A 288,358-nucleotide genomic window follows, 5' to 3' on the forward strand; every position below is an offset into this window, starting at 1 on the left:
TTGTGGAATTTATAGTTATGTTGGATTATTAAAAGAACTGAATGTAGATGTCCCATATATAGTACGACTGATCCAATTATCTTGCTATCATTTCTATGATCAGTGAAATATCAACGCACACAGGCACACAGACAGAACATACTTGCATTCAAGTTGAGCAGTTTTTTTTTTTTTTCATCTCCAAGTACTCTCTGCACAGTCTGGCACACCGATTGCCTCAAGCGATCACGCCTCTCGACAAAAAGAAAGAAAGAAAGAAAGAAAGAAAGAAAGAAAGAAAGATGCAAATATTTTATGGTATGGGTTTTTTTGCGTGCGTTTTTGTGTTTCCAAGCAAGCGACCATTCAGATTACTCCATATTTTACGAGCAGGGGCTGCCCCGCTGACCCTTTCGATATGACAAGGTTTCTCATTGATAATTTCAGGAATGCAATTAGCAACGACAGCCTGTCCCGAATTACGTCGCGATGAAACTTCGCTGTTTGGTCGGCAGCGAATCGCTTAGGGCATTCCCTTTTTAAGATCAATACGACGTATTTTGTCTTTCTAAGGGACGAAGTTATACTGACTGTCAGTAAACCTGATGAGGTTTCCATTTAGATGCGTTAATTTATCGATCACGAAGTTCAAATCTCATGCGACCCCATGGCTGCCAGCGGGGTTAGACTATGGATCCTCTGCTCAGGTTATCACGACCCAGAATAAATATTAGCATTTCTTCCCTTTGTTTCATATTGTTGCGCATAACTGGAAAGAACACGAAGATGGCTGAATGTGGCGGCCGCCCCGAGCTGGAGCAAGAAGGAAGTCGACAACGCTGCAATCATCAATCTGTTGGCCACTCGAGTGCTTCTGTTCAATACAATATTTTTCCTTGCTTACTGCGCGATAAGGTGGTCTCGGTCTGCTGCAAAAGAAGAAAGAAAAAAAGACAGATTCATAACGCAGTGCAGATATAGATTTAGCATGCTGCCTCTCAGTAATTTCTAACTCAACGCCGGCTCATTTTAATTAAGCCAGCGGATACACAGAGCGTCGAGGTCTCCCATTACATTGCCAACTGTGCGTTGCATTGTGCGAAGAAATTACAGCAGGAAAGCGACCGCATGACAACCTACTTTCTACCGGCTCTTTCTAGCACACTTCAAGATGTAGGGCCTTCTTTTTTTAATTTTAACATGACCTCATCTTCCTGCCATGCTTATTATCTGATTACGACGCTGTTTTAATCTCCTATATCCCCTATGCTGCGGAGCTACAAGTATTTTTTTTTCCTTGTGTAATGCATTTAATTCGTATGGTCTAGCGGCAGACATTCTTGCACAACGCTATATACACTAGCCTATATAGAGATTAGCTGAAATGAGGTGCTGTGTCATGTAAGAAGCTTGACTTAAGATAGCGTACATATGGCAACAGCCTCCACGGAATTTTTTTTTCCATTTGCATGAAGAAAGTACGCATGAAGAAAGTGTTGTGAGAAAGAGAGCATACATGAAGAAAGTGTTGCGAAAACTAACGCCTTTCGTTGTTTGCGAAACTAACAAAAACAATCTATTAATAAAAACACCACCATTCTAGCTTACGTAGCCTCTGAGACAAAGCACGAGTGGTGACTTGAGTCTCCTCGGGTGCAATTAAGAACTGGCCGTAGAAAATACGTGGCAAGTGCGAGCCTATAGTGTTTCTTTTTCTTCGCTTTCTTAAATCCTCCCTTTTACACTTACTCAGTCACAGCTAGGAAGCCATAGATTGCATTGGGGTTTAACTTTCTGCTTATCTTCAATTCTCTCTATTTCTTTCTTTATACGTATACCATTCCTACAGCTTCGCGGAGATCGGTTGAACAGTACACTACGCTATTGAGTGACTGTCCGTTTATCCGAAATTAAAATTTATTGAAATATTGTTCAACTTTCCCCTTATTTGGAAAAAAAAACAAGGATTTCGTTTCTAACACTTGCCAGCTCGAGTTATTTCAAGAGTATTGCTGTGCTCGCTTAAAGTCCTTGTCAGACTTCGAGTCTGGTCGCGAACGAACCTTACTGCCTGTCTACAGGAAAGACTTCTTGATTTGCCTATATTCCGTTATTTTCTATAGCAAACATGCAGGGTTCAAAACTGGACGTTTATCCCGGTTATTGCATTCGCCTTTCATCTTCTGTTTTTCTCCATTACAGATAGAAAAAAAGAAAGTTTGAAATCTAAAGTAAATGACCAGTAACATTCTGACAAGCTCAGCTCTGCGTCCCGATCGAATAACGCAGCTCGGAAAACGTTGTACTCTTCTTGAAACGGCTTGTTATCTGCCTTGACCACTGCCATTCTTCTGCGGCTTTAACGAAGCTTGCGTAGGCTCTTCGCGACAGCTCGAGTAATTTAATGCGAGTAAAGCGTAAAGTGATGGATGGCCCTCCGCACTGCTCCAATCCGAATCGCCAGGATCCGAAGGCTGATGCTCGTGTCACTTCTGTCATAGGTTGTAGATTATTACGCTTTATTTTGGTTTGACGTAACAATGAAAAATAATTCAATTGCGTTTTCAATTAAATATCAAAATTTTCTCTTAGAAAAAAATTTCCTCGTTATTTTCTTTAATCACCGCTGAGCTCCCCAGATCCCTCTTGCAATCCCGTCGTCTTTATCCAGCTTTATACTGTCGTGTCTCTTTGTTTTACCTCATTACTCGTGCGAAGGATGAGAGGGAGGGAGGGTTGCTCGTTTTTCAAGCGCCATTCGCGACGTGAAGATTTCTTTCGTTGCGTAATGAGAGATGTCTATACGACAACGTCAGAGCGCCTCTCGCGACGCGCATGGTGCGTACGACGAATAATGGGTTGCCGTCGTAGCGAGCGCCCTTTTTCTCTTTTATTTTTCCCTACTAAAAGAACAACGCTACGCAGATGGAACGCTCACTTGAGGAATCTCACGCTCGCGAACGTGGCGCGGTGCTCAGGGGAGTCGCTCGGTGGCTCCTTCGCTTCCAGCGATGCCTCTTAATGTCCTCCTCCTTCTCCATCCTTTAATTATTTCTTTTTTTATTCATCTGGTTATTCTCTTTCGAAAGTTTCTTCACGTCGTGGGAAAAGATTCCAGCGCAGCATTCTGCCGCTGTGACAGTAGAGATTCGTATCCGCGGGCCCCCCGCATCCTTCATCAGAATAGTCTTGCTGCCGGGGTCCCAAATTCAAGGCGCCCACGGAAACGACTGCATGAATTACAAGCGGCGCGGCACGAGTAATTTTCCTTGCTTTCTTCATTGCTTTTCGGTTACTGGCATTTAACCACTACTCGGTGATTGGCCAAGGAACTCGCTGTTACAGTATACTTAAAAAAAAGAAGGATCAGATAAACGCTGTGCAGATTATTTAGAAAGCGAATATACTTAGCCAGGGGTGAAGTGTTTTTGGTGCTTGTAATTTTCTCCTACTTCCATCTTTGTGAGCTATTTTGTCGATGTTGCATCAAAAAAGTAGCCATATGAACCCAGTTGCCATACTTCTTCACACCTAATCTTGACTTCATGAGAGTGCTTTCGTACCTGTACGCGTATAGTGAAATGAGCGCTATGGTAAGCTGTTCTCTGTGATGTGAACACGGAAAAATATCTCTCTTGAGCAACGACCCGAACGCAAGTAAAATAAATGCTTAGTAAAGCAGGAACTGTTTTCTGGTAGATATTGTTTCTCCTGGAAAAATAAATCAGTTTTATATAAACGGGTGATTTTTTAAAATAGCTTTTTTTTCATATCAGTGACTTTTTCATCGCTAAGGCGTTCGAATGCCACGCACGTTCTGGCACTCAGGAGGCAGGTTGTCTTCGAAACATACGCGAGCTTTTGTACTCATAGTGCTATCTCTGCGCAAAGACATGCGGCTTTGAAGACAAGTCTTGCTTCAAAAACGCCCGGTGCTGACTCACATCTGTCATATTGCGGTATAATTTGAAGCAAATATCTCTAATTGCGGCGTTTCTCTTTTTACTAGTTGCGATTCTGTTGCTGATACCAGCGTTGTCGCTGAGGTTTACGAATAGTTACAGACCATGTAAATAACGTCGAGATGATGCCACGCGCTGTAATACAATTATTTAAATTTTTTTAGGTTCTGTTGCAACATCTGTAGCCTCTTACTGATGCGCAGTCGTTCCAAGCGCCAATTTCGTACGGCAATTTCAGCGCACGTCTCAGCCTCCCTGTCCTTCCTCTTTCAATCCTCCTCCTCAATCCTATTGTTCCAACCACTCACGTCCCCTCGTTGTTGTGGTATATATCTGATGGTAGGTCCAATTTAAGCTGTATTACAAATAAGGTCTGTTGTGGGCTCCTTAGAGTGTATCATATAAAATAGGTCATGCTTAAAAAATATCCACTTCCTACATTCAAGCTATAATTAAGTCATATGGTTCATGCAGTGGTGTAACTGGGGCTCAGCGTATAAATAAAAATGAGGCTCAGAATGCTCCGCGAGACTGCAGAGCTTTAAGTTGCATGTATCGCCAGATATTTCATTGGAGGACCATCAAGGTAAAGTTTGAAAGCTTCTTAGGAAAACTACTAATTTATTCAGCTGGTGAGTGCGCATGAGCGTGCCGGATAAACATTTTCATTTTACCTTCCAAAGGAGTTTTTTACTGGCGTCAAAGCCGTGTTGAGTGGATCTTACGATTCTTTATTATATTGCTGCTTTCCTTTCATGTCGCACCAGACGCTTGTAAGCCTTAACATGGTATCCTCATATGATGCAGCCTTAATGGCTCTGCTACGCTCTGTTTCTTGCAGGGTCAAATATTCTAAGTTCCAGGGACTGTAACCGTTGTTCATTCTCATTATGACATACATATATTCACAAGCTAGTTCACAATTCACTAGCAAATTTTGTAATTAATATGCGTGTACGTGTTTTTTTGTTCTTATTTATCTTTGTGTCTGTCTTCTGTATAATTCCCGTTTCCCCACGCCTACGCAGGGTAGTGAATCAAATACTTTTACCAGGTTAACCTCTAAGTGTTTTCTTTTCATCTATCTCTCTCTCTCTACCCATACATATTAAAGGGTGGACAAAGCGTGGGGAGGTACATAGCTTGCTGCTAGTTCTAAATTAAGTTGCTATGTTCATTGTGTGTAAACGAAGAGCGAGCCTCTCAGAATGGGCGAAGGCTCCATTCGCGTGGCTTTAAAGATAAGTGCACCATCAAGAACATCCTGTCGCTGTTTTTGCGGATATCTCAAGGGCGCTTACGTTTTCCAGAAATATACACTTCACTTTCCTGTCGTAGTTCAGTTATATTACATAGAAACATGATAGTTTTACGGTAACGCTACAAGCACGACAAAACAATAAGAGGACAAAGAGTGCTTGCCTGGCGAACGTAGTGGCGCCGGGTGGCTGCCATATAGCCCTTTTTTCAGCATCCCATCTTGAAATAACCATATTTCAGCGCAACAATGCTGTTAAGCAAATGATAATCTTTAGAATACCAGAGGACTGAGCTAGTTGCTAGCAATTTATAACTGAGCGAGGGTAGGTTTACTCAAGTTAGAATACTGAGAGCGCACTCACAAGCTCAAGAGAGAAATCAAGACAGAATCTGCGTTGTCTTGACTTTTCCCGTGCGTACGTGTGTGCACGCTCAGTCTGCTTACATGAAACGCAATGTCTGCTTGGTACTTGCTTCCGTCTGTTCATACTGTTGACTTTGGCCTTATTGAACTTTTTGCGTGGTAGTGGCCTATTCAATAGGCCATAGCACTCTCACTTCTGGAATGTTTTTTTTTTCTTGCGTCCCCTTTTGTTTTTCCTTTTTTCTCCCTTTTATTACACCATCCCCTTAGTGCAATATAGCAAACCGAATGCTACAATTGTGGTTGACCTCTCTACCTTTCTCTCAATTTATTCTCTCTCTCTCTCTCTCCCTTTGAGATTATGCTCTCGTGTGTGTGCGTAACCGTGCTTTCTTCATATTTGTTTTTTATCTCTTCATCTTTCCAATCACATATTCCCCCACGCCCGTGCACGGGTATTATGTCAGATCCTAGCACCTGGTTAAACTCCCTGCAGTCCTCTTTTCTCAATTTCCTAACTTGGCAGTTACTTCTCTGAATAGTGTCTTTATGTCGAGGTCAAGTGCGGGTGCGATTACACAAATTACCGTTTGCATAGATTATTTTGTTGTCATAACGAAGCGTTTAGGTAAACGCTGACAGTTGCCCCGTAGATGCTGTTTTATTCCTCTTGCTATTTGCGTGTGAGGACTCTTTCGAAGCAAAGAAGCCCGTGGTCTTTGCATACCATTAGAGATGGAGGAAGAACGCTATCAATTGGTGGAGGGCTAAACATCAGTCCGTGCCTCAGGCAAGCGGCTTTTTACGCTGCGGAGTATAACGATAAGAGGCCCGCACTGTTCTTGAACAGCCACTAAATGCTTCCTTTGTTATTATTCCGTGCTTCTTCTTTTCTACCCCTTCACAAACAACTCGCGTGCTGTGGAAGGATCGATCCTCATTATGGTAATCAGGCAGCATCACTTAAAGCCTCTATTGCTTGCTTACTCATTTACGGTGTCACACACCCGGCGGCCACCCCATTTCTTATTTACCTGGTGATTATCCGCGTCTTTCACGGACTCAGTTTCTTCTTACACTTTTGCCCACTCACTCTCGCTGCTTGTCGAGATCAGTATTGCGAAATGGCTCACAATTTAACAAAAAAGCCTGAGAGATAATCACTGGCATTGAGCCAGTTTTGAACCGTTTGAACTAACGAGTGTGCTTGAACGAAATTTCTTCGACACATACTTCAGTTGAGGTAGGATTGTAATTACATCGATGCCCCTTTACATCGAAAGAAAATGTCTTTGTTGGTATATATGTTGTAAAAACGCTGAGCCAACTACAACATACAGCGTGCTGTTTACGTCGCAGGACAAATGTCACTTAGACGTGGATTCCTGCTCTTCAATAAAAAAGGCCGCGGTTGTTCACCTTCTGAAGAGCCTTAACTCGAAGTTGCTGCATGATCTGCGGTAAAATAGCGTGCTTGAGTGTTTTAGGCTAGCAAGTTTCTTGTCAGGGTGGCTGCTTTTGAGAGTTTTCCTATATTTCTCACAAGCTCAACAGAGTATTATTGACTCTTGAATTGAATAAATGAGAACATATAAGTAAAGTAAAGAAGAAAGGCACTTCTTAGGAGTCTGGCTTACGTCCAGCACAAACATCGCAAAAAATTAAATCTCACTCTCACGTCCCTCCCGATAAACTGCGCAATGAATCTGAGGTCCGACAGATAGGTCGGGTGTTGTGCGACTTATATGTAATTCAGCGAAAATGAACTTATATCTTCAAAGTAGAAAGCTTAGTACACGATTACCGTGGGAAATCAATGTTGAAATGCAAGGGTTTTCGCTTAACTGTTTTACATTGAAGCTAACATATTCATTCATTTCATCACAGATGCATGCATAGTCATTGCTCTTGAAGGAGCAGTTGAACATTGGCGGTGTTGTCTGCCTGCTTTCTTTTCTTTTTTTTTTCATATCCAGACTTTCGTTACAATAAAGAGACACGTGAAGAAGACGAGTTCATCAAGAAAAAAAAAACTTTTCTCAAGCTCATTTGGTGACTAATAATACTACTAGGTATGTATTGGGCATTCGCTTACGTTGTTCCTTCCCTGAAGAAGGTTGATTGTAGGACGGTAATAAATTGAGCGTCTACCCCCTATCTGCGCCCCGTGAACAAAGCGTGTCTTGATTCACGCATGAACATGTCGACAAAATTACAGCCTACTACAGGTCACATACCATCCTTCACTCACTTCACACACGTGAGTCTACACTAGGCCGACTTTGGCGTGATGGATAATGCTTCTTTTCCCTACCACTTGGGGCCTCACACTGACCGCAGCTCGCGAGTTGCAGTCACGAAATTTTCTCCTGCAAGGGCTGGAACAGTGAAGAGGGCTGCAGCTCGGAAGCTGGACGTCGAACAATCTTTCTGCTAAACGTGTTGCCATTTGAAAGGATGTCTTTCCCGTATCTAATTGTGGATCCATTCTGAAGAGAATTGACATCGTGAAACGTGTTCACACTGATCTCCAAAACAACTTCACTCGGAACGCCGATTCTCAAATATAGATATTTAGATCCATGCTTAAGCTTCGACCCCGTCGACCGCACTGACATTTAGTGCCTTACGAAAAAAATGCTTGAGACTAGTGACCTCTGTCTTCCTGGTCAACATACTTATTCAGAAAAGATCCACGGGGTTTCTTATCTCCGAATCTAGGGCGACTAGAAGGCGTAAGCCATTTTTTTTTGTTTCAGTCGATGCAGTATAAGGAAGCAGGGAACACAAGTTGTGGCTTCACGTCCTAGTGTCAAGCACCGTCTTCCTTCTATTTTGTTGAGGTCACGCGCCCTTTGGTTTTGATCTCCGACCGAAGCAGGATGCCACAGCACCACAATGCGGTGTTACGTCACATAATGTCACGCCACAATTTGTGAACGTCAAGTTGAGCTGACGAAATTTTGCGATCGTTGACGTCCTGGTGACGTGATATGGTGCCGGCATCAGGTGCTGATGATTTTTCGCATCACCCCGTTCTCGGCACCGTGGAACGGTCGCCGCTGCCGGGAAAATTTTTTTTGAAGAGACATCGAAGTCTCTTGCCTTAAAAGAACAAAAAAAAACTAGATTTGCGTCGCCCAGGTAGAGAGAGACTCATGCTCATGATGTCGTGTCCGAGGAAGTCTATACAAGCGCCCCGTCGCGGAAGGGGCCGCCAGAGCCCTTCCGCGAGGAAGCGGCGGCAGCGCCACCGTGCGACTGTTCGGCGCATGCAGCGGCCGCGTTTCTCGCCCGGCGCGCGCCGGCCGACGGGAGAGAGCCCAACTCGCGCGCATCCCTCCGCCGCGTGCGTGTGTCGATGCTCGTGAGGAGCCGCCTCTTCGGAGTCCGGACCCGCGCGCGCCGACGCCTCCTCCACGACCGTCCCGATCGGCGACGGCTCGTACTGGTGGTCCCAAGGCCGGAAGAAGAAGGGCGAGAGTGCTTGTTTGCCTTCCTGCTACGCTTCACACTCGTGCGACGTGTGTGAGCGATTCGCGCGACGCGCGGGAAGCTCCCGTCAGCGTGTGTGTGCTGCCGCACCCCCATCGCTGTGGTCGACCCGTGCGCGCAATGTGGTGGTTGCCACCTAGGCCCGTCATCTTTTTCCATCGCATTTGCCGGACAACACTGGCCTCCGATCGCTAAAGTATCCAGACCATCAACATTTCAGACAACCTCTAAAGATTTCGCGCCAGACATTATTTTTCTCTTGTTTTTTTTTTTTTCATTATGACGCAACAGTTTTTGGAATTGTTCTTTTCTCAGTCACATCATTGACGAAGAACTCGCAACACCTTCAATGGCTAAATTGTACAGAAAGAAAATGAAATAGTGCGTAGATACGCGGACCAGCCGGGGAACCTGCGACGGAAACCTAGCGCACCGTCTCGTCACTGCTGTGCGTAGAGGCCAAACGCAGACCCGCAACTGGGCACTGCGTCACTACTGTGACCGAAGCAGTCGAGCATCGTTCCTCCACTTGACAGACTTTCAGAGACGTGGTCGTCGACCGTCGTGGATTGCGCATTCTACAGACCCGGGGAATACCGACCATCTCCACCGTGCAGTGAAATGTGGGGTGCTCTGGCACTATAAAACGCTTTCGGTGTAACCGGAAGGAGTGCAGCGCGCATACCGGTCGGCCTTGTTTTCATTCTGTGGCAGCGTCGCCTAAAGGTGAGCGTGTCGTGTGTGGGTGATCTCTCGGCGCTTTCCTCGCTGGATGCGTCGCGCACCGTCCAGCCTGCCACGCCAACATGCCGTGCTTCGCTGCAGCATCGCGCTGGTGGTTTCACCTCGGCTGGCTCGTCGGCTGCTGCCTGTGGATATCGAGGCCCACTCGGGCCGGTGGTGAGTCAGTCGTTGTTGGTCGAGCCGGGGTTCTTTCGGCCTTTTCAAGACTCCCCCAGTTTAGACAATTTCCTCGATTATTACGTTTAGAAAGAATAGCAGCTGCATGCTGGTGCCGCAAGCCTTACAAGCTCACTGTTCATCGGGAAATTCACGTCAACTTGCAAGAAATTTAGGTACATTTCTATTATATGAGTTTGGCTGGCTGAATTCAGACTGGTGTCGGAAGAAGGCGGTGCAGACTGTAGATTAAATGAACGCTGAGCATTTGATGTTCACAGTTATCAGTGTTTTTATGATAAAGTATAGAGCGGTGAGCATATAGTTCTCCTTTCAAAGCGCTGTTGAAGTTTATCTAGGAAATCCCAGTGTAAAACAAATCATCTAATTTAGAGCAGCCACTTGTCTAAACATCCATCATACGCACTGCTTAGTCTCCTTGCCGCACTTGGCGCAGGCACTTTTTTTTTCTTCTACCCATGGTGGAAGCTCACTGGCAATACGACATCGAAAAGACGCAGCCAACGCGCACTCCTTCAAACGTTTACGAAAATCGGCTCGGGCAGCAGCAACACTTACAAATTATCTAAGCCTTCTTGTGGGGACCTACAAAAACTTCGCGCTTGTGTACATAAAGTGGAAGCATTGCGAAGAAGCAAACAAACGAGCAAACGAATAAGAGAGGGCTTCAAAGACAATGCGTCTGCTGGTATGGCCTTGCCAATCGAACACTCAACTTTTGCTCTCGGCGCTCTTCTTCTCGCACTGCCGCTGTGGCGCATCCCCGGCGTTTATCGGGTCTTCCTGACCCAGCGCGCTTCGCGCCAGCGACTGTTTGCGATGCCTGCGGGTCTATTTCCGGAGGCCAAGCTGTGTTCGCATTTTCGCCTTGGCACCGCGGAACAAACACGCACTCTTCTTCTCCCGGGGACGCGGCGCCACTGGGGCCACGCCCGCAAAGACCCCAATGTTTGGTTTGCGGTCGGCAAGGCCGACTTGGAATCCGGAAAGTTGTACCTAACACATCTATATATATATATATATATATATATATATATATATATATATATATATATATATATATATATATATATATATTAAAAAAGACGCCGATGTACAGGCAAGCGGGCAGGTAGAGCGAGGTAGAAGTGAAGAACGAAGCGAGATTAGAACAGCCAGCCTGCAGCAAGGGTGCTGTCTCCGTCTCGTTTAATCGTTGCAATGGCACAGCCAAATACATATATTTGCATCTCGTCTTCATTAAGAACGATGGCAAAGCAAACGCAATATTTTTAGTGGTTTACTCTTCATCGTAACCTTTTTAACGCAGTTTGCAGACAACAAGACAGCTTCTTATATGAAGCAGCATTTTTTAGAGCGCGAAAGACTACAGGATGGCAAGGAGAGAAACGAACCCATGGTCCTTACCGTTCTCTGTTATTTTGTGTGTTTCTGTTGTTTGCGAACTTATTCAATCAAGCATGCGCGCTTTCATGTTGTATATATCCTGTTCGGAGAAAAACCATTTCTCGCGCTTTTTACGAAGTGTTTATGAAAGGGGTGCAATGTATCCAATTAGTAAGCTAGTGTCGCTTTCTTCCTAATTTGGTGTTTGCCGGTGTAGCCGAGAACCTCAATGGTGCAGAGTCCCGTTTTTTGCAGTTGTAGTATGCTTTTTTTCCATGCTGTAAAATCTCGTTTCGTAGAAGCAACGACAAAACTAATTTTTCTCTTGCAGCAACATCAATGCTATAGCACTGTGGTAGCCACGCTCGCTTTGCTTGGAGCAAGGGATAAAATGAAAATGATACCATTATCTTGATATCTTATTTTTCTTCATGTGTTCCTCATGACGACGGAAGGGTGCAATCGAACACGGTAGCCATACCATGTGTTAGTGTTTTTTGGTTGTTCAATTTATTTCAAGCTAATGTTGTTCATGGGGTTGAAAAAGGTGTACAAGTTGTGTCTTTATAATTAAAAAGCTTTTGTAGTACGACAAACGAAAAGTGGTGCTACCATTTTAAACATAATTTTTTTGTTGGTGGTGTTAAGTGTTACAAGTAGGCAACAAGTTCTGGTGTTAAGTGTTACAAGTAGGCAACAAGTTCTGGCCGATCAACTTGTATATATTTCATTCATTCTTGTGTTCTTGTTTCTGTTTGACATTTTCAAAGAACAAGTATTTCGAACTATTGGTAGACTACAACATACGCAGAATTCAGAATCAGCTGGACTATACATACCACTTTTTTACCGCTAAAACTGCAATAAACTAGCATGCCAAATTCAGCCTAAATAAATCATAATTTCGAGGTTGTTTTGTTTTGTTTATTTCACTGGCATGAGGCGTACGCAGAATTTGTATTTCTATTCTGTATAAAATTTGCGCGCAACGGCCAAACCGTAATAACAAAGCAACGTCTCCCTCATAGAGAATCCTTCCAAAAAACGCCGCATATGTTAAGCAGATTGTACCGCATCTATCAGTGAACACATTGCGATATATTGCCACGTATTGATAGACATGCAAAATTTCAAAGACACACAGTTATTAGTACCAATAGTCGAGTTGTCAGACTCAACAATGACGATTCCTCTTTCTCTATCACAGCACTTTGTAACCATGGCAGACGCAGACAGCGTGCCTCCGTCAAATTTTAGTATCGTTTTTTTTTTTTTTTCGCATTTCTGAAGTGTTACTCTGTAGGCACCTGCGTCGTTTTAAACAAGCGCCTTTTATGCAAATATCACTGTACCTTTTCAATAAGGTCTCCTGAATGCGTTATGCCGTGTCGTCGCCTAATTTCGTGATCAAAGGATGACAAAGGTCATAAATAATGGCACTTCCACTGTCACACGCCGTAGCTCGCATGTGTGATACGGTTACTTCATTATCATACGTAACAAGGTTTTATTTCTTGCTACTGCCTGGCTGTAATGTGCTGTGCGATGAGCGAAAGAAAATATATAGGAGGATATTCATAGAACGCTTCGTCGGGCACCCAACGTGTGTGAGTCTTTGTTTCAGTGTGAATAATTTTTCTTCTTTTTTTCCTTTCATGTCTTCCTTCTCTCTCTCCTTTTGCTTTCTCTTTTCCATCTCCTTCTTTTTTTTACCCCCTCTTCGTTTGCTTACCGATGTTCATCATTCTTATTGGTCTTTTTTTTTTTTAGGAAACATTTCTTGGCAAAATGCTGGTACTTTCAGTGCTTCAATATGCGTATTCATCTATCTAGCAGGCTACGTTTGAGTGCTACTGTGATTGCTTCCTTAGCATGCGTAAACCAAAATTAGAATGGAAGAGCAAGAGCGTTTGACAAGAATGCGTCTTAATATGTACTGATGGGCAAGTTCGTGAGCCATGATTTTCAAAAAAAAACTGCGCAGAGATGGACACGAAACACGCACGCATAAAAAAGCGCAAAATAGACGCAAAAATTGCCCCCCCCCCCTCCATGTAGGAAATCGTGAGAAACTGTGAATGCATTTCTTGCGCCGAGAGAGGGTAATGTTGCCGTCAGACATTCGCCTTCACCGACTTCTGCCATCGTCTCGAGAGGCGCCCAGCCAGTTAACGCTTGAGAGTGAGGCGCGACGAACGGGAGAGTGGGGTGCAGGGAGGAGAAAGAGTGAGCAGCGAAGCACTACACCTACCCTCTCCTACACTCTCTCGCACTACACGCTCCGCATGCTAGGGGCAGAGATAAGCGCACGCGCACGCAGCTGTTGCTATGGGATAGCGAGTAAGAGCGGAGGGATAACACCTGCCGGCGCGCGGACACCACCGCGGACAACGCCGTATGCCTGACATAGCCCGACGAAGAAATGTATTCGCATTTGAAAAAGAATTCGTGCCTGGTCATGACTTGAATAGCGCGAAAATTCTGTAGCGTAGGTCGTACGCAACCTTTTCCAGCAGACTCGTGTGGTGCATACCCATACACCACGGGCTCTGGTATGTGGGTATGCGCTGTTATTGATAGTTTATATCTACACAGGAACGGTCAGAACAGACTTTCGTATTTTAAATGCGCGACCGTTAAGCAAAACTTACATCGGCAGCGTTCACCAGCTGAATGCCAGGAATAAATATTAGGTTCCCATCAGGAATTGAACGTTATCATTCCGCGTGGCAAGCAAAAATATTACCATAGAGCCACGCGATATCTCTAAAGTGCTTTGAAAAAAGACCCTATATGCAGGCGGAATGTTGGCGACACGGAAATTTTGGTCGCAGTGCTGGCCATCTAATTATATATACATTACATATGTATTCCTATGATATAGGAGTCATGTGGCGCTAACCTCAGCTGTATAATTAAGCCTCGTCCACTGAACATGGTCAACGTAGCATTAACCAGGACCATTTTCTTCGCAAACACAAGTGCTGAATATCCGCGGACCACTTCTGGTCTTGCAATAAACCAGTTGACGTTGGCGTCGTTGCGCAGCTGTAAAGAACTGTTTGCCTAAACATATGCGACTGTTCAAAATATGTCTTCACGTACAAATTGTGTACATCTCTTTAGCTTCATTTGCTAAAGCTTGGCTCAACAAAAACAAAAAATAACATCCCCTCTGCATGTTTCAGATAACATCGATTGTATTTAGTATGTGCCGGTTTTTTTTTGTCCGCCTTTTTTCAGGCATTGTAGCTTTGCTTGTTTTCTATCTCCTGCCTTTTGTCTTGACATATGTTAGATTTGTTGCACGTAATCTTGGTATCATTGTCCGCCACCTGTTATGGCCTATCGGCTTAAATTATTCAACATTATATGACCATATTTTCTCACACGGTTTTCTTTATGTCCTGAGCACTGATGGTTCACAGTTCTGAATGGGTTCCCTTCTATTTTGTCTTAGCACTGACATATCAAATGCTGTCGCCGAGAACTGCTCTCTGTCTGTAAAAGTGCGAACAAAGAATTAGAACTCTGCTGGAAATGCATATGTGATATAACTAGAAAGATATAATTATTCCTTGTTTTACAGAAACCACAGACTTTACCTAAATGAAATATCATTTGGTGGCTCTGCATTCATAACAAACACGCGTTGTCACATATTTCCAATACCTTGTTCGCGCTCCCTAGTACTTAAATGAAAGAGACTTGCAGGTCCCGTTTCATGTGCGAATGGACAAGGTATTACTTGGTTCTTTTCAGCTGGTATTTTCCTCTTATTATTACATTTAGTCGTATATATGGATGAATGACATTTAAGAAAGAGAAAGAAACAAGGTTTTACTATTAAGATGAACTGTGTATTCATGCTTTTTGTTAGTTACTTATATTTACATTTGTATTCTACGAGAATAGGCTTCTGCTTACAAACACACGTGCGCGCGCATGAGAAAAAAAGAACGTTCTTCTTGATTTCAACTTTGCATTTCAGTTTACACCGTTTGCTGTCACAAGGTATTCATTTATACTGTGGAGATGCAGGGACACATACAGCACTCTCGTATGGTGTCACCAAACGGAATGAGTTGTCTGACGACTATAAAACACCTTTCTGGAATGTAACCTGTCTAGAATGCTACAAGTATCAGCTATCAAGGTTTCATAGCATATGCACTAAAAATAGCTGGACATACTTGATGGGGTAAGCGCCGAGTCGAACTCCGTTTGTCTCGAGGATAGCGTTTCTGTAGGGCGCGTCTTTATTTTCCGCCTGCGAGATTATGTGTGTTCGTTTATATGAATATGTTAATAAGTGTACAAATGGCGTAAAATGATCCCGTTGTCTTGAGGCACGTAGCGCGTTGCTTGAATGATGAACGCCATTTCCCCTGGGCGCAACAAAAACTGCTTTTACGTACTCTCTTTGCCGATGTACCATTTAATCTCAAGATGGTTACATCAGCGAAATACTATTACTGAAAATAAAAAATATTAATGTATACTGCATACCTGTGTTAAGTTAGAGCGCATCTGCTGATTTTCTGTCGATTTGGTACGCCACGTTCACAACCATATGCCAAACCAGCCTCGCTTCAAGCGTTTTTATTCGCGCAAAGATTCATTAATGAGGTGAGGCGGGGTTCAAGTTTAGTTGCGAGGAAGGATGTAGAGAATTATTAGGCCTATAAAACAGCCGGCGTAAGTAACAAATCAATAGCGGTAAATGCACCACGAGAAGGCTATTCAGGAAACGGAGCCCGTGCACGCGATTGAAACGGCACAACAGATGCGACGTAGCGTGGAGCTTCAGATAAGGCATTGCTGAGGCGCTTAAACATTTTCTGGACAGTAAATGCCTGCCGCTGTATAGACTCGCCTGAGCCACTTGTCAGCCATCAAGTGACGCGCACTTCCTGTTCGTGACTTTCCTTCATTGCGTTTTTTTTTTTTTCACTCTGAAAAAAAAAATGACTCTCGGCCACTGCCATCTTTGTGAGCGCAAAAGCGGGAAACCGCGGTCTCTGCAATGTTTGTCACGCCTGGCGCCATGCCCGGATCAAATCACGCCTCTTGCAATGGCGCCCCGACGCCTTTCAATGCTTTCTTGAGAAATGCGCATCCCATGCGGCCCTATATGAACTCCGTTGAGCCGTCATAAGGGCGGCTGTCGCTGTGATGGCCTAGAAGGAAAAAAATCAAAACTGAGGCATTGCTGAGCAACGTAATATCTCCTGCATTCTGGCCAATATCTTTTCCCCGCTTTACAAGTGTGAGTGATGTTACAGTATATATGTCTCAGAGAGCGGCACTAGATCCATGCAGTTTTTTTTTCTTCCTGTGTCTGCGCCCATTGACACTATAATTGAACTTAAATGTCGAAGTACGAACCATCTGAGGCACGATAGGTTTAGTCACTCGCAATCGTGTCAAGTTATCAGATTATGCTTTTGGCATTGAAGTCTAGAAATACTATTACATTTTCGATCGTGAGGTATACAAGCCACTTACAAAAAAATGCGTAGTGACTAAAACTGTTTCGGTAGATAGAAGATAAGCAGTTTATTTCGTGTTCAGGGGTCACAAATCATCCGCGCATACCATTTCAACCTTTGGTTGGATATTTTTTTTTTCACGTCCGTGAGAAACACACGGGCTACACGTGCCAGCTTTGCTGGTTAATTATTCTTACGGAGTGCCTGGGCGTCGATGCTTCTCCTTTTAACTTTACTGATCTATATATTCTACTGCTTCGCGACAAGTGGCGCGCCGCATACCTGCACATCGCATGCCTTGCAAGTAGAGCGCACAGGAACAAAAGTCGAGTGCTGCATTAACAAACAACCTTTCGGTCAGAAGCGCTGTGGCCTCGCGACAAACATGCTCGTCGTCCCACGCTGAAGCGAATTTCTCGGTAGAGATTTTCGCACGAGTCGTAAATCCATTCGCACCTAAAGGCAAACACCATACGCTGAGGCACCCATACGCTTCCCTCGTTTATTGCTTTTTCTTCGCAGTTCATATTTGAAGAGCTCGTCCCATTAAATGGGATAGTTCGAAGAACGAGGATGATGGAACACTGACGCGAGAACAAACACCCCCACACACAAACACACACATAAAAAAACACAACGAAGAATTGACGAAAGAAGGTAGCAGGGAGACAACTGAGACGTTGTGGCTAAGCTAAAAGGAGAGGCAATCAGTGGAACCACTGTCACGGGAGATAGCTCTGTCGCAGCGCCGAACATGACAGATGACAGGCGGCGGTTCTGCAATGTTTAAATAAAAGCAGCTTGGCAAAAAAATAAAGAGGAGGGTAGGAAGAGAGAAGAGGTGCAAGGACAAGCAATGCGAAGTTGAAGAGTGGCGTGGGCATTGTCTCCTGAAAAAAACGTCTTGGTCGCCGATAATGAGAAAAGCGTCTACTTATTCGCTCTTTGCCAACAACAACACCGTAAAACCTAATAACAAACGAATGTTTCAAACTCATCCAAGGGCATCCAAGGGCGTCGTTAAGTGAGAAGCAAGGAGCGGTGTACGTAGACAAGGTTGAAACGCGAGCGCCCTGGGAATATCTCGAGTGTAGAGGCTCAATATCGCTTGATAAACAGGTTTTCGTAATGGAGCACTCGATCGTTTTTCGCCATCTTCTCTGGATTGAGTGAACGGTTGACATCGGCGGCGTCGCTGTATCTATTCACTGCGGCACACGGGCCTTTTACCGAAGCACCACGTGACGCCAATGTCGAGACGAAATATAAATCAACTGTGCGAGCATAGGAGAGACGAGCGCCGATGAACACAAAGGAATGGGTATATGACGCTCCGCCCTTGTCGCCTCTTGGCCCCCCGATTGTTTTCAGCCGAGTCACTGCCTATTTCACTTACTGCGAGCTCAGCACTGACAGATAGGTGCTTTGACCCTGAAGAAAAAAAAAAGAAACCTGTTTATTGCGTGTCCCGCGTAATCTCCAAACAGTGACGCAATATTTCCTTTTTTTTTCTCAATTTTCTGTACGTGAGGTGTTTTGGTGGATGTAATAGAAATTTTCTCCGTGTGACAGGAATGTCTCGCCGTCCACTGTATGAAGACGGCATCAACTTGGTGTAAGTTGCTCTCTTTAGATACCTTCAGGAAAAGATATGCATTATTATAAACATCCTCAACCACGGTTGACGAAGTGTTGCCCTAGTTTTTTTAATCAAAAAGTGAAAGGTTAAGGTGACATTCACAACGTTGCGTAAGCAATCGATGGTGTAGTATACGTAGCTGAATAAGAAATTTAAAGCCTCTAGGCTCTGCGAAGGCAACCTTTTCGCATACTGCATTTTGCAACGCGGCTGGCCATCCATCAAAGTCAACCATGGACACAAGCAAAGAAAAAAAATATGATATTTTCTCTGCAAGTCAGGGCATTTGATTATAAACTATCATTATAAATAACGTAGTCAAAAAGCATTGGATATTTGATTATTCAAAGCAAAATTTCTTGTTCTACTTTATTTTAACGCGATAACGATAAAGAGCGAAATTCACAGAAACTCCGGCGTCAGCACCGTTGGTTGTGAGCGAAAATCATCATAAGTGTGACAAAAAAATTGAGAACAATGCAATTAAAATAGATTATATATATACAAAGAATTTATTAAATGGCAGAGAAGTCGGCCTGAGCTAGTTCACTCTAGCCTGCTACTCTATAAAGGGGTTAAAGGAAGGAGAAAGGAAAGAGGAATGAAGAATGGTGATGATAACGCTAGGCCTGCGAAGAAGGCACAGCCCAACGAAAGCTAGAAGGGTGGCCTTTCAAAGCCTTTTCGAAACACTCATTAAGTAACTGCTGCAAGCACATTTGCTTGATTCCTACAACGTCATTAATAATAAACATTTTATGGTAGTAGGCCGGCTTTCGCTATGCTATTTTTCGTCATTTCTCCGAGAAGCGTGGTGTGCGCTAAACTATTGCGAGGAGGTTTGTGCCAATCGTTCAAGCAGTGGCTGATGACGATGAGGAATTATACGCGAAGTAGATGTGTGCCACAGTTAATGGGTGATCAAGAACAAGCTTTTGTAATGGATTGGAGCATTGGACGACCCACTCGCTACACTATTCATATTATGTGGCGCCTCTTTGTACTTTTGCTGTTCTTAAACGCTTTATTACTCATTTTAACGCGATTCCTTTGACGACATGGTTTTTCAAGTGGTTTTTCAACCGCTTTTCGCCTGATGGACCCCCCAACTAGTTGTAAAAGACTTGTTGGAAATAATAATGAATGAATTAATGAATGAATGACATCAAGCCTACCTAAAACAATTTCGCGAACAAGTCCCAAGCGCTTGCGTGGCTCAATGGTATAATACTGGACTGGCACGCAGCGGACCCGGATTCTAGCCTGACTCTGTCCTTGGTACTAGTTTTTTTTCTTATTACTGTTACAGTGGTTACGGACACCGGTGGTGGCGGCGGCGGACAACTGTGGCGCTGCGCGTTACCCGAGATTTGATCTCATAACCACTTTCGCAGTAACGAAACTGGGTTGGAGAGGGGATCAAACCCGGGTTTTCGGGTATGAGTCGGGATTGAAACCGAGTCGTTTGCGTGGCATGTTTACCACACGGCCATGCGTCTCCTTGTAAATGCGGTGAAAATAACTTTCTCCGCTTGAAAATTCACTGAAAGTAACTTTCATGCTAAACGAACACACGCTTTCTCTACACATGCCTCACAATACAACATTAAATATTTCAGTAATAACGCATCGTACAAGCGTCCATTGCGCCAGCGGGTGTCAGAACTTGTGATTATCATAATGACGTCGTGACTTCTACAAAAGTCACAGCCTACAAAAGTCACAGTCACTTCTTGGACTGTTCCCTTAAGGCCACGTAGTGACTTCACAGCAAACTTAAAAAAGGTTTCATGCACACAGTGCTTGAAGTACGCACTAGGAACAGGACATCGCTACCGCGTTCAACTCTGTTAGGCAATGCGTTAGACCCCGTAACTTCTTATTCTGTTGTTTTTTCTGTATATGCAAAAATGAGATACCGAGATGATGGGTATGTTAGACAGGATCACTAACTTCTGATGTTGAAACTCTCGCTCGGTTGCTGTTTGGTGGAATTGAAGAAAAGCCAGAACGCAGCTAAAAGTAACAAAAAGTAGCCATCCTATTTACCCTTCAAGCTAAACTGGCAACCAAAGCAGCAAATTATAAAACATATAAATAAGCCAGAAATAGATCATATGACATTGCGCTATGGCCAACAAAACGTAAAAACTTCAGTCGTCAGACTTGCTTCTTATCGTATGTGCCTATAACCAATAAAATGACTAGTAAATGCAAAAAAACAACAGAAGTTCGAAGTAGCAGTCTCAAATATCGATTGCCAGGCGAGGTCATAAAATAGCCTATTTGGCGAATAGGAATTAAACGCCACCGTTTTTTTCCCCCACCACTCCCGCCAACGAGAACCTTGAACGACCTGTTAAATAATGTCCACAAGCAGTGGCTAGTTTTTTTTCTCCGTTTGTAGACTTTCTTGCCATGTACATAATATACACGAAGTATGACATCATATGTGCATAGAAAGAGGGACTTTGAATAATAGATGTTGCTTGGCATTGTAGTGATTCTTGATCTAGGAAAGCCAACCTTACTTTTCTCGCGTACAGCGCCTGCGGCTATTCAGAGCCAGCTGCTGCTTCGTCGTTTCCGAAAGAAACGTAAAAAGAAGAGAGGTAACATGAAAAGAAGAGGGAATAGGAAAAGTTCACTCCTATATTTTTTTTTAGCCATTTTTACACATTACCTTATATCTTCTCATATTAAAGATCTTCGGTACTCGACGTTAGATCACTCAGCAGCTTCGAACCTTCAACTCACTTGTGCGTGACAGCAGCGTGCAAAGACACTCATATTAAGCATCAAAGAGAAAAAACAAAAGTAAAGATTCCTACAGCTTTCGCAACTCGTCTTGTATTCCCACTTAACGCGACGCTCGTGCCCTGCTGTCATAGTGAGTTCTGATTTGGAACTTTCCAATCTTTCTTCATTCGATCTTTTTTTCTTGTTTTTCGTGCCCTTCTAAGACGGAGTACACTTCAACCTTGTGCCGGCACTCGTTGTGTAAGTTGCACGCACCATCCCTTAGTTTCGGTGACGGGTTGAAACTCGATAACACAAAATTTGTATAAAAGAATTCGTATATTATCAGGAAAAGAAAGAAATTACCGTTGGAGACCTCGGAATGATTATTAAAAGGCTAGACTCTCTAGAACAAACGCCAGAAGTATTTTTTAATGAAGTGATACTTTAGTGCACTCTCCAAGGGGCAATTGGAATTCCTTGTTTCACATAGGAATAAAAAAAAATCGCTTAGGGATTGATTGATATGGGGGAATAGCGTCCCAAAACAACCATATGATTAGGAGAGACGCCGTAGTGGAGGGCTCCGCAAATTTCAACCACCTGTGGTTCTTTACTCTGCACCGCAACCAAATCGGAGTCATGGAAAAAAATTCTGAGGGTGTTAGAGGCTCATTGTGAAAAATGTAAAAATGTTACATTTCACAAAAGCATGGTAGGCATATATATATATATATATATATATATATATATATATATATATATATATATATATATATATATATATATATATATATGTATATATATATATATATATATATATATATATATATATATATATATATATATATATATATGTATATATATATATATATTTATAATATATATATAACGTATTCGAAGATGGCAGGTTCGGTTGCTGCCCACGGCAAGTTATCTTTCCACCCACATTTCTTTTTCACAATTACCCTATAATTCGGTCTAATAACTTCCCCTATAGTTTCCTTGGCATTATTGTCTGTTAGAGTTAATTAATATTGTGTCAAAACGCAAAAAAAACGAGCCCTTAAGTATACACTTTTTCACACATATATATATATATATATATATATATATATATATATATATATATATATATATATATATATATATATATATATATATATATATATATATATATATATATATGGACTCTTCGCAGACTAAAAAGAATTAAGAGAGAAATTGTCTCATAAAACAGGCCAAACAATGTCGAGCTGCGTGCAGAGGACACGAAATCTCCGGGGCGCAATATCGCTTCAAAGGGAAGCCCCTATACATCTTTTGAACGCCAGGAATTTCCTGAGCCCACATAAATTTCGGCGCTGGTCGGAAGACGCGAGGGTTGTAGACGAAAAAGAGAGAGATCAAGTGAAAGGGGGGCGCGGAGAAGGAACGAACGAAACAAAACACACACCACAAAAGAGTGGAATAAGTAGAACAGCTTCTGTCGAAATCGTGGGAGCACGAGGCACTGCATGTCTGCTCTCGTCAAGTGGAAGCGATGCGCGCAAGCGGCTGTTCTGAACAAGTGGCAGCGGCGTGAGAGGCCGAGAGAGGGAGCCACCAGACGACGTGATGAGATGCGCTCTCTTCAGTGATAGCATCAAGTTTTCCGCGCTCCACTTTCCTGTCGGTACCCTTCGTTGGCTCCCTCCGAAGTTATAAGGCGGGCTATTTTGGCCCGCCGTGCTTCCCACGCACGCTACACGTTCGTTAATTACGGCACATGACTCCATCTGGCGCTTCGTGGCGTTGCAATCGCAAAGTGCCTCGCGGCGCCGTTTGCCGAGACGTGCCGCTGAACGCCGTGGTGTATGGGATGCGTCGACTTTGGCCTTTCTCTTTCAAACTTTCCACTTCACTTTTTAGGCGAAATGCGCGCCTGAAGTTTCGTGGCAGGCTTCCGCCTGATCTGCTCGCTTGAGGCACAGTATCGCAAAGGGGCGAGATTATCGAAGCCGTTGACGGTTCATTTTTTTGTATTACTGTTTCGTTCTCAGAACATTATGGATACGGTTACACAATGCAACATTACAGTAATAATTTGGGGGATCACATCGGGGGCGTAGGCAGAAACTTTCTTTTGGGGGGAGGGGGGAAGTCACCTATTAGTAATTGTCATTTCTTTTTTGCTGGGTATGCCATGGCGAAAAAAAATTTCTAGGGGAGTGGGGAGTGTCGGGCCCGTTGTACCACCCCCTGGCTGCGCCACTGAAATGCACCCACCCTGCCTGTTTGTTGCAAGCGCAATGTTTATTCTTATTGCGAAGCGTCATTAAGTCGAAAACAGCCATCGTTTTGTGTAAGATGAGATGAACGCATGTGAATTGTAATATGCGGATAGTAACAGAACGAAGCGAGAAAATTGATTGGTTGTTCGAACTTAATTGGTAGTCCTGAGAAACGCAACTAGCATGCAATGAGCCCCTCTTGCGTTGAAACGGTAAGATTAAGCCTGGCCGCCGCATCGTGGGCCCTCTGGATGGCCCAAAGGTGATCTTTACGTTGGGACTTCCTACGGTTGTGCACCACTTGGCTTCATTGGCTTGATCGCTGCCCTTTAACGAAGGCCACCACCAGAGCATGAACTCTAAATTAGCTACCTCCCTACAACGGGGGCAGGAGCTGTTAGTGTGAGTACTGGAAAAAATTTTGTAGAAAAAGGACAAATTTGGGTATGAACCCGTCTGCAAAAGTCTAAGTATCATTGCCTACGCTCTGATGATTCTTTTTGTGTTCCACATCTGCGAATATAACGCCTCAGGAATTCAACAAAGTACTTACTTCTCATCGGCAGATCAATAGGCATGGCTGCTGAGCCCCTGCGCTGGGTTAGAGCTTTGAATTCATCTCGGAGAAAAGCCTATAACATCGAGAATATCAAGAATCGCCTTCGGAACTTTAATACACCGAGACTAGTACACTCAAATGAGCAAGATGCACATAAAACTTCACTATTCTGTATGCTCTCAGAATCAATATACGCTGATGCAGCTCCCCGCTGCAACGCATATCAAATCACACTCAAAGGCACACTGAGTCATCCCTGCAATCATTGGTGCATCGAGCACGCAATAAAAAACGCTGTCACTCTACACGAGTAATAAAAAAGAGTGGGAAAAGTTGACACCATCTTTCTTCTCTTCCGCTCGCACTCCCCATCCCGGCAAAGAGCGCGCCGCCCGCTCTGTTCATTCCAATATTATTTGCGCTTTTATTTCGATTATACATTCCCTGCGAAACGCGTCTGAGTGATGCGCGAGAAATTCGGGGCTCCTGAGTGTCCTCCTACGCATTTAAAGCGAACCTCTTTAATAAATATGTATGCTGCCTTCAGACAATGACACTTATACGAAGCTGAACTGATATAGACAGTATTTCGGGCATCCCACTTATACGAAGCTGAACTGATATAGACATTATTTCGGGCATCCCACTTAATTGGTGTGCTCCCCGAGTGTGCTCGTGATTGTGTGTACATTCTCATCTCTCTGCAACCTCTTTTCTCCCCTTCATCCCTTCCCCAGTGCAGGGTAGCAAACCGGATGTGCGTCTGGTTAACCTCCCTGCCTTTCCTTGCATCTTTATCTCTCTCTCTCTCTCTCTCTCTCTCTCTCTCCCTTTCTCCACTTAGATTGTTTTAGCCTACCGCAATTCGTTACCAGCCTGCGCGTAAACTGATTGTAAAGCACATGCGTATCTCGCTCTTTCACAAGTTGCATCGCATGAACAGTGGTACTACTAGACATGTCGAAGAAACGAAGGATCCAGGCTCGTTTCGCAATTTCGTAGCGACAAAGAGTGAATGCGTAGAAAATCTCACCTTCAAAATGTATACGCAATGTATACGCAAGATTCATTTCCATGCTCTCCGAATTGCGTCGCCACGTAGTGCTGCAGCTAAACCACGACAGCTACGTTGGCTGCGGTCGTTTCGCAACACAGCGCCCATTTCACGTCCAAACGTCACACCTCGCGATAAGCGTGTTCGCTCCCCATGACGCAAAACCCTAGTTTGCGGTTTTAATCACTGAGACGAGGCATTTAGAAAAGAAAAATAAAACCTCGTACATTGTAGCGTGACCAGCGGGTAAGTTTCTCGTACAATTCGGCAAGGGGCGATGAACTTGTCTCCTGTGAAGCTCGTTAGCTCTATAAAGTAAAGCCAGCCACCTCATTTACCGAGTTAACGTAAGCCTCAGAGCTTCCTGTTTAGTGATCCGTAGCTCAAAGTTAGTGGCGAATGCTACCGTAATGTGGAGGACGAGGACGGGATAGACAAAGTGGTCATCAAGGCTTCTCGCGCAACCGGCTCATCCTGACGAGAGGTGCGAATTCCATGCGCACGGGAGGAGGAGGAGGAGCGGTGGAGAGTTGGTACAGGGCCTTCCGAAGAGTTAGTACACGGCTCGTCAGACAGGTCCTGAGAAGTAACGAATGCTCGGCGTTTTCGTTCCCGCGTCCATGCCATAGCGTTCGCGCGATTTATTTTGTTGTAGCTTTTTTCAGTTGACCTAGTCGCAATCTATACGGTGCAGTACATTCACATTTCCCTCCCTCGGAAAAGTGGGACTGTGCATTGAGAAAAAAAATGAGTGAGGAAAGGAAACGCGCGGAAGGAGAAGAGTAACGACGATCTACCCAGCGTAAAAAAACTCTTTCCTGCCAAGAGGGCTGCCGGCTCTGGCTGGCTATGGCAGCTAGGAATCATGATTAATGCGACTCGCGCTTCCGAGTCGGGGCAGAGGAAGTGAGAGAGAGAAAGCCCGGGTAAACGAAAAAAAAAACAAAACTCGGGTAAAGAAAATCAGAACCAATGTCCACGAACCAGGAGGAAAGGAGGTCGGGGTGGATGGCGGTACCGGAGAAAGTGGAAGGCTCTCTTCCGTACGGTCGGAGCCAGTGGCTGCTTCATATATTATAATCGCTTTAATGCGAGTCCGCCTGGATGGCCGCTTCTGCGCGTACGTTCCGCTTCCCCCCGGTTCTTGCGAGCGTGCGGTGAAGCCGACGGACACGGCAGGGCGACCGCGCGCCGCCACTGCGGTTCTTTGTCGCGCGGCGATAAAGGCAAGAACGTTCAGATCTGGCGACTCTGTGTAGTTTCATTGCTATGCTGCGCGTAAGCGTGCCGATGACGTTGTTGTTTTTTTTTTCTTTTTATTCTGCCCTTGGTCGGCCCGTTCTCACCGCGACTGCCCGCTTTTTTTTTTTTACTTCTTGCCCCGTCCTGATGGCTTTCCTTCATTTTCCTCGTGACTTCCGTTGCGTCCGTATCGTACTTGATGGCGCGTCATCAGCCTGAGTTGGCTCTTGCCTTTTGTTTCGCGGCAGGCCGTTTTCCAGCGGACCTCGTTTTGATATACCACTTTCTTTCATCTTCTTCTTTTTTTCGTTCGGGGTTTCTGTCGCGATATACAGACCTTGATAGAAAACAAAATCGAGCTCCGCGCGCGGACGTCAATGCGTAGTGCGCAAAATTCACAAAATTAGATGACGTTTGAAAGAAACGCCATCGCAGGCCTTCTGTAACGAGCTGCTTTGAGCGCCGGCTTTCTGGTCCATCTGTATAAGGGAAAACGTTTATCCTGCGAATCTGTCTTATTACTTGTTGCTGTATTTCGCTGACGTTGAGGAAACAATAAAGCTAGGAAGTCTCAGTTTGGCTTGTTGTTTCGTTTTGCAGTTGTCGTTACTTTGTCTTCAAAGGTGTAGCTTGGCTTTGTCCCATTGCTTTTATCAGCGTAACTTCATGTACGTTGTTTTTACGATTGTGCAAGTTACGAGCTCACACAAGCTTGTCACATTACTGCCTTGTAGATTTTTTTCGTGAGCGTAATCATTCTAATAAGTACGGTAAAAGTGAAATCAAACGCAATTCACTGTTACTTTTCTTTTTCGGTCTCCCGTGTAAGCTGTTATGGGTTGACGTACTTTTTTGTCTGTTTTTTTATTTCTTTGCTGCCAGTCACTTCGGAACATCTACTCATCATGTGTAATGGTCGCGAAATCTAAGGTGGCCTTGTTATAATACTAAGGTGTCAGATTCTTGGCTGCACAAAAATGTGTCTTAGCTACAAGTCTCACCACTTTCTTTTTTATTTATTTTTAAGGTTCGATTCTGAGATGCTTGAGCCACGGGCGTTTTTCTTTTTGTTTTGTTTTTTTCTTCACTTCTTTACAGTTAAGGACTGCATCAAATTGATCTCAAGTAGCCACTATCGCAAAATTGTGCGGCTATGCGTACCTACATACAGAATATGAGTTGGAACATATAAACTCATTTTTGTGATACATTATTTGTGTTTATGTCAACTGATTTGTTGTATCTTGACTTATACGTTGCGTTCAATTGTGCTGTATTCGCACATCTTGTATACTACGCTAGTGTATTTCGCGTCTCTATTTATATTTTTATAGCTCATTTTATCTCCTAAGCGACAAGAAAGAGTCGGTGGCATCATAATGGCAACAACTTTTGCTATTCATTATTTGAATAAAAAAAGCGTCACGCAGAACAGCCATAAAAGAAACCCTAATTCAATTTCACTCAGTAAGAGCGATAGAAGGACTGCACGCTGACTTAATATGTAAAATAGCATTATGAGACGTTTTATTCTCTACAAAGCACACCAAATGTGGATTCAGTGCATACGACCTTTGAAAAGTAGGAATAACTTGCCCTAATTTCTAGGCTGCCCGGCTTCTAATAAAACTTACAAGTCATGATAGCTGTCATGGTAGTAAACTGACAAGAAATGGCACCACAAACCACGACACATGAAAGGTCGAAGACGCGACGAAGTTATTAGCCTCTTTAGCGAAAGGCAGTAATTATTTCATTTATATAGCGCTATTCAGAATGAATTTGCCAGAAATGGTGGCAGCATTAAATGTTCCTAGGGCTCGCTGGTGCACTAGCTGCACTTCATGCTTCGCGGCGTCAACCAATTGAAGTTGTAGCCTTCAAAGTGTGGAATATGATTCACTTGCGTTTACTTATCTTTCGTACTGGTCATTCACACCCGGTTTCACAATGGAAATCTCCACTGTGTATCTCTAAAAAGTTACGTCATACTCTTGTCACGTCGTTTTTAAACACTACGGCATGCATGTGCCAACGCAAGCCTGCTTTATAAATATGAAAAAAACAACAACAAAAGACAATGCATCTCTTATAGAAAGCAAAAAAACGAGGAATACACCGGTTGGTGTCCATGCTTTCTTATTCTTTCACACGTTCCAACAGCCGCAGTTGTAGGAAAACAAGCGCCCGTTTATGCAAGCAACAGTGTCTTTTCACAGTTTGGAATCATCGCATTTCTGAATCCTGCAGGACAGCTTGCTCGCCCCGAAACTGCGGTTATAAGCGCATTAGTCTGTGCCAGACACGTGTATCGGGAAGTGTGCCAAGATGGGAAGTAGCATTCGCGCTTTATTTCGCCACTAGTCGAACACGAAGCCGCATAAGTCCGGTGCTTCGAGGACAGAAACAAAGACAAAGGATGGGTGGCTGCGAGGTCCGTGCTTCGCTCGCGCTCGGCGGCACCAAAGGATACCACATTGTCTCCGCAGCCGCATTTATATTCCCATCAGCACGCGTCCGTCGTTTGTCACGGCCGCGACGCTGCCGAAGACGGCCGCCACGAGCGCGCGCCTCCTCGTCCTCCATCTATGCGGACCACATACGTGCAGACGCACGCACAAGACCACTGATCTCTTTTCGGCCCGTAAGCTTCCCACCACCAGGCCGTGTTCCGATCAATGCGCGCAGGAAACACGGCTCCGGCGACATCCAGGAATGATTGCATCTGCCCCCTCTGCCAGTGCCCCCCACCCCCCAGCATCCTCCCTCCCTGCTTTCCCGCTAGCATAACGCCTCGAAGGCGACCCACAACCTTCCGATCACAACCCAACCGCCGAAGCCGTTCCACTCTTCCCAGAAACGGCAACCACTGATGCTTTTTCTTTTTTGCTGCTGTGGACTCGCCTGCTTGCCCTCAAGCTTGCAGCTTTGGCTGCTAGTGGGCAAAGAAGCCGTCGGCCGCGCCTTTATATATATATATATATATATATATATATATATATATATATATATATATATATATATATATATATATATATATATATATATATATATATATATATATATATATATATATATATATATATATATATATATATATATATATAAAGGAGGAGCTGTCTGCGACATTTCACAGAGGGAGTGGCCTTGATGCAAAATTTCGTCCATCGCTCCACACTTCTTTCTCTACTGCTGCATCGCTTCAAAACGCCTGTTTTCCAGTCGAGAGTCCTTCTTTTCATTTGTCTACTATGAAATAACGTTCGGGACTCGTGTTTAAAGCTGAAAGAAATTGCTTCAGCGTATCATTTTTCCATCCTTCCGTATAACAGCCTCCATAACATCTCATAACCTAACCTGTCGAGAACACAAAAACGCTAAGAATATGTATGTGTTTCGCGTAAGAAGAGAGACCCCAGTTCAGAGAAAGGAAAAATAAATAAGAAAAAGAGAACCAATACTTAGCTTTCTTTCGAGGGACCTAATGTTCCGAAATGATGTGATCCAACAGCACACAAAACAGAACAGAGATCATGTCCTATGTATAGCGTCTCCCGATTCACGTGTCGAACGGGAATTCAGTAAGCAAAAGAAGTACCTACACAGAAACGTTTACTGGTTTCTATATTCTGGGAAAGCCTTACCGCTTACGAATTTCGGAAATGGTATGATTTCGCGATTTAGAACGGCAAACAAAAAGAAAGAAAACAAATGCAGCGGGCACCGCAGGTTGAGTGTGCGACGTGCTTCCGCCTTTAGGTGCAGCTCCTCGTCTGATATGAGGGTGCTTTTCGGATACGCGCAGATGCTGGCGCCAAGTCCCATCTGTCTTTCGCCTGCATCTCTCTCTCTCTCTCTCCCAGGGACCAAGCCTTGGGCCTAAGTGCGTATCAGTCGCACAGACACATAGACACACACGCACTCCCACTTTCCCTCTCCACCGGAACAGGAACCCGCTCTCAATCGGCTATTTTGCTGGCCGTTATACTTGCCATTTTATCGGCGCCGCTCCCGAAGCCCTGTATACGGCCGGGCCGGGAAAAGAAAGCAGTCACACACTCGAGTCACACTAAAACGCCGGAAGGAAGGAAGATGATGACGACAGTCACGTGGATGTCGAGAGGAGGCGACCCGTCGCGCCACGGGACGAGCCATGGTCTCTGGCTGTCCCGACCACTGCGAAAACAGCGCTCCATTAAGGCCCTATAGGCTTGTCCACGCACCAGCGGCCACTGCCGGCACCGTTCTCGGTTCCGTTGCTGCGGGTCACCCTCACTTCCCTCCAATGTTTCCCTTTGACCGGTCACCCGCTGTCCAGCGACCGGACGCGGTAATCCGTGACGCCATTAGGGCACCCATGACGCCACGTCACGTACGGGGCATGCGTTATCTTTATGGTCCCTTTGAACATCACTCCCCCAAAACCACCCTCACCCTCTCTACTACCGAACGGGTTAGAAGGCGCCGGCAAGAAGCCACATCGCAGGGGACGCCTCTGGCGTATAGGGTCCCCTCGTGCGCGGAGAAGTGAACAAAGTGCGTGACTCGCGTATGTGTCGCATTAAAACTTAATTCGCATTCTTAGTGCCCTGCTAACGGCCGCCCGCTGTCCTACTCACCCTATTTCTTCTATAAGGCTTTTCCTCGCTCGTTGTTTAGTAACAAACGTCCACCGATTGTCTGATGGTTTGTAGCCCTAGTTTCGGAGATGGACGGCAATGACCTGCGTATGAAACCACGCAAAGGCGTGGTTTCAAGTATAACAGGCGTGTCAACTGAAAGAGGCGAGAGAGAGAGAAAGAGAATGAACCTCCTCACTTACAAGTTACTAGACTGCCGTTAGCGCACGATGTATCTGGCGCTTACTTTGAATCTTTTATTTGTGTTATCTGTTGATTGATTGCATAATATCATATCGCTCGGAACTGCGCTTTTCACAGCAAAGGTATACACAATATTGATACACAATTTGCGACATTTTAGAGCAAAAGTCCTAGGTCTGTTTTTTTTGCCTTTGTTCTTATTGCTTTTTTTGCATTGTTTTTTATTCGCTTGACCAGAACTTTTCAGTTTATATTTGTGCATACGTTTGTTTGTTTACCTTATCACCTGCAGCTACTCGTTACTCTACGAAGAGCAGGTAAGGAGCGGTGAGAAGGCGAGAAGTGGTTGTCTGATCTGCCTGCTCCGCGCACCTTTTTCATTCGCGTAAAGCGTTTCGTCTCATCAACTTTGCCCTTTATAAGCATTAATCGATATGCGAACAAATGCAGTCGAAATGTACTTAGCTTCTCAAACGACATGTTTCGCCATGTTTCAACATTCACCAAACATGGCTTCAGGGAAATTGTGCTAAACAACTCAATGCCAGAGAACAACTAACTTCTCAAAATATTGGACATCTCCAAAACACTGGGGGCTTTACCATAATACTGGAGAAAAGGTGGAGAGTGGCCATAATGCAACCAGCACCACAACACCGTCAATGAATTCGACCGAAACGTTTCTTCTTTTTGCAGCACAAATACTTGCGTGCATGTACATTATAGATATGTGCGGGCAGAGGCAATTCTCGTTTTCGGCGCGGCCCATTCGGCCGCGCTGTTTTCTAGTGGTGGCCTGTCCCATCGCTATCTACTGGCCACGGATCACTGCTCTATTGCCGGTCGGTCGTTATAGCGCACATTTGTTTCGGCCATGCCTCATGCTTGCTTTCGATTTCTGTTTGCTCCCAAATCAAGTCTCCTCTTGATTTGTTGGGTATGCTCTAATACGTTGTCGTTAAATTACGCCTATTCCTGCTCAATCGTTCGAAATTTCTTATCACAACATCTCTTTCTTTTTGCACCGCGGGCAGTGCGAGTTCGAATCGTCTTGTTTTTTATATTGTACGCCTAAGAATGGGCCTGCCACTGAAAACTATTTTTTCTGTAAATTTAGTTGACCTCTTTTGCGAACCCTGGTGCCTCGCGCCATTACCACCTACTCGAGTACTATTCAGAAGCCGACATTCTGCGATATACCTGGCAGGCGAGAAAAGAGAGTTTGCCCAAACTGAAGTTCCCTGCTTCACAAGCACAGCATATCTAAAGTATCTGCGAGACGACGTCATGTGTTATTACAATTATTTTCTTCTCTATTTTTTCGTTCCCTTGGGGTCTCTTGAAGGCTTACAATCAATGCATACGGAATACATGCTTCAACCGTGTGCGTGCATAAGCTTATGAATGTAAGGATAAGACGCAGCCCTATATTCGTTATCCGCCATAGGACCACACAGACGCTTACAGTTAGTATGAAACCAGTCAATCGATACCCTACTTAAATCAAACGATTGCTGAAGGCTTGTGCTAAAGAAATGTTACGCTATAAATGTTCAAACAACATTACAAGCGAAATGGGGCCTCAATTTCTTAACAAGCCATGTACCTTTACAATACGGCTTCTACGCCGCCATTTTATCGCGTCGACTTTACCTCATAGCTACCCTTGCATGTAGAAACCGAGAAATATAGTGCAGGATAACTGTCTCTTATTCCCGGCAATGCTTCACTGGCATCTTCGAACCCGGATGAACATTAATAACGTCCCGACACCTGACTTCCTGTATCGTTTCTTCCTGCTGCCGGTATCGATCTTCATCACTGTCCTGCCAATTTGGCCCCCGCCTCTTCTCATTACCCGAGGTATGTCGGCCGTGCTTCCGATGCCGGCTACTTGGCCTTTACGCGGATACACGACTCTCTCTGATCCCCCAACTAGCCTTGTTACCAGGCCTACCTCGACCACCAGAATCTCTAGACGCAATCCTCTCGCCCGGAACACTGTAGAGGCATCACTATCGTTGCTACAAAAGAAAATGTAGGCTTAATTGGTGCATCCATGTGTCTATTTCTATTGCGCACGGTATTGTTGGCGGATACGCCCAGCCAAGTGGATGGAACTGCGGCATTTGGTGCAGCAAGCCAATAGTCATTAGTTCGCTTGCTGATCATGTTTAAGTGATGGCACCTACAAATTCTATATTGTTGAAATTCAGTTAATAGAACAAGTAGCCCCGCACAATACACTTAAACTTATACAGAAATTCATCGTGATATGCTCTTTAGGACTAACAATCTTGAAATTCTAAAGTCATTTCTTTTTATACAGAGCAGCTATAATGTCCCAGTTTATTTACTTTTTAAGGAAGAACTTAATAAAGGTCAGCCTGCTTTCTTTGTTATCACAAGAACCACTGTTAGTATTATAAAAACAGAATTCATTATTTTTTGGCTTTGAACACGTTTCTGTGCCATTTTCAATATACAAATTATACGGTCGCCTTATCGCAGCGATAACATAGAAGGAGTGGTTCTGGATAAATAAAAAAATAAATGAAAGAAGAACAAGTTCCAAAAAATATATTTAAAAATTTCGCCGCTGAGAAACCACTAGTTTATATTGTGACAAACAAGTTAATAAACATTTAACAGTTTGTAGCGAAAAAAAGCTGCTATTGTTTTATATGCGCGCAATCTACATTTTTGCTACTGATCGACCCTTTCGCTGATGACTAACTTCTACTGAATGCAGAAAGAAACATCACTCCTTCCAGTAGCATGCACACAAATAATCGCAGAGATATACAATGGTATCGTTTTTTTTTACTTGTTATGTATACTATATGCATAACGGAATGTCCCCTAAAGAAAGGCTGCTCGTATTCTTTTGTTCAGCCATATCCCTGACCCTGTACTTATTGTTCAGATACGTGGTTTCGCTTGTTTTACGTCATGCATGTTCACAGAGCCAGCAGTCCGACAGCCAAACACATATATCATGGTAGTGATTGGAAAGCACTGGCATTAAAGCATGCTGGTGATGTACTAGAAATGAGATATGACCCCATGCCCAATCCATAAATTAACAAAAAATATATAGAGGTGTTCTTTTGTAATCCTAGCAATACCGAACACATTTATTTTCCATCACGTGACCCATTTTGGCTTGCATAACAAGGACGTCTGGTGTATGACTGAAAGCTATGGTACAACACGCGGACACAATTGAAAGAAAAAAGAAAGCCAACGCATAAAATGTCAGCCAACAAAGGTCGTCTAGCCATTTCGACTTTAGAAATTTGAGGTTGTTTCTTTCCCACTTTTTTTGTGTTCTACATTTCAGCACTGCGACGTGGCAAATGTCTGGCTCGGCGCATACAGAGGTAGACTCAATAGAAGCAAGTAAAGTATATAACAATATATACATATTATGATTAACGTATATAAAATATAAAAAGCCATACTCTGCAAGGAGTATAGCAACAGATCACGAACGTATGAGGCAGGCTATAGAAACGTAAAAATGGCCTGAAATGAATAGAGGATTCACACACATAAAATCTGAGGGCCTCGAAAGAAACGCATTTCAAAACCGCAGAAAAATTTCGCGTAGAGGAAGCTTGCCGGCGGCACAACAGACGAATACACAGTCTGCAATGCGTTCCTCGTTTCAGTTCCGACAGCGCGTGACCGGAATCGGAAATGTGCGACGTGCGACGGGGAAGGTGGGGAAAAATGAAAAGAATGAAAGACACCACAACGCATCGCAGTAGAAGCGGCAGCGCACGAACTATAGCCAACCCAGGGCGAAAACACGAACGCTCTCCGCATGTGTGTACGTCGGACGTATAGGTTTCTTTCCCGATTTTTTTTTTCTTTATTGCTGTCTCACTTTCCACGGTAGTATTATGGCGGCGTTCTGTTCATCATGTGGCGTCCTGATAGCATCTCTTGAGATGATATCTATTTTTTTTTTTGTGCTCGACGTTGCATTTTGTACTAAGGTCGTTCGTGGTAAGAAGAAATAACAAAAGAAAAACTTTCCCCGTTATTATCCCCGGTCAACAAAATTGCGTTTCTTTTTTTCCTTTCCCTTTTTCCCGACCGCATGGCCCATCTGGAATTCGTTTACCAGACGTCCTCCCCTTTTCTACGCCACATTTTGTGCACTTCATAAAGTATTTACTTCCAAATCTCCTGTGCAATTTCGAGTACCGTTTTTTGATTTCCACATGGTGGAGGGCACTACAAACGGTGTCTTTCTCCTTCTTTTTTTTCCCCTTTGTACTTCCATACCGATTTGAGAAGTCCGTACTTTTATTCGCTTCGCCCTCTCTTTCCGCTCATCCATTCTATCTGTAAACCGTCCTCTTCGCCGCAGAGTATACTTTCTTCCCTGCGTGCAACCCACTCTACCGCTTCCTAATGCATAGCTACGTAGAAGCTCACGTACACACGTATAGAAAAAACCGGAACGTGTCCGGACAACCGGCGTTTGTTGGCGGCCAGTGCCGATTGAGTTTTACCCTCGAAGCGACGCTGGCTGCCGGCGAACGGAAGTCGTGCGTCCGTGTCGTGCCTCTCCAAGTCCCTCACCACGACGCGCACTCTTCGTGGCCAGGTTTGCCTCCGGAAATTCAGCCGCGCTCACAAGAAGCGTCGTTAGAGGTCGACCAGAATGAGACAATGCGGCTGCGGCAACAAGCCTACATGTCCCAATCTGCCTGGCGTAGGATTGGACTGGTGCCATGAGCGAGCCCGCAATGAATAATGAATGCACTTCTTTGTGCGCTGTTTTTGGAGGCAGCAGCCGTAATCCTATAGCCACAGACATCCCTCAGACACCTGCTTTGGAAATGTTACACATAATGTACCCTGATTTATACCCAAGCAATTTTTGTCCACATTGTGGGGAAAAAGCTTCATTAGAACACATGCTCTGGCAGTGCACCAAATTCGCTCATTTATCGCACATCACCTCTGCCAGATGGGAGGCGGCAATCCGCAGCTCGTCCTTGGCAGATCAGCTCTGGGCTGTCCACCAAGCCCGCGAGGCGGCTGAGGAGCTTGGCATCTCAGTCCCCACGTGAGAGCTGCCCGCAACACAGTGATCTGTGTTTTGGAGGACCAAATAAAAGTTTATCCAATCCCAATCCCAATCCCTCAGACAAAAAGTCAAGTATTAGTATACTTAGCCAAGGAAAAGAACTTGGTTACGTCACGTGAGACGGCCAAACATAGTCCTCTGCGTACATCTACATCGGTGGTTAAACAGACTGGACCGTGTGTTTGTTGGTTAGTAGAATCCTGTATGACGTGCGAATAAGAAGTTGCGTCACTCGATTAACGAGCTATTGAATTCTTTGTAGATTAGGAGCTGAAGCGTATAGGTCGCCACCAGAAAAGCACTGCAAAACGGTTCACTTCGGAGCTTGTGTTCAAGCTGGGGATGTTTTCTCACCGCCGTGTCGGTACTTATCACGACCACCATAACTGAAGCCTCACTAGAACTGCCTCAATGATTCATTATGAAGCCCCACTCTGCCATATTTGCCTTGCTGAAGTCATAACTGAAGCCTCACTCAGTCGACTGCCTCACTGCTGAACATTGTATCTGCAAATGAAGGTTCGATTTCAAGCCGTCTAAGGAAAACTGCCACATGCGCAGTATTTTTTTTAAGTACTTCCTTAATAGGCTCGGAAATGGCATTCTTTAACAAAACAAACTCTTACATGTTTCTAATAACTGTTGGAAGCTGCGTCATAGACCATCCTGAGCTGTAAAATAATGTCTAAAAAGCATAAACGCAATGAGGTACAACTCTCAACTTTTCTCTCGGTCAAGGGGCCTAATAATTGACGTCACATACTATGATTAAAAAGGCGGATAGTAAGGTAGACTATTGGTTTATGTCTGCTTAGCCTCACGAAAATCATTTGCACATTGGAAACTGAGAGAAAAAGTAAAGCAACGCAACATGTACAAAAGCTTGCTAAAAGAGAGGAGTGATGTTGTTACTATTGTTTCATATTCATCTATACAGCTTTGAGTAATGGCTGTAGCAAGTTCGTTTCAAATGGTTCTGGCACACATTCATTTGCTGTGTACTATGATATGTTTTCCTCACTCTCTAAGTCTTACTACAACCTTGGACACACCGAAAGACAGCAAATGTGGCTGGGAGCGCGGTGGAATGCCTCTTTCGCGCCTTTAACTTGCTGAGCGAAAATCCCGACATGAGAAGGCAACGCCACTTTGCTCCCTTGTGAGTGAGCCTTTTATACACCAGCGATCGAAACGGCGACGAAGAAGGGCACACATTGTGTCTCCATGCTGCTGCATTAGTAACAAATGAATAACTCTTCGTGGGCAGTTGCTTGACACTTTGTACTTCTACGTAGAAAACAGTGTCTTGTGTTATTTTCATGCATACGAAAGCTTGTTTCATTCAGAACAAACTTGTGATTTATGATCAGCAGCAGACTAACACTGAATACGTGCTTCGAACAGCACACAAAGCGTTTAAACTCATTACGCGTTTACTGATTGTTGTACTTGTTTAAGTACTGTTCAATGAGATTACGATCTTTGGTTACACATTCAGTACGTGACAGTGAATGCAACCTGTTTGATACAAGTTTTTCAAACTTTTCTAGACGTTTCGTCACGGTTTCTAGATTGTCATCTGACCACTCTGTACTTAGGTGGCCTTGTTTTGCAGCGAGAGCTGCAATGAGATCACAACAAGGGTCGCATTCAACGCCGCCGCCGGTGTCCGTAACCACTATTGCACAAAACAAGAAAACAAAAAATAAGTAAATGAAAACTTCATTGACACAATGAAATTCAAATCCAGGTCCCGCTCGTGCCAGCCCAGCATTCAACCACATGAACCACTTCAGTGCTAAAAACTTCACTGCATACTGACCATGCACGGGCAGGTTTCTTGTGAGGAAAGGAATCTCAATATTATCAGTAATATGGCGTTTTATAACAGCAAAGCAACTACGAGGAGTCATAGAATGTGAATTGGGTAATGAGTGGGTTCTCAAATGCTACCAGCTCATTAAAAAAGTCCGAGCTCTAGGTCTTCATTGTCGTCGGCCACAGCATCAAAAACTGGCACGAATTCATTACACCTGTGTTGCGAGCACAACACTTCTCCAAAGAATAAAGCAGAACTGCATGGTGAATGCTTCCCTATACTATAGAAGAAGATTAGGACGATGTATGGCGTAGTGGGTACCCTACAAGTGTTCTTGTAGCAGTTACCCAAATAATGCTTCGAAAAAAAAAAAGGCTCTAGAAATGCCGCTCTTCCCGCTTTCGCTGTGACTGTGTTGCGCGTTCCGTCTGTGCTTTGGCTAATAATATTTATTGCTTCATGTAACTGATTACCTGCATCAGACCAAATCAATAAGGCTTCAGTTTTATTACTTCCGTTTTGAAATTGATGTTCTGCATTTATCGCTTTTTTGAGCGACATTCTGGATCGTTCGGCAGTTCATTGTACGCTCACATCTTTTCACAAGCACTATAGCTCAAAATAACCTAGTTTTTTTTTATTACTTGTCTCTTTTCTATTTATTTATTACTTTTTATTACTATTTATTTACAATTTTTGCAAGCTGGTTTTCTTTCGTATTCATACGCTTCTAAAAGAAAGAGCACCATGTTTAGCAAATTTATTTGTTTTCAAATTGACATCCATCGTGTTGCAGGATCTTTAATTCGATGCCTTACTATTTTGGAAGCTGCAGTCGGCGCACTTCTTTCTTCAGCAGTACAAATCATGATTCAATGTCATTTCTAAGCTCTTTCACTAAATTTTTGTATTCGCATGTTACGACCCCATTGTCCGAAATGCAATCTAAGGAAAAGACAGAGTTACGAGAAACAGTTGACGTCATTAACGCTGCTAAAGCATAAACGAATGAATATCCGGAACTAAAAACACGGGAAAATAATCTAATATGTCAAAGAATGAAAGAGGGCGTGGTGGGGGTGGGGAAACATCTGAGAGGCTTGCTAAGTTGTCTCAACCCATCTTTGCAGGCGCACATATTCTCCGAGGCCAATCGAATTTTCCGCTGCCGCGTTCGGCTAATTGCAATTTGCCTGTCAAACGAATTTTGCCGACATACGTTTTGGCTCTTTAGGTGTAATTAAATACACTCTACATACTTTTTCAAATGGCTATGGCAGCACATTTGCCCCTGGGACCTTTGTGGAAAAGCACACATCTACTTGAGAAAAAAGAGAGCCCTGAGAGTTTGGGTGACATAATGTGAAAGGACCTGTCCTACAGGTCGCGAACTCATTTCTCATACTTATTTATAATTATTTTCGGAACCTTCATTGCTGACTTCAAGAAATGCTTTCTTTAGTAGGCACCTCATTTTCTCCTTCCCCGTGTTTGCATACTCGAATGCCCATGGGCCTTGCCTAATTTAGCTTCATTATACTCTTTTACGACAGCTGGCCTTTATGACATTTAACGACAAGCATTACCAGGTTGAGTATTTACCTTTTTTTTTCTCTTCTTGTTACACAACTCCTATGATAGTAATCCTATGATGAATGCTCTTTTACACTCATTTGAATTAACAACAGAAAAATTGGGGGATCCTTAAGCTTCGCCTTTAAAAGTTGAATGCGATAGCTCGATCCGACCCCTAGTGAGCCCTTCAACGACTAAGTGCATACTTATTAGTATGAATTGTTTACACACACACGCACACAAACGCTTGCGCGCACTTGCATGGCGTATCTGTAGCAATGGCACAGGTTTTCAATCTATTTAAAATAACTTTTATAACGTCATGACACAGGACCATGTGACTATATCACTTTACATTATTTTCACGAAGTACGCGTATGCGTCACACTTGTATTTGTAAATGGTGACATTCTGTCACCCGTCTTGCGTTAGTTATCTGGAAATTGTTTGACTTGGTCTTCTGGAGACCTCTTCCGGCAAACCACAACAAGCATCGCCTTATGATCGGTGAAATGGCAACTGCAGTACTTCACTTCTTTAATTGTGTAGTGAGAATGAAAAGCTAAACCGATGTAAGCGTTGTGGTTAGCTGAGTGGCATTTTCTTGAAGGGGAAAAAGGAATCTCACAATGCCTCTTCGCAACATTTCTTTTTACCATCTTTCATTCCCCTCACCCCTTTCCCCAGCACAAGGTAGCCAGCCGGTCTAAGAACTGGCTAACCTAGAACTGGCTAACCTCCCTGTCTTTCCGCTTAAACTTTCTTTTTTTTTTACAATGCCTCACAGATGGCAGCACATTATCTAGCGTTTGCTGTTAGCTTGATCAACGCCTCTGAAGAGGCGTGATATGTTTTCCGCTAGATGGGCATAGTTGTTCATTTTTAGAGCTGTGTGAAAGTTCCTGTGTGTTTTTAGCGGCGATGGATGCACTATCCCGGCCTTTTTCGGCGTAGTTTGATGGCCTCTCAAATGCGCCTACAAATCGGCGAATAAGCTTGTTTTTGTCGTGGCACCTGTCGAACAAAAGGCGTTAAGGAGACTCCTTCCACTACATGGCATTTATGTAGTGTTTCTCCCGAAGTAGCTGCAAGTAGCATAGTGGCTTTGTGGTAGAACGCCTGCTTGCCACACGAACGGCTTGTGTTCGCTCCTCAATTGGACCAGAAATTTTATTATTTATTTTATTTGCTTCTTTCACGATTTTTCGCTGACAGGCGATTTTTCGTTCACAACCAACGCTGCCGATGGCGGAATTTTTCCAACACGAGCTCTCTAACGCTATCGCGTTAAAACTAAAGAAATGTAAGCTACTTCGTAGGAGCCCGTTGGTGAAAAATAAAACAACACAAAATGTCGATCAGAGTAAAAATAAATTTGGTTGCAGACAGCGCTCGTCAAGGGTCATCTCCAGTCCAAAAAAATTTTGTGTTTTTCTGCATTGAAACAAACGAGACTCGTATCATACAGTCGCATGCCTCAATTGGCTTTAGGTCGCATGGGACTTGAATCAAAAGTTACCATGGGTGCTATATATTTTTTTTTATTGAACCGCTAGATACTTGTTGTAACAACTCCGCGAGGCATCAACTATGAGCTCCTAAAAGCCTGAATTCACAATCATCAGTGATCATCCGAGAAAGACAAACAACAAGAAAGGATGTGTTGGCGTGTCAGCATTTATGACTCGGATAATAATGCGTGCGCTGCTTTCTGAGCTTACAACAAGGGTGACAATTCTAGCACACTCAAGTGTCTTTCTTGGTTCACATGTGAGCTTTTTGTCTTCGGTATAGGTAAGGAGCTGTGCGAATGTAAATGCAGCTTACATTTTCCCTTATATTTATTTTATTTACCAGCAAGCTAATTACAAGAAGTTAAGCAGCAGTTTTGCAACAGTGAATGACCAATCGTACATACAGTAATTTGGAAGGCTCAAGCAGCTAAGTTGTGTTTAATTTTCAGATACCAACAGCGAATTATCGCCAACTCTGGTCCGGAGTATTCATTAGAAATTTTGATCAGCCTACATCTTGTTCTTATGCAGGTCTCTCGCGTCCTTTTTTATTTCCTCCATAACCATAGAATTCAGTGAAACTGATTTTCGGTATAGTACAACCTCACACAGCTCTTATGAACAGTTCTAGCACGTTTTCTTTAGTCAAACGAGGTAAAGCTAACACAGTAGCCGATAAATCATCTCACTTTCTCTTTGATGCTAAAAAGCTGATAAACATCTCATAGAAATGCTTCTTATTTCGAATCGTCCACCTTCAAAAATGATTAGACGTTGGTGGAATATGTGGCGAGCTTCCGCTTTTTTTGAGGCTAATATTTTTTTTCGGGCTTGATTTGACTGGTGTAAGCAGACTACTGCAAACTAATAATAACATTTATTCTGTACAAAACAAGTCAACTAGCCTTCCATCTCAGCGCCTGTTCGTCGTGTCTTCATCAGCTGTACTTACTCACGTACATGTTTTCCCGTCGGTCGCTACTCGCTTACCACGCAAAAAACTACAAATACAAAGAGTCCGGTGTCGTTCCTGCTTGACAAGAAGCTGCTGCACAGCAACGCCCGTGAAAGTAGTTGGTTGCAGAGTAAACCCAGGCTTGAACGGGAAGCTTTGCGAAGCCGCTTCTCTTGCTTTGTTTACGAAGGAGAGAAAACTGGAGTTGAATAATTTATCGAGACAGGCTTGTCTTTCGCCCGCAAGTGGTTCCGCTCGCAAATGCGTGCGTCAGTTAGCTCTTCGGACAGGCTGGCAAGACACAAAGGACTCGCGTACTGTTTCAGTCACGGGAAGGGTCGTTTTCCGCGAAAGGGAATCCGCGTATGCCGAGTTCTGGTTATCTCATTAAGTTTCTTCGTCCTATTTTTTTCGTCACCTATCAGTCACTCTTTCACGACGCGCTATACGACGTGCTAGTAGCGCTTCGTATGCTGTGCTCCCCTTTTTCTTGTGTGCTCTGTCCCCCCCCCCCCCCAAGTTATGATGGACCTATTCCATATGCGTAAACAGTGGTGGGCGATGTCGATGTGCCGAGGCGCTTGCAGTGACGAGCCAAAAGCTCGCTACCATGGAGTTTCATACAATTATTGTATGAAATCCTCGCCACCATCTCTGTGATCACGTGACAGCTGACGCAGCAGCTGCAAAGCGGCGTCCAAGCACAGCGCGTAGGCAGGCCTTTCACGCGTACGCGGTGGGCGAGCTTTCGGCTGTGTGGGACCTGCACACCTCGACGTCGCTATACAATCGTCTCACTATGTCGACGGCTCTTACTGCTGTGTCCAAACGTAGAATATATCTATAGACGAATGCAATGCTGGGTGCGTTGCAAGGGTAGATGGGCTGTCATAGATTTCGCCGGCGAAAGAGGTATAAACATGCTTTTTCCGTGCTCGTAGGAAGACATCCTTTCTGCAGCGCACTTGAAGACACGAGTCCTCCGAGCCTTCCTCGAGTTCTGTACGTCTGCGGACGTCGCCGCCTTATAGACGAAAGCTTTCGCTTCGGGCTACCGACTTCACTTACAAAAATCATTTTTGTCATGCATGCCTATCACTTTTTCTTTCTGCTCTCTCTTCTTCCTCCCGTCTTTCCTTCCCTCTACCCCCATCCCTAAAGGCGCTGAGCCCTGCACCTGCGGCGGGAGGCAAAAAATAGCGTCCTATTTATCTCTTCCTCTTTCATCTTCATTTACCTCTTTCTCTCTCTCTTCGAGTGATTCCGAAGTGTTTTTCTGACACCGTGCTTTCTTAACGCGAATCATGGAGCTTTCGTGTTGACAAAGCAATGACAACGCAACGCTTTCGTGTTGACAACGCAACGTGTTGACAACGCAAAATTTTGGGGGGAGGTTTCGACCACCCAGCCAATCCTCATTCCCCGTGGCTACGCCAACGAATTTGAATAGATTTTATTTCTGGAAAGATACAGAAAAACTAAGCGAAGCTGAAGGTCATTTCGGCCTGACGTTCGTGATCCGTGGTGGTGATCAAGCGTGCAAGAGCACCAGACCCCGCAAAAGCAATCTAATCTCAGGTGCAAGTTGGCACCCGTCTCGTCTTCCTTCTTCGTCCTTAGTGTTTTTGCATAGTTCATCGTCGCGCATATTCTATAGTGTCTTTCACCACAGCCCCTGTTCCTCCTCTCTGTCATTCACTCACGTTTGCACCAATATGTGTTTACAACTATATGCATGCTGCCGCGCAGGCGCGCTCCAAGCACACTCTTGCTGTTACGTATAATACAAAACCATCGCAGTTAGCGCACTGGTTATTTTTTCGCTCAGGCGAGCAAACGCTGCGTTCCCTTTCGTTCTTACTAGTTAGAAAAGCTTTTGTGCGTGTGTGTGCCGGAACGTTGTAGTGTCAGGCAGACTATAAACCGTCCTCAGCGGTACGTACTGACAACGCTCGCATTCATCGTTAAACGAAAGCGAGAACGTCGCTGTTTTATTTATTTTTTTTATTTGCCTGCACCCTTGAAAACTTCAACCTGAAGTTTCCGCATATACTATAAAAAATCATTGAAAAAAAAGTGTTCGATGAAACGAAAAGAAGGTAGGTCTCTTGTTTTATACCGCATTCAGTTGACAAGCTTTCTATTTACTCAGCCTGGATCTCTAACGCTTTAGTTAGGCATAAGTTGCGAAGGTAGTTGAGCTCATCCCATTAAATTGCAGGCAGCCCGTTCATGTTCATTCTTGCCATTTTGTTTTAATCTGTTGTCAGAGCTTTAGTGAAAAGTTTCCCACTATTTTTAGTTGAGTTAAGTTGCCCTTTTAATTACTCACGCGTAAAAAATAAAACGATAATAGGAGCGTCAGCTATTCTATAACTCGTGGCGGAAAGCAAGAGTGTAAATGCAAGTCACAAAGAGAATAAGCTTCGGGCTCAATTCGCACACATGTGTATAATGTCTGTTTTTTGTTGTTGTTTTTTTCTTCACTGAAAATAAAAACGATGAAACGGCTGGTGAAGTGAGAAAAAGTTAACGCTAGTAGAACGAGCTTTTGCATTTGTGCCAGTAAAGGTATACTTTTTAAGTGGCCTATACGTCGAGAGCAATAGGGCTGAGCGAACAAAGCAAGTTGAACTACAGTTATGCGTGAATATTTTAGCTTTGTGAAGCTCTACCGAGAATTCAGAGCTTGGTAGCGATGCCTTAATGCTCGATCATTCCTCGGGAATAAACATCACCACTAGAGTGTTTTCAGAACGAAGAAGAATTCAGAAGAGGCGTTGTTGGCGGAACAGTTCAGCTGCAAACCTGGAGAGTGCATTCGGGTCAACCCGTTAAAGCTGTCGCTTTCACAGGACCAGCTTATAAACAACAGGGGCTCTAAATGTAGCGGGATGTATACGAGGGCTTCACTGTGCCAGATTTCATCGCAGCACTTCACCGCATACGACGATGGTGGAATCAAAAGCTTTCTTGCAACTATTCTCATTGTTGTTTTTTGGGAGACCGACAGGGAAAAGCTAAATACGGAAAGCGCGTTTTGGAAATATTTTATTTTGCAGACAAAAACTTTAGAAGAGTTCTTACGTCAATAATGACAGTGCACAGATCGCCTCGAGAGCCCTGAAGTTTGGTTTCTACAAAGTGTTCTTATCTTTGTGTGTGAGAGAGAGAGAGAATAGAGAGAGACGTATACACGCTATTTTCGCGTATTCTATGCTTACAGCCGGAAATAAGCTAAATAGAACACAACCGATCTTGCCTGTAAGACTTGCATACCATCATGGTCAGTGCTGCAGCATCTTTATTTTTAATGTCTACAATTTATTTATTCAGGTGTAGAGACTAATTTTGAGACGCCAGATCCACATAGCGTGAGAAAATTAGCCTGTTGAACCATGAGCATACATGCTACGTCCACATATGTAACGAAGTGTTAAAATAATAATGAAAAATGGCGACCCCTCCTCCTGGTATTAGTAGCGATATATACATCAGGTAATAAACAAAACTTACGCCCGACATAACGAGTTCTCGTATCACCATCCTTGTTCGATGTATCTCAACCGTCGCGGCACGAAAGGTTAACTCCGTAATATACAGCAAGTGGTCCTTAACCCCTCCATTCCCGTCGTATCGTTAAGCTGCTCGACTAAGCAAGGACGGGTCCCCAGGACGAGTAATGTGCTTGCTTAAAGCACGAAAATGAAGCCTGGCCTCATAAAGAAAAAAAAACATAGCGAATGTAAAGGCGTATAGCAAAGCTTACACGCAAGAAAAGATGAGTCTCGCTTGTCAGGCACTGGAACCATTAAGACGGGCGCTGCCCCCTAGTGCAGTCGGTGCAAAGACTCGTCATAGCCATGGCTGTGCCCGATCGGTTGCGGTGCGGTTCTCTGCTGCGGTGCGCATCACTTAGGCCTAACCGCACTGAGAGCGGGTGCTGTAGAGCGTGGGCCGCTGCGGCTAACGGCTTTGGCCCCCCGATCCCCACGCATTCTCGCTTCGCAACTGCTACTCCTATATACGGCCGTCTCGATGCTTTTCTTTGCACCGTTTAGTAGTCTTAGCGGGCGCGCGTGGCTTGCGTCCCCTCTTTCGCGGAGACGACCCGAATCTGCTTTTATGGCGTGCCCTGATGGCTATCCTTAACGGCCAAGCCACGGGCACGGGGTTCGCCGGACGCGAAGCGCGCGCGAAGGCAATGGACTGTGCGCTGGTCGCGCTGTCCTGAGCACTGCGTGGTTCGAACGAGCCCCCTTTGAACTCAGCGCCCTCGTAGTAGATGGGGGCGCGTTTACGTGGTCGGTTCGTTGATTCTTGGTCTTGCTATGCCAAAGCTACGACCTTACCCCCTTCGTGTTTTTTTTTTCTTGCTCCTTTCAAAAAAGCGCTAAACGACCTGACGAAGCGCCCATATTTATTACTAAGTATCCTTTAACGTACTATAATTAGCACATAAATTACGTGTCATTTGACGCTCCCATTACTACTTTCTTTTTCCCTGATAGTTCTGCACTGTATAAAGTTGGGCTCGGTCACGGTTAGCGTTCTATTCTTTATCTCTTTCTCTAACCCTCTGTGCCTTGAGTTTTCGGAGCAATAAATTCAATGTCTGCACATTCAACACCTATCGCATGAGTCCATATAAATCCCTAGAGTGTGCATAAGAGTTGTAGAGTGCTCCTTGTTTTAGTTATGTGCGCTGTCTGCTCTGTTATTACGAATAGGTCGTTTTCAATTTTAGAGGTTTCTGAACAAAATGTATCTTGCCCAACAACCTTTTGCTATTTGTGTTATCTTGAGATTCATGTCCATCCCCCTCTCACAAAACCACACAATGCCTTGTGGCGATGCAGGTAAAGTGTGAATAAATAAATAAATAAATAAATAAATAAATAAATAGGCATAGCTGCACTCTCTTCATCTGCTCTTTCAGTAACTAAACACAAAAGCAAAAACAAAAAGACTGCTTCCTGTCGAATAGGTATGTTCAAAATAATTAAAGAAAGAAAGATCACATAGAGTGAAACTCTTCAAAATGGGACAGATGGAAACAATGTTTCATTTTGTACGGTTGTAGAACTTCATCGAAAGTGTCTTCACATCCCACGCTCTTAAAAAGACTAGACTGAGCTTTCTGGGGCACATGTAAGCACTTCACTTCTTGCGCTATGTCATGTGCGTACAGCCTAATCCCCCACTCTTCTCTACAGCTGAGCGGATTATCTTGTTTCCGACCATTTCAGTCGTGTTTTACCATGCAGGTTATAACAATGTGCACGCTAGAGCTGTCGGTAGCAACGAAAATGGAAAAAAAAAACATAAGCACAGGTAGTGAGTAGTAAAAAGAACAAGAACGCCGCTGTGCGTTTCCTGACGACCATCGAGCTCACTTATAAAAGTAAATCGACACGCGCGAACGTCTGCACACGGCCGAGCCCATCTCGAAGCAATCTTTGGGTGCAGGTATAGAAGAGACCACTCGAGCACTATCGTACAGGCATGTGCCCTCGGTAACGCGTTGGGTAAGAAGAAATCGAAGCGAAAAAAAAAAACAAAGAAAACATCGATCCAGTTTAATACCGCTCTGCTCACATTTGAGCCGAACGTCGCCTCATCCAGGGCCACTTTCCGCCACTCTCAATCTTCGTTTCTCACTTTTTTCTCGCTCAGTAGTTTGTACGTGGGATCTTCGGTATTTGCTTCACTTAGTAAACGAAATACTGCATCAAGTCCAGCCTACGCGTCCACACGGTCGCAATTATGTGAGTAGTCGCCACCGTTCGTTTCTTTGTGTCGCAACTTAATTACCAATACGCCGTCATCTTGGAGACGTCAATACTGCGGCAGTTTCATAACAGCGCTCTACCAGCGTCACTTCCCCTCCTTTTGATTAGGTACTGCCCCCTGCCCTTGCTCATCTATTTCTCCCGTGGATAATCGCTTCCCCGCGTCTCGTTCCAAAGCTTCCATCTGCTGTCAGTGTAAATAATGTACTGCAGTGGTCGTCCCACAACGAGAGCCTCCTCAACTGTAGAGCGTACACTGCCCGTGCACTGCTTTCGCAACTTTACTTTCGGGGTCAACAAAGACGCCGCTGCTTTTATCGCATTTACTCGATAACATTCGGACTGGCTGCACAGCTCACGTAGACGGCTTGGGCCCGTATGTAGTCACCAGACTGTCTCATGCAGTCCTCGTTTCGTCTCCACGTCGGCTAGTTGTCCAACCGTCACGACAGCCGAGGAACGAACCGCAGAGACTGGCAAGTCCTCTGCGCAGAGAGAAAATGAACGTCAGACCCACACGAATTCGTACACCCGATATCACTGTCCTCTTCCTCACACTTATCCTTTTTAGTCTGAAGCCCCCGGGGTATGGTGTGCCCAATATATCGCCAAGCCGAAGCTGCGTATGAGTACGTGTGCTAGTGCGTCCGTGACGCGAGGCTCATTTCAGCAACGGGAGAAGTGGCAGCAGCGCTCGGAAATCTCATTTCTCCTCCGTTGTGTTCTAGGAAGAGCCGTGGCTGTCTAAGATATATACGAAGCCTCGCAAAGCCACAAGCTACGAGGCATCGGCCCCACAAGCCGATGCCTCGTAGTTTGTGGGGCCTTCGAGCACAGCTGGTTGGTAGAAACCGTCTTTCAAATTATAGAAAAAAGTACCGAGAGCTCTTAGCCCACCTACATGCTGAAGTTCGGACAATTCCCCTCCTATATTACGCGCCGTGGCACGCATTACGCTACCGCACACGTTCTAAAGATACAATTATTCGGACAACCACGCGGGTCGTCGTTATTAACTGATATCTAGCCGTTGGCGGGACGGCTATGCGGGGTGAGACGGCTGTGACGGAGAATGCGCTTACCACGCGCATAGAAAGGAGGTTATGCGGGAGTGGGGCACACTGCAGCAAAGCCCAGATGCGGGACGCCCTGAAAGCGACTGATATTGACTCCACCGGCGAATTCTGATCAGTACGTCAATGGAATGACCTCAAGTGGCGTACGAGTAAAGGGGATATGATGGAATCTAAAATTGGCAGAAGTTCAACCCTTGTAATAACCACGTAACTTTTCAATAAGACCTTAATAACTTTGCTGAAGAAAGGGAACTGGTCGCTTGAAGAATGTAATTAACTTCGCCGCTTGCAAGTACATCGCCACATAAACAGCCTTGTGGCATATATATATATATATATATATATATATATATATATATATATATATATATATATATATATATATATATATATATATATATATATATATATATATATATATATATATATATATATATATATATATATATATATATATATATATATATATATATATATATATATATATATATATATATATATGGTAGACGCCGTTTCATCTTTATAATCATAGATAGATAGATAGATAGATAGATAGATAGATAGATAGATAGATAGATAGATAGATAGATAGATAGATAGATAGATATCCTCATTGTGCAGTAACCCTCATGAAGGTACATTGATTCTACATCACCTAATATGAGCTCCCTCACTGCTAAAATCTATTTTTAAAAGCGTGCAACTCCTGCACAACGTCCATTTCCTCGCGACACTCTGGAACGCGTGCAGGACACGGGTTATTTTTCAATCAAACGAAAGTTGTCATCCTTGGTTTCTTTCTTTCGTTCCTACGGAGAGCAGCGCAGGCCGAAACTCATCGTTCCAACTTGCTTTCCGATCCATACACCTTTCATGAAAGCATATACACACCGTTTCTGAATTCAATTGATTCAGGCTCAGATTTTATTCTGGCTTGGCTCTTTCTATTTCGCCTCAGCAGAGAAACCTGACCGCTTCTCGTTTGCGAGTGTGCTCCAGGAAATAGATATACTCGTACATCCCCTCTCCCCTCTTCGTTTACTTTTGAAATCGAAGGAGCACAGTTGGTTTGTATACAATGAAGAAGTAATAAGGATAAAGAAAACTTGACCAAGGGGAAGGGGGAGTTGAGAAGGAGGGCGCACCGGGGCACGCTGGGGTGCTCACTGTCTCAAGTTGTTTATTTGAATCGAGTTACACAAACCCAAGCTCGTGCCTTCGACCCTTCTACGCTTCACTTCGGGTTCGCAAAGGCTATAGAGTGGGTGGGCAGCTTACCTTCGGCGCGTAAGTTCCATTCTGTATCACTTTCGTGAAAATCCTGGGTCTTTCGCCTCGATTCACGGGGGAAAGCAAGCGTATTTCCAGGCCTTAGGTCCGGGATGTAGGAAGAAAATTCGTCACGAAAAGCATGAGAAAAACAATAACAAAGAAACAAAACGACGATGAACGATCCTGCAAATATGATGTGGCCCGTCGAAGCTTCGAATTGCCCTCGCATCGTTCCGACGAAGGCACTGCCCGGTTCGCGGGCAGCAGCTTCTGACGTTTTGAAAATTGCGATGGGATTCGCTTCCTCGGAAAAAGTTGGAGGGCGGAGAAGGGAGGGGGTAGGAAACCTTAGAAGCTATCGAAATTTATTTCCATTCCCTCCTTTGAAGCGAGGCTGCCTTCTTTCCTAAATGTTCTTTTATTTCTATTTTTTGGGGGTTGGAGGAACCTAGCCTGTAGTCGGCTACCATTCAATTTGCTTCTGATATTTATGTTCTTCAATATCTGAAGCTGTAAGTGAAAGCGACACGTTCAAAGCCACTGACCTCTTATGCATGGTTCATGACACCCCCTCCCCTTCTTTCAACACCTCAGCTTAACCGGCTTCTTTTCTAGCTCATTACGTTGAACATTACATTGAGCTGTAATGATTTATTCATTCTCTTTGGCTTTTTTTTTCTCGCTTTCAAGTCTTGTCTCTTAGTATAGCCCTTCTTTTTTATCTTTTAAGTATACGCTTCGGGGAACGCAGCATTTCTTGGAATGGTTTTGTTGTGAAGAATATTGACACGCCGTCAAATACCACAACAAAGCACAATAAGTGCACTCATAAATTGTTACGAATGCATGCTTTGCTAGTTGTGCTTGATGCCAGTAAAATCTCTTCTTATCATATAATACTAGAAAAAAAATCTTGTACTTTAGTACTGATGTATGTGGGGGGGGGGGGGAATTTAAAAGAAACGTGGCATTTTAGAAACAAGAAATTACTCGTTACGACAAATTCATGCACAATGTTTTTTTAGGAAGTATCCCAAGACCCAATCGATACAACTAAAGGGAAAAGGAGAGAGAAGCTAACAGTGGTGCAATGTTCTAGTGGTGACAAATTACCTGCAGCTGATCAATGAAATGAAAAAAAAAAGCTACGAGCAGATTACGAGAGAATCAAAGCTTACGAGAATCAAATTACGAGAATCAAAGCTTTTGGTATTATGCATAGGCCTTGGTATGCATATATCTGACTCAACATTACTTTGATTTGAATTATCATGACAGGAACACAGGAAGACAGCACGTGTGTATAACACGTGTGTACAGTATATACAAAGTTGTTTATTAATCACAATGCGGATATATTGTTGAGCTCTGGGCCACAATTTCTTTTGCATTACGACCACCTTATGATCGGTGAAATGTAAAGCTAAGGCTTCTTGTATGGGATTCAACCTGGAATTCGAGTAGATGACGTTCCCGTGCCGCTGCAGCTTCGTGAGCCCTCAACTACGGGTCAGCTTGCCGGCGCTGCCGTTTCACTGCAGTTTCGCGAGACCGCAAGTCTGGATCCACTTGTCTACGCTGCCGTGCTGCAGCCGCTCTGCGAAGCCCGAAACTCTGGACCGCGTCGCCGTGCAGCTGCGCTGCGAGCCGTCGTGGCATCATTCATAACAAAGTGCACTCCATGACCATCAGAGTGGGAGCCGGGAGCGAGGGCGTTTTATAGCTCTTGAGACGCCGCAGTGAAAGAAACAGCGTGCCACGAGCGCGCCCGCCATCATCGTTCTCCTCTTCCACCTATGACCGGCACGCTTGCGACCGGCGCTCCCAGCGCGTGCAAGCCAGGACAAGGGACAGCGGAGGGACAAGGCTCGACCCTAAGTAAGGTGCTTCGCCCCTAAAAAGTGACTAGCCTATGACTTCGAGAAGAAGCAGAGTAGCGAGCAGCAGAGTTCTTGTGATTTGGTCGACAATCGAAACATTTATTAGCACGTCCGCAGCCTGCGAGCCATTTGCAATGGGAGGCTGCATCCGTACAGCAGCGGCAGACGCGTGACTAAATTTGTCGGTTTTGTTTCACAACCAAAGCGTATGCGCGCGAGTGTACACGCATCTTTCATGTGTTGTAGACGTGAACGTGCTCCCTTGTCAAATAAATTAATGCTCTGAACAAGCGCTGAAAAGCAGGCTAGTTGGTACATCTTTTTACAGCGAAAGCTAGCTGCTATGAGATCACAACACCGGTCACGTTCGCGCCGTAGTTTCCTGCCACCGCTGGTGTCCGTAGCCACTATCGCACGAAAAAAGAAAAAAAATAACTTAGTAACTAGAAAACACCAAGGACACAAAGTAATTAGAACCTTGGTTTCCTGCGTGCCAGCCCAGCATTGTGCCACTGATCCACACCGGGTCTTGGTACTCTTTTGCAAATTGACCTTAGGCAGATTTCATGTCGGGAAAGCACTCACGTTAATGCTAGCAATAAAGCATTTTAGAACAGAAAAAAAAACAAGTGTCACATGATGTGAATTGTGCAACAAGTGGGTCTTCAAATGCTCCAACGCTTTGCAAAAGCTTGATCTTGATCACCTAAAAACTGTGCTGCATACCCACTAGGGGGAATTGTGGGAATTACAACTGCTTCAGGCATAATTTTGCATCGTCAGCCGCAGCACATAAAAATTCACAAAGTAGTACCTTGCAAGTGCGCAGCGGATACCAAGCTTCTCTGTGTAATAACAAAAGATGGCACAGTGAATGACTGTCTACTACACAATTATTAATTGTGTAGTGGGTACCCTGCGAGTGTGCTTCCAGCAGCTACCCAAAGAGTTTTAAAAAAAGGCACTGAAAGGCCGCTCTTTCAGCTTTCACTGTGACAGTGCTGCAAGCTCCGCGCAGGCCTGGTGGCTTTTAAAGAAGTAATAAAAAGCGCACATACGGGACGAGAAAGAGAGAGAGAAGTAAACGTTTATTTTCTAAACAGTGCCCCGAGCAATGCCCTGATGTGGGAGGGCTCCTTAGTCCAGGAACCCTCTGGCTTCTACTGCCCTCGTGGCCCTGGCAACGAGTTGTTGTTGGTCTTCCAGGTCCTCGAGGGCGAGCTTCGCCTCCCACGTGTTGGTTAGGTCTTCGTTCGTCCGTTCTGCTTCGTTATCAGTTGTGTGTTGTTGCAGATTACGTCTGGCAATACACTGGCATGCAAGAAGCATGTGTGTCAAGGTGTCCTGTACGCTGGAGAGCGGGCACATAGTGCTATATCTTATTGGGTAGAGACGGTGCATTAGGGCCCCATGTGTGTACGTGTTGCTTTGGAGGCGTCTCAGTACACGCTTTCCCCTTTTGTCAGTTTTGGATGTGGTGGAGGGTATACTGGCCGAAACCAAGGAAAACACATGAGGGCAGAGCCCGTCTTCTATACTGTTTCGTTTGATTGTCCCGTATGTGCGCTATTTATCGCTTCATTAAATCAACGACCACTGCACATTTGAATCAATTACAAAAAGCGAATATGTAGCCGCTTAGTCGAGATTTAAGCAATGATAAAGGAGCTCCGAGAAAACTTCAAGAAGAATAATCTAAGTATCTGATTCCTTTTTTATTGCCTTGCTTTAGCTTACAATGAAAAAAAAATATTCGCATTGTTTTCATTATTGTGTTACATGACCAGATATCGCATTGCGAACTGCACATTTCACGCTTCTCAGACATCGGTAAACTTCATTTCAAGCCTCACTTTGCAATGTTTGTCTGGTGTATAGTTCTATGGAATCATGCGTGGCTGCTTGTTGACTACGAAATAGGAGGCTTGTTAGCATGTAAGACTTACAAGCAGCTTTGAAGGCATTTTTACTGTACTAATATTAATGAAACAAACTAATAACATTTATATGTTACTCAACACTACAATCGATGTTATTAGGCCCGTTGTCATATTGCATGTATATCCAATTCTATTTCCATCATATAACTAGTCTTCGCTCATTTAGCTTACAGGGGGGGGGGGATGGCTCTTTATTTCAGTGATGCAGCTTTTTTTAGAAACAAGGGAAGACCGAACAAATGGGTAACCTCTGCTGCTTTTTTTCCTCGTAGCATCCCAGCCTGTTCTGAAGCAAGAATAATCAAACCACAAAATGCTCACTATTCATTCTCATATTCACTCTATGCTCGAAATTACATGCAAATTCGAGTCTAGCGATAGCAATGGAGGAGTGGTTGAAATATTGGTTCTATTCTTTTTGCCGTTCCGCCCTCGAGTTAAAATCGACAAGGAAGCGTCTTCATTTTTTGTATTACTTATGTTAATAAAGCTACTCCCTCAAGTTGAGCCGATGAACTGGCAGGGCCATTCAATTTAAATTCCTCCGGCTCGTTCGAAAAACCAGGCAAGCTTCGCAGCACTCGGTGTACCTACATTTCAAATAAGACGAGGCACGTGGGATGGAAGAGCTCACTGAACAAGGCAAACTAAAATAGAGAGTCATTCCAAATTTTCCTTGCCTAATCCCTGATAAAGCGTATTTCGGAGGCAAGAGAACAATTGAAAGTAGTGTAAAGAATTTTCAATTTGCTTTTAAGCTTACACAAAGCGTGAGGATAAAAGCAGCAAAAACAATAAAAAATCAACATCTTGTTTGGCTTCTGTTCATGGCTGGCTTCTTGCTTGAGTAATTCCGAAGCGGCGAGAAATTGCGAATAAACCCAAGGAAATATAGTGAATAAACTGCAAGCATCCCTGTATCAACAAAGCTCTAGTAAGGTTTTCTACAGGTACAAAAAAATCGCATTACTTTGCAGCTAACTGAATTACGACAGTCTTAAAAGAGGGGGCTAAAACATACTGCGCCTACTATTCGATGGGCTTCTGTTATCCACTTTTTTCGATGCCTTTGTTCATTTGTCCAGGGAACAACCTTTCTTTCATTTTTTTTTCCATAATATAAAAAACTTTCGAAGGTGCTTTTGAGTGAGGTCATTTGGTGATTTTATAAAAGAGGTTCGAGTGCTAGGGACCTGTTGATAAGGATTTGTGGTTCTTTTCTTGAATCTCGACTACGTAATTTGTAAATCCGTAGTGGTGTCTCTCTATCTGCGTGTCAAATCTGCTTGCTAACGGCTGTATTGAATACGTCACGCAAAATTAGTTCATTGCTGGGTGCTTTCAAGTTGCGTTTTGACAGCTGGAGAATGGGTTTCTGACGCGTCATTTCTCTGTCTCCGAATATGCAGGATCTATTTTTGTTTCTCGACACACTTTGTTAGTTGAGGTCCCTTGAATCATTGCAAAACTATGACACTATAGGCGGTTCTCTGCCGCGAATGGAAGAGATGGCGAAATGGAAGAAGTGTAACGTTGTTAGCATGTTTGTGTGGCCATGGTGACGAGGATATTTATCACCTTTTGTTCGACTGTCCGAAACGCGACACACACGGACGATCACTCGAACAAGAACTCCGCATGCTAGATTTTAAGCGAACGTTTGCGTTGGGTAAAAAAATGCTAGGCACATTACCCTTTAGAATAAATCGCAAAACAATGAAAGCGCTGCAACGTTTTTTTTTCTTGAAGAAACGAAGATTTCCGATTAGTACTGAGCGGACTAGATTAAATGTAGGCAGGGTGTTTCCGTATTTGTTCTTTTCAAATGAGAGCTTTCAGACTCACCTTATATGTAGCGCTTTATATATGTATATATGCTACTTTGTTTTTTTTACTCTTTGTTTGTAACAACCAAGTCAAAAGGGATAGCCATCGCCAAAAAACAGTTTTTTGTTTATTTTCTATTTCGAAAAAAAAAGATAGGAAAGGGTACTCAGAAAAGGGAGGCTGTGTCGATAGCTCAAAGCTCATTTTCTGAGTCCTTTGTTTAAGTAAAATGTTCAGCAATACTTTTTTTTACTCGACTCACTTATAAAGAAGTGCTTACTTCGTGGTTTCTTGCTTTGGCATGGTGGTGTAAGCCCCATGTGTATGTGTGCATAGAAAAGCACGAGGTTTTTCATTATGAGACCTGTCAGGACTATTGCTGTTGTATGTTACCAAATGCCACTGGATCAATTATTCCATAGCTCGCTCCTTGAATGAAACCCGTGATTATCACAACAAAACAGAAGCCTCGTTTCCATTGTAATGCTTTTCTGCGTATTACATATCTGCGTATTACGTGTGTTTGAATAAGAATGTCACAATCAGCTTCAAGTTTGAGATTCCTATTAGGCTTAGATATAGAACTGCGGAACCGAATATGGAAGCATATAGAGTTTTGTTCACATGCCCACTTTGCAATTGACAGCTTTACTAATGATATGTCTTGAATCATAGTCGGCTGAAATTTTTTTTCGCAAACACTGTGAGCGCGAATTGGTGTTACTAAGAACCTGTCTCCGATTCGCGAGAATATTCATTGTTGGAAGCAATTCTTTTGTAGAACAGCATCAGGGGCATTGCCATCTGATATAACCTCTATTTGCTGAACATCTGTGAACCCCTTAGAAAAATTCGAACAGATTTAAAATAGTGCAAGAGCAGCGATGAGTGGGGTGCATCAAAACTACCACATTACGCACACAAACAGCATCGATTTCTGTTCATTGAGTGTTTTGCCTTTAAGTGCGCCGGACATCTTACACGACGTGGCGGTTATTGCAGTGCTTTACCGGACGTAGTTTGGCGTGTTTGGACAGCCTGAAGTAGCGTCTTTATTTCTTTACATAACTAACCGGAAGCCTAGAGGGATTGAAATGTGGGAAAATATCAGGGATTCTCGGGAGTCCAATTTTATTAGATGCCCCTCCTATAACCTTTCTCGTTTTAACTGATTACGTGCCTTTCGGAAATATAAACTGGTCCTTGCCTTGCTTACATTTTTACCTTACCCCCTTTTCTCCTCTCACTACTTTGAGTCAGGTCACCGCAAGTATGTTCTTTAGGTGTGGGATACGCCCGCTCTAAGCCCGCACATACAAACCCAAGTAATAGCCTGCGACTCTACTTTGAGAGTAACGAAAACCCTATAGGATCCAGCGGTTTTTTTCCCCGTGTCGCTTTCTTTGGCTTCATTGGGTTCTGTTTTGTTTTAGTTTCTCTCGCTCGCTGAGCCGCTTCCAGCCTTCTCAAGTTTGCTTTGCGCTCGGCGCCGTTCATCAAGCGGCCAGCATTCCACTCTCTCCGCCACTGTTTGTTCTTGGCCCGGTGGTCACAAAAGTCGTGGCCGCGCTGGAAAGAGCAACGGTGAACTGCGGTACAAAAAGTAACAGCGAGTCAGCGAGTAAGGCGAGTGGCGTCAAGTTGGGTGCGTTCGTGTAATCAATTTAGATGGCCGGCTCGTGTGTGGACAGGGGGAGGACGAGGGGATCGCCGGTGTTTCCGGGACACCGCCGCAGAGCGCTACAAGGCAGCCCTGCAGCGCTCTACACCGGACGTCCAAACGAACCTTTTCCGCGCAACCAAACACAAAGCTTGCGTCTGCTGTCGCACAGAGCCAGATTGAATCTCCGGCTGGACGCGAGATGAAAAGAAAGCAAACGAATCCACGCGAGTGGCCGAGTGTGCACGTACGAACAGCCTCCTGCGCGCGTTAGGAAGCCTTTGATTGTGTAAACCGCTGTGTTCGGAGAGACAGCCAGTCAGAGGCAGCTGCCTGCCCGCGTGCCCCATTCCCGCGCGATTGATCCCTTCCAATTGCTTCCTCGGGGCCATTTCTGTTTGAGCTTGCTTGTCGCTTTTTTTTTCGATATTCCCTGTTTCTTTCCCACAATAGCGTTAGCCTAGAGTGACCATGGTTTTCGACGGGACACCTTAGTGCACTCTTCTTGCCGCTCATGTTGCATTATCGATACTCGCTGGAAGATTTACTTTCACCTGAGGTCTTCGCCGAGTGTTGAAAAAACATTGGGGTGAAACTTTGATATTTATTGCGCGGACCGATGAAAAATAGCGGTGGAAGAAGGAAGAAATAAAATCTAGAAAAAAAACAATGAAAAAGCACGGTTCTTCGCTCCGCATACTTGACTTGACGTCGGAAATAACGCATCGAAGATCTAATGTGTGCTTACTTTCTTTTAGGAACGTGGATATGTACTCAATTGCGAGCGCATTGAAAAAGCACAGCAGTAACACCGTATTTACCACGAAGTGTAAGTGTCTGTACGTGAATGACTTAAGCACATAGACTCATAAAGAGGCAAAAAGTCTTTAATTGCTGAAGAGCTCGCGAGCAAACCTGTGCTTGTACTTTTGTTGCTGGAAAAGGATCATATTTTTCTTGTCAACTAGCAGCGAGGTTTGTTGATAGGGTGAATGGCACTGACACATTCGAAACCAGCTGAAAAGTGTGTTTTGGTTGTTTTTGGTTTTCGCTCAACTGGTACTATCCACTATTTTTTTAAGACTTTGCTCTCTCTATAGATAATAGCATGGACTACAGGCTCCTGATGATGCATACCATTTTCAAAACAAAGCCGGCGGGTCCCTAAGACGCTTACTAATTATGGCAAACAAATATTAACTTATCAAGTGACTGTGACTATGAAAACAGTGTCTACAAATGTTAATTTTGACGTTCCAATGAAAATATTTTAAAACAAAGAAATATTTACTCAATTCTGGTCTCTGTTAGGTATAAGATTTGCACTGCTATATGCTTAAGAACAGTTATTTTGTTGTACTTGCAAGTGTAGCTGATTTATCTATTTATTATGTCATGTGTTTAGTTATATTGTTTTCTTAACTGTCATCAGACTTTACGATGGAGCCAATGCATTTGTCAGGCAACCCAGCCTTTAGCCCCGGCTTCCTCCTTTGTATGCAAGGAAATAAACTTCACTTCACTTCAAAACAATACATTCACGCACATCGTTCTTATGCGTCACATAATACCAACGTCATAATTCTACACCTGCCCGCATTGCTATGTGGCAGACACCCTAGCCCACAATTGCACTGCAATACAAAAGCAGCAACCCAGCCACACAAGCTGCACCAATAGATTCAGACTCAAACCTCCTCAGTGAAGCGTGAGACGCTGCGATATATCCCAGCCAGACCTGGTCGACCAGCGCCAACTCGTCGTGCGGGCCCTGTCCAGGCCAGGGGGTTCTTGAAATAAAGTCCCCTCCCACATTCCTTCACGGGCCTGCCAATAAGCTATTTTTCTACCTCTCTCTTGCGTTTATTATAAGCTGCCATCACTCCACATTTATCACATGTAATCGAGTCTTGGCACTTTGATTTCATGTGCTACTATTTAACGCAATAACACTTCTAAGAAGTTTACAAGGAAAAATTGGTTTAGGTTGGCACTTTTTTTTTTGCTATGCGAAACTACACGTGCTATTGATTACACTAGTTAGGGGACAAATTCCCTTGACCTGACAATGCTAAATTTTACTTCAATCAAAATGGCCGTTTGTACTGCCACTCAGTTACTTTTAAGGATACTGACGCGACTTTGGGACACTTTAAAACACACTTTTTGCCCATAATAAGCAATATGGACGTTCTTAACACACTGAATTCCACCAGCACGCATAAAATGTTTTATATTGATTCCGAAGTTTCTATTTTCACACAGCATATGCGATCTAGTTCCAAAGCAATGAATTTCCCCACAACAGAACACAGCTTACTGGGTTCGCGATATTCGCGTCTTGTGTGCAGCCTAAATCAAACAAATCGCCGTCGGAGTTACTGGACGGCTATTCACGCAGTGTCGTCCAACCACATGCGACTGACAGCAAATGACAGAGCAGGTGCTAATATTTCGCGAGCTTCGATCTTCGCTAGATGTCAGACTTCCAGTGGCACGTCACTGCGAACCTGGCCCATCGATACTGATACCGAAAGTCCATCTATAAGGTATATATTATATAAGGTATAAGGTATTTAAGGTACACATGAAATATATTCAATGCAACACCAAGCACTCCTACACTGTTTTTAGGATCCTTGCTTATTTAGAGCAACAAGCCGAACATGTTTAAATTTTGAGTCATATGCTTCTTTAAAACTTACGATAACATATTCGTTTGCGAACGTTCGCACGTCCTTTCCGCTGTCTTGTTTCCTTTTCTTAAATGCGAAACACTTATTTGCGTACTGTAAGCACTTTTCGTATCTATCTATCTATCTATCTATCTATCTATCTATCTATCTATCTATCTATCTATCTATCTATCTATCTATCTATCTATCTATCTATCTATCTATCTATCTATCTATCTATCTATCTATCTATCTATCTATCTATCTATCTATCTATCTATCTATCTATCTATCTATCTATCTATCTATCTATCTATCTATCTATCTATCTATCTATCTATCTATCTATCTATCTATCTATCTATCTATCTATCTATCTATGATAGAGCAGCCTACGCCTTGGTGCTCTCATGATTATCCCCTTGCCATAGGGTACACCAAAATTAGTATGGGACGGTGAGATATTTTGACGAATATGGCGCGCTGGTCATGATATGAATAATGTCACAATCTCGTGGCGTATGCCATAAAACACTTTCTAAAAAACAGTGGCACATACCCAAAAGCGGCCGCTGGTATGCTGGCATGTATGTGCACCAGGTATTAGACATTTTATATCTACCCAAGAGCAGTGAGGACACACATGGGGAACATAAACGCTTGGACGTTGAGAAAAAAGCTGCCGTAGGCAGCATTGACCGAACTAATGCAAACAATAAATGTCAGGGTCCCAGCAGGAATCAAGTCCTAGCATTCTCTGTGTCAATGAAGTTTTGTACCACAGAGCCACGTCAGGCCTCAGATATATATTTCATGTGGACCGTTATGTTCGTCTAACGTGAATTTCGGTTGCAGTAGTGGCTATTCGATTTAATAAACATTGCATACGTACTCATATGATACTTATTATAATATGTGTAATAACTCAGACAAGCAAAGCAAAAGGAGGAGACATAATAGGGTACCAGTCTAGCAACTAGCTTTTTATTGAATATCCACCTTTCATGTATACATCCTTGCCTACGTGACAATTTTAGAGCATCGACGAGTTACTGGAACAGAATTTCTTTCTGTGATAACACTAATGACGGAGAGCTGACACATTTCTCCCCTTCGATGTTTATGGTCTTTGCTTCAATTACTTCGCTATTGCACTTATCTTTGTGCCGACTGATTATGATACATCTCGAATACATACGTAAACAACCACAGTGATTGCAATGTGTGAAAGAAACATCACTCCTATGATACAGTCGTATCGCGTTCACGTCATTTGCTGTCGGTATCATGTCGTCACGTCATCCGCTGAAGTTTATTTGTGTAGCAGTGTTGAGGGCTAACATCCTCGCCCCCGTCAGTGCAAACACCAGCGCTTTATATGAGGTTATCGCTTCTGGTGTTGCTGATAATATCTATGTTGCTGTTGGCACCGTTATGCAACTATAAAAAACTGGTAATATAAAACTTATGCGGCTGTTTCACGCATGCGCGTACGAAGATTTGTACGTATATTTAGCGGCACTTCATATCGTCTCAAGGTAATAAAAAAATTGTACACAATCACCTACCCTCCGCTTGTTTCGCGTAACATTCATTCTGATGGTACGGGGTATCTGCCGCATTTTTTATTGTTTTCTTTACGGCATAACCTCATGACTGTCGGTCCATATTTATCTTTTGTCTAAATGTCACCCTACGATGCATTTTCCGCGACGCTACTTTGCTCGAGTGTTCTTGTCTATCACCATATCTAATACCTACCTGTCAGAAACTCAATTGATATGACCCTCCTCGTGTTGGCTGGCCGTATATGCAATCTCGCGAAACGCATTTTTTTAGAATGTGTATTAATTATAATAAATAACATTCCTGCCTTCCAAGTTCAATTTTAAGTTATGTCGAGCTTAATGCTCACGTTCCCAACGCGCGTTTTTCTATATTTGTTTTCAGTTAACCTCCCTGTCTTTCCGCATCGAATCTCTCTCCCTCTTTTCCTCGAAGCAACTCTTCACACTAAATATGGTTGAATGGCCAAATAATATGTAAAGAAGTTAAAATGGCGGCTGAAACTGCTGTCTAGTGAGCATGCAAATAAGACGAGGTACTTTCCAATCCTCTTGAATATTCCACGGCGTGCCGCTTCCGCGACATCCACGGAACGCGGAATAACTAATGCGCTCACTATAATTCCCAGCGCGAAAGACATATATTCCAGTTAGCATGAAGTTTCCGCGCCGAAACTTTCGGCGTGAGTCATACACTGCACCGTGCCCTGCCTTTCCATCGCTCTCTCTCTCTCCCATATACTGCACTGCCTTTAAACCACTCAGTAAAATAGAAACAAAAATCTCATGTTTTAAAACTACATAAGGCACTGTTTGATTAACGCTTTTTATACGCAAATGTGGCACTGGGACGTTTTCGAGAGCATCGCTCCGGAAGACCGGGAAGTGCTTCGCTCTCTTTCATAATACACGTAGAGATAAAATAACAGAGCGATCGCGAAAGCTCAGTTTGGACGTCGTAATCTATATATTCATATGAACCTCTTTCACTCACTCTAGGTTTCATTTTTGCTTTGGTGAGGTAACATTGAACACCTACCTCACCAAGAGTATATCATCGGGAGTATCGGGAGTATATAATAAACTGAGTCCACACCAATTTGCAGAAAGCATCGACGAAACTGGATAATTAAAAATGAGGACCGTGGAGAGGCCTGCACGAACTCTTATCGGGAATGCTTCACCGCTACATAAACGAATCGGCGAGCAAGTGCTTTTAAGAAAGAAAGATAAGGTGCAGTACGCATAACGGACTTCGCACATCACAGTAAATGGATGGTTTTGTTGCAGCTCTGGATGTTTTCTTCGTAGCTGCGGAAGCACTCGAGCAACTAGAGAAAACAAAAATCGCTAAACGCTCAGCCATTTCATTTAAAAAATGGTTTGTTCTCGCCCGAAGATAACATTAAAATTAATCATTCATTTGAACTGTGTAGTCATTTTTTTTTCTTTTACCGGGACCAAATTGAAGGAACTGTTCCACCGTTATGCTGGATGCCTCTTTCATCATCTGTTCCACACAAAGGCACCTATACCGTCTCCGAAACAATTTTCGATTTCAAACTGCTTTACTGGTTTTGTAATAATATTTTCAGTTACGCTACAGTTAATTTCGTCACAGTGAAAAACCGCTTTCCACTATGGTTCTGAATGATCACGATGAGGCCATTGAACGGTCTTCGTCACTCTTTCTCCTAGCTATACGTTTCACCTGCCTTGCCGAAGCAAGGCTGACGGTGTTTTTACTTACGTTTCTCAATGAGTGGCCAAGATTTATCTAGTCTGTCCAGATGAAATACGATGGTACATATTGTGACGCTGTCCAATGTAAATATGTAACTTAGTTTTCAACAATACGTGACCAGCAGTGAAGAGCGACTATCTACAAACGAGATACACTGCTTCACCAAAAAGCAAAAAAAAAAAGAGGCATTGATGGTAAGGTTGAAAAGGAAAAAAAGAACGCTGAAGACAAAGCAACCAAACCAAATACCTTGTAGCCATCTTTTATTTTTTGCGTAGCTCCGGTAGCACTGTATGTGACGCAAGCTTGTGGAATCGACTTCTTTCGACGTGGGTTGCGCCAACACCAACGGTGGCTCGAAATTGAACTGCTCACGCCACATATTTCCCTCATTCTTTCGAACACGGATATTTCATTAGCTGCAAGCCGCGCACTCTTCCTCTTCGATGTGGTGGCATCTGCTACTGAGACGTTTGCGGCGAAGCGAAGTCCGGGAGTTGGAGGGCACGTCCCGAGGACGCATCGAAGGGAACTTTGTACTGTCGCCGCGGCTCGGCGTCGATGAACGAAAAAAATACAGAGAGGAAGAGTACAGGAGTTCTCACTCAGTGAGACCCACTGAACCCCCGGTTGGGTCGGGCCAGTTCTCGGTAAAGTGTATAAAAGGGGGAAGGCAGATTTTTTTTTTTTCGAATCTCGGTCCAAAACGATGAGTGACCGGAAGTTTCCTCGCGGACTTTATTGCGCGCCCGTCCGTCCGTCAGCCGGAGGAAAAACGAAATTTGGGTCCGGCCCTCGAGGAGTCTGGTAACCCGAGTTTACGAGCTCTTTCTCAACGACGTGGCCCCCAGCTTGCTCGCTGTTAGACCAAAAGCCACCAGTGGCGGCGGCGGTGCGGCGCTACAGTGAAACCGCATTAGAGGGACGCTGACTCGTGGGCGTCCGTCAGGCAGACAGACGAGCAACCGCAACGGCTCGGCTCATCTTCGCAGCGCCGGCAACATCTGAAAGACGGAAATAAGAACCATTTCCTCTTTTCGTTCTGCGTATCTCCTTTTCATATTGTTACTTCCCGTTCGTAAGCTCTTTCGGTTCATCCATCCAACCGTATACATTTATGCCTTCCCGATGGCCGTTGCTCCTACTAGTAGTTTTTTTTCTTTGTTACCACTGTTCTTTGACGTTATCACTGCCCTGCTAAGCGGTGAGCACACTGAATCCGTTCTATAGTGCATACTTGTTAGGGTAGCGAATCAGAATTATCTCTGGTTTACATCCCTGCGTTCGTATTTCTGTTTGCTTCTTTCTTGATTAAGCCATAAATGTGGGAATGAACTGTCGCATGCATGAGGAGAAGGAAGAAAAATTGTGAGGCTTTTGTAGAGAGAAACTCCATTTCTCACTGGACGGGAGCGGCCGGCTGCCTGCTAGTTAATGCCCCGACGCACTTCAATACACTTTCATTCCGTTTTATCTACACTACGGGTGTAGTACATATCAACACATTGTAACAAACCAATCACTTTTATCGGCATACAATAAGCAAATTTTGATCAGGTTTGCTACAATCTGAAGAAAAAGAGAGTCAAGTTATCGTAGGAAGCAAACTTTTATTGAAGCCCACATGCATACTTGAAAAACTCGAGCATTCAGAGAGCGACAACCTCTTTATTGCCACTAGCGCAGAATTCTCAACTTTGTGCAGCACGTAACTCTCAACTTTCTGGTGTCTACTTGATTAACGAAAAGTGCTCTTTCTCTCTCTTGAAGAACGCGAGGCATATTTATACAACCCTGCATTGCGTAGAAAAGCGCTACGACGGCGATTCCTGCTTTTTCATGGCATGAGGGGGCTCTTGGTGGCCAGAAAGTGCCAAGTAAGCAGACAATCAATAAACGTGGCTTAGGAGAATTGTTAGTTTTAGACAGCGTGAGAAAAAAAAGAGATTTTGTTTGTTTTATTTTTTTTTGTGCTGCCCGGACCACCTAAGCGCGGATATGAGCGTAAGCGCTTCACTGTGCAAACAAAAGCCTAAATGGAACAGTGAAGGCTGATTGTTCACTAAAATTCCGCCTTCTTTCTTTTTCTTGATAGCCTGGCGTTTCGCGCAAAGGGCAGAAATAGCAATATATTGCGTGGCTCGCAAGCGTTTCTGACAGCCACTAAAACGGCTCATTGCAGTTCACGTCTGAAAGCCACCCTGCTCCTCGTTTTAGCTATCTCCCGTGTTTTTATTTCATATTTTCAGCTCGAAACAAAGCGTGGGGATTATAGCTCATTCTCAAAGTAATTTCCCGTACGAATTGCTGTTTGCACTCGATACTAAAACAAAAAATTACTTCGGAGTGCCATATTGGAAGCGAAATTCTCATTAAAACTCCCGCTGATTGCCATTTCGAAGCCGCTATTTGTTTTTCCACCAATGGAATATTTGAGTGATGATGTCTCTATCTTCTGCTGTGTTTGGCTGACAAACACGCATGACAAAGTGGAATCACACAAGGTTCTTACACAAAAATCATTCCGAAGAGAAAATTAGGCGAATTCGGGTGCCTAACCCATCATAACAAAGGTGATCAGCCAGTGAGAAGAAACACTTACCAACAAAATGCTTCGAGATTTCGACCCCCCGTCACCAACCTGTCTGGTTTAAACTGTGTTTAATTTCCTAAATCGAATATTTGAATGAAATATCTGTTGGTATATGTCGAACGCACAAACGCTCATAAACAGATGCACTCAAAATAATGGAACATTACAACCATGTCGAAGCTCTCGGATTTAACTATTTACTTCTCTGTATACCAGCCAAATCATTCCAATTTCTCATTTCTTACATGTATGTTACAATTCTTGTTTCACTTGGCCTAAACAGAACGTTATGAACACACACATTCGAGGATAAAATATGCGTCTATCTTCTCGTGCGTAAAACGCCGCACAAAAGAAGCAGGAGAGCCGAGAGCCCCAAGAGAGCCAGACATCGATACATCTTGTATCACAGGATGCCAACGTAGCCATTGATCTTACTTGCTACTGGCGGCGCGATCAGTGTGGTGGGCATAGGAAAATATGCCAGTGGTGAAGTCAAGCATGAATTCGTACACACTACTCTACGCGTATACCTGACTGCTTTGTTATTCTGTGGATATCTTCATTTCTTGATCAAACTGCGAATCGAGAGAAGCTGCGTGGTATCGCCAAGACACAGTCGTCGTAGGCGCAAGCGAGGTGCCAAGCTTGTTTACGTACCGACAACACTCGACTGGAACACGGCACGCCGAACGGTAACGCTTGTATGGCAAAGAAAATGAAAGAGGAGAAAAGTGACGTTTTCTTTTTTTTTTCTTCTTACAGCCGCCGATCACGAATTCTCAGAGTGTCGCGCGCCACGAGGCCAAATGAAAATGGACGCGCGTCGTCTCGTCGCTTCGCCCGAACGGCGACGTCCCGACAGGCTTCTTTTTTCTTTGTTATTTTCTGCGGGCTCGTCTCGCTTCTTCATCCCCTGCAGAGTTTTTGTTCTATTCATTTTGCAGTTCTACGTTGGGAGCCGCATGGCAGAGAATAAGCAGATGTTATGTTCCGCACTTTTGCTGCGTCCCCGTCTTCGGCCTGTACGCTACACTCTCGATTTATTTTCCCCGAGCAAGTCAATTCGTAGGACGTGAACATAGCGTCCCGGTGGAGTATAACACCTGCGAGGAAAATAAACAAGTCGAACAGGGAAAGACAGGGCACATGTGTCGCGGGTGGTAAAGTATCGAAATCGATTAAAGCGAGAGCGGCTCCGCCATGTACTTAGCAGCGTGAAAACCCCCCAGGCTTATTTTAGCATTTGCAAGTCAAATGACTGAAGTGAGGAAGTCGAACGACCTTAACTTTTCGTCGTGTCAGGTCTTCGAGAGGCGTTGTTAGAGGCAAGAATAATATGATGGCTTGACTCTGGGACGTAAGTTTTCGGGACAAAACTGCCAAGTCGAAACTGTCAATCACACCCTTGAATATGTTTAACTAAAAAAAATAAGAACGAGAACAGGAACATCGAGTACTGTCATGTTGATAGAGCACACACAGTACTTGCTCGTCATCTTGGCGTCCAGCGTGGAATGTGTGCTGTAGAATATGAACACAAGCGTAATTATTCTTCTGACTGAACTCACCTCATAGCTGAATTTATGATTTTATAAATTATTCGCCTGACTGAACTGATTCATGTGAGTGGACCTAACAGTAATGATTACCTAACTCATGTCTTGGTAACGGACGTTGTTTTTTTTAGTCTGATGCTTTCAGTTAAAAAAAAAGTTACTGCTACTGTTCTATTTTCCTTAGGCACAAAAAAAAACACGTGTTTATTTGCGCATCGTACAAAACTCCCAGACGTGTTTGCTCTACGAATGTCGACTTGCTGTTCCTCGATTGTTTGTCTGAGATATAGTAAAAAAAATTCAAAACTTCAGCTTGAGCCAAATGGCCCCTTTCATGACATCACTTTACGGTCATATATTAGGAGTTAGAAAAAAGAACAAGCCAAACAGAGATATTTAAAAGATTTCAACTTGTTTTCTGCAGTAAAATTAAAAGAGTAGCGCAGACATTATTGAGAAAGATATAAGGTTTGATACATGCAAACACGCGAAACCTTTCGTGCTGACTTCTACCTTAGTCGTAATATTTTTAAGCTCTCTTGTGAAAAAAAAAAGTAACTCTCAGAAGGTGCGACGTTTAAGAAAGTTGTTTTGAACCATTTTTACTACTATCGAGTTCCACACTTATGACGCGTTGCAGAATCTGAACGTTAAGTTCTCTTTGTGGCCTTTATGGCAAATTCTTGCATCGCAAGATAACACGCCCACAAAGCTGTCTACAAGTTTCTCCTGTGCGTGATTTCTAAGGAAATAAAGAAATTTTTTTTTTTCGCGAGAGGCTCGTTTTTCCACTTCTGCATTCCACTCAAAGCGCAATGTTCAACTGAAAAATTCATTCGTAAATCAGCAATTAATTGAAGATTTTATACAAAACAAGATCAAATGTTAATAACTTGAATTCACATTTTACGCTTTTGATGGTCGTGGGAAAGCGTCTGTCCCCAAGTTGAACCGTCGATGCCTTCTTGCGTAAGGCCATCAAGCCGTGATTCGAAGTGGGATCCGCGAATCACGAAAGGGAAACTCGTGATCGAAGTAGAAACGCCTGCATGCGAAATGCAAGCGACGTGGCCTACCAAACACATTCCGATAGTCGCGCATGTGGCACCCTATACACAAATGCACCGCGCTTGCTTTTTCTCCGCGTTAAGAAGCAGCGAGCTCTTCGAAGAAAAACCTTGCGCGTAGAAGCGAAGTGTGGCCGTGGCGAGAATAGTCTCGTGAAGTGTTGCGGAACGGTGAGCTTCTCGGGAGAGTGACATTCACGCTTCTCTGTCGCATGAAAAATGAGGAGAACGGAGCGCGTTGTCGAAACACTCTTTTGCGAACGCGTGATGGCTGCGAATGCGAGGCCATCTTTTTGACGAGATGGAAAGGACCTCGTATGAGCGGTGATACGCGGTGAATGGTTGATAATGATGGTGGTCGATGTGGCTTTCTATGCCGCAAGTGCCAGCCACCCAAAAGGAGTGCAGCGCATAGCAACAGCTCACATATTTTCTTGGAGCGATCGAAATGCTGAGGCACGTACTATAGTTTCAACAGCAGCCATTGGCCATTGAAATACTAAACAAGAAATGGATCTCAAAGGTTCAATAAACACCGAATGTTTAACATGTGGCCTCAACGAGGTTGGTGCGCAAAACATTACCTTTTGAATTTTTCAAATGAGAACAAATTTTTTTTTATATTAAGCTGCAGTATGTCGGGTGCTCGTTAAAAACAAGAAAGTTCACAATGAGAAGGTCTTTCGTTTCTCTTTTGCAGGTTTCTCTCAATGATCTCCAACCATCCTGTCCTGCGTGAGCTAATTCCGTTTTGTGTCGCCAACTTTTTCTCGAGTCCGTGGCTCCACCTAACCCTTTGTCGTCCTCATCTGCGCTTCTATAATATTTCTTCGAACCCATTCGGACAATCTGACTGATGATGGGTTATCGTTCATTCTCATTACTTGAGCTGTCCCAAGTACATTTTTACCTTTATTACGTCCTTCGTTATCGACTAACCATGTTCGTCTTCTGATCGACTCTGCTCCTTTCTTTTCTGTTAGAGTTACGCATGTAATCTTACGCTCCATTACACAGTGGATAAATAATGTCATCCTGAGTTGCTTCTCGGGGATTTTTATTTCTCACCCTTCAGGCTGTTGCCACATAAGTTACAAATGAAAAAGATAAAATACTTTGGTCACTTAGATAAGTTGCCAGTTGTCCATTAAGAATGTCTACTATAAACGCACAAGCACATCTTTAATCCTCCATAGATTTCTGAGACATAAGTTGACTTTCTTGCTAATAGTTTGCCCTGATTTTGTTACGTATGGACGATATCATTTGAAATTGTAACATGATAGAACCCGTGACAATGCGGCCATTGCGGATCTTCGTGATGGGTACAGGAAAGAACCAGCAGCTCCACCACAAATATGTTACGTAAAATGAGACGGTACGTGACTATTTGCCAGTGTATGGACACCGATAATATCGAAGCGCAGCACACACAGAGGCCGGACAAGCCAGTCTTATTCGTCGTCTTCTGTCCACAGGATTGTTCACCCTTCATGCGATAGCTACGTGGCAATATAAAGGCATACTCTTGTTTTCGATTCAACAGCGAGATTGTTTATCCCGAATTTTCTTCAGTAGCCAGCATAATCTTTGTCTTGTGCCCTATACTGAGACACTTTCTGGTTAGTTCTTCACTAGTTTTTGCTTATCTCGTCAATGGCTTTCCTTTTAGGTTTTGTCTATGCCTCACTGCGTTCTTGCATTTCAAGCGTGTCCTAAAATACCAAATACCTTTTCGCGATTTGATGTTGTTTGCAAGTCGCAAATCCCCAAGTATTTTCCAACAATGTATTTTGTAGTTGTGGACATTTTCCCAATTTAGTCACTTAAGTATTCCTTCTAGACGAAAGTGAAGACATACAATAAATATAAACTAAACAACAGTGTTAGTAACAAAATGCACGTTGTGTTAAACCTTGGCTGTTGTGTTAAACCAAGCGAAGCCTGTTACCCACTGTAACAGGCTTCGCGCAAGACGTGCGTTCCCCTGCCCTTCTCCCTTTCATGCGTCCCTTCAACGACCACGGTAGGGGGGACCACAGCTGATACAGAGTAACGGCCAGCCAGTCTGACACGTATCTGTGGCGGACGCCTTCTGATTAATCGTTTTGCTCTCCTAACATGGACATCGTCACTTAGCTAGCTCAAGAGACAATGGAAGCTGCCGCCACCAGCCGTCAATATCATTCCGCTTCGAACTGTGTTCAGAGGACGAGTGTTCTTGACAGGAGCGGCACGCGGACACAGACTCGCTCGTCAGGCGTCACGTGCAACGATCAGAAGACTTCACAAGGGCGTTACGTGAACACACCCAAGCCACGAATCCCCATAGAGAAGTTGCGGTAACGGTGTCTGGAAGGAAGATGTATGCTGCTGTGGACAGAGAGAGGAAGCTTTGAGGAGCGATTGCCCGCGTAGCCTTATTCGACACGATTCGCTCACGTACTGTTCCATTAGCTTCGATAGCAGACGCGCGAGCGAATTCGGGATGGAGCCATTTTTTTTTAGCAAAAGGAGATTTCTCACTCTCTCGAGGCAAAATGTGTTTGCGGCAAGACGCTGCAAGCTACCTTACGTGTAAGTTTTCGCCTCGGGAGACGCGAGAGACATGCCGAGCAGTCACTCGCACAAGACGCCGTACAAGGTCGGGCCAGGGAAAGGGAGACGCGGGAATAAACTTCCCCTAAGAGACTGAGCACCGCTCGCAGATTGCAGCGTGGAGAGGATCGCAGAGTGCAGAGCAACGAAGAAATGCTTAAGGCTGCGCATCTACCGGCCGCATCCAACCTCATATATTATAGAAGCAGCCCACACGTTCCATGTTTAAACATACAACGTGCGATGGAGGCAATGGTAAGGGCGATATAACCCCCCCTCTCTCTCTCTCATTGTCTCCTGCATCCCTTGGTCACTGCATAGTCTCGTCCCCTTCTCCCTCTGCTCCCCGGAAGGTGCAGTGCTTGTAGTGGGAGGAGCTTGATGGCGGCGACCGGGCGCGTTCAGCGGCATCTTCCATCAGACGCTAACTCTGTTAGCGCCGAGTCAGCCCTCATCACGCACCGAGACAAATGGCCGTTCAGTCTCAGAGCCCGGTGAGCCCTTGTCTTTCCGGAAACCTCCACCTAACCACCCACGTGCTCTCGAGCTGCTCGTCTCGGCTTCGGTCCTTTGCGTACGGCTCCTCGAGACCGAAGAGAAATCGAAGCAACCATCTCGACCATCCCAGCGGGCGATGGCGGAATGTGCATGAACCGCTTTAGGGTGCGCGCGTGTATGGGCATATTTTCCTACACCTTGAACATCCCCGCAGTATATCGCTTTATTTCTTTCCTATATGCCGCAGTCATTGAGACTCCTTGCGGATTACACTCATACTGGTTTCATTATGTTTTCGTTTTTTTTTCTTTTACCTCTAAGAGCGCATTCGGGGGCCGCGAGCGACGTCGCTTTCTCCGGTGCGTCTGGCTAAAATCTGCTGGTCACACTCTAGCGCTGCTTCTTTCTCGTTCTAGGAAATGCGTTTTGAAATCGAACGAAAGCACGGCGAGTGTTTTCCGCGAATACCTCCACCCCGTTTCATTCCCACAAGGAGATCTGCAACTTCAATGCGGGCAAAGACGACGGGATGCTTATTTGCGAAGTTTCTTGCACTTTTATCGGGCCTTAATGCGTGTTGTTGCTGGTATATCGATTGAACCAGCGTTTCTCTCCTGTTTTATTCCATTATCAGCACCACCGTGCCAACGGCCTTTCCATATAAGTACGGCAAGCTGCTGCACCCACGTCTATAAACTACTATGATCTGCAAATGCTTTACCCGCTTCGCCTCTTCTTTTGCCCACACAAGCTGATGCACTCACGTAACGTTACTGCTTCCCCAGGATGGATAGCGCTAAATATTTCAGCATGAGACTTATTAAGGATATACCAATTACATAGCACTGATCGTTACATCAAGCATAATAACAGTACCCGGATAAAAAAAAAATTGTTCTCTGGCTACCGAGGAGAGCAATGCCGGAATGAAGGACTCTGGTAATCAGGAGCATTCTGTAAACGAGTAGTGTTGTTTTTGCCTCTTAATCTCTCGAGTTGAGTTCGTTATCACACGCACGCACGCACGCAAGCACGCACGCACGCACACACACACACACACACACACACACACACACACACAGAGTTTAGCGTTTGTCTTATTATTTCCAACGGTTTCAACCGGTGAATCGGTCTCCACGATAAACCCCCAAGTTTTGTCTCATCTCTGTCTTTATATATATATATATATATATATATATATATATATATATATATATATATATATATATATATATAAATAAGGGAGAGAAGTGTATACCTAAGGGCTCGTATTTCCGTGTTTTGACACAATATTAATGAGATACAACAGACAGTAATGCCAAGGAATGTACAGGGGAAGTTATTAGAACCAATGGAATGTAAATAGGAAGAAAGAAGAAAGAAAAGTGGATGAAAAAATTACCAGCTGTGAGCAGGAATCGAACCTACGATCTTCGAATAACGCGTTCGATGCTCTAACCACTGAGCTATCACAGCGGCCGTCCGTCCATCCACTTTCTGGGGTTTATATGTGAATTTAGAAGTAGGATTGACAGTCAGCGCCGTCTATAAGCCAACGAACGAGTGTGAAAACACTCTTATTCGCATGTTTGGCGTCACGTAGCACGTGAACTTATTATGAGCGGGCAGCTGATTAATTGTCCCTCTTATACAACCTAAACACACCAAGTCTGCCAGTACGAGACCCTCGTTCAATGAAAATAAGGGAGAGAAGTGTATACCTAAGGGCTCGTATTTCTGTGTTTTAACACAATATTAATGAGATATAAGAGACAGTAATGCCAAGGAATGTACAGGGGAAGTTATTAGAACCAATGGAATGTAAATAAGAAGAAAGAAGAAAGAAAAGTTGATGAAAAAATTACCAGCTGTGAGCAGGAATCGAACCTACGACCTTCGAATAACGCGTTCGATGCTCTAACCACTGAGCTATCAGAGCGGCCGTCCCTCCATCCACTTTTTGGGGTTTATATGTGAATTTAGAAGTAGGAGTGACTGTCAGCGCCATCTATAAGCCAAACAACGAGTGTGAAAACACTCTTATTCGCATGTTTTGGCGTCACGTAGCACGTGAACTTATTATGAGCGGGCAGCTGATTAATTGTCCCTCTTATACAACCTAAACACACCACGTCTGCCAGTACGAGACCCTCGTTCAATGAAAATAAAGGAGAGAAGTGTATACCTAAGGGCTCGTATTTCCGTGTTTTAACACAATATAATGAGATATAACAGACAGTAATGCCATGGAATGTACAGGGGAAGTTATTAGAACCAATGTAATGTAAATAAGAAGAAAGAAGAAAAAAAAGTGGATGAAAAAATTACTAGCTGTGAGCAGAAATCGAACCTACGACCTTCGAATAACGCGTTCGATGCTCTAACCACGGAGCTATCACAGCGGCCGTCCCTCCATCCACTTTCTGGGGTTTATATGTGAATTTAGAAGTAGGAGTGACAGTCAGCGCCATATATATATATATATATATATATATATATATATATATATATATATATATATATATATATATATATATATATATAATGAAAGGCTCTTAAAGAGTGTGCCACACTGGTCGCCATGGCTACTGGTGGTGCTGACTGTGACTGACACTCTCACGTTGAAATTCACATGTATATCCAATAAAGTGGCTGGGGGAATATCCACCGTGGTAGCTCAGTGGTAGAGCATCGACCGTGTTATTCAAAAGTCGCGTGTTCGATTCCTGCCCACGGCAAGTTATTTTTTCACCCACTTTTCTTTTCTTCACTTTCACATTACATATTGGTCCAATAGCTTCTCTTATACTTTTCTTAATATTATTGTCTGTTGAATATCATTAATAATTTGTCAAAACATAAAAAACGAACCCTTAAGTATACACATATATACATGTACAGTATATATATATATATATATATATATATATATATATATATATATATATATATATATATATATATATATATGAGATATAACAGACAGTAATGCCAAGGAATGTACAGGAAAGTTATTAGAACCAATGGAATGTAAATAAGAAGAAAGAAGAAAGAAAAGTGGATGAAAAAATTACCAACTGTGAGCAGGTAATTGCTCACAGGTAATTGCTCCTGCTCACCGTTGGTAATTTTTTCATCCACTTTTCTTTCTTCTTTCTTCTTATTTACATTCCATTGGTTCTAATAACTTCCCCTGTACATTCCTTGGCATTACTGTCTGTTATATCTCATTAATATTGTGTTAAAACACGGAAAAACGAGCCCTTAGGTATACACTTCTTTCCCTTATATATATATATATATATATATATATATATATATATATATATATAGGTATCGGATATGGCACAACGGGAGCGTTGTCAACAAGGATAAATATATTTATTTCCCAACAGTTCCGGGAGGGGACCTCCCTTCATCAGGGGATGAGGGGATAACTCATCCCCTGATGAAGGGAGGTCCCCTCCCGAAACTGTTGGGAAATAAATATATTTATCCTTCTTGACAACGCTCCCGTTGTGCCATATCCGATACCTTCACGAAGACTAACTGGCCCATTGAATTATTACTCCCACTATATATATATATATATATATATATATATATATATATATATATATATATATATATATATATATATATATATATATATATATATATATATATATATATATATATATATATATATATATATAATATATATATATATATATATATATATATCGTAATTTTGAACGTTTCGCAATTATGCCATTACGGCGCAAACTAAAATAGAAACGTAAGGAGGGAGCTCAACGACTTTCCGTAGAAGTCCGCTGCTTTCTTCTTACTGAATTGGAGTGAATCACGCAATCCTTGCACAACACATCATTGCCGTCTCTAGAACGGAGGTAGCAGTGCCGAGTTTCCACGTGCCGTTGATGCAGCATTGCCTGATATTGTTCTGATATTGCCACAGAACATTCCATATTGAAGCAGCAGCCGACCGATTTGAATGTATGACTGGCCACTGCTCTTCTTCACCGTTTATTACTAATGCTTTTGTTGTCTTTTTGAGGAAGTAAAAGCATGCATATTTGTTGTTACCCAAAAGGCATTTTCTTCCGCTGTTTCAAGCAAGTGAGTTTTTAGAGCACTTACTTTTATTTCACGGTAAAGCGTCCGCCTCGCTGAAAAAGAGGTTAGGGTGCACGTCTTCTGACGAAGGTTGCAGATTCGATTCCGGCTGTGGCGGTCGCATTGCGATGCAAGTGAAAGGGTAGAGGCCCGTGTACATTACGATGTCTGAGCACCTTCAAAAACACTGGATTGGCAAAATATCCGGAGCCCACCAACTACTGGGTCTTTCATAATCATATGAGAGGCACCCTATCGATTATAATTTCCCGATAAAGTACTTCCTGTATCATTGTGCGATTGTGTTTGTTATTTGTGTGTACAAAACGAACATTATTTTCAAACATCAGAGCGCTTCAACCAGGAAGACGATGAAGATAGCGTTCTTTCAACGGGAACGTGGTACTTTGTGACTAAAACAACAGCAATAACAACAACAACAACAACAACAAAAATGCGTTACCTTAGAGTCATCGAGTGATAACCTGAGAAAAAAATTAGATATCAAAGGGAAATGTTCCGGATCAAAAATACCCTAAATTCTTACTGAAGCCTTCTAGCAAGTACTTATCTTGTACGAAGTGGTTAGCACAGCCTATCAGTGAGTCAGGCTAATGTAAACAAGCTGATTTTACGGTTATAAATACTAATGATGTAACTTTAACGATTTTTTGCTTAGAAATGTAGAGGAAAAGAAATATAAGAAAATGGAGGCGCAGGAAAGAAAACCCCGAACGTAAGGGCAGCAACCACTGGAATATTTTACTGCACGAGGCGTTGCGCCAGCTTTTAAAAGCAAAAATCTTTGCTTTCCTTGCCGCCATTTATTTTGTTAATCGGGGGAATTCACGTTATTCCATTGCAAATGTTGCTTCGGTAAGAGTAATGCGATTTGTGGCACCAATTCCACAACCTTTTAAGCGCTTATTTGGAGCACGAGCTTTGGGTGCCCTCGTAGAACAACACCGCAAATCCATTGTTCAAACAAATGCTCAGAGGATTACAACGAGTATGCGTAGGGAAGGTGCTTAAAAACTGCTGGGCTCTTCTTTCTATACGAATACAAAAAAAATTTATAGCCTTAGCATCGTTGTTCAAGAAAGCTGATAAAAACACTGTGTCTTAATCTGCTCGTGTGGTCTGAAAAAAAAAAGAGTGAATACAGTATTTACGGAACAGATGCTCCGTACGAGTGTCAGGGAGGAAAAGAGCCTTAACTAATAAAAGGAATTGCAGAGGATTATTGAAAAACTTCTTACACGCCAATTCACTTCTAGTGCTTACACAACTGAAACAGCTCGTACTGCTACTTAAACTAGCCGTCCCAAACAATGTCACAAGGCCTACTAAGTGCACCAGCTAAAAGCTACGTCGATCTTTCTGCGCAATGAAGACACCATTACAAAAAAAATTGAGAGTACTTTGCTAAACGTGATTTTTGTCGCATGTGTAAAAGGCTTGGAGTTAAGGTTCTAAGAAAAGGTGCGTGTTGAGCGCCGGTAACCCAAACTACACCTGAGAAAAATGTCCGAGCTGAGCACTGACTACAATTTATGACCAAGCACCTCATGCTCGGACTATATTTTGTATGCACTAGTGAAAACCGCTCATCCCTGTATCACCTCTAGACGTATTCTTCATTATACATATTAACGAGCCTCTTTATCTAGTTAATTTCTCTGCCGTCTTCTAGCTTTTTAGGAGAAAAGCTCCTTAGGCTCGCACGATGACCATTGACGCCGTCATTGTCGTAGCTTCCAGTCTGACCGAAACACAGGCGTTACATATACCTCGTATATAAAGCGTTCATTGTCCACGCATATGGTTTAACTGTAAGCGCTGACAGACCGTTTCCGTCCGTCCATCTGTCCGCCAGGCCATTCTTGTATCTGTCCGTCTGTCCTTCCGGCAATCTGTTTGTCCTTTACGCCAACCGGAGACCTCAACGTACAGTGTAAACTTTTATGAAAGAGAACACGTAGCTGCGTAGCCCACGCACTCGAGCGGCTATATGTATACTTGTAGCACCTTCAAGCGGGAGCGATAGCAACCACAGCCTCTATTCTCGTCATCTATTGGCGAGCAAAACAACCGGTCATCAGTTATTTGGAACCGGTGGCAAGAGGGCAACCGCTTACCCTTCAAGGCAATTACGTAAGAGGCGGGGCGTAATCACCTTGAAGCGGGTGGCGATATTGCCGCGGTTTCAGATCACAAATTACCGGCTGTTTTTCTCGCCTCTAGATGATGGTAGAGGTTGTGGTTGCTATCGCTCCAGCTTTAACGTGCTACAATTAGCCTTCGGAGCGCACCGGTCACGTGTTCGCGTGTTCCCTTTCATAAAAATTCACACTGTACATAGCATGCACCTTAGCACTTGGCTTCACTCCATCACAAGCATTCGCTTTGTGGATCAGCTCACGCCTACAAATGTGGTGGTAAACTGCTGTTTTTTTTTTCCCTAATAATGATGTGCAATAAGAAGCGCTACCCGAAATGCGTTCATTTCAACAAACATACACAATCGAATACACACTCCCTTCATTGCCGCAGACAGAGAAGGGGCTTAAGAATTCAAAGCGTCCACTTCCTTCCGATATTTTACAATATTGCATGTATGTACATATTTGTACACACACGGAAAGGTACGCAACAATATACATAAAATATAGGTGAAAACAACACCCCCCCCCTCTTCCCCCTAAATAATCATCTGGATGTGCTCTAATGATCCTCTTGAATAATGGGAACAACTGTACAAAAGCTCGGCCGTTCACGGGAGTATACAACTTTAGCTTGAACGTGGTTCATTTCATATGTTTGCTGACGTCATTTTACTTTGTTCGGGTTTCGTTCGTATCCATTCAAAGTTTGTTGGACTGAAACTAGCGGAAATATTGCTAGTTCTTGCAACGTCTCGACTCCTTCCGTATTCCGCTGTCATTCAAATCCTGTCGCCCTTGAAAGATTTAGCGCGTTACCGCGAGCTCAGCACCGCGAAGCCCTATAGTAACTAACTAGTTGCCGTACACAAGGAGTAAAAGAAGAAAAGAAAGAAATTGACAAAAGGTTGCAAATGAGAAAGACACATAATTGTACTAAAAAATGAGCTCTAACTGTATGGACCCCAAAATGCCGTTTTAATGTCTTCTGCGATATTTTGACGTACAGAGGCCGGCTTAATTTGTTCGTTGCTAATTTTTCTGGCCAGAAAAAGATACAAAAACACCAATTTCTTTCGTTTGCCCATTTGACATTACGCGCCTTCAAAGAAGTAAGAAATTTATTTGAAGGCTCTATATTCGCAAAACGCAAGAACCGATATATTTTTTATTAGGCAGAGAGTTGGCGTCACTGAACTGCACGTCTTCAAAAAAAACGATGTTTTATTTTGGTGCGTTTTTTAGAATTGAAATTACACCACATAGTGAGTATTTGTCAGTATTCGAGATTAGGCTAGTCGCGTCCGCCTGTACGTAAACAGCGCAGGACAGGCGGAGGCCTTGAAGAAAAGTAAAAATAATGTGTTTTCGAGATTGCTCATACGGATCGGTCAGCGCAACCTACCATAAGTGCGGGACATCACAGCGAAGTCCATGATCTGGTGCAGCCCCCATTGGCAAGAGCGAGAGCCGTGTCCAGCTTCCAGCCTGAAGACCAGTCCCCAGGCACAATGCGGGTTGGCTTCCAAGACGGCGCAGGTGCGCCGCGCGCACCGCCATGCATGCATGAACTGCGCAGCACGCGTCGCAATCTCGACAAATCGGGTGCGTGGGATTCCCATGCAAGATAACGATTCAGAATGCATGCAAGCGTGACGGGGATGATGAAGAAGAAGGGCCAAACGCACGCAAATGAAGCTGGTATGTTTAAAGTATCAGCTACACACAGTTCTAGAAGCAGTTCAGATGCGCGTGCTCTTCTCGAAAAACGGAGGCTGCACAGGTAACGCAGGCAGAGGTTATCCTATGATAAGCAGCGTCTATTTGAAATGCATTACAGACTAGAACTTACGCTTCACCTAGATGAGGCTTAGATCAGCAGTGTTAAAGCGGAACACAGTGAAACGTCATCGCACGTGACTAGCTTACTGATGATTAAAGAGTGTACTTTGTATCCAAAAGATAAGTGTGGTCTGGGCAAACACCAGCTTCAGGTGGAATGCACAAAATCAAATATAGCAAATGATATAATGGCAAACAAAGAAGCACGCTAGAATGATGCGCACAGCGCTTATCTCATGCACCTTCTTTTATTTATCTGCGGCAACGCTGACGCGTCACAAGCTGCTTGTCAGTCTGCGGAAGTCCAAGTTTAGAAATTGCATTTCCGGCCACGGCTGCAGAGGGACAACAGATGCAGGGTTTTGCGTCAAGTCTGATGGGCGACAGGCCAAAGTGGGCGACTTTTCTTGAGAGGGCAACATCAAAAAGCATGAGCGTGTCCAGCGTGCTGCAGGAATTTGGAGGCTTCGAACAGGTATTACTACTTTGTTGCACGGCCTCTTCCGACTATAATATTTTGTTTGTAAGGCGCTTGTTACATTTTTTTTTCGAGGGGCTCAACGCTTTCGTTCAGGATCCACCCCGTGGACAGGATTTAGTTGAGTGGACGAGAAAAAAGTCGGGACGGAAGGAACTCAATCCCCACGAAGAGCCGCGAAATATCGTCCGTAAAGCCGAGTAAAGCTGCGTGCCTTTCTGCAGCTCCCACCGTCCGCACTGCATGTCTGGAATGTTTAGCGTCGCCTTCGGCGCCCTGAAGCTTTCTGCAGAGGCGCCTCTATACGTTCTTGCTCAATCGGTTATTTATTTTGTCCCTCGCGACGTTTTTATCTCGCAATTCCGCGCGCCTCCGTACATGTCTGGCTTTCTCGAGTCACCGATTTCTGTATCGTCATATCTGCCACTGAAGTTTTCAAAATACAGCCTTACATTCACCACGCCAATAGAGAAGCATTATTTCACTTTTTTTATGTGAATCGTGCGTGCGAGGTTTGACAAAAGTTGCGCAACGTATCTTGCTCTCGCGGATCTGCGTTTCGCAAAGTCCACGTTTTCCTGTTCTGACGAACATTACGATCGAAAGAGAAACGCCTGAACTCGAAGGGCGGATGCTTGTGCGATAGAACTGTAGAAGGTCCACGCGTGCTTTGTGATCCGTATTAAACTTCATTTTCCTTTGCACGCAGCTGAAGGGAGCTTCTGACATTGTACGCTCTAGCGTACCTTCAGTTTGATGGGACAGATGGCAATTGTTTTACGAATGTGCACACGCTGTAGTGTGCATACGCCTGAAGTCATTCGTTTTCTATGCAGCTTAGCGCTGACACTTACAGAAGTTCATTGTTATAATCGTAGAAATTGGAACAACATACGTCGCGGGATACACGCTGCTATGCATTGCCAATTACAGATATATGATAACGTTTGGACACTGAGACATTTCTTTTGGTTCGTATTGCTACCTTGGCTCAGAAGGATTACTAAATGGAGTGAAGAGAGAGCGGGCTGTGTCGGAGTGGAAGACGAAATTAGGCGAAGTAAAAAAGTTATCTTTTTGTCACTGGATTTTTTTGTACGTTTTCAAAAAACATCAAATATTTCTTTCCACCATATTGATAGACATGTAGGACTTTGGGAAAAAGGCAGCCTAGAAGCAGCTTGACTTATCCGCAACCTTATATAATGTAAAAGCTGTGGCCCACATGCCAGAAAAACAGTCAAATAACAGGGGCAATTGTGTGGTTCGTGTGGAATAAGATACACAATAGCCTTTGTAAAATGCTTGCTCTGCTGCCATTGCCACGTCTTCAGTGGACTTATTCCACACTAAGTCTCGGAAAGCCACCTCCCGTATTACCTACCAGACAAAACTACATCTGGAGCCGCGCAGTACTACAAGATATAAGGGAAGCACATTTCTTGCTGAATGGAATAGAGATGTGAATGCGTGGTGTGTCATTGAAGTAGTTATAACGGCGAGGCAAACGCAGGAACTGCAATATTGAATGTAGGATCAAATATACAGCAGTTACTCAAAAATCGTTGCTAGCTCACGAAATATGCTGCGTGTGTTCACTGTCACCTATGCAGAACTCGCGTGTTTTGGCGGCCGAATTCAGTCACGTTACCCTCTATAATCGTATACAGCATGACACCGAAGCATGAATGGGCATCGGTGGTGTCGAAATGTGCTCGCATTTTTTCCCGTCACGGGAAAATGCCTCCGCGATCTTTTCACTCCAATTCGCACAAAAGAGGGCCACGTGCTGAGAGAGCACCAGGCAGAAAGGAAGCCATCCTGTGGGCTTGCAATAAATACGAGCGCGTTCGTCTTTACAAACCCAATTTCCAAAGATGCTGCCTTCTTTTTCTTTCATTCATTTTCTCATTTTTAGGCATTTTGCTTCCTTTCTGATTCAATAAGCAATACGTAGCTTTTCTTTTGTCATCGTTTTTTTTTACTGTACTGTTTACGTCACTTTATACTTTTTTTTTCACGTGTCAATGCGTAACATGGTAGCAAAACGAGAACGATGCAGACTTGCCTGTTCACGAAATTGATTTGCTGAAAATGTTCGGGTAGTCGCTATTTTCTTTATCCCCTTTTTATACTTTTACTTTTCAACACGCAAGGCCTCTTCGAGGAGAGGAGATATAATTCATACGTCAGATAACCATACAAACTGTGCTATACAGCCGATTCACGGAATAATTGTGAGACCAGGGCTTGCTATAAGCCTTGGCCATCGTTACAGCCAGGGCGCAGAAAACAATGACCGCAAATACGTACGCCTAAGCTGCGTATCTTCGATGAATGTACCTCAGTATTACGCGTGGTTACGGGGTCTAATAAGTAAGCACAAGCAATGAACTCGGAGGCCGAATTCGCTAAGGTTCGCTTTATTTCCCCTTGATTACCGTTTTCTTTTTCGTTCGGTAGTTTATACGCCCCTCATGGTACCTTTCTTTTTTAAAGATCCCCTGCTGTGTCGCGTAGCGAATTGGACGAATGTCTGACTTTCCTATTTTTCCTTCGCTTACATTGGTTCATAGCACGTTCATCTTTGTATATCGCTAACATTTTCTATTCCGGTGAGATTTTATGTAAGCTTTTTTTTTTGTACAAACCAAATACTCATGAAGCACATTTAGTAAGGCAGTCAAGTGGCGTACCGAAATAAACGATCTCTAATAGGCCCCTTAACAGTTTTCATTTCTTGCTTGGGAATACTGAGGCAATCATTGTTGAGACAATGTTTGGATATGGCGTCCTACCTTATGCCTTGTCCTAACATTCACTAGATCTTTTCACCTAATTTAAAGACACGAAAATGGAAGCTTCTCCTTGTCTCTTTCCTGATGACAGCACGGCCCACCAAATAAAGCAAGGCCGTATATATTGTCCTAGTCATCAGTTAATTTTTTTCGCATCTAAATCGACACGAATTTCGCTCCAAGTATCTGTTGGGACAAGCGATGAGAGTTCACAGCAAAAAACAATGCCATTTATATGCCATTGAGGAGTCGCGTTGAGTTAAACCTACTCCAGTTCACCGCGAAACCTAAAAAAACGCCTTAACCAGAGAAGTTGAGACTGCAGAGCGATTCCTAAACTTAGTAACTTTGTGATCAGCACGTCGCATAACGACTAAAAGAAGAGCTTCGTTATCGCGCCGGAAGAGCGTTTTGGCTTCTCATTCCCCAACTTTTGCCACTGCGGCTCTACCATATCCCGAAGCATGGCAGCTTTCTGGCCTTCCAGCGCCCTTCATTACAATTCGCTGCTTCGCAGAAGTAGGCCTCTCGGTTGACATTACCCTTCCCTCGTTTCTCTTCACCTCTTCTTTTCACCCTCTCCGTTTCCCGGGGCAACCGAGAGCGGGCACGAGATCCACAACTCCAGCTTCGGTACATTCACGCTCGGAGGCGGCGGCTGCACGGTGGGCTCATTTAAAAGAGATCAAGGCACTTAAAAGCGGCGACTCTCGGTCCCCGACAGCGGCCAAATGATAATGTCTCTTTGTAAAGTCCTCTTTCATCAAGCCTGTGCCATCAGAAGCGCGCAAGACAAGCGCACTCCCACGCGCCTTGGTCTCGCCACCTCAACGTTTTCCCACTGGTTTCTATAGCTTTTTTTGTATTGTTCCTTTCTTATTGACTTTTTTTCTCGACGTGTATCGATGTCGTCTCTGACCTGAAGTCGTGAGGCGACCGTTCTTTTTCGAACTGGAGGCACAAAGGCGACGCGGGCGCTGCCGAGAGCCGCACCCGGCGACCACTCCACGTGCCGCTGCTATTTATAGTATCTCGTCCGCTCGCTCTTTCATTGAATTATTTTGCCCTGGCCTTCGACGACTTCCGCGATTTCCCTAATGCGAACGCTTCCTCCGTAATTTGTATTAAACGCTTTTCTCTAGCGTGTTTCATTCACCTTTGGTTTGTTTTTTTTTAGTGCACACGCTTGCTGGAAAACGCGCCTGGTGATTGAGATTAAACTGTACTCGCTTTTCGCTCACTTAATGCGGAAATGCAGAGGCATATAAGTAGCGGGGGTCCAGTACTTTTCTCGGTCATTAAATATGCGCTAGTCAAATCAGCCTGGTCAAAAACTGTGAAGCCACGCATTATCGATGAACGTTTTATTTTATGCACGTTTTATTTAATAAGTTACATTGGCGGAACATCTTCCGGAACCACATCACCAGTACCACACAGATTAGTTGATCTTGCACCATTCATCATTGGCCGGGCCGTCAAGAAGTAAGAAGGAAACGCTTCTCGCCAATTCTCATATATTTGTATTTTATTTTTTTTTCTTTTGTGAGTGTGGTCTCCTACATTTAGCAAGATGTTCCGATAAAGTGGTTCTATGAAAATGCGGGAACAAAATGTTGGACTGACAAGTTTGAGGAGGCCTGTAAAAATATGAGTCAATCCACCAGTACTTTTACGCTCCCCACGATATGCATCCTGAATGGTATAAAAGTCGAAAACGGGCAAGAATGCGAGCAATTATGCGAGTCCTAGACGACGCCACATTTTACACACCAGTCCTGTGCACTGAGAAGACTCGGGTGTCCACAAAGCGGGCCATATATCTCGTCATGGAGGACAATACTGACCATTTAGGTATTTCAGCTAGCCCCGCCACGGTGGTCTAGTGGCTAAGGTACTTGGCTGCTGACCCGCAGGTCGCGGGATCAAATCACGGCTGTGGCGGCTGCATTTCCGATGGAGGCGGAAATATTGTAGGCCCGTGTACTCAGATTTGGGTGCACGTTAAAGAACCCCAGGTGGTCGAAATTTCCGGAGCTTTCTACTACGGCGTCTCTCATGATCATATGGTGGTTTTGGGACGTTAAACCTTACAAATCAATCAGGTGTTTCAGCTATGCTTAACTGTGAGGACCGCGATTCTGCGCTAGAGGCTGCTGTCACACCTGTCATTAGACATGCTTCAAGAATACCGACGCTGTAAGAAACAATCACTGCGATCCCTGATCTACAAGAGAGAAGAAAAAATATAAGAAATGTAGGGATATTAACCAGACTAAGTGCAGTTTGCTGCCCTTCATAGAGTAGAAGGTAACGATGGATAAAAAAAAGAGAGGAGGAGGAGATACACAGTGAATATAACACACAAACCGCACACACAGTTCAGATTTCACCGACGGTCGCAAAGTGATGTTGCCCTCGAGAGTTGTAGAAGGACTCGTGTGGCTTTTTGGGCTGAAGCAGTTGAAGGCCACGCTCCCAAGAGCTTCTCCATAGTAAAGGGTCGATTATCTAGCCTCCTTAAGGCACACTGGAAAGTCTGGCGATCTTCTTCAAAGTCTGGGCATTGGTACAGGACATGGTTGAGAGCTTCTACACAATAGCTTTGACCACAGTTGCGGTAGTCAGCCATACCGATGCGATAGCTTACTGATCCACAAACCATTTGCAGAAACAGCGAAAAGGATGGACACTTCTTACATGCGCCATATTCTGACGTCTATGCATTCCAAATTGTTACACGTCTTGCCTATCGTCTAGACAGCTGGACACACCTCTCTCCTGGGAAATGAATGTACTAATGCAGTAGCTCGAGAGCTTGCAAACTGGTCCCTATCGCAAGAGCTGTACAGACCGGACGATGCACCAGCAGAGGAACTAAGCTATACTGAAGCACAGCAGCTTTACAATACCGGATGTACAGTCGACCAAAACTTTCGCTATGGTGTGCAGAGGTCCCTTTTTTGTTTGTCAGTGCCATACTATGACACCAGGTTACAAAAAATTGTTTCGTGGACATGTGCTTCATGGTCATACACTTGTTCTCAATTCAAGTGAAACCCAATTCAGTCGTTCGACAAAGATACACGGAAAAAACTGCCACCCATGCACGATAGCTACAGATTTAACCGACTGTGCTGCCCATGACCACACAAATTACTCAACCGTGATTGAGCTGTGGCGTGGCGGCCGTTTCAGACTAGTTCGTTCCTTTATCCATGCTTCTCTTTCACCCCGCACAATATCCTTCATACTGTCCCTACTAAGGAGCGAAGCCCCGCCACGGTGATCTAGTGGCTAAGGTACTCGGCTGCTGGCCTGCAGGTCGCGGGATCAAATCCCGGCTGTGGCGGCTGCATTTCCGATGGAGGCGGAAATGTTGTAGGCCCGTGTACTCAGATTTGGGTGCACGTTAAAGAAACCCAGGTGGTCTAAATTTCCGGAGCCCTCCACTACGGCGTCTCTCATAATCATATAGTGGCTTTGGGACGTTAAACCCCACAAATCAATCAATCAACTAAGGAGCGAAGGCCATGATGTATCCATGCACCAGGGTATGTCCATACCTGCCAGGTTACCTCCGTGTTTCTTCGAATCATATTGCTCCTGAGAAACTACGACAACGAGCTCAGAACCGCAAGATTAGCATCGGTTGATCTAGCGGGCAAGTGGAGTGGCGCGAAGCAATGGAGCCCTGAAATAATGGCTCCATTCTTCGAGTAATATGTCTTATTCTTGATCGAATAAAATTTTGTATCCCCCTCCCCACATCCATTTTTCAAATATCGCTTATTTATAGCCGACTCCACAAGTCCCTTGAGCCCTTCTCTTTGGACACCGTGTTGCCGCAACGCTTGGGGTGCTCATCTGTCTGGACCGAAAATGTCTGGGTTCGATCCTAACTACGGTGGTCTCATTCAAAAGAACAAAACTCTAGATGCCGATGTACTATTTCATGTCAACGCGCCTAAAGAAACTCCAAGTGGTATAAATTATTCCGAATCCTCCATACGGCATTCCTCATAATTATATCGTCATTATGGCACCTAAAAGTCCGGCGATAAATATTGTTTCCTGCTCAGAAGCAAATTAACTGGTAACGCTGAATATGGTTAACGGCTGTTTCTGGTTAACGCTTCTGCTTTGAATAAACAAGTAAAGCTCTATCAATCAATTCGCAAATCTGTGGGTAGTGCCTTGAGGCTGATGAACCTACAGCACAACGTTCAATCTTTCCAGACAGCGATTCTAAATGATACCAAGACTTCCCCGTCCCCGAGTTCTGCAGCACTTAGTCGGATCAACTCTGTAGACGAACAACACGTCTATAGAATCATTTTGTTGAATAACGTATCCGAACACGTGGAAGATTGAACGAAAAGCATCGGCACCCCGGTATCATCAGTAACAGAACACCTACGTAGTCATTTTAGCAAACCGAACTTCGGTGTCTAGTGAGCAGTATCCACGAGTGACGCAGTACGAAAAAAAAAAAAAGAAGCTAGACTCTGCCAACGTCCCCGATCATCAACCACAGACAGCCGTCCCACAGACGGAGCATCGACCCTAGCGAGTGTTCCCAGCGGACATTGTAGACGCAATAGCTCGCTCGCTAGCTTACCGCCGAGCTGGCCGATATCTCAGAAAAAGCCCCAACAACCAATAAAATTATTCAACAAGTGCGCTGCGTTCCGAGACGGGGCTCCGAAGGACACGGTCGAGAACCAAACTAATAGGCGAGAAGGAGACGCAGGCTTCCTATTGAAGCGAGTCGCTGTGTGCGAAGTGGCGGAGAGAGTCGCTCGTCGAAAGGAGCGGGTGTGCTCGCGCACACGGCTGGTGATAACTGGGCGTCTGCGGCGAGGGCCTCGGCATCTATTGAGGCCTCTTTTCTGGCTTTCGCTCGCGATTTCTCTTCGGTTCAGATTGGGGAGCTGCTGCGACGATGCAGTTCCCGGCGGCGGAATCCCGGGCCGTCCCCGGTCCCCACGTACTGGCATCGATCGCCCCATTTCGTCGGCTGCAGGAGCTGGTCTTCTCCGTCATATCAACGAGTGTGCGGAGAACACTGCTTTACACACCGTGACGTTGGTATTGTTTGCAGCGAGCGTGAGGCCGTTCCGAGCTGCACTTAAATGCCTTCGGAAAACACTCTGGATGCATCTTTGATAAGGAAAAGGAAGGAGGAAGAAAGTTTAAGCGGAAAGACAGGGAGGTTAGCCAGTTCTTAGACCGGCTGGCTACCCTGTGCTGGGGAAAGGGGTGAGGAGAATAAAAAATGTTAAAAAGAAATGTTGCGGAGAGAGAGAGAGAGAGAGAGAGAGAGAGAGAAATTACAAAAAAATTGCAACAGAGGAAAGACAACATCAAATAGTATAAGACAGTAAAGTTTGTCTCTGAGACCAGTTGTCCGCAAAAAGCGCAGCAAAGCTTTCAAAGCCTTCTGGGCTGAGGATGGTCTCGGCCAATGACCCAGAATCCTTTGTTCCGACAAAGGTCGATGGCCTTCCTTTCGTGTGGAACCATGTGGGATAAATTATCCAGCTTCTGAGTAAATATATGAAGTGACACAAGTTTGCTATTCCCTTAAATTCAATGTAAAGAAACAGAAATGGGATTCTTATTATTTACTAAATGTATTGAAGGGAGGCTAGTTCTTATGTGGGGCGACAAAAGATCATATATTTTGGCATAGTTTTTCTGAAAACTTTTTTATACTCAAGGCTATTGATGTTTTGGCGGAACTTTTCATTTAACTGGCGCTTCTGCATTTGAGTTGAAAAATGACCACAGTAATGGCCTATACTTATTTATATTGAAAAGGTCTCATTGCCATCTTTTATCTCGAGACCTTCCTCCATATAATATTACTATGTAACCTTAGCGCTAATTACCGTAACATCGATTCTGGTTTTGAATGCTTTGGGTTCAATATCAGTTCTAGGCACGTCGCTTATTTTTGTACAAGCAACGAAGCAGCTTTCATACGCACACGCATTTTTCTCAAAATATATTCTCACTGTTGCGTTTCTTAATCACACTAATTTAACTCTATAGCAAGCACTCTTTCGTACAACACTATGAAAACGTCGCTCTCAAAAAACGGCGTAAGTGTATCACTATTTCCTAATTTTCAGTGGCAAACAGAACACGTCATTTTTATTAGTTAAAAGAGGTTACCCTAAAGATACGAGGAAACCACTGTGGCAATCCGCTTAATCGGCTACGACAAAAGGAAAAACTTGACACGTCTGAGAACTTCAGTGCAACCACACTGTATAATAAACGTTCATTTGTGTTTTGAAAAGAAATAAACTAGAGACCACAATTTCAGCATAAAACTTGTAACTGAGATTGGATTGACGTTGTGGAATATATAGACAAGAATGTACATTAGGCTCTCTGCATTGCACCATACGACGCTACAGACGCGCATGTAGCGCTATGTTTGTGTAACCATATTTGCGCCCTTCCTGCGCTTCAATAGTACTAAATGATGTAGGGACAAGCTCGCATGGTCATTCTAGCATAGATGTAAAACTTTCAATTGCCGCATCACATTACATTAGTCAGAAATCAGTGCTCAAGCCCACAGGCATGCACTAGACAAGGGTAAAGGAAGAGTGATACGCACTCTCTTCTCCACTATGTGAAAAAGGGGTTCCAATTTTTTTATATACATTTACTGCATAGGTAGGACTTTTCACGCTATATTTTAATGCGTAAGGTTATGGCTAAGCAAGCGTTTCGAAGATATCTAGCGAAGAGTCTTGATGATGCACTCAAAGACAAGCTTTCTTCTCAACATCACTCCGAAGGACCCTGAGAGAAGAACGTCAAAGCCTCATTTTCATTATTTTTTCATACTTGAGTAATGACGAAAAAACGCTGTGCATGCCTATGCGTAAGCTTTACCACCTATTTGCATCCTACAAGGTGTGAAGAATAAAGCACCATCTCGTGGCATCTGCATTCACCAGATTTTCGCTCGCTACGCTATACGTAAATTGCCTTTAAAAATAAAGTAAAAGACGTCAACCCTCCAAGGAGAAGACGAGCGATTTTTTTATGGTTGTGGCTTTATCGCCGCTTACCAGGGGCGTAGCCAGGGGGTGGCTCACTGAGCTCGTGCCCCCCCCCCGCCCCCCACTTCCGAAAATTTTTTTTTTGCCAATGCCATAAAAAGTGAAAAATTGTCATTATAAGGGAGTGCCCCTCACAAAATCAAAATGGTGCCCCCCCCCCCTTCTTCCCCTGAGAAAAATTTCTAGCTACGTGCCTGCCGCTCACCCTTGATGAACGGCACGGCAAATGGAGCGTGTAAACGGCTTCGATTTGTGCTGGCTGCTCAGGGTTCGATCGCGAGACTGTTGGGCGTGTCGCCGTTTGTGCGAATGGCGCGCAAATCAGTTGCGACACAGGACGGCCAGCGTCGCACGGGCGTCCTGAAGGAAGCGAAAGCGACACAGCGCGTAAAAGGCGTCGACGTTCTACCTCGTCCTCCGGGCGCGAATATCGAACGTTGTGGTGCGCGAAGAAGCGGGTAGGCGGTGCGCGAAGGAAATAAGCCTACGCGAAGCACCACGGAACAACGAAGAGGCAGGACGTAAGAGCGATGCCCTGACAAACGAACGCTAATGCGGCAGCCGATTCTACGCAAACGTCGAGAAGCAAAAGACACCTAGTCAAAGGAAGAAAGAGAAAAAAAAAAGGTGGGACGCCACGGTGGTTCTGACTGAATGACTTCGAGCCGAGAGTACGTTCGGCTGTGTTGTGACTTTCTTTCTTCTTTTTTTTTTTGCTCCCATTTGTGTCTATCACGCTGCTTGTCCTGATGTGCCAGCGCTTCGTCCCCGGACGTGGTCCTTAGAAAAACAGAGAATGATCATGACAAGAGTGAAACGCACGCGAGTGGGAAGCTGATCATCGCTGTATGTCGCGTAAAGGGGCTGCTCCTCATCGTCACCACACTGCTGTACGCACACACTACGACGTCCTATTTGGAATCTCGTCTCGTATGGCGACATATAAAAGGGAAAAAAGAATGGGTGAGACAGCGAAGCGAGACAAAATGCAAGACGACTAAGATAAGACGACTGATGTACGTCGCTTTTTGTAAACATCCAACCGCTGAAGGCGTGGAAAAGTAAGAACATTAAATAAAAGAGGAGGTGATGACGTTTACGAGTGTCGAGTCGAGTGACGCGAAGAGGCAAACATTGTCAATCTTGAGTGCGGCAAGACTTTCTTTTCTTGCTCTCCCGAGTACAGCTACTTGAGTCTTTTCTCCTTCTTGTTTTCCTTCTGCTAATGCCATGAAAGATGGTTAAGGGTTCATCCCCGATTTCGACACCACTCTTGTCAGACTGTCGGTGTACACTGGCCGTAGCCTTTGGGATAGGATTCTCGAAGATGGAATTCTGACGAGTGTTTAAGAGACCACAACATGGCATCGATAAATAATAATTCTTGCTGGTAATATTTAGTGAGATTGTTGCATCAAAATACGTTTGTGCCTCGTTAATAAAACCTAGATGTTTTCATGCGAAGCATTATCGAAATAAATACAAACTTTAGCACTGATAGCAGCGAGGTCACATCTCTGCATGTATCTTTTTCTTACTTTGAGCATAAGGCGCCCGAGCGGGTGGTGTAATATTTACTCAACGAATGGTTTCAGTTTCTTTTATTCCTTTCTTGGAGAAAGCTTTAGGCAAGTCTAAGTAGTGGTGAGTTTTTCTTGCCAATGTATCCGCCAAAAAAGTTATGCAACGATGTCACATATTTTTATCACAAGAACATTTTATTTTTGTGCTGTCAAAAGATATCACCTACTCAGTGACATTTGACAGTGCTTCCTGAACCGTGAAATGAACACAGACACAATCACTGGCTGAAAAGTAGCCTCTATGAAGAAGTCTAAAAGAACCACACATTTCTTTCCAATATTTACGTTGATCATCGCTGTATATCTGAATAGATATACAGCGATGATCAACGTAAATTTCTCAATAGATTTTCTCAATAGATTTTCTACTGAAAAGTACTGAAACAATATTTCAGCATTTACGTGTTTTTGCCTTGTGTAGTTACATTCTGCAATATAAAAATATCCCTTCATTTTACTCGCGTTCAATTCGCTAATTATGATTGACAAATTTGGGCCTTTTTTCGCCAATACTTTAGTCATCGATGATGTGGCGTCATTATTTTGCTTAGTGGCGTCGAACAGTCCGGTACGATTCTGCTTACTGCGACTTTTACGGTGACATGCTGCTATCAAATACGCTTATCATAAGAATGTTTTTCTAAACAAGAGCTCACTGCGAACTATGATTATCACAATATTCAATTAACCCTCACGTGTGCATTGCAAAAGCATCAGCGTAAAGTGTGGTTTGGTGTTCTTTCTCTACGTTGGTTTCATTCCTCCTGCTCCCCAGTTGGGCTTCTTATTACAAAATGTCTCGAAATTCGCTTCTCATTACTCTGCTTTCAAAATGATAGAAGCCTGCAGAGAGCAAGAGGCGAGAATCAACGGAGAAACCAAGTTTCTGTTGGTGTGTCACACGCTGATCATGTATTCATTATGTAAACAGTGCTATGTGAAATGTCTTTTCGCAATACGCGCAACCTTTTCTTTATTAACGGACGCCTCTATCTTGGTTTGCACTCTATCTTGGTTTGCATGGCACCCTTAAACAGCGAAATAATTTTGCGCAAGATTGCAAGAGACATGAAATTCAGCAGTGATTTATATTTATCAAACCCTGTCCCGTATTTTATTCGCTGTTAGAATGTCCCTTTTTCTTGAATTATTGCGCAAATTATGTAACAGCTTGGTTGCTGAAAAAAAAAAAGAGCGCAACTAATTCCATTCGTTCAACGCAGCAGCTTTAACAAACTTTCTCTTCTTCCTCTCTCCTTTTTTTTCGTAAAGTAACTAATTTATTCTCTACACAAAATCAGTTCTCCACACCGACTGTCCCGTTACCTCCATTGCAGGCCTGCCGCTGGGTATAATAAAAAAAACAGCTGTATCGCAAAAGAAGAACCAAATAATTGCTTAGTTAGTGGCGTGCTCTTCGAGCCTATCGAGATGTCATGCGTACAAAAAACAGGAAAACATTGATCATGCAAGCATTTTCTAGCTTGCCATCGAATTGTAAAAGCAGTAGCTGTGCATTTTCAGGGCTGTCTATTAGTGCAGTTGTAATCAGTTCGTGAAAGTGATGACGACGGCATAGTGTCACTTATTGGATACGCAATGCTGAGTGGTATCTTAGGCTGTGAAGCAATGCTTTCGATTCCTCTTAGAAGCCCATCAACGTCAGCTTATTTCAGGAGTACATTTTATATTAAACTTTTATGGTCAAAGAAAAGAATAGCACTGAGAAACAGGCATCATTAAATCCACAGTAACAAGAGGCTATTGCATCACGCAGCTCAAACACGATGACCACAGTTTTTGTCATCCAGTGTCAGCCATTTCAATGTTTAGACTATTGACTCAGACGTAAAAGCCTGTTATAAGGTGAGGTTTTTTGTTGTTTTAAGGCAACCATCGATCTCATTACTATTTGCTAGTTCCATGGATGTAACGTAACAAGCAGAACGAGTCGAGCTTAAACAATTATTGGTCTCCGTTCTTTTCAGTCTTATATTTTGGGGCAATGATTGCCGACATTCAGATACTTTTATATGTGCGGCTAGATCGGAAAGCTTTGGACACTTGAGACTTAAACAAGTTGCATAAGCACTTTTTTAGATGAGAAAGCACGTTGTTCACTCTTGGCAATATACATTCCAGTTTATTGCAACCAGTTTTTTTTTTCAAATTTCAGTAAAGACAGGAGTCATATTTTAACGTTTTGTAGGGTAAGCCTAACATGCAGTAATTAACCGCAACACCATCACATATCTATGAAAAACATAATTCTTCTAATTGAGGGATACAGTTTTTTTTATCAACAATACATTCACAAGGTTAATTGCACTCTTTTTTTTTCTATCGCAACGTTTTTCAACTAACCAAAGCGAGCGCTGCGTACGCACACGCTAACGATAAATTTCTGCTTTCGCAAACAGAGTTCGAGCTTCACAACTGGAATCCAGTTTAGTTATTTCGCAATCTTTAGGCTGACGCAGCTTACACTGGCGCTGGGTTCATTTAGTTAAAAGATGTTCTTTTCCTCGATTTGTTAACTACACCCAGAATGTGAGACAGGCAAGCTAGGGTAACCAAGTGAATATCATTGTAGAACTATTGCTTCATCAACACAATGTTGCTCCACACTACATGCCTCATGGCTTCTGTACTTCCTAAATATTTTTCTCTGTGACATATCTTTCAGCTAGCTCCAAGTGAAAAACAAACCAAAGGGTAATTCTGAGCACTGCGCAACGTACTACCGCGTTGGAACTTGGAAACACTGTGGAACTTGCAAACACACTTTTCCATTGAACAAACTTAAAGTGAATGCAACAGGAAGGCCCCGCATTGACTGCTTTCAGGGGCTTTCAATGTTAGTGGCGCTTCGAAACCAACGTATACTCAAGCCCTAAATTCTAGCTTAAGTCCGAAAGAGACCTACCTAATTCTACGTGGCATCTTGAAAGGCCCGCTGTTCACGCGAGCACCATTATGCAGGAGGAAAAAGAGCAAACGAGGGAGTTTAGTTGTATTTTTTTTTTCCTGGCCTTCGTACACGTCTCATTTTGGAAGTGCTTCCGAGTCCTTTCGCAGGTTTGTTGAAGGAAGACGACAGAAAATAGCAGTACCACTGATTTTTTTTTTCAACTTACTTCACTAAGGCAGTAAACGAAAAAAAAAAGCCACTCAACAACTTGAACATTACAGGATGTAATCGGTGTGCTCGAAGCTTTTGTAAAGCATTGCTTTAGTCTTTCGAAATTTCGTAAAAACCCTCCCAACTGCTTACGCTTTGCACAGGAGGCGTCCGTTCCCGCGTTCTACACTGCACAGCTTCTTTCAGAGGCACTCAAAACTTTTTTCCCTGTTCTTTTCCTCCCATGTTTTTCTCTTTAGGCTTTCCGATGATAACGATAAAAATTGACAACGTGGAATTGACCGAAGTCACAGGTATGATAGTACACTTTTACTGCCTCTCTTTTGTTTTTTTTTTCATCTTGATGCTGAGCTTCAGCCTGGCATAACTTTGATTTTCGCAAAATGCCAAGCGCACACAGCCCGCCTCACATTTGCATTGGGCCCACGAATTTATTGCGAAGAAATAACAGGACAGACAAGCTACGGTCTCTTTTACTTTCTTTTCTAATTTCTCTCATTGCATGCCAGCGCTTTTGCTTTAAGAAAAATATACAAGTCAGATGTACTAAGCTCGCCTTTTATGTATGGTTGTCGCCCTGTGCTTTTATACGACCTAAGTTGCATTTGGAGACGCAAAGTGCGGTATTCAACCAAGGCAGGCCTCCATATGTGTTAACATTGCTGATTGTAGATTACGAAGCTATTCTACTTTAAAAAAAAAACACACTTGTGAGCACGTACATCTCACTGTACAAACTTGTTACGTACTGCGAGTTTCCTCAGGGCATGCTGTTTAGTATTTCGTAAAAACAATTACAGCGCTCTTTTACTGGCACAAGGTTTTTCGCAGCGATCAGGTGTATAGAACACGTGTTGAGGCATTCAATTTTTTCACCTCTTTGGAATCATTGATGCAATGCTCCTTTTTTGTCCTGACAACAACGAGCTGTTGCGCAATCTAAAAAAAAACTTTATTATTTCACAGTAGTCTTGTGTTTTGGCACTATCAAAACGCATCTGCTTTTCTTCTTTCCTCTTTAGCTACGGTTTGTGCAAGGTCCTTGCTTTTTATTTCAATAATTGGCCTGAATACAGTATGGCTGTTTTTTTTTTTGTCGGAAACAGCAACATTTTGAATAAATATGTGCAAGGATGATGCACGCTCCACAAACTATTCTTTCTGTAGCTAATAAAGAAAATCCTACAAATATTAGTGATAATCATATTAATAATAATAATTAAGGACAATGTATAGTAGTAGCAACAAAACAGAAATGTATAGTATTGACAACTTCAAAGTTGAGCCACCACGTGGTACTTGAACAAACTAATAACAAATCGTGTTTGTTTTGTTTTTATTCAAATATATATGTTTGTGTCACAATACAAGTGCAACAGCCTATTAGAAAGCTTTATATAAACACAGATCTCGATGTGCGAGTCTACGGGAGAGAAAACATCCCAGTGAGATGTGACGCCTTTGCGATTTGACAATCAGAACTGTTTTGCACGAAGAGGATAAATTGCACTACATGGGATGTAAGGGCTGCTGCAGCAAGGCCAATGCTCATAAAAGCGGTATTCATGAAAACTGGCAAACATAAATAATAAAAGTGAACGTTGTTTTATTATCGTCAGCCGAACCTAAGATATGCACTTCTCGTCGTAAACATTCTGAATTTCTAATGCGCTGTTTGCAGCGATGCGCGGCCACACTTCAAGGATTCAATAATTGATCACGCTCTAAAAAATGTCTGTTTGCTAGGATATGTTTTATCGTTACTTTCCTGCTTTCGTGGAGATTTTCTGAAGCAATAAACTACTATTAGTGTTTCCAGTGCGCCTCTCTATTATCATATTCAACAAATGCGCAACTTTTATTCGTTTTTGTTTTGTGTTTTTTACGCTGCTTGCAGTGACTGATGCGATTATTAAAGTAATAGTTGTTTTTTCTCGTAAAGTTTCTATGAATAAAATTGGCGTTCAGTAAGGCGTTCAATTGTGCCAGATGAGCTCAGAAACCTCCAGCCTCATAAAGGCGGCTTTTTTTTTTTTGTTTCTAGGAAAGGACCTCAAATGCCGCTGCGAGTTGTGCCTCATCGATTTTTCTTTCGTGTAAAAGTGCGCTATAAATGTACAATCATGTACAATCGTCAAGCAAATTTCGCGGCAGTACCGTTGTTGTATTTTAGCAGTGAGCAATTGAAATACACAACATTTTACAATAATGCGTCCCATGCGGAAAAATGGCACGCACGTGGCTAATATGAGGGTGGACTGGAAGACAAGGCTATCTCGACGAGGGCAGCCGTTTATGCAGTAGTAAATCAGCCGTTGTAAATCAGCCGTAGTAAACAGCCGTTGCATTGCTGCTGTGTTTTTTATGGCGTTATTGACGCTAGTAATCGAAGAAATGTGTGAAAGATGGTTCCCACTCTCGCCATCTTCGCTCCATCTGACCCTTCCAGGTTATTTATTCTGTTAGTATACGCGACCACTAAACAAATGTTTGCTTTCGTGCTCTGTTTATTTTCCTCGCGAGATAAACGGAATAGAATGCGCGAGACATCATTCATGCTGTGACGTTACTGTGCGAACGTAGTTTAACAAGTTTTTTTTAGTCGACTTTTCGTTTCTTCTGTTATTGTGAGAAAGTTGTTAGATACGTAATAGTTGCTCACGCATGCTGTACACTTGGTAGTTGGCGTCTTATTAAGGCAATAATCTCAGGTGCCATATTCAATGCGAATATGTGCCGTCGGCGTCCCACAGCGTCGGCGTCAACATGAGGGACGACAAAAGGAATTGTACTCACGGGGAACGTCACCATATGACATTATCATGACGACATATGCCTGGAGCAAAGCATAAGCAACCGGAGCTACAAATTTCTTTGTTTCATAATTTCATATGATTTTGTAATTTTTCAAGCGCTTACTTATTCTACAGCTATTAAAAAGCAAACTTAAGATACACTGTTTGCGTACCTGATAAAGATCGAGCTATATTCACATATTCAGGCGGAAAAGGTCTGTTTTCTTCGTAATACTAAGCACTTTACGCAGGGCATAATAAGTGCGTACCAATGACTGATAAAATGGATTGACGCCGTAACAGTTCTATATCTATGGAACATACTATTGTCACATTCTCTCAAGCCTTGATATAATACAAAAAAAATTTGATTCCATTCTTTAAAGTTCTTTTAATTGGTTTCTTCGTATACCAAGAGAAAAGCGCAGTATTGAAGGGTGGGTACTCTTTTTCTTTTTTCAAAAATAAGACAGCACTCGTTCTCTTATTTTTTATTAGCCTAGAATACGTTGACCAATAAGTAACTAGATAATGATGCGAATACTGAGTAGATGCTCTCTATCGTGTTATTAAACGTAGCTTATCCTGCAAATAAAAATAAATATATAGATAAATAAACGAGAAGAGAAAATAAGCTTACAAACGCGATGCTTTCTACTGTTTGTTCGCCGTCAACAAGGTCGTTCTCTCAGACGAAGGCGACAATGTCTCTACTTAAATAACGAATGAAGCTGGCCGAGCCACCATCGCCACAGTTGTAAGCAAGCATAAATGTGGAATGATCTCTGGCCAGTTAGTAAATAATTCCTACCAATCTTCACACTAATGTTCGCATGAAGTTGTTTTGCCACATTTATTTATTTATAACGTGAGGTACAGCCCCAAACCCGTGTCTACAATATATTTACGGACATGGTGAAGTGGTGTGCTTAATTTTTTACTAGGCAACATTATTAAAGCTGTCACACTACTGCCAGTATTCTGCGAACTGATAGGTTCCACGTCTGTTTGCTCTTCACACGGGCTTTGAAATTTTAATATATGCGCAAATAAACTGACTCCGCCGGGTTGATTTCGTCCTCATATTACAATATTGGAAGGTGCGTCATCTACCAGTGTTATATAATTCCTGCAACAGCTAAAGAGAAGAGTGGGAAACTAATTTTCTTATACCAGAGACGCAAATATCGTGCTTTTTTATTGTTATTGTTATTGCCGAAAAGGTGCCTTTGATCTCGAAAAGTTAATCAATGTCGTCGCATCTTCGAGTACAATTTATTCATTTTAAAGGCGTTCATTAATAAAGGTCACCCCTTTGAAGAGGACATCAATTTTTGCTGATGATGTTTATCAGTTTGAAGAGAATATTCGCGCGTCTATTTACAGACGGCTGGCTTGACAGCTGGTTATTTCTGTACAGAATCATTAAAGAAGAAAAAAAACCCGGTCCAACTTGGGCAATAATGTGGTTGTCTACGCGACGATTGGGCATAGCAGGTGATTGTAGACTAAATATATTTATTAAAATCTTGTAAATTATTGTCGTTTTTACTTGTCCATCTTAGTTTTGCAGGTTTAAGGCCTTGGTCTGAATAGCTGAGTCATGAAAGCACATAGACGTCTCTCCGATTAGAACATTCTAAAGATTCATCAAAATACACAGGAATAAAACGAAGCGAGTATGTCTTCAGTTGTCTCTAACACAGCGCCGGTAGCTGAAACGAACAACGGGATAATATTTCTTGAGTTTTCCTGGACTGGCAGTCTTTCAGTTCACCTGAAAGTATAATAAAAAACACCCTACTTTGAATAATTCTCTACAGAGTGTACCAACAAAGCAATATTCGACAGAATTCTTTTTCATTTCTTCTCCTCCATGTAAATTTTTGTTCGAAGATCAGGTGAAGCAATGCAGTAGCCAGTAACAAAGAACTTCTTATCGTCCACCGGGGGCTCTTCAACACGAAGCCGACGCATGCTTTTAATATAATTGAAAAGCCTAACCTTTCTCGCTTTAGAGCTCTGACAAAAGGTTACCCACGGCAGTACTTATGGACGGTAATGCTACAAGCAGATAAAAATATTGTGTATTTTTGCACTTTGAGCTTGTTTATAAAAGCGTTGAGTGTATAAGTGAAAGTACTCCCTAAACAAGCACTGTATATTGTGAGTTATCAATGCACGGTGATCGCCACAGAAAATAGACAATTTTCATCATTACATTCTAGACCTCTAGCTTTTTCCTATCGTTCATGCAAAATTTATCGACAAAAGCCACGATAGCAAACGTTATCTGAAGTTAAATAATATTCAACAGAAGTTATACCGATTGTACAAAGCTTCGACCAGAAATTTTTATGGGCTGCTATGTAGCAAAATGAATATGCATTAAGCTCCATGTGATATGTTCTCTGAGGTTATGACGCGGAAAACATATGTTTGTTCTTATGATATGTTGACTTGAGAGAGTTTCTTCATCTTCAATAAATGCAGTGCGACTAAGAAGACAGGAAACACAGACGAACATCGACTCAATTAAATGTTGGTGTTCATCTGCACTTATCTTTATCTGCTGTTTTGTCCAAGATTGTCTCCGATGACAGATTATATAGTACTGACATCAAGAAAGCACCAAATTCTCTGCGTCGCAGCAACTGCGTCTGCAACACTACAAAGCGATAGCCACAATTCAGCGGCTCATAAATGTCCATAAGCTACAATCATCAAATGAACACCGATGAATAAAATAAACAAGGATAAGCCAATCCTCTGGCGCAATGAAGAGTGCAGACATAACTAAAAACAAACAAACAACGAACTCGAATGTTTAGACTGATTTTATTTTTTCCACTTTACGCATCCCGCAATGAAGAAAATCTACGCGCATGAAATTAGTAGCTGAATTGTACTGGATAAAACTTCAGCATAGAGATGAAGGCGCCAGAAAAAGGACAGCAGAACTCTCCTGTTGCCATAGCGGTTTTTTTTTTTTCTGGTGCAACAGACCATTTTCATAATTGTTAAAGCTTGCTTTCCTGCGTTGCAGTTAGCCTAACTAATGGCGGCTAATCACTTCCTTGAAACAGTGTGTTCAAGAGTAGTTTAATTGCAATGTGCTGCAAACTATAAGCGTTTTATTCACATAGTCTTCTTTTGACAAAGACAGCTCAGCACTCTTAACATAACCCAGCTCTCTTTACGTTAACACGCATAGTAGACAAGCCGCAGCATGTGTATCTAGGACCTCATCGGCACTAATCAACGACAGATGCCTTCATTAGTTTCTCGAATACGCAGCGCGAACAAGCGTTTCTGCGTATTAGAAACAGGGTGAATTAGCTCTCTCGTTTGCTTGTCACTCATCTTGCCTACAGTTATGCAGAGTTCGGTGTTCTATCTGGAACCACACTCTTGCTTTCTGCGGAGCGTATTGCTGAATGTCGCCACTCCGGGCTAACTCCGCCGATACTATTCTCTCTTTTGTCGTTGCCCCTTCCAGTTACGCTGAGATCGAAGTTTTTTTTATGAAATCACGTGGCATTCATTGCGTATAACTTAAAACGTTCACGACTTGCGTTACTTTGTTCACCACCGCCACGAAGGACTATCGGATGCGTATTCACAGCATTCTTTACTATTTATGACAGGGCTGATCAAACGAGCATACCAATCCTCCATACAAACTGACATTTTTTAGTATGAATAGTCCGACATAATCGTTCTTGTGGAACCATGTCCGCCGCGGTTATCAAGTGGTTACGGTGAGCCGAAGGTCACGGGTTCGCTCGCAGTCGGCGCATTTGCATTTTGTGGAGACAAAATGATCGAGGCCTGTGTACTGTGCGATGACAGAACGCGTCATCAAGATTGTAAGTTTTCCGAGCATCCCACTGCGGCCTGCGTAATAACTATATCGTGATTTCGGCACGTGAGATCATAATAATATATTAATGTATTATTCGCACAAGTCTGATTGTTCGTATGATTTGATAGATTTAGAATTATTTACACTGTTCATTCAGTCTTGTCACGTCTTTTCTCGTTCGCTTAAGTTAAATATTATGGGTTTGTACGTACGCGTTTACATTGTGCGCACTCAGTATCTGTACGCGTATAAATAAGAAGTAAGCCCATCGGAGCAGTGAGCTTACAAAAAATGGCCCTCCCAAACACTTACTACGCTAACGTGACGTGGTTAGGCAGTTGACGCGAAGACATTACGTGCAATTTATTTATCTTTTTACTCTACAGAATCACTGGGCTACAGCAATTACCTTGAAACTCAGCCTTACCCAGCAGCATTTGCTGCGCCTAAGCGAAATCACGTTGGCGCTGATTTATGCGGCACGTGTACGATGAAAGCACATGAACGCGAACGCGTCTCTCGCGCTTCCCGGCGAAGTTAATGCTCCAGTTTGGAAGTGGTAAGTTTGAAGCGCACACATTTTGCGAGGATATTTCCCAGGAGCACGTAAATCTTGTAGCTTTCTGATGCGTCACGCAATGTGAAAATTGTTTTGCCTGCCGGTAAGTGGGCTACATACCTCTGAAGCGGGCACTTTCACGAATGAACATGTTGGTGTGTGCCAGTCGTTCATTACCGTAAATAGTTTGTAGAAACTGGAATCCGACAAGCCAGAAGAATTTACAATACCCCGATTCTTGTTTGATAGTAACTTTTACGAACCTTGCAACTAGGGATGGTGCTAGAGCTTTTTTATTTTTATTATTATTTTGCTGGGAGATTGGTGGGAGAGGGGGGGGGGCATTGCTGAAAAATAAGGGTGTTCTTTAGGAGGACAAGGAAGCATGGAACTTATGCGCGCTGTTTTGATTATGCTTACTCTTGAATCATTCGTAACCAGGGAAACCGGCAGGGGGGGGGGGGGGGGGTTGAGAGAACATCGTGGGAACGTCACCTCACCACCTTACGTTGCACCTACTTGCAATAATGGTCTATCAACACTGGCACAACGTGGTGTAAGTTTTCGATATTCGTACTTAAGGGCCGTAGTAATCAATAGTGTTTCTTGCGGTATTCATTTTTTGTATGACTAATATTGTTGCAAATGAGTTCTGAGGAGATATGCAAGGTGGCGGAAGGGTTAAGAAAGAGAGAATAGACAACCACCCGTTTGTGTCACGAAGCCACAGGAGAATCTGTACGGTTTTTTTTTTGGGGGGGGGGGGGGGAAGAAAAGTTTATAAGTTATATAGGTTGAATTTAAAAACTTCCGCAATATTCAAGCCCGTACGAACCTGAAGAACCAATATGCTGAACGGCAAAAAGAAATCGTTGAACTATCTACAGAGCACCAGTTGTTTGAGCACTGTTGCAAAAAACTGTTACATTGGCCTTTCCAGAACATCCTACGTTGCCTTGCCTAAGAAAATAGCTACTTCAAAGACGGTATGAAAAGTCAAATACAATCGAAGAATTTCGTTCGATTTTTTTTTCGCCCAGTTTTACTTGAATTGGACAAATCAAAACCAGTTTTGGATATTGGTGAACAACGTACTTTCGATACGTGTTCGAAACCGGCGCTGCAAGCAGCGTGTAGATGGCTTTCACGCACAAACAGAAAGCTTGAACAACTTTTTTATAACTCGCTTTTGAGAGTAAAAAAAAAGGACTTCACGAAATCGGCTCGACTTTTTTGTGTGCTCATCTTCCCGATTCGCTGATCCTAAACTCGCTTGCACCCTCCAATTCACTCTAGTTTTCTTCTTTCTTTTTTATTATACTGCTTTGACTCCGTGGATGGGAATCCACGCTTCTGTGACCATGCGACTGTGTTTTGCTCTCTCGCAAATACCATGTGTGCGCGCGGATCGAACGTAAAACATATGACTCGAGACCGCGTAAGAACGGTAGGTAGCTATAGAAGTACAAAAAGATATCACAGCAATAGAGAAACAGATGAATAGAGGAAGAATACAAGAATAAAGGAAGGGAACAAAGTATGTATGCTTAACCCACGAGAACACCACCACCGGAATTTCACCGGACAACAGTTAGACTGAGTTTTTTTGTTTTTGTTTTTTTGTCCACTCTGGCCTTTCTTTTTTTTTTTCATTGCACCTTCGGACAAGTAAAAACGCTGCGTATAACGCCTGTCATTTCTTCCGTCCGTGAAAAAGCAAGAAAGAAAAAAAGAAAACGCACTACTGCAGAAAAAGAGTGAGTGCTGCGATATAGCAAGCGGAAAAGTGCCAGCGATACTTGCAAGTGCTTTACAGCGAGGAAAAATAAAACGAAAGCAGCGTTAGAAGGCATGGTTGGGTGCGTACCAAAATCGTGACCGAGTAAGCCGGCTCATCCAATTATCTACGCAACCGTGTATGCGTATATTGAGCTTGTTTGTCTTTTGCATAGCTGTAATTTTATGTAACGTAGCGTGTCTGATATATATGCAAAAAATGCGCTAATAACACCGGGGAAACCGGACAAAGGGACTAGGTTCAAGAAATGTAGTGAACTCAGATGTGCGAAACAAGCAAGGTTATTCAAAGCGTCTGCGAGCAAGAAGACAAATTGTACATTTCAGTCAGAACGGCGGTAAATGCTGTAAGTGTGGGGCACTTTTGGGAACCGGGCTGATGTATGTTATCATCGTTGTATGCTGCCGTAACTTGACGTAACGCAGGCAAAACCTTACGCAGCATAGCCTTCTCAGCGCACGCTAACGCCAAAGAGAACCCTTTAACGCAACAGCGTTAAAGAGCTCGTTTCGCAGAAATACGGGTGTTGGGATCGTTGGTTGTGAGCACAAAATGACCATCTTATGCGTGACCGAAAAATCGAGAACATGCGAATAAAATAAACAAGTTGTAAAAAAAATCCTTCGGGAGATTGGGGACCGAACCAGGGTTGTTTTGGTTCATGTGTTGATCTAACCCGGGTCATTTTCGTGGCATGCGGATGCTCTACCACACGGCCATGTCTCTGCTTGTGAAAACAGTGAAAAGAAGTTCTTCTACCTGAAAAAACTGCAGTGAAAGTAGCTTTCATGCTTTACAAACATACGCGTTGTATATCCATGCTTCACAATGCAACTCGAGATATTGCAGTAATAAGCAGTAATAACACTGCTGTTGCACGGAAACTACAATTTTGTCTACTTCCGGTGCCATTTTGTTCAGTTCCGCCTAGAAATTTCATATTTTTTCTTTCTGAATAGCATCGGCATAAAGCAAAACATGATAGGTACACCATTCCTAGAACAGCCGTTGTTATTTCTGAGATGACCGAGTGGGGACTATTCAAATGAGCGCACGAGCTATGCTGGTTTCTTCTCGGTCCTTACTTCAAAGACTTTGCTTTTTTTATGAGTAGAGGAAAAGAAAATACAACGAAACAAACGAAGAAAAAATGTATGTGACAGTGTACCTACGGAACCTTAACACCGAACTCGGAGTGCACAACGTTTTGTGCACTCCGTTGCTAAGCAGATTTTCGAAGTGGAAAGGCAGTAAGGGTGCGAGGCTGTATTGGTCGACCGCGTTGCCTTCTGTCTGATCTAGACCTAGCTGCCGCAATCCAGCGATCACAGGCGGACGTGCCGCCATATTGTGGTACTATGCCACACTTTCGAGCGCGTGTCTCCGCGTCTCAGGCCTCGAATGGCTGCGGCCAAAGCGGCCAACTTTTCCGTGCGGTGAGAATCGGAAAACACGCGTTATATACTGCGCCCACACGTCCTCACTTATTTACATGCAAGGGTCACGGCTGATTTACGTTCCCCAGTGCTTCGCCGTCTTGTCTTGAATCACTTCGTGGAGATGCGTCGATTTTTTTTTACATCTGTGGAGTGAAGCGTGAACAACTTTAACAGTTAAGCCCAGTTTTGAAACGAGATAAATGAATATATTCATTTGTTTATACTCATAGCATAAAGCGGGAACAACAACAATGCAGACAGTCATTTTTGGTTCAGCCCTCGTAGGCATTAAATTTTGTCGTCGCGCTCCTTTCGAAACGACAGTTGTCTGTGATCGATTGCTATCTGCAATCGTATGAACGAAGTCTTACCAAAGATCCGTGGTTTCACCACCTTCGAAATTGACTTGCAGCCCCTTTGAATATTTTGAGGGCAATGAGAGCGTCGTCGTCATTGTCCGATTTCATTTTTGAGCAAGGTCACTCATTAAAAATTGCTGTTGCGAGTGTTGAACCAGCCGCCCCTATAGCCTTCAGAAGACAGACTTAGAATTGAGCCATGCTTGAGTCGTCGTTGTATTGCACTAATGCCGGCTTAAGAAAGACGACGCAACTCGGTTTTGAACTTGCGCAGCCACGCGTAACGATGTGAAAGGAAGACAACGCGGTGAGATGCTATAGTACGTACATCAAAGTACAGCAGGAGACAGCTACGGTTGCGTGCGCAACGAGAACATCTAAATCTTACGCACCAATGACTTTTACGAAAAAAGAAAAAAAAATTCTCTAATTACTAGGCAAAATAAAAGGCACCGCGCAACCCTCAATGCTAATACAATTTAAAAAAAAGGCACGAACAAGTGGTAGTGAGTCGGAAGAAGAATGAATTGGAGTGCGAACGAAAAAAAGATCACTGAATCAGGAGACAACGCCTGATATAGGATCAATGTGGGTTCTGTTATGTTTTTATTGTGAGCACTGGCGTTCCTTGCTTCTTACTTTTTTTACTCTAGCGCACTTGTATTTGCCCCCGAGTTCTTGCGCCGTGCAAACAAGGAGCTATAGTTAGCGAGGAAAGCACGAAACAACACGCGCGTTTCGGAAGGAAGCGCGCCTTTCGAGAAAACAGTTCGGCCGGATGCAGCACCAAAAATAAAGGCAAAAGGACGCACGCTGTTTCGTTTAACGAGGCTAAAGAATTTCGCCCCTAATTCGGCGCCCTCCGAGAGATAGACGCGTACGCATCGCTGGCGATGAGCTGGAGGAGCCCGGACTTTTCGTTGAGCATCTGTGTGTGCGATGCTACGCGGTGTGAAGGAAGGCGTACATTTGCATCGACGGTTGTTTGCCTCTCGTCACTCTATCTGGAATTTTTGTGCATTTTCGTGCAGTTCACGAGTATTCGCATTGCGTACGAACGAGAGAAGGAAAAAAAGCAGGACTAAGGCCCTGCTAATTATGAAGGATTAAAAACCAATTCAGCCGATCGTTGTTTTCTTCGTAAGTCGTAAGCTAAACGGAAACGAGGGGTCGGAACAATCGTTCACCTTCACTGATTTGCGGGCAAACACAATCAGACGGCAAATCAAAACTTCTACAGCTGTCTGTAATAACAAAGCGTATTTTTCTGCCGCCAATTTCTTTATGGGAGTACGCAATCAAGGAGCGGGAGATTCTTCGCTCAAGTGCGTAAGTTATATGCCTCATATGTGGTGGTAGTAAAACTTCTGAATAAAACGGTATAATGTTCTTACTGACATTTCAACGTCTGTGTAAAAGCAATGCAAAAGGCTGCATGTACCTTACGTTAAATGAATTAGTAATCTTTAACATGTAAGCTAAGCTCAGCACATCAATAGTTTGTTTTGTTTTGCTCCCTCTAAATTGTATTGGCAACCACATCGCATGATTTACAGTTCATTTTATTCTGGTGCCTCACGGCATACCTTCTCCTGCCAAAGCAACAGCATAGCTTTTTTTTTATGCCAGTCTTGTTGGCACAGTAATTACGGTCTCGGCTGCCGGTCTGACGATACCATGTTCGAACCAGGATGTGATGATCGCATTTAAATGAAAGGGAAATGCCAGAGGCCCGTATACTATGCGATGTCGCTGAAGCTTAAAGCGCACCTTATGGCAGGAATTTCCGGAGCCCTATACTATACGGCATTTCTCCTAATCATATTGCAGTTTTTGCCCACCGAACCCCCGTTCTTTCATGGCAATCAGGTTCTGCTAAACAAATCATCGGTGACGTTTTGGCAACCTAACGCTAACTAGGAAAAATGGGCTGTAACAAACAATAGTGTTGGAGTAGCTTTCACATTAAGCAAGACCTCTTTTACACAAAATATTGCGTTTATAAATGCGCAATGAACTTACATTGAGATTGTCAGTAAATAAAATGAGATATTTATTTCTGATAGCAATTTCCGCGTGATTCTAGAATCTTGAAACATTTATTTCGACTGCATTGATGCACTCAACTCTAGGAAAATCCGGTGTATCCAAGGCCCACACATAGCATTGCTTAACGCTTCAAATCAATACATAGGTTCTTCTAAATTAATGATGCGCTACAATATCCTTGACATTAGAAACTCTTACAGATCGGAGATTTGCATTCGGCTGTTTAAAGAAGTTTCTAGCAACATTGAGACGTTTTCAAACCGGTACCTCAGTCGAGACACAGGGTACAGTTTACGCGGCACATCAATAGTAATGAAGAAGGCCAGGACAAATTATGGTATGCAAATCATTGATTATGAAACTATGTCTTAATGTAATATGTATCCTAGTGTTGTTAAAATAGCCAGAAGTTGTAAAAGAATTCATGAATTTAAACAGTCAATGATGAACATGTTTCTTGCTTCGGAATTGGATGTGTTGTGTAAATGTTAATATCTTTGGTTACTGCATTAGCATTGGTACTAAGTGTTACTGTAAGTAAGCATTACTGGTCATTGCATTGTTATGTTCTTGTTGCTTAGTGATTATGTTCTTGCTGTTACTATATCATTACTGTCATTACGTTCTTACTGTAATTAGCAATCATGTTCTTATTGTACTAGTGATTATGTTCATGTTGACTTATTGTGTTCTGGTGAAATTGCAACTTTCGAATCCGCTGTCTCAGCTGCCCCAGTGAGGTACGGCCTAGTCAGGGGGTTTAAGTCCTCCTTTTGCCTTACCTCGCGGGCAAACTCTGTATGTGTTATGCCCCAAAATAAAAACACCTGATATAGTCAAACACCTGCTATAGCATTGATTCCCAAATAGGTACCTTCAGTGAGCGCTCTCGTGAGCTCTATGTGATAGCCGTTAAACGTTGAAGCTTTCCTCACTTTACTGCCCTTTTAATGGCGAGTATAGTTTAACCTGCAGTCAACTAATCTTCGTTATTTTCACCCAATTGGAAGTGGACTTTATTTTTCGGTACAGCGTTAGGTGGTCGTATTTTATGGTTATTGCTTTGAGTAGCGCACGCCATTGCATTGCAGGCGTGCCAGTCCTCGCTGTCGATATATGGTCCCAGGTAACGTGGAATCACACACGATGATGTAAGCAGGAAACAAATATTTCAAGATGAAAGGCTTTCTAGGGATTTATCGTTGGGAGGTTCACTAACGATGTGACCATTACGTTGAATCACTGGCAGTTTTTATACAGGGCCTATTTGGAGCAGTCGGGAAGCTTACGTATATTTGTGAGATTGGCTATATTTCTCCCTCCATTGACGACACAGGATACCCCATCCCAGTTTCTGTACAAAGGAGAACTCTCATTTTGTGATGGTGTCTCGTCTTTATTGCCACTTACCGGTGTTTTACCACTACCTGTAGTCCGCCAAGACTAGTTGTATCACGGTCAGTGAGCTTCATTACGTTAGCTTTCTGAAATAAGAGCAAATGGTTCTTGGCTGGTTTAGTAGCTCGCAGATTAAAAAAATCAATCAAAAGGGGGCTTTGCTTTCTGCGTGGAAGTCAACAAGAACATGGCGACTGTTCTACGCACGCATTTACAAAGCTTGTGAAATATTTTATCTACCTTGCGCTTTATGTTGTTTTTATTTTCGGACTTTTTTCTTACCTAGTCAATGCAGTTTTGTGCATGTCACTGTTCTAAGCATGGCGTTTAATATCACAGTTTTTATTTTTTTAACTCTTTAGTAATACTCCTTATCATGGATTCATTTTATAGCCAGATTACTCCACCCATGAGGTTAAGCTGGTGTTAATCAGTTACTAGACAACAACAACCACCGTGCTTTTGTACATTCATATAGCTCTTGCGTTCTTGTAGTAAAAAATATTATATACACAACCTGAAGATAGGTGATAGTGAATAAACATTCACCGTTGTCCGCGGCTGTTCATCACTGTGAGAGAAAGAAAGACCAGAGGGTCACGTGGTCTTTCTCAGACCTAAGTAAACAATATTATAATAAATGAATGGCGTCACATCACTTGTACGCGTTATAAGGTCTTGAGTGGCACCTACATACAAACGAAACTTTGTTAGAAATTGAAACAACAAAGCGAAAATCAAATTTAACATTAACATGCACATATATTCTACATTTTTCTGTACATAAAATTAAACTTGCGGGTATATTTGACGCTATGTGTGCCTCGTTTTAAGCAAAGTGAGGTGAGTAACTTCTCGGAAAATGCCAAAGACGTAATATTGAACTCTGTGAACAGTAATGTTGTTGCAAGCGTAAAGGAAGCTGCAGGAATCAACTTTACGCCTGTGCTTTAGTGTAACTTAATAATACTGCCTGCATGCATGAAGCTTTGTCACGCCTTTTATAGTTTGGATTTGATAGTGCGAGAAAAATGAAGCCGGTAGAAAATAACTCCCGAGACCAGTTATTTAGGAACAAGCATCCAAGAACACGCCACAGAAAGAGAAAGACTTCATTGTAAGCCTTTGTGACCGTATAGTCCCGCATAACGTATCTGAAGAGACTCCGCATACCCACAGGATTGGCTATTCAAAGCTGAAGAGCATGTATATCCCCTTTCTACCCTGTATGTTGATATTAATGGTAAATCATTTCATCTGCATTCGCTTTGCGTCTCTCGTGGTAGTGTAATGGTGATGATGCTTGGCTGCTGGCCTGAAGGTTGCGAGTCCGATCCGGCCACGGCAGTCACTATTCTGTGAAACTGAAATGTCAGAGGTCCGTGTACTGTGCTATGACCATGCACGCTAAAGAACACTAGACGGTCGAAAGTTCGGCAGCCTCCCGCTACGGCGTGCCCAATAATCATTCCGTGTTTTTTGGCTTGTAATACCCCTGACATTACTGCTACCCTTCGTACTGCATGTCTATTTACGAGCTCTAATTGCCGCTAAACTTATAGTTTCACGCACGTCAACATTGAACATGTTTCCCACCTGGGGCTGGCGGCAATCGGGAGGACAGTTCAACACTCGCTAAATTGCCTTTCATTGAGACACGGCGCTGATCAACATGTGGAGACACGCCAGACGTCGGTAGCCCTTCTGCTCTCAATCGGTGGAAGTGCCGGCAATGTTAATTTGGCTAATCTAGCGGGTTGCAACAAACCTAAACAATGTATACCGGCGTATGTCGGCGTATGTCGATGTATACGTGCGATGTATACCCGCGTATGTCGCAATAATCCCTATATAGTCCTGCAATATCTCGCGCTTTTTTTTACTCGTGATAATTGTCGCGAGCAACTGTAATACTAAAAGCAAGACTATAGCTACGTCACTTTCCTCACAAACGAAGTTGGTTTCAAAAGCATGAAAAAGCTTATGGCAAGCCGCATCTTCAATTGACCTCTTCCAAGGAGCCGTGAGGCGCTGAAGCATACTCTTTCGTTTGTCTACGCTTTACCATCTTGCTCACTTTTTTTCTACCCGAACGTAGTCCGGGCCCAAAGCTAACGGCGCTGTGACTGGCAGACATTTGCCGCTCGAGCGAATCCCGCTTTCGCAGGCTCGCCTTTTTTCTCGCCGTGTTTCCTTGCAAGGTTTTGGGGGATGAAAGGCTTATCGGATTACCCCGCTACAGGACGTCGTCGGCTTTCGACAGACACGTAAGGATAAAAAATGTCTTCGCCTGGCCTGCGGTGATAGCCACCAATCAGAAGATTAGAAATCCCTGTACGCGGCTTTGCCAGGCCGATACCGCCAACTGCGGTCGCCGTCCTGGCCTGGATACTCGGCGCGGGCATTTTCCCTTGGGCTCGCACATCGCCTGGTTGCCTTCACGGGTAAGGCACAACGGCCCGTTTTTCTCGTTCGCTGCGGCTAATTCTATTAGGTCGGCTGGCTGGTTGCTGCGAGGAGCGATAATTCTTGACGCGATCAGCGCTTGCTCCTACACGTATCCCACCCTACGTACTGCTCCTTCACTGCTGCTTGCGCGGCTTCGAGGCCTACGTCGAATGGTTGCCTTCTTTTGACACGGAGATGGCTCATTGCGAAAAGCGTGTTGGAATTGGCCTCGGGCACTGCAATGATGACGTTCGCCAGGCTGCACTGGAGGCGCATCAGCGGTAAACAGATTGCGGCGAAGTGCATGTGGTGACAAGTCCCGACACGTGAGGCCCTGTCGCCGGTATTTCCGAAGGAGTGTTGTTGAGCATTTTTGATATACCCGTTACGAAAACAGGTTGCGCTGAGATTGCAATAAAAGATAAAGCAAGCCAAGCTTAGAAGTAGCTGATAAATAGGAATGTTTGGAGTAGGCTCTGGGAAGTCCTGGTCACTCGCATCGAAGTTGACGCCAATAGACTGAATACATTATTTTTGGAAGTAGAACTGGCATCGTAGCGACTCAAGGAGATTGCTTGCCTGTGATGTGATGCTCCTATGGTCTATATAATTACTATGGGCTTGAGAGCTAGCGCAACCAGATTATATCCTCCACTTTCAATATTTTTTTTACCTCTGCTTTGCGAAAACGTTACAAAGAGATACTTAGTACATAAGGGACCTACCTTAGCACGTTATATAAAAATCGTGCAGGTTCTCGGTGTTCATCTTAACTAGCATATATTTCAGCGCAGGCTATATTACTTTTAGGTGGCATTATATATGAAGCTAAAGAGAACAGAAGATCGGCGGAATGTCACATGTCCCTACCTCGTACCATTGTTTTTTCCTCCGCACGAAGACCCGAAAGAAGTAATTGTGCGTGGACAGGGACCCGAGAGGAGGAACTCTGTTAATCAACGTCGTCTTCTATTGTTGCTGACTGAATGGGATATCTTCTGTACTATTAGGGCTCCACTGTTTCCATTAGGTCCTTCGCGACTGTTGCTTTGTCGTTTCCTGAAGAACAGGGATTGTTCTACTAAAACACAGTTCCTCGTTCTTGCTTTGACTACTTTTCAAGAGAAAGAAGTCTTAATTAGATGTCCCAGTGATGTATTTTTTCTCTTCTATCTCGTGTATTTCATTTCTTTGCAAAAGTAAGTCCACGCTTCTGCGAGTCATGACTTGTTTGCCCATCAAATTCAGGCATTAGGTACCACGACTAGACACTTTCAAAAATGGACACACCTTTGATTTCTGGCGTTGGGTGCATTGAATTGTTTCGAATTTTTGAATATAACTGAGTGCATGTCTGTGTTCTTCATGCAGGACGGCAATTATGGCTGTTAACTTGGGTAGTGATATAGGGGGTGAAGTCAAGAATCGTGAACTAATCTTTATATATATATATATATATATATATATATATATATATATATATATATATAGAGAGAGAGAGAGAGAGAGAGGGGGGGGACCTCTTGTGTCTGCTTGAATTTACTGTTAAACAGTGTTAACTGACTTCATCATAAAGCGAATGGCATTGGCATTTTCTGCTCAAAGTGACGGGCTGTTTTCATTAAAAAGCATACTAACTTACTTGCCTACAAAACAATCAGATACTTGGCGTCTCGTATAAACTGTTCAATTTTAATGATTCACAGTATAATTTTTGACTGTATACATCACACCCAGAAGGGTCCACCATCATTTCTTTGACCTCCTTTCCCATAGCGTTGTGATCATCTTCAAGTTTCATAGCATGACTAAATTTTTTAAGTCTCGTTAAGCAAAGACCGTATCACAACTTTTCGTGAAACCATTGTTCTTTACTTGCGAAGAAGTTCATCCATCCAATAAGAGAAGCTTTAGGTCTGTGGCAACCTTAACAAAAAGTTGTGTTAGTTACTTTTTTAAGGTACCTTAAAAGCAAAGTTCCCGTCGTCGTCAGCCGCACGAGGCAAATTGACACACATAGTGCAGCACTATCTTGCCACTCGGATTAATGTATATTCCCAGAGCCATTCAACGTCCGAAGCAGCACTGCTAGCAGTGTATAAGTTATCTGAAGTGCCACCTCAGAAGGCATCGCTTCAACGATATCGCGCACGAGACAACTGTCTCCTTAAAGACATCCGTGGTAGTAATTTCATCTATCGGAAGTTCTCTGGGGGTGACGAGCCACGCAAGTTCTCGTTCATTAATACTACCCGCTCACCCTTCATTTGTCTATCGGTGTCTCAGGGGCCACACCACTTTATTTTGCTGTCGTGGTGAAAGGCACGCTCGCCAGTCTATCGTCTCAGCCGCAGCGGAGCAGGGTCCCAGCAGAGACGCTGCCGAGAAGTGCTACCTTGGGAAATAACCGGCTCACCGATTTTCATTCGCTGTTCATCTCCAAAACTCTCGAACAACACATAGCTCTACAGTGTCCTCCACGAACCTTTCTCCACTGTATTCCTACGAACTAATAATAAAGTGGAAAACAAGTAGGGTGAAGGAGAGTGAAGGTGACAAAATTTAGCACGAAGTTTATAGTTTCACGGTCCTTATGAATTACTGCGGAATGTGGGACAAGGGCTCCTCTGCATGGGACAGTGCAATAGGGAAACAAAAAATGAACTTATTTTACCCTTAGTCGACAGGGAAGTGTATAAGACAGGGTAGTGTTATCACATCTACAAAAAGTACAATAAAGGGAAGGAAGAATAGTGGATGAATTCAATAATGGTCGTAGAGGGTGTCGTCAATTCTGCGCCAGAGGGTAAGTCAAAAGGACGAGTCTCGAAGTATACACTAGGTCTCGGAGATAATTACACGCGGCTTTTCGTGCTGTGGAAGACGAACAGGTTATCCGAGAGCTCCGTGGTGTAGACTTTCACATAGATTTCACATAGTATTTGAAAGATAAATGAAGGTCTTCGCACTGAAAATAAGTTCTGCTGTATATTATGGCAAGAGCCTTAAATGTCTTATTGGTCATCGACGGCATCGGCCTTAGCAGGGATGACGCAAAAAAAGAGAATCATCTAATGACGCAACCATATGACGTCATCATCCCGATTGCCAAAACTTGTCACTTCATCATAACGTTCCGATGACGTCACACAACGTGTCGTCACACTTTTGCGTCATCGCCTGACACCGTCACTTAGTCTGAGGTGTGCTGACCATGGAGGCAGTACAGAACCAGGTGAAGAGTTTAAAGCAAGCATTGCCTCCAATCTTGCAGTTAGTGCAGAACCACGTTAGGTGCTGCAGGCTTTATTAAGGGTGGGGGGGGGGGGGATCAATACAATGACTTAAAAGAAAAAGAAGGTGGCGTTCCCTTTCGACTCGTCTTAGGTGAATGCATTAGAACACCATGAGCTTTTCTCTTTATTAGTATCTACAATTATCGATCGATCTCCTGGACACATTGGCTTAATTAGTAGTGACGATTTTATATATCTGAGCAATGATCCGCTTTATGAAAAAAAAAGATAGACGGAGTCATTATGAAGGCTTCGTCTTTGAGTTTCGAGAAGCTCCTAGTCAGTAGAATGTAACTATCAAAAGCACCAGGTTTCGTTAACTCATAACGTATTAATCAGAGGTCCTTTTGTTTAGACTATAGCCGCTTGGTTAATCTCTGAGAGCCAGAAAATGATAACTTTGCGTTAGAACTAGTCACTGTGTAAGTAATTAGGTTATCAACAGTAAGCAACTCCGCAATATAATTGAGGTACTATTATGGTAAGCCTGATGGTCTGGTAGATATCGTATTGCTCTTAGAGGGACCCACCACCTAGATGAGTTTTTTTTTTCGAAAATCTGCCCCTAGGCATAATAACTTTTGATTCAGTACTACACATGCCTTTTATATTATTCCATGTTTGCTTTTTCGCAAAGATAGAATGTGCCCGGAAAGCCACATATAAGGCCTTGGGATTTGGTGTTTCCTGATAAAATGTCCCGCGTATAAATCTCCTATGTCTGCTTTTGCAGGCATACACTGCAACATACCTGGACCATCCTTCTTAAATTACAAATTTTCCGGTGCAGTGTTAGGGTATTTCTGGTCAGTCATTCTGAAATATTGTTTTGTTTTCGGGCTGTGCTCTCATCGAGAGCTAAGTAAGCTGTCTTGTTTTTTTTTATCGTTATTTTTACTCGTGTCTCGGTCATTCATTTGCATAAGTTCATCTATAGAATGCGATGTCTTGGCGTTATGACTTCCTTGTCGAATAATAATTTGAGTGTACTTTGATTACCATTTTCCGGGGATTGAATATGAACAATGTGTAATATTCGCCACTAACACAACAAATGATAAGTGAAGAAAACTACGCAGGTGTTTAAGAATACGTCATAGCAGCAATAAAATGATGTACAAGGAAACCATTGTTTCATAAAAAACAAGTAGGCCACACTCTCCACTTTAAGTCAATGCTTCCCATCATCCAGCCTCGTTCATATAAGCAACCAATAAAGATATTTATACAACAATGCTCGTGGAGGGTGGGATCGCAGTCACAAGTTAGGAGGATGCGTGAAAGTAGAAGTGGTTTGATCAAACTTAGCGGTTTTATAGTTGGTCTCTGTTTGCAGGTCCAAGCATTCTAATAGTTTGACGACAACCGTGTAGTGTTTTCTGAGCTATGCGGTGTAAAAAGTAAAACAAAAACAAATATATTTTGCATTTCCTTTGGTAAATCTGGAATGAAGCCTATGTAATCAAGAAAGAGAAGAAATACCAAACACTGCGATTAAACACGCGCATGCAGCACCACAGCTTCAGGAATGCTCGCTAAAGTTCTTTGTCCATCACGTACGCTCCTTAAAAGGGTGGTATACCGCTTGGAAACATTTGTCTGGTTGTGATGCGAATGAGAGGATAGTTCATCACATCGGCGGCAGCAAGGACGCTTTTATTCCATGAAAAAGAATTATAACTTTGCATGGATGTTGACAACGATGTGGTCAGTGTAATAATAGCACCAGAAATTCTCGTAAGTAGACTTATGTTGCTTAAAAACAAAATTTGTATAACTTCAAATTTTATTTTACTTGAGGCAGCTTTAGGCTGCGCCACAGACTAATTCGTCTTTTTTTTTTCACGCGTAAAAATAGGCGTCCTGTGTTGCAGCCGGCGGTTTGTTCGCTTGCCGTGACTAGGGCATTCGCTGTCACTCATAATAACAACAAAAAAGGGTGTGCGTGCCCAAGAGAGAGAGAGAGAGAGATAAAGATGCAAGGAAAGGCAGGGAGGTTAACCAGACGCACATCCGGTTTGCTACCCTGCACTGGGGAAGGGATAAAGGGAAAAAAAGAGGTTGCACAAAGATGAGAAGGTACACACAATCACGAGCACACTCGGGGAGCACACACAGTTCACAGGCGGTCTCCCAGGTTTGTTGACTTAAGGTAAAGAAGCAGTGCTTTAGTTGCTTTCTGCGCAACTGAGGCAGATGCCCAAGGTCCTAGTATCTTCGGCACACAAAATGGTCCGGAGTCAAGTCGATTCAAAACCATCCGTAGCTGGCATCGCTGTGTGTTGTAGCAAGCGCAGCTGCAGAGGACGTGTTCGATGGTTTCTTCATCTCCGCAGTAGTCGCATGTAGGAGTGTCTGCCATACCAATGCGAAAGGAGTACATCTTTGTGAATGCAACTGAAGGCAGTGCGTGCCCAAAACGATCACTAAGGTATTTGTTCTATCAATAAACAAAACTTGATGAAGCCTGCGAAAACCACACGGGGTTTCAGTTTTCCACTTTCGCTGGCAGTACAGTTATCATCGCCCCCTAACCAGTGTTAGGGGGCATTCAACCCACCGATAGAAGGAGACCAAACGCAGATCGAAAAAAATCTTTTTTCAAAATTTCTGCAGACTTTCCAGTGAAACTGCTGGAAGGTTATACACTTCGGATGATATGCTTTTCATTGCGACACAAAAAAAGCAAAGCTGTGAAAGATGGTAGACAGTCTCTTTCAAATATAATGCTTGAGCCTTGCTTACCTTGCCATCTTGCACCTAATACCTTAAATATAAGAATACAGCCTTCACCTTTATGGTGTCTCAAATGAAGGTCATCTTCAAAGATACCATAGTAAGAATAGAAATTTCACCACGACAAAGAAAACAGCTTGCTGGCCTACACCTTACAATGCTAAAATAAAAGGTAACCCCCCCCCCCCAAAAAAAAAATGTGCACAGTGAATGTCGGAGCCCAGAAACACTACGATAGGAGCCTGAAGACAACCACCCGATATTTCTAGAATGAGCAGCACTCTGAGCGGGAGCACACGCCGAAGGTAATTCGGTCGTCGTTGCCGTGGCACTAAACTTTCTTTGTTGTTCCGAACAAGACTTTATGCCATCTAACGAGCTGCGCTCGTTTGATAGCATAATACATCTAACAAATTTTAACAACAATCAAATTATACCATGAGATAACGTAAAATAACTCACGCGAGTGAGCATCACGCGTTACGCGTTGAGATGTAATTGAATTGTAGCGCGGAAGCTCACCAGGCTACATGTTGTAGCAACGTGTCCCTAATCATAAGCATCAACTCGTTACGGTAGAGCGACCGACGACGTCTGGCGCGCACGAGCGTTCACTGTAAGACGTGGCCTGTAATTGTGCTTGAAAAAGCATAAGCTTCACGCGGTTTCGGGCTTTGCTGCGACGAGCGAAGAAGCAAACAGTAATTTTCGAACGCAATTTTTTTTTCCTGCTACCAAGGCGCCTGCACTCCAGACCAGCAAAGATGCCATGTCCTCGCTGGAGCCTGTTTTGAAACGAGCTACGTACAAGATCGCCACTATAATGTTGTGTCGTACGCAGCTGACGCCCTGCCCCTGTATCGAACGAGGGAGCCAGCCGTCAATGCTCGTTATGTGCGCCCAGCGAGCTTGAAAGGAACGCCGCTCTTTCAGCGCCAGCTTTGTGCCTGCTCATTTGTTGCATTGTGTGAATATTATTAGAGTGCTGGCCCGCTAATCCCTGGGGTTCTACCTCTCACTTTTGTTGCTCGATTTTTGAGAGGCTTCTTTCTTTTTTCGTTAAGCGCGAGATCAATAGCAGAAGCGGCTGTAAAATCAAGTCACATCAAATAACAAAAAAAGCCGGCTCTTTCGGCATTCACTTCCAAGCTAAATTGAAAGACTACACAGAAAAAGCAGGACATGAGTGCTGTATGACATAGTTAGTGAGTTACTTTTTCACTAAAAGCCAGCAAACAAGCGTTATCTTTACTCTAGAATAGCAGAGAGGTTCTTATTTTGTGCGCCCTGCTGCAATGATCGAATGGTTACACGTCTACTGACCCGCAGGTCACGGCATCCAATACCGGCTGCGGTGGCTGCATTTTCTATGGAGGCGAAAATGCTGTCGGCCCGTGTGCACAGATGTGGGTGCACATTTAAGAGCCCCAAACGGTCGAAATTTCCTGAACCCTTCAGTACAGAGTCTCTCACAATCGTACGCAAATTGTTGGACGTTACACTCCGCATATATATGAATTTGATTTGTATATGCTTTGCTGAGGAATGCCTTCGCTTCTACAAAAATACAGAAGAAACGAGCACTTTCATCATGTTTCTTGTGTTGCTCTTTTATGAACACATATTAAGCTACGTACTACCACCACCTCTACGTAAAACACATACCTCTGGCATTTTATCCTCCAGGTGCGGGCTCAAGTTTTCAAAATAAAATGAATACAGATTCGTGAAGGACTTAAAAACCTGCGAACAAAGGAACATAAAAATTAGATCGTTTTTACACCAGGCTACTGTATGCAACACTAAAATTTCTTTGCGACGTAAACCTTGCACTCGTGTTTAATTACACCCGCCCTTTGAAAGCTGAAACGCGCAAACAAAAATGAAGTATTGGAGGTGGTAATGAGGGTTTGTGAAAGACTTTCATGGGAATCCACTGAGTTTTCGTAAACTGAGCCCATGTTCATCGTTCAGTGGGTGACGTTACGGTGTTGTTCACCTGTTTTTCTCATTCGCTCATTAGTCCTCAATCTAACTTATTAGTTTCACACTTCATATACACCGGACGATAACTAACTCCATACGTACGTACCGGCAACAGTGTCTGTATAACAATGGCGTTGCCATAACCTAGGTTGTGTTCCAATTCTTAGACAGCACGTAGACAGTCTACGCAGACCGCTTAGGAGACAGCACAGAGCTCATGCTGTCCGAGAATTTGCCAACGTCTGGATTGCTTTTTCGCGATGAGGCGCCACCTCACGTCGACAAGAGAAAGCCAAAATAAACAAACGGAACAGTTTTGTTTTCTGGCCTATTTCGGGTCGACATTCAAAAAAATAAAAGCTACTCACATTGAGCTATGGAGAAGCGTCTGCTTGTGTTCAGACGACCATTCCGACGATATCCGATTTATCTAAGTGATTTGCTGAGCCGCCATCTTGATTAGACAGCAGGGTAGCCTGCACTGTATTTGTCTACGATGTGGTCTTATCGGAGCTGTCTCTTTTGCTGGTTACGTGAGAATCGGAAATGGAGTTAAGATGGCTGCCGTCCATTTAGCTGTCTACTTAGTCGTCTACGGTGAGTATTGGAACACACCCCTAGTAGAACGTCAAGGTTTCTGTCCTCTGCTGTAGTAACCTCATTGTTATCATCAGCCGGACCACTCCCACTGAAGAGCAAAGGCTTCTCTACTATGTTCCGCCAAAGAACCCCGTCCTTCGCTTGCTTATTACTTATTAATCTCACCTGCCAATCTTTCTGTCTCCCCCTAACTCACTGGCCTTCTCTTGGAATTCAGGCAGTCACCCTTAATGTCCAGTGGTTATCTCACCTACGTGCTGTGTGATCGGTCGATGTCAATTCCTTCTTGATTTCAACTATGATATCCTTAACGTCAGTTTGTTTCCTGACAACTTCTGCTCTCTTCTTGTCTCCTAAGGTTACACTTATCGTTTTCTTTTCCCTCGCTCGCTGCGTCGTCCTCAGACTAATTCGAACCCTCTTTGTAGGCCTACAGGTTTTTGTTCTGTAGGTAAGAATACCAGTAAGATGCAGCTGTTATACATCTTCCTCTTGAAGGACAGTGGATAGTACATCTTGATTATACTAGCCGCGCCCAGAGGGAGACAAAATTCTCCCTTCTGAAGAACATCAGGTTGTCTGAATTTTACCTGAAGCTTCAGACACAGCATTCTTCATACTTCGACAAACAATTTATTTTTACATGTGTTTATTAGTGATCAAGCGTACGATTTCTTTATATTGATGCGCTTTTGTCAGGCTATATAAGTAATTCTTGTGTCCGAAAAGCAAATATTTCAGTCAGTTTGAGAGCGAGAAATTTGTGTTAAGGAAAGTTCAAATTGCATAGTGGATGTTTACAAGCTTCAAGGACGTAACGCAATTGCGACACGCACAAGTGAGCCAAAAATTAGCCGAGGAACTTGCTAGAATTGTGAATAACTGGCTAAAGGAAGCTAGGAACCTTCTCGTCAGAGATTTCAACATGTCAACGCAAAACCAACTCTGTTTTAACGGTGAAACTGTTTTTGTTTTACAAAAAAATGTTTTTTTTTACAAATACAATGTTGGTCAAGTGAAAGTGAGTGAAAAAAAACAAAAACAAAATGCGTTGCAGAAAAGTCAAAGTTGCCCTTTTTCTTGAATGCACTCCACTTTGCTAAGCGTGTTTTAGCTATAAACAGCATCAGAAAATAACTCACTCGACCAAAAATCCTCTTGAGTAAGCGTGCGAACTTAGGTTAAAGAGGGCCTGTACTGTACTTAAGCCCGAAAACAGGAATCCTTGCAAACAACTCACATTCGCCGCCCAAGGAGATTGTCGCCTGCTTGCATGCAGAGCACATCGCAGCCTAGCTTATCTCGGCGGTGATAAAGACTGGCAAGAGAGCAGGACTCCGCAGAGATGATGAGGGCTGTTGTGATGCGGGTTCAGTCTCGGCGCTATCATCTTCGCCGGTGAAGTTGGAGGAGCGACGAATGTTCATTAGGATAATAGCCTCGGCAGGCGACGGCGCTTTAACAATGAGGCAACAATGGTAGCTCACCCAGAAGCACACCAACATTAGGAAATTGGTCCTCTTAGCCACGCAAACCGCTTATCAAGCGCAGTGAATGGGAAATGCGCCAAGAGAGAGAGAGAGAAAGAAAGAAAAGCTTTCTAATGAGCACTTTAGGATTCCTGCTCATTTCTCACTTCTCTTCACAACGTAGCCCCTGTGGCAAAGACGGTGAGGGAAGGGTTCGTGTAAGCGGAACGTGGTGGTTGGGGGCAAATGGTGCCACTGTTACGGGGCTGCTTTATATGCAGCGCTGCTTCATATGCAACCGACAAGGCCATGCGTGGACGAAGCTTACCCCGGGAATCTCTTTTCAGTTGCAGTGTTCGATTGTTTGCTTATTTGTTTTTGTTTAACAAACAAGACTTGCGAATAGGCGACGCACTGATGCCAAAAGACATTGCTTGATGACCTTTCTGCTACGTAACATAAATTCATCAAGTATGAGTGAAAAATAGTGCGTTGTTGACAAGGACAAAACACCATTTGCTCTCAGTAATTTTCTCACGAAAATGTACAAATATAAGGGCCCCGTGTCACTCATAGTTGCGCGGTGTTGGCTTGTTATGGATCAATGTTGTCATTTTTTTTCCTCGCATGAGCGTGTTTTTACAGCATGCATTCTAGCTCGCAATACTCTCACCTTATAAGTTATTCTTCTTTCCTTTCTTTCCTGCTTTCTTTCTTTCTCTTTTTCTTTCTCTCTTTATCACTGATCCGTGCTTTTTCTTCCTTCACGCCGGAAAGTGAGCCGTCATTCACGGGATTAACGAGCAACAGTTCAATTGCTACTGGTCAAAACGGAAGACTTGCTGCCATGTCTACGTCACAATGAAATGTGGAAGTGTGAAAGGGCTCGTGACTTCGATAAAATATCAGTTTGTCGTATCAGAAACGGCTTACTGCCGACAAGCTTATGATAAATAGAGCCACCAATATGACAGCAGTAAAAAAATTGAATCAATTACCATTATTTCTTAGTTGAGACATGTGGTCAAATCAAATGAAAAAACTGCTACCCTTCCTGCAAAAATCCTTTAGTCGCTTTCAGATTACTCAAAAGTAGCCACTGACAATTCTTAGCGAATTATTGAATCTGACCGATGTCACCGCCGAATGAAACCGGAACCGAAACTACATAAAGTGCAACAGTCATACTCTTCTGAGAAACAGAAAATGGGTGAGCGTCATTGTAACCATCGGCTTCGCTTCTTATTTGAATGGTTTCCGTTTGCAATTTGAGCATGTATGGCGCACGTACGTTAACAAATGCAGAACTGACATCCCTGCAATCACTGTTGTTAATTGGGACACTATTATGGTCGACTGCTGGGTAGGCTCATCGCAGTTTTCGTTGCTGTTTCACTGGTGAATTCGGCTGAATTTAATTCCTTCGCAATAATTACAAGAGGCTGATTGCTAAAAAGTTTCAAATCAGCAATGACCACTTGTCTACAATACAGCGATTCTCCTACAGTACCCAACCACTCGCATCATATAATTAAAACGCTGGTGAATTTTACTTATTCATTCAAAGCCCTAATTGATGTGCCTAGTTAACTTATTATGTCTAACGCTACAGAAACGTTATTAAGAAGATCGCATGCAAATGCTTTATTTTTCTTATTCTCGATAATTTTTCACACATTTCATGAAACACCATGTATCAATTGGGCCTGCATGCTAAGCTTAGTCCCATCATTGGTTCGTGCGCTTTGAAAAAAAAAATCTCGCATGACCTTTCTTATCTCGGCTAAATTGAAGAGAAGGCGATCTAATGTTTTACTTGATTCACCAGGGCGTCGCCTTCATTCGACGCCGCGCCCATCTTATCGGCTTTGAGGGCAGTGAATTCTAGGCTTCCTTACGGTCTCACAGGCAAGGCGGGCAAAGCGGCGGTCAAAACTAAAACTGATATTACCGCTAGCATACGGAAGAGATAGCTCTAACGACTTTCCGTTGTAGTTACTGAGCGTCTTGGTGATTCAAATTCAAATGATTGTGACACGTTCATGTGTGTTGAATGAAGGAGTGCACGAGGTGCCCCCTTTATGCTCTCTGTATAGTATTCAGTATATTAATACGCTTCAACGAGCGCATTTAGGTCGTGTCATGATCGCGGAAGTTTGTACTGCGACAATATATAGGCAACCAATCCTCATGCACGGTATGTAAGAGTACTCCATTATGTCTACAATGTAGCCTAATAACTCCTGGTATAACTGTTATCAACTACTTCTAGAGCCCTACACAGAATACAATATGTATAGTTGGGTTCCAATAAATGAGAAGTATAAATAAACAATATCTAGACAATCTATGCATTGTATCGCACTTATCGCGTGCTTTACAGCAGTTCTAAAAATTTTGGGGATAAACAAGCTTCAAACTGTTGCAGAATAGAAGCTTCATTCTTTCATTCACTCATTCATGCGGTTTTGTTTGCTGTAGTCAACTTTATTTCACCTTCTTCATGTTTTTTTTTCTCTTTATGCTGATGGACGGGGCTATCAACATTACTCTCCTCCATCAACTTGCTAAGTGACTTACAAAACTTTGGATACCCAACCGGCACGTACTCTTCCAGAATAACTCATTGGGCTCGGGACAAAACGCAGCTCACCCTAGCATCTCTTTGAACTTCGGCTCCGACTCCACCCCGCAAGTAGAACACAAGAGCACATCCTTTCGGCGATAAAGATGCGGCGGTGCCGGCGACTAGAAAGGGCGCGGTTAATTGGGGACTCTTCGGTGCCGCCGCCCGCTCCACTTTCGTGGCCGATTTTCTCTGAGCCTAGATTGGCCGAATTCCCCCGCGAGGCCCGGAAATAGACTCCGTCGCTGGCCGTAGCCGACGTGCAATAGGCGTGCTGGGTAGGAGCTCTGAGACAAAGGATCCTGGCATAAAGGGCCGGTCTGCGATTACTATTTATTTCGCTCTTCAAACTGCACCAAAGAAATGGTACGCGATGGTTTCTCCTGATGAATCATAGGATTGGACAGTGCGAACATAGTTCGTAAGGAGCTCCCTAGAATTTGCCGAGCCTTATATGTCGCACAAACTTCTTCGTGAATGACGAATGCATTCATTTCAGTCTGATTTCACGTTCACCATTAACATCGTTCCATTGGGTGATTAACAGTCGGTGAATAACAAATGAACTGAGCAACTGTAAGCCAACAACGTAGGACAAAAGATTGGCGACAATAACATGCTATCACTTTAGTGGCGGTGATTCCGTTCTTGTCATTCATCCGTGTCCTTCATTTCCGTGCACAGAACATCGGCGTTCAATCATGCGTTGACCAGCATCGCCATCGGCGTTGGCTTTCTCGGCGTTACCGACAGAGTGAACGAGTACGAAAAAGAACAAATTCGAAGTGTATCGCCATCACTAGCCACTCACTTAAAACTCGTTTTATTTAACCGGCTGACGCGCTGGCCCCTCAGTTAGAGTTGGTACGCACGCAGGGCTGGCACGTGCACTGCGGCTGTCTTCGCTTGTTGTAACAGAGTTGTCAGTGCTTTGTTTCGTTCTTGACGCTTGCAACACACTGAGAGGTGTGCGTAGCACTCGAGTGGCCCCAGTTTCTGTGGTAACTTGTAACGATCGTTTACGTTGCTACAGCTGCAGATGTCTAAAACATAAAACACTGTTGTTATTGCCCCAACACAAAGGTGCAATCAGAATTCATATAAGTGAGTATCGTTATCGTAGGGAACTTTTTAAAATTATTTTTAATGTTCATTTTTAGGTGGGAAAGCTTCCGATTATGTGCTATGTTCTTTCTTGTTTATGTGAGCAAGACACATCAAGTATAGTTAACTGCAAAACAAACAGAGAAGCAGTAGAAGGCAGAATAGTTTGCCGAAAATATTCACTCGCTTCAGCAAACGCACATACAAGGACGCAGTTTTATGCGAACATTCAAATGTAAAATGCTGATTTCGAGCGGTTTCTGATGGAGGCGGAAAGGTTGTAGGCCCGTGTGCTCAGATTTGGGTGCACGTTAAAAAACCCCTGGTGGTAGAAATTTTCTTAGCCCTCCACTACAGCGTCTCTCATAATTATATTGTGGTTTTGGCACGTTAAACCTCACAAATCAATCATCAATCATGCTTTCAAGCTGTACATCTCTACACCAAGTCAAACAGAGTTCAGTGTAGTTTTCGTCATATTCGGCATCAATTTGAACAAGCGAACCGCAAGACTCTGTCTTTCTGTGCGCGTGTGGGTGCGCTTGCGTGATTTCGTGCGTGCCTGTGCGTAGCCAGGCAGAGGCATGAGCATACATCTCCTTGCGCTGTCATTTAGGTATCCGGGGAAGCAAAGCACAACACGCATCGCTGCGCCGAGAGAGACTTCTGCACTAATCGGATTACGGCTCTTCGGTGAAGGTTTTGGCGGGACTCACAAAAGGCGTTATTTGGGAGACTCCTGACCTAGGTAGTCGCAAAAGCGTGAAATACCCGAACCACTGTCAACCTTAACTGCATTGTTCAGATTATGAGCGGTTCAGCGTTACCTCAGAAAAAGGTGGAACAATGAGATCGCGTAATTAGAAAAGGCCACTCGGAGAGAAGGGTGTCTGCAGGTGGCTGTCGGGGGCGTTCCGAGTTTCTGGCGTTTCACCAGTACGAAAATGGAAACATATTCAATTCAGTCTTTCTTTTTAAAAAAATTGGGTATTCAACGCCGAGTATTTCCTTGGTTTTGCACTTTGAAGTAATCTGGAATTCATTGTTATTCTTTCACGTTTTCAAGGGTTATATGCTATAAGCAGACATATTGTGTGACTTTGTAAAACGCGTTCATTATGCTGAAACTAAAGTCACTCTGATTAAGCATTTACAGTGATATTAGTTCAGCGGTAATACACCCGCGCAGCGCGCAGCACGGATAGGAAAGGATCGGGTCAGCAGCTGACTCCTTTGCACTGTTTAGTGGGCGCGTACAATAAGGTGTGCATTATATCCCTCCTCCTCTCTCTTTCTTTCTTTTACTTTCTTATTCTCCTTTCCCCACGTGCAGTGAAGCAAACCGGACATAGTCTAGTTAGCCTCCTTATCTTTCTTATATTCTTTATCTCTCTCTCTCTCATTGATATCAATACGCAACCTATTTCATTTGTAGTGATCACTTTTGTAGTCATCAAATCGAATATATAGGTGTTTTTTTGAGCAGAGTGATTGTAAAAAAAATTCTACTGGGAGAGTCGTCGCCTTTTTATAGATGCGAAGCAGCTTATAACGGAGTTATATCCGGTATGCGTGTGGCGTGACTAGCCTTTCTGCGCATGCGCCAACTCTCTCCCCCACGCGTGACCGCTAGGAGGTAGGATGACCCTCTCCTCGCGTGAGTGGCGCGAGGAGGCGTGTTCGAGGGGGTGGCGTGAGCGCTGCTTCCGCTCCACACACCACACCGCAGCATTATTGGCGAGAAACTGTTACGCATCGAAACGCGGGCTCGACATGCACAAACGCAACTGCAGTGTTGGCAAGCAAACTCCGCCGCGCTTGTGCGCAGCGGACGCGTCGACTGCGGACAGACAACGCGAGTCGACCGCCTTCGCAGAACGCCTCGCTAGACAACTTCAACGCTCGGGCTTCGATGGGGCCAACTTCAATAAAACCACACCACCTCCGAAGTGTCGGCAAGCAAAACAAGCCGTGCACAATGCCGACGTCGAAACCAAGCGTCAGCGTCGAGCCAACGGGTCGACTGCGTGCAGACAGCGCCAGTCCAACGCCCGCACAGAACGTCTCGCTAAAAAACTTCAATGCTTAGGCTTCGATGGTGCAAACTTCAATGTGATTACACCGTCTCCCGCTAAGGGCGGCCACGAGGTGATGTGAAGCAGCGCGTAGAGTGCACACCACGTTTTCAAAAGTTTGACTAGGTGTCTAAATAAACAACATTCCAACATAAACAAAACGCAACCGATAATGTGCAATACGCAACAGTAACGGAACGGAAAAAGCTAAACAAACCGATGCAAACCGAAATTTCGGCACCTCCCGCGCTGATTTGCATCGCCTCACGGTCCCCTTTAGCGGGAAAAGGTGCAGTTGTTTTTCAGTTTAAATCAAAATCGGAAAACACTAGCCTTATGCAAGTTTAGCGAGCAAAAAAAGGCGCAGAGATTGCGAACCGAAATCACACGCTCCCCGATGCCTTTGCTTAAGGCATACGAAACGAACAAGTCTTGTCACTCTTGTTCTTATTCATCTACTTCTTTTTCTTCTTCTGGTGATAATTATACCTCAAACATGGCTCATATACACTGTCGAGGGTCAGCCGAATATCGATTATATGAGTTAAGAAGGTATTTTCCGTATTCAATATTGATCACAAAGCGACAAATAACATTAGTAAAATGAAGAGTGTGCAATAATTGTTTTTCTCCCGTTCTTGTATTTGTTCTTATTTTTCCTCTTCTTTTTATCCGCTCTTTTCTTTTCTTCTACTTCTCCTCAGCCTTCTCCATTGAGTTCCCCCAAACATCTTTCTGCACATGAGTGGTTTTGCTTTCCCCTTAGGATCAAAGGCGTTTCAAGCTCTCTGCATATGACGTAGATTCCCAGAGCACCCAGGTTCACCCACGTTTCAGCAAGCGTCGAGCGATGGCGTAATTAAGAAACGTCGCGTTATATGACGCTATAGTGACGTCACTATGACGACCTAATGACGTCATGAATTTTGGTGACGTGTCTTGGTATGATGCCGTCATGACTGCGTGAACCCGTGATCACTTTATCATCTCATGTCGCTTTGGGACGTTAAATCCCAACAGTTGCTAACACGTGAGAATGCTTTGCATCACTCATACTAAGGGCGCCGATGCCACCTATCACTTTTTGGCTGGAGAAGCCATCTAAGGCTTCCGCCTCAGTAAATTGTGGAAGAAAACGTTGGAATTGTTCTGTTTTATATTGTGTGTTATTTAGTTGACAAGTAGCAAGGATAATCATTGCATTTCCAATTAAACCAGTATGAATGTATTGGTGATAAATGGCAAGTCGTAACGTTCAGCGAAAGTGCTGACATTCCATACACGCCACAGACTTTCTTATTTTATGTCTGCGACCCAAATTCCCTTGGCATTTCAGCACATTTCTGCGCTTTCTCTAAATTGATTGGCCGATATGTGGGGTTTAACGTCCTAAAACCACTATATGATTATGAGAGACGCCGTAGTGGATGGCTCCGGAAATTTCGACCACCTGGGGTTCTTTAACGTGCACCCAAATCTGAGCACACGGACCTACAACATTTCCGCCTCCATCGGAAATGCAGCCGCCGCAGCCGGGATTCGAACCCGCATCCTGCGGGTCAGCAGCCGAGTACCTTGGCCACTAGACCACCGCGGCGGGGCACGCTTTCTCTAAATTAGAGAGGACCTAACATGTCACAGCAAACAGATTAGCCACATCACAACTTCGTCAATGCTGTTACGGAAGCCTGACTTCGTCGGATTTTATCTTTTTTGCACGCGTGATGAAAAGCTTACGATTAGGCGAGAACATCTAGGGCAAGGTCTTTGTTCCGGGAAAATGGCGATTAAACAAATCCAGACATCGAAAAGTTTATATCTGAAACAGACAGGCAGGCAAAGAACTTTATTAATATCCGGAGGTGGTGCTCCAACCCCCTTAGAGGATGGTGACACTGGTGGGCCACTTCCACGACGGGACGGGGAGGTTAAACTCCATGGCTATGTCGTGGGCCCTCTGGATGGACCTAAGCATGTCTCCTTCATCGTGGCTTGTGCGGAGCCAGGTCCAGTCTGCCTCCGTAGAGGGAGACTCGCTGCTCTCGCGCAACGCAGGGCATCGTCACTGCATGTGTTGGAGGGTACATTTGGGATGACCACAGCGTGGGCACCCCGGATATATGCCATCCATGTATTTAGAGAAATTTAGAGGCGATGCATACGCCTCCGTCTGTAAGATATCTCTCAGATATGGACACTTAACAAGACCTCGGTCTATATCTGAGACATGCATTTTAAGGTCAATGAATGAGTGTTTTATATATTGATTTATTCATTCTTTTTGTGCGTGTGTTACTTTTATAGGTGTAAAACCATCTGACAGCATGTGACCATGTGCCTATAGTGCTAAGCATCATAGTTATTCAGCCGCGAAATGTCACACTTAAAGGCTAGTGAGCTGCTCTTTTTCGTCTGAAATCGCACAGTATTTTCCTACACTTCAGATAACTTTGACATAACATAGTACCTAGAACCTGAGTGACCACATGTCAACTAATACTTATATGTATGTTGGTGCTGCTCTCACTGTAATAGTGAACATTGGCGATTTGCGGAAATGCTTTTGTCGAATCAGCAATCGTGCAGTTGCAAGAATTACAGAAAATATTTTTTTTTGTCTGAACAAACTGGCTCACCGAAATATAGTGGTTCGTGTACAACGTTCAAAACATTCGGTGCGCGATCTAATTCGGTACCCCTTCGAAAAAAAATTTAAAAAAACGTGTTGATCTGTGGTTTTTCTTGTATTTTTTATGTATCGCACACAGTGTCTTCAGTAAAACGATGCGTGTATTTCTAGAAGCTTTTCTCGCAAAATTGTTCAGCCGTTACTTAACTGAAAAGTTGAAACTTTCGTTTGTTTTCAGATTGTGGCTAGGAGCATCATAACTAACGGGGGATTTACTTCCTCCCATGTTTCTTGTTCCTGAACTTCAGTACGAAATTCATGAACTTTCTTTGGTGGGATATTGAAGTAATGAATGATGGTGATCGAAATTCACGTGCAGCGTCAGGAACAAGACAGAATTAAGAATAACTGGTGTATGCCTAGACTACTGCATGCGTAATAAATTCAAATGACTACAATGATGTAATACTATTGTTACAACCCAAATATAAATTTGTATCTGACTTAACTTTAGGTAACGGTGCAATCATATTGCATAAGAATTCAATGGTCTTCACGTGTCACCATTTTTTTATTTATCAAGTTTCAACATTACGATTTGTTTTAGTAAGTGTAGAGTTATCCGATTGCCCCACTACCTGCATTATGAGAGCTCTGTAATCAATGTCTGGAATACTAATCATGGCATCGCGTCTGAGACGCGTCTGCAGGTAATCTGGTCTCTAGAAGCTTGGACAGCATATCACTGGCAAATATAACTAGCACATATACAAGACCCTGTTCGGTGCACTGAAAGTTGTATTAACTTTACCAGCAACAACTCAGGGGGAGGAAATGCTGAAAAAATTAACATATAAATGACGTGCGTCTTTTTTGAGAAAGATATTATTGGTGTGAAAATACTCGTGCAGGTGCGACAACTCTCGTAGTCACTAATTAGCACGTAAATTACATGCGTGTGAGAGCTGCAGAAAGCTATCACTGCAGAAAGGTCACTCGGATGACACACTGCAGCTCGAATGAAACAGAGACCGTGGCTCCGGGTTCACACTACAGTGTCTTCATCTAGCATTAACCAAGTAAAAACCAGTTATCCAGAGGTCAATAGGCTAATAAATCATGAAGCTTTGAGCGCTATATAGTAGAGCACCGATGCATTACGTTAGCGCCAAACAAAAAAAAAGCAAAAAAAGAATGCTGTAAGCTACATCATTGCGTACGCTTCATGACAAGGATGGGTTTACTCATGAACAAGATTTTTTTAATGAAGTTAACGCCCACTTCACCTACATGCCACGCATACTAGACCAATGAAAGCAAGATACCTGATTTCCGAGGAAGAATATTTCTACGCGATGCACAGACTTTGAGATGCTGCGCAGAGCAAACTTAGGGCATATCATTCGGACATGCACAGCTTTATCAAAAGAGAGACGGCACATTTGACATCTGCTGCATTGCGAAACGGCAGATCTACAGAATTCATCAACGTATGACCATGATGCGCAGAAAGTTCTCGCGATATGTGGTAATGAAAGTGGCCTGTTTTGAGTGGTGTAGAAGAGGTATACCGACTTGTGGGAAGGCGCGACATTAACTTTCCCATCACCTGTTTGATATCATTACTCCTTTTTTAGTATATCCTTGACAGCGGCCAGGAGCCGTCCTTTTTTTTTTTTTCAAAGACGTTACAGTTACTTATTTCAGGGGACAGGAAGACGCGTATAATCTCAATACACTGGTTAGTTAATATACCCTTTTAGAACAAAGGACTCGAATGTAGTTCTGGAGAACAAATATTTATCCTTCTTTTATTTCTTACAGGAATGACGTTGCAGCGTTCATAAGAGACGCTGCAATGTCTGTCTGGGAAGCTGCTCCGGGGCGTATCGATAACGTCTAATCTGATGCGTTGCTGGCTAGAACCATAAATGGAGGTGCGGCACAAACTTCGCCGAATAAGAGAGGTGCAGGAAAAGTAGAAGTGCTCGTACGTGGTTCTAAGAGAGAGAGGAAAGGTAATGAAGAAATCTTGACTTCTGATACCTCAGTGTCTCACTGGGTATGTTCCGCGTAAAGGGGCGGGATGGGGAGATGGGACTATCAAATCCTGTTTTCGTCTCGATCGGAAATGACTCGTTATTTTACGATTACTATAAAACAAGAGTGGGGGAGAAAGAATTTGCGAGCGAGCACCAACTCTAAAACTTCAGATGGAAGGTGTAGATGTATAAGAATAGAGAAAGATGAGCACCGTAAAACAATACTGACAATGAAAAAAAGGGAAAAGGGGTCGAGTGAACGTCTATCTCGTGAATACGTTCGGGACATTGTTTTGTCGTAAAATCTGCTTCCCCGACTTGCCCTCTTCTATCCTTACCATCTCGAAGGCACGTGCTCCTTTCTGCAGGATATCTCGTAGCGTACCGGAAACGGAAGCACACTTCTGGTTCCAAGGCACGCTTCCTGCCAGAGGTTTCCCGAAAGGCCGTTAGCCCAGTGGAGGAGCATTCACGGCGTGGCTCGAATGCTTCGACCATAACTTTTTTTTTATTTTGTTCATTTCCCAGTTTCCGTCTACTTGCGTACCCTCTCCAGCTTTCCCCATCTCAACCATCATCCCTGTTCTCTACTTGCTCCCATCTGTTCCTCGTATAAACGCTCCTCACTCGTTCCCCGATGCCCACCGTCGGTTAGCCCCTCCTCTCCGTTTCCCAGTTTCAGCCCGATTGGGGAGCCTTTTGTCCAAAGTGGCTCGTTAAGACGGAACTCACTCTAACGATGAGCCAATTAAAAGCGGCCCTCGAAGCTTCTCCTCCACGCCCTACCACTCTTCCACAGATCTCCCATGCGCCCTGGCGTGCAACCGACGATTTTTGGCCGCTTCTCGTCCACTGGGTCAAGGCAACGCGAGAACGAGAACGAATAGATCACTCGTAATAGAACGCAGGCTTGAAACGTAGCACTGGCGAAACTTCCGGTGGCTGTTCATTCCACCTCAAGACAGTTCCCGTTTCCAACCTGTAGGAGTTTTTTCGCATTGGTTTTTAGAGTAGAGTATAGATGAGCTCAGGGACGATTTGTCTTGAAAAGAATTCCATTTAATCTGTCAAGCGTAACGGCTTGTCTCCACGGAAATAATTTTGTAGGTTCCAATCAGATTTCACTGAAAAGACTGTTTACTCCAAAAGCGCTGTCGACCTACGCAAGTTTTCATAATGTTCCTGTGCGAATGCGGTACTTTTATTTATTGGCACACATCTATTTGATACACAGGAATGAAAATTGGCAGGCTCCTGGTCAGCGCTGGGATCCATTTATCATCTTGTGCCGTGACCTGTCCCAATTTCATTGTAAATCCCGAAGAGATAAGTTTTGGAGCCTCTAGCCTTGTGCGCTTCCACACTAAGGGCCGAATAATAATGATAGCCGTAATGTTGGCAAGCTTTGCAACTACGTTAACTCACAACCTCACATCAAGTATAGGTCCAAAAACAAAAGTAGAGTGCAAAAAAAAAAGACTCGAAAGACAAGTATATATATACAGGAACAGGAGCTCGATCCTGTCTAATTGTCTCCTAGCTATGTCTTGTCTTTTTTTTTTTGCTTCCTACTTTTGTTATTAAACGCTGCACCAACTCGCTCAGCAACGCATTCATCCAGCAGCTCACGTGATGTTTCGTAACGTGCACTTTTGCTAACTCATGTAGGCAATGTTTTAACGATCATTTGCGAGCGCAATTGGGTGCGCAGAAAAAAGCAGAAGAGGCTGAAGTAAGAGAATGAAATTCCATAGAGTAGCTTGATTAAAGTTTATTTAGAAAGTGTCACCTATGCAATTTCATTATTTCAGTTGTAAATGACTAATCACATGCCCCACTTGTTTTACGAAGGGACAGAGAGGGTAATGAAGGGAAGGGTAAGGTATGATTTTAAGTATAGCACACGCACATATAACTGCACACTCGCTCTTATGTTATGTAAAGAATTGACGCTGTCATTTTTAGCAACGTTATAAAAAAGCTTTTCTCGTCGAACGTCAAATGATTTAACTCTGCATAACGTGTTTACCGTCCCAAACCCGCCATAATCAAGGCACCATATGATTATAAGAGACGCCGTCGTGGAGGGCTCCGGAATTGTTGGCCCCGTGGAGTGCTTAACGTGTATACCTAAATCTAAGTACACATACCTCAACTATTTTCGCTCCAATTAAAAATGCAGCTGCCGTAGTCAGGTTAATCTGCAACCTCCAGGTTAGCAGATTAAGTCGAAAGTTACTTCTGATTTGAAACATCAAATGCCAAATAGATTCCTGTATTTTCTGTTTGGTACATCATTCCTGTGCCAGTGCTGCCAGGCACTGGCGCTCAAGCCTTATTGTGCTTTGGCAGGCCTGGTATATGTACTACTTTCTTGCGAAATGAGCGATACATTATTATTATTATTATTATTATTATTATTATTATTATTATTATTATTATTATTATTATTATTATTATTATTATTATTATTATTATTATTATTTACTTATCATAGAGATCATGGGGGAGCCTGTAAATATTTTCTTGTCCTTTTAGTACGAAATCTAAAGCAAAAGTTGTTAACACCATGCACTGTGAACAAAAAATACCAAAGGCTGAAGCTGATTCTGCTGTAACATGATCTACTCACAATAACATAAATGCTGAGTTCTGGTGGCTTTTTGCGTTTGGATGCAAATGTTATGTGTAATTTGTCTTTGGATTTCTTTATTTGGCACTGCTAGTGTCCCTATCATGGCTTCGGTAAGAATTGGTGAGGTAGCTGCTTGGAAATAAATATTCCACGAATAAAAAAAAGCTGTGACTAAATTGAAATAAATACACCTCGGTACCGCGAAACAACGCAAGCAAGGGTATAAAAGTATCAATAGCGTAGTTATTCTTGGGAATGCATTAAATGTATGTTTCAATACAGCTACCTTAAAACAATAGTTTTGCTTTTGGTATCGATGGTGTGGCTTCGCGGCGATGTGGGAACACGCCTGACGTCACGGAAAGACAGCAACTCAAGGCACACTATTAACAGCTCTCAGTTTGCTGTCATTCGCACGTAGTTTACATCAACAGCAACGAGTGATTTGTCGTCAGGAGTCTCTGACCGCTATTTGTGGGATTTAATCTACATTCAGGACGCAGAGTTTGCAAACCCAAAGCTTTGTGTTGACTCGTGATAAAGTCTATTGCTGTGGGGCTGTTTTGCAGATGCTGGACGGTGAAAACAGTAAAATCAAAGCAAACTATTCCTTAGTGAAACTTGATGTTGCGCTAGTTGGTGCATGTTAAAGAAAATTGGAAGACGCAAACCACCGAGCAAGAATAGGCAAAAGTAAAGAATGCTCCTTTCATTCACAAATTCTTCCCCGGTGGTCTGCGTCGTTTAATATTCTTGTAAAGTAAAATAATTTATAGCCATTGTGTGGCTCTGTTGTGCGTATAGTTTAAGTAGTGCCCACCAGGGAAACAAAAAAAATGCCGCTTTCGGAGTGCATCAAAACCTTGTCAGTAATCGTATGAACTGATTGCAAAATGACCTCCCGGCAGGCACGCGAAAACCTTTTGAAGTTAGTTTGTGACAAGCCTACTTAATCTGCCTATTGTGCAATTGAATTTTAATAAAATACTAATTGATATAAGAACTGTGAGGTTTTTGTACTGGAAGAAAAATATCACTCTTTTACTTTAGAGTAAGGGCCATTTGGATATATTTTCAATGGATATTGTTTTAGTACTCTCATGTTCGGCTTAAGAGGGGCTGCTTTCGTAACATGCAAGACCGTTGTCTTGCATGTTACGAAAGCAGTAGCTATGCAAGACCGTTGTCTTGCATAGCTACCATGCGAAAACGACATCTCGATGGCGTTTTCGCATGGTAGCTATGTACTATTTTCCTGCAGCAGAACTTAATGATAGTTAAACTTCTAATATGACACTTTCGCTCGGTCGTTGCCACCTATATCTACATCTCATGAAATAATTAGGCGCAAAATTGAGTATTGCTCCAGAAAATCTTGATAGCTAACTATTGTTGCAGTGACGTTTCTGGTGCCCCTTTGCGTAGTAACTTAATAACTGAAGGCCCGGCAGGTTTGACATGGTAGATATTGCTACACGGTTCGAAATGTCGCTATTAGTCAGACCTCGTCTGCCTGATTGAATTTCAAGACGTCGACGTTCATTTGGCGTCCCTTTGTTCGTCCCTGTGTGAAAATCAGAGAAGTCATAATTATTTTATCTTGATCTGATGAAAGTACTCTAAATATGTCTGTCGTAAACTTAGGGAGCATTCGATTTGATCAAGGTTCCAAAGTCTATTACCATTTTTTTTTTGCTTTTTTTCGATAAGCAGCTGTCACGCTAATCGGCATCGAATGAAATGGCAGCGTCGCACCAGCCCTAGAAACTTGGAAAGTGAACGCCACTTTCTTTTTCGTTTCTAAGCGTATCTCTATTTAAGCATAAGCAGGCAAATGACATCGTCAGTAAAGATCATTAGGATTAGTCTTGTCTGCTGAAACAAAAAGCCTATTCGCTGCACTTGACAGCGCTATGCAATAAATTTAAAATATGTACAGTGCTGCTGCTTTGTTGCGACGCTGTAGTTGGGATTTAATTTCTTTCGAAAGAAAGTCAGCCCTAACACGTGTCCACAGCTAAGGTTACTTTTAAAGTAGAATACCAGTTAAAAAACAGTTCTCTTATTCTATAAATGTTTTGCGAAGATTTGTTACTTCATAAAAAAGCTATTTTCAGGAAATTCACAAATATTGCCACGTTCCATTTCCCGAGTTTTTGTTATCGTCCCAAAACACCACACGATTCTCAGCGCAAACCGCGCCTGCAGTTTTCGAGAAGGTTCCGGACTGTAGTAGATCATTTCGATAAGATCACGCCCACTGTGCGAACGGTACAGATTGTTCTGGAACCTACGCCACCGCCAGCGATAACGCTAGAACATTCGACGGCAAGAGTATAAATGCCGACGCGCTTCGCCGCTTGTCAGTTGTTGATCGAAGGCCGACGCTCCGTTCGCCGCTTTCAGTCCGAGACTGCTATCTGTGCGAGACTGCTGCTGTAATTGGACTTTCCGTTTATCGGGCACAGGTTCGCCCAAATAACAAGTTAAGTCCCAACACGAAGTCTCCTGTCTTCGGCCACGTCACGACCCCGTGACAATATTAAATTGAATTCACGTGAGATCATGGCAGGACGACGCTAAAAGTTTATGTCGCAAAAAAAAGTCATGTGACTTTGTACTTTATTTCTTTCGCAACCTAAAGACATTCCTCAATAGAATGAGTTCGTTTATAGTCAGTGTTCTTTACATAAAAAACCGTCCTTCTTCAAAACACCTGTACACTTGATCGATATGTGAGGTTTAACGTCCCAAAACCACCATATAATTATGAGAAACGTCGTAGTGGAAGGCTCCGGAAATGCCAACCACCTTGAGTTCTCTAACGCGCACGCAAATCTGAGCACACGGGCCTACATCATTTTCGCCTCCATCTAAAATGCTGCCACCACAGCCGGGATTTGATCCCGCGACTTGCGGGCCAGCAGCCGAGTACCTTAGCCACCAGACCACTGCGGTGGGGCAAACAACTGTACAGTGTTATGGGCACACTGCCTAATATATTTCTGAACCTAATCAGGACTATTTCATGAAAGGTTATCGGCAAAGTCTAGTCGGTTCAAGCATTTGAGGGCGCCTCGAAATTATGGCACATGTGACTCAACAATATTGAATTTAGCCTCAGTGCGTGCCTAAACATATGCATATATCGAACTCTCGTCGCTTATATCAATGTGATCTGCATCGATATTCACAAAAAAACAGAATATTTGCACTAGCTTAAAACTTATCTGCAGCCAGGTGACACTACCAGTCTACTGTGCTTTCTCAGGTCCTTTCTGCGAGTTTCTATTTAAGTGGCCTGTGCCTAGTAAACAGATGCTGTTTTTTTTTAAAATCATGAGCAGCGCAACTGGTTGTTCTACTAGTAGTCTTTATTTTTTCCAAGTGATCATTGTAGAAAATAATAAATATTCAAAACAATTTATGTCGCTCAATGACCGCTATTATGAGATTTGTATGAGGCGGTAATGATTATGTACTGCAAGAAAATTAGGCGTGTAGGTAATAAAATACACGAGAAAAAATAGGTTTTGTAAAACGTAGTACTATTATTGGCTCTATCTGGTTATTGCTCCTTGCAGTCTTGAAAAGCGTGAAACAAATGTAATAGGGCGAATTGTTTCCTTTTTATTTCAAGGTGTAAACCATTTGAGTAATCAAAGACAGCTAGGTAAAACGGGTTGATTGCAAAAACTCCGCAGACACTGACGAAATAATCCTTCACTGTAGATAAGAGGTACACATTCACATGAATTAAGTTAAAGAAGAACGAGTGAAGAACTACGCACATTATATTCATATCAGTTCACAAAGTTATCAACAATGCACGTGTACGCAACTTATGAGCGGTACAATAAACAGCTTCCTTTTTACTTGCTAGTTTTGTGTATCTGTCAAATACTTTCGGCTTTTTTCGGAAGCCTTCCTGGTTATTGAATTTGTTCGTTTGCTCGTTTGCTTTAAATTCTCAGTGCTTATTGAATTGGTTCCATAATTAAAACAAGGTTCCTTTGTAGCAATGGCGTAAAGGTCAAATGGCCCGCGATTGCGTCGTTAACCTTGTTCATTTGCCAAAAAAATGGAGCAATTATACCAGAAGCAGAAGACAACAACAAGTGGTGCAAAGTCTACCTAAACAAACATTCCAACAACCAGTCACTAATTCCGCTAGCAGACTGATGAATAAACAAACGTACGAAACTAGTACGAAACGGTGCTCATAACCTGAGGTACCCGAAAACGTTTGTCATGTTTACACAAAGATGCGTCGTGGGTTAGTTTGGACACACCGTTTCTAAGCATACGTTTGGTTTGCAATGCTGAATCAAGCCACCATTTTATGTAGATGAGATGCCCGAAGCAATCTAATGCATGTAAGCACTCTGCAGAGTGTTCCTGAGATGACAGAAAATGTAAATGTTTGGTTAGGATAGGGGAAATCGTTCGACTGCATGATTGTTTACATGCATGCTTCTTTGTTTCTTCATACATTCATTCGTTTGCTTGCTTGTTTTTCTTTGTTTTTTTGCATTCTTTGAAGTAATTCTTCATAAACTAAAATATGAGGGAGTCGATGAGGTCACTATTTCACATTCAGTAATGCGTTCGTGTCCTCTTTTTCGTCTAATCGCAGAGTACCCAGAGAGGAGCGCACTGGTCGGTGGATCGGCCTCACTACCGTGTAACATCACGCCGCCGACGCTGGACGATGCCGTGGCGCTGGTTCTATGGTACCGAGGGGACTCGGGGACTCCCATCTTCAGTCTGGACGCGCGCAACTCGCCACCCGACGCCGAGCGAACGTTTGTGGACGACTCGCTCGGCTCGCGCGCCTACTTCAATCGGACGGGCTCTATGGCCACTCTGCAGCTGCAGCCCGTGCGGGACGTCGACGACGGCGAGTACCGCTGCCGGGTCGACTACAAGAGGTCCCGCACCCAGAACAGGATTGTGCGCCTCAACGTCATTGGTGAGCACGTCACCTGTAGCATTATCCGTGCCATTACGAACATTCCTAAGCATTTTCCTCCCGTCTAACTCTTCTATCGTACTTCATTAACGCAATATCCAAGTGTAGGGCAGCCAACCTGGCATGTGATTGATGATTACTCCAGCCCTTTTCCTAAATTTTTCCTTCCTCTCCGGCCGAACTATCCTTCGGCGGGTCAAGCAGGAGCGGGAATGGATAAATATGAACAGAATAGCGATGGTAATCTACATTGCATGCAAAGCAACAGCACTTAAATCCCGTGTCTTGCCTGCAGTGTGATGCTACGGCAACAAAATGAAAATAATTTCAAAAAGTCATAATTTTTTTTATTAAATGTCACGGAAGGAAGCAACAAAAGGGCGAAGGCAGGGAAGTGAACCAGAAAGACATCTGGTTGGCTACCTACACTGAGGGATTAGGGAAGGGGACAAGAAAGATGAGGAAGGGGGAAGAGAAAAAAAGAAAAAAAAGGAGAAACTGGCAGTAATTCCACTGCTGCGTGTAGAAGTTCACCGCAAGTCAGAGGCGTTCACACAAACCCGTCTTTCTCAGGAAACACAGCGGGGCTTCACTGCCTTGTGGGCTGTCGAGAGATGTGGACGCTGCTGTAATATCACCTGCACAAAAAGAGGCCGATCAGCCAGTCGCCGCATTGCGTTGGCAAGTACTTTTCTGTCTGAGGCAAATCGAGGACAGTGGCACAGAAGGTGTTAGATATTTTCATCGGTGCCGCAAGCATCGCATGCCGCACTGTCAGTCATTCTGATTAACGTGGTATAAGCTTTCGTGAAAGCAACTTCCAGCCAAAGGCGGTCAAGAAGCGAAGCTTCACGTCGATGTAGGCCTGGTGGAGGCCGGAGTCATAGTGAAGGGTCACGTTCGTGTAGTATTGTACGTCGTATGCCTGGGGTGTTCCACTCAGTCAGTGTGAGACTTCGGGCCAGTTGACGAATCTGCCTCGCCGCGTCCGCTCTTGAAAGCGGAATCGGAACACTGTTTGCTTGAGTACAGCGTGCTTGTTTCGCACCTGTGGGCAATCTTTAGATGAGGCTTCATGAGCGCCGCGGCAGTTTGGAAATCGTAACACGGTGGAACCGCAGGCGTCTTTTGAATGAGATTCAGTGCAACGCGGGCACACAACATTGTTCTCACAGACACCTTTCACGTGTCCTATCTTGAAACACTTGTAGCATTGCAGTGGCTTTGGAATGTATGGACGTACTGAGTGGCGAACATAGCCAACTTTGACGTACGAGGGTAGGCTGTCTCCCTCGAACATAAGCCTCAAGCTGCGTGAGTTGCCAAGTCTGGTGATGTTCGTGATGCGAGTGCCATCTGAAGCTGGCTTTATTATTACTGACAGGTCATTAGCTGGGATGTAAAGATCCACTTCACATATCACGCCCACTGTGACATTACAACCTTTAGCGACCATTGGCTGAACTCTCACGTTGCCGATTTCCGTTATGTGCCGAAGGCTTTGCAGCGCGCTACGGCAGGGACATAAAAGTAACTACACTTCCAAAGCAATACACCTTATGTGCCATTGATATGATTTAATGATTATCGACTATCCGCGTTATTGTTGCGTTGCACTAAAATTAAAACCTTTTCAATGATGTCGTCGACATACGGAAACATAGACTGTATGGCTGACGCAAACAAAGATAATAGCTGCCTCTAAGTGTGGACGCATGTCCCCACTGCAATATACAATAGGGTAACCACTAAAACATGTGAAACACCATCAAGTCATTTTCTCGATAAATGGATAATTGACGACTATGTGATTTGTGGTGTACACGTATCCCGAAGGAGTACGGCCACCAGCGTGGGTTCGGTCTTAGCGAGCCGCAGGGCACGCGTTAACCGTCGCCGTGGCGGGAAACACGATACTGCTCAAGTCGCAACACTTTATTGTGGCAACACCAAACGCAGTACAGCCCGTTGCAAATAGCCCGTTGCACCGTTTGAAGTCCCGGACTGTACTCGCCGCTCCCGACGCAGCGCGCGAAAACCTCTCGGGAGGCTCCCCGCGCGGCGCCACAGTCAACATCCGCTACCGGGTGAGGGAGTTAAACGTCACTCCGCCCTTCCCAGCGCGGCTGACAGCAAAGGAGGGCAGACATGTCGGGACATGAGAATGGCAGAAAAGGCGGGAAAGCCCGCGCAAAGGCAGCGGGCCAGCCTCAATTCCCACAGATTCTAGACGAATGCACATGGAAAGCAGTACGTATTTCTGAGAAAAAAGAACAACGCATTTCCTAGGAGCTTCATAACCCTTTCGCCACCTTGCGAGTTTCCGCAAAACTTACTGTCGAAGCCTTTTCTTGCTCTTAAATCATCTAGGTCATGAAGCAAACCTTGTTGGTAATGAAGTTAACTTCACTCCACTAAATCAGGAAACTGAGTAATACCACGTGTAAACAATGCAGTTTTCTTTGCTTATGTACGCTACCATTTGTTGTTAATAAGTGAGACGTGTCCACACAACAAGCATTTCGTAACTGATTTCGCTATTTTTTTCGCTGTTTTTTCAGTGCCTCCAACGGAAGTCCTGATAACAAACAGGACGGGAGAGCCATTACGCAACCGTCCAATTATTGGGCCGTTCAATGAAGGTTCCTCTCTCACGCTTGTCTGCAAAGCACTTGGAGGTTAGTGACAACTCGTTCATCTGCTGATAACCCAAATTGCAGTGCATGCTTGGCGTTAGTGTATGCATAGTCATTCTTTATACTAGCAAACAATGAAACGATGCTAAACCCATTACGGTATCAAACCTGAATGTATACGCACAGTTTAGAAACAAAACACACAGAGCACAGAACTCAAAAGATGAATGACTTTTCTTGTTAGTTCCCAGATCTCGCGTCACCGGAAATGCCTTGAAAACTCAAATTAATAGCTTCATTTTATCGTGCTTTCTACGATGTATCGGGATTAGCTTCATTTTGTTAACAAAGCACCCTAAAATAACACGAGAGTTTTACAAAACACAATTGCTAGTACTGCCAACAAAAGCTGTATGTCTCTTCATTGCCAGCCCAACAGCTAATAAACAGTCAATTAATAAGTGTTTTAAATCAAAGCCCAGAATTTTGAATGAATATTAAACTTTCAAGTTCTAGTTTTATATACCAGTTTTAAGAGACAGCATAAAATGTATGTCCAATGTATATAAGGCAGATTTAAAGCGAGAATGGTTGATTGATGTGCAGGCCACACACTTTTAAGAAAACTTTAGGATGTTTTGTAACCTGTAACTATTATACAGCTTCGCGTCAAATAGTACCTAGAACAGTCAATTCCCATTTCGAATATTTTGAGAGGTTCTTTTTATAGAACTGCTGTATCGCTTCCTAGTGTTGAGTTCTGGCTTTTAGAAAGCAAAATTTGAGTTTTTGTTTCATTTTTGAAAAACATGTTTCCTTTTAAGCGCTAAATGCAATTATCTTTACAGCCTTGTCGGCGTTTTGTCCTCCGGTTTCAAGAGCAAGAAGTGTCATACAAAATTATCTAAGATTTTTTTTATAGGAGCGCTTAGTTTTCTGTACTAAGAAAAAATCATCTTGAGCATCTGCGTCCCAGAAGTTTTTGCAAAGCGTTCACCACCTTCACAAGTTTGCTACTGCGGCAAAGCTAAAGCACAAAGCCTGTTCACTACAGAATGGAATTTGAGGTGAATATATATATATATATATATATATATATATAAATATATATATATATATATATATATATATATATATATATAGAGAGAGAGAGAGAGAGAGAGAGAGAGAGAAAGACACTTATGGCCGCGAAGGCTGCTCGCTACTACAGGGCAATTTTCAACAATACCTTGTGGGTGATGCGTTTTTAGAAGCGAAGCTCCTTAAGCCGTGTGTCATAATTTATGAAGTAGTAGTAGTGGTAGTAGTAGGTGGCCACCTCTCTTTCAGTCCTTCGAATGTCGGTTGGGTGGTGGTACTTGTATATGAATAATACATGATGAAAAATGCGAATTGGTGATTCTTGAATTGTTCAATAGAAGGACAGACAGATGGATGGAAGCACGGACGCTTCGCTACACTAATTATCATTCTTTGTGTGGATATACTGGAATTTTTCATTACCACTTGTCAATAAGAAGAGCAGAATGACCAGGCGGTGTGGTTGCAATCTCATAGTCTCTGAATAATGATAAGAAATGAAGCGCTAGCACCGCAAAGATGGCTGATCACCTCCATCCTTACTAGCCGTGTTTTCATTTCACTGTACAAGAACCTGACAGTTTTACTTTAACCAGGCACGATGTTCAAACTTGAATTGATAAGGTTACTGTATTGAAGTGACTTTATAAAAGTGCTACTGCGGTAAAACCAAAACCAGCAACAAGTTTTTGCAAAGCGTGCACCACCTTTATGAGAGTGTAACTGTGGCAAAGCCAAAGCACCACGTCCAGACATTGTCTCACATTGTGGCCTTTACTCGGCCATTTCCGGCATTTGGGACGATGCAAACTAAACAACACTCTTTTATGTGTTTATGCACAAAATTTCATGCATTATATGAAGACGAGGTGGCCTCATATTATACATATAGTTTAATATATAGATCAAATTGCCCTACACGACTTTGGAGCTATATTGTAGCGTCTAATCAGAACTGATGTATGCATTTTTTTCTGATGTCTCTTCAGTATCTTGCAAATACTTTCAAGCATAGGAGTATAATATACTGTACTCACTGATACAAACGTGACGTCATTTTTAATACATCGGCTCGTGTGCGTCATAGCTTGAGATAACCATGACATATCACAAAAAATTTGTCTCCAAATGATAATTTTTGGTCTGACATTCACATTTGAGTCAAAATCCCCCCTACATGACCCGAGCTTTAAGCGGTTTAAACTGAAGTATGTGCATTAGTTAGCCCTAAACTGTTCTGGTTAAATCGCTGAGGATTGTACAAAAAAACACAGTCATTATAAATACTTATTTTAAAACGAAGGATTTTATATGGAAATATTCAGCTCCACAACGCTGAAAAGACTCTCTAATTCTTTTTTTTTTCAATAAAATTGCTAGTTGCCCTATGTTTACGTCTTGTATATTTGTCAGCAAGAGAAATAATAATTTTATTCACGGAGTGGCGCACACATGTAAAATCAAGTCCTATCAGCAACACTTCACATGGACTGTTAATGTTTCTATGTCTAACAGTATTGCACACCTATCGCGCATTTGCAGTACATTTAAAGTGATGGTTTAGTGTCGTGGTCATTTAAATAAAACAAATGACTGCGAACGCACAAATGCGTTCACTGTTTTTCAACGCGACATTAGTGTTAGCACATCGCTGTAGTCGCGACACAGTTTTCGTACTGTGTTTATGCTTAATAACGCGACACCTTAAAGAGCTGGTTTCCCTGAAATTCCGGTTTTGGTGTCGGCGTTGTAGGTTCTGAGGAAAATATTTTCTCCGTCACCGAAAGATCAAGGAGGATTTAAGTAAAGTAACTAAAAAAAGCTTCGGTTCCTGTGCTAATGGAACATAGGCACTCTGCGTGGCAAGCAGGTGTGCTACCATGGAGCCACGCAGTTTGCTGGATCTGATTCGACAGAAAACTTTCTATGAATGTCACAAACATCAAGGAGCATTTATAAGGCTTGTAATATTGCGTGGCGGTTACATATAATCTTGAAAGGCTTCACAATACGTAGATTGGACAACGAGTGGGTGTTGTAAGAGCCCATCCTTTCAAAAGTGCTCTAATATATTTAATCATGATCGACTGCAACAGCTTCAACAAAGTGAGCGATTGCATAGATTCGCATGTGGCTTAACGATCGCGTGAGGCAACACGCAAAAGGGAGACACTATTTGGTAGTGAGCACCTAACAACCGCACTTGCAGTAGGCAATTTAGGATAGTTAAAAACGATGAATGTTACACGCTCAGGCGTTCGTTTTCTCACGCCATGGTTAAAGCATGCACCAAGAGAAGAAGCAAGGCTAATTATTGAGGAGGCGATGCACAAGGAGCCCGGTTACGCTATCGCATTTTACTCTTGAAGGCCAACCTCAAACGCCCTCCGAGTTTTTAATGTGTTCTTATATCATAGACTGAAAACAAGTACAAGATAGATGCTTGCGCAGCGTGGTCTCTAGGATTATTATATGTTGCACTTGTCCAGGAAAACTCGATATCCGTATGCATCAAGAACTGCGTGAAATGTGTAGCTGCATTTTAAGTATTCTTTGCGTTTAGGTATTCGAAAGGGTTTGTCCACAGTGAAGTTTCGGTTAAAAACATTCTTTCTGCGTAATTATTTTTGTTAGAGTATGGTCGCACTTACTAACTCCACTATTTTTATCAGCGTATGACGAATATTCAACCGGTACACGCCCAAGTAAGATCATAGAAGGCTTACATGTACAGGAAAATCTTATTCTAGTCGCAACTTTTTTCCACAAACTTAAGAGCACAATACACACAAACACAATAAGCGAACGACACACGCAGGAAATAACGCATTGTGGTATTTCACTTCCCACAACTTCAAACCATGAAAGACCACGCATACAAATATAGATTTGTATAGATACTCACATATATACGCGCACAAGAGTGGGAGGCCAATAAGTAAAATGCCGTAACCCACAATTATTCAATTTTATCATCGAGAAAACTCGATTGCCACAGCAGCAAGAAGTATTTTCTCTATTATTCAGGAGCCACTATTCAAATCTTATATATTGTGCAGTTTAGAACGTGTGGTATCACGCCAAATATGACTTCATGTAAGGTGTTTTATTTATATAGCTTTTATGCACAAAAAATACGTTATGCTCATTCGTCTCGTTCATTATTATTGAGCGTGCTCCAAATATATGAAGGTAGTTGTAAAAGTACCAATGCAGACGTTCGTTTTTAAGTTGCACTTCTGTGAATATTTCGCCAACATACGCAACTTTATTGCTGTCAAGGTACTCTTAAGATCAAATACGCCGTCCAGTGAAGCATCCATCAACGTGCTGTTCCAATCACATATACTTGATGCAAATCAGCTAACATATTTCATTCATTCACGTATCGCGATATGCTCGGCCCCTCACTTCCGTCTCACTGAGTTTGTCATTTACCTCTTTACCAGCCACAACGTTTGTTTGTTTGTCTTTTGTTTACGCAGGTCGGCCTCCACCTCAGGTCACATGGTGGCTCGGTGGCGAGATGGTTGACGATTCGTACTCGCCAGCGGGAGAAGGCGTCGTACGCAATGACCTAGTTATAGGCAAACTGCAGCGTTCGGACCTGATGGCCACGTACCGCTGCCAGGCCTCCAACAACAACCAGACCGTGCCTGTGTCCACATCGGTGTCGCTGGACCTAAATCGTGAGTGGTGATTCTCCTGTCTTGGTTTGCACTAGTCGCGGATAAAATGCGAACTTCACTACCATGAAGCGATTCGAAGCGGTTACCTATATATTTTCATCTGAAGGCAAACACTTACATATTGTAAACAAGAGAAAGATAGTATATAGCGCCACGGTGGTGTATCAGGCCCAAACATCAATAAAGATGAAACAACGCAGCGCATAATATATGTGGTGATAGTCGTTCAGCGTTCCTGTCTTCTTTTATGTGGTAATTACTCACGAGTAAACCTCAATCCTGATTTCCACTTCAATTCGAACTTCTTGATTATTCTTGTGTAGAACACAAGGAGAGTTGAAAAACAATTGAAAAAAAAGGTGATGTGCAGTGTACGAAAATAATATTTGACAACAGTAAAAATCCCCACCGAGCCTCCGTAAATAACTAAGTCGTCGGAAGCTGTGGGAGGCTGCCATGCGCAGCTACAGCCCCGGCTTTCAGGAGGCTATTTTGAGGTGGGCCGAGGTGGTTGCGGAAAATGTGTAGCTGCATGGTCAAGCGCGAGTAGGATCCCTCACCTTCCCGCAGCCCCTTTCTCCTAAGACGATAAAGTTGTTTTCATTTCTCTTCTCCCTCTACTGTCAAGCAGGTGCTATTCTACTACTTACGCATTAAATGTGTGCAGGGTACATACCCCGAAGACCTTCTTACCACGTGACACGTTGTTTGATTGCTTCTCATACGAGGTTCTGTATTAGCGCGACAACGTTAAGGAGCTCGTTTCGCAGAAATTTTGGTATTGGCATCGTCGGTTGTGAGTGAAAACTCATCGTTTATTTATTTATTTATTTATTTATTTATTTATCTATCTATCTATCTATCTATCTATCTATCTATCTATCTATCTATCTATCTATCTATCTATTTATCTATTTATTTATTTATTTATTTATTTATTTATTTATTTATTTATTTACAACACAATGTTGTGGGAGACCAGGGGGGAAAAGCAGATACAATCAGCTTGAGGGTGTTTTGGCTACTGAACACGTCGTCTTATGTGTAACCGAAAATCCTAGAACGATGCAAATAAACTAAAAAATAATAAAAAGACCTTGAAGCAGAGTGAGGACTGCACGCGGGTTGTTTGTGTTCGAGTGAAGATCGAAACCGGGTCGTTTGCGTGCGTGGCAAGCGGATGTTCTACCACACGGCCACGCTTCTGCTTGTGAAAACAGTGAAAATAACTTCCTCTGCTTGGAAATGCAGTGAAAGCAACTTTCATGCTTCCCAAACACACGCGTCCTGTATACAGGTTTCACAGTGCAACATTAAATATTGCATTAATATTGCGTGGCACAAGTGTCCACTGCCAACGTGCATCAGAATAGGTGATTATCATAATGACTCCGTGGTTGAAAACCGGTACCTCAATACAAAAGGCACGCACACTACTGCGCCTATTCTCTTAAGGCTACGTAGTGGGTGCACAGCAAATTCGAAAAAGGTTTCATGCACAAAGTGCTTGAAGAACGCACTGCAAACAGGATATCGCGATCGCGTTAACTCCTAAAGTCGCAGCTTTAGGGTCCCGTAAGTTTCACTTTATTAATACGTATGACTTTGTTTTTAGCACTCAGCCTTGCCTGTTTTGTAAAACAATTCACCGTTGTCCTGACATCGAGAACATGATTGCATTTCTGGAACTTTAAGATCACATCGCAGAAAAATTCAGTGCAAATAATCAACAACCGTGTATTGTATGCTGCGTGTATAAATACGGGTAATACACAGGCAAATCTTTTTATAGCTCCATGTATTGCGACTTTTTTGAAGAGCAGTCAAGGCACACACATAAAAAACAAGGCGCAGTCGAAGAAAATGTGGGACGTTGCGAGCTCTCCAACCTTCTTTGCGTGCAAGCATTGCGAACAAACAAAACAACTGAACAAAAGCATACAGTACGCTCAATTATCGAGCCGGGCTCTCAGCTTCTGTCGAGCGAAATAATTAAAGGGGTGCGACCGAGCACGGCTATTGAGACGACCACACTCAAAGTGATCCTCTAAAAACCCTTCGATTCGAATGAGCTACGAGTGCGGAGAATAGATCTGTCATGTAAGCTTCTCAATATCACAGCAGCGCTCTATTTGAGCCTGTGGTGCTCAAATTTTTTAAATAAATTCAATAAAAGGAAGTTTCGAATGTGTTATTTGCAAGAGCAGTGTAAATAAAATGAAATTCGAATGGTGAACTAAACTTAGCATAGTGTCTGTCTGATATTGTCATCTTTGTGGTTTACGTTTTTTTTCTCTATCGTTCAGAAAATGCATTAAATGCAACTGGTAGTTTAAGAAAGCCATATAATAAATAGCACTTTATCTGCGACCAGAAGTTTATACGTAGTCCGTGCATACGCACCATGAAATAGTGTGCATTTTCAGGCACATACAAAAATACCTACATTCCAAGTATGTAACTCGTCCCCCTTCACAAACGCTGTGCCGAACATTGGCAGACGGCTTCCAAGCGACGTATAGACACATGCGTCAAATATAAACACGCCTATGTACATTTGTTTCATTCAAAGTACGACCATTTTTATTTATGAACCGTTGTGAGTATTGTATTATTCAAACAACGTAAATGCCCATCGAATAAAAGTTCAAATTCGGATTTCTTTCGAAGACTGCAAAAAGCTTGAAAACCGAAGAACAGCGTCGATGCCACATTGAAGACAGCGATAAGCGGCGAAGTTTCACTTCAGAAAATAACACGAGCAGAAACAAAGGAGACAAAAATTGAGCGTGTTATAAAGGCAAAGCAAATTGATTACTCGGGCCGAATCATGTTGGTTACCGTGAGCTAGAAAGAAGGGACGAACAAAACACGTAGCAAAGCAAAAAACTTCCTGAGCATGCACGGCAAGGCGTAAGTAATGGCATCCTCTTCTATGGAAGGGAAAACTAAATGCCAGGCTGCGTCTCTTCTAGAGGTTCATAAAAAAGAAACGTGCTCGTGCCTACGCAGGTTTACTGAATAATACATTCTCTGTGGGGAGAGTTATGCTTAAATTAGTGCCTCTATCGATAGCAGCAACAATTAAGTCGATGCTTTGGAGTGGCTTTGAATGGTAGGTTGCGATCCCAAAAGCTCCAGCTCCTGAAAAAAAAAAGTAGTTTGCCGCGGCTTCTCTTCCAAACCACGCTTTGGGCACTCAATCACATCCCTACTCACGGCTGGCTGGGTGCTCAGCAAAAGCTGGCCACACTGTGGCCCAAGCCGAGTGTTCCGAGAACAAATGGTGAGAGGGAAATGAAAGGCCCAGCCTGTCACGGAAACGTCGGCACGGCGCTAGCTCTATTGCAGCGAAACGACGCCGAGAGCGACCGGGCCAAGCCAAGCCGAGCCAAGCCAAGCCGAGCTCAGTCATGCCGAGCCAATGCGCCGCGCTTCGGTAGCAACGGCACCGCAGGGAGGAATCGGCGTGCGATGCCGCCGCAACACCATCACCACCACCGCAGAGACCGGCAATACTGTACTGTATACGGGCCGGCTCCCGTGCCATGACGGCTGGTCGGTTCGTGAGGCTCGGCATGGCCCGTCGCACCACGCGGGCGCCTATTGTATTCATATTGCCCCAGAGCGGCCACCACGGCTGCACTTCGCCTGATTACTCCGTTCTGGTTGCCAGGTCACTCTTATCGACTGCACCGAGGCCTCTACGAGGCAGCTGTAATAGCAGTTTGTACGAAATGCAATATGTGTCTCGGTCAAAGAATGGAATATGGAATCCCCCCCCCCCTGTACAATTTTCTATCTTTTATTGCTGTTTGCTTTCTTTCATAGAGTTGCTCCTTTTTATATATTATGACTGTTTGTGTCTCCATTAGCTAGTATGAGTACAGTATTTGCTATTATTTCTGTGCCTTTTTTGTAACCTTTTCTCTGTTTTCTTAGATGACAAGGAAGGGGGGGGGGGGGGGGAGTTGGGGGTGGTGTTCGCGAAAGTACGACAAAAGTTTCAAATACCTGCCCTAGTTTCACGCAGCATCTTATTCACGCACGTTCGAATGAAGTGGTGCTTCTGAATATTACGGGGGACAATGGGAAACATTCGCGTATTTTTGTTTCTTTTAGACCTCCACACCCTATATAAGCTAAACAAAAACCACGTGCTCTATGTACTGGGATTCATGATATTTTGTAAGCTGTTTTCTGGGCGTAAGCCAGTATGAGCGATTTCACTCCTTGAGTGACGTAGATAACACGTGAAAATGGAAGTATAAAAGTTGGTGCAGCAATTATTGCACTGTATATCTTTCACCAAAACATACGTAGTCACGGCTTTGTCTCTCTATTTTACGCTTATGTTTATAAAAAATAAAGAAATATATGGCTACTTTATTATTGAGACCCTCGAAGCTACATGCAAGAGAGTTCAGCTTTTTGTTCTTCGTTTTTCTATGCATAGTCTATAAAATCTACCTTTGAACATACCTTTGGGGAACATTGCCATACTATATAAAGGGGATAAACTCACCGGCATGTTTTTTTTTCCAGAACGTGCACCAGTAATGTGAGATGAAACTAGGTAAATGGGCCCAAGCAAGCCTATTGCGAATCTGCGAAGCAGTGAAGCGGTATAAAAGCTTTCATCCCATTGCGGCTCATTTGTGCTGTATTATGGCTACTTCGAAGTTATCATGCAGGCTGATTATGTAAACGAGGTGTCTGTTACTTTACATTAGTACCAGGTAAAATAAATATGTGAAAGAAAGAGTAGGAGGTAGAATATGGAGAAAGGCGGGGCCGATAACGAGTTTTTAGACCGGCAAGAGAGTTAGAATGAAATGAGGAAAAGGCAGGAAGGAATTTTTACAGTGGTAATTGGGCTATCAGAATCATGTTTCTGTGCTTCTTTGCCGAGTGAAGAATACTGTGTACAGCAAGACTACTTTTGTCTCGAAGAGGCTGTTTAAAAATGTGCAACACATACACGTCCCATTTACAGCAGATCTCGCGCCATGCAAAAATAATACAACGATAATCTCAAATCGCAGCGTCATCTCAAAATTTACTGCCTCAAAGCAGCAATACCAGGTTAACTCTAAGTGCACTAACTTTGCTCCTTTCCAAGGGCGAAAGAACTTGTTAAATTGTGGCCCAAATTTAGATTCAATTCCCCGATTTTCAGATTCCTTGATAACTTTACTGGGCACTATAATACCCCAGCAGCACGACTCAAACTTGTTAGCCGTCCTCTTAAGCAGTATACAGGGGTTTTCAAGAATTATGTCCAATAGTAATTAGAGATCACAGAAAGAAGGAATCTGTGTGCTGCTTGTGGCGTTGCCTTTCCTGTGGCGGAAGGCGTCTTCAGATGCGTACAAGAATTATTTAAGGCAGTAATAGTACAAATTAACACTATTACCTTTTTAACCAGTCGTGATAGCCGGTCGAGTTGAATGCGCGACTTCAAGCCCTTTCTACAAATAGCCATAGCCACTTTAAATGTTTGGAAAAGTGGCCACAGGTAATCATTGCAGAGTTTACCAGTGGCTGCTTCTTACAGCGAAAGGTGTTATGAGAGCACTTTTCAGGTCACGCACAGTTGCATGTTGTCCGCCGCCACCACCGGTTTCCGTAACCACATCGCGTGAAATTAGAAAAAAAGACCTTGCACCAATGGCACAGTTGGGCTTGAACAATGTCCACTGGGTGCCAGCCTAGTGTTCTACCACTGAGCTACACCTTGCTTGTGGCTTGTTGTCAAACTTGCCTTAGGCAGGCTTGTTGTCGGGAAAGCAATCGCGTTAATGCGACTTATAAAGCCTTTTATAACATAACAACGAAAGAACAACCAGTAGCCGCACAATGCGATTCGCATAACGAGTGGGTGGTCCGATGCTCCAACCCATTACAACAGCTTGTTCTTGTTTCCCTACAAACTGTGGCGCATACCCACTACAGCCATAATTTCTCCTAGTCATCAGCCATTGCGTGTGCAAAATGCCTTGCAATTGTTCAGCGGATACCGTGCTTCTCAGAAGATTGAGGAAAAATTGCACAGCGAATGCCGGCCTATTACCCAAAAGTTTATTATTAATGCATTAGTGGGTACCAAGCAAGTACGCTTGCAGTAGTTACCTAATCAGTGTTTTGAAAAGGCTCTGAAAGACCGCTCTTCAAGCTTTCGCTGTGACTGTGCTGCGCCTACAGCGCAGACCTGGCGTTTTTATTTTCCTTCCCCCACCCCAACTGCAGGGTAGCCAACCGAGCCAAGCTTAATTAACCTCCCTGTCTTTCCACTGCATTTTTCTCTCTCCCACCTATAAATCGTCACGTGCATTTAGGGAGCAGTTGACAACTTCGTTGACTGCCGCTGGCTCTGAGCGGGCTTTCTTTCTCACACAGTTAAAAATACAAGAAATGACTATGCGTGGTCCTTCTCGTTTCTGGGCATGTCACCCATTTTTATTCAACATAAAATAAGCAAAATAAATACGGTGTAAGCTGCATCTTTGCGCTCATCATTCTGTCAGTTCTTTTTGTGTGCTTGTGTGTGGCTATATATCTCTGCTTTGTGGCCACGCATGTCATGAAGAGGTCACGCACGACAAGCTCGCGTTCAGGCTGTTTACGCTTATCGCATAGCCACGAGCGCCGACTATCCGCCGAGGTGACCGGAATAGTAATCCATGTTTAATGAGTTCCTCTTGATTAGTACAGCTTCACCGGCGCTCATCCATGATTCAGGTGGCGCGCTTTTGAAGGCGTGATGCCGTGAAAGCATTCCTTTACCTATCGGATAAGCCATGCTGCACCATGCAGCACTCGCTGAGCCTCTCGTTTTGTGTGAAGGCGTGAATGACCAGCCAGTGCTCGGGAATGGTGGGTTTTCCCAAAACAGAAACTCCGCTTGGCGAGCGAAACAAAGAGACGTTTGCGTTGAAAAATAAATGACTGGGTCTGTGAGGAAGTCAGCAGCAGTTCGAAAGCCGCGCGTCGTATTGAAGCTCACTGGGATAGCGATGAATTATTTGCGCCATTCTCACAACGAGACAGGCGTTAGCTATATAGCACTTCACGCGCGTAGTCACAGACACGAAACACTTTCCGCCTCGAGTGCTCACCGCTGCCAGTACGTCCTGCGCAACTAAAGTGCATTTAATCTTGTTCAGAGGCACCGATGGCAATGAGGTACTCGTTTATTGTGGGATGTCTTGCGTGGTGTATTTTCGGCCTGTTTCCTTCGTTTCAGCATCTGTAATAGACATGTGGCTTACGTGAATGCTGTGAATACTTAAAATGCCATCTCCATAGTATTGGCGATGGTTATATCAAGAAGCAAATTAGGCACCGTGCTGCAGGCGTATACCCCACCGGAGTTGTTGGAGACATCCTGTTCCAGTTTTTTTTTTTGTTATTGTTGAACAATTCTGCAAGTGCATAATGTAATGCTTCAGACATGGTTATGCTGCGTCAGCCAAAATGTTTTTATTATTGGAAGGGGGTGCAAGGGGGGGGGGGGGTTAAGGAGTTTTGGAAACTTGTATCAAAAAGAATGAAGAGGGGTAACGATGACACTGACACACTAAAAATACCTGTGCGATATCGAGGAGACATCCGGAGACGAGGTTAGATTTTTTCTTCTGCGAAAAAATTGAGTCATTGGAAAAAAAATTCAGTGCCCACATCTTCCTGCTTGTGCCATTTCACTGTCATTTATTTCGAACAATAACAAACAAATAAAATATAATATCAACAAAAATGTGAGTGTTTTTGATAAGGCGCGGCCGGGCAAATATGGTTTTCCTTTTTTCTGACGCTAAAATTGAGCGAGACAAGAGGAAGGCTGGTAGGTTGACTAAATATTGGCATCCAATTCGCTACACAAACGAGGCACCGTCCGTTTCATGGCCGATCCCCGTGGTGGGTTGCGCCAGGACTCTGAGGAACAACCAACCAACCGACCGACCGACCGATTCGCTACCCAGCACTGGGGAAAAGGAAACAAGGGCAGTGACGAAGGTGTGTATGGGGAGAAAACAAAAATGAAGAAAAGTAACGCATGTGCACTCAGGACAAATAAAAAAAACACACAGAATGTCAGGTATACAAATGAGCACCGAAAAATATTGCAGCAGCCCCTGCTTTCTGCTCGTTATAGATAAAAGTTGTTTTTAGTCATGCCTAGGTACTCTGCCTACTTTAAAATGGCGTCGCACATTTTTTTTCATGGCAGTTGCACGCGAAATCCGTTTTTGTACGCTTAAGGCTCACTCGTATAACCTAAATAAAAGCTTATAGTTGCATCAGCATGCACGCCGCTAAAATGTGGGCACACTAACAAAGCATAGATATGAGTGAAATACCTCGACTAGTTTTCCGTTCTCAAAAAAATTATCTTAATAAAGTAAAAAAACAGAATACATGTCATTCTTTCCAATCCGCGAGTGTCTATTTCTTCTTCATAACAGTTTTCGGCGGTTCCTACAAGGTTTCACAGGAGGTAAAGAATACGAACGCTGTTTTTTTTTTTTGGGGGGGGGGGGGAGGGGGGAGCTTTTAATAAGACTCGAGCTCTCTTTTGCGCGAGCTATGCCATTCCAAAATAGACCCCAATAAACATACATATGTAATTTGACACTTGCTTTCCAGTTCCCCATCTTTTATGCTCTGTTTACATTGCCCTCGTAAATAGGAAATTGTAGTGTTCCCCGTCACAAAAGATTCCGTCTTTGCTGTGTTATTGAACCACGTCGCATACGTCGTGTCCGATATTTTATTCATTCCTTCCGGCCCCACAAGTAGGAAGCTCGGAATTCTCCATCGGCGTATCAGATCAAATGTCTTCTGATGGTTCCTTAGTGCATCAGAAACGTAAGCCGCCGAAATGGGAGGCATATTAAAGGATCTGGCCTACCTTATAAGTAAAATACAAAATAAGCGGTGTAATGCCTGGTTCGTTTGACAAAAAGGTATTTCAGAGAGTCAAAATATAAGGAAACGTTATTTGTTTTCTACTTTTCTTCTGTGTCATCTTTTTACTTTTGATTTACTTTTGAGAGCCTTCTCCGACTCAGCCAAGGCTCCTGTTTGTGGCTTTTGTTCAAGAGCGATACACGTGGGTTCTGCGTACAAGCTTACCTAACGAGGGCAAAGACTGGTTAACTTGGCAGCATAATCTGCCGGCGTGACAAGGGTAACATTATACTTTGCAGTGAACGTACATACTATTTTTCTTTGAGTACTATCAAAGATATATATATATATATATATATATATATATATATATATATATATATATATATATATATATATATATATATATATATATATATATATATATATATATATATATATATATATATATATATATATATATATATATATATATATATTGTGTGGGTGGTTGTGTGCTTGGGCAGAAAAGGAGGGACTTATAATCTTTCTGTGAATTGAGATGGTTCCGCAAAACAATTTAAAACATTTTAAAATAACGCTCAAGCCCGTGCATTGTGCTTTGCACAGGCAATAGGACTAAGCTTCCACTTTTTCTCACAGGAGAAAAGCGTTAGCCTTTCTCCGCTATGTGTGACGTAACACGAGCTCCACCGAACTAAATTAATACGACCGTAGAAGCAAAAAAAAAACATTGCCAGATTCCTGAACTGATGTATTCCGAGGAATACCTTGAATATTGAGCGAGCTTGTAAGGTCTAGCATTACCAAAAGCAGAAAAAAAAAAGATTACGCAAGAAGACATATTAGGACGGGTGAATGTTAGTCCTGCCTGCCGTCTTTTTTTCCCTGTTACATCGGCGTTTTTAAATATGTTGTGCAAACATCGTTATTTGTGACATTATTGCTGACTTATAGCACTGCAACGCAACGCAATATATTCGTGCAGCAGTCTTCCATGGCGTGCCGTTCCATTATAAAGCGTAATTAACTTTTCTGTGTTAACGTTTATCAATCAAAAACGCGTCCTTCATTGCATGTCCATAAAATATCTTGTTTTATTGTGGGATGTGTTTTCTGGCTAACTTGCGTAATTAAAGCAGGCAAACGTGAGTCATTCGCAGAGTTTAGCAGTGACTGGAGCCCTGCCAACCGGCAGCGATGTCCGCCATTTCTCTCGCATCATTGGGCTCTAGTTCAATTGTCAGGGCACAGCTCACATATGACCTGCTAGAGCGCGGGAGGGGGGGGGGGGGTCACGAAATGCGACGCGATATGACATCTTCGTATTATAGGCATTCGTCGAGTTATACGTTCCCCCCACCTCCTTGCTCTCTCATGCCATTTCTTTCACGGTCAGCTTCAACAGAGCGCGTTCCACGATCGCATTGTTCATGTCTGTCTATATGCTTCACGAGTCACATGGCTGCGGGCCTTGCTCTCTCACTGCAGCTCCTTCGCTATGGCCCGACCCCTTTTCGTACTCGGCACTCGCTCGGCCAGCACACACAATTCATTAGTGAGCGTGAACCTAGAATTTCGTTCTGCCCCCTCCCCCCCCTTACTCGTACCTCTCTTCCTCCCTCACTTTCCCCTTCCGGTTCCTCTCTGTAGCCCGGCACGCTCGCACACCTCCTTGTCTCCATATGGGCATCGACGGTACAGCATCGCGGAGGGAGTCGAGCGGCTTTGCTCGCCTCGTTTCACCACTGTGATGGGGGCCTCTCGAGTCGAAGATTGCGAGGTATTCGAGAACGCTGCCCGTACGTACAGGAAGGCACAGGCAAATGCGGTCTTGGCAATAATGTGCACAGCCAATACCTCGAAGTCATTACGTGAGTCTACGCCGCCTTTTTGGATATTGTAGAAAAAGAAGACTGCATCCGGTGGCCGTGTGAGCCTAAGAGGCAGGAATATTATCAGCGCCTTACATCTAATGTAAGCAGCATCCTTTCCGTATAATGGAGGTTTCAGATGTCTGATACAAGGCTAATGGTGTACTCATGAACCAATAAAAAAAAAGACACCAAAGAACATGAAACAGACGTTCTTTGTCTGTAAAATAAGCAAGCTATTGAGGGTCTGAAAAACAGGACGCACGCGTGAAGACGCAAAAAAGAACTGTGTAATCGTGTCTTCGTGCTCTTGGATAACCGAGCTCTATTCCAACCAGCCTTATACCAACTAAACTGCTGCGCTGATTCTCAGATTCAGAGAACACAAACGTAGCCAATGGAGGTTCCTTTGTCACTTTTTCGCTGTAGAATAGGCGTCACTTTGGGATGTGGGTATAAGACTAAATCATGACGTGGGCTTAGTCTGGGAGTTAGTAATTCCTGCAGCTGCGGGAATGTTCATTTTTGTTGTAATTAAGATAGGCTTAGCCAGCAGACATAAACAAGCGTAAGTAGGTTAGATGAAACTTGTATGTTTGACTTTTTTCTAAACTAATTATTTTTCTGTAACAAAACTCTGCGATTTTATCGATGCAGAACGGTAGCAGGCACGCCCTGCTTTTACCCGCACCACTAAAAAGAGCTCTGTAAGGTGTCAACGTAGTACCGGAATTTTATTCAGAGGTCATGCTTTGTTCGAAAACATATGCAACATTAATGCTTCTCGTGAACTGACGGCCTGTATGATAATTGATAGCTGCTGCATCGGGCTGGACCACAGAACCCCGAAGCGGCGTGGGAAGCAGCAATGTTTCGCAAGAACCAAGGGAAAAGTCTCTCAACCCATAATTGAATGTCGGACGCTAAGAATATATTCGTCTATGGAGAATTGCCTTAGAAACAATGCGCATCGGCGTAGCAGCCACGAGGCTTCTACTTCCTTGTTGACATGACTTGACTCCACTTGACTCCACTGCTCTAAATGGTGCGGCGAAAACAATTGAAGCAGCTTGAACGAAGTGTGGAGCTTGGTGGCTTTCTGTCTTTCTCTTCGGTTTCCTCTGTCTTTCCTTTTCTGATTTCCAGCTTTTCCTCTGTGACGCTCGCTCAAGGCTCACTCATTAAACACATTTTCCCCGTAGGGCTCATTACGACTCCTACTCACCAAAATTTTCTTCACCTGGACTCACTCGGACTCACACTCACTTCAAGTTTTCCCAAGCTTGCTCACTAAAGTATTGCTCACCCGAACTCACCGACACTCACAGCTCGACCTTAATCGAAGTGAGAGTGTGTGTTTTGACTCATGGGTGAGCTTTCCCTACAGGGAGGCCGTAATTCACATGACACACGCAGTACGTGAATTCCGCCGAGTCGGACCGACCGTCACTTCTGTCTTTGAAACTACTTTCTCACTAATCTTAGTCTGGCACGACACGTTGTTACCGCGTCATCAGTCGTGCAAACAGTATGAGGAAATCGGGAGGACGGGATCTGCCGCTCAATCTTCGCAACCCCTGTAGCCACGCTTCGCGATGGAAGAACGATTATTAACACGACGACGGGGGCACTAGTTACCCAGGGTGCGACGTTTTAGCCCATCCCAGAGGATGTACCGGATTCGGCGTACTTCGTTAATTCGCTCGCGATTGTCGCGGCTGCCTTTCCGCCGCGAGGCAGTCGCTTATCACGACGGATAGACGTGTGCGAGTGGAACACACTGCGACGCACTGGGGGTGATTATGTGCGAAAACACAGGTGGAAGAAAGGGGTTAAAGCCAAGTGTTAGATTACACGGCACCTCCACTGTGAGCACACGGGGCTCTGGAGGTGGTAATACCGTGGCTTCTACGCCCGGCTCCTGTTTACACACGCGGGTGCTGAACTCAGCGCGCTTTCCTGTTCCCGGAAACTTGGACGTAGCACGTAAACGAGCTTTTTCTTGTTTTTTGCTCGCGCCAAACCCGCTGGCCATTGGAGATAAAACAAGCCACGTTGTTTCTCTGCACACCAGTGAGAACATGAGCGTTCGTAGGCGACGATAATTCCCCACGGTGGGAATGCGGCGCCAAGGGAGAACTGCGTATCTACCGTTGCGAAAACTGGCTGCTGTATACTTTTTTTCAGCGGGACGAAATTGGTTTTATAGTTACTTTGTTGCTTCTGTCACGTCCTATAAACGGTGTTGTACGACACGAATGCTCGAAAAGAGTTCTGACAGCCATTAGTTTCTTGCATACTTGTGGTATAAACACAGACACACAAAAAAACCATTACACTGTTACAAAACTTTATTCTCTCGTGAAATGAAACGGCCGATTCACGTTTTGCACGGTGACCAACATTAGAGAAAAAAAATTATCTTTAAATTGGTTATACTTAAATGACTATCATCAATAAGAATATCGCATTTCAACGTTTTTACGCATTTAAGGAGCTGAGATGTAGCTTCCATCGTGCAAAGAATGAACCCTTCCCATCTTAAGTTTTCAATACAAGATTAACGAAGTGTTCAAAAAATGAGCAGCTATAAAGAACAAGAATGTAAAATCGTTTCATCACTGAAAGCTTGTGAAACACAATCTATTCAATAGAGGCCTTAAAAAAGAAAAAAAACAGGGAACGTATTTCTCATGCAAGAAAGACAGGAAAAAAAAGATATGGGAGGAACCACGGTGGCCGGCTGAGTACCGAGATAGTATCTATAAGGATCGATGCCACCGGAACGCTCGCGAGCGCCGAATACACGTATATCACGTCTCTTTTCTTCGCCATCAGGATCTCTCAGCGACAGCTCACGCTATCCCGAAGGCGAGATGTTTTCATAACGCGCGCTGCCAGATCAGCCATAACCACGAGTGCTATCCATCATTCTGAGGAAAACGGGTTCACTTGGCCAGGGCGGAATCTCGCCCTATCATGCCTGTTTCTTGTTTATTTGTTGTTGTTTTTTACGTTTTTCCCGAACTCTTTTTCAGTACTCTTTTGTTCACGGCTGCGATACCGACCGTTGCGCCCTCCTTAGACGGACAGGCGTCGGTTGGATCTTGAGAAGAAGAGGATATTCTCGGTTTCCGCATAGAGCCAAGCATAGCCGCATGGTAGGCGGTATTCTATCTTCGCGTGCCACGCCGATAGCCGCGTTTGTGTACGCACCGACGTCTAGGCCCGACAATCTGTTAAGTGATTCGGCCCGGAGCGTTCATTACGGATATGCGGCGTGAGAGGTCCGATGAGCGAGTGGCCAGCCAGCTGAGCCCGCGCGCTTCACCCCTCCTCTGCCCAGGCATTGTGCGGTAACAACCAATGAACGTTCACAGACGAGGAGACCCACGTGCGCTTGGCGTTGAGCTACAATCCCCGCATATATACGACGCATGCAGGAAGTGTGAGCGCAGTCTTTGGTGGGGGACCCAGCGACTGCCATTTTTATTCGTTACGAAAAGGGGGCTCGTTGATATAAAAGAGTCTGGAAGAGGCAAAGCTGTCGTGCATATTCTTCAGCATGGGTGGTAGCCTGCAAGAGGAAGTATAGTCTAACTACAAAGCCATAAAGAGGAAGAAATATATGCAAGAATAAGGTCGCAAAGGCAGAAGCCTTCCTTAACCAGGGCCGAGTCGGACCAGCAGTGTTCTTTACGTGGCCTAGCAAACAGCGACGTGCCCTTTATGTTCCGCAACAAATGAGCAATAAGGTAGAGGATAGAAAGGAAATGCTACGGGAGGTAGTCGGTACGCTTCATTTCTGGCTCGGCGAATGTAATAATGCATGGTGATCTAGCGTGTAACCGCGCATATTGACGCACACTACTAGGACGTAATGCTCTTTCAAGGATGTCCAAATAACATGTGTGTTCAAAAGCAAGGCACTCTGTGACACCCGGTGTGACCGAGCTGTAGCGACGCGTTAATGAGCATCTTTTGAGTAGGAATTGATCCAATGAAAACGCAAGGATTGTAAATACGCTATGCCACCCACCAGAATACACGTTTCGCACGGTAAAGTCCTCAAGTACTCCTCTGTAATAACGAAATGGGTCAACATCTGCAGAGATAAAATTATTATTGCGTCGTGCTTCCCGCAAATGAAGTAGAAGAGACAGAACCTGAATGTTTTGTGCAGGTGATGCGCTTAACTTTACGTTACAGCTAATGAATACGCCAACGTATCTCCAACACTGTTACCACCACCCTAACCGAGCGTAATACTACACTACGCTGTCAGGCAGACCAGGCAGACTTGAAGCTATGTCACTTCCCAGCTGCAACGAGTGCCTCACAAGATATTGTCTTCTTTGCTGCTGAATGTTTGGGGCGTCCGCTTACGATTAAATGAGATCCTGCAGTTCTAGAAAATATCCGTCAGCGATGTTCAGAAACAAAAAGATATAAAAACAGCCTTATGTCTGTACCACACCTAAAAAAGCGAATATGCAATGATTCTTCGTCATTTCCTTTTACTTGCTGCGCCATTTTTTTCTGGCAGTAGGCAACCACCACGTTGGGTGGCTGCTGTTAGCATTTCGAGCAGCCACCACATTCATCTCGTCTCTATGCGATAGACGCAAACGCTTCATCACACTTGATCAGTGACCGAACCGATTCTTTTGTTGTATATTGTATATCATGAGAGGCGTCATGTCCGCGCGTCAGTTTGCTTTTATCGTTTATCAAACTAAGCGAATCCTAGGAAAGAGAATGGTCCGCAGAACAAGAAACAATGCATCGATGACGGGTTCCGCCCGGAGTAAGGAGCAGCTGCGTTCGACAAGTCTGGGCGGAGCGAGTCATTGCCGGCTAGCCTTTCCCATCATCGGATACAGGAGTAACACGAAGCCAGATGTTATAACCACCAGCGTTGTTTTCTTCGAGCCTTGATTCCTGTACGTCTCTCGATTGGGCATTGATGGTCCTTGCCGTTTCTCGCGTAGTCGGGCACATAGTGCGAAATGAAGTCGTCAGGTGAAGACCGGATGCATTGGGCATCTTGCCTTGGCGAATGAAACAGTACTCAACAATAACTATGTTATGATTCTTCAAGAAGGAAGGAAAAAATGAGAGAAGGAAAGGAAAGAAAGAAAGGAGAGAAGGAAAGGAGAGAATGAAAGAAAAAAAGAAAGAAGGAGAGAATGTATGAAAGGAAAGAAAGAAAGAAGGAAGGAACGAAGTAAAGAAGTATGGAAAGAAGGAAAGAAAGAAGGAAAAAGAAAAAAAAACTGCACCTCAATAACAGCAGAAGCTGAAGGTAATATCGAAGGCTGCACTTGAAAAGATAAAATATTATCAAACACGGACTCTCTCCGGAGCCAATACTTTGACAAGCAATCCGACCTTCCTCAACGCTGGTGGCCTCCAAATATACGAGACAATCACGCTGGCAGAAAAGATTTTTTTTTTAAGGGGGCACCTTTTTGGCTTCACGGGGAGGGGGGCATGCCCTTGAAATGGTGAGTTTTTGCTCTGTATGTCATGGCAAAACAAATTTCGAGAGGCGGGGCACGGGCCAGGTGTGTCACCCCTTGCCTACGCCACTGAGACGAGATATGCTTACTACTGAAGTACCGGCCGTGGTGACCACATTTTCGATGGAAGCGTGGAGGCTTGATGCCCGTGTGCTTAAATTTATCTGAAAATTAAAAAAACACAAGGTGGCCGAAATATCCGGAGCCCTCCTCTACGGTGTCTCTGATAATAATATGGTGGTGCCAGAACAGTGAACTCAAACAATTATTATAATATGAGAAATGCTCCCAACTCAAAACAACAGTAATGGACAGTTCAATGGGCCCACGACGCAGCAGAGACTTGGTCTTTCTGTTATGACGCAGGAGCAGCCCTCAACGTGCTAAAGTGCGTTCCGAAGGGTCAAATAAAATAAAGTTAATTCATTCGTCCATTTGTCCGTCTGTCCATTCGTCCGTCCATCCGTCCGTCCATCCGTCCGTCCATCCGTAAGTCCGTCCGTCTATCCGTTAATCAGCCCGATTATTTCCTTCTATGCCGCAGTGAGCTGCTGTAGCTACTGCAGTACAACATCGCGATGTAGTTTATGGCCTCGCGCCTCAGCCGTGGTCTAGTAGTGGTGGCACTTGAGTGCTAACCCGAAAATCGCGGAATTGATTTCCAAATGCGGTGGTTGAAGTTTCGATGAAGGCGAAAATGTTTGAAGCCCATGTGTTTGAATTTAGGTGCAGGTTATAGAGAGCCCCAGGTAGTCGAATGTTCCGGAGTCCTTTACTACGACATCTCTCATAATCATACCTTGGGTCCGGCACGTTCAACCCCAGATATTATTATTATTATTACTATTATTATTATTATTATTATTATTATTATTATTATTATTATTATTATTATTATTATTATTATTATTATTATTATTATTATTATTATTATTATTATTATTATTATTATTATTATTATTATTATTATTATTATTATTATTATTATTATTATTATTATTATTATTATTATTATTATTATTATTATTATTATTATTATTATTATTATTATTATTATTTCATGGGCAATATTTTCTAGGAGCCTGAGTCCAGGGCTAGTCGAGCTGCTTACGTGGAGACTTCAGCGACTTCACTGCGGCTGGGGAGTGGGAAAATATCTTGCGTGAATCGGGTGTTTGATTGTTGCAAGTGCCTCCCGCAGTGCGGCGAGTGATGTACCCTGTGCGTAGACTGCTCCCGTTTCCCGTTTTTTCGCGTTTATCTACCACAATCTTCATAGACTAACTAGCTCAATTTAGTTACGTAGCCAGGATGTGGCACACTGCCTTCCCTACCCCAATTTTTTTCCCACATAGTACACAGTGCGCAAAATGACTTTTTGCCTGCCCGGCCCACACGTCAGATCAAGAAGGTGCCCACCATCCTCTCGAAAAAATATTCAACCGAAGCTCCTGGCTCACCTAAGAACGATTGTGCTTTATTACATATCTTCTACATCAGGCTTTTTTTTTGTAGCTTTCATCATTGATGGCACTGTGTCCCGTGTGTTGAATGTCCAATTATTTTTTCTGTTGCTGCGCTTTTTTTTATCTTTTAGTGCCATTCAGTCGCAATGTTCATAAACCATTTAGTATTTTGTGGATTTTGTTGGAACTTTTCGTGTTATTATGTGAATTGACATACATATTTTGGAATTTTCCCCTATTCCCTTACGTGTAAAAAGGGGCCCCCGGTGTTTTAAAAAAAGTGCTAACATCTCCTAAACAACATATAATAAAAAGTATGCGTAAAAACCCTTTTTCTGTTACCTTCACGGAATCTGAACAGGTTTTTCAAACCATAGCATAAGTAGAATTGCTATAGCGTCTACTGTCGTACACAAACGCATGAACTGATCAAAGCGATTGTTCTTAAATACAATGCCTTGATACGAGATGTGTGCGAGGAAGAAGCTTAGCAAGGCATTGTATTCATGCATACTTCGTGGAGCTACGCTTTTGAAGATTCACCAAATCGAGCACCTCGCGGAGCGCATTTCCGGGACGTGTCGACAAGAAGGCGTCGTGTCTAGGCTATCCGCGGTGATTCTGTCGTGCGCCATCTGTGCTGAATTTTCTCTAATTGCACTTCCTCTTATGCGTTGAAGTTATAGTAACTTCTACTCTTGTCAGCATAGATGTTCTGGACCGAATTAAGAAGAAGACACTCTTCCCACATAAAACGTACCAATCGTTTTCCACTTCCCGGCTCTTCGCTCGCCAAAGCTCGCTTCTTAAGAACGCTGAAACTATCATTCGTGTCTACTTGACGCGCATATGAAAAAGTGGCGATGCACCTTTCGTGACTGCATATTGTGAATCGAACGTCACAAAGCACTGAATGCGTGCTACAAAAACTCAACGGACTGAGTTAGTTAAGGCCACCATGAGATGGAAAACGGAAGGAGAACTTTCGAAATAGCCCAGAATTCTGAAAGCAATTTTCAGTCACGCCGAGCATCGCATAACGCGCGTTACCTGTGAAATGTTCTGATTACTCGCCTTCGTATACTACAGCAGCCTCCAAAGTCAGTTTCAGCGCCCACGTAGTTGTATTCAGAAGCCTAGCCTCTCTTTCGTTCATGTCTCATCGTTCGCACGTACCATATTCACTGCGTATGGTGTGGCAGGCCCAGATGGCCCATTATGACTAACTCGTGAGCCGAAACGGTTAGGCGAAGCAAACTAGAGCTGACTGAGGCATATTTATTACCTTACTCATTCGGTGAGCCTGCTAGCACATTGCGTGTTCGTTCTAGCGGCACTCGCGTAATGCATCAGTGATGTTTCATCAAAAATTCGAACGCACCGGCACATGTACCGTCGGAATGCGGAAGTGCAAGGGTTACAAAACTACCGTTCCGACATTTTTGGCGCGTGTGTTTATACGAACCTGACAAAACTCGAATTCCTCGACCGTGCGCAAAGAAGTCCTCTAGCGATTAGCTGTATGTTTGCACGTCGATCTCACCTACACCTCATATTCTTTTATTTACCTCTCATTTATGCTTGCGTCGCTGGATTTGAAAGAACCTGCGACTGACAAACTCGCAAAGAAACGTCTCGCAGGTGAATGAACATCTCGTTTCTTTACCTCCCCGAGGGTACTTGCCGAACACGCGAAGTTTCTTTGCCATCTCTCTATATTTTTTTACTGTGTTTCTTTCACGCGAGAAAACATCATCGGGCATGACAGGAACACGCTACTTGAATTGACGCCCTCGCATTGTGCCCCTTCGGGTAGGGGAACCGAGACCGTTAGATTCCTGCGGGATCGCTCTTCCGTTCTTCCTTTCTTTGGTTCTCCACTTGCTTCCTTTCCCTCCTCCCTTTAGTCGCTTCTCTTACGCGTTGGTCCCTAGTCGAGCTACGCTTTTGAAGATTCGCCAAACCGACCATCTCGCGGAGCGCATTGCCGCGATGTGTCAACAAAGAGGCGTCGTGTCTGGCCTATCCGCGGTGACGTATGCTTCGTTTAAATTTTGCTGCGCGCCTTCTATGCCGAATTTCTTCGTTTCTCTAATTGCACTTCCGCTTATGCCTTGTAGTTGGACGCAAACTAGGGATCCCAGCGTAAGACGTTGTTTACATTGGGTTCTGCAAGTGACAGTGCGCGATGAGCTTGCAATACGCTTGGCTCGTCTTTCACCGTAAATGACCGAGAAGTCGTAGAGAGGAGCGGTTCGTTAATGAAGCAGTCAATTATTTGCGTTCAGAGTCGTAAAGAAGTGACTCGGAAAACATTGTGATGGCTTGTTGGCGCAAAACATGCGTGACAACGTTGTTTCAGACTAGTTACCGAAAGGGACTTTTCGAGGAACAGAAAAGATTACACACGTTATCTGACAAGTTTAGAGAAGTTATTCAGACATAGTACAAAATACCGTCCTTTTTTTAGGAGAGCGATATAAAAATTAAAAAGAAGTATAAAAACGCAGCGGCAATGAAAGTGAGATTGAGTGAACATGAGAACTAGCAGTTAAATGTTTGACCATTCTTCATTGTTAGTCATAAAACGATGACGTATAATTGCAAACGTTTTTTTTTGCCGCTAGTATTCAACATTATGATAAATTTTCTTCCAGCTTTCTAACCGCTAACTCGCCGCAATTTTGAAGAACGCCCAATGCACCCAAGGGTATCAGCTAAACCAAAGACTATCGAATGGTGAGCACTAGTACAGCACTAGAACAGCCCGCACTGGTGTTTTTGTGTGTAGTAGATGCCCGATGTAACTAACCACGAATCCACAAGGTTCCACGCTACGGCATTGTGTATAATTCTAGCTGATCGTATGAAACTAGCCATATGCTTTATTTGTCTTCAGCTAGTGTGCATGTTGCACAGTCGGTGCAGGTCAGCTCTTTCTAAAGGCAGACCTGGGCGCTTAAGTATTGCAACTGGATTTGGAAGATATGGGCATAATAACGTGAAAGTGTGAAAATTTGGGCCAGTTGGTGATGCATAGTGAACAACAGCTCAGCAGTAAGACACAGACAATTATAAAAAAACTCGCACAATACGATGGCTTTAAAGTCAGCGCTTGATGTGTTCTTCATCTATATATTGTCCCCATCCTGCTGTTCGGCTGTTGTTCACCAAACGGGCATATTTACTCCTAGGGACACCACTTGGCTAATGGTGTCATTGCGAAGGCTGAAAAATAGATTAAATGAAGGTTACGGTGTTCAGAAACTCCACTTGTAGTCTGCTGATAGCCCGAAACCCATGAAGAATGGAGCGATAAAATATGTCGGAATCTTGATTGATGTACGTGTTTGAAAATATGCGTAAATAAAGGATTATCCCTCTTATTGACAACTTCTGGGGGTCTTTGAGTGCACTTAAGACGTCGAGTCAAGTAGCCATGAGACAGGATAAGGTAGAAGACTGGACGTGTTGGTAACGCGCGTGTGTGTGTGTGTGTGTGTGTGTGTGTGTGTGTGTGTGTGTGTGTGTGTGTGTGTGTGTGTGTGTGTGTGTGTGTGTGTGTGTGTGTGTGTGTGTGTGTGTGTGTGTGCGCGCGCGCCTTTTTTCTCTGCCGTCGATCAGACGCACTATATAGTCTACATTCACGAGATAGGCGTTGACGCAGTGGCAGCGCCCATTCTTGCTGATGCACTGCCCTTACTAAGAGACCTTTTTTCATACGCATGTTCACGCCATACATTTTAAGCCTTTCTTTAATATTCTGTGGCTACAGGATGTCTTTGATATTTGAATTACAGCAAATAAAGCCCACGTGATTGCCAAACTATTTTCTGCGTGTTGCGAGAGGGCAGACACAAAATACCATCACGAGTCGGACGTTGCTGAACAATGTTTACACCGACGCAGTGGCGCTGCTCTGATGACACCCACTCTCTTAGCACGTATATGCTACGGACTAACTCTCTTGTGTACATGTGTATTATTCTTACCTTAGCGCACCTTCCTAAACCTCCAGACCACTCACGCGCTTTCGCCTCTTGTTTCGACCTGCCAGAGGAAGTCTCGTTGCCGTAAACAACCAAATCCAATTTCGCCAAGACCAGTGAGGTCACTGGAGGTGGCAACCTTTCAAATCGCAGCATATCAGCGAAGCTCTATATCTTTTGCTCCAGAGACGGTCCGTCTGCCTTTGTGAAATTCCCCAGGTGGAGTCCATTGCGACGCCGGCTCACCCAGGCCGATTCAATACCACTCGTCACGTTCAGTGGGCGACGCCGAATTTCTGCTTTTCCGCGGTTATTGGGCGATTGTGAGATGCTCACGCCCGCCGACAAATATATAAAATTGCGATGGCACGACGACGTCTTCTTCCGCCTCGGGGTGACTTTCCCACCAGTACATAACACGTCACTGTGGTAGCGCAAACACGCACGCTCAAGAGCCTGGCATTGAGAAAGGTGTGCGTGTGGGGAAATGTGAGCCGACGGGAGCTTAGAGACGTGTTCGATAAGAAAGAGTATAAGAACCAGGGGGGTGCAGAAATACGTGCGCGAATATTGATCCATTCTGAGCCGGCTGACACAGAGTGTTGCTGTCGCTCATAAGATGCTTCCAACGAAGTTTACGCTATATAGAGCAGCTGCGTCGGTATACTTTCACGTCTCGGACGACTTACTGGACTTGTCACACCAATCGGGAGCAACAAGATTTTGTGCAGCAATGCACCCAGAGCAGTATTCACTGTGATATCGGAATAAATTTAATGAAAGCGAAAAAAACAACTATATTAGCGGAGAGAATACTATGTGTGCGTGTTCTTTCTCAACTCTTGTTGGTTGTGCTGTCAACACATTTAGTACGTCCTACCAACGTGCAAAGTTCCCACCCTTGACAATTTGCTTGGGTTGTTCCCTGTTGGGAACGAAACTTTTGATACGAAACTGTTTCATTACGCGGTCCATTAAGACATCAATGGCGTATTTCTCTAGCGGATATGACATTCGTGAAATGTACAGTAAGGCACGAGGAAGAAATAACAAGAAGAAAAAGTTCAGCTGCCTAAAAGTGAATACACGATCCCTCAGTCCACGATGGCAGGCATTCGGCGCACTACAGAATACGCTAGTGGCACGCATGCGTAAGTCCCGACAAACGCCCTATACATCTAACACATTCTCTCGCGCATGGTGCTATCTCTTTGCGGGGCCAAGTTGGGTGGGGTGGGGCTGCCATCTGTAAGCGGTGACAAGAAGTGCTCAGTCTGGCCACAAACCAGTGCCGATATGGTGCGATTCGGTGATGGCACAGTTCATGTGACTTGATGTCAGTAGGTACCTGGGCATGCTAACAACGAGGAGCCGTCCATGACACAATAACGTTCATTGCTTTTTTATTTGTGTTTGCGTGTCGTAGCTCGTTGTCGGAGTAGTGCTGCTTCGACATATACCCGTGGGGTTTCTACGTCGCCAACTGCTCCCATTGCAATAAAACTCAGCAATAATCTGAGGTAATAAGTGCCACAGAAAGGCAATGGTGTCGATGGGCGATTGTCAAGCTTTGGTGTAACGTGTCAATAACAATGAAAAAAGGAACGCCTTCACGTGTTCACGGCTCAAACTACAAACGTCTGCCTCCCGCGGTGTTGTACCACATGGTGGTAGTGCATACGTGAGCACAGGCCTGGGTTACCCGTTTCTCTAAAGCGCACGCCATGGCCTATTTCTTCTTAACTGGTGACGCATTGAAGAAGCGCATAAGGAGTATCAGTGTTATTTATGTGCTTGTTGGTGCCATCTTTGCATCGTCTTCAGGATATTCTGTGTCCAGATATATGTTAGGAACTTCTGCTACCATAACACTTAAATAATGATCATGGGTATCAGTCGTCGCGATAGAAATATGGGCACTAGCCGTTGATGTCAAGACATTGTGCAATCTGTAATATATACGCACAATAAACAATCGCCTACTTCAGTGAGGCCAGGTTTCATTTTTGCGTTTGTAACAATCACTACGACGGAAAAATCAGTCATTTTTTTTTCCTCGACAGCGATTCTTCATCCCACTTGCTTGCGGAAGCGTTCAAGTTCGAAGAAGTTTAGGAGTCTTCGCAAATCTTTACATTATTGGGTGACGCTTATCGCAGATTGGCTGACTTTGCTAACATGTATTCCTAGCCATGCCATATTGGCACTTGTAGTTTCAAACACTTATTACATGCCACAACATGTGCTTTGAATACGAAATAGCGGTCCAAAGCCTTTATTGAAGAAGTCGCCGTAACGATAGCAACAGCGCCGATCAGAGTTCGCTTGTTAGCCGACCTTCTTCGGGCGAAGAAGGTACAAACGCACGAAATGCTAGGTTTCACCAGTGATGTTGGAAAGATCATCCGAGTTGAAGTAATACACATTGAAGCGCATAGGATGTGAAATTAGTAGAAATGAGAGCAAGTAGAATGCAACACAGCATTCTGTCCCCTCATTACTTCAACAGTTCTTTTGTCTGGCGCTGCACATTCCTTCCACAGCATAAGCATATGTGTTAAAATACTAGTGTGAAATGAAACACGCTTGTCCTATTTGTAAGTTCACTGTGTCAGGTGTCCCCTTTTGTCTATGCTAGAAATATAACAAACATATGATACACTTTTTGCTGGCGTGGGTGACATTTGCGAATCATCATTCTGCATGCGATCATTTAGAAACAAAGGGCCCATAAGGATAAAAGTAAAGCAGCAAGCTAGGATTGCGAAAATCGGAGCCCAGTCATGACTTCAGTAGCGATCATAGCTTCATTACTTTGTATCTAACGCAGAAACAAGCCCCGTCGATTAATTTCCCTCTTTTCGGGCAAACAAGCAACAAAGAAAAGACGAAGACGACAAAACGTCCCTCAACCTCATTTCCCAAATCATAACTCCGCAAAGGCTACACAGGCTTTCCTTGCTTCGCAGCATGGCGAGCCGCTGAATGCGTGGCGAGAAGACCGCGACAGCGTCAATGCCGAGTGAGATAGGCTAGCAAGCGCGAAAAAACACTGATTCCTCCTAGCCTCGCGCGCATGCCGGATGCGTGTACAATACATCTTTCTCGCAAGAGCATTCGCCATTCTTTGGGTAAATAATTGAGTGACCTCTATGCTACCGCCACGGTCCATCCATCTCGACGCCACCGCGCGCAGGCGCCGAGAGAGAACGGGAACTAGCCACTGTCTACACCAGCCCGCTTGCAGCCTTGGGCGTCTTTCCGCGTGGCTTCATCGGCGACTCGCCCGCCGGCTTTGCCGACTCGCGACGAAGGGGAAGTGAGGGACGAACCCTGCGGACGTGATCGACGAACAAGCCCCAACTCTCGGGCGTTCACTCTTCATTTGGGGTTTCTCCGTGCTACGCCCGGGGCCGCTGCATGCCGGCGAGAAAACCCCAATCTGCTCTGCCAAACTAGGCCTGGCCAGATAAATATTTTCGAAGGCCAAAATGAAGGCAGTTGCGATACATCTGCGACTTTCATTAGCGTGGAAGAATGTTTTTTTGACTGAAGCTTTGATGTTGTGAAAGTTAAACTGAAACACAGATCTCACTAAGTGGAAAGCTGTGATTGTGCTCTCTGGTATATCTTCCCAAAACACGGGAGAATAAAAAGGCTGAAGCACATCCGGGACTATATTTAATCGAAGTGCAGTTTTCAGCAAGCGGTTTGTAAAAGTGCTCGTGCGAATAAATTCTCTTACTGCGTTATTCGTGGATCCGGAAACGTTGCGCCACACGTGAATCCCGGATTTCAGTCTCCTCAAGCATATAGTGCTTTGAAATCCATGTTTGGGGAACTTACAACGGAATCGACACTTGGGCTAGTTGGTTCAAATACATGGCAAAACTGTGGTTTAAGTACACAAAGAGACACAAAGCACCAGTCTTGTGTTTGTTTGTGTCTCTTCGTGCGCCTAAACCACAGTTGCGAAACTTAACCAAGGAATGAAGAAAACGGAGAGGCAGGATGGTTAACCGGCAGTATTTCCGCTTGGTTGACATTGAGAAAACTGTCAGTGGGGGGGGGGGGGGGGGGAGAATTGGAGAAAAAAAATCACAGCATATCCACGGAGTGAATGATGATGAGTGGGGTAAAGCGTCCGTCAGTCCTTTCGTGCTTCCGTCCGTCTGTCTGTTCGTGCTTGCTTCCGTCCGTCCATGCGACCATCCATGCATCCATCCATGCATCCGTTCGTCTGTCATGCGTGTCCATGAGTCCGTCCATCCGTCTGTCTGCCCGTTCGTGCGTCCATCTAGTGAACACTCCAAGTACTGCCATCTCGCATCTCCTGTGGCACATACCCACTCCGCGCGTCCGTCCGTCTATCTATCTGTCTGTCCGTCTGCTAGTGTCTGTCCATCTGTCCATGCGTCCGTCCATGTGTCCATCTAGTGAACACTCTAAGTACTGCCATCTCCCATATCGCATTCTCTGTGGCACATATCCGCTCTATAGCGGGTATGTTCCACCAGTGGCTATGTATGACAACGAAGGATGGACAGACCGATGCCATAAGGAGCTTCGCCTCTAAAAAAAAAAAAGATGATGAAACAGTGTTCAACGGGATGAGACGCGCGTGACATTTACCTTCATCTCCTGTGCCATCCCTCCCATGCTGAGCTTCCAGTGCTTTTGGTGGGACGAGAGACAAAAAAAGCAATTACAGTGTGCGACAAATCCTTGTAACTTCGCTTTTACTGGACGGATTCTAAAACTTGTTTCAGTAGTCGATTCGTCAGGCTATAAGCTCCTTTAGTGAAGCCATTTCATTGCTGCTTAGGAAAGCAATCGTTGCTGGTTATCAGAGTTGTGCGTAACCATCAAAGCCTCCCACTGGTCTTTTAATTCTTCCTCTCGATCTGTTGCTTTCTCTTCGTTTTCACTTGGCGGTGATGACGTTGGTAAGTCCGGATTGTGACACTCCAGCACCATGTGGCGCAGTGTTGCGCGTGTCCGGAGGGCAGAACTTGCAGTCCCGCCCGAAAGTCCCAGGATACAGAGCGTGCATCAATGTTCTTTGCAGGTAAGTTCCAGCGTGTAGTCTTCTCCATATCACAGTTTGTTCCCTACTCATGCTCTTGTGTGCCGGCGGGTATCGCTTCATCTGGTTCCTGTAGTGTGCCAAAATGTCTGAGTACTTCTTCGGTATGCGCTCATGCAGGTTGTGGCAGCCGTCAGTACGTGCTCTCAGCGTGTCGGAGATGACTCGGTGTGCGTAATATCGAGCCGCTGCGTACGCGGCCTGGTTATCAGCGAAAAACTCGTGTTCCGGTGTCCAAAGGATGGTTTTTTCGTTCATCTTGGCGCTTTTTAGGACACGTAGTGCTGCCTTTCCGATCCTTCAGTCCATGTATCTTCTGTACACCTCTTGCAGATGCGTTATCACAGTAGGCCGCTTCTTTTTGCGATGGCCAGGGCTATGCACAGCTCTTCCGCGGTACTCACGTGCTTAGCACGTATGAATGCTGCTCTCAATTTTTTGCCGTTTTCGTTGACCACGCTATAGAAAAAGGGGCATTTGTAATGTGTGCTGCCACGTCCGCGTATCTCACATCTTCTTCGCTGTTGGTGTGGTGTAGTATCTACTTGAGCATTTATCCTGGCTTGTCTTTTTTCTCTAGTATATTGATTATGTGCAAGTTATCTCTGATCTCGCACGGAATGCGGTCACGGACATGCTTGTAATTCTCGACGCGGTAACCGAAATCTTGAAGTAGGGCTCTACCCGTATTCGTCAGCTGCAGTCTCTCCAGCTAGTTGACATGGTGTGCTTCAATGAGCTCTTCTCCTATTTTGTGCACTCCCATTTTGAGCAACTTTTCCGCGGATGTGAAAGTTGACAGCCCATGGCAACCTTGTGAACTTTTCTGATAAGAGTGTTAATCTTAATCCTCTGACTGTTCTTCATATCTATACGTACGGTGTCCCGTACGTGATTAAGCTTGTGACTAACGCATGGATCAATTTAGCGCAGTGTTCTTCTTTCAGTCCGTGGCTTTTGCTTGCCACCCTTCTTATCAGGTGACTAACCTGTTGCGCGGTATTCTGAATTTTTTCTCTGCCCCCCTTCCTCATCCTTCTGAATAAGAAGTCTGAGATTGCACAGCGTTGAGACGCGAGGAATTATGATGTCTCCCACCTTCACTTCCGGGTCTTGCGTCTGCAGCGGTTAGCCTGTTGAGCACTTCCTTAGTATAAGGAGTTCAGACTTTTCTGGCGCGCACGTCAGTCCACATGCTCCCAGATACCTTTCTGTTTGGTCGACCGCTTCTTGCAGAGCGTCTTGCTGTTGGCCTGTGGGTAATATTATTATTATTATTATTATTATTATTATTATTATTATTATTATTATTATTATTATTATTATTATTATTATTATTATTATTATTATTATTATTATTATTATTATTATTTAAAATATCGCATTATATCCTCCCCTAAACTCATCATTATTGCTCATCTTAAAACTGCTGCTGAAACGACGGCTGCTAATCTCGGGTACATCACCGGTACTGCATTAGCACGAAGGACGACATTGTTTCAACTTCAGTTTTTTTCACGGACGCGAGCTCAGCACTCAGATGATATTGTTCGGCACTCGCTGGTCCTGATTCGCGCGGAGTTACGGTGGAAGTGATCAGCCTCCAAATGTCGTGCGTATGGTTTGATGTTTAACTTTGTTGTGTTGGTTACGATCCTAACGGAACTATACCCGTAGCGAATTCTTTCGAGCGTGAGAGACTAACTGCAGGCCAGGCCTTCGCGTTTATCGCCAGAATCATTAATCTGGTATCTGCTAACTGAGCGCGTGCCATGTAGGAAGCGGACGCATTTCATTTCGGCTTCCTTCCGCATCGCCGATAGAGGGCGCATGAGACAAGCTTGCGCCAGCGAAAAGTGCCCATTAGTTGAGGAAGAAACAAATGTTGAAATCAGGCGAGTGATTTGGAGCGCTGGTTACTAACCGTAACATTTTTTTTTATTAAGTGTTCCTTTTCTTCAAAAAAATTTATCTTCTAAGTTACAAATTTTCGCCAGTATGCGTGCGCGTTTTTCGTTGCCTTTCGTTCATCATCGTCAGATAAAATTGTACTGTGTTCTATTTTGATTGTTATTTAGCTATTCATTTTTGTTAAATCATCCGAGACGCTTATAATTCTAAATCAAGCATCTGCTTCCGGTTGTTTTAATTTGGACTGCAGCATACGCTGGTGCGTGAAACTTAATTAGCAGATATACAGGGTGTCCCACGTAACTTGAGCTAGAGTTTCAAAATATGCCGGAACACGTAATTACGACGCCACCGAGTGCATGTTGCTCACCGTTGCTATACTATTTTGTGTTCTCAAATATTGTTTAATTAGATATGTTTAATTGACTAACTTTTCAATAAACGAAAATAGATAAAAACATTTATAGACAGTTGTAGATCGGTTTGCAAAACGTCCAATTAGAGAGTTTTTAACTTTATACCTGTTAGTTATTAGTGTTTTTTCTGCTAATAGCAAATGCCTGCGAAAAACAAAAAAAAAAATACCGCGTGACAAACCCGCTAGCACATCAGTGCGCACGGCGATTCTAGTGCTCCCTAACGTCTCGCGTACGAACAACACGCTTCCTACATGGCAGTGATAAGCTGCCACAGCTGTTATCGTTTTTGTGACCGATAACAAAACGTGTTCATCGTAAAGCCACCACCGTCGTTGCGGTCCCGCGGAGACGGCACAATGAGGCAAATTCTATGGTCGTTCGTACGCGAAACGTTAGGAAGCACTAGAATCGTAGCGCGCAATGGCGCATGAGCGGGTTTGTCACGTGGTATTTGTATATTTCGCGGGCATTTGTATGAGCAGAAAAACACTGATACCTAACAGATATAAAGTTCAAAGCTGTCTAATCGGATGTTTTGCAAACCGATCTACAACTTTCTCTTTGAAATTTTTTATCTATCTTCATTTCTTGAAAAGTTAGTCAAACATATTTAATAAACAATATTTCATAACATAAAAAATTAGTCTAATTCCAGGCAACGGTGAGCAACATGCGTTTGGTCACGTCATAATCACGTGATCCGGCATATTTTTAAACTCTGGCTCCAGTTACGTGGGACACCCTGTGTAGGTGCAGCTATTATATTACAAAGTTAATCTTGAACTTGGTTTTATATTTTAGCATCTGGTGAGCTGTCGTCTTTCAAAAATGTTCGTTCATTCTCGAATGGGCATTCCCTTCAAACCTTGCCTGCGATTCAACTAAGCATACCGCGGTCGCAAGCTTCTGTACGAAAAACTCGTGACTTATTTGCGATGCACAAACATTACGGCTAGAAGCCTAGATACGTCGAATTATTCGTAAGTTTTTCCTGTAATAAAACATCAGGTAGCAACAAAAGGTTAATGCTTGATCCGCATGAGACGGTGTCGGAATATCTAAGATATATGAAAAAGCAAGCGAAAAAATGAGAGGTGTCACTTACGCTGAAGCTCTTCAGTTGAGTGTTTAGCCCCAATGCCCAAAGTCGTTTACCCACGTCCTAACTAAAGTGGCCTGCCCTTTTTCAACTCTGGCCCACTGAATGCGAAATCAGGACCCTGCAAAGAGCATGCCCAAACTCTGGTGGCCTCTTCGGGAGAAGATGCCACTGTCAGCTCTGCTGAGCAGAGGGTGAAGGGTGACGCCGCAGTGTTCGATCCTTTCCTTCTCATCGTCCTCACTTTCTAAGTGGCCAGCGCACTCTCGTAGCCGGCGAACAAGGCTCCGAGAACGTTCTCTATACCACTCAACCAGGCTAGCAGCATTTGCACAGCTCTCGGGCGAGAAAGTGCGTATGTGCCATTGGTATCAGGCTTACTTGGGATGTGATTTAGTCCCACGGCTTCCTCCTGCTTTTTCGGGCTCCTCTGAGAATTTAACACTACCATTCTAATAGATGCAGTGGTGAGCTAATGTATTGATGTAATTTTTTTAGTAGGCGATATTACAATCTCAAGCAGTTAGTTTAATAGGCTCCATTCATTACAATAGCGTGGATAGTCGAATGCCACTTAATTGACGAGTGCATATGACAAGACAGTGCACTGTATGCTCTTTACGTGCGTTGCTTCAATTGCACTCCACTACTAGAATCGGAGCATGTAGCATTTTATAGGCACCCTATAAATGTCTGGATCTCCCATGTGATCCAGACATTTATCGGGGTTACCGAGAGAGTGTGTTAGTGTGTGAGAGAGAAAGAGAGAGAGAGATGAAGACGATGGCCGGTAGGTTAACAAGATGTCAGCATATGGATTTCTGCCCATCAATGGGGTGGGGCAGTAGGGGCAAGAAAGAAGGTGTAGAGAGAGAATGAGAAGAAAAGAAATGGACGTACACACGCACACGCACACGCGCACGCACATGCACACTCACGCACACGCGCACGCACATGCACACGCACGCACACGCGCGCACACGCACAGGCATACGCACACGCACACGAACATGTATACACACACACACACGAACATGTATATACACACACACACACGAACATGTATACACACACACACACGAACATGTATATACACACACACACACACACACGAACATGTATACACACACAATAACATGTACGCGCAAATTTCACAAGGTGGCACATGTCAGAACATTATTCTTCGATGGATACCACTCAGGTAGCTATACTGACATCTTCCCGTTTGCCAATTAGGTTACTGGTAAGGTAACATAGGATCGTACTGTTTGATTTCTTTTGTTCAGAACATACGCAGCCACGAAAGTTTGACCATGACATGGCTGTACACCGATGGCTTCCACATGATTTTACCTATAATGGCTTTTATTCGCTATACACATCAGTGCAACTGTATCTCACAGCTTGTCTTCACCGTTGCAGGGTGGCTGGTTGCCTTTTGGCTTGCGCATCGAAGGTATGTTGTTGAGTGAAATCTTGAGAAACTGCACAAATGTCGCACAAAGAAGCAAAATCAGCCGATAAATTGAAGAGATTGTAGCAAAACAGTCATTTGGGCTAGTTGGTAGTGGTACATTATGGAAGAAGTGGGGCGTGGTACGTAACACGGACTGAAGGAGAGAGCAACAACACAAGCGCACACTCGCAACTGAAAGTTTATTGAAGGTGCAGCCGTATATAGCTTACAAAAATTGTCACATGACACAAGTTTTCTTGCCTAAAAAGCTAAGAAAAACCATAGCTATTCCTATCGCTATATTGTGTGCACCCTCAATAAACTTTCAGTTGCGAGTGTGCGCTTGTGTTGTTGTTTTCTCCTCCAGTCCGTGTTACGTACTACGTCCCACTTCTTCTATAACGAAGAAATTGATCTTACAGCCAGACTTAAATAGAGGGAAAAAACTTCGGCAGTCTCCCACATATGAGTAAATCCGGGTAAGTTACGGGCACCGATACGATCATGGTATATAAACTTTCAGTGATGGTTACCATATGAGTAATAAATTCAAGACAATATACTTTTGTTCCATTAGAACGGACTTATGATCGCAATATCGACTTCGAAGTAATCGTTCGAGAACATTTGGGTAATAACTGGCAAGAATCTTTCAATGTGGAACAGTACCATGGAGCACTCAACGCCGAAAACGACACGCCGCTGTTTTCAGTCGCCGTTTTCAATGCGCATTGTGTGCCGGGAAAAAATTAAAGCAGTAAGAGAACCACAGCTGCAAGCGTCAGCGGTGTGCAGTCAAATGAAACGTGGAGCGCCTGCTTCCAAGACAAACCGGCAGGAATAGCTTTGCTCTTGCCAGTTGAAAAACGATCGCGTGCAAGCGGTTTAGCCCGCGTACAAAAACGTCACCGAGAAGACGTCAAGCGCGCAGGCATGTGTGTTTTTTTAGCTCAATCTACTTCACTTTTGCGCTAGCATTGGTGCTCGATATCGTGAACGATTTGGACTAATCGAAAGCGCTGACGGGAAAACCATGCACGCTAGACGAGAGCCGTGATGACTTTAGAGACGGCGCTTTTTGTGCCAGTCCCATTGAAAACAGGAACGCGATCCCTTTATTGCTTTTCTCTACTTTGCATTCTGTATCTTTATTTTAAGTTTTAGCTTCCCGTTGCTATTCTCAACGTAGACATTTTTTTTATAAAAATGGGCTACAGATGGGCTGAGAAGTTTCGCGAAAGACACCGTGATAACAGCCAATTTATACACGTAACTCAATTTGGTATATGTTCTGAGCTCATGGATACCCAGTTCCCGCCTTCAGTTGTGTTTCGTCACTCAGAGATCAAGCATTATGCGCTATCGCTTTAACTGTGACTATGCGCTTATGCGTAAGAAGTCTATGACGTGAGGTATCGTCTGCTGAACGCCGGAACGATGAGCGCAGCTTTTTTTTTACCTTTTTTTAGAGCAACATTGCTTTGCGAAAGTGCACGAAGAAAATCTCTAGGAGCTTTTTTTCCCTTGCTTTGTCTATTGCTCTGAAGCCTGGTAATTCTTTTTACAATCTTAAGCCTAAATTTTCCATATCCTGAGCATCTCATTCGACCTGTTCCTATCTCATCGATTTGTACAATTTAGCCAACCTGCGAAAAACATATCTGCATTTCATCCCTTGCTTTCTCTCTCACTCAATCCCAATCTCAATGGAGCAAATGAAGCACTGATTGCCGCGTTTAGACAAAACATGCAAGGTGTTATTTCAGTAAAACTGGTGAACCGTAAAACAAGTCGTAATATATTTAAAACATTTTCCGAGCATCACGGCTTATTAAAGAGGAGTTAATGCCTCCTACACAAAGAAAGCTGAAAACCTCTGGAAGAGCCATGAATGGTAAAATTCAGGGGGTTGTACGTGGTGTAAACCTTTAGCGCGCTGCAACAAAACTAAAGCTACGTGGAAGAAGTGACATGGCGCCACACAAAGACAAACTGACAACTGTTTAATTTTGCAGAATAATGACAAAATATCTACACACAGAAAGGGTACAGATGAACAGAACAAAAAAAAACCACACACGCACAAAAACACATCGAAAGGCGCTATCCTGAATCCGTCTTTTCTTCAAGGTAAGCAAACAAATAGACCTCGAGACACATATATATGCTGGATTTAGGATAGCACCTCTTGATGTATTTTTTCCTCATGTGTGGGTGCTTATTTTTGTTCTTCTCACCCACCCTTTTTCTTTGTGTGTAGCTATTTTGTACTGATTCTGTAAAAATGAACATTTTTCTTTTAGTTTGCGTGCAGTTGTCCCGCGTCATCGCCTCTACGTAGCCTTTGTTTTCTTGTAGCGCGCTAAAAGTTTACACCGGAAAACTCGTAGTGTGAGCTGTGGCCGTCAACAATACCAGAACGAGCCGCTGTTTAAAGCGGCAGCCAGTGACGACGTAAGGTTGTTTCCAACGTGCGTACAATGTTCAACGTACTTTAGGTTGCGAAAGAAAAGAGATTGCGATTTAGTCCACGGCAGCCGCTTCCTATTTTCGTGGGTCAGACGAGGCTGTCGCAACCCAACAATGGCCGCATAGCAAGTGGAGAGCTGTTAACCGCACAAAAGGTTACCGTTGAAGAAGACACTTTTTTGTTTCGCCCGACAACCATGATCGAAGGGTTTGAACAATCTGGTCCCCAGCGTCTAATCTTTCTTTCCCTGTTTCGAATCGAATGTAATATGCCCACGGTGAAATTTCAATGATTGCCAAACACTAGGGGAGTCGGAGTTTGATCGAATTTGCGTCAGAAATTTGACGACCCTGCACTCATGATTACACCGTGTCGACATTTGTGTAAAACTGGCTTGTGTTGCGTGTCGCAATCGCGACTTCTTTGTTTGTTTTTTCTTGTCTTCTTTTTTTTAAGTCCTGGTTCGAAAAATGGGTTATACAAACTTTCGCTTTTGTAATCCGTTCGCCAACTTATCCGAAAGCCGAATAAACACCAACCAGAGCAGTTAACAGCCAAAGGCCTTTTCTTCTTTGTCTTGCACCACTTACACCGCATCCTTGGGAGCACTCGTAGACGGCACAGAGAGGAACTTCAACGCTGGAGGCTTGACATGCCCGCACGTGATCTTCAGCGTAGACATCTGCGAAGCACTCACGCTTGCATTTTCAGTCCCTCGTTCATGCACAATAACAGCACAAACAGAAACAGCACTGGCGTGCTCTGTCCTTTCGCTTCATTCGAATTCCCACCTGGAAACGTCACGTTTCGCTCCACTTGCGTAGCGGGAACATACGCTATAGTGACTCGCTCGTGTTCTTTCTTTCCTTTCTTTTGTTTTCTGAGTGAACGAGTTGTTGCTGAAGGGCGCTGCACTGACAGTCAGGTGCGTGACAGAAGCCAGTGGCTTCTTCTTTGAGACGGCCGAATGATGGCTGCGCCTGCGGTCTTGCGATAACATTCTTTCTTGCTTTTCTGGTCAGTTCGCTGTGTCCTTTATTTTCATAAAAAAAAACTTTGTCTCCTTTCTTTCGCGTTCGTTACTTTAGTTGTCAGCTTCTGTTTGCATTCTTTTTCCTGAAAGTTGTAAAAGAAATGGTGGCCGTTTGTTCTGCTTTAGAAAGCGAAACACTGATTTTCTTTCGTCTGAGTTTTATTGTCGTAGCGTTGGAAGCAAAAAGAAGCTATAATTTTGGTCTTTACGGGCTTTCTCTCGAGAGTTCCCCTGCATTCATGATAACTTTGGCTCCCCCATTCTAAATACTTCATTTTCTTACAGTCTCTCTCGTTTTTGTCGCTTCACTTAGTCTGCACTCCCTCACCTATTGCCTTTTCATTGCCGTTGAACCGTCGTCCTTTTGTTTTTTACGCTCACATTGTTTCACGCAAAAAAACGCAGCTTCACGTAGCCGTCCTTCGTCCTTCTTTCTCCTATTAAACCACGTGTCACGCTCAGCATAACCTTGCCTTCACTGTACTTTCTCCCCCCTCTGTCTCTACCTTGTTCATTCCCAGTTGACGCTGAAAAAAAGTAAGAAGTGAATGCGGAGAGCAAGCCCAACATCTTGCGTAGTCGTAACTTCTCTTTTTTCTTTTTTGTGGTGTTTTTGCTTACACGTAGTTGAAGCTGTGAGCATGCAAAAATACTGCTTTAACAGTGCCAGGAAGTGTGAAAAAAAAGAGAAGCAATCCACTTTCGCTAGACATCCCGCGTCGTCCTTCCATTTTCTCCGTTCCACTCTCAAAACTTCTTGGCGCGTACCTTCCTGCTTAGAATAAATCGAGTGGCAGCCATTGTCACGTGAAAAGGTAATCGCGTGCGTTTTCTCTGTTGCGAGCAGGCCTTCGCCTCTGGAGTGAAGGTCCACTTTCACTCCATACGTGTCTTCGCCAACAACATGCCTGTGTGTCTGCAAGACAAAAAAAATTGCCCGCAGCTTCCCTCGGGGGAACACTGAGGAGGATGCGGAGCATATAATTGGTTAAAGGGGTGTTAAAGTGCGACTTACTTGGGTCGATGGCTAAATTGGTTAACGTGGTTGTGAAATGGGGTGTTAAATTGCGACTTACTTGGGTCGCTGGCTAAATTGGTTAACGTGGTTGTAGGAGGGGTGTTAAATGAGTGAACACGTACGACACGTATGCGAAAGGGTGGTGTTTATTTATTGCGACGAACTTTGAGCGGTTCCGCCAACACTTTGGCCGGCGCTGGTCGAAGGGTCGTCGATCATTGCGACCTCGGACGTCGACGCGCCGTACAAACCAACCGACGAGCGGCAACTGAGCGAGCGAGCACCGACCTTGAGTATATATACAGCGCGACGGCGTATGCACTGTCAGCTGTCGAATGTTCGAGAAGGGGGAGAAGCGCAACGGCGCATGCGCGCGCGTCAGCTGCCGATGTTCTCGAAGCGCGACGGCGCATGCGCGCGCGTCAGCTGCCGATGTTCTCGAAGCGTGACGGCGCATGCGCGCTACATTATACAGCTAGCGAATGTTCGTGAAGAGGAGAAGCGCACGCGGTGTGTAGAGGAGGAAGGGTGCACAGATGGTGGAGGAGTGAAGCGCGCGCGGTGTGTAGAGGAGGAAGGGATGCACAGATGGTGGAAGAAGGAGGAGGAAGCTTGCGGACGGCGCCGCACTACAAGCCTCGAGTATTAGATGCTCCGCATCTAAAACAACACAAACGAAAGGGTATACACAAAGCGTGTGCCCGCCACACAATAGAGTGTCGGTGGTGTTAAGTGCGTCGACTGCAGCGCCTCGTCTTCGTGACTTGCGCCTCGGTGCCGCCGATGCGGGTTTGATTTTCGTACGTTTGTTTCGAACGCCTCGGAAGACACGCTCGCATACAGCTGTTGTTTACGTCTCTGTTGTGTATGGCTTTGTGGTTTCAACAATGTTTCGTAGTCCACACCTTCCTCTCTCTTGGGATCCTCGGAGTCCCGTTTTTGGTTTCGGATAAGTAAAGAAGTCACCTACATATCCGGAAATGCATCAAAATATTTAGCATAATCGTTCTCGAAACGGGTAAAAAAAATGGCAGCATATACACGGAGTGAATGATGGAGACTGGGGCGAAGAATTCGTCCGTCCATTCGTTCTTGCTTCCGTCCGTTCCTGCGTACGTCTGTGTAACCGTCCATGCGTCCATCCACCCGTCCGTGCGTGCGTCTGTTCGTGCGTCCGTCCCTGCGTTCGTACATGCATCCGCGCCTGCGTCCGTTCATGCGTCCATCCATGCATCTGTCTGTGTGTCCGTTCGTCCATCTATTCAGCACTCCAAGTACCACCATCTCGCATCTTTTCATCATATATTCTCCATATAGAAGCACCGCCATCCAGTGGACATTCCAAGGACTAAACGAGAGGTGGCACACGCACACTTTCTTACGGCTTGCGCTTCGGGTTTACTTCCCACTTTTAACCACCTCGAGTTCATGGTATATACTAGTTCACTGTATTCATGGCTATGCGGCCCAACGCTCGCTAAACCTTTCTAAAACCAAGGAGGTTACACCCAGCGAGTATAACGCAGCAACCCTTTCTTGTCAGATCGTGCTCAATGTACATGCCAATAGCTGCTAATGGGGATCGCAGCGTGCGCGTTACCTAAAGGCCGAATGCTCCTGTCTCTCATTTTCCCTTAGCAGCCATTAACATGTGCCTTGAGCACTATCTTTTATTGTTCAACAACGCACAGAAGAAATATCTCACCGGAACCACCTTGGAGGTCAAAATCGTGAGTACCGCTATTTCGGGTATGTGCCACTGGTCGTTCCGTACTACGAGGGATGCACAAGCCACGCCCCTAAAAGCGTGGCAAGCTCATTACCGCCAATCTGGAAAAACAAAGAGAGGTTCGAGAGGTTCGGTGCGAGGTACGTGTCCCGTCAATACACAATTAATTTCAGTGCAACAAGAACTAAGGAAGAACTCAAATGGGATACCCTGGTAGAACGACGCAGAAAGCTGCGCCTGAAGCTTTTTCATTCCATTTACTATGGTACGATTAACATACAGAGAGACATATATATAATACCGCCTAACTATAGGTCCCAACGCGTGGACCATGAGCGAAAAGTAAGAGAGGTTCTATGCCGCACGGAACTTTTTAAGAAATCTTTCTTTCCAAAAACAATCCACGACTGGAATAGGTTACCTGCTGACATCGTCAACGTAGTTTCGAATGAGATGTTTTTTGCCCTGCTGAAATGATTGTTTCTTTGATCTTTTTAGGACGTACTGTATGTATTACTGTTCTTATCTTTTGTTCTTCTTTCTTTTGTCCTCACACTGTATGCAGAAGGGAATTGTGGCTATACTCCGATATCAAATCACTTATTTTTCCTGTTGAAGTGACTCAACTTTGTAGTGTTCTTGTTTCTCACATATACTGCATACTGCTGTGAATAACTTATGTTGTCGATCTGCTGTAGCTGTTGTTGTTGCTATTGCCGTTTTCCACGCTTTATATATGACAAAATATTGAACTGTCCAGACTGACTGTAAACCCCTCCCCCACTGTAATGCCTCTGGCGCTGTGGGTACTAAATAAATAAATAAAAGAAGTAGAGGAGAGCAAGCTCAATAGACGAAAGTTGCGTCTGAGTAACCGTTCACGCCACCTTATTTTGGTGGGCGGCGCACGCCCACCGCCTATTCCCCGGCCTTTTATAGCCGAGCGGGAGCCCGCCCACTGCACACGCTTTTTCAAAAGTTGAATCCGCCGCGGCAAGTCGGAATGTCGAGAGCAGGCGCTCTTCGTCGGGCGTCAGAGAAGCCGCGCGTTTGTTAGCGGCCGACGCTGGCTTCTTCATCCTGCGCTTACACCGTTTCGTCGCTCCGGATTTCTTTGCCTGCTCCTCCTCCGTTTGCCCCGCATCTTTCGTTTACCGCTCTTACATTTATTTTTGATACAATTCAGGCGCCTCCTACTGCATTCGCTTGCCACGCCACTGAATCGACTCGGTTCCAGTTTCGTTCCCGTTTAAAGAAAGAAGCGCTCGTTTTCGTTTTAAACTTGCCTTTTCGTTTATAGGGCACCGACGCTCTCCGCTTTGCACTGAGACAAACAAGAAAACGGCGAGCTTGCCGGATGAGCAAATCGGAGAAATAAAATTTCCCGGAACGCTAACCTGAACGCAAAGAAACTCCTGTTATTTATCTGTAGAAATGGCCGGGAACTGCCACAAGGCGGTCACCAGGATACGTTCGCTTAAGTGGGGCTTTTTTATTTTCTTTCCTGCACGCGCATGAATTTCAAGCAGGCATGTAGGTGGCGCGCGCACACAAACACAAGCCCTAGTGGCGTTTACAGATAGAAGCACGCACGCAGGAAACATGCAAGAGCGCGCAGCCGCACCGGCCACTTCCTCTCTTTCGACTACACGGGCTCTCCTACTCAACTGCAGCTGCATAATTCGCGCATTCATTCACCGCTGGCCGGGCTCTTAGTTTCAGTGACAGAGAGAGTCTTATTACGCACAAACACACGAACATAAAGGCAAAACGTTGAATGTGGGATTTAGCCACTAGCGTGCTCAGAAGGACCTTCTTTTCTGTAGTGCTTACAAGAGGAACGTCCGATCTGGTCTCTTACGATTTCGTCCGCTACATACATATGTCTTTCTTTCCTTTTTTTCTTTCTTTTTCTTTTTTGTGAGTAAGCCAGGATCCCCTACTGTTTGGTATAGGGAGAGCGCCGGGCCAGGAAGATGGGGGCAAACATGCGGAGTGCACTCGCTTTGTGTAACCTGTACTATAAAGAGTGGAAGAAGAGTAAGAGAGGGAAAAAAAAGACACGACCTGCTTGAACGTGGCTCGGTGCTCAGTACCGTGACAGAGCCCGTGGATATACGTGTGTTTTCCTATTCTACAAATGTGGAGTTTGAGTGTCCGCTTGATTATTTTGTTCTTTAGTCACAGCGCGTTTCGTCTTTACCGTCTTCTCTCGTTGAATTCATTAGTTACCCAAAGAAAGTTTGTTTCAACTCTTTGATTTTTCCCCTCTCAACGAGACCCAGATGAAAAGATTCCGTTCATGCTGCGTGAAAAGCTACACGTTTTCTTTTACTTTATACCTAGAGAGCCTCCTCCTCCTCCTCATCAAAACACACACACACACACACACACACACACGCACGCACGCACGCACGCACACACACACACACACACAGTTTTGGTTCTCGCTTGTGGGATCCTTCGTTAAAAGCTTTCACCGCTTACGGTCAATATCTTCACTGATGCACTGCGCCACGCTCGTTATTTCTTGCTGCCTTTTCCATATGGCCACTTCTGCGTAGTTTTTTTCCCCACCACAGTAATCAATAGATTACTGAAGATTGTTTGAACAAGGGCTTAAGCATGTACGCGAGTACACATTACATTTAGCCAATGGCTTCACTCTCAGTGTATTAGCCTTGAAATAATGAACCTACTTGCGTAGCCTTTATGGTGACGTACAACAAGTATTTAGAGAAAACGCCTGTCGATTTCCCCAGAATCTAAAACTTGTTCGCCCGCAACCATGTTTTTATTTATGTGACTGACCATATTATAAGCAATCTTGCATGCACATTAGCTGTAGAGGAGAACCACAAGAGTGGTTTTAGCTTCCGTTTAATCAGTAAGAACGTATTCGGGAAGCTAGCGGACAAATAGCAGTGTAAATATTCTGTCAGTACCATGGCAGGCCATGCCCTATCTTCGTTTAAGAACTTGTTTGATTTTATGCTTATCTTATGCCTTACTATCGCTTGAGGTATGGCCGAAACCCCTTCATGGGGTAAAAGACTGGGTATTTAGACTCGCTCCCTTGGTGGAAGATTTTCCAATAGCTTCATTGCTTTTGTCATACAGCAATAAATTTCCAACTTCCCTCGATATTACCAGACTCTTAAACCTGATATATGCCGGGATATAAGAGATACGTACCTGTTGTATTTACACACTATGGGGATAGAGTCCACATGGCTAACCAGTAGATTTGCGGAGTGACCTACTTCACCAAACACTGTTCCTTCACCATCTTCTATCTTCACTATAGTTGAGTTTTTTTTTCGCAATAGAGTAACATGCTCTGCCGACGTTTCCAGTGTGAAAGCAACACAGTAACCATTTCATAACTGACGGTAATGATGCGCTTCATAAGTACACACAGACAAAACCCGCAAGGAACAGAAAACCTACCCGCACCTTGAGAGATAGCAGCGTTTTACTCATTCAGTTTCGCTCGTCATCTATATATGCACAAGCAGTGAATGATGACGTGTGCAATGACGACAACAAGTGTTATGCAATAACAAGAAGGTGTGATATAATAAGCTCGAACGAGCACCTTTCTTATAGTCAAGAAGCAAGTCATCGATTTACGCGAAAGCCTTCGCTTAGAAATGTAACAGCATCTAAATTTAACGCTACGTATGATGCCCTTATACGATCACGGTCTGATATATAGTTCATGAAGAACGCTTCGATTATTATTTCTTCCATGTGCTAGCTCCTTTGTCTTGCCTAATTCAGCCTACGTGGACGATTGAAGCAGTGCGCAGCCAAACCACACAATATCGGTAACTTCTTGGCAAGAAATTTATTCATTCATAAACAACGCAAAAGTAACCGTTTGACTGCTTCTGCGACGTGTCAGTGATACGATTTTTAAGGTAAAGTGGTGTGCGCAAATAAACACAAGGATATACAAATACCGGTCCTTGTCTGGTCTTTCTGTGTCCCTGTCTTCATTTGCGCTCATCAGTTTTTCTTAAAGTACGAACCAACTAGCCCAGTTTTTCAAGTTATACAATCGACGTTCACCTTTTCTCATACCATATGGAAGGGACAGCTTTATGCTCTCCCATAGTAGAGTACTAAGTACTCAAAATCGTTAACCACTTTTTTTCTAAACACATACTACGACTTTCGTTTCCTGGCGCAGTGCGTCCGCTGGAAGTGGACATCGTGACGTCACAGCCCGTGCTGTTGGACGGCCAAGTGATCGACGTGGAATGCCAGGCTCGTGGCGCCCAGCCCAAGGCGGCCATACAATGGTTCCTGGACGACGTCCCACTAAACGGCTCCACGCTGGCCACGGACGCGACGCGCACCACGAGCGTGCTTCACCTCGAAGCGCACGCCGACATGAATGGCAGGAGGCTCGGCTGCCGTGGTTTCAACCCGCACCTTCCCGACAGCGAGCTGTTCGACTATTGGATTCTCGACGTGCATTGTGAGTTGGCGAGTGCCGCCTATTTGTCCCGTAATCGTGAATTACTTTAGTAAATATTGTCAGGGGCAGGTTGATGCGTGTTTCTTTCGAACGTTGCAACTCACATATAGGACGTACTCACAAAAAGTAGTATTTCATTTTCTGGTTCGTGTTTGCTTACTTCCGGAAAAGTTACTGGTCAAAAGAAACGGTTACATAATAAAGATAACGTACCGGTTTCGTTTTGTTTGTTTTTTCGTGCCTACGTATCTGCCGCTATTTTTCGCCAATATATTCGGAAGAAAGCTGCATACATAGTGCACGAGTAGGGTTGATTATAAGTACCAGTCAGCATATACTTGCATTGGTTACAATGGCAAAATTAAAAGGCAGACTTGCTGCAGGTATTTCAAAGCAAGCTATTGGTGCGCTAAGCTTTAGCTGCTTTTAGCAAATACTATATTACGAATAATGAAACCTGGAGTAAAATGGTTCGAGTACAAAAATTGTCAATAACCTTACTGTAGCAATAAAATGTGAAGAAAACTATTCCTTCACACACGTAAAAAAAAATATCCGTATTTCAAGGCATGTTCGGCCTTGACAAGGTAGGATATTTTAAGACGGCGCTTAGGCGTTCTTTTCTGTTTGACGCTAGAGTGGAGATAGTAATACTGGCACGTAGTCGTGTCATCGGACAAAACAACAGTCAGCATGTCAAACAAGAAACTCTATTTGGCCGAACTTGTGAATGGGAGACTGAAGCTCAACTGACAGGGATACATGGTGGTACTGATAGCGACGAACAGAACATCGGCCGTCGATCAAGGAACAATCGGTGAAGAGCAGTGGCATTTATCACTGTGCCGTCTAATATTCAAGTGTTATCGCTAGCGGCCACGGAAGTTCCAGAAGAATCTGCAATGTTGGCTTCTTGCGCGCCTTTTTAACAAAACTATCTACCACTATCGTGAAGGTTCTTAATCATTGAAATCCCGGTTTGAGCTGAGCATTACTGATAGTATACTTTGGCGTTAACCGAATACAGCAAAAGGGAAATAAAAAAAATGTGAGTGGCAATACGCCTTCCCTTTTCTAAGTCATTTTTGTTGTTTGAACGTTACTGAGAAAATATGTTGAGTATGGTCACATGATATTTTTTATGACAAGCACGCAAATAGATTCGTCCTAACAAAGCATGTGCTAATTACATGCTGAACAACAGCAACGTAAACGTAGTTACTGTTCACACAATGGTGCCCTATGAATATGCAGGAACAACTAGGCACACAGCATCTCGTCAAACGAGACATCATGCCGTCGGCGTTCTTATAAGCACAGACTCACGCTTGTTCTCTTCTACTATCACGCATTAGTGATCTTTCAATGATAGTTGAACTTACAACGCGAACACAAGCAAGGCGCATGAACTCAGACACATTGCCCTATTCGCGTGTCCTTCTTGCATACGCATTTATGTGCGCATGTTACACCAAATATAGTTACTTTGGTGCGTGCAAGTCGGGTAATTCTGAATATTTAAGACGCTGTGTGACATGGTATGCACAAAAAAAAAGACTCGAGTGGAGTATACCAACATCTGGCGTCACAGTTCACACCAATGAAACAACGCTGGTACACTATAGTTGATTGCATTAGGTAGACTCTGTAAAACACTCCTTGTTGTGGTGTTGCGGGGAAACTAAGCTTAACACTCCCGAACGAGGAATTAACTCGCTTTCCAGCACCCTATTCTCTTCACTCATTGGCGTAAACTCGTGCGGCACCTAATTCACTTTCAGCGATGGGAGCTGCTCAACTTGTCGGCTTAGTACGGATATATTGATAACAATACATCCAGAAAAGAAAAGTTAAGAAAAGCTAGCACTTTAGTATAAAAAATACAATTCATGGATCATACATGGGTTACACATCAGTCTCGTGCATAAGTATTCAATAAATTCTGGATGGCTAGATCCACACGTTCACTTTCAATACTGAAAAGCCAGCTTCACCGCTAGGTCAAGGCAATGATTGCGACAGCAACTGATTGGCCTGTTATACAAACACTGATTTAATACAAATTTTATGATAAGCACACACCACTTACAAGACTCTGAGCCACTTTTTGATACGTCGAAAAACACGTGTCATACATAGCTTCGCACACCACATACAAAGATATGGTCCCTTTAGAGGGAATCAGTCGTTTGTTGATTATGTCTGAAGATACGAGCCCGAGAGTGAATGACCATGCCCGCTCAGCCATCATTTGGATTTCCTGCGCGAAGCATGCCACTTTCACAGCCCCCCATTCCGCCTTCCCCACCCACGACTTCGGCACTTATTTTTATGCGCCTTTTACGTGATTCAGGGCCGGCTTGTTTCATCTCTGCTTGAGCAGCGTAAGTCCGGCAGCACTCGCGCGCTTTCACTCCCACATAAAGAATACCAAACTCTGGACTATTAACTCCCTGATATGATTATTTTCATTTTCTCCGCAAAAAAAGGGTAGCGAACAAAGCTGGTTTTTGGTTACCCTTATGCAGTTTGATTTTTTCTTGTTTTTTTCCTTTCTTTCTGAAACAAACAATGCATTATAATAGACAATACGGCTACTGTGATTAATAAAAGTCATGTTGAATATTCCTGTAATCACTATAGCAATGAACAAGCCATGCACAATCTGTGAGGTTAAAAATAACGAGAATAAACCAGACCAGTCTCGCTAATACGTTTAAACCTCACTAGTCGTCTCATGCAGGCTACTTTCTGGTGCCCCCAAACTCAATTTTGTCTTCTTTACCTTATTAGAATTCTAAGATGTACCTACTCAATTACTTGTACCTGTTTAAACTTCTGAATCATGATAGGCGCACATAATTGATCACCTTATAACTCGTTGTCAAAAACTATCGAATGCCTCTACAATCTATTACATCTGCATGAGCCTTTTGTCTGCTCAAAAAGCTCGTTTGAGCACCGGTCGAACAAACGAAAACGTAGAGCTGTCTTAAGTGACGCTTGAATGAGGCAAGCACTGTTTATTTGGTAATTGGTGCTCAGAAATACAAAGGACTTAACTACCGACAGTCATGACCAAAATAAGCAGTTTGTGCATAAAGTTGTACTTGCTCTCTTTAAATGACTAGGCCCACGTAATTTGTTGAGGCTTTCCAGTATGTGTGCTCACTGTCATTTCCTGAATGTACTCTTAAACTTTCTCGTTTGGTTAGGATGCTAGAAATGAGCTCAACTCAGTGGCCCTTGCCGTCTCCTATAATTGCTTGCTAGCATGAAAGCGTTGTGTACGTGCAAAAAATAGTTCTCTTCTATATGAAAAAAGGTCTGAACGGAGCAAGACAAAGTTGTTTTCATTACAAGCTTGAGTTGTTAGGTACACACTGTTTTATTCGACGATGAGGGAAAAGTGCACTCATGTGTAAAACACTGCTCACACCACTTCCCCCTAAAAAAAAAAAAAGAAGTGAAATCGGAAGAACACGTTCTTCATCATAACACGAGCTCGGATAAACCTTAATTTAGCTGAAGTGGATTCCATTTCTTTTATTTCTGAAGGTAATACTATCGGCCGAATAATCCGGCTTAATGCACCACTTTGAAAACCAGACTAACTTGAACTGGGAGGAGGGAATGCATAGTTCAGTGTTCCTTTAGGTTTGCACTCGACTGCTGTTGCAATGTGTCTTATTCGCGAGCGGCTTTGACGCTTTAAGGCATAACATAAGAGTCATTTCTTTTAAGTCACGATGCAAAGAGGCGCTCTCGCTTCATTGCAAGTATTGTTTGTTTCATAAATGTAAAAATAAGACAAAAAATCAGACGCAGTCAAGGTAACCGATAAGAAGCTTGGTCGACTATCCTGATTCTTGAGGAGAAAAAATTAGAGTAAAAATAATGTGAACAATTCATAACAAGGTAAATTTCAAGTTAATTTTACCGAGGGTATGTCACGTGGTATTTGTATTTCGCGGGGATTTGTAGTTAGCATAACCTAACTATTCATTACAGATATAAAGTTTGAAACAGTCTAATCAGACGTTTTGTAAACCGATTTCCAACTTTCTCATTGAAATTGTTTACCCATCTTTGTTCCTTCAGAAGTTAGTTGGTTAAAAGGGTCTTATTAACAATTGATCAAACCAAAATAAATAGTCTCATTCACTCCAGACAAGAGTCAGCAACAGGCACCTGACCATGTCTTCATTGCGTGTATCGGCATTGCGTGTATCGACATATTTTTAAACTCTGGCTAAAGATAGCCCAGACACTCTGTATGAACCAAGCAGTTCAATATTGTGAATGCATGCATGCAGTGACTTCAATTGCAAAATACTATGTGCTTGCCTGACATAACTGATTCTCGGACGCGCCGTTAGCTTGTTGTATCACGCTAGCTGGCTTCTCATGGTTAAAACAAACGTGAAACATAGCAATAACAAACGCCCATGTCAGGGCTTTCGTGTCGTTGCCCGTTAAAAATTCATGTGCTTTGGATAGTCTTTAGATTAAGCTTGTGTCCTTATATTGTGTGTCCGATCTGTCATGTCACTGACATGATATCGCAAAACGACTAATAGAAGCAAGCGAGAAGCACGTGTACAATTTCTTGAAGTACGTAAGTTGCGCTATTAATATACATCATCCACGTTGTCCTCTTTAGTTCTTTACCAACTATCAACAAGGTTTCCACATAAACTTAGAGAACTGGGTTGGTGACATGCTAACAGCACCTAACTGAATAAGTTCTGAGTTTCGCCGAATAATTCATAGTTTTACCCCTATAGGTAGCGCAATGCCGCAATTGATCATCCTATATAAAAAGGGATCCGCGAACTAGTACGTGCCCATCGAGAGAGTTAAACGTGAAACTTTCAATGTCACACATACGGTGTATAATCAATTAGCCAACGTATGCGGGTCGTTTAGAATGTTCTGTCTAATAATATTTGAAATAACATAGATTACCTCAGGTGGTATGATCATACGTGGTGTAGATCGAAAATATTTCTCAGTGAAATGGGGTTTGATGGCACCATAGCAGCGCCAATAAATGCATCGCTATGACAAAAATACAAACAAACAATATATATGGGGCTCCATTTGCATTTTGGCAATAAATGAATGAACTGTTGATTGATTGTTATTTTGTTCAAGCATTGTAGGCTAATTCATAAATTGATAGATTGTAGTATTTTTTATGTTGTGACAGTTTAGAAATTGTGTGCCTCATTTTTGTCACGCCTCTTGAAGACACTTTTGATGGCATCCTATTATTAGCACTTGACCTTGCTCATGAATAATCAATAGCTTATTGCAGTTCAATGAAAACCGAAAAATCAGTCATTAGAATTTTCAAAGCTGTCGCTGCTACAGCCCCGTCAGATGGCGGCCGGTCAATTGTTTTTTTATGCTTCTTATTAATTATCAACCACAATTTCATCAATGAACGTTTGAAAGTGCAAATATCTGACGTCAGTTTTTATTAGGTTTGATTCAGTTCACTTTCTAACATTTCGAATGAAGTCAAGCCCTAAATAGCACCTTCTTTAAATCGTTCAGACTCATACTTGTTATCTGATTATGATCTTCTTACATTCCGCAACGTTAGTGGCTTCTAGAGGGAAAGCAATTTCATGAATACATAAAAATGGACTTTTTAATTATAACTGAAAGAGATAAGTCGAACATAGCAACGCTTAGGTGTGTTACGCTCACTGAGCAAATATGTGTCAAATTTTTAACGCGTGTTCGTGCATTTTAATGAGTGAAAATTGCGAAAAAAAGATTACTTGCTTTGGAAGAAGCGAAGCTTATCGTCGACTCGCTCACATATTCTCCGCTCTTCACTGCATAAAGTTTTCTGAAATTTCCACATAAAGGTTTTCCACCCATTTCATGCGTTATTCATCTAACATCAATTCCCCCTTCCCCCTCTTCACAGGTTTCTTTGTACACGTTCGTTTCTATTTATTCGAATTCTTCCCGAATTAGAAATTATGATGCCCTCTCTACGAGCGTAATGCGTTTCAGAATGACCGAGGTTCTCATTGTGACAAACTCCAATTAAGGTTAAGACGCGATACAAGGCCAATAAAAGCTGCCATCTCTCCAGTAATATGACACAGGGCTCGCCTGGAAGCTGACTGGCCGGCGCTCTCTTCCCAGTTTTTTTTTTTAATACACCCTAACACAAGGCCTTGTCGTACTATTCACGATATTGCACGAACGCGCAATGCAAAAACAAAGTAGAGCCCACGCAAACAACCCTCTAAGGAAGGCTTATCGTGCGAGCAAGCGACGAAACTTCGCCGTCCATCCCATCACGTTCTTCTCGATTCAGCGGCCGTTCGCCCCTTGTACAAGATTGCAGTCGGCGATATCACCGCTGTTTTCGACGTCTCTGCTCCCGCTATAGGTTCGCTGCCTCACTCGCTTTCCGAACCTTCCCACATCGCTTTCACGACAGTGAAGCAGCCTTTGGCTCCACCCTTAAAAACTAGGTGCTGAAAAGTTTGTTCACGCTATGGCGTTAATTGAATAACCCGTTAAAATTTATCGCCACGCATTGGATGACTCGGCTCCTTCCGTACGGTCAGCGCGGCGTCGGACCGTAGGAGTAGATGAGAGTGAATGGTATCGCCAAGCGTAATCTTTTCCTGCGCCTAAAGGACAACGTCCCAGTGGATTGGTTGGCGCAAAGCGCATAATTGTCTTTGTTTCCATGTTTAAATTTTTCTTCCGGGCTCATTCAGTTGTAACCGAAAACAAAGCATACCCGTCCTTTTACTGGATAGCTTATTTTTCTCCAAAATCCTTGCTGTGCCGGCTGTCTTTGTCAGCCTCTTTCGTGGCGCTGTGAAGATTACAGTATAATAAAACCTGCTAAATTCGTTTTGATAAAGGTTCTTAAGGGGCGTCAGAATTTAGGGCAGGGAAAATATTCGAGTGACAAGAATTTCAGCGGCTGTGATGTTTTGTTTGATGAAAGAAAACGTGCACATAGTCATAGAACGAGAAGCTTACATTATTCCGTATTTTATTTCAGTTAGAGGTTTGATGACTTCATCACCATTTATTTTAACGACGTTCCACGCGTGCGCTACGTGTAAAATAATAGACTACAGAACTGTGGAGACATTGCTCATTTTCAATAACTAGCATGGGCAATTATATTTAGCATACCTTGATCTAAAAAAAAAGTATATCTGCTGATGAAAGTATCAAATACAATGTGTGTACTTTTTGTTGACGCCTAACGCGATAACCCGTCTTGTATCAGATGTCTTTAAGGTAAAAAAAACAATTGTGCACAGAGTAATAATTATGCAAGTGCTACATCTTACTTGCAATATCAATCCGTTTTTTCGCTGACCCATCGAGCCTTTTCTGCATTCAAACAAGAGGGGTATCATACCCCGTGTAAGGGTACAGGATCAATTTCAGCCTCGTGTTCTAAGATGCACGAATGACATTCGTACCAGAAGTGTTTTTTTTTCTTATAACTAAATGTGGTCGTAAAGGTAGAAACATTCACCCTATATTTTTTTGCAGTTGCTGTATTATTATGGTTCCTATGTTTGTTTTTAGAATTTGGACTTGATTTTTATATATTTATTTATTTATTTATTTATTTATTTACCTATCTATTTGGTGTTGTTGTTATTGTTGTTGACTTCACATTGCTGATTGTTTGCCACGTACTGCTGTCGTGCTAAAAGATAGCTGTGGGCCTTTGTCAAGCTGCCTCTTTTGGAGAGCAGCTTTTACCTGCAGCTGTCCATCAAACTATTGATGAAAAATAAACATTATTATTATTATCATTAGTATTGTTGTTGTTGTTGTTGTTGTTGTTGTTGTTGTTGTTGTTGTTGTTGTTGTTGTTGTTGTTGTTGTTGTTGTTGTTGTAGACCTCGTGTTTTCTTTTTCTCTCGCTTTCGCAACGACATTGTCATTAATAGTCATGGCATTTATTTTGATACAAGCAAAAAAAACGGGAAATTCCAGCATGACCGCTTGGTGCAGATGAGACTTAAGCGTGGGTAGTGAAGAAAAATTGGGATGCTTTGCTGTTGTAATACGCTGACATTACCCAGTGAAAGGCCCAAGCACGGGTTGCATTGGATTCTGCCAGATGTCAATAAACTTTTATCCATCTACATGACTTTCGTCGTAATTTATTGTCCATAACAAGCGGGCAGCAACATTTTGCTGCCATATTGCTCGTGACCTTTCACTCTGTCTTTTTTTTTTCTTTTCTGCTATGTTTTTTGCCTAAAATTTATAATGAGCATTTCATGTACGACTAACAAAGTCTTCTTTTGCCTCTTCTCCACCTTTGCCCATTTTATTTGCTCCGTCCACACCACCAATTGCAGTCAAGCCGGTGCTGCAGCTCAACCTGGTTTCGCTCGATGCGAGCAAACAGATCAGCGAAGGGAGCAGTGTCTACTTCGACTGTAACGTGCAGGCCAACCCTCCCGTCAAGCAAGTTGGCTGGCTCCACGAAGGAGCACAACTCGAACCCAGCCCCGACATACGCATTGAACAAGTGCGCCTCGTCATAGACCGATTGCAAAGGCACCAGGCCGGCCACTATCAGTGCGCCGCCACCAACGAACTAGGTCATGGTGTGTCCGAGAAGGTCTTCCTCATGGTCTACTGTGAGTGTCAATTCGTGACCGCCTATCCGCTCTCGTTTAACCATGTGGGGTGGTCCATACCTCTTCACAAGGGGCTTGAACTGCTAGTTCATTGGACTGCTATATAGCGCAAAATTCAGATACGAGAAGCAAGAGAGTACGACGCACACAAGCGCTAATTTCCCAATGAATATTTATTAATAAAACACATGAAATATAAAAGCAACCACGTGCCTATCTAAAGATATCTATGAAGAAAAGAAAAATCATTGAAGCGTTCACAGTGCGCAGGCTTGGCGAAGACAGGTGTGCTAGCGTGCCATCTACACATTTGTCAGACGATGAATTTTCTTTTTTACATAAAAATTTTAGATAGTTCACAAATCAGACGTGATATCACGCAAATGGTTGCTCTCTTGTAGTGGGCAGTGGGAAGTTTCCATCAAATAAACGGTTGTTAGTTCGCGCTCGTGTGCGTCCTGAATACCTGTACCTCCGTGTGTCTTTTTTCGTGTGAAATTCAGAGCGTCACGAGTTTCAACGACAACATCAATTGGATTGCCTTGTTTTTTTTAATGTGTCAGCACCTGCACACGTAGCCTTTTAAAGTGTTTATACGACATGAAAACGTATATATCTTATTTGAATTTTAAGACGAGAAATTTCAGATGAATGGCATCGGGATGCCAGTGAAATAAATAGCGTAGCTTCACATTGGGTCATTTGTGACTACGTCTAATGAACTCTTAGTAAATTATATTAGACCAGGAACGAGGACTTCCTTCATCAGCACGATCAACACTAAAACCTCAACGAACCTGAGTCCGTCAATATCACACATGACATAACCTGCAATATTATCTATTCGTGTCTGGTCACAATGAACTTTAACTCAGTCTCTTTATGCCTACACTCAGTGTTATCAAGATGAGCTCAGTGGCATTCGGTTGACTATAGCCTGCTTCATAAAATTCTTGTGCATCGCTCCCTCTAACAATAACCACGTATATGAGTGATACAAGAACTTTTAACTTCCAGATAGATGAATATTCTCTGGACGTCGACGAACTTCTAATTTCTATTCATGTGTACAACGTGGTATTAGGATGAGCTCTGTAACACTCGTCTGACTATAGTCAGGTTCATAAAGCTCTTTTATGAACCATTCCCGCTATGGTTTGCCCCTTTTCATAAATGATACAATAACTTTTGACTTCCAGAACGAATATTCTGGGGACGTCGATAAACCTCCAATTTATGTCGCCATGTTTCTCGCTCATCTCTGTTACCTTAGTTGCGTGCATGGCTGATCACGTCCGCCGAACGATTGTACACGACATCATCGCTTTTATTACCTCAAATAGAATTTATTCTCGAGAAAGTAGACAAACCGGCTCGGGTAATAGGTTTTCCCGTCATAGCTGTACGTTATCGTCGCATAAAAATTAAGTGCACTGAGAACCGCATGGGCTTTATTGAAATTCTTGGATGCTCACATATTAGGGGCAGAAATGTGCCGGTAATCACATTTAGCTCGGCAGCGTGGCCTCACTCATATAAAAAGCTCATTCTCTTTCGCTCAGATAATAGCAGTAAAAAGATGCGGTCCCTTGTCGCCACATTTATTGACTGCGACCAAAAGCTCATTGCTTCCTCTGCGCCCTCCGGACAACCATCGTCTCCCATTAGACGCGTTGATTAGAGTCTAAAGAAATGCTCCTCCATTATAAGGAACCTGTATAGCAAGAGGGAATTCGTCGTGCAATGAGCAGAATAATCTGATCAAGAGAATAATGGGCAGGCTTTTCTCGTTGTGCAACCAAGCCACAGAGCTATAAACTGCAGGTCCAAACTTCCCTGGTTGAAGCAGTTCAGACCAATCAACTTTGTCTTATAAGTGTACAGACAATGATTCGGGAGGAGCGTAAACAAAATGAGGAAGCATCTTTATCTCTTTTTTTACTTTTTTGAACGAAAAAAAAACTAGATTCCTGACGATTTACATAAGAAGGCCTGAACCATCAGCCCCTAAAGGGAACCATTTGTAGATGCGAAGCAGCGGGCTCCAACGCTTACACAGATGGTGACATTGGCGCTGATGCTCATCAATCGAAAGCCAAGTAAAGACGCCCTTGACTGGATTCTAGCGCACGATCCAGTGCCTATATACATAAAGTTTCCAAAATATACACTAGAGGGAACTCTGGCGCTAGTGTCCATGGAGGCTGCTACGCATAGTGCTTCAGTGAGCATGGGAATCAGGGGTATGACATGAGTTTGCTTACTCTTCATACTTTACATTCGTTCTGGCTTCGCGTGGCCTGACGCTGCTTTGTCCCGAAACAACAATCGGCAAATGTTTAGCAATTGCGCTTCGCCACCTTATTCCTTTAGGTCACAAATCGGGTCACGAAGTTCAAAAGGGTTCATTGTTTCCTTATAAACAAAACCGAAACACATAAACAAAGCCACAAGTGTGTTCTCCCCCGCAAGCACGAAGACCTGGCAAATCCATGTCAGACCCATAATTTCCATGGTCGCTGAACAATCGCAACGCCAGTGCCCCCTCTAGTTAATTTTATGAAACTCTATGCCTGTATATACGGGGTGTCCAGTAAACGGTTGTGCAGTGCGAGCGGTCAGTTTTTTTCTAGCAGACGCTGCTTGCGTTGGCCTTGCAAGGTGAGAGAGGAGGAGGGGAGCGAGTGTTGCGGGTGCCTTTCTGGGCCGGCACGAGACGCAGGCATGCGCGGTGGTGGTGTGCGGAGGGACAGCGTTACACAGGCTAGTCAAAGAGCTGCTTCGCATCTGAAAGATGTACTGTTAGACGTGCCACTTGATCAGATGGTATTGGTTCAGAAAGTAAAAAGACAGCAGAAATAGGAAAGCACTTTTGATTGCTCTGGCGTTAAGTACTGTAGTGTTACCAAAGGCGCTTACGATGTCATTGTGTCAAGATAAGGTGTGAAAACGAGAGTTTTCTCATAATCTCATTGAGCCAAATTCAGCTCTCGCCTCCACCTTCCTTCAATATTGTGTCGATGGCGAAAATTCATGCATAATATTTTTCAGATGTTTCGCGGGAAGACCCTTAGTGATTTTAGCGTTTGCTTTTCAAGCCTCACAGAGATTAAAACGCTGCGTAGTAATTTTTATTATGGTTAATAATAAACTCAATTACATGAAGTGGCGGATGTTGCTTTGGTAGGATATGAAAGCATACACATTTGGCAAATTTTAAAAGATTAAATTGAGTTAGTTTAACGTTTCTTTTACGGCAGGTATTGCTACCATAGTGACTTTGTAGGGCACAATTACTTAAAGCGAATGTTCTGACGATCAGCAGCCTTACTATAATCATGTTATGCATCAACCATCTTGTATACTAAACTATTTATTTTATTGTTGTTTTCGAAACTAATAGCATCATCGGCTGGCGGCACTGGTGGCGTTTTCTGTGAACTTGTGCCGTGCCCTACAACCGTCTGGGATCCACGCGTGTGGTGCCGCATGTTTGGCTAGCTGGCGGCACAGCGGAGGTCGATGGTGGAGCGTGGTGCAATCCGATCAGCCGGCGCGCGCTGCCAGACGACGCGGTGACGTTCCATCATTTCAGGCGTAATTTACAGCTGGCACTGCCGCATAGCACGGCCGGACGGAACAGAAAAAGCGTGCTTAAGCTTACATCTTCCAACCGTACTCACACAAGGCTACTTTTGCTGCCAGGATTCTACTGGACACCGAAGGCGATGCAAAAATTACCGTAACTCTGTCGAATTAGTGCAGAATCGATGCAGCACAACCGCCTGCAGAACAGATGCGCACCCACTGGACACGTAGCGTCTCGCAGGTGTCTCGCATTGTTCGATTTTCTGTTGTTTGCTGTCTTATTACAAGCACAAACAAGACGCTGGAAATTGTCATCTGCTAAATGACGTCTCCCGCATACAGCGCTGCTGTAGTGGATTCGACTTTTGTGGTTCACAGGTTCAGCTAGCCTGTAGTGAAGCGCGAAACTCAGGCGGTGTCTGACGTGACTTCTTTTCCACCGTCATGGTGCAGTGCACCTCAGCCGAAGATTTCTACGTGCAGGAAACATGCAAGCGCTGTCAGGAAAAATGCGTTGCATATGCACCGTTTGTCATTAGAAATGACAGGTCTGTGAACTAACTCGTCAATCGACTTACTCAAACTAACATCGGATTGTGAGTCTGAGTGCAAGTGAGTCCGGTTCAGATAAATATCGATGACTTCAAGTTCGAATGAGCCCTAAGCACAAAATATATTTCGTAATTGAGTCTGCGAGAGCTCCCGCTTTAATTGCCGACCTAGGTTGGAAACGCAAAAAAATAAAATATATTCTTTTTCTCTCTCTCTCTTCCTTTCTGCCACTGCTACTCCCCTCTACCTTATTAGACCCTCCCAAGTGTCGCGAGAAGCAGAAGACGGTGTACCACGTGGCACGGCACGAGGTCACCAAGGTCACGTGTGACGTCGAAGCTGACCCGCCTGACGTTCGCTTCACGTGGCGCTTCAACAGCAGCCTCGAAAGCCTCGACATAGTCGCCTTCAACCAATCGGGTCCGCGCAGCAGCTCGGCATTCTACACGCCTCGGCGTAAGGCTGACTACGGCGCACTCCTCTGCATCGCCACCAACTCGCTGGGTCAGGGTTCGACTCCGTGTGTCTTCAACATTGTCCCCGCCGGTGAGCAAAGCAAATGTTACTAGTTCTCAAACATTTCTCTCGCTTATTGTACTCCTGGAGATTTTGGTTCAGCTGTTTCATAGAAGTCCTTCTCTCTTGGGCGCCTGGAGAAGGCTAGAGAGAGAAAGAGCCGTAATAACAAATGCAACTGAGTTAGCATAAAAGATGGGGGGGGGGGGGGGGGGCAGTCAATGTGATGCTAATCAAACGAACAAATGAAGAGATTAGAAAAGTCAGAATGTATTCATGGTCGACCAGTTATAGCAGCCACGTAGAGAAACTCCCGTGAGGAGTTAATAGTTCGCGGAGAATCGGCATCACAGAGTCTGCATAATGGTAGCTCCAAGCTCCCTATGTTTCTCTACTTGCTACTGCAGGACCGAGACACTCTTGTAAGAGTTGTTTCGGAATTTTGAAGGGTAGTAAACAGGACATTAAGTAAACAAGAAACCGAATACAAATGAGAACAGCTCGTGCAGATAATCAGACAGGGGACTTCTCGATCCATTGTTGCGCGTGACGCCAACGGCACCCGGCATAACGTAAGTAACATTTATTGGAGAAAGTGGATTGCGAGCATCTAGGAAAACTTAATCATTTTAAACTGTCTGTGTTCATTTAGTACAAATAGGCCTAATAATGGTCATAGCAGGAGCATTGCATAAGCAAAAGCTCCTGCAATAGCAGAAGCTTATCAGATCAGCGCACACCATTTCATATTCAAGGTATTCTTAGTAGGGACAGCGCCATATTCACAATTAAAAAATTGTCGGAACCACTTCAACGTGTACAGGAAACAGAAAACTTTAATTTACTTGTTGCGTAACTTACTAAAACAGCTCTGTAGAACTTTTTTGAGCATAGTTAGAAAACACTGCCGATCGGTAGTCATGGCTCCCGAGAACAAGCGAGCCAAGCGCAGCACGGGGCCTGGAATTAGCAATCAATTCTTAGTCAGCTAAAACTCGCTTTCTCTTCTCTCAATAAATTATGTTTTTACTTCGAAATCATTGCGTAATGGGCTCAAGTTTAACGCCGTTGGCTGATTTGAGCACGACGTTATCGGGACACCCACAGGAACACCCTTCATGTGTCCCTGTGCACATGCACAATGGAACTGAAAAGCCGCGCGTTCAAAAAAAAAGAAAGATGAATAATTGCTCAAAGTGATCATACGCGCGTGCTATTTACTTTCTCTTTCTGTGCCATCCCTCCCATGCTGCGCTTCCAGCGCTTTCGCTGGGACATGAGACAAGAGAAAGCAATTGCAGCATGCGGCGAATTTTTGTAACTCCGCTTGTACTTGATGGTTGGTTGGTAGGTTGGTTGGTTGTTCCTCAGAGTCTTGGAGCAACCCACCTCGGGGGATCAGCCATGGAACAGACGGTGCCTCATTTGTGAGATCGAATTGTTTTACCAGCCGGGTTATTTAGATAGCGATGTTTAAACACAGAACCAATTTGCAAACGATGGAACAGAAATAAAATAAATAAAGGAAATAAAAAACGAGCAAGCTAATATTGTTTGAAATAAAATAAATTTATGCCTTAACTTTACCCTCTAATCGTTTTGTTGCCTTTAGAATATCGCATACGGCCTCGCAAACGTGCCTGTGGGTGAATCTCTTTTCAGTTGCTCCAAAGGAAAGGATTCTAACATTTTTTTCAGTGGTCGATTCATGGGGCAATGAGCTCTTTTAATAAAGCCATTACATAACTACTTAGAAAAGTGTCACAGGGCCCCTTAAAAAAATAATGCAAATGCTGGCAGTGTTCTCCAACCTGAAGATCTTAAAATACGCTTGGTAATGAACCAACGGTTGTTTTGTGTTTTTATTGCGCCATTTTTTTCATGGGAAGCTACGTTACACTGGCCCGGTAAGATTCACAGATTTTTGTACTCGCTGTGTCACACTGGCCTGATCGTCCACAGATTTTCTTATAGCAGAATTGGTGTCTAAGCTCCGTTTCTGCGTAAGTCATTAGGAAAAACTCATGCGAGCATGCACCGCATGAATTGGGAAAGCCCACTGCTGAGTACAGCAGGGGCAACGGAAAGCGACATTCGAAGGGGATAACAGAGTTAAAAGAGTGGGAAAGAGAGCGGTGGGAAAAAAGGTTGGAACCTGAAGTGGAAGAGAGTAAAGGCTAGCTAATCGAGCCGCACTGAAGCAAACACAAAGCAAAAAGAAGGAACACGAGCGTTCAGAGTTAACCTTTGATTGAGCCAGAGAGGAGGAGAAACGAAAACAGGGGGAAGCAAGATTAGATGTATAGAGGAGGAAGAGGAGGAGGAGGAGGAGGAGGCGAAATCAATAAAACGAAACGAAATTTCTTGGCGTGGCGGGAATTGAAACAGGGTAACCATGGTCTGAAGGCTTTTCAGTGACAGTTTCAGAGCAACCATGAAACGGAAACATGTGATTGCGTTGTTATGGGCAAGAGAGGGAGAAAAGAATGGAGAGACAGAGAAATAAAGTTGTAAGCACGAAAGACAAAAGAAAAAGGTAATTAAAGAGAGATATAGACGGACAAAATGAAGGAAAAAGGTAGCAAGGAAAAATTGAAGCATAGCAGAACATACTATAGTATGGCTAAGCTCTTGTTATGCTACTGCATAGCGAAGAAGTGCAAATGGGGAGGTGAAATTTAGAGAAAGGATGTGGGCAAGGATATAAGCTCCGATTTTTTTTATTAGTCACCAGACCACAAGTGCGTAACCACCCCGATTATTATCTAAACTTGTGTTTGGAGCAAGCGAGGCACTCGTAAAATTGACCTTGACCAAACAAGGAAACTGTATTACACAAAAAGAAGAAAACGCCTGAGCTACTGCGTCTATTAATCTTGTTCCTGAGTAATTTTTTTTACTTGGTCACCTGTGAGCAGTAGCGGTTCGCACAGTCAGTTAGACAAAATACATAGAAATGGACAGGAACACATGAAGGTTAGCTAGACATATTTTAACTTTCTGCTCAACACGTGCAAAGGAAAACAAAAGTTCAGAATAATTATTTGTGTTAGCGTGTCCGCCCAGCTGAAAATTCTACTGATATCATTTTCATTATGATCATTTCCGCCATCACCAGCGTATAGGAGCACTTTATTGCAAAAAAGTTTAACTCCTGCTAGATTACCAGATAATCAAATAAATCATACCAAAAAATGTCCTCTCAGCGACGTTAACGAATTGGGGGCGAATCGTTAACTCGCATGGCAGTGATAAGTACTTCATTGCTGTATTTAAATTGCTTTTTTTTTTCAAATCTGATATCTCCGACTTTGAAGTTCCAGTCAGCTATGCACTTATCAACTAATGCCTAATTGGGCGAGCCGCCATGTCATTCTACGTACAATGAGAGGCTTAAAAGTGTACAGTGCAAGTAATGCGAGCTAATTAATTATTTTTCATAGGATGTTCTACCGCGTTACGTGCAACTCAAACTGACGGAAAAGTTAAACGCATCATTCTTGACTGGTTGACTATAACGCATGCTTTACCAGTTTTTGCCATTTCTTCGCGAACTTTTCAGGGCAGGACTGGCATCAACATTTTACACTAGGCTTGCTCTAATTACCTGAACTCTTTCAGGTTTCAAAGTTAATCAAATGAAGGATTAACAGTACTGAGACACAAAGCTCCGCCGTTTTCGCTTAATACTGTACATCAAACACCTAGAAGAACTTCTCCCCTTCATGGCAATCATGTACTTTATATACTGAATGACAAGGCGTACACTTTAATTGAACAACAAAAACTTCCTGAACGTTTCCTAATGAACTTGTGTTATATACAATAACGCATCCTAATTATTATTCCATGAATTTGTCTCTGCTGGCTTCAGCCGGGACATAATGAGTGCTTCAGAGACATAAATTGAATGGATGCGAGCCACACATTTCTGACTTCACTTTGTGCCCGCCCAGTGCATTGTATTAAAGATTGTTTGCATTTATTGAATGGAAGGCCTGCAGGAATAATGTTCCAGTGAAAGAGGCATCGTATTTCATTAGGAATATGAAAAAAATTTTCTCCAGGAAGCCATTAAGCATTCCTCGAGAAATAGAAGGTTATGTAACTTAGTATTTGAAGAAAATAGACATTTTTTTAAAAGATCCACGTCGTAGCAGTAGTAATGCGAAACTTGTGCCCCACGGCCTCTTCTGAACCTGGCATTTTAAAAAAAAATCTCAACTTTAGCTTTCAACATTAATTAGCCAAGAAATAGGATGCAGCGGGCGATGCATGCTTTGCCTCTCTGATTTGCATTTTGGCCTCGGATATGAGTGATGAAAACTCTTCTCATTAAAATAATGAAGCAATTAATGCTAAGGTTCCTGCCAGCCTTAGCATCCGCTTCGTTTTAGAAAAGTGCCCTAACTATGGCCAGTTCGTGACGCGTGACCAGTGGCTCCCTTCTGTCTGGCCTTAATGACCAATTGAGGCTTCTGCCCCTTAAGAGCTGATCCAAGCACGACAAACCGCTCTAAGCGACCGGTTGAAGGCAAAGCCCTTGGGGCGCCCTAGAACACAGGCGCAATTTCATTAGAACTCTAATGCAATTCTTTAACGCCATGAATGAACAGCAGACGCCTTACTAAATAGTCTTATCAAATATGACAAGCGCCGCTCAAGAGCATCACCGTCATAACTGCACAGCAAGCAAGAACAGCTTTGTGAAACTTGAGCAGAGCGTGATTCTTGTTTATCTAAAAAAAATCTAAATTACTTAGTCCATTGGTAGGGTTTTTCTGAACACCAATTTTTTTGCAAACTTATCTTGACATGTGTGCCATACAGAATTAAAATGAGCCCACATACAGTGAAACCATTTTTTTTAAGTTCGGAGTATTTTATTAAAGTACGATGCCGAATGCATGCGTTTTTTTGTTCTTTGTTTTTTGTTCCAGTGATCAGCTTAGAAGGGTAGGTTTGTAAGCGTTTGTATTTGCAATGCATCTGCGCCTCATCACTAAAGCATTATTTCTGTGATTAGGAAATAAAAAGCTTATTGGCAATTCCTATATAACGGAGCTCTATAGCTCAACTTAGGGAAAAGTGGCACACTATTACCAAGAGACATGATACATTCAAAAGAAGAGGAGTGCTTCTTTTACGAAAGAAAAACTGTGCAGACGCAGTACGTGAAGCCCAGACTGTAAGTATCATGAAGCTCTGTTTTATTTTATATGGCCCTTCTCGGCTTGTTATCTTTTCATCTTTGTTTCTGTGTGTCTGAAAAACATTTTTTGTTATTTTATTTCGAATTTCGAAACCACAGTACGGGGTCTATCCAATACATAGAATCGATGCTAAATATTTCGCACGAAATATGCCTAAACTGAGTGCAGGAAGAGGCCTCGTTATAAATAGACCAAGAAATATCTTAAAAGTGTTTCACTAGAAAAGGGGTGGACACGTGCATTAAGCTAGCATCCTTAGTTAAAGCAGATTATTTTGGCAGTTCTGACTCTAGAAGCATTGTAAGCGGAAGACAATAGCCAGACGGCTCAGGGCACATACGATAGAAAACACAAAGTAAGAAAAAATAAAGCATGACGAATTCGCTGCCACAGGAGTGGAAGAGACTGTCTTATGGAGAGCGTTTGCTCATGAATACTCCAGGCCCCCCGAACCCCCCGGTGAACTGCAGCGTTCCGTCCGTAACGGCCACTAGCCTGACCGTTCGCTGCGAGCGATCGCTGCAGCCTTGGCCGCTGCCTGTGCACTTCCGGGCCGACGTGTACGTGGAAGGCAGGCTGCGGGCGCGTATCGTTTCGAGCGACCCGCTCTTCGAAGTGAGCGACCTCGAGCCGGGCTCCAGCGTCACCCTCTCCGTCTTCGCGCTCAACGAGAAAGGCATCAGCACGGCCGTGCCTCTCGCCCTCTCCACGCTCGTCTCGGTCAAGACTGAACTCATAGGCAGGAACCAGCGTTTTTGTTTGTTTGTTTCTTTGTTTGTCTGCTTTTCGATGGCTTTTGTTTTGTTGTATTCATGTTTTGTTCGCGCTTCATTTCTGATTTTCATGTGTATTTCTTTTTCTACTGAATGCCTAAACTAATATACTTTCGCCAGTCTACTTACCTGTTCTTCGTCCACCTACAGTCGGGGTCTGCGTCTGCTTGCTCCCTTCCTCTATACTTTAAACGAGAAAGTTGTCGAGAACTCGTTTTTTTTTTTCTAAGTGACAGCCATAATGAAAACAGACAAAAAAGTCAAGAAATGTTCTTAAGACGTTAATTGTTGTCTTTTAGCAGCAATGCAATAATTATGATTAATTTCTAAAAAATTAAACAATATCAAGAGCTCAATGGGTTTTTGCGCTATTCGAAGGTCCCAGGTTCGGACTGTAACAATTCGTAGCTTTCTTTACGTCCACTTCGATTACATTAGCTTCTTATCATATTCACGATAATAAAGTTAAAAGGGTCCAAACAACGTCCCCTATACTTTTTTTGCCTTCAATTTATGTCGGTTTTCAGTCAGATTCGTATTATTTTATACAAAACTCAAGAGAAAAAAAGGCTCTTTTTTTTCGAGCTTGGGACAGCAGTGGAGTGTTCGAAAAAAATTTACTCGTAGAAAAACGCTACTAGAAAAAAATCTGTACCCAGATTGTGCATTTGAGAGCTACTTTTTTTCTTTCTTGCGCCTTAATCCATCACAGTACGTCTTACTTACAACTCTCCATACTGTCCTTAACAAAACCTTGTCCGGTCCCACTCACTCTCACTGCTCGTTTCCTTTGCGCCAGACTGTCTGAAAAGGACAGCCTACCTCTGGCGCTTTGCGCATGTGCGTATGCAAACAAGGTGCCTTTGTGTTTGCTTTACCTGTATTCATTGAACAACATTACATTCTCTGTTACCTGGCACATAGTGACTCCCTAACGTAAGACGGCATAAAAAATAATGTGATGAACTAATAGAATATTTAGAGCACTAGGCATAACAAATAATATAGCAAGATTTAGTTCTCTTTTCTTCAGACCACTTCAATCTTGTTAGTATTTCTAGCCCATCTTTTCTCGGTTGCCCATTGAAAAAGTTTTATTGAAAAATATGCCAACTCAAACAGTGCAGTGACCTTACGCAATTCCGATGCGCTCCATGAAAATTCTTAGCAACCGACGTCAAAATGATCAAGAGGTATTGACGTTCAAGCCTATGGCATAGCAAAGGCGTTTCAAAGTGCGCCTCGTACTTTTTTGCAATGCCAGTCAAGACTTTGAGTGCATTATTCCTTACCAGACATTTTTCTTAACAATCCTGCTTGAAATATTGCTCACATATGAAGGACATTTGTAATAAATGGCTTGAATTCTGCTGCATAAAGGCGAAAATTGCGGGACCCTTAAGCTTAGCTTTTAAGAGTTGAACGCGATAGTGATATCCCGTCCTTAGTGCATACTTCAATTACACTCTGTATGAAATCTTTTCGAACTTGCTCTGCACCCACTACGTCGCTTTGAAGGAATAGGTGCAGTAACGTGTGTACCTTCTGTTGTGGGTGACCGGTTTTAAGCCATGAAGTCATGATAATCCCATGTTCTGACGTCCGATGTCAATGTACGCTTGCATCACGCATTATTGCTGCGATAGTACATCTTGTATTGTGAAGCTGCATACAAGACGCGCGTGTTTGTAAAACATGAAAGTTACTTTCACTGCATTTGCAAACAGAGTAAGTTATTTTCACTGTATTCACAAGCAGGCACGAGGCTCTGCGGCAGAACATCCGCTTGACACGCAAAATGACCCGGGTTTGATGTCCACTCAGACCTAGAATTTTTTATTACTTTTTTTTCATCTTCCTTGAATTTTCAGTCACGCTCAAGATTAAAATTTTTCGCTCACAACCAACGACGCGGATGCTGACACCAACACCAACACCAGAATTTCTGCGAAACGGGCTGTTTAGCGCAATCACATTCACAAATGAATATATTAATAATATAATGATTCATATGTGGTGTTAAATGGTCTAAAACCACCATAGAAGTTTGAAAGACGCCATAGTGGAGGACCCCAAAAATTTTGACTGCCTGGGGTTCTTTAACGTGCACTCAAATTTCAACACACTGGCCTGCAGCTTTTTCGCCTCCATCGAAAATGCAGCCGCCGCAGCCGGGATTCAATTCCGCGACCTGCGGATCAGTAGACGAGTATGTTAGCCACTAGACCACCACGGTGGGGCTATACACAATGACTTGGTTCGCTTGTAGTGTAATGAAATTACTTAAGTAATAGTTTTCATTCTTTGCATGCGGCCCGGGGCACCCTCGGCTGGATGCCCCGGGCCTGCTGTATGTTCTCAAGAAAACTTTTACTTTTGATTAGTTTATTTTTTATTAACGTCAAAGGGAAACATAGCACTGCGAAGTAATCATAGCAAAAAGGCCACTAATGAAAATGTGCCTTAGTGCACTAATATAACGGTTGTTCACTGCTTTTGTTTACACTTCTTTTCGGCAAAGTTCCCATGTCGACGTAACATCAGCTGTGGCGAGTGTCTGACGTGCTGGCGCCACTAGGAACTAACATAGGGGACATACAGTTCGTAGTCCTTGTGCCTTGACAATGTAGACACTTCATGTAAATAGAGAGTTGATTTATTAGCCCAACTGAACTCAATGTACACTAACCTCCAGAATTACCAAACGACACAATCTTACTAAATAATGCAAGCATTGTTCGAAAGATTTCTGTATGCCAAGATCCTTTACGTTATGGTAAGAAGCAAAGGGAAGAGCTATCAATTAATTACTCACGTGACAGATCAGTGGTTAACCAACACCTCCTTATTATGTTCAATATAGTAAGCTACTTTGATGCTGACACCTGCGCACTTTCGCTTCGGTGGCGTAACGGATCACTGGCGCAATAACTGATGACGTTTTTATTTCACGGTCAGCGCTTTGTGACATTGATGTAGCACCGCGCCACGAGACGACGTCTAAGCCTATTTGTCAAGAATTTTTTTTTTGCCAACCAAGGGCAGAGTTTATCTTTGACGTGTTTCAACTCATCGACCATTCATATTGTATTACGTAATGAACATGTAGCGTTCTTGCTTAAATAATAGTTTTACGAAGGTATATAGCTACTTAGACATGTCTCATAGCTGCAATGATTTTGTAACCCAAAATAGAATTTTTATTACTATTTTATATTAAGGTGAAATGCAATATTGTCCGTGGCCTTCCTTATTCCGTGCTATTGTACACGTTAATGAGATTTTCTTCTTGATTTTTGTTTTCTAAGCCGAAATAAACTTTTGATAATCGGTATTGTAATTGTAAGCAAGCTTTACTAACAAGCTTACTAAACTAAAACACAAAGCTGTAGTAGTTATACCAAAATAACTTCTTTGTGCGTGATGTGGCGTAAGGATATCTTCTTATATTGGTGAGGTGCATGGTGCATTTTCTTTTGAACATCTGCCCGCGAGTCGGCGATGAACGAGCCTTGATAAATTTTTAAAAAAAGAAATTCTGAATCATTCGTTTTTTTGTTCATTTTTTGCGCACAATCAGGGCTACTTCCAGGTGAGGCTGCGATGGTGTCGGCATCCAGTCCACTGCTGGGAATCTTGGTTGGCGTGTTTGCACTTCTCGTCTTCATCGGCATCATCATCATCATTGTGATGAAAGTAAAAACTGGGAAGAGGAAATCAGGTACATTCTTCACTATCAAATGTAATCAAGGAAAGCACAGGCGAAGTAGAACTATTCTTTAGTTTACGGACGCTTAAGTTTATCGCCTTTCTAACCATATTCAATACAGCGGTGCACTTTTGCCACTTTTAATATCGCGTGCGCGTTGACCCCTGGATATGATAGTACAGACGCCTAATACAGACGCGAGGTGACAATGACTTTTTTTGTACTAAACCCAGAAAAGGCATGCCGCCATTCGGTGACACAGAGGGAGCAACGAAGGGTTCCCCACAGTCACAGAGAGACCCGCGTGGCAAAGCTCTCGACGCCATTGACCTCAGAACCACAGAGGCATACAAAGTCCCTTTATTTTAAGGCTACTGCAGCAGCCCTAAGTTTTTTTTTTTTCCGAAGACCACCCACTTGGCAAGTTCGCGAGTATATTGTTGAAGCCTTAGCTATACTGTCCAGCAGAAATCATATCTGAGAAGCTGCTATTGCCCGTATATCGTTAAAGGGACAACAATCTCAGCAAACCATATTTTTGTGGCAAATAAGCATATGCTCTCACTGTAGTAACTAGTGTTAGTGAATCAGCAATATATATTTTTTTTTCAAAGTTTCAATGCGCTTCAAGATCATTCACAACATTATGTCGCACGTTTAAAAATACTTTTGCGAAGTATACGTGCATCACTAAAAAAAGTATTGCAGTATTTGCATTCATGTATTCCACGATATCTTTTATCGAATTTGAAAACGTATTTGGAAATACCCCGTTACGTCAACCACAAATCTATCTCAGTATCTGGATTTTTTACTTCCAGCGCATGTACTTCAATATATGTATTCCGGAGCACTTTTCTTAATATTTCGGCACAGCTCTGGTGCATTACAATGTGATAGTAAAGTACGTTTTTCATACAGTGCATAACTATAGGCCCCACCTGGTTATGTCTTACAGAATATGATGCAGGACACTGGGAATACAGAATGACCTAAAGTGAAGTAAAGCTTGTATCTTTACACCATTTGGGAAAGAAAGGAAGGAAAAATAGGAGGAAAAGAACGACGGGGAGGTTAACCAGCCTATAGGCAGCCGGTTTCCTACCCTGCGCATGGGAGAGGGATGGGGAGACGAAATATAGAGAGCAGAGAGGGAAGAGAGATAAACAAAGCACATTCGGCAGCACACGCACCTGGGAGCTGCAACAAATGTCTATACAGCTTGTCACTTGTCAGTTGCAACATCCCAGTACATATTGCGCATTTCACTTGGACGTTTAGTCTCATCAGGTGCGTTTGAAAGCACACAAAGAACAGGTGTACAATGCTCCACGCTGTTAAAAGTGTAGAGAACTTGTGGCTTGTCTTCCATTCTGACATGAAAACCTGCCTTCCCGTTATATTCATTCTTCCTATGCTTTCTGCAGCTGCCAAAAGAAGAAAAGAAGACGACAAGTAAGTGCATACGTTGAATTCTAGCAGGTGATTCTGCAAACAGTAACTGCCATCTGATCCTTTCTTCCCTGCATTATTGTTCATTTTGTGGTTCCTTGGTGCAAACGTGTAGTTGATAATTCGCCCTTTTTATGACATCAACGTCTTTAAGAGGCGAACATTGTTCGCAAGCCTTTGAATGAACTTTGAATATATACTCAAATAGCGAACGCAGTTGAAAATGATCGGGTAATGGTTGGAAAATATGGATTACGCAAGCACACTTGCTCAAATACAGAAAAATCTTAAGCGGGCTTCTAGCGATGTAAATTCGATTTCCTGCCATTTGCCAATGTATTCTAAGAAAAGGAATATTCTTACACGCACATCTGAGATGTCTACGCAATCAAGCGATAGTGTTTCCGGTAATCTTTCGTATTTACTAACGTCTTCGTGAACTAAAACTGCGATAAACATTGATCAATCTTGAACTAAGCTTATCTATTGACTGGTATGCCCAAATAGGCTCCCTGCAGAAAAATGTCTTTTTAAGTTAAGGCACGTATGGGTTGCAGTTAAATCTTAAAAAGGTGTCATTTTTTCTAGACTACCTTGATCAAGATTCTGAACTATCTTCTGACTACGACAATGGCCCTGTAATTTGAATCTCTCGGATAGAATAAAGCAACTCTAATATGCCAAACATGGTGCTCAAAAAGTGATATCATGCTCATCCATTGATATTTCTGCGAATATTATTCAACTTATAATATAGTTTGTTTGAAGAGTTGTGGGATTGGGGCAAGGAAGTACTTTGTTATTTTATTATCATGCTTAGAAGCGTCATCAAAATTTAAGGACCATTGCCTTCAACTTTTCTTCCAAGGTCACACACGCCTTTGAAGAAGGAAATTGTGGACATTACTGAAGTTGAAGACAAATGCCCAGATATTATCCCGCCAAGGAATCTCGGGATTGGTAAGTTCTCCTCCTCACGTTTGCCCTTATCGCATGATCACACGGGCACTGAGATCGAATACTTCTTAAGGAGATGGAGACAGTCTCGTATATCTTCGATGCGGGCACAAAATACTGGAAAGGAGCGCACGACTCGGGGTCTCCTAGCTCATTCTCTGAAGTGCAACGATATGTTGGCCGCATGGTATTCGTCCCGTGAAGTGCCTTTGATCGTGTGCAATCGATCATACTCGCAAGCTGGTGCAACCACCTCGCCTTACCTTTCTGTAGCATTTCTTCTTGCATTCCCCTACACGCAGCACCTTCCAGAAAGCCATTTTGAATTTCTAAACTTAAGTGAGCAGGCCATGGTGTGGACCAAGATGCCAATATCTACAAAACATGCATTTCTGAAACGGCACTCAATCTTACCAGCCGTGTAATACGAGGCCCTGGAGATTTCTGTAGGCAACTTCACGAAGTTTTTGGTAATCAGGGAAACATCAAGCGTAGTCGTGGCCGATTGAAGGATCTGTTCCATCATCCAGGACACAGTTAAGCGAGTGCAATTTGTGTAGCTGTATTTGTTTTCATGAGCTTAAAAGCATAGTGTTAGGGGACTTTGTACAAACTGCAAGCTGGGCTTTCGCACTAATTACACCAGTTGTGATTCAGCTTTTTCAATGCGCAACGGGAGGCGAGTGTATATATATTTGAAGTACCTTGCACAAGCGCAAACGTCCGGTTTTCGCGGTATGCCCGATTATCACAAGGCTCGCTACTATTCTTAAATGCCTGTAAAGCGTGCATCGCCTCAATGTGACCTTTTATGCGGCAAAGACAGCTACAACAAATTCATTTGTCTAGGCGAGCGTCAATATAATATTATCATTAGTGGTGGTTGTGGCACTTTTATAAGGCCATTACACTTACGTGTGCTATAGTGTGGATAAAAGAGTGTGAAAGTGTAGCCTAGCCCGCTCCATTTCGTAACCCTTGAGTGTGAAGCCAGCCATCTTTGTCCTAATGCACTGCAAGTGTTCAGGTGGCGTTTTCAACATGATTCATGAAACCTGCATGAGTGCAACGTCAACTATGCGGTGATTTAGTACAATATACTGTTTCTGTAGTTGCTTTGTCGTGCTTGTAATTCATGTAAAGTTGAAAATGTGTCCCTATTCTTCAGTTTCAGGTTCGAACTACTCGGATATTGAAATGAAGTACGTCGAACCGCACATCACGGATCGAATTTCATCTTACGAAAACGGGTCTGAGAAAAAGTATCCAGAGAGTTTCACGCCCACGTTATCTGCCAACTGCTACATGCCAAAGCAGGTAATTTATAGGCTTTTTTGTTACATAATCCAACGACGCTTCAGACAACAGTTAGTCGCCGTGTATCGTATTTGTAAGGTTCATTTCTTACATATTGCTAAAGGCTCAGTAGCTGTGGAAGCGCGATCAGTAACACAGATATGGCCAGGAGTTGCTCGTATAGCTAGCCAAAAATATTTCTTGCCATGTGTTGGTAAACTAGTAGAAACAAATATTATGAATGGTGCCTTTTAAAAATGCAGGTTATTAAGTTAAAAACGCACAATCATGTTGTCATTGAGATCAGTGATTTGAAAAGGCATAGCCATGGAAACTATATAGCTACTATCAGTTTAGCAAAAGCAGTAAGTAGAGCTTTTGTAGACCTCCCGTGTTCAGTCTTCGTTGGCTCTGTTATATTTTGAAGTTCTTCACAAAAGGCGAGGCTACTTGATATAGTTATAATGAAGTATTTAGCCCAAAGCACTTACTTCTCACAGATTATGCTGTTTTACAAAAAAACATACACCGTAATGAAGAGAACAATTTAGACCCTTCAGTGCACAGCTCAGGATAGAAGTGGAGCTCCAAGATATGTGGGACTCTATAGCCCTAATATTTTGACCAATGATGCCGACTTTTTGCCACAAATATCTTGTTTTGACGTTTTGTTCATGTTTTTTGACGAGAGAAAAATTGAAAAATAATCTGCATGAAACTAAAGAAGCATTTTAGCATCCTTTATATCATCTCCTCCCCAGAAAGATACGCGGTTCGGTTTTTTTAAAGCTACATGATCTCCACATCAACAGGAAAGAGCGAATGCATGAAGGAAGGCTTTAAGATGTGTCACTGTTCTTTTCTTTTCTTAATCTAGGAATGATATTTATGACAAGCCACGCGCTCATTAACAAGCCCATACTGAAGGCACTCGCGTGGGTTAAACATATGGTCAATATGGCTTCAAGACACTTTCAAGCCCTTTCTGGCTATTTTCTGCATGGCTTCCCTGTCTATGCTTTTTCTTTTTCTTCGTTAAAGGGACGCTAAAGAGAAGAATGAGTTTCCCAACATTAGTAAATGACCCTTGCACAATTCCATTAGCAGGCCGCTTGCCGCCGCAACACGCCTGGTGAACAATAAAACGTGCAAAACAGGAATCGCTGGTGGCGGCACAATCTTGAGGCTCACACAGTGAACTTCAGAACTTCAAAATGAAGTATATTTCCCCCTAAAGGTCATGGACTTAACATACGATGATTCAGGAAATTCTGCCCAGCAAATGTCACGATGAAAAAGAAAAGTTTGAAATTTGTGACGCCATGGGAAGCAATATCGGTGCGAAGTTTAAAAATGGAACTTTAAACTTGATTTTATCCGTCTTGAGTAAACTAAACTTATGATGGTTAAAAAACAACGCTAGATATCTTAGAGTACAAATAATCAATCTAAACATATATTTTTATCGCTTTATTGTCTCTTTAACGATTGCCTCTTCCGTCACTACACCTCTTTTTTCCATCTTCTTTCTCTCTCCTTCACCCTCTCTACCCCACTCGTGACTCTCTGCTGCCGGCGACCAGCGCGCCGAAGACCTGACGTACGCCGAGCTGAGCCTGCCTCCGAGCACGCAGTCCACGTTCAGCCGGTCGCTTTCGAGGTCGGGCTGTCGCGCCGTGGTGAGCTCGCCCCCGCTGACGGGCCCTCACGAGCCGCCCACGGAGTACGCCGACATCGACTTCGTGGCGACCCGTGCTCACGGTATGCCTTCCTCTCCACTCGCGCCGTCCTCCCCTTCTCCGCCGAGTCATGGTGGCGGTGGTGGTGCAAGTCGCGGTGGCACCGCGGTCTGGGTGCCACCGCGCTCCGCCTTTGACAGTTGGCCCAAGTACACAATCAAGAAGCCCGGGTCGCCCGTGAGTCGCCGTCACTTCTTTGACGTCTGCGAGAAGATAGCCACCCCTGCCACCTCACAACTGCCCCATCGTTGTCCTCTGGCTTGCTGGCTGCTTCACCATGACTCACAAATCCTAACCACGCTTCGTGACCTACCTTCAAGCCTCTTCAGCTTCCGAAGGCTCACTGCACAGCTGAATGTCTCACTGCATTGCTGCTTAGATCTTGCTTTTCTTAGCATTTCACTTAAATTTGAGTAACCAGTGTCTCTCTCTCTTGCACGCGTCACTAATCAGCACCCTACTGATCAACCACTTTTTTGGCAATCCCAAACAGCGCCGTTTGATAATTTCCCAGCAAACGCTCAACTGCCCTGTCACTCCCTTGCTTGTGAAGCAGGTCTCCTGCCTCAGTTAACGTCGCCTTCTCGCCTCGCCACACGCCTGGTCCACACAAGGGTTCGTCTCAGTGCCACCGCTATCTCTTCCTATGCACCGCTTTTCCCTTTTGTAATTAAATCGGGACCTGTTTCCATGCACGCTCGTAAAATTTGTCTTGTACTGCGCACTAATACCAACTTTTCTGTGCTATGCGGTGGAATTAACTTTCTTACCACAAAGTTACTCCACGGGAGCACTTAATTTTGCCGTACACAGACACCATTGTACGCACGTCGTCAAGCACACGAAGACGCTATACTCTTTCTAAAGTGTTCTATGAACCACTTGCCTGGCTTTCTTGCACCTTAAATCACTAAGCACTGTTATTTCTTTGCACTGTCACTTTTATTCTCTTCTCGATTTTTTCCGGCGAAGTGACGTATGATATCTACGCTAAAAAAAGAAGGGGACAGTAAAAGAAATCACAAGCTGTGACACAAGCGAAAATTCGTGTAAGACAACGCGCAGTGTATACCAAACGACGAGGTCGCGCTCGAAGCACATTGAGATGTTCTTATAACGGTAATTGCAGAACGCTTGCGCGAAACGAAAAAGACACGACGAAGAAAATTGCGCGCCGAGTTCTTTTGTACAATTCAAGACTGCTTTTCTTCAGCTAGCCCCTTTTTTTCTTGTCGATTTTGCTCTTTTTTCCGGCAAACAACGCTATAGTGGAGCGCTTTCAGGCAATCACGCCGGAATGCGCTCCTCCCATTCTAGGTGGCAGTAGGATTTTTTTTTTTGTTTGTTTCTTTGCTTTTTTATTATTTTCTTTTTCCGCGCAGAATCCTCGCCTAGCTTCTGGGGAACAAGCATTCTCGGCCTCTCACTCGCGACAGCCTCAATCCGCCTCTTCCTCCACTCTGCTCTCCGCATCCTGCCTTTAGGTCTATCGCGTCACCGTGGCCTCTTCTTCAGGAATTGTGTCTCAAGCAGGCGGTATTACTTATACCTGTTTCGCCTTATTCTGTTTACATCGCATGTTTTTCTCGTCGTAAGCTCGCTTTTTCGTTCTCTTTCATTGTGTTCTGTGTGCACCTCGTGCCACACCAACCGACTTTTTGAGAGAAGAACGGACGGGACGACGTCGTGTCTCTGTTCGTTCCTCTGAACGGTGGACATTATCAGCGAAGGCTTCCCTTTTGTATAGACCCTCTCTTTCTATGTACGAGGACATCATTCTTCCCTCTCTTTTTCTTTCTATCTTCGTTTCATTCTTCTGCTGTAATCGTAGGCGTGTGTTCGTATTATAGTTTTTCTCGGTTTACTCGGAAGGTCACGAGCATCTCTAATTTGAGCAGGGTGGTGTGTGGACAAACAAGTCCAGACACCTTCCTCATCCGATTCGTTGGAACTAAACTGAGCCCTTATCCCGCAATTTCGCACCTCATAACCACGCTGTCTCTCCCGCGCTTGGAAGAATCGCAAAAGGCAGAAGTCGCGCGCCAAACGAATATTGATTGCTCCTCAAGATTTCAAAACACGAGCAATAAGGTAGTAAGCTTTGCGAACAGCTAATGAGATTGTGCCAGAGATGGAACCGAAAACAGTTTTTCTTTCCGCGAGAGTGTCTTGAATTCGAATTTCGGCGTGCACAACGGAGAGGTAATGAAAACCAGAAATACGGTGATTTGAACTTTTTTCTTCCTTTCTTTGTTCAGAGTCGTAGATGAGCTCGACTAGGTTATTCTGTATGCGGTATGACCTCCTTTAGGACTCAAGAGTGGTTCCGTTTCATGAATATTTCCCCGCACGTGTCTCATTCCTGTTTACCATAAAGACACATTGCTCGCCAAGATTTTCAGCTCTTCGCGATTCCTAAACTCATTCTATACGCACGTACAACATTGACTGATTGAGCTAGCGAGAAAGAGCACTTAGAAGGAATGTGCTCGATAAATAAAGAGGCTTCGTAATAAATTGGATAGAGCTAGACAGGTTAGCAGAACAGCGAGCAGGAAACAATCCATATCGCATTGGGGCAAATAATTGAAGAAATATTGGCTTTTGTAAAGTTTATTGAATGCCATTTTAGAGTTGCTCCTCTCTCTCAATAATGTTTGTGGGTGCTATGTGTGTCACGTAGGCTCTATTCTATCTCTGGCTAGATGAATTAAAGCGAGATGACTAAATGTGTTCGCTGGTTTTGTATTTTCTCTAATCATGAGCTAGAATTCAGAATAGCAGTCTACTATGTTAACTTCAGTGATTGTAAATATGAGAGCCTTGAGAATAAGTAATAAGAGCAATAATTGTTGGGTATTAACGTCCGAAAACCACAATATGAGTATAATAGACGCCATAGTGAGGAGCTCCGGAAATGTTGACATACTTGCACCTAAATCAAAACACACGGACCTCAAGCATCTTCGCCTCCATCAAAATTGTGGCCACCATCACTGGGATTCGATCCCGTAACCTGAGCGCCATGATAATAAGTAAGAAATAATTTAATAAATACTGTAGCAGCTTCATACAATGGTGTCAAGCCTGAAGAAAGTACGCAGCTTAATGGCATTCCTTGTTTTCTTTTCTTCTCTCTATCTTTTTCCGTGTTTCATGTATCTCAATTTTGTATCTGTTTCTTTCTGTTTCTTTCTTTCTCTCTTTATTTTTCTCTCGCACTTTCTGTATTTCCCGTTTTGTCGCTCTTACTCTCTCCTTCTTACTCCTTGTTTCTCTTTTCTTATTCCCCTTTATTTTTCTCTCATTTCCCTTGTTTTTCTTGTGATTTTTAGTTCTTATAATAGCTACATCTTTGTCTTCTGTTTTTTTGTATGTCATTCTAACTTTATTTGTGCCTCCTTCTATCGCCGCTTTTTTTTTCTTCATTTTACTTCTCTTTCCGTATTGATCTGTCTTTCTCTTATCTCTTTTCATGTCCGTATCCTTCTATACCTATCGCTTTTTTTATGCCTTCCTTTGTGTTTCTATATTTTTACGCATTTATTCTCTTATTTCTCTTATTTTTTCTTTCTACTTCTATCATTTTTCTATTGTTCTCTCTCTGTCTATTTCTTTCTTTTCTTTCTCTGTTTCATACGTTCGTTTTCGTTTGACGCCCTCATCGGTAGTACACGTTAGCTAGCCCAATTATAGGGGCGCATAACTACCTGACGAGTGTTGCACGGTAAATTCCAAGTTCCCCGTAGCTTAAAGAGTTTTATTGTAAAGAGAGCGAATGTAGCGCATGAGGTTCATGATGATTATGAGAGTTCTTTCGCGATAGAGCAGAAGTTGCCGACAGCCTAAACAATTTCACTGCTGAAACTGCGAGAAATTGTTCTGTCATTGCGTCAGTGACAGATTCGCCCGAATTTTGTTGTTGGAAAATACTACGCGAATGCATATAAATAATGTTGTGTTACATGATTCTGGTCGTGTCGAACAAAGAAACAAGCCCTCGAATTCCCATTCCGAGGTGCAAGGACTTTTGTTACATGGCAGTGTGAATGTAAATTAAAGAAGCTGAATAGTACCTATTTCTACTTAAAATCCTTTTCTCAACATTACGCTAAACTTTTCCGCAGAGATGGACATTTTCAGCTGTTTACATGCTACTGAACTATTTCGTGGTGCTTTCCGACTGGACGCGCGCGCCACCAATAATGGTCTACTGTGACCGCTCAACAGTATTTCAAATACCGCACAACAAGCAATACTAGATTGCACATGAGATATTTACAATTATTTTGGGAATTTCGCATCCAAAAACCACGATGAAATTATGAAAGACGCCAAAGTGGAGGGCTTCGAAAAGTTCTACCACCTACGCACTAAAAAAGCAAGTCTAAAATCACACTGCAATGTACCACAACCATGCATTGGTAGTTTGTTTAAAATACTCACTTATGATAACAAGCCATAATTATTAAGTAATATTAGTTCACAAAGCTCACTATCTTGTTCCGGTCTTTGAAAAAGTGCAAAGTTTGCACAACTGGCGAAAGGATGGAACGATGTAACCTAGCTAAGTGTAACTACAGCCATGGTAGGACTTAGCCGAGTTTTGCTAGTAATGCCTAGCTTTTACTAGAGAATCATAGTTTGCTAGAACCATCTAACCTAGCTGTGTATAACCAGCTAAGTTTTGCTAGCCAATATTTCGTTTGAGAGGCTATATCTTTGATAGTAATACCACGTATGGTTACAATCGGCTAGACTTGGCTGGACATGCCACCTGACTACCTGCTACGTGCTGGAATTTGAGTGAAAGGACTATGTCTTACGTGACTTTTGGCGGGAACATGACATGCCACCAGCTACTACGCGATGTTGCGGAATTTTATTCGCGCGACTGTATGTTACGCGATTTTTAAACTTATGACTTGTCACATGGGACTAGATGCGACGTAATGTTCCGTGGTTTTAGTCATGTAACCAATTATGATATTTAAGCAATTTTTGCATGTGACTAGTTTTGATATCTCACGTGATTTTAGCATGTGACTAATTATACGTGATGTCACGTGGTTTTCTAGTGACGTAGCATCAAGTTCCGTGACGTTAAGCGACTGTTGCGCGATTGACACGTGACTAAAACCACTTAACAGCCGGTAACTCGATATCTTCTCGCCAAGAATTACGTAATGGCTCGTCAAGTGAACTAAATCTCAGCATTACGCAACAGCGAGTCCTGTTATGTGTTGATCAAAAGGTAAGGACACAACCCAAGGGGAACAAAAAACGGTCTAAGTTCCGGCCAAAGCCCCGTTACACGTTCGTTGTGTGGGGAACTGACTGAAACCGGAGAAGAATAGGCAAGCTTAACCATACTGAGTACTACTGGCAAAAACTTAAGATCTCTAGCGAGAACCTAGCATTACTACCGAAAACTTAAAAAAAGCCAATAATCATTAATGATGGACTTTAGTCATCGTGATGGAGCTGTATTACTAAGCATCAACGTGGATGCATCGGTGTTAAGGGGTGCTAAAGCTGTCGAACATCAATATACTTTGCACAGCTCTCTCACAATAATTTACAGTAAACATTAAACAACTTCTGTAAGGACACATTTTACTTTCGCATTATACCGATTCCCATGAAGAAGGCAGTACCTACGTTTTCTTTAATGAACACGCATGCCGCAAAACAGACTGTGAAGCTCGTATGACCAGAGCCACAAGACGTGCATTTGGCATTTGTGGTCGTACCTCGTGCAGACTGCACCGAGTGGGGTGTTTCGTAAGGTCGCTTTAGTAAAGACAGCTGGTTCTGCGCTTCCGGGTTCATGGTCAAAGGAAAGTTTCTTCAACCAGTATACGCAAACACCACACTTATGCACTAACCATTTCGAAATTATGTCAGTATATTTTTTACAAATGCTAGAGGCAATTTTACACTGACTTCAACAATGCACTGGGCGCTGCTACGAAACAATATAAGCGGAAACATATTACCTTGAAAAGAACTGAAGAGATAGAGAAAAAAAGTGGTAGAGAAGATACAGATGTTATACGGGCCCTATCAATAGAGCCGAATTCATTTATGCACTATAACATAACCTATCCTTATAATCACCTCAATTTCTCTGGGTAGCCTGCCCATTTTCACCTCAGTAGTGAGTAGAACATTATAGGAAGCGTTTCCATCACTGTTGATTGGGCTAATATAAGAAACAATAAGTAATGCATACTTACGACATGACATTGGAAGATGTAAATTCTAAAAAAAATGGAGCCAATGGAGTTGCGAATTGTAGTGAATAGGGCCAGTTGGTCGCCCATATTTAACAATTTGTTGCGCATACAGGACACATGCATATAAAATATGGCATGAAACGACATTCAAGCGCTCCTATGTCGTCTCACGAGTTATTTTTCCTGTAGTTTCTGCCCTACAAGTCGTTTCAGAGTACAGAAAGACTTTTTCTGCAACGCCTGGTCTCATTCTATGGACGCGTTAACGTAAAGCAAATGCCTTACGCGAAGGTGTCCTTGAGCAAGTATTTGCGCTGAGCACGAATGAGTAACGGAAAAAGGGGATAAGACAAGTGGCTGTGCAATTCCTTACCACTCAATGCAAGCTGAAACGTTGTCCCCATTGTCATTCAGTGATCACCTTATTGGAAGTTGCAGTTGATTTGTTAATTCTTAATTATTTTGTGATGCGGGCGAAGCAGAAAAACCTAATAGCATGAAATCTCTTATTCTGAACCTCAAGAATGAAATGTCAACACACCCAGCAAATTACTCCATTCGGTTCCTTTAGTGTTGGAGGCATCCACCGCGTTCATGTATTGTGATAAGCCGAGTCTGTCAGTTTAATATTACCATACAGGAGGAAGGAAGGAGGAAGGACAGGGAGGTTAGCCAGAATATTAACATACAGGTATGTAGAGTGCTTGCATGAACATCATTAGCAAGACTCAAGAGAACAAATGACATGGTAGTACCGTTATTCTAATGGGAAGCAATAAACTACGAGTTTAAAGCGAAACACTTGGGAACAGAATTTATTCCTGTCATAAATCACAAGAAAACCTTTAAATATCTGTGCTTCACTTTAAAAAATAGTAAAAATGGTTGACTGTTGAAATTCGATAAGTAATTAGGCCATAACAGTTTTTTGAAACATTCTCATAGAATGATACCTTGGATATATAAATCTAGTGGGGCTATCAAATATTCACATCATGTGCAATTTGTATCGCCACAAAATAAGAACAATTGGCATGCAATGAAAGAAAGATGTTGTAAGTTTTAATTTACTGTTTTTCAGGGCAGCAGAAACATCACAAACAGCTCTGAGTGATTGCCAGTGAAGTTTCTAGACGTCAACAATCATACTTGCGCCGTATAGATATACGGTGCGGGCACGTGTCTGTAATTAACGAACCAGGTGGGCTGTGACCAACGACAAATAATAGTCCCTTCCGAATATTTGTACGCTTTTTCGCAAGTCAATGAAGTAGTGCAGCAAAAGTTACCTAAGAAGGCTTTGCACGTGTTAAATGAAGACCAAAAAGCTTTAGAGCGTGTGTTCTTGGTTGGTGTAATTTCCTTACTGTGGTAGTGTTGATGTTTTTAGATAGTTTTACATCCGTTTCCCCAAAATCAAAAAAGTTAGCAGGCTCGCGCGTGCCAAACAATCATGAATGACTTTGCTTACCTCCTTAGCCAAGACCCTCCGCTTGCTCTTTCTGTCATCGGCCAGCTTTCACAGAATGTCTGACATGTGATGACATCCATCGCACTTCATTCATAAAAGAATAGTTTCCATCTACGTGAAGGGCACGTACAAACAGTGCACCAACAGCGGCATGCGTCGACGCGCTTGAGAGAGAAAGAGAAAGTGACGCTAATGCCATCTGTGAGCTAAACTTCACACGAAGGCGCATTAGGGCCTCCAAGATTCACGCGCATAACTTAGAAGGCTACCCCGCCGCGGTGGTCTAGTGGCTAAGGTACTCGGCTGCTGACCCGTAGGTCGCGGCTTCGGATCCCGGCTGCGGCGGCTGCATTTCCGATGGAGGCGGTAATGTTGTAGGCCCGTGTGCTCAGATTTGTGTGCACGTTAAAGAACCCCAGGTGGTCGAAATTTCCGGAGCCCTCCACTACGGCGTCTCTCATAATCATATGGTGGTTTTGGGACGTTAAACCCCACATATCAATCAACTTCGAAGGCTAAGTTACGACAGTGAAAGTTTATTCTGGCCATGGTTTAAAAGAACTATTTTCCTACAGCATGATTTCGACGAACTGGTTGTGTGGCGTGTATGCCCGCGCTCCACCTTCACTCTCGGGCGTGCTTGATGCGTCTTGCCCGACCGCTCGGGCCGCACATGTTGGGCAATCCGTGGTAGTGTTACGTTTGTATGAAACATCAAAGGGTGAAAATTGGTTCACAACAACCATACTCTATTGCACTGCAGGCTTGTGGGTTTTCGTCTAGGCCTAAGAAAAGTTCGTATCAACCCTGAAATCGGTACGAACTGGGATCCTATCATCAAGGCTTATGTAGCTACCTAACCTTTTACCCCCGCAATTAAAAATATTGACATCATAAGTGTGTAAACTGCATCGGGTTATAAAGCTAGCATGTATGAGCTTGATGCACTGTATATCTTACTGGCATACTTGCCAAAATTCTACGACATCAATATTTGCAGCAAATTTGCTCTCATAGTAAGAACGTAGGTGGCAAAATCAAGCACAAAATTTATTCAGCTTGGAATGATTCAGTGAACATTGCTATAAAACGTGGCTATTTGTTATTGAAAGTTTGGAATTCGCAAATTTTTCACGTCTTTTTATCAATCCTATAAAACGTTCGAGTTAATAAGTCAGCATAGTGCCTGAAGATGTTAGAAAGCATTTTTTAAAGAAGTACTGCGTTTAACTAGTTTTAGCCTATTGTTTTTCTCATGAAGGCACTTCAGGGATTTAGACGTATTTAAATCAAGAAGCAGGGTTTTCCTCTTTTAGAGTTCAGGCAAGGCGGCAAAAGGGAACCTGTAATTAATGCTAAGGCTTGTCATACTGAGCTCAGGCAAGGCTTGAGAGTGAAATCGTGAATGCGTTATTTCAGTGCGTACACGAGAACGCACACTGCTGAATATTTGCACACCTCCAAGTGCTTTTTATGCACCAATGCATCACGTCTGCGGTATTCGCTATCGATTCAGAACTGTCGGCTTGCACTGCACTCCTCAGCTCTCAGTGCAATACGCAACAAACTATTATCCCCACTGTCCTGTTATACAGGCAATATGCGATTGCTTGGAAATTTTATAGTTCTGTACCGTGTTTGGGAAGATTCAAGCTTTGTGCTTCTGTAAACTAATATATTGTACGTGAAGTTACTGCAGAGTATACTTACGTTTTTATAGTATTTTTAAGAAGGCATTGTATATTCTTGAATATGATAAAAAACCAGTAGTCCTTGAAGCACAATTTATTAGAAGTGTTCTAAACTTATTTTCCTATTTTTCTTTCTTTTCATCTTTTCTTTACCTACCCGGCTCCCGTTCTTCATCGGCCGTCCACCCGTCCTGGTACGACCTGGTTCCCTGGCACACAATGATCCTGCTCACCCCTTCGACTGACGGGCGTTCGTGCGCCCGAAACGCAGGCGAAGCCCGATCCAGAGCGTCCCAAGGGGAAGCCAGCCAGCGGCTAAAGCCCATCACCACTAGCGCCCCCACGCCTATCGTGAGTGCCGTGTGTTCGCGGGTGTGCGTGACACCGCCCTTGCTGCCTGCGTGGAAGCCGCCCTCCTCCAGACTCTCCATGTCTTCTCTGGCGATCACTCCGCCACGCTCGGACACCGGCTCGTCCTCGGTGCCCAGCTGGACGCTATCAGAGGCGGGGGGCACGCTGCCTCTCTGCTAAAAGACCGAAGACCACTTTCCCATAGGCTCCACCATTTCGCGTGCGCGCTCGCTCCATCCTTGTGCTCTCTTAGTGGGACATATCTGTGCTAGCCATGGCCTCCACAGCCCTCAAGATTGAAACTCCACGAGAACGCACAGGACGAGATTGACTTCGATTGAGACTATGCCACCATGTGCGCGAGGATGGTTCTGTGGATTTTCGAGACTATCGGCATGGTGGCGCTCTCATACGGCGCGCTTAACGTCATCGTAACGCAACTCGGTCTGCATGGGCCCAAACGTTTGTTTATTTTTTTTTCTATCTCTCTCGCGAGCTGAGTGTTCCACTCATAGCGCCAAGTGCGTATGCCGCATTTGTTTCAGACGTATCCGGTGCTGGCTTTGAGCCATGGAACGGTGACAGGAGTTGTTTGGTGCACTTGAAGCCACGCACATGACACCACATCATTTAAACGCTGTGTGTGGGTCGAACATGGGGTGCTCTTCTGCTTAGATGCTTAGACAATTTCACGTGTAAGAAACAGCGTTATTTTGTACAGATTACGAAAAAAAACTGAACATGGTCTCACCTTAATCTCAATGGTGTTGTTTAGCGCGATAACATAAATGAGCAAGAAAAACCGACGCCTGTAATCAGGGGTAATGTTAATCCGTTCTTTGTTCGACCAGTCACTAGAAGGAGAGTTGTTGGTCGTTCCTGCCGCATTGAGCGGATCGAACGTCACACCTGTATTCGCTCAATGACACTGTTGTATAGTGTTTACCGTGAAGCATATCCGCTGTTTTCTTGCGGGCATGCCGTGGCGGCGGTGTGGGTGAATGTTGTCATCGCTCATTGCACAAAATCACGCGCAATAGATGAACAGACGCATGAACTGGTTTTTATGTCTTACGTTTACGGACTTTTGCGGTGTACCATACTTTTTTACGGTGTAAGCCAGGCTGTAAACACAGAAAAAAAAATGTTTTCTTGTCAGGCGTATACCACTGTTATGAAATTGATTTCCTTCATTTTTTTCGAATAACGATGTGTTTATCAGATTCCCGTCCCTCCTTAACAGTACATAATTGGTGTTTTAATTATGGGAACAAATTGGTTTACTATACACTAAGCGCTCTTCAACATCGTGAGACTTCTTCACACTTCATATACGACCGTAGCTTAAGAGGCTAAGATGGCTTCTTGAAGGTGACGTGGTTACTTATAGGTTTCGTTGAACAGCTTCATTTTATAGGCAAATGTTTGCGGTTTAGCATTTTGTGAGTGTTCACAACACAACAATGAGTGAACTATAGAGAACTTGACCTTTCTTCAATTCTTTCTCTCTGAACCCTGTGAGCTAAGCTATCTGCTCAAATATAAGCAGGTAAGGAAATACCTGCTCCTCTGATTTGATGCAGTTCTGCTTGATGCCACTTTCAATCAGCACAGAACTGCAGTGAAGTGTTTCTCAGGGCCTTTCTAGGAAGCAGTGAGATATATGAAAATTCTGTCATCTTGAACCACTTTTAACAACTCTAGAAGTAATGCATTGGCCACTTGCTATTGAAGCCACTTCTAATGAACTCCAGGGTACTTAAGTGGGTCACAAGGCAGTGAGAACACCTCTCTAGGTATCAAGAAAATAAATCGATATTATTATCGAGGCGGCTTGTCACTTTAACTCCGTAATCCTGAACCTGTCTGCAGCATTAAATATAGTATGGTTGAGCTCGCATTTCCAGCGTTCCGTCGTTTCGTCGCCATCCTTCCTTGTACTCATCTACCACCATCAATTAAGACGTACCAACCAGAATGCTAGAATGTTCTTGTAGGCTTAGCAAATGCAGCACCAAGCAGAACATATGCCAAGGTCATCGCTGACGTGGGACAACAATCAATTTATCACAAATGCTGTTTTTTTTTCGTATAATTTTTTGTCTTTTTCATTTTTATAATATTCTTTATCATTTATTTATTTCCAGTTCAAAGAGTAAAGTGATAAACAGGTACACTAGAATCATGATAAATCTGTTTTTCGCCAACAGCCGTAACCTTTGTGGCTGTTTAAAGGAACTAGACCTACCGACAATAACAAACGCGTGTAATTAACGACAGCAGCTGAAAAAAAAAACGCGGTGTATATACCCCTACTATGGCGGTCGGACGCTTGTCTACGCTGAGTTAGATCAAAAGATGTCAAACCACTTTTGTTCATTGAACACTCACTATCAGGCTTCGGCATAAGAACCACAAGGAGCGTTCGTAAGACGACGATATTGTTACGTTTTGTTCAGGCCACTTTTGTCTACGCCACCTTTTTAAAAACCCTGTGCAAACGCCCCGAACCATGCCGATAGCTGTGTGCGCTTGTGTTTGAAGAGAAAGCGTGGGTCTGGTGCCTCGCGTTTTCTTCGCTAAAAATAGCCATTTAATTTCGACGAACAAAATTACCTGTGATGTCGTAATACATCTCCTTCATATCACGCAAATCATGCGTCATATTTCTCAAGAGAATGATTATTTACTAAGCTTCCTTTCATTCGAGTTTTTTTTTTTTTTGCGTCAGAGGGCTGGCGTTGTCAGAAGTATTTCCACCGCAATAACTGCATTTAGTTTCGCAACTGCTTTTAACAAGGTCACCAAAATAAAAATGAATCGTAAGGCCACCTCAGGAACATTTTCATGGTGCTTGCGAAAACTCGGCGAAGACATTTCAGCTGACTTGAAGGGGTGTGTTGTTTCCGTGGTTGCTTTTCTCGCATATTTGAATGCTGGTGCTGCGTCGCGTAATGTTCCCTTGCAGGTTTACATGCAGCATGCGTGATAAATAACACAATAAGCTTGTCCCAAGTCTTCTTTCAATAGGTACTCATCTTGAAGTGGACATCGCTTTTCTTAATTTGCCTTTTAGTAAAATTAACCGTGAAACCCAAGTACAAAAGGGCGGGCAGCAGTTCAATCTGTGTTATCAAAGACTTTTCAAGAAAACATCGCCAGTGCAGTGTCCAGTGTGTCGCATTTTTTGTTAACGATGAAGGTTCACTTAAAAGCTTTGAGTTAATAATGAGTACTTAATGTTTCTGTGGTATTATTCGTGAAGCTTTGTTGAAGCTGGATGTTGATACGATGTCAGCCAATTTTTAATATTTCCAATGCATGCCAGTCGTCCTCCGTGCGTGTTAGTCACGCGTTTCGGAATTGTGCGAAAAATTAAAATCAAGCAAACTTTGATGTGATAGCAATTAAAAATTGAGGGAATGCGTTAGGATACGCATTAGGACACTCTAATTGTGGAAACAAATATTATTGCCATTCAATTAACGGTCATTTTCCTACAGCACAAACGAATTTTATTTTTTTTATTGTTGACGTAACAGACATCTTCTACATGGGTTTGTGTGTGTGTGCTGCGTGGTGCGCTCCCTTTATTTCTCTTTCCTTTCCCACTTTAAATCTCCCCATCTTCTTCCCACGTGTAGGGTTCCTAAGCAATTACCCTGGACTGGTTAACTTACCTACCTTTTTTTTTTCTAACACTTATCTCTGCATGGGCTCTTGGAGTGTCTTATGTGCTCTCTATCTCTTTCTGTCTCTCTTTCTAAGGCTGTTTCCGAAATCATTAACCAGCGACACGGGTCTTTTTATTGCATACTTGTTCAAAGTAAAGCCTAGCTACTTCAAAAGCAACTTCAAACTTTTCATACTACAAAGGTACCCTTGTATTTTATCTTCTGTTACATTCTTAAGATTGTACCGAAATTCTTAGATATTTTTAAGTGTGGTGAAGTCACCGTGTGCGCGTTTCCAGTGAACGCGAGGCTACGGAAGTCTTTCTAAAAGCCCTTCGCAAAGCATGAAACTTCGAAAAGCCTGCCTAACTTTCGCTATCAAAAATACAGGGTTGTATTTCACCCGAACTTGCGCTGACTCTGTGCGTCAGCTGTAGATCCTCTTAATGCTGTGTTCTCATAACGTTTTATCCTCTAGAAAGCAGAAGAACGCGTAGTCCACAAGTCAGACTGTGCTTTCGCGGAAGCTGTTCTTGTGCACATCGCGCCTTGTTCTCGGGTTCGTGAGGACGCACAAAGAGACCTTTAGTAGAAGGCAATTATGCCAGGGCGCATCCTCCTTAACCATTATACCAGTTACTTATGAGCGCGCGCGTGCCCCGACACAGCGCGTAGTAGTGTAGGCACACAACTGAGAATGATGGCTCCTCCTTTGCCTGCTCTTACCTGTTTCTTCTCTCCTCAATTACTAGAATGCCTCTTCATCTTCAGCACGCCCAATTAAAGGTGTGTCGCCTACATTTACGAGTTTGAGTAGACCCAGCGCTTGGTCTACCACCTTAAGCACTTCCGATGCATTTATACTATACACTCAATCGCCGCAGTTACGCTGCTCCTAGCTAAAATTTAGACAGAGAAAGTAAGCGTACATGCACAAGTTATTCGTGAAGTTCATTGCGTTGGGTTCTGACACCTCCTCGGAGACCAGCTTATTCTTGGGATTCAAATGTGCTCGCTCGTGCATTTGTTCAAAATCGTTCATTGCTTTCCAAAGTTTTATTAATCGTTGTTATGCCCATGTCTATGGCCCATTTCTTATACGTGACAAGAATGTTTGTAAAGTAGAACCGCCTCGTTTGTTCATCATAGCATAAAGATCACGAAGAAAAGTATTCTTCTCGCTCCAACTTAATTGCTAGTGTGAATGTTTTAGTGCTAGCCTGATTCGAAAACGAGAAATGAGTTAAATATGAATCGCTGGAATCATTTGAAAAGTTTACCACGATAACTTTTCTACTTGCCAGCAAAAAAAAAACATTGACATGCTCTAACAAATTTCAAGGACAGAACATTTTATCAACTCCTGCTTTGTCGAAACAAAGCAACAACTGAAGCACTAATACTAGTGGTGCACGTGGCAAAGCGTCGTACCGTAATGCTTCGATATTGGCATAAGCATCTCGGTAAAACATACTTTCGCTTACTTTTGAGAATATGAGTCATCACTATTTCCAAACGCGTGTAAGTGAGAAATGAACGAAGCTGTAGGTACAAAAATATCTCGCAAAAAGTATTACTTTTAGAGCTATTCAACTGCGTCTTTATTTTATGCCTGCGCACTGATATATGAAGCTTATGCAATACAATGTGCACATCCCGTTTTTGCCCCCCTTTTCAATGTTGTAAGAATTCTCAGTAAACGGGTCAAGGGGATTGGCGAACGATCTCGTTCCGCGCGTCTGATGTACCTGCAATTGTACCTTTAAATATGTATACTCCCTCCGTGTTAGATGTCAGCAGCGTTTCTGCGCTCCTTTCAATTGGGAGTAAGTGTAAAAAAAAAGAGAGAGAGAAGCCGGGCAGAGCATCGAAGCCGGAAGTAAAACAAAGCAGGACAACCTCACATGTCTTTTTTTTTCATTGACGTGATGTAAGGACATGTTGGCGCACACTGTAGAAGCCGACTAAACCTTATTCCTTAGATATATATGAAATAGAGCGCTTGCGGTTCAAGTCGCTAAAAGTAAGAAGTCCACAGCACATACAATATGGAATTAAAACAACACGATATACAATATATAACAGCTAGCGCACGCAATTTAAAAACAGCGTATTCAACAATTTCTGTTCTTAGGTGGTGACGTTAACAAACTGAAGAGTAACCAAAGCATACTGTAAACAGTCACATGATTGTCAACACAATAGTCTACAGTCATATAAATATGGTTGTAATGTTGAGAAAAGGGAAAAAATGCACTAATATCGGCCAAGTATGCCTTTGTCTTCAAGAAAAGCTTTCAACGCTTTTACTGCGCTCTTCTGTAAACCTATCGTTGGCCACGGGCCCGAGAGTTTCCTTTAACTGAAAGGTCTTCAAACCAAAACCTTTAAGCATGATTTAAATTGATGTCTTCCTCCATATGCCTCCATCCTATTCATAGCAAAACTTCATAGAAACGTTCAATAAGGCGAGTTCTAAATGTAACAGTATCAGGACAATATATCAAAATGGAGGAGTAATGTTAGAAGAATGGGTCTTACTTCTGCTGGGGTAACGACCACATAGGTGAGAGAGATAGAGAATAAACGTCCTTAGTATGAGAACACAGATCGCGGCAGATGTACTTAGTCCTGGATTCCTTCAGCTCAGACCGCATCGCGAGACCTCACGAACAGCCTTAATTGGATGAGCTGGCCGAGTTTCTTTTCTAAAACTTGCTGGTGTAGTCAGGTTTGCGTTGTTTCAGCGGAGATTGTCTGTAGCCTCTTACTGTGCGATGAAGGGTCTCACTTTCTCCCAGAAGCTGCATTGCGGAGAAAATTGTGTACACAAGTCAGCTTGTCAAAGCGATGGATCTATGTACACGTATGGTTCGACCAATATTCTATCATCTAGTTCGTAGTAATCCATACATTAGTACGAGGAGTGCTCTCTAGTTATTTGCCAAATGTCGGGAACATATACCATCGGGCTATGTCAGCCACGAAGACGCTGCTGCTACACATGCTAGAGAGCTTGCACTCAAAGACTGTCTTTACTGTTCGGTCAACCTTTCGCGGTTGATTCGGTTACTTGCACAAACTCTTTTACTCCTTACCCTGTCTCGTGTATTACCTCTTCTCTAGCATGATACTTTCAATAACCCCTATTAGCTGAAGGTGTGTGCGACGCGGCACCCAGCAAACATGACCACAAAAAGTAGACGCATGGAGAAGAGACCACCTATAATATAATTTTTGAAAATTCGCGCAGCTTCGGGTTTCTAGTTTCTCAATGGGGCTTACTGTGCGCTTCTTCTGTTGCACAACTACTGCCCACGCATAATTTCTGCTTATTTTGAAAATGCAAATTGCCGAATGTGTCAACATCCAGCTTTCGCAATAGAACTTCACATAAATAGTGTCCTCTTTTTCCCGTTACTATTAAATTACGCATGTATCAGAGTGCTTCCTCTGTATTTGTGTGTCACAATTTGTTCGTTCGAGATTCGCTGAAAAAAATATTTGTGAGTTTGTTTATCTTTTGTATGGTCACAAACTCGTACGGTGTGTACGCAATTTAATGTTTTGTTTCTCGTGAGCAGGCACTGGGGCTGTCAGTTAAACAATGAGTATGTTAGAAAGGCTTGAATGTGTTTTACCAGAGTGGGGTAGAGTGAGGCCGTTGCTTTGTGTGCCAGGCAAAGCGGGCTGCTGCGTGGTGGACTGCTAGAGTGTCGCGTAGTTGTTGGCCGTGAAGGTCTTGAGCCCCCTTCTGAGATAATCCTCTCTTACATTGTCTTCAGACTGTAAATACTTCAAAATGCTCAAGAAGAGTGGTCGAGTAGCACGAGAACTTCAACCTTATCTTCTTGTCACACACCCACAGACAAAATGTTTTTCTACCATCACCTCAGAACACAAAAAGCTAGCGTGAGTTGGTTCACCCGCAGTAATCAATGAGATTTTAAAAAGCAAATCGCTAAATTTCATCTTCTGGGTCTGCGTGGCCTTCGAGGTCTTTTGAAGCAGTGCTTAAAAACCAAGAATTTCAAGCCTATGAAATGGCCCTGACGGGGTACGACGCTGTCTCCGACTGAAGTGACTATTCACACGTGCCTTCCGCTATCGACGGTGTGAGAAACTGTACGACGGTGCAGTGAGAGGTAAATGTGGATCACCCAAGAGTGAGAACTGGTCGATTGTGGTACAGACTTTAAGAAAAAAAGAAGTTACGAGTGTCATATTTGCATGTAAAACATTGTTCTCTCTTTTTTTTTCTAAATGTGTGAGTGTACAAGTGTGAATGTTCCAGGATTTAGACTGTGCACCCGAAGGAAGGAGTGAAGAAGAATTGAAAAATATCTGCTCTAAATACATGTGAATAGTTACAAACGTTATACAAGTTTTCGTTTTCCTGTTCCTTAAAATAAAGAAAATTTTTAAACAGGTGTTCAGTGTATGTCTTTTTTCATTCAGTTTTGCTGAAATTTGTTTGTTTCGAGTGGATTTCAGGTTTGTCTTTACGCTCAATCAGGACTTACTTATGGACGCACGTAGTAACGTCGAAGTGCTTGCGTTCTCTAGAAAAAGCTTGTTTTAGCTAAAAGTATTTTTTTATTTTAAAACTGGTCAGGTTTTCAATAACTTTTTAGAGAAAATTCATGGTTTACAGCGTGCTAACAAAGAATAACAACGAGTTTATGCCGTGACGTTCTGATCAAGTGATGAAGGGTTCTGATGAAGTGAAGGAAAAAATCGCGTAAAAACATTATGGCTCGGTATAGAACCACAGGATCAATAAAAAGTTTGTACGTAGTGTACTTGCTTTGTTGAGTAAACATCAGAATCAGTGGTGAGGAATCTCGCAACATCTTTTTCTGCTTTCTTCTATTTTTTATCTTGGACATGCTGACAGTGATTGCAACAGCCAGCGCCACGCCTGTTCACTTCTACGTGATTACGATTATGGAGCAGCGTGACACGCAATTCACTTTGGTACACGCGCGACGTCGCCACAACGTTTCTCAATGCGCACACCCGGCTTAACCCTGCGTGCGGCTCACATAGTCTTAATAACGATCCCTTGGCCAACCGCCGCAGACTGTCGCGCCATCTCAAGCAGCCACTGCGTGTGGATAAAGAGCCCAGCCGGAGAGATATATTGCGCTACACGGAGATAGCTAGGCTCTGGGTGACCACCACACATGAGAGAAGACAAATCCGAGTGCTGATGTTGCGTTTGATGCGGCAGAACGGTTTCTTCAGTTTTCCAGTGAAACGCACGTTTTCGTTGCGGACTTGGACACACAAACGCGAAATGAAGGGAATAAAAATGAGAAGGCCGCTAGAGGAGACTGAGATATATTGGACAGTAAGGGGTATGTACGGGCTCGAGCCGCACTTGCTGTGTTCTTCGAATTGCCATGACCTCCCCCGCTTCACAGCCGTGACGCAACGCTAGAAGCCGGGAGATTGACGTCAACTTGTCGGGCCGTTTCTGAGGGACACGGGTGGGCTTAATGGACCGATCAGGGGTTAGCTATTGGAATTGCGATCGCGCACTGCCACTATTCGCGCGAAGCGTTACGCAAGTGTGGGCACACGCGAAAAGAACACGCCATTTGGCGACTCTTTTTCCATAGTACGCGGGGGCCCGCAGATCTTCCCCGGTGACCGGAATGGCAACATTAAAGTGGCGACTCCATTGAGGTGCCGGCTTGACACACCGTAGCAGCCGACAGCGCTGTTTCTGGGCCTTTGAAGAGGGGCAGCATGCAACGGCGGGTATATTGTCTTGATAGGCTCGCACATCGCACGACGCTTGGTGCAAGCGTTCGGTCGCCTGCGACGCAGTGGGAAGAATTCCAATCACGCCGTCCGTTGGCAGCAACGATCTATGCTTGCACAACTCAAACTACTAGCGGTAAAGAATGAAACCTAACTACTCTTGCTTGTACCACGTCAAAGAGGCAGTGTTAAAGCGAAGCAATGGCAATGGAGAACAGCGCCCACCATTAAGATAAAATGAAGAACTTGTCTCTTTCATCAATGCCGCTGACCTCTAGAAAGTAGGCAAACCTTTCTCAATTGTTCATGATATTGCAAAAGGCGCCTAAAGTCATGCGATTGCATCGACTGTCATTTGGCTGAGTCATGTTAAGTAAGCGTTTCGCGATCACATGAGACAAACTAGTTCCATCTCATTTGTGGTTGTTGATTTTATGATGGTAATCTCCGCATTATAAGCGAGTCTTTTCTGTAAAAGGATCCTGCAACACTTCTTTGTTCAATTAGCCATAGAATGAATCCAGTAAATGACCATATTGTCTCAGGAATTGATCGCTACTAAAATTTTTAGAATATGTCCACCACTAGCGGAGTCACAAATATTTGTCCCACGCTGCAATAGCTTTCTCCTCTCATCCCGACGAAAGCAGTGGAACCTAAGCAGAGAGGAATGGAACAAGAGAACGTCACGTCTGAATCTTGAAATTGAGCACTTTTTTCCCTCTTTCTCTTCCTTTTTTTTTCTTGGAACGCGCGGATTTTCAGTGTGATTACGCGCGCTTGCGTGGACAGCTCATGGCCTTCCGCGGCGGCTTCAGTACCTCATGAGCACACCATGTCTAAATCAGCCGATTGCGTAATAATGACCTGTGACGCAGCAATTTTTAGTTTGTAGCGTTATTTCTCAAAAGAAGGGAAGGCGATGTTCAAATGACTGAAGATATATTGTAAATTTCATCCCGTGTGCACCGCTGTAATATTTAGCTCGCGTGTTCTACGAAGCCTCGAATTGGCCGTGCTTTCTGACCGTGCTCAAGAAGCATTGCAGGCCCCTTTAGGCATCGACAAAACACTCGGACAAGCCTAATCATCATCAGCAGCAGCATAACAGTCAACAAAGTAGACAGCTGCGTAGGGTTCATGTGTTGTTCTAAAGGACTAGCCATTGGCTACGGGTCCAAGCAGTCTGATGATCTTTTGTTTTGTATGATTCAACAAATAAAAAAATGATAAGAAGCAGCTAGGCCAAAAAAAAAGACGCGTAGTGGCCTTTTCGCTGCATTGCAAAAGCCATAAATATGGCGTAGTGGGTAAATAAACGTGCTTCTAGGTATTAAATGATACTTTGAAACGATCAAGATTACGCGTACAGTAGAACGCTTTCTTACGTCACGTTTGAAGCGTGGGCCGAGAACCGAAGCAGGTTTAGCAGTTGAGAAGGTCTTGTCAATATAGAGTAGCCGAGGTAACATGGACCTCAACTTGTCAACAGCAAAACAGTTACGACTGAGCAGAGCAGATAAGGTAATGCGGACGAGGCCCGATTACGCTATTGCCACCTACACTTCAAGGCGAAGCTCAAGTGTCCCCCGATTTTCAGTCATAGGATCTATGCGCGGATGCGTAGCTAAGTCGGTGAAACACTTCGGTATTAAGTGTAGGGTCGTCGGGTCGAAACCCGACACCGTAAAAAGCTTTGTGTTAATTTTCTTCTTTTTTTTTTCAGTCATTCATTTGGCATGGCAGACTGACCTCCAGATGAAAGCTTTCTTGTGGAGTAGAAATAAAAATGATTACAAAAAAGTGTTGCTCACTGAAGTTATGAGTGGTCGACGAAAGGCAGGGAGGTCAACCAGATGCACGTCCGGTTTGCTCTCCCTGCATTTCATTTCTTCTCTTACTCCTCATCGACCACTCCGTGCATGTGATCGGCTAGAGAGATCTGGAAGTGTCTTAAGTCCACCGCTAGATTCCGAATGCACTCACTTGCCTTCTACAAGCAAAGACGGACAGACCAGTGATTTCGACCTGTCCATCGGAAACATGAGGTTCGCACCCCGTATGGCATAAAAATTATAAGTTGTTGTTTTTTTTATTTATCCGTTCATCCCCTTTTCTATAATCACGTTAACTGCGTAACACAAACAATTATATATATTTTTTAACTTTTTCAACTTTTTCGACTGATATTTGGTCCTATTGTGGGTAAGCCAATGTATGAGGGAACTTTTCACTGGGAAAGTACGGAAACTGGGTGCGTCCTCAACACCTGTGACGTCAGACAAAATTTGAGCGTTATCAAGGGTGATTAGGGCGTCAACTTTTTCGACTGCTTTTCGACATCTACTACGGCGAGGCCAACGCACCAAAGAACCTTTCGCTAGAAAGTACGCATACCGGGGGCGCCGTTAGAAGCTATGACGAAATGCAAAAGTTTAGCGTTATCATGGGTGATATGGTCGTCAACTTTCTCGAGTGCTTTTCGACATTTATTGCAGAGAAGCCAACGTACGAGGAAACCTTTCGCTAGGAAAGTGCGCAAACTGGCTGCGTCGTTTCAAGCTGTGGCGTCACACAAAAGTTCAGCCTTATCATGGGCTATAAGGGCGTCAACTTTCCCGACTAATTTTCGACATATACTGGGGGGGGGGGGGGGGGAAGCCAACATACCAGGAACCTTTCGCCACGAAAGTACCATACTGGCAGTGCCGTTAGAAGCTATGACGTCAGACAAAAGTTTAGCCTTATCATGGGTGATGAGGGCGTCAACTTCTTCGACTGCTTTTTGACAACCATTGCGGGGTAGCCAGTGTACCAGGGAACCTTTTTCTAGAAAAGTACGCCTACTTGGTGCGCAGTTAGGAGCTATGACATCAGACAAAAGTTTAGCCTTATCGTGGGTGATAAGGGCGTCAACTTTTTCGACTGCTTTTCGACATTTATTGTGGAGAAGCCAACGTACGAGGAAACCTTTCCCTAGGAAAGTACCATACTGGCTGCGCTGTTAGAAGCTATGACGTCAGACAAAAGTTTAGTCTTATCGTGGGTGATAAGGGCGTCAACTTTTTCGGCTGCTTTTTGACAACCATTGCGAGGAAGCCAACGTACCAGGGAGCCTTTCGCTAGGAAAGTACGCATATGGGGCGTGCCGTTAGAAGTTATGACGTCAGACAAAAGTTGAACCTTATCATCGGTGATAAGGGCGTCGACTTTTTCGACTGCTTTTCGATATTTATTACGGAGAAGCCAACATACGAGGAAACTTTTCGCTAGGAAAGTGCGCAAACTGGGTGCGTCGTTTCAAGCTGTGACTTCAGACAAAAGTTTAGCCTCATCATGTGTGATAAGGGCGTCAAAGTTTTCGACTGCTTTTTGACAACCATTGCGGGGTAGCCAGTGTACCAGGGAACCTTTTTCTAGGAAAGTACGCCTACTGTGTGCGCAGTTAGGAGCTATGACGTCAGACAAAAGTTTAGCCTTATCATCGGTGATAAGGGCGTCAACTTTTTCGACTGCTTTTCGACATTTATTGCGGAGAAGCCAACATACGAGGAAATCTTTCGCTAGGAAAGTGCGCAAATTGGGTGCGTCGTTTCAAGCTGTGACGTCAGACAAAGTTTAGCCTCATCATGTGTGATAAGGGCGTCATCTTTTTCGACTGCTTTTCGGCATATAATGGGGGGAAACCAACACACCAGGAACCTTTCTTTTGGAAAGTATGCAAACTGGGACACAATGCCAGACCGAGTACGAGTTGCTCGCCGCTATGGAGCGCTGCCATCGCAATCATGCCTTGGTACATTCTGGCGTCGAGCGTGTGCGTTAAAGGCAATGCTCATTCTCATTCCTCTTCTTTACTCTCTTTAATAAGAGAGGGAGGAACAAACATGATACGTCATGTTGCCGCGCTGTTTGTTCTTCTAACTTTGACTACAGTGGAGCATGTAGCGATGCGACAGGGATCCGGGAAACTGACGCATCATAATTGGCGCCCCATTAAGCTTGAAACGTATGTACTAACACGGAAGCGAAAAGGAACTAGCTTCGCAGAAATTTGGGCATCAGCGTTATTGAAAGATTATCAATTTGTGTGTGACCAAAAATATAAGAAAGATGCTAGTAAGATTAGTAATGCAAAAACATCGCTTTGAGTGGTGATTGAACCTAGGTCGTTTTCATGGAAAGCAGTTGTTTTACCACAGAGACATGAGTCTGCTTATGAATACAGTGAAAATAACTTCCTCTGCTTGGAGATGCAGTGACAGTACTTTTCACGCTTTGCAAACACACTCGCCCTTTATACATTGTTCGCAATACATCATGAAATATTGCAGAAGTAATGCGTGTTACAGGTGTGCATTGCTATCGGGCGTCAGTACATGTGCTTATCATAATGACTTCATGGTTTAAAGCCGGTAACCCACTACGAAAGGCACCCACGTTGCTTTTCCTATTTCCCTAAGGCCATGTAGTGGGTTCATGCACTTAGTGTTTTACGTACGCACTAGGGATAGGATATCTCTATCGCGTTCAACTCCTAAAGGTGAAGTTTGAGGATCCCCCAATTTATTTTTTGTTGTTTTAGGCTTTCTGAAGAAAAACATAGTGCATTTAACTTTCCGTTGACACTGCGGTGGCTCTCTCTTTCCGTCTGTGCAGGCAAACTTTACGAACATTGTCGGAACCCGAAATGTGTTAAGGAGTGCTTCTGTAGGAGCTGGTTGTACCATTTAAGCGGAATACTCAACTTTACACAGTGGTATACAATTCTAAGAGTGAACAGCGAGGAAATATGGCGCACCATGTTTATTCCTCAGTTTCCTATGAAGGAGGGCAAGAAAGGTAAAGAGACGCACCCTCCCATCGCCTCATTTTACGCGCAAGCTGAACGCCAGCGTGCGCTAAAGCGGAATTGTTGACAGCGCCACGATAGCTGTGAGCTGCTACTGGGGACTTTTGACCATACTGTACGACGCATATCTCTTCAAGCAACAAAGCTAAGGCAGCTATAATCAAATAGAGCAGCAGCAACATCAAGGACTACGACGAGCAAGTGGTAAAGGGTACTTACCCATACATATGCAACTACAACACAGTTCTTGAAAGCTTTTTTTTTTACTTTTTCAAATATTTATTTTTTCATTAAAATGATTCGAAAGTTGTGACTACAAGTATCAATGCCGCATACCCGGCGCAGCCGCAGATGTGGTGCGCCTGGTATGCGGCATTGATACTTGTGTGACATGGATACTTGTGTGGTACTTGTGTGAACGTGTGACAATTGGTTTTACAAGTTCGGGTGGCTGCAAATTATGAACTGAGACAAGACGCGCTTAACAACACACCATGTTTAATAAACACAAGCCATCGCACCTCTAATAAATATATAAAGTTGTACAAAAGCTACCGGTGCTCACAATATGCAATAGAACTATCTATAAAACACATTTCTAACTAAACCATTCTAGTAACCATCAGGCTCCTCAAGTCTTATATGCTACTTCTTATTCGGGCCAACCTTACTTGTCAACGCTGATTGTTTTCTTGTCAAAATAAGTCGTTGGTCTCGTTGGGTCCTTGTCGGAGTTCACGACGAATGTTACCATCCCGGCCGCTGATGACGTGGTCGTCCGTCGTCCCCTGATGTCGTCGCTGACGCGGCAGAGGCCTCAGCCGTTAGGCTTAGCGGCATTCGGTGCTGCGCGTTGCTAAGAGCTGACGTGGCCCACCAGGGACTGTCTTCGCGAACTTGTTTTGAAGGATCTTGCACCACGAACGTCGGCGATTGCTGTGCGTGGTTCCTGCATTTCTAGCCCATATTCGAACTGGGTCTACTTCTCCGGCCAGCTCTCGGGGTCGATGTCCTGTCTACTACGGAGTTGAAGTCCTGCCGCTCCCGTCGCCCGGGCGCTTGCTGGCGAGATGACCTCCTACATGCAAGCCCACGTCGACCGTGCAACTCGTTAAAAGGGGATAATTGTAAGGTAGAATTCTGCCCTGCACTGATTCAGTTATAGCACGCAAGCAGACCAGAGTTAAAGAAGTGAATAGTGAAAGCAGTGTTAGCAACGAACGTCGGTGGGCGTTTCTTGAGTTCACGCTATCTGACTGTATCCTCGTGCGTAGATCTCCGTAGTTCTACGGTCTACTGCAATAGATAAAAGCTCCGCAATAAGTTCACCATGGTCAAAATATATCAGTCGCAAAACTTGTAATGATAAGTGTCGAAAACCTATCGCCAAAGGCATCAACGCCCACCGACGATTGAAGCGTGACATAAAAGGAGGCAAATAACCAAAACCACAAACTCAATACATCTTTTCTTCATATTGTGGTATTTTTATATAAGTTAAAGTCTACTATAAATTTACTTAACGGTTTATCTTACACTTTGCTAAATGATAGTTGCCTCATTTTTTTCTCGAGTGCAATATATGCGAGGCGTGTCCATCCTGGCCATCCTGGCAGCGCATTGCCGGGTCAACGAGGCATCGCTCACTTTTGCGTGGTTGTTTCGTGCGAACATTCCGTAGTTTCTTTATTTGCCTATGTTCTGTTGACTGGCGGGACATTTCGGAGCTCAACTAGCTCACAGAATGTGTAGATAGCCGCTCCTGTCTGCCTTCGCTGGCGCACGGCCGGCGAGCCCTCGCCTTTCGTGACGGGGAATGCGACACGCTAAGCGACGAAATGCTGTACATAACGTTGCTAAAGTAATATTCTCATAGCTGCTGCCTCGCTGAAGTGGTTTTCCACGATTGGGTAATGTAAGTTTTTAAAATATTGTGCTTTCATGCTCGTCAACAGTTGCATCCCAATCCCTCTATCTGCGAAGTATTCTGCATATTGCGAGTTTCCTATTTGGCTAATAAAGCAACCTTGCACCCTGGATGTTCCTTGTTGGCCTTTCTTTTCTCTCGCGCTCGCAATTGGCCAGCTGGTAATCTATAACGGCCAAATAGGATCGCGAATTTGTCAAAATTTATGTAAAAGGTGAGCAATTAGGAAAAATTTAATTTCGCGTCACGTAAGGCCAATGCACGACTTTTCTACTGCCTCTGGGTGTGATGTCATGAATTAATTTCATCTTTTTTTGCCATTTTTCCCTCCATATGTACATGATGACGCTGGCAACCAACCACCGACTATTTCATACATGGACTTCTATGTAAGTTACGCTACCAGTTTACATTTACCTTGGGTTTTATGCAACTGCAACAGGCACAACTACTCTTTAAAAAAAAACACAGGGACTTTTATGAACTCACATAAGATGACTGGAAAACTAAAGTGAAAGCATCCTTTTTTTTTCTTTTCAGTGAGTGTAGTTTGTTCCTGCCCCACCACCCAACGAATTTTTTATGCACCTAACTTGGTTTTGTGTTGCCTCGAAGATCGCTAGTTTGATGCAGCGCCTCCATCAAGCTACGATGTTGTGCTGGTCAAGCTACGATGTAATGCGACGTGTCATGTAACGTCACGTCATGTGCTGTCATGTGTTGACGTCGTCACGAGATTATTTTTTTAATCGCCGTGTCGGCACCTCGAACGCGAGACGCCGATCAATTTCCGCATTTGATGAGACGTCTAATGCTTTCACCCCAGAACTACAAGCAGGTGGCCATCAGGTTTCAATTGTTATTCGAATCATTATCATAAGCATGTCTGCGCTCACTGCAGGGCGAAGGCCTCTCCCGTGTTCTGCCAATCAACTCGGTCCTGTGCTTTCTGCTACCACGTTATACCTACCTGCAAACTTATTAATCTCATCTGCCAACCTAAATTTCTGTCAACCTCTCACACGCTTGCCTTCTCTTGAAATTCAGTCAGTTATCCCTAATGCCTACATGCTACGTGCCCGGTCCATGTTCATTTCTTCTTTTTTAATTTCAACTATGATACCCTTAGCCCCCGTTTGTTCCCTGATCCACTCAGGTCTCTTCCTGTCTTATAAAATCACACCTATTATTTTCCTTTCCATTACTCAATGCGTCCTCCTCAATTTGATAGATATGTGAGGTTTAACGTCCCAAAACAATCATATGAGTATGAGAGACGCCGTAGTGGAGGGCTTCGGGAATTTCGACCACCTGGGGTTCTTTAGCGTGCACCCAAATCTGAGCACACGAGCTTACAGCATTTTCGCCTCCATCGAAAATGCAGCCGCCGTCACCGGGATTTCATCCCGCATTCTGCGGGTCAGCAGCCGAGTACCTTAGTCACTATGTCACCGTGGCGGGGCTCCATCTAAATTTAAGCTGAACTCTTTGTAAGCCTCCGGGATTCTCTTTCCCATGCAAGTAACGGCAAGATGTTCATATGGTATTCACATATCCACACCGAAAAATAAAAGCGAAATCGTTTTCGTCTTATTTCTCCCTTTTTTGTAGTTAACTGGTGCCAATGCTACATTTCTATCTTACAAAGCACTAACTACGTGCCCCGTTGTAGTGGTCTAGTGGCTAAGGTACTCGGCTGCTGACCCGCAGGTCGCGGGAACGAATTCCGGCGGCGGAGCTCGTTCCCGCGAATTTCGATGGAGGCGGAAATGGTGTAGGACCGTGTGCTCAGATTTGGGTACACGTTAAAACACTCCACAAGGTCGCAATTCCTGGAGTCCTCCACTACAGCGTCTCTCATAATCATGTGGTATTTCGGCACGTTAAGCCCCACAAATCGATCATCAACTAACTAGCCCAAACATCTGCATTCATGAAGTTATGGCCGTCAATAGGCTGGTGAACACCACACGCACTTCAACTAGCTTAGCTCAGTAAAAAATTCACTATTTTGTTTTCCATGCAACTACCGTTAATGAGAAATTACATGTCAACAAAGATTTCCGGGGAAAAAAACAATAAAATACGACACTCGACTGAAGAGGTGGCGGAGCTGAAAATTGCATCAGCTACAAATTACTTCTTCACATTAATTATTAACTGGGGCAAAATTGGTCAGTGGAAGTGAGTGCTGCACCTCCGGAAAGTGTGCGGGTGTTATTAAGAAAAAGTGTGCCGAGGCAACCCAATTATTGGTGCGCTCACGTTAATCATGACGACCAGCAGGATGCACTTCTAGCCCCTGGCTTTAAACGTCGATGCTATTCGTCTCGTGGCTAATCATGAAGTGTTTCTTCAGTGTATTCATCGAAAGAAGAAGCGCAGTAAAGACAGGGATTGATAAAAAATGATGCAGTCAAGTTGAGCGCCGGATATGAAATACGTCGAGGAAATGAGTGCTCTGTTTATGACATGTAGCCAGAATATAAAAAGAAGCAAGAGCATGCGCAATTCGCTCAAACTGGCCTCAAAACCTAACTGCGTCTTCAGCGATCAGCAGTTCCTTACACACCTCACGTCGCGTGTTACCTACAAAAGCTGCGCGGACCTGCATATTTCGAGCATTGTACTTTGTTTTCCGATGCTCAATTTCGAAGCCCCGAAAGAAGTACACCAAGTGCGTGCCGTTCATCTTCCTTAGAGCAATCGCTAGGGATGAATTTATAAAGTGGTCACGTCACGAATGCTAATTTTTTTTTTTCGTGTGCTTCTGCAATCCCTGACGGCTCATCATTATCGGTCGGCTAGTTTAAACGTCTTCCCTTTTTGTTGGCTTTTTTTCTTTATTGTAAAAGATACCGGAAGTATACACAATTAACTTCGTGCAGTCACCTTATAGGGGTTGCCGTTATCACTTTAAATATGCTCGAACCGAACCTTTCTTTCCGTGCTCCTCGGAGTTTTGCTGAGCGCGCGTAATTCTGCCATATTTTGCTTTGTAAGCAAATACGTCAGTCTTAAAACAAAACAAACGGAGATTCTGTAGATCAACCACAATCGTGCCGTACTGTCGTCATGCTTCATCCCGCTGGCCAAATGAAATCCGGATGTGCAGTGCCGGCCTTAAGGTAACCTTCTCGTTTCCACTTTCGGTCAGTGCTTAGCTTTCTTCCGGCCTGCACTTCCCTTCCGGCTGTAGCCTGGCAATGTAAAATATAGGAAAATATTCAGAATAATGTGTCGTGCACTGCCCGTGTGATATATATATAAATGAATATATATATATATATATATATATATATATATATATATATATATATATATATATATATATATATATATATATATATATATATATATATATATATATATATATATGAGGTCAAAGTCCAGTGTAAATACGTTCCATCGTGAAAAGTTCAGTCTCTCCGTAAAGCTTTTTTTTTATTTTTTGTAAGTATGTCACATACCTGTTATTTAGCAGGTTACCTATGTTTTGCAACATCAGGGAACATTTGCTCTCAGATCTTCACAGCAGTCTTTCTGTGTTTACGTTTTTTAACTTGGCTTCCAGATGTTCAAAAACACTTTTTCATACAAGAGATTAAAACTACAATTTGTTCATCTAGCGTGGTGAACAAGATAATGAAACCGTAAGACCTGCCAGCAAAGAATGACTGACGACACACGCGTCACACAATAACTGTCTTTGTAATCTCCCAGATGCTAGCAGCATAGTCTTTCCTTTGTGTTGTATTGCCGTCGCATTTTTTCTTGTTAAGCCTGTTCACTCGTAACCTAGTTTCCCTGAGTGCTCTTCATTAATTTATTCAGCAACATATCATTCTAAACGGTGGCTCTGTTTCATTATCATGCAAGATTGTCCTCGTGTCACGCACGTAACACAAAGTTTTCCTCTTCAGCGTCGCGAACGTTACGAGTCTTGACAGCTGCGTCGCGAGAAGAGACACGCCATACACGGATTGTTCATAACACGTGGCGCCCGAGTGCACGAGCAAGCAGAAACAAATAAACAGCGCACTTCGCACAAAAACACTCTACAAAGCGGGTGCACATACATTGCGAAAACGTAAGCAAGTAAAACAAGGGAATAAACATATGCGATAATAATTTTTGAAGTACTTCACAGCCATCATATGCAGCAAAGAACACGTATTCAAACAAGTTTTTTGTGCTAGAAAGGCTGCTAAGCAACAATTCTATCTTAACGCAGGTTCCTAGCCTAGAACATGGGATCAAATATTTCGAGCGTCTCGTCTATTAATTTGGTTCTGTCCATTCGCCATTAGCGAAGGCGCATTTTAGGTTCATGCAGACCTATTAATTATATGTCATCTAAGTGGATACATACTACAACTAGACATCATCGTAACCAAACAACTGAATAGGTCGAGTGAGCTGGGAAATCCTGCAGCTCTGAAAACGGGTTGCATCCGGTAGGCAGCTGAGGGCCTTGTAATTACTCATTTCTATTGTTTTTTGTGGTACCTACCTCATATTTTGTTTGAAGAAGTATAATCATTGTATAAGCAACGCAATTGATATGGATGCCCTACTTCCTAATATTATATCTACTGCCAATTGATAAACAAACAACGACACATTTTTTGGTAAAGAGAAACCATGGAAGTTAGTACGGCAGCTGCCATCGAGAGGGGCGTGACGCTTGCCCACTTTTTCCCAGAAGCAAAAAGATATAGGAGATAAAATTATTAAAGGGCAATCTATGATGTAACCACATGATACTGTTCACAGAAAAAAATGAAGCTGGACGGCTGGGACAAAACACGAAATGGAATTCACTACAAACGGGAGTAAAGTCAGCCACGCGAAGAAGAGGCACGAAGAACCAGGTCGCGTCAACAGCCACTCAAAAAATGACAATCGTCGAGGCTTCAAGTAGACTACGCTTCTTTGTGACCTTTAAATTTCGAACAGACAAACGCGACTACACTACCCGACACCTTTTTACGGGGGATGGCGATGCAGTAAATGACTCCACGTCGCCCACAGTGGTCACCGCAAGAATGACTGTTTAGAGGCCGCGACTCTATGAACTTACTTTGACCTCTGTCCTCTCCTGACCCAGTTTGCTTACATGGATATATGGTCCTCGTCAGCTTCATTTCTTTTGATTACTTATCGTCTTGCCTCGCCATCAATTGTGCGTACGTTCCTTACTTGTAACTACTGTCTTACTGCGATTTTCTGTCTTTCGTCGTTTCTGATCCACGCTGTGTCGGACACAGCGCCGAGGGAACTACCGGGCCCCAGAAAGGCCATCCATCTTTTCCCGCTGCCGCCGTGCGCCCATAAGGCTTGACCAAGCGCGAAGCCGGTATGGATTACATGGCAATATGATTGTGTCACACGAGCCCTCCGTGGTGATGCGGGTGGCACGTCTGTGTTACGCTGCTCTGTACGGCGCGACACTGCAAGAATAAAAATGCTCTGGCCGCCTGACAACGCAATATATTCGTCGTCTGTCTTCTACCGCATCTCTCCGTTAGTTCTTTAGCTGGCTGTGCGACGCATGGAAAGTGCTTGACGTTGTGCACTCAGTGTTTGAACGTCGTGGTCGGTTATGTCGCTAGAATGATGGGTTAATCTGTATTGATGATGTGATTAATCGAATATCCATTGGGCCAGGCTTCGCCCACATGCCTCAAGCACTGGGACATGTCGGCTTCCCTTACTTTCTAACGAGTGGCCTTCATTTTTCGAAACCGTATATTTATTATTTTATTCATGTGCGTATTGGAGCTCTCGTTACTATAAATTTGAATTTAAAAATGAAAAAAGCCCTTCTTGTCAGCAAGTTAATCGCGTCCCTCTGTCCACATATTGAACAGTGTTCCATCATAACGCTCCTAACATTGTTCTTCAAAAAGTGTAACAGCAGGAACCCTGGCACTTGGCGCACTGGAGCGGTGCAGTACGGCTGCTCCCCGGTGCATACATACAGTGTGAAGCAAGATCTCGGTAAACGCTGCTCTCTAGACAGACGCTATAGCCGTGGCGGTGAGAAGTAGCGCAGCATACAATAGCACCGACGAAGCATAATTCAATTACCCCTTCAATGCTCTGCGCCTCAGCAGATGCGAAGTGTTGCGCGCATGGCACGATCTCTGGCGCGGCACGCGGGTTAACCTCTCAAACTCCCGAAGCCAGCGTTTACACGGCGTAAATTTAATTAGGCTTACTTGTTAACGGCTGTCCGCGATCGGACACGTTGTTCGACGGTGTTATCCTGCTGCTTTTCACGATCTTATCCAGAGTCTGTTGCTCGGTGCCGCAATGAATGGTGGTAAACTTGTAAAACTCTACTCGTACTTCTCAAGAAGATTGTATTACAGAATGAAGCCAGAAAAAGAATTACAAATATTATTAGCATGTAGAGAAACCGTTTCTTCTTTTCTTTTTGCCTGTCACTTGAGATTGCACTTAGAAAAAAACTCAAACTTAGAGCGAAACCGCCAGGCCTGGTAGCAATACAACTGCGAAACTAAGAGCCGTGTCTCTGAAGGGAAAGCATTTATATATATATATATATATATATATATATATATATATATATATATATATATATATATATATATATATATATATATATATATATATATATATATATATATATATAAACATTATATATATATATATATATATATATATATATATATATATATATATATATATATATATATATATATATATATAAAAACAATTCAACCACTTTCATAAAGTGGTCAATAAGAACAAGCAAGTATTGGTTCGGCAGCAGGCTGATAGAAAACAGACCCATTACGTCACATGGTACTATTTACAATAGCGATGTGTCTTCAACTGTCTGCATTGGTACAGCCAGTCAACCAGCGGGTAAAGTAACGATTTCAGCCAAGACAGTACTTGACCAGTCGGAATAACAAATTGAGACACATCCAAAAACATGTCGAGCTTCTTTAATGCGAAAATGATGGTAAGATATTCCTCCTCAGTTACTGTGCAGTTTCTATTTACACTGGTCACTGCAACTTGCGAAAGCAACATGCATCAGAGCGCATTCCTGTAAGAGTATAGTGTGCTACGGCGATTATCGCTAGCATTGGTTTATAATGCAAAAAGTTTGTTACGATTTGGCAGCTGAAGGGAGCCATTATTGGTAAGCGATTTCAAAAGTCTCTAAATCTGCTGGTTGCTCGCTGCTTCAGAGTCATTCAGCGCCTTTCTTGAACAGCTGTGTTAGGGGTCGAGAAATCTCTGCAGACTGTACGATGAAACCGCGATAAAATTCAAACATTCCCAAAAAGCTTTGCAAACCCTTACAATTCCGTGGCGGAGGAGAGTCTGCGATTGCCCGGAGCTTAACCGGGCTTGGTTTTTACGCCCGTTTCTGCCCTTAAGCCGAAACTATCGTTCAATTGATATTCCTTAATATTCCCGTATACGGCAGCGAACTAGAATTGTTTCTACTTAACCTTCATGTCATCTTCCTTTTCGTTTCCCTCCTTGTTTCTTTTTTTTTGCGTCCATCTCACTCAACTACTATGCATTTATCCTATTTCACTCACGCACACCTTTATTAGTTGAATGTCAAGCCACTTAAAAAAGTCGTCTGCTTCGCGTATCTTCGGCCCTATAACCAAAGGTCCCAGACATAGTCAAGCTACTGACTCAAACATGTGACCCGAGGTACCTTAAAGGCCATGGAATTATGAAATGCAATTCGGGTTCTGAAATACGAATTCATTATGTCAGCTGCAAGTCCATATGCGAACTTCTTCATGAATATTTACGAAAGAGACAACAAAGCTTGAAACCTCGAGCCATTTCGTTATATATATTCGCAGGACCATGCGACTCGGAAAACGGCGAGAAAACGGATTTTCGGGTTTCATTTCGCAATGTGAACTTCACTGAGCTGAAGGCATGTTTGCAATACCTTCTTTTCAGGCGCAGTTACCCGCACCAGCAGCACTTACGCTGCAGTATAATATGCAGGTTCTGCTTGAAATGCCGTGAATGCTCGCTTTTATAAGTGATCAAATGCCACGCACATGACTCTGAATAACCGGAGGCTATGAAAGGAAGTGAAGCATTGGATAAGACTTTGAGCCTGTTGAGAGTGAAGCTGCTTTTAATATACAAAATGAATTAAACAATTGTTGTGCCTATTTGTTGGCAACGGCTACCTGTTTCCACTTGGCTGTCAGGCTAGAAAAAAAAAGTAAAAACCAGACGAATCTACATACGTACCTTTGTACAGTCCTGCATTTGGAAATAAGTTCAAAAGATCTCGTTTGAACAAAGCCAACGTAGAATCGCAGTTCACACTTTCAGCGCGGTCTGCTAATTATTGATCACAAAAATAAGTGTCTTCAAAAAAAGACGAAGCACTTTCATCACTTTTCGATACAACCGTGATGATCATGGGCCTAGCATTTTCGCTTCTTTATAAACTTTTCGTGTAGTTGATATGAACATTCGAATAATTATAAAACAAAAATAAACTTTAAGTAGAGGGAGGTACATAATCATTCATTGCGATGCTTCGCTCAGGATGTTCTTTTTAAAAGAACGAGAACTGAATAAGGCCTAAGCTAAAGTCGCAAGTTTGGCTTTATGGCAAGTGCCAATGAAAGGTTTTTACGCGCATGCTAAACACGTCAAATATAGCAATATTAAGTAAGACGACATAATATATTTATTAAAAAAATTTTTCCCCATGTTTCCTTTTTTTTTCATAAGGATACATTATATGTATAGCAAAGCCACGTTTCCGTGACTGGTCGAGCACCTTTCGACGTTTTTATTTGATGATGTCATCAGATTGGCCACTTCACTCTTTTCAGCATCATATGCCTTAATAAATGTAAGAGCTGTGCGACAGACAAAGACTAAAAAAGAATATACGTATAGCACAATGTGTGTGCATGTTCTTCGTTGGTACTTGGCGTTCCAGTGTTCTTAGATTTATTACGTCCTCCCAATATGCCATAGTTTCCCCCCTTTCTAACCAGTCGTCGGTTAAGAAAGGCTAGGCAACGAGAGCGTAACAGTTTCTTAACCCGCATGAACGATGTCAACGGAGTAAAGATAAAAACACATAGCAGCCGAGTCGTACTAGAGAGTTGGTATTGCAGTAGGGAATTTCTACTACAAAACTACACGTAGTACCCAAGCTTTGGAGTTGATAGTGTATGGCAGGTCTTGGGTGTTTGTGCTTTTCGTTCCTCGGCCTTCTAGATAACGTCAAAGTGAAACTTTCGATGTCGTCTCTGCTGCGGCTCTAACTTGCGAAATATTATCGCGCCTAAATTAACACACTCCTCGATTATATAGTCTAGTTCAATAAGTGCATGGCGACTGACGCCAACGCTTTTCTGTCGATGTCATCTTAGGTATTGAATTGTGTTGTATGCAACGACCCTGGCAGCATTTCTCGTGGAGCCAGTATTGTGAGACACCCTTCAACTCTTAAAAGCTTCCTTCATTTCCAGTCCCGCAGTACTCTTTTTGCGTGGTCGTCAAGTCAACAACATGTTGCGCCAGCGTTATCATTGCTAGTGCTGTTTTTATGCTATGTGATGACAGCTACAACAGTGGCGAAAATATGTTGTCAGAGACGATGTTTAGCAAGGAAAGCTATAACATCAGAAATAATGGCAGCAAAAACAACAGAGGCTTGAGGTTGCGTCAGCTTGAATCAGAGACCTTCCTTAATACTCCTCAATTGGGCTATAGCAGTGAAGAGTAAACCACGGCTAAATGTTTCTACCCAATTAGCACCAATCAGGGTTGTTGCTTTGCTATCATTCGGAAAATCGTTAGTAGTGTTTTATAAAAAGAAACATACACAAACTTCACAAGGATTTAAGGTCATACTAGCGTTTCAGAAAAAGACACGCTGTGTGCCGACGATACTTCAGACATCCGCAAAGTTGCTCAAGCCCTGAATTCCGTAAAACACCTGTCACATTTACTACTGTGCAGTTGTCCTTTTTTAAAACACCGCTACAAATAGTTTAGGTAGACGTAGTTGCAGTGGTTCAGCAATCCATTTTTCAAACCTCTTGGTTGTAACAATTTTTCAGGGATAAGCGCGTTTGTTTTCGTTTTTTTTTTTAGTTGTGGCAGTTTAACGTTCTCATCGTATGCCTACATGCAAACCTCAACTAAACATCATTCGCATGACATAAGTACGTCTGCATATGCTTCTTGCTGTGACTATCTTACGTATAAATTCATTAGTACAACAGGCGTTTAGCGGACAAGATACAAAGAAATGAACACCCCACAAATTTCAACATATAAATGAAAAATCACTTGCTTCTTGAGTATACAGAATACATAACTGCAATTGGAGTGGAATAGTGATTGTTGCTGTTGTTCTTTCTCCAGAAAATTCTAAAGTTTCGGTAACGCCAGCATTACCAGCGCACTCAAAGTACACTGTGTGGTGCCACTTAGTTGATAAAAGAAAAAGCATGTCGATTAAAGGCTGCTCAAGGGAATTTTCGTTTCTATACCAGGAAACAAAAAAAATCAGGTACTTTACAAGTAATATAGGATTTAAAAAATGCTCCTAATGGGAACGTGAAATGGAACACAACGTCAATTTGTGCGTAATCGTTTTGTGCATTTCTTTGTCGCTGAAGAGAACAAACTTCTTAGAAATAAAATACGCCCCAAATCAGCAGTTGGGGTAATATATCTTCTGTTCTTAGAACGTCGTGTTCCGCGGAACCTTCATTTTGTTACCTCATTCACAGCCTTTCTAACAAGAATGCCGCACGTCGTTCTGACAGCTATGTTTGGGTTCTCTGGTGAGATGCCAGAGATTAAGAAAGACACCTATGTTCTTTGCGATGTTTATGTGGAAGCCTACAAAACAGCTATCTATCGTTTAATAATGGCGTTGACGCTCGCTTGCTTTGTGAAAGCGATTTTGTCATGATTTATGGCATTTTGTTATTTGCGATAATTGCAAAGTGAAATACGGCAGAGCTTCTTGGAAAAAAAGTGCTGGCTTCATGTAATGTCTTGTGTTGTTGTCGTTCTTGTACTTATTGCCGTTCTTGTACTTCTTGTCGTTGTTCTTTTTGTGGTTGTTGTACTTATTGTCGTTGTTGTACTTATTGTCGTTGTTGTACTTATTGTCGTTGTTGTACTTATTGTCGTTGTTGTTCTTATTGTCGTTGTTGTACTTATTGTGGTTGTTGTTCTTATTGTGGTTGTTGTTCTTATTGTGGTTGTTGTTCTTATTGTGGTTGTTGTTCTTATTGTGGTTGTTGTTCTTATTGTGGTTGTTGTTCTTATTGTGGTTGTTGTTCTTATTGTGGTTGTTGTTCTTATTGTGGTTGTTGTTCTTATTGTGGTTGTTCTTATTGTGGTTGTTCTTATTGTGGTTGTTCTTATTGTGGTTGTTGTTCTTATTGTGGTTGTTGTTCTTATTGTGGTTGTTGTTCTTATTGTGGTTGTTGTTCTTATTGTGGTTGTTCTTATTGTGGTTGTTCATATTGTGGTTGTTGTTCTTATTGTGGTTGCTGTTCTTATTGTGGTTGGTGTTCTTATTGTGGTTGTTGTTCTTATTGTGGTTGTTGTTCTTATTGTGGTTGTTCTTGCCATCGTCGTTGTTCTTGTCGTCGTCGTTGTTCTTGTCGTCATCGTTGTTCTTGTCGTCATCGTTGTTCTTGTCGTCATCGTTGTTCTTGTCGTCGTCATTGTTCTTGTCGTCATTGTTGTTCTTGCCGTCATAGTTGTTCTTGTTGTGGTTGTTCTTGTTGTGGTTGTTGTTCTTGTTGTGGTTGTTCTTGTCGTTGTCGTTGTTGTTGTCGTCGTTGTTGTCGTCGTCATTATCATCGTCGTACGCCACCGTCGCCGTGTCCTGAATAACTGACATATTGGACAGTCTATTTATTTATATATTATGAAGAAAAGATGGGAAGGTAGGGTACGTTAGAGCCAGCTATCCCAACATCATAGCAGTAATAATCAAGATAAAAACAAACATGTCAAAAATAAAAATAAAACAAGTAAAAATAATCAGAGGCACTACGTACATATATACAATATAGACCATACAACGTATGAGCACCACCTATGGGCATAGTCCCGTTCTTGCAGCGTGGTTCAGACAATATTTTCTGCGCGTATATCTTGATTATAAAATATGCTCATTAATGACTCAACGCTATGTAAGGAAGCAATGAGAACTATAGATAGTTGAACATGAATATAGCGTAAGCTGGATCGGTGGTAAAACTCTCCGCTATAGATGAACATTAGCATTTTATAAGGCTTAATAAATTAAATTGAAAGTATAGGTGTTGCCTACAACAGTTTGCAACACCTACACGTTTTTATGATTTATTTGAATGTCACTCGAATGAAGTTCTGCATACCACCAAAGATTCGAAAGCAAATGCTTTCGATCCGTATGATTTCACAGGCTGAAAGAAACTTCGCATACTAATCATAACTATATTAATAATAGTAACAATAATATTATTATTAGGAATAATAATGTTAATATTATAAATAACAACATACTAAGTAAAATTAGAATGTTAGGCAGGCAATAATGTTTAGTTCAAACGCTTCCGCATAGTTATCCCAGTGAAATTTTACAATTCAGCTAGCGCCCAAGCTTTCTCGCCACCTCGACGATGGCGAGGTAAGCTTATTCAAGATTTCGGACCAGGGCTAACCCGAAATCGCTAAGCCATTGCGTAATCATGTGAACTCCTCCTGAACGAATATGATGCGATTGCTATGGTTACTTCGTCTGCGTGTGCGTATACCGAGGCGTCTGCATGTGCGTATAGAAGATTCGTGATGAAGTGCACGTGCATGCGCTTTCTTGGGCGATCACGGTGTTCTTTAATTGCCAATCACGTTGGAATGTTCCAGACAATTTAAACATTTTTGTTGTTGTCATACAAGAAAAAAATTAGTAACAAACCAAGCTCTGCCATCACCTAAAGTTTTGAGGCACCTTCAGGTGAACATATAAGGTCCGAGATCATTTGGCAAATAAGTGATGCCGGGTAAAATATTAAGGATACCAAAGCCTACTTCCCTAATATTTTCAGTATTACAATGAAGTTCCTCCTGCTTTTACGAACACTTATAAAGCAACGAAGAAACTTTGGCCCACACATCTGAAAAAAATGTATGTGTGTGCGTGTCGGTTGTTTTTGTCGGTGTGTGTGTGCTTGCGTGTGCGTGCGCGCATGCTCGCGGCACTGTCTTCTCGCAATACGATGTGAGAACAGAGAAACCAGAAACCTTTTGCATTGTGCAACAGTATATTCTCACCGCAACTGTCGCTGTTACATCCACGGTTCTTTAATATGCAAAGAAGGTCGCAGGAGCTGCCGTCTCGGTGTTGCCTCGCATCCCGAACAATGCAGTAGCCGCAAGCACAAGGCATGTTGTTTGTAGGAAGCGCTTGCTTTGAAATGAGAACATTCCTGAATGCTATGCACTCACTGTCAGAAATTGGCTCTGTCCTCCGGCTGTGAAATTTAGTAGCGCTGGTACCTCCATTGTGAAGATGCAACGACCACAGCGCTATATCGAAAAGGCTTAGTTGACAATTGTTCAAACAGAAGAAAGCGTGACGTCAAGAATGGTCTGACAAGACAATGTGTGATCACACAGGCGAAACTTCGAGATGGGTAATGTATTAAGATTGAGAATAATTAGCTCGCACTCCAGCTCCATTTGATGAGGGGCCCTTCCAGTAGGCCGCTGGTATGGGCTCGAGCGTCTAACTTCTCCTTCTTGGTAATGATCTAACTGGACAAAGTAACAAAGTTATTCAACCAAGTTTAATAGAAGGACTAATTCAACTTGGACAAACGGTAAATTGACATTGACAGGAGCTAACTTTCAAGGGTCAATCCTTATTGCAACCGCAAGGCATGTGCCATTCATAGAATACAGATAATCAATTGAAGTTTGACGGAAGCCCGTCACGACATTTCGGTATTCACACGTGAGCCTTGTTCACAGGTGAAATGAAAACGTGTCTCAAGCTGTTCGCCTTATCAAAGCTTGAATATATCACGCAGGCAACGCATGTACAGTAACGGCCGATTACCATCGTTGCTATTGAGAGCGCGTGGAGCACTCTGTATTGTAGTGTAGATAGAGCAGTGTATTGTAGTGTATTGTAGTGTAGATAGAGACGCCGTGACAGTCTTTTAGAAGCGACGCTCCTTATAGTCTAACCTTGTGACTAGTCACGCGTAACCGAGAGAAGGAGAGATGAGAAAGAAATTAAGGCAAGAGAAATAGATGACAATTTCTCGTCTGATTTTCTAGGTGGCGTTACTCTGCCGCACTTTTTTTCATCTAGGGACCTTAGCTACTCTCCGAAGTACCTCTACTCTCCGATTGGTTGCTGTGCACGCTTTGCCAACGAGTGCCTTTCTCAGTCTCCGGGATAATCGCCGTACGTGGTGGATCGTTGGTGGGCCATGGACGGAGCAGAGCGGTGGGTGCGTTGAAGACGCTTGCAATCGGCTTCTTTGGCTCGCGTCTCGTCGGTGTTACCCGCGCACCGTCTGCATTCTGAAAGGCGATCGGACGCATGGACACATGCACGGAAGGAAAACACTTCGCCCCACTCATCATCATTCACTCCATGGGTATGCTGCGATTTTTGTTTCTCTGGCGAGAACACGAGGCTTGCCCTAGTCGATTGCGCATCCACCTTAAGCGTGCTGCTCAGCCACAGCACTGGATTTTACATGTCTTCGCGTCATAATTGTGCTGCTTGAGAAACCTTTCAAAGTCGCCGGTTTCACAAATACGGAAGTCTTCACAATCCGCGCAAATGACAGCGTACACCGCACCGGAAAACTTCTCTTTGAGTAGTCTGTCCTTCACCTTTCCGAGTGATTGTCGCTATTTCTGGTCTAGAATATGTGTCACTTAGGCTTTGTAAGTGCTGTGAACACGGCTTAGGGCGGTGCTTAAGGAAGGGACATGCGGTATTCCCACACGCGTTTGACCAGAGTCGGCACAGAACAATCGCTGACGTGCCATTTGTCATTCGACAGTGTTCTAGAATAAATTAAGATAGCCACAGGCTGACAAATTCGCACCACCCCAAGCGTACGTCGACTGCATGGTCCCTTCGTTTCGTGCAGATTTTATGCGAGCGTCGTAGATGCGTACAAACAACTTCCCTTTTGCGAGAAGCAGGTTGCATGCAATCAAAATGCAAGTAACTCCCTGTCTGGGCCGTCTTCCTAAGCACACCAAACGACAGAGTGGGCTCTTTCTTTTCAAAGTGCATTTCATAGAATGGAAGCTTGCCTTCGACACCAACGCTACTTCAAGGCAACCTGATGCCCTTTAAAGTGCACCTAAATCTTAGCATTGAGGCGTGATTGCGTTTCATCTCCATCGAAGTGTGGCCAGGATGAGTGGGCATAATATCCACGTCTGCGTGCTTAGGAGCGTGATCTCAAATACGCTAACACCCCACTAAGTTACAACGACCAGTAATGAGAATGTAAAGATGTATCGATGTCACGATTAAATCTGTTTTACCCACGCCTGATTACGTGGCCGTTTTGAAATGGGCCTGCAGTAAAAGAAATCAATGCTGCGGAGAAAATGGTAACGTGAACGTGATCTAGGACAGGCCTTAAATTAAGTCAGGTTCATTTACAATGGCTGATAAATCATTAACTTTCAATGGCTTCTAATACCTCTTCAGACGAAGTGATTGTTTATCTGCAACCCAGCGTATGTCTTGGCCAAAAATACCAGCCACTTGCCTCAACCACTGCGTCCGAAATTTATGAAGCCTAATTTCGAAAACAAAATCGCATCACTCTGTCATTCTACCAATCAGCATTTCTCAAGTTGAGACATTAAACACGATTGGAACACGCCCTTTCACTAACTCAAGCGTGCTGAAAAAAAAAAGCTCTAAAATTGTGTACTAAATCTTAGTCAAGATTTTGTACGTGTTCGTGCTTTTTATTCGCCTGGCTTCTTACATTTTGTCGTATGACAGGGCGCTGAATTTTACGACCGTGTCTAGCATCAAGCTGCTCGCCAGTACCCGTTATTCGGCATTTTGTTGTCTTCGAACAAACTAAGGACGAAACACAGACATGAAGCAACAAAACCTAAACAATCATTGCAAAAAGAAAATCTGCAAAGAAGTAGGGTTCATTTGAACTTACTGTAGCGCTGCTTGCCGTGAACTTTGAGCGGGAAAGGAGGGGGCGATGAAGGAAAGGGGGGTTCAAAGTTCGGAGCATGAATTGGAAGTCAGGGGAGGGGGGATTCCTGGTACTTGCCGCACTGCTGAAACGCGCGTCCCCCTCTCACTCCGCCCCGTCGTTAGATTTTATTGCATCTCGCGAGGCAACGCTGGGGCAGGAGCGGGAAATTAAAGTTGATAGCGCACGGCTGCGAGCCCGGATAACCTGATTTTACGACCTGGTTCCAGATGTCCCCATAATACCGTACACTGGAACTGCATTAAGGTTGTTATTCTTTGGGGAGTGGCACGGGACATTCCCGCCGAGAATCCACAGTCGTTTGTCAGAGGTACGAGCCCAATACCTTCCACGGGGACATACCTTACCGCTAGCAGTTTCTTTTGTTCTTTTTTTCTTACACCGTCACGTGATTCTCACGCACCTATAAGGTGCCGGGAAATCACTGCCCCCCGAGTGGTTCCCAGCCATCCGTGTAACCTTGCAACCTTAGACTTCGGAGCCTAAGGCTGAACGTTTACGAAAAAAATGGTTACGCAAGACGTGCTTGTAGTAAAGCATTTCAGTGGTCGACACGAAACACGTTACGTTACAAGCTGTTGAACACTGAGTTAATACGATAAAATGCTCGTTTAGCAGTAGGTGTAACACTGCGTAAACGTTATTGCTAGGAACTGACACATTGGAGAAAATATGCCGACCAGCATATTTGTGACTAAGGTCATGGGTGTACGGCAGGTAGGGGGGAGGAATGGGTGCCACCCCAAACTTCGCCTACCCCTAAACTTGCCATGTATTGACTCCGAAATAAAACAAGCTCGTGAATGGTTGCAAAAACGAAAACAAAGCGATGACGGGCTTTTTTACACTATCTTGCCACTGGTTCCAGGCTGTAAGAGTCAAAGGAGGGCTCTGAACAGCTGCTAGAACACAGAACGCCGGGGTTACGTCATCACGACTGTCGTCAAAAAATATGCTTAGCCGTAGCTCAGTGCATTAAGCAATGACATGACAAGTCCGAATGAGTCGCAATGTACATAGTTTCGTTTGGATTGTTTCAAATTCTCTTTTTTTCCGCGTGTGGTGGAAGTTTGGAACAAGCTTGATGGTGCATTGCGTAGAATGAACACTGTAGAGTTCGGGAAAAATTTTATGTGTTAGTCACATAAATTTGTGCGCACTATTGTTTGTTTCTGTGCTTTCGTTGATTTTTCTGTACCCGCTCCTGCAATGTCCCAGGCATGGGACAGCAGTATTTGTAAATAAATAAATAAATAAATAAATAGTAGACTTTTATTCTTCCGACCCTCATGCATCTGTCTATGGCTAAGACATGTGTCATGAAACGCGGACATCAGGCAGCCTGCCGTCGCACTGTGCAAAGATCGGCTTCGTTATTTGCTTGTTTGATCGCCATCGTTTAAACGCTTTCGTGGCATGCGTGTTGACATAGCGCCTTTGAATAATTATGATGTGTATCGCGACAATCCTTCCATGTGTGCGACATAGAACCTCGTACGTCCTCCGCATGCACGTATAAGTCGGTGTTCGCGTGTTTGTGCACCCGCCATCTCACAGCGAACCTAATCGCGTGCTGGCTTTCCCGTCTCAGCGGTTTATGTGATATGTCCACGCAAAAGCGAACAAATGCAGTGTAACATCCAGCCACGAGGTAGATTCGTTGCACCGTGGGATCTTTTTGTCAGTCACCATGGCCAGTACATACCTATTCCCGAGGCAAACATTTACCCTAGGCCGTTCTGCTTCACTCTTCTGCGTGTACAGCGGTCGAGGGAATAAAAGCAAGAAAAAACACCTCGGCTCCTCTTCTCTTTATGTGTAAACATTATGGAGCATGTGTACTCATTCACATGCTCGTTGGAGGTTAATTATCTCAAAACGCATTAACTCACGCAAACGTGGGTTGAGCCTGTGCGTAAATGAGGTCAGTAATGATAGCGCTTCCAATTTGGGCTGCGAGCGTTAGACTGCACGTAGCGGACAGTTGTTGCTCGCGGATATTCTATTAATGTTTCTCTTCTTCCTTTTCGGGTGATCGTAGACGTCTGTGAACTAGCTACAGCTGAGTTCCACCATCTGGGCCCGCTCGTCGGCCATAATGTCACTACGGAAACGGGTCATGCCTTTTATTATTTTACTTATATAGCAAATAGTACGGGAAGGTAGGCATTCACTCGTGTCATAACTTTTGTCCGATATTTTTGTATTCCGCACGAACGCAATAGTATATCCCACCTTTTATGTCATAAGGAAGACATAACCTTAATTGCCTATATAGGTTGACAGCACAGAGAGGAAGATTATTGGGCAGGTATAATACGGTTAATTTCCCAAATGCCCCAAGCTGCTATCGGGTGCTAATCTACAGACGTAACATTCTTCGTAATGCAAGTGGTCACTGCCTCATTTACTTCGTTTTTTTATTTTGTTTTTCTTGCATGTGCATATTGTCTGTATCTCTTAGGTACCTAAATAAATGTTCTTTTTATCGTACTTTATATTTTTATACATGTACTACACATTGCTGTTTCGTTTTAACGTCAGATGGAATACTGTTTTGCTTTCATGATCATGTACTCTTGTAATGGCTCGTGTCCATTCTGCCCTAAATAACATGCGCGAAGCAAGTCAGTAGCTAACCAGGAAGCGATGCCAATAGAAACAGCGCAACACCACCGAGAAATTCTACATATTCTTAATGTGCTAGACTTTAAGGGAGTTCAGCTCCCTGAAATAAAGCTCTTCTTTTTTTCTAAATTCTTTCATATTTTCGGGCGTTTGGTTTACTTACTAGGTACAAAAAATTCTTTCCGGACTACAAGCACTTTTGCCATGCATTCATTCAACCACCCACCCAGCTACCTATCCACCCACCGATAAAAGGGTTGCATGACAACTGGCTCACTTTGCTTGACTAATCTCTTCCGTCGTGTAACTAACTCAAGTGGAACACTGCGCACAATAGTACCCACAGTGTGTGAATTATGCCTTCAGGAAACCAAGTGACGCTAGCCCGTCTCCTCAACAACGATGGAAAGCCCTAGCCATTTCGACGCTGCCACGTGGGTCATGCCCGAATGGCCTGCTTGAAATCAACTGCGCTTGAGAGACAGCCCACAGGGGCATTTCGTAGTGCCGTTCCAGTCCCATTATCGCGCGTGGAGTTGAGCCAACCTTCGTGCGAGTCTGTTGGTTGTCCCTGCGCAGCCCCGAGGGTGAGAGTGTTCCAAAGAGAAGTGAAGATGAAGAGGAGGTCACAACTAACTAGGCTGTGATCTCTCTTTACCTCGTCCTCACCCGTGGTCTGTTTTCCCCTGAGCAGGATTGATGCCAAAACTTTGGTCTGTTGCCCAGGATTTAGCCCAGATCGCCCGAAGGGGGAAAAAAAGAAGGCAGCAAATGTAAACAGAAACAAAGCGAAAAAAAAACCAAAGTGTAACAAGAGAACCCACTAATTAGGTTCGTGGCTGCGTCGCCCCCTGGGAGTGACTGAGCGTGTCTTTTTCTCCCCAAGAAACAACGGAATATTTACTCGTTAGCTACAGAGAAACGACCCGGTCAAGACCGCTTGAGCCATTCTCTGCGGCACTCTGGGATTTGTGTTCTCGGACGCGCCGGCTCATACGCTTTAGTCCGAGTGCGCTCACGCGCGCAATTCTGCACCAAGGAAGCTTAGTCTGCAACGACAACAATGCTGCACTTCTTTATGATCGGTCCATTTTCTTGTTTATGAAAGCGAAATGTTCATCGACTGGCCTATTCCTTTGCTGGATTAGACGTAGCAACTATAGTTGAACTTAGCTTCACTTAACCAACGCAACGCGTTCATTAGACACCACAATGAATAGACTCCGAAGCTGAAAGCTTAATATTGAGGAAGGCCTATTAAATTCTAATAATGCGCATTCCGTAGTCATTATCTGAGACCTCAATGGCCTGCTTCGCGCTATATTTATAGGAACATCGCTATTTCTCCCAAAAATGGCAGCATATCCACGGGGTGGATAATGGAGAGTGGGGCGAAGCATCCATCCGTCTATTCGTTCTTGCTTCCGTCCGTCCATGCGTGTGACCGTCTGTGCGTGCGTCTGTGCATACGTCCGCACGTCCATCCGTGCGTCCATCCCTGCGTTCGTCCATGCATCCGCCCCGGCGTCCATCCGTCCGTGCAGCCATCCGTGCGTCCGTGCATGCGTCTGTCTCTGCGTCTGTTTGTCCATCTAGTCAACACTCCAAGTATCATCATCTCGCATCTTTTCATCATATCTTCCGCATATAGAAGCACCGCCATCCGGCGGACATTCCAAGGACTAAACGAGGGGTGGCACATGCACACTTTATTCTGGCTTGCGCTTCGTGTCTACTTCCCACCTTTAACCACCTCGAGTTCATGGTATGTACTACTTCACTCTATTCATGGCACTGCGGCCCAACGCTCGCTAAACCTTTTTAAAACCAAGGAGGTTACGCCCAGCAAGTATAACATTCCTGCGCTTGTCCATGCATTCGCCCCTGCGTCCGTCCATGCGTCCATTCGTCCGTGCAGTCATCCGTGCGTCCGGCCATGCATCTGTCTTTGTGTCCGCTCATCAATCTAGTCAACACTCCAAGTACCACCATATCGCATCTTTTCATCATATGTTCCGCATATAGAAGCACCGCCATCCAGCGGACATTCCAAGGACTAAACGAGAGGTGGCACACGCACACTTTCTTACGGCTTGCGCTTCGTGTCTACTTCCCACCTTTAACCACCTCGAGTTCATGGTATATACTAGTTCACTGTATTCATGGCACTGCAGCCCAACGCTCACTAAATCTTTCTAAAACCAAGGAGGTTATGCCCAGCGAGTATAACGTAGCAACCCTTTCTTGTCAGATAGTGCTCAATGTACATGCCAATAGCTGCTAATGGGGAATGACATACAGGAGAATTCAGCTTTTAGTTAACGCGAACGCTGCAATTTTTTTATTGTTGAACGCACAGGAGAAATCTCCCACCGGCACCACCTTGTAGATGAAAGCGTAAGACATGTTACGCACTACTAATAGGGATGAACTGGTGCCGCTTTAAGGAGCTTCGCCCCTAGAAGTGTATTAACACTACCTATATCGGAGGAAACACACGCGAATTGAATACGAGTAGCTCATACCGGTTAATTTACAAAACTTGGGGCAACAAAAAAAAAGCGAACACGATGTAGCTAAAGATGAAGCAATGCCCCAAATAGCAGTCCTTGTTGATGAACAATAAATACGCGTGACTTATGTTTACTCCTCACTGTGATGTGCATCCGAAAGATAGCGTGAAAAACATGAACCGAAGTTTAATTCGCACACAGCAACGAAAACGCCCGAGTACCTCCTCAAGTCGTCGTTCTTTCAGCGAACCAGTTACCTATTTATGTATTTTGGAACTGGTAACGCCCACTGACTTCTATTATATGCTATAAATGCATTCCGCTGTATACAAGTTCGATTCTTTGATAGAGAGAAGCTCTACCCTATAATTATTAAATTGCCGCGTTTTAACGTCCTAAGACCACCATATGATTATGAGAGACGCCGTAGCGAAGGGAGCCGGAAATTTCGACCACCTGGGGTTCTCTAACGTGCACCTAAATCTGAGCACACAGGCCTCCAACATTCTAGCCTCCATCTAAAAAGCGGCTGCTGTGGCCGGGATTTATTCCCGCGAGCTGCGGGTCAGCAGTGGAGTGCCATAACCACTGAACAACCGTAGCCAGGCAGGTCTGAACTATTGCCTCTCGGCAATACGGTAGACGAAAATTTGTGAGAGAACTTCTACAGTGGAGCTTCTTGTGCGTAAATTGTGTGGCGTATCAGAAAACCATCATCTTCATAAAAAAAATATGTGCCAAAGATTTTGCCCAAATGCCACTACTCCCCACTATTCCGTTAAAATGAAGAAGACTACAGTTTGCCAAAAGCAAATGTGTGTGAAGCGACAGCGCCCAGCGGGAGACCCTGAAGTAACGGAAGGCCTACACCAACGTCGACGTACCTGCTTTCTTTCTATGACTGTTTGTGGTTTAATATCAAACCTCTATTCGCTGATAATCAATGTTGAAACAGCACAGCGTCACCTAGCTAAAGCCTAGAAGCAATCTAGAAGTAACCATATTAGCCTTCAGAATAGCCCAGTCTGATTGATTTAATCCTTGCGCGTCTGAGCGAAATCTCCCCCAAATTTTCGATAGCACCATTTACAATACCTGAGGGCAGGCTTCCGTAAAAAGAAGTTGCAGCCACAGTAAAATAAGTAGGAGCATGAATTTAAAGCTTCTGTGTATGACAGCAGAAGTGATCTGATTTAGTAGCAGTTCAACTAATCGAAAATAAAAGGAATTCGATATTACCAACGGCCGTTTATTCACTTTGAGTGAGTACATTTTTTTTATCGAACGTCAAAAATTTTCACCGACTAATTTTCTTCTATTTATCATTTTTGAATGAATAATAGCAATTTTTATATATTTTCCGGTATACTAATGATTCTGTATGGAAATGATTACCTTTGGGAAATTTTACTGCTGCTTTCTTTTGTTTGTTTATCTGGTAGATTAAAACAGTTTGAGGAGTTCTTACCAATTTTTCTGAACGCAAGACGATACAACTGCACCAATGTAAGATGAAAAATTATGTCCTAATGAATTGTACTCTCGTTGTTAGGTAACTTTTTCAATATGATTGCGTGTAAAACGCTTGTAATGTCTTTCATTCATTTTTTCACCGCGAGTATGTAAGCAACAAAATAGAAAGTGGAGCACATATTTATCTCATACTTTTTATAAATAAGTTACACCGAATAAGAAGAGAAGGCTAAGAGTACTGCATGAAGACGAAAATTGACGGCTAACGTAGAAGATAAAAAAGAAACGAGAGCCTACACAAAGGTGATAAAGAAAATTGTCGGGCTTACGAGGAAAGACAGGATGATTGCAACCTTGGTCTGATAACAAATATGGCTGAACTAACGGAAATAAAAGAGAGTAAGGGAAGAACGAAAGAACCGGAAGAGTTTGTGCCACCCATCTTACGTACAAGAAGAAAGCCTGCAGTTCCTTCTATTATTGGTCCAAGCTAGACAAAATTAACTCTCGTGTTTTGGAGGATGAAAAATGTTCCAGATGCTGGATAGCATCAGCTGTTCGGGGCACGAGGCTGCTGTAAAGCAATTGATCATATCAGAACTTTGACAGATAGCGTGCTTCGGCGTTGCACACCTCGTGCTTGTGATGTAGTGTCAATCTCCACTAGATATTAGTCGTCAGATTTGAGTGTTCGAAGATGTGTTCTCGTGGTTTGAACTGGAAACTGTAGGTATCGGTCTTACTGAGTTCCGCTCCTAGTTAAGGGAGGAACGACGACGCTTCAAGTCAAAACAAACAATTTATTTAACTATACGCGGCATATGGCAGTGTCGGCTCAGGGATAACAGACCACGACGCCGCGACCATGAAATTTTCCGGACAGCAGCAAGCAGCGAGCGTGGGCGACAGCATCCGGCAGCCAAGGCACCTCTCCAGTTCTGTGGGGAGGTGGCTGACACCTTCCACATAATCTGGGCATGCCAGTCAAACCCATCGATTCCCCACAACCTCAATTCCACGAAAGAGAACTGGGAGGCGGCCCTGCTCAGCTGTCAGGACCTGAAGGCCCAAAAGGCCCTGGTTCAATAGACGCGGGCGACGTTGCTTGTCAATGGAGCTCTGAAATAGGGGTTTCACCTAACGCTGTGAGGTGAAGAGTCCGATAAGACCCCAACCCAATCGCCTCGTTGTAACCGCCCCGCCGCGGTGGTCTAGTGGCTAAGGTACTCGGCTGCTGACCCGCAGGTCGCAGGTTCAAATCCCGGCTGCGGCGGCTGCATTTCCGATGGAGGCGGAAATGTCGAGGCCCGTGTGCTCAGATTTGGGTGCACGTTAAAGAACCCCAGGTGGTCAAAATTTCCGGAGCCCTCCACTACGGCGTCTCTCATAATCATATGGTGGTTTTGGGACGTTAAACCCCACAAATCAATCAATCAAATCAACCTCGTTGTAACCATTCACCAGCACCCCTGAACAGCACAGCTGCCCCTTTGTAATAGCGCGGGTGCTCCACGGGCATAACCACTGCGCAACACGTGGCGCTATTTCTGAATAACCAGTGTCTGTTATTCCTACACATCACCCTCCTCTAGAAGATGGGTGTAGACTAGAAGTTGGTTTATAATGTCTGGCCGAACGAGCCCCTAAACGTAGCGAGGACAAACAAAAACCGATAAACATTTTTTTTTTATCGCCACCAACAAAATTTTATGCGTAATGCGCCAAACATTGAGGCGAGCACAACATCCGTCTACTTTCGGGAACAAAAGATAAGTAAGCGCAAAGGAAATAAATGCGTAATCTCCCCAAACCCCTCTCTCCTACGTAACCTTGGAAGCAGGTTGTACCACTTTCTCGGTGATTTGGTGGCTGGGTGGCCAAGCTCTGAGGACGAATGCCTGGATCTCTATTTGGTTGATATTGTGCATAAAAAAGTTCGAAATTCAACACATGAATAGGGCCATACACCTAATTATTCATAAAATCTGCCAGCATGTAGGAAAGCTTGGATTTCAGAGTGATTCTAGCATGCCCATTCAACCTGTACGGAAGTTGCAAAACATTTCGAAGCGTCATGGAAGGGCTTTGTGCGCTTCCGAACCAACACCAAGCTCAACACTAATAACCATCGAGATGCTGTCTGGCTTATTGTACAGCATCAGTCAGCTTCTGTAAGCCTTTCACAAGGGCTCGGAAAAATGGTGGCACATATCAGAGCGCTGTCTTACAGAAAACCTTAACAAGATTACCGTTGACCGAATTATTTGACCAGATTAAATTGAGCAAGAGTGAAGGCTGTTGAGCAATTCACTTTCGCTCTAGTCACAGACGCTGTTCCTGTCAGTTTCAAATCCCAGTTTGTGACGCTAAGTATGCGCGACCCGCATAGATTAAATAGGACTACTCTTTCCGTGATCTTCACCTGCGGGTGATACACAGAGGTGCGCTTGTGACTAATTCACAGGGCGTCACAAGAACCCGTGAACATCTTGCCAGTGAAGTACATCTCGTCGTCCGTGATCAGCTGGCCAGAGAATTCGAACCTCATGAAGGTTGTAAGAAGGCAGTACCACATTTTATGCTGAGTCAGATTGCGAAAAAAACTGTTCGACCCATTTCATGAAGTCGTCAGCCAGAACAACCAGGTAGTGGTTCAGTCGCGTGCTCATGGAGAATAGACCCATTACGTTACAGGGTACTGTTTACCACAGCGACGTACCTTCAACTGCCTGCACTGTTGCTAGCCAGTCAGCCAGTGGGATTAAGTAACCATTTCAGCCAAGACAGTGCTTAATGATCACTCTGAATAACAAAATGAAACATCCAAAAACATGTCAAACTTCTGTCATTCCAAATTTATGGTCACATATTCCTTCTCTCCTACTGAGTAGTTGCGTTTCGCACTGGTCACTGTGGCTTGCGAAAGCAACCGGCATCAAAGCGCATTCCTGTAAGAGCACTGTGCGACGGCCATAATCGTTGACATTGGTTGATAACACAAAACTTTTGTTCAGATTTGGTAGTGGAAGGGAGCCATTATCGGTAACCGCTTTCAGAAGAATGTCGAAAGCTGCCGCTTGCCCTCTGCTTCAGAGCCATTTGAGGCATTTCTTCAAAAGCTGTGTTATTGGTGGAGAGATGTCTGTGCACAGTGCAATGAAGCCACAGTAAAATTAAATCCTTCCTAGAAATATTTGTAAGCTCTTAGTGTCGAGAGAGAGGAATGTCTGCCATTGCCAGGAGCATATCTGGGCTTGGTTTCTGTACACTTGTGTCAATCACAACCCCAAGAAGGCTCATATTTTTTTTGTTTTAGTAGTGAACTGCAGTTTTCCAGTATTAGCTCTTATACAGGCTGCTGACATACGCTGTTATGCAGTTGTTAAAGATTATCTTAAAATTGGAGCGAAAACACCGTCACATCAAGATACCCAAACGTACAATTCAGCATCGCTATACCTAACATCGTATCCATCATGCGCTGATAGGAACTTTCACTGCTAGAAAGACCAAATCACGTGCACACAAACTCAAACAAGCCAATATTGCACGTGAAGGTTGTTTACGGGATATCCTCAAAGTGAACCTCGACTTGCAGTTAACGAACAAAAAGAGCGGTCGACAGCAGTGAAGAGTTTTGCTCTTCGAAGTGCGTAGGTTGTCCTGCATATTGCTGGTAAAGCATAGGAATGTCTCACCGTGACCACGTTGAGCCTGCGGTAGTCCACACAAAGACGTGCGGGGCCGTCTTACTTTGAAGTCAGTACCACTACGAAGGCCCTGGACTTTCCGAGGGTCGCACGGCTGCCGTGTCGATCATCTCGTCCAACGCTTCAACCAGAAGGACTCACTTGTGTTGGTTGAGTGGTCTCGGCTTGCACCGCCAAGGCTGGGCGTCGCTCGTGTTGATGGATGCACCAATCTGCAGCCTTCCCGGGACGTTGTATGAACAATCCCGAGAACGCTGTCAGCACAGCCTCGAGCTGCTCCCAATGGTGGTTTGTCCCCTTGAGTTTGTAGCAGACCTGCGTGGTGCTCATTGCAAAGTGTTGCGCGTAGATACCACGTATTCGGCGACTCATGATACAGGCATTGAGGGTTTTCCTCGCTAAAGGTGCCTTGCGCTGTCCATTAAAGCGGTAGCCTCCGGCAGGAACGTCGAGCGTGAGCCCTTCGTGTGCAATAAAATCTCGGCTGAGAAGCATTGGCACTAACAGATCAGACAAGCAAGTCGTCATACTACTGGCGCATTGTTTTCCCAATAAAGCATATCTGTAAGCGAAAACAGGCTTCAGTGTTTGATACATGAATTGATGCTATTCGCAAGTGAACATTTGCGTTACGAAGCTTGAGCTTTTTAGCTTTACACTGTTCTAGCAACGCGTCACCGATTAGAGAGATTTCTGAAACAGTACCAAGAAGGGCCTGTACGATAATGTCCAGCGTTTTAATATTCATCGTTGGTTCTGGAGACTGCACCTTTACCATGCGGCAAACGGATGGAATAATGACTTACTCACCTGCTTGCTGTTCCTCGTCAGCACATACTGGGCAGTGTTCCATGCTCCTGGTATTGATGGCCATGGGCCAAGAGACAGTGCCAGTGTTTAGTGTCGCCGTCCGCAGAAATTTTCTAAACGACTGTTTTTGCGCTACGGTGCGCGAAACATTGACACATCACATGAGCAGTTTCACCACACTGGTAGCATACAGATTGATTATGCCTGTGTTGGTTAGTTATATTATCACTGAAATAACGCCTTTCGGCAAAGTGGCCCTCGAAGTACCAATCACAGGAGCGCCTGTCGCAGCTGGATCGCGCAGGACTTGTGAACCCGGTATATCGGGAGCAGGGTTCCAATCGACCATTTCAAGCCTCGCAAAAGGAGCGAGTGCTCTGCACTATGACGCTGCTACACGGACACAGTTATAGCTCACCGTTAGCGTGATAGTTGGGGTTAAGAAAATAGCGTTACCATGCCGCAAACGTTCATTGCGGATAGCGCCTTGCGGTTTGGCGGGATAGTGTTTACGGGGTGAACGTGCCCCAGCTGTGACGGTGGTGCCACCTATCAGAGGGTGAATAAGAACAGCGAAAATGAAATGAAAACGAGAAAATTTGCCTGTGTCACCACGCGAAGCATTGTTACAAGTTTTTTAGTAATATTAAAAGTAAATAAATATGAACCACACACCTAAAGCTAAAACATTTATTCTGCCGCTTTCCTTATATCGGTGTTCCAGTTGGGCCTAGATACGTTTGAAATGGGAAGCTATCTCAAACAATAACTATGCAAACTTATCCGTAACACCGGGTCATCTAAGCTAACTGAAGGCAAGCGAACCCATTTTAAACAGTCTATTGCTGCAAACGAAGTGAATTTTTGAACTACGTCAAAATCACTTCGAAGTGGGCGTCTGAAACCTTCGCCATGTTTGACGTACATTACGTAAAACACATGCTAAAACAGTAACATTAAATCTGAAAAATAACGTGCGTATTGTGAGCGGTTCAGTTCACATACGTTATCGCGCATTCACACTTCCATCCCGCTATATCGATGATTCGATTGATATGTGGGGTTTAATGTCCCAAAACCACCATATGATTATGAGAGACGCCGTAGTGGAGGGCTCCGGAAATTTCGACCTCCTGGGGTTCTTTAACGTGCACCCAAATCTGAGCACATGGCCTACAACATTTCCGCCTTCATCGGTAATGCAGCCGCTGTAGCAGGGATTCGATCCTGTGACCTAAGGGTCAGCAGCCGAGTACCTTAGCCACTAGACCACCACGGTGGGACGATCCCGCAATATCAGTAAGCCCGGTAAACTATTACTGTCAATTCGATGGGGCCCCGTTCCGCCCTGGCTTCTAAGCTAAGGGGTCCAGGGGCACGGGAGGAGACAGCTGTGAATGCGCCTGGGCTCATCTGGTCGCTTGAGAGTCTGGCAATGTGTTCCCGCCAAGCAAGCTAAAGCACAAGAGCTGATTCCCGCGCTAGCGGTGGTGCGTAAGTGCTCCCAGCTAATAGAGAGATTCTGTTGCGCGTCCGCAGCAGCCGTACGGACGCAGCCTGCCAGTCATTCGCAATGGGAGGCTGCGTCCATGCGACTTCTGCGGATGCGCAACTTGTCTTGTACATTACGGGCCTCCCATGCGAGATGCTCAAGAATTTTGAATGTGCACCCGTAAAGAATTAGCCTGAATCTGGGATAAATTTCGAATAACCCGAACTACTTTGTCCTTTCCAGGGGCAGTCTGTGGGGCGCGGCGATGCCATTCCTGCATCGCCCGGGCACACTCAAACAAATTTGAGTACGGATGTTGGGTTCTCACCGCGAGCTCAAGCTGAACTTCAGCCCAGGGGCTGAAACTTCTCTCGGAAACGTCTTTCGAAATCTGCCCAAATGGTGAAAGGCGATCGTAGCCTCAACCACCATACTGCGGTATCCTGTAAAACCCACGGCAGAATTCGAGCCAATACTAGGCTTTCGAAGCGACAGAAGCTCCCGCCTAAATCTCTCTTCTTCATCTTGGGAGTCGGCCACTGATTTCGAGTCACCGTGGCTTATATACGTAGTTCACTCGATCTGCTGTAAGAGCTGTGGCTCACGCACTGTCTGGCTTCATGTCCAAGTTATTCACATGATTCATGACCGTGTTGCACAACTCAGCGATACGCTGAAATGTGTGCACTTGCTGAGCCAGCAACTGGTTAGCTGACTGGGGTGATGAATCCACCTTCCTGCCGGTATAGCAGAGATCATGCCGGACCGGAGCTGCTTTACGCCTGTCTGTACCATTATAAAAAAATCCGTGCAACAATGGTACCCATGCATCACAGCGCGCCGCCATAAGCTCAGTGAACAAAACCAATTACCGGACCTATGTCTGCTACGCTATCTCTACTGGCGGGAGCAACAGTCACGTCGGGTGCCAACTGTAGGTATTGGGCTCGCTGCGTTCCGTCAGTAGCTAATGTATACTCGATGGAGGCTTCAAGTCAAAATAAACAGCAATTTATTTACCTATACGTGCCGTACGGCAGGGTTGGCCTAGGGACACGAGAACACGAAGTGGCAAACATCATTCCCGGGCAGCCTCGGATGACAGCATCTGTTTTTCCGGGCAGCCCAAGGCACCTCTCCCCTGGGCAGTAAGCAGGCTGCTCCTTTTAAACAACACAGGTGGGCCACGTGCGCCACCACTGCGCAACACGTGGCGCTATCTCTGGACAGATTGGATTGGATAAACTTTTATTCTCTCTGGACAGATGGTGTGCGTGATTACCATAACTTTTACTTGTATTTGCGTGTTAGCCGGAAACCTGCTAACCCTATTTTTTTTCTTTTTTAAGTTCTATCTAGCAACCTACGTCAGGGTGCTCTCATGGTCATATCCTTATTTTGACGCGAACCAAAGCGGTATCAGACGGCATGAATGTAAGCCAAAATAACCAGGTAATAACGTGAGCAACGAGACCTCTCTGTCACGTACGTTGTGAAACCCCTTCCACTTGTCGTGTGTGGTTAGTTCCCTATAACATGGCCCTTGGAATACGGGATTGAGTGAGTATGTAAAATGTTATTGACGTCAGTTAAGGATCTGGAGGAGCGTGTCTCCAACGCCCATCCGTCTATTCGCACGTAAGCCCGGCCAAGTCAAGTCTAGCGACCCTGCCGTGGGCACACCGGATGGCCGGGATTCAGTATTAAGACTTCAGGCTGTGCAGCATGCATGGCTTCTCATCCGGAGGTGCTATATATGATGCCCCGCCATCCACAATCAAGAGAGCTTGTGTAGCCACAGTGGCGACCTCTTGACAGCATGTGGTGCAGGAAGTGGCAGAGTACTTGTACGAGTATAGCTTTCGATAAGGAGCTCGAGTGACATATATACCCATTCCATGTTTGTCAACAGCGTCGACATATTGGGGTGCTTGTAGCAACATCATGGAACGCGGGCCTCGCCCGTCCTAAAGCTCGCCATCGTCCTCTATTATCACTTGACATGTGACACAGCAGATGCAAAGCTGCTCCGAACACAGCGCATACGGTAGGAGCCTCGCTCGCGTATGTCGCTACAAGCGTCTCAATACGTCGACGGCGCCTATACCGCGGTTGACGAACGTGGAATAGATCTATACGAGTATGTTCACAACAGTTGTAACGAGATCACCTGAACTCACTTGATTTTGCTGTGAGGACGTGGAATCACTCTTCTGTTCATTAAATAATATTTGATGACCCCAATGTACGTGCTTGGAGAATATTCATGGGTACCACCGAAGCCAGTTCACGAGCCACAACTCGTAAAGTGACAGAGCAGTGCGGCCTATTAACGCGGGTACGTGCCAGACGGAAATTCGCAGTTGACAAGTCAAGAACAGTGCGAGATTATTTCAGAAATTCTTGCGCGATGGCGTTTAGGAGCTCATCGGGAGAATTATCTGTGAGCGGAAATTGAGATGGACGTAAAAAAAATGGAGATCACAGTTCGAGCTTGAATCAAATCAGTCGTTTTGCGTTGCTGTCGAGTATCCGACTGCAGAGCAATGACAGCACTTAGAACGGCGTCGAGGAAAAACACCGTACCGGCGTCATGTTAGTGCAACGTCATTTGTGGTTGCAGCGTTGGCTGACGCTTTCATAAAAATCGAAAATTTCACATGTACTGCTATGACTTCGAGTTATAGTCAACTGTTGCTCAGTTCCGCAGTACGCCGACTATCGCTACTTTAGATGTGCATATCATCGCACCCTATCGTGCACTACGTTGTGATCAGACGGGCCTCTTTGCCCTCAGCGTGAGTGCGAACTCACATCAGGTAACGTATAGGCGTCAGCATTTTCGATGTATTTGATGAGCGCACGACATACGCACAACTAATCCAGGTGCAGATAAATGTCCGTCGACCTCAAACACTCGGCTCAAATCATATCAGGACAGAGCAAAAAGAATGCCGCACAGGCTGCTGCTCGCTTGCTGATTAGCATGACATCGAATCCCAATACGCGTGGATTAAAACTTGTGCGCATGTCGTCTTTTCGCCGTCTAAAAGAACATCAGTGAGCGAACTACAAATAGCCATTCCGCTATCAACTTGGTTAATGTAACATGACCCAGCACAAGCTTAATGAGCTCAAGAGTTTCTACAATCTCGTGCTAAAAAGAAACGAAATCGAAGTCTCTTCTGCTGCGACTTTGTTATTCATTAACCTGTGACATGAGATTACCATATGAAGTTTTTATACGGTAAACTTTGGAATGCCTTACGTGTATTCAAAATTTTCAGCCTATTGCCAGGTAAACAGAGAAACATATCATATTACACTCTTTACATCGCATTTGCTTAATTGAAACTTCTTTTTAAGTAATGAAACAAAGCAATTCCTAAACAACATAGTTATCGTACGAAAAAAGGCTTTGCATTCTTTTGTAAACCTTCCATATACCGCCCCCAATTTGCCGGTATTTGTTAATTCTTGTATAATAAAATCAAATTAAACCAGCTAAATTATTGTCGTTTATTAATCTCCTTTGAATGGTACAGTGAAAACCCACGGTTGTATGGACATTTGGCTAATGTACAACTAAACCCATCCACGTGCCGAACCGACACTTGGAACATTGGTATGTTCTGAAACCACGCGCTAATTGTGGTTTTGAGGCATTCTGTTACTGCTTGCCGAGTACGCTCAATAATTTAAGAAAATTATGTGGGAAAATGCGTGCACAGTCTCTAATACTTTTATTTAGAGTATGCTTTGTCAAGTATGTCTTGCGTAGAAATATTTCTCTCTTTGGGCAATTTTTTAATGCATAGAATGTGAATGCTTGTTTGAAATGTTTTTAAATTTATTTCTCTTTCAACATCTTGCCACAGTGAACTGGGGGAAAGGGCATCGTCAAACTGTCTGATCCAGTTTTTTTTTTTTCGTCCAAACAACTTTTCATTGCTACTTTACGTGCTAAAAAATAAACTGAGACTCAAACTCAATGTCAGTAAAAAATAACACAATTAGCGCGCTTAAAAATCGGAAGCTCTTTGCAGTGTTTTGCAAAAAGCTATTAGATATAGCCTTTTATTAGCTATACAGTATAGCAGAGCTTTATAATGCCAGTTCACATATAAATAACATCTCTAAACGTACGGAATACTTCAGCCAACGATGAATTTTTGTTCGCAATAAAATTCACAGTATTTTTACGAGATAAATTGATTCATCTTTGTATAAAAGAATCCCAACCTAGCAAATATCCCAATTTAACCAGGCTAGAGCTTTACGGTGGGGTGTTGTAGGGTTTTTTTTTTTTCTGAGAATTTCTCTCGGCCATTGTGTGCAGCTTCCCTCATGACAGCTTCTACATCGTGCTTGATGATAGTCTCTACGGTTTCTAGACAACTGTTTCTACACCATAATATATAATACTCATTTCAGAGGATGCGTGACTCCGTGTATGTAATCAAGCGCACACGTTATCGGCCAATGTGTTGCCATTTCGTTACGAACGCAAAGGTTATTCAAGTATTAACAATAGCGCCGCTTTTGTAAGTTCCTCCCACAAACATGTAACTGTTATTGGTATGTTTTTGCATAAGCGTGGAGAAGTACAGGACCTATTGTTTATTGCATTTTTGTTGTTCGTAAACTAAGTGGCCTATTTTGATAGTGGCTGGTTGATTCATTTCAGTATGTTGTAGCCCTCGTACACAGACGCGAATAATGGCACTTTATTGAAATATTTCTCTGACTCTCTCGAATAGCGGGAACGCTCAATATAACGCAAAAAGACGAAACACAACCGATCATCGAAGCAATATAAGAAGAAAAAAAAACAGCTCTCGCATCGTTTACGCCACATCACGTGATTTTTTTTTTTTTCGACAAGAGTCGACGTTAATATGCTTTATCGATTTCCAGCAAGCTCTCGATTCAAACGAAACTTATTTTCCCTTGCACAGAGATGGGCCGCTCGTTTTAGTATTCCTCGTTTTGTCATTTTTTTTTCTTTCCACTTCTTCAACGAAGGCACCAGCTGCATTACCGCTTGCCAACGCTCTCCTCCTCCAGTAGCGTCGTCGTCGACGCCTTTCGACGTGGCACAGCCGTGATTGAGTTCCTGGCAACCTGCTGAGTCCGAGACCGGGACGAGTTCGCGGCGTCGCCTTCGCTTGGAAGCGCAAGCGCGTGATCAATGCGGCGCACGTGTCGTCCCGTCTCCAACGCTGTCGCCTACCGAAACTCGTGCCTTCCTTGTGTACTTGCCCCCCCCCCCCCTTTTATCGCCCTTGCCACACCTTCGCCACCACCCGTCGTTTCAACCAAATTTCTGGGCAACCCTTCGTTCCCTCATTCTTTCTCAGCCAGCCGTCACTGCCGTCTTCTTAAACTCCATCCAATGACACGCACGCAAGTGGAAGCACACACTGACGGGGATTGCAAATGTAGGCAAAAACAAATATATACATAGAAGGGGAGCATCAAGAAATAGCACGGTCTGCGTTTCCTTCAATAATGTAACTCGCGAGTGAGCAATAAAAAGTCCACAGTAGTCGTACGCGCAAAAAAAATGACTATAAATCGACCCAGAAGTTCAGGAAGCATTGTAGAGGACAAAACAATAACATGAACTTTTTGTCTGACAAAGATTCGAATACGGTGAAAAAGAATTGTTCGAAAATCGTGGCAATAACGATAGACAATTCAGTCGAAGATTTATTCGTAGAAGCGGCAAAAAAGGCGAATAAAAATAGGAGCAACGTAGGGGGGATGGGGGAGACGTCAAATGAAACGGTCGTGAGGAAAGGAGAATGCGTAAATGGCTTTTCTGGCTTTATAGGTCAACGCATGGGTGCTACAGTTATCGAATGTGGCAGCGTAGTTTCTGGCGCGCTTTTTAAAGGCCGAACTCCGTATTGGAAGCAACCATCGTCTCCTGGCTTCCTGGGAGGAAGGTTGTCGTTAAAAATCTCACTTCGGCCAATCGACTGCCGTTTTTGATCCGCTATATATTCGTTCCCGGCATGCACTGCTGTTCAAGTCCTTCACAGCGTTTTACTCTTTCGACGAAAACTTCATTTCGTGTTGAATAGCATATGATGTCCTGTGTTTCGTCGTATATTTTTTTTCGAACACTGCTCTATCAACTGCAGTGCAAAAAACAACTGTTTCAGCAGTTTTTGTCATAGAAATATATGCCAAGGAAGCAAATTACCAATACCAGTTTCATAAATGAAGGGTGTCAACATTATACAAGTCCGAAAGACAGCAAAGAAATCTCAAAACCTGCGGCATGTGTGCATATATATATATATATATATATATATATATATATATATATATATATATATATATATATATATATATATATATATATATGTGTGTGTGTGTGTGTGTGTGTGTGTGTGTGTGTGTGTGTGTGTGTGTGTGTGTGTGTGTGTGTGTGTGTGTGTGTGTGTGTGTGTGTGTGTGTGTGTGTGTGTGTGTGTGTGTGTGTGTGTGTGTGTGTGTGTGTGTGTGTGTGTGTGTGTGTGTGAGAGAGACACGTGCTTCAAAAAGACCTCTTCGTATGCACTCGCACTTTATGACCGTGTTTACTTCATAATATCCCCAACGAATAAAAAACTGCTCCTGTCCCACTTGTTTATTTGCCAAGTGTTTGCCCCCCATAAATTGCCTGCAGTGGGCAAGCACACACAGTGAATGACAGCATGAAACCTAACAACAGTTTCATCGTCCATCAGCGGCTAAGTCATATGACAAAAGATACGTGCATGAGACGCATTCATCCGGAGCTCAAAGTGTAGAGTGCATTTTCAGATCGAGCTGCTTATAGACGCCTTGCAAAGTTTCCGCTGTCTGCGTTATCAATAGCAGCCTTATTTTATTTTATATTTTTAGGGAAGCAAAATATAAAAGAAATATTAACAACAGCGGCAACCCTCTAGCCTTTCAAGGCATTCGGTTACGAATTTTTTCTTCTTCTTTTGTGACTCCTCCTGTACAGCATGAGGAGTCACATGCTGTACAGGAGGAGTCAAACCTCAGACAGCAATATCTATAAGTCAACGAATTTTTTTTAAATAAGCACGCCAGTTTCTCGTCCACATCTACAGTTCCCTTTAATAAACAAACTTCCGCTGGAAATGTGCACGTTTACGGTAAATATCATTCAGCTTGTGACACTTACAAGGACCGATACTAAAGATTTATGAAGTAACAACGGTAAGAAGTTTGATCGATGTTCAAGAGCCCACGCTCAAACACAGGGATAACAATACAAGGTAGAACTTGGTCGATAGAGCAATTTTAGAAATATCTTTTTGTTACTTAGGCAAAGCTATTTACTGCCAGTGTTTAGCATCTTTCCTACCCATTTAACCTTCTCACTTCCTCGCGTCTTTGTGGCCTTGCAGGCGCTTTTTGCAGAAGCAAGCTCACATACGCAAGTTTTTAATTTTCTATATTGAACTGGCGTGTACTAAATACTTATCCTTTGAAAGGTTTAAACATACTTTCCCCATTTCATTTTGCAAACTTAAGAAATCTGGATGTTTGTCATTTTTTTTAATCTGTGCGACCTCGAATTATTCCTCTGTAGTCTACTGTTATAAAATAGGTTTTTCTTCTTTACATTTTTATAGCTGATTACTCAATTCTTTTTTTTTCTTTTTTTGCATTTTTATTTTTGTATTTTTATGACCGTCTAGCAGGAGCTCGTTCTAACAGAAGCTCTCCCTTCAGCCGAGTACTTCCTTCCGTATATGTACCTTTACGCGTATACTTATTTTAATTAAACATTGGCAGAAAAAATATTATTGGATGGCAAAGGTAACAATTTTGAATAAAGTGAAAGTACGGTATATAGGCGACTACCTATTTCAAGGCAGCGGAAAAGCACTGAACAGAAACCGTTAGTCTCTCGGCTGCTTTCTAATTTACTTTTCCTCAAATTGTATTCTTAGCTGGATTAAAATGTGAACGAGACTTCGCTCGTAAGGGCCTACGTTATCTGCTTTTTAATTTTTTTTTATAATTTCTCCCTCTCTTCGCAACATTTCTTTTTAACATCTATCATTCCCCTCACCCCTTTCCCCAGCACAGGGTAGCCAGCCGGTCTAAGAACTGGCTAACCTCCCTGTCTTTGCGCTTAAACTTTCTTCCTCCTTCTTCCTGCTGCCAACAAGCGCAGTACATTTGCAAAAGAACCCAGGGAGGCTAAGGGCATCAAAATGATTAAATCGCCTGTCACGACAAAGAACTGCTAAAGTCCGGGCAAAATTACAAAGCATAAGCGTTTTTCGGAGTTTGTTTTCTGTCTTTCTTTAGGCAAGGCGGGCCTACCAAACCCTATGAGTTGCTTCTCGAAGACCGAACGGGAAGGGGAACCAAGTGCGACAAAGCCGCCTACGAACTCTTTTGTTGGATTACCTTTTCAGATTTTAGGCACACACAGAAATAAACTAACGAAAATAAACGAAGGAAGAAGACGCGATTGAAGAAAATAGGGCGTATAGTCTACAAGCACTGAGGCATGGAATGGACGATGGTCGTGGGCGTGCGCGTGCCCGGTATCGAAGCCGCAAATGGGTGAAAACTCTTTACCGCTGGAGCGCTCGATTTGCGCGTGCCTGGCATGGTTGGCGGCAGAATAGCGTGACCTCGGTGGCGTCGACCAATTCGGCAGAGGCAATGAGTTCAGAAAATGGCTATGCGGGCAATCCATGACCCAGTGGCAGATGGAAACTGGTGAAATTGGAAACCTTAGAAAATGTAGAGCAGGAGAAAATTCAATAAACACAGCGGAAAGGGCGAAGTTCGAGAAAGGATGTTCCGTTGCGGCAACTTACCGAACTTGAATGCGTATAAACCTTGGCTGGCAATGACGCCTGCCTAAAAGTGCGCATATGCGGCAGTCGTTCGAACCCGTACGATTTTACATGGACGCTCTAGATGGGTGAAAGCGTTCGTTTAATGGCATGAGTGCTTTTTATCTTTCGCAATAACCGGTCATTCGATGATGACAACATAGAACTCTAGAGGGCATGCATTCAAGTTTAGGAACTATTTTAATTAGGCCCAGCAACTGCATACTAGTCCAGAAATGTGTGACGAGAAACAGGATGAAATTCATATCAATGTGTCTGTGACACATCAACATGTGCCCCGCATACAAATTATCTCTTTCATGTCAATATTTCAAAGTACGAATGACGGTAGATTGTTCCAGGGGTTAGTTGTTTTTTGTCTAAATCAAACAATTAAATTAAAAGACAGATAACGTCTGTGCTAAATTGCCTGCTCGTTTCATTGGTCGGTACAGCAATGTTTCTTATCTATGTTAGCAAAGCCCTCGGAGTGCTCATGGTCTCTATAGTATTGGGTGCAGCATATGTAAGGACCGGAAACATGTTGCACACATTGCATGTTCTCTATGAAGGTTGCGAAAATTTATTCTGACGTAAATATATGCATAGCAAATGTCGTCTCCAAATACTGTGCCTAACCGACAGTGGACTTAAAGAAAAACACGTTATCGCTCTGTTCACACAGTTATCATTTAGTAGAATCAATCCGTGCAAGTCTGCACCGGATTAATGTATAACTCTTTCGTGTTTCGTGTTCCTTATCAGCTCTTCATGGCTACGGGTAATAATCTAGGCTATTGTCACCAAACTTGTGTGTTAAAAAGAGACATGAGAACGCCCCATCACAAAGTGACTGTTAGTGGGCCACTAACGAAAAATATGTGAGAGCAAGTTATGCTACAAGCCCCGCCGCGGTGGTCTAGTGGCTATGGTACTCGGCTGCTGACCCGCAGGTCGCGGGTTCAAATCCCGGCTGCGGCGGCTGCATTTCCGATGGAGGCGGAAATGTCGAGGCCCGTGTGCTCAGATTTGGGTGCACGTTAAAGAACCCCAGGTGGTCAAAATTTCCGGAGCCCTCCACTACGGCGTCTCTCATAATCATATGGTGGTTTTGGGACGTTAAACCCCACAAATCAATCAATCAAGTTATGCTACAAGCAAGTTATGCAAAAGCAGTGTTGCCTCCTCGTCATTATTAATTTAGGGCTGGCAAAAAAGGTACACCTGGTTCAGTTTAGTCACGTTGAGTAGGACGATGAGATTATTTAACGCCCTGCTGCGAGATGCCGCTATCATTGCAGGTCAACGCACGATAAGCACCGGTCTGATCGGAAACACAGGCGTATTGCTCGCTACCCGCTTTAGTTAGCACAACCCAAATAATGACTCGCCCCATTTTCAGATTTATGGAGCCGCGTCAGAGCCATTCAGATAATGAATGATGTCGGAGTGGGCAGTACTGTTTGTTCTGTGAGCAAGAGCAAAAAACCTCATAAAACTCTCCGAGCAGATGATTAACATGCGAAGCTGTAACGTACAGCCCCTGTGTTTATCATTGCTCTAATCTCGAAAGCTCACTAAACTATGTCTCAATAATTGGTAGTGTATATCCATAACTATTAAATTGCTTTTTCCAGCTGTGTGTCCCCTTCTTCATCTCAGTGGATATGGGATTAGTTGAGGGATTTGCCAAACTTCTGTAGCACATACGCCTTTTAGATGCGAAGCACCTTAGAGTGGAGTTAAATCCGGTGTGCGGTGTGACCACCCTTACAGCGCATGCAGGTCCCCTCCCTCTAACTGGCCTCTCATACGCTCCCTCCTTTCTGTCCTCAAAACGCAGGCAGCCTCTGCTACTCTACGTTCTCTCCCGCCTATCTCATCACTAGGCATCCCTCCTCGTGACGTTTACACCCCACTGCGCATGTGCCTCCGCTCTCGCCTCGCAACACCGGTGCAGGCAACGTCTTCTACCAATTTTCTTGATTTAAAAAACTGACTGCTCGCACAACCGTTCACTGGCCACCCGTATATATAGGCACTGGATATTGACCAACAAAGTAATGGTGGTACAAATACTTCTGGTGCCACTATACCCACAAGATTTATTCAGTGATGGAGAAATTAAATTTTCGCGTGATGTGTGCGGCAGTGATGGAGGGAGAGACGGGACGGAAGTTAATGCCCTCTTCTCCTAGCCTTACCCGATGAAAACTGTCGCACTTTAAATAAAGTTTATTCATTTATTGATCCATTTATTGGTGTGTGCGTGAACAAGTTATGCGCGCATGCGTATTCGCTTTTGTTTTTCTTTACCCTCGACCTAATTCTTGATCGCGGCGGTTGTTTTCAGCCACATGAGTCCTGCCAGCAACAAGAAAAAAAATTATTGTTTCATTGATTCTTTCTTTGATGTGTGCGTGAACAAATTATGCACGCATTATTTTCATTTTGTTTTTATTTACCCTCGACTAAATTTTCGATTGCAGCGTTTGTTTTCAGCCTCATGAGCCCTGCCAGCGACAAGAAAAAAAATTATTGTTTCATTGATTCTTTCTCTGATGTGTGCGTGAACAAATTATGCACGCATTATTTTCATTTTGTTTTTATTTACCCTCGACTAAATTTTCGATTGCAGCGTTTGTTTTCAGCCTCATGAGCCCTGCCAGCGACAGCAAAAAAAAATATATGTATCAAGAAAGTAGCCGTGACTCAGTGTTTGAGAAGAATAGAAGAAAAAAACAGTGAGAGCGCTTACGATTGCCTCTCTTTCACTTGCTTTGCTTGAAATCAAGGCGAGGTTTCCTCGTATTTGCTTCAGCTTCAGTGTATTTAGGGCCTTCAGAATTTGAATGCACGCTGATGTGCACGAAAACTTGACGCCAACTCGGCACAACAACATTGTTCACGCGTTATCTATCTACTACGGCAAGAAGGCGAAAAAAAATCCCTGCTTTTCGAAACAGGTCAAACTGACACTAACGTAACACGCCTCTGTAGCTTTTTTCACATTGAATTCATGACGAAAAAGCAAGAAGTTTAGTAGCATGTTGGCGGTGCGTCATTCAGGCCGAGCTATAAGTTACAGCATGTTTTATCAAACGTTTTTTGCGGCCTCCATTGGGTTCGATTGCGTATTTTTGAATCGCATTTGGTCCCTCTGTTACAGCTGTAGAAGATATTATTTATTGGATTACTGCAATACAGCCTACCTGTTATATTTAACACGTGCGAAACTAACCTGCGCACACACCAAAATATTTAAGCCCAGGCTCTTAGGACATGCCTTGGTTTACCCCACTGTGCATCTACGGCTGAAACAATTGTCATTGCATAGGACTACCTGATCTCGACGCACATAACCATTAAAACGATGCTTACGTACCTCAGGCAACATGCTAGGAATCCTTCCCTCCACTTGGCAACCCTCGCTACCTAGAGGCCCCGTACTAAATTTAGTGCGATTGTCTGTGAGCATCGTGCATCGTTTACGTCAGGTTTTACGTCTGCGGAGATATTGATGTATTTTTCTTGGTGCCTGACTTTTCCGCAAGTGAGAGTTTCAATTGCAGGAATACATAAAAAATCCAATTCGCCTCCATCATTCATAAAACAATTGAGCTCGCACTTCTTACACGATGTGTACAATAACCACGTGCACATATACACCGATGGTTCAACCACAGCGTCTGGTTCTGATGGTGTGGCGGCGATTACAGATAGAGGAATCACCCTGCAAATCAAGCTGTCACACGTCCCTACGTCTATGGCGGTGGAACTTGCGGCTTTGCGTGGCGCTTTAGAGTTTATCACATCCCAGAGATCGAGTAAATGGGCTGTGTTTTCCGACTCGAAACCGGCCTTACAGACCATGCAGTCAGTCCTTCGACGAGCTTGCCACGAATAATTAACGTACGAGGTTGTCAAGCTTCTTCGCCACAACACAGAAACAGGTCACGATGTCAATTTTCAGTGGCTACCTGGTCATTGTAGGATCAGTGGCAATGATTCCGCAGACGTACGCGGCTCGCACATCCCACCAAGAAGAGCACACCTTTCCAATTCCTTCGTCAAGTACAGACGCTGCAAAGCAACTTCGTCACCTGGCACGTATTCTGTGTTTGCTGTAGTGAAACACTCTAAGCATAAGACATACGAGACTCGACCAAATAAACCCTTGACTGGAACTTCGACCTCCATACGGACTTCGTCTACGTGAAGCTTCGCTTCTTTGTTCCCTTTGGTTGGAGGATGCCTTCACAGAAGCATACACAACCCTCATTAGATTGACCGACAGTGCGGAATGCGACGTCTGCGTCACCGAAGAAGACACCGATCATCTGCTATGCCATTGCCCTCAATTTGCCTCTAAAAAACAGCTTTTTTTTACGCATTACGGCAATTGGACGATCAGCCACTTTCTATGCAGATGCTTCTAGAGCACCGTCTTCGTCTTTCGTCGGCTCAAAAGGCAGTTAAAACCATCTTGCGCTTTTTCAGGATTACAGGCCTATGCGAACAGCTTTACCTTTTGTGTAGTGCCACTGCTGCATACGCGTCAGCTCATTGACTGACAATCCTTTTTTTTCTCTTTCTCTTCTCTTTCCTCTCTCTTTATCATCTTTACACTCCCCCTTCGCATTTCCTCAACGTAGGGTAGCAAACCAGGCATGTGTCTGGTTAACCTCTCTGCCTTCTGTCTTGTTGTTCTTGTACTCCTTCTCCTTCTGGCTGGATTCGCTGTACTAAGAATGAAGTATATAGAAGCGTACAGGTGTCGGAGATCCCCGACTCCAGACAGATCATTTGGGCGTGCCTGCCACGGTGTGCCGAAGCCCGATATTTTTATTCGGGGAAGCTGTTTATGCTAGGCCTAGTTTGCGCAGCATATTAAAGCTTTTATCTTCATACACAGGACACGTGCCACAAAAATTGTGTAAATGCCGCTACTCACTACTGGTCCACTAAATATGCAGTCGGCAAAGCTCCAACTAATGGCTATGGAGTGATGGCGGCGAGCCGGGAAACCTGAGTACGAACAACGAGAGAATACTAAGTAACTGGAAAGGCAACGGTGACTGCCAGATGCCCCGGTAGTGATGGAAGGCTTACGCCATCGGCGACGTGTCCGTATATCTACAAGTCTGGGAGCCTGATTTCAGCACGCGTTTATGTCTCTGAAGTATAGACACCCGTGTGGTGTCAGTGAAGGTCTTTAGTTTACCTCAAAGCTCTCTGCGCTGAGGATTGACGTAGAGGCAACCTAGCATCACCTAGCTAAAGCTCAAGACTAGAAACAAGCGATATATTCAACCAGAGGAGTCCTCAGGATAGTTCATTTTCGCCATGTCAAGCCTTGCAGGGTTCTCCTCCCTCACCCCATCCTTGGCTACTGATGCCATATAATTTGGTCAAACGCCACTACTCACACCTTGTTTGCTAAAACTGAAGGTGAAATGCGGGTAGACACCATTAATTAGGATATCAGGGCACACACAGATCCTATAAAGAAGATAGACCCTAATGAACAGTCCGGATCAATTCAGTTGTAATCACCGGCGCCGCACGTTTCAGCTTCGGTGGTTATGGAGTGCTTCGAGAAATATATTTTTCTGACGTTCGAAATAAATTGTTTTTCTCTCGTGCTCACAGTTTGACAAATTTCACTGATTAAATAAGGAGGGTTTGCTTCTCATTAAATGTTAGTAATTAAATGGCATTTATTATTTCAGCACAATGCTTCTGTAACAGTTAAATAATGAAGTCAGGAGCGAAAAAATGCAGAGCAGTCTTGATTTCTTTTTTCTTTTATGCGCCTTTTATTGTCCCATATTGGTCAAATGTAGGCTGAATTTTGACCTTTGTCGATGCAACTGGTGCTAATACAGAAGCCTTAAGGTACATGTACAGGCTTCGCGAGACAAGATGTTCAGTTGCGAATGCGGCAATTGGCACAAAACTCTAAACCTTACCACGTTTCGATCTCTACAATTATTGCTCCGTTAAACCGTTTATATACGCTATACTTTTCTCTTTTCATTTCACGAGCACCTTTGCGCACTCGACAGGGAATAGTCAAAGACATGCATTTAAGCTTTTTCACAGTGTTGTGCACATACCTCAAGTACACGCCGCATTAAAATCTGTTCTGGGATTTCGCACAGATAAGTACCCACCCACGCAATTATGAAGAATAGCTTTCCATGCATGAGAGACTGAAACACCTGTTTTTCTTATGCAAATCAATCAGTCTTAATATATACACACTGACTACGCAATATATA

General features: G+C 43.6%; 1 protein-coding gene across 4 annotated transcripts; it reads left to right on the forward strand.

Annotated features, from left to right (window-relative positions):
- Positions 1-8,852: 8,852 nt before the first annotated feature.
- On the forward strand, positions 8,853-236,178 carry LOC119172588 (neural cell adhesion molecule 2). Of its 4 annotated transcripts, none has more exons than XM_075892548.1 (15): positions 8,853-9,960; positions 95,350-95,403; positions 139,655-139,990; positions 142,552-142,668; positions 147,192-147,395; positions 189,573-189,863; positions 198,242-198,526; positions 202,922-203,212; positions 208,838-209,134; positions 212,749-212,889; positions 214,305-214,332; positions 215,198-215,289; positions 216,455-216,603; positions 218,166-218,343; positions 227,994-236,178. In XM_075892548.1, exons 1-15 carry the CDS (start codon positions 9,867-9,869, stop codon positions 228,251-228,253), a joined length of 2,817 nt encoding a protein of 938 aa, XP_075748663.1. In that variant the 5' UTR covers positions 8,853-9,866; the 3' UTR covers positions 228,254-236,178. The 4 variants fall into 4 exon arrangements, with proteins under 4 accessions (XP_075748663.1, XP_075748666.1, XP_075748665.1 ...); XM_075892551.1 differs by having other exon boundaries at positions 218,166-218,498; positions 227,994-228,192; XM_075892550.1 differs by lacking the exon at positions 95,350-95,403 and having other exon boundaries at positions 8,854-9,960.
- The last annotated feature ends 52,180 nt before the right edge of the window (positions 236,179-288,358 follow it).

This window comes from Rhipicephalus microplus, chromosome 4 (genome assembly GCF_043290135.1).
Source record: "Rhipicephalus microplus isolate Deutch F79 chromosome 4, USDA_Rmic, whole genome shotgun sequence".
NCBI classification, from domain to species: domain Eukaryota; kingdom Metazoa; phylum Arthropoda; class Arachnida; order Ixodida; family Ixodidae; genus Rhipicephalus; species Rhipicephalus microplus.

Excerpts from the sequence above, each read along its gene's own strand:
- LOC119172588 (XM_075892548.1), top strand. The coding sequence starts at position 9,867 with ATGCCGTGCTTCGCTGCAGCATCGCGCTGGTGGTTTCACCTCGGCTGG. Across the intron at positions 9,961-95,349 it reads GAGGCCCACTCGGGCCGGTG|GCTTTCCGATGATAACGATA; the intron begins GTGAGTCAGTCG and ends TTTTCTCTTTAG. Across the intron at positions 203,213-208,837 it reads CTTCAACATTGTCCCCGCCG|GCCCCCCGAACCCCCCGGTG; the intron begins GTGAGCAAAGCA and ends TGAATACTCCAG.